At 38.8% G+C, this 288,358-nt stretch overlaps 1 protein-coding gene and 2 long non-coding RNA genes across 21 annotated transcripts; all 3 read right to left on the minus strand.

Moving 5' to 3' along the window:
- Positions 1 to 108,173: 108,173 nt before the first annotated feature.
- On the minus strand, positions 108,174 to 213,350 carry MPDZ (multiple PDZ domain crumbs cell polarity complex component). Of its 17 annotated transcripts, none has more exons than XM_087886247.1 (49): positions 212,748 to 213,350; positions 204,698 to 204,764; positions 203,484 to 203,650; positions 196,325 to 196,546; positions 195,374 to 195,513; positions 192,396 to 192,609; positions 190,953 to 191,081; positions 189,685 to 189,891; positions 187,420 to 187,540; positions 186,527 to 186,615; positions 184,850 to 185,048; positions 183,882 to 183,971; positions 181,110 to 181,189; positions 179,354 to 179,500; positions 177,547 to 177,693; positions 176,249 to 176,437; positions 174,345 to 174,554; positions 170,757 to 170,873; positions 166,397 to 166,558; positions 164,503 to 164,745; positions 163,508 to 163,616; positions 162,267 to 162,465; positions 160,528 to 160,569; positions 156,026 to 156,130; positions 153,438 to 153,530; positions 148,181 to 148,358; positions 145,857 to 145,967; positions 144,643 to 144,726; positions 141,168 to 141,269; positions 138,798 to 138,960; positions 138,152 to 138,348; positions 135,974 to 136,065; positions 135,574 to 135,664; positions 135,295 to 135,375; positions 134,732 to 134,824; positions 134,579 to 134,653; positions 133,679 to 133,865; positions 131,674 to 131,819; positions 130,572 to 130,655; positions 129,437 to 129,630; positions 128,233 to 128,380; positions 126,407 to 126,493; positions 125,590 to 125,686; positions 124,242 to 124,285; positions 121,025 to 121,147; positions 119,144 to 119,248; positions 113,393 to 113,505; positions 112,644 to 112,767; positions 108,174 to 111,521 (listed from the first exon to the last, which is right to left on the minus strand). In XM_087886247.1, exons 2-49 carry the CDS (start codon positions 204,711 to 204,713, stop codon positions 111,375 to 111,377), a joined length of 6,303 nt encoding a protein of 2,100 aa, XP_087742373.1. In that variant the 5' UTR covers positions 204,714 to 204,764; positions 212,748 to 213,350; the 3' UTR covers positions 108,174 to 111,374. The 17 variants fall into 17 exon arrangements, with proteins under 17 accessions (XP_087742373.1, XP_034266326.2, XP_034266324.2 ...); XM_034410435.3 differs by having other exon boundaries at positions 213,108 to 213,322; XM_034410433.3 differs by having other exon boundaries at positions 213,054 to 213,322.
- A 25,510-nt stretch (positions 213,351 to 238,860) lies between these two features.
- On the minus strand, positions 238,861 to 251,027 carry LOC148115153 (uncharacterized). 3 transcript variants are annotated; one of them, XR_015732268.1, is made up of 3 exons: positions 250,889 to 251,027; positions 240,348 to 240,436; positions 238,861 to 239,054 (listed from the first exon to the last, which is right to left on the minus strand). It is a non-coding gene; the product is annotated as an uncharacterized LOC148115153 (long non-coding RNA). The 3 variants fall into 3 exon arrangements; XR_015732267.1 differs by having other exon boundaries at positions 240,375 to 240,436; positions 250,889 to 251,014; XR_015732269.1 differs by lacking the exon at positions 250,889 to 251,027 and adding an exon at positions 248,083 to 248,167 and having other exon boundaries at positions 240,375 to 240,436.
- Positions 251,028 to 261,098: 10,071 nt separating this feature from the next.
- Positions 261,099 to 272,016, minus strand: LOC148115154 (uncharacterized). Its single transcript, XR_015732270.1, has 2 exons — positions 271,890 to 272,016; positions 261,099 to 261,592 (listed from the first exon to the last, which is right to left on the minus strand). It is a non-coding gene; the product is annotated as an uncharacterized LOC148115154 (long non-coding RNA).
- Positions 272,017 to 288,358: the final 16,342 nt, after the last annotated feature.

Here is a 288,358-nt window from a genome sequence, read left to right on the forward strand (position 1 = left end):
TGTTGAGGTTTCTCATTGTGGTCTGGGGATAAAGGGACAAATGTTCCTGAAAGGAATGAACGAAGAACACCAGAAGTGTATTGCAGGAGTATATATTTCTAGCATGGTCTATCAAGTGTGAAAGTCATGCCAGCTACCCAGCCAACGCAAGTGAGTTCCTATATTAGGCAGTAGCAACATAAGAAGATGATGGAGGCAGATAATCATTTTAGTGACAATGACAAAGCCGTCTAATCATACAGCACAGGAGAAGGCATTGGTAAACAACTCCTGCATTTTTACCAAGAAAATCACATGGATAGAAAATATAAACTGCATGATTGATGATACAGTGCCAGATGTTGGGCCCCCTCAAATCGAATGACACACAATGTGCTGCTACGGAAGAATTGCTGAGCTTCTCTCAGACTACTAATCGTGTTTACGACATGGCCAGATTGAAGCTTTCAGGATGTGATATTGCTGTATGGGGAAAGAAAATCAGATGCTGCAATGGCAGAATTACAGTGACATCGCGGAATGTAAAAACCCTGAACAGGAGAAAGCTCAAAACAGTGAACGATTAAACAAAAACTTCAGGGTTAATCCTCATTTAGGGACTGCTTCATTTAGTGGCCGTTTGCAATTATGACCGGGGTGAAAAAATAACTCTGTGACCAATCATCATATTTACAACCTTTGCAGGACTATAAATCAAAGGAAAGGGATAAAGCAAAAGAATTCTGCAGTCTTGCCCAGGTATAACAAGAGTGATTTCAGCATTCCCACTTTTCTTTTTTAAAGTACCAATCCCCCTCCATCTGATTTGTGCCTCCCATGGATCACAACCTACAATTTGAGAACTATATATAAATTATAATGCTAAGCTCACTCATCCTTTGAAATCCAAAACAAAACACGTTATGGATTGGTACAGTGTATGAAGCCTTGATTTTAACAAACTGTTAAAAAATCCTGAATATTATAGTTGTGCCATTCCCTTATCTGCTTTGCTTATTTGCTTGTTTTGTTTCAAACTCTGCCTCATTGCCTAGCATCCAGGGACCAAAAACCCTGTTTCCTCTCCTCCTTGCACATCCATTCTGTATTTCAGATGACAAAGCTGCTGCTGTACAGGGGCCAAGGGAACAGCTATGACATCTGTCCAAGCGTAGAAAGACATGTGGAGGACTGTGTTTGCAAAGATAATGATGGTAATCTAGGGATGAGCAACAAACCACAAACTGTGTGGGACAAGAATATGGCACAGGTTTCCCAACCGAGGACCCCAAAGCATGCTGTGGTGTATAATTAAGCTAATTATACTTTACAATTCTAATATACATTCTAATATTGTGTCATACATTACAATAATTAAGACATGTCAGTAAAGAATAATAGAAGCAGGGAATGAAGCCATGAATCAACCTAAAGCACACGCTTTAGAATATACCAAATACTATTCTTATGTAGCTCTATTGACAAACTAGTAGATAGGTATGCTGGAATTACTTTTTCATGATGCGTCCCCAAAACAGCATATTATTGAAAATAGTCTCTGAATCATTGATCTTTTCAATGTGACCCTTTTGCACTTGGATGGCTAAATTATTCGGAAACCATAAGTAATGAGTATTGAACTTATATTCCTCTCAATTTTATGAGTTGAAAATTAATTAAGATTTGTTTAAACTTATTGGGTGTTTTGTCATTGAGTTGAAAAGGACAATTTTGCATTTCCTCTCTATCACTTCACTTTTGGAAAATTCCATAATTCTTAAATGTGTGTACTTTGCTATTCAGTAATTAAATCCATACTTTAGAACTAAAATATATGTGATCGTGATTTTTTTCTTCTCTCTCTCTCTCTCCCTCCCTCCCTCCCTCTCTTTTTTGAGCAGTATCTCACCCAAATCATTCATTTAAAGTTGCTAGAGAAAAAAATGCCCCAAGGGGATTAGGGAATTAGGGAATTATCTGCTTGAGATGGGTGGTACTCCAAGTTAAAGACCAAGTTTATGTTTTGGAGATTCCATCACCATTGTTATCATCATCAAGATTGTCTCTGAGGCACCAACACTTTTCATTTTCTTCCATCAAACATCTTTCTGAGATACGTTGGGTGGAGAGAAAAGTCATCTAGTGAATTTCCATGGCTGATTTAAGGTAGACTTAAATCTGGGTTTCTCTAGTCTTAGATCACTGCACCATTAGAGATTGCAATTACTTTAAGAGTAGGAAAGCTCATTACATAGACAAGACAGTACTGCTATTACTGATTCAAGCATTAGAAATTTCAAGACTGGTTCACTGTTTTGTGTCTATGTAGGACTTCGGTCAAAAGGTACAATCATTGCACAACATTGCAGTTAGATTTTTGGTTGAGGTGCCATAATGTTCCTGTCCTAAAATAACAACTCTGAGCAAGGCACAGCAAGGCTATTCTTATCTACAAAGTTTAACCAACTTGGAACTAAGTTACATAAAGAAATAACTTCAGTACCTATATTCCCATCCAGGCCATATTGTGCCAATTGCCACTTGGCAATAACATGAAAGAGGATTTATTTGTAGCAGCACATGACCTACAGAATGTCTGCCCATTTTAAGGCTGTTTGTTCCAGAAAACATATAATTTAAATTTAAACAGAGTGGAAATGAAAATAACATGACAAGAAGATGTATACATGCAATTGAATCTGTAAATTTTGTTCCAGTTAGAGATGAAGTATAATAGGATTTACCTGTAATCTTATGCACATTTGTTGGGCAATAAACCATACTGAAGAAATGGCAAGGTGGGATCAAAATGGAACTTCTGAAATTGGACTCCATTTCCTTCATTTCCGTGGAATCGATAGCAATGTTTCTAATTCACATATGTAATACAATGAGTGTGATATGTAATTTCGAGTCCATCTCTGCCTGCTGAAACACCACTGAAATTAATACAAATTTGGAAGTTCCAAACTTGGCAATTTTGCTTTGCCAACATGAGGAACTCATGTTGGATTTCAACTCCCAACATGGGAGTTGAAATCCACAAGTATTAAAGTTGGACACCCCGGTCCAAAGAATATAACCTTGCTTCATACCACTTAAATACTCCTGCCCTTTGTTACCTAGCCAGAGGCCCATTCCACATTCTGTTCCTGTCAATATTGATAACTGTTGTCATATGGCAGTCTTTCTATTTAGTTTTTTGCAGCATCTGTCATGCAAAAATTAACTGGCATCCAGCAGTAGTAATTTGGCTCTCTCTTTTTTTATTTATAAACATCATAACTTCCCTGGAATTAGGAAATAAATTATAGATTCACCTGACACAACTGCGTAATATAATTATGACTATTCTCAGAACCAGTGAGAATAAACATTAAAATAAGATAATAACAGCTCATCTGCAAGCTTTAGAGACAGACAATACACATAGAATAGGTGATTATTTTTCAGAACTGAAGGCTTCTTTGCACAGAGTTTCACTCAGAAACTTTTTATTTTAAAATGATTTAAAGTTCTGGATTTCATTCCTGAAAGGCTTAGGAGAATTTGATAAAATGGGCAATAAAAAAAAACAAACTAACAAATGACATTGGTATTTTGTCAAAGCTACCATATCACAAAGAGTGCAGCATGCTGTGCAAAAATTATTGTTGGAGAACATGTCATGAAATTTCCACTGAGAGTTGCTTGCAGAAGAATTGTATGAAACTTTCAGAGATAAATGGCAACTTGGTAACTTGTAAAATAAATGCCATATCTTACAATGGAGTCAAGTTGTGCTGTAAAAAGTATTCTTGGCCTCCAGTCACAGACTAGAAATGTGACATGGAAACAACACGAATATGACATCCAATGACATTTTTCCCCAGGGAGCTTTGCAACATTGAAACCATACTTTTCTAAAACATATAATTTGTGACGTATCTCCCCTCAACTAGGCCACTGTGAACAGCGGCATTCAGCAGCAGTGCCAAAGCTGGGCCTGAAGTAGAAGCCCAGGTCTCAACTTCAGCCCTAGCGCCACCTCACATCAGGTTTTCCAAACCTTCAAAAGGCCACCTCAGCCTGTTCCTCAAGGTGTGTGAGCCTGGGGTGAAATTGCCCCCCCCCGAGCCCAGAACTCCCACAATCGGCCACACACCTCTTCCTTCAGGCAGTGATCTCTTTCTGCCATCTACTTGAAATTGCTCCAGATTGCACACACGCCAGGAGTGGGTTCTAAAAATTTTTACTACCGGTTCTGTAGGTGTGGCTTATTTTGTGGGCGTGGCTTGATGGTCATGTGACAATTGTTTAGGATTTAGCAGAAGTACTGGTCTACCAGGCTTTTAACTGCTTGCAGAGCTGGAGCAGTCTACCCATTTTTTCTTGGAGAATAATAATAATAATAATAATAATAATAATAATAATAATAATAATAATAATAATAATAATTTTATTTATATACCGCCCTTCTCCTGAAGGACTTGGGGCGGTGTACAGCCAGAATTAAAACATAAATATACAGATATCATGGTTAAAATTAATTAAAATCATTAAATAGTTTTGGCCAAATTTTAAAACCCAAAATTAAAACCTAATTTAAAGTCATTCAGTTAGACAGCCCCGCCTGTCAGAACAGTAGGGTCTTGAGGGCACAGCGGAAGACCCGGAGGTCAGAGATGTTACGAATGTCCAGGGGCAATTTATTCCAAAGGGCAGGAGCTCCGACAGAGAAGGCTCTCCTCCTGGGTGTTGCCAGCTGACATAACTTGGCCAATGGTACCCTGAGGAGTCCCTCTCTGTGGGAACGAACTGGACGGTGGGAGGCTGTTGGTGGCAGAAGGCAGTCCTGTAGATACCCTGGTCCTATGCCATGGAGTGCTTTAAAGGTGGTAACCAACACCTTGAATTGCACTCGGAAGACCACTGGGAGCCAGTGCAGCTCGCGCAGGAGAGGTGTTACATGGGCGTAACGAGGTGCGCCCATAACCACCCGCGCGACCGCATTCTGGACCAGTTGGAGCCTCTGAGTGCTCTTCATGGGGAGCCCCATGTAGAGAGCATTACAGTAGTCCAGACGGGAGGTGACGAGGGCATGAGTGACCGTGTGCAAGGTGTCCCAGTCCAGAAAGGGAAACAACTGGCGGATCAGGCGAACCTGATAAAAAACCCCTACATGAGTCCTCAACCAATTATCACAACAGCCTCTACAGCCTCCCAGAGGCACACAAGAATGGGGCATGCTTTCAAAAACAGCTGTTGGCAAACATTGGCACATCACCTTCGATTCACATGGAATAGATTTGCTATCCCTGAGATGCCATAGATCCATGATGGCAAACCTATGGCATGCAAGCCGTCGCCCAGCTCAGGTCCACTGTGCATGTGTGCATGAGCCTCCTGCCGGCTAGCTGATTTTCGGGATGTACGGGGGACGAGGGGAGCATGGGGAGTGGTGTTCCCCCACACAGCCCATTTTTGGCCCCAGGAGGCTGCAGGGAGGCCTACTAGGCCCAAAAGGGGGGTGGGGGTCACGCACTGCATGCATGGGGGGCGCATTGCATTATGGGTGCCAGTGCTTTCGGCACACGATGACCAAAAGCTTAGCCATCACTGCCATAGATCGACTGATGCTATATTTCTTACACAGCTGGTATCTAACTATAACAAGGTCCAGGCCTAGTGCTACCTTACAGCATATTTCCCCAACCTTCAAAAAGGCCACGTCATCCTGTTCCCCAAGGTATGTGAGCTTGGAGGAAAGAGGCAATTGCCCCCATGGCCTAGCAGTCCACACACCCCTTCTCATCAGGCAGTGTTCTCTTTCAAGAGTCTTTGGAGAATGCTCGTCTCTAGCCTTAGCACCTTTCAAAACCCACACAAATGCACAAAGCCCCAGGCAGCCTCCACAGCTTCCAAAAACACACAAGGATAGGGTATTGTGTCAAAAATAACTATTGGTGAACACTTGCATATCACTTTTGACACAGATCAATCAGTTTACCACCATTGATATAACACATAACCCAGGAAGATACCAAAGATGAACTGATAGCATGTTTGTTACAGCTGGCATTTCTTTATAACCAGTCTACAGCTAGAAGACTAAAATAAAACACCCTTCACTTCAGTCTCTTTGCTTTAGGGAACAAATTCCCATATGATTATAAGATACAGTGGAAAAGAATTAACTTTCTTATTGTATATATCAGGGATCAGCAACCTGTGGCTCTGGAGCCGCATGTGGCTCTTTCATCCCTCTGCTGTGGCTCCCTGTCGCTGGTTGGCTCCACAACTGATAGGGCTTTCGGTTAGGGCAGATAGAAGAAAAAGGACACCGCGCTAGGAAGAGTCTCTATGGTGGGGGAACTGGACTTCCGGTTGGCTTTAGAATTGAATGGGGAGCTTTCGGTTAGGACCTTTGTGGCTCTTTGAGTGTTTAAGGTTGCCGACCCCTGGTATATATGTATGTGAACAAGCTGCAGCCTTGTGCATACACCAACTTTCTCTTTAAAAATCCCTAGACTATTATTCCAAAACATGCTACCATTGATGATGTCTTGACATTAAACTCTCAGAATTTCCAATTAGCATGCTGCTAGGAGTTCTGGGAGTTAAACATCACTGAGATTGAGACTGAATTCAAATGTATTAATAGGCTGGCTCCTATAGGAATCTGCCTTTCAGATATTTATGGAATGAACTTGCTATGTTCTATTCACTGTTTCTTCCCAAAAGGCAGGGGGCTTTTATCCAGAGACAATCTTAAAAAGAGTGGCTTAATTGCAAACATTTTGTGTTATAGGGAAACAGAGGAAGCCATGAAATTTGGTGAGGAAAGCAATATTAAGAACAACCAAAATGAAAGAATGAAGTAAAGGCAATAAAGAGCTGGTGTCACATTGAATTTTTTTTAACTAAATACCTACTACTTGCAAATAGTCCTCAACTTACAACCATTTATTTAGTGACATTTGAAATTACAACGGCACTGGAAAAAGTGACTTGTGACCATTTTTCACACTTATGACCCCATGGTTACACGATCAAAATTCAGACACTGGTAACTGGCATGTATGTCTGATGGTTGCAGTGTCCCAGGGTGATATGATCACCTTTTATGACCTTCTGACCAGCAAAATCAACAGGGAAGCCAGATTCACTTTACAACCTTGTTACTAATTTAACAATTTCAGTGATTCACTTAACACCTGTGGTAACAAAGGTCATAAAATATAGCAAAACCCAAGTAACAACTGGCTCTCTTAATAATAGAAATTTTGGGCTCAGTTGTGGGGCACTACCTGTAGTCTGGATCAGTGGTGGGTTTCAACCGGTGTTACCACCAGTTCGCTTCATGCATGTGCTTCGCAGGGGTGAAATGCTCCCAGTTCGGATCGGATCGCCTGATCCGGTAGCAAAGGCGGTGGATGGTTCAGAGAACCGGTAGCAAAAATCCCTGCGCCCCCCACCCACTATGCCCAGCTGAGTCACACGATCATCAGAGGCTTTTTTTTTTACTTTTAAAAGCATTTTTTCTACCTCTTCCGACAAAGAAATGCTTTTAAAAGTAAAAAAAAAAAGCCCCTTATGATCGCGCGGCTCAGCTGGGATTGTCAGAGACTTTTCAAAGCATTTTTTTTACCACCTCTTTGGCCGAAGAGGTTACAGAAAAAAATGCTTTGAAAAGCCTCTGACAATCCCAGTTGAGCCGCGTGATCATAAGGGGCTTTTTTTTTTTACTTTTAAAAGCATTTCTTCGTCGGAAGAGGTAGAAAAAATGCTTTTAAAAGTAAAAAAAAAAAGCTCTGATGATCGTGTGGCTCAGCTGGGCATAGTGGGTGGGGGGCGCAGGGATTTTTGCTACCGGTTCTCTGAACCACCCGTCGCCATTGCTACCGGATCCCAGCTAAATTGCCTGATCGTCAGAGAGGCTTTTCAAAGCATTTTTTTAAAAGCTTCTCTGACGATCCCAGCTGAGTTGCTTGATTGGCAGAGGCTTTTTAAAGCATTTTTTTGCAACCTCTTCAGCCGAAGAGGTTGTAGAAAAAATGCTTTGAAAAGTTTTTTTTAAAAAAAGTTGGCCACACCCACCCAGTCACATTACCCCATCCTCCCCAAGCCATGCCCACAGAACCAGTAGTAACAAATTTTACATTTCACCCCTGGTGCTTTGTGCACACTTCATGTATGTGGGAAAGCCGGAAACCAGAAGAACAGCTCCCTGGTGCGTGCGCGCACTGGGAAGCTGAGCTTCCGGTTTCCGGTGAGCGAATGCGAGCTGGCCAACTGGTCTTCACATGCACATGTGTGCCAGAAACTGGAAGCTCAGCTTCCCTGGCACATGCCTCAGCACGCCGGGGAACTGCTCTTCTGGTTTCTGGCGCTCCCATGCGTGCACGCTCCTATTTTTGTACTCGGTGCCAAAAAGGTTCACCAACACTGCTATATGCTGTTTCTTCCCTAAAGGCAGGAAGCTGTTATCAGGAAACTTTTTTTAAAAGAGTGGCTTCACTCTTTGTGTCACTGTGAAATCAGAGCAACTATGGAATTTGCTAGGGGGGAAAACAATTTAAAGAAGAACAAAAATGAAAGAGTACAATAAAGACAATAAAGAGCTGGTGATACACTGATTTTTATTTTTTATTTTTTTACTAAATGCCCACTATTCTGGATCTACTTTCTGCTATCTTAATTGTTGGTTTGGTTGTGTGAATCTTTTTGATACAATGCAATTTTGTATAAGAGACACAACAAGAAGCTTAAGTAATTATTGCTATGGTAGTATTACCAAATTAAAATACATGTTGCAGCAAGAGCAAGAAATAGAATAAATTGTTCTAATTTCTAGGGAATTATAAACTCATTTTTGGTACAAATACAAACCATTCTAAACATGAACTAATAACATATTTGTTACCACTGCCATTTCCTCATATAATAATCACTCTACATCTGACAGGATTAAAGAAAGCTTTACCTAACTTTCATTTCAATGGTGAGAGAAACAAATTCCCCTGTGATTTCAGGATACAGTGGAAATTGATTAACTTTCTTATTGTATGTATGTATACAATAAATTGTAGGCTGTGCATACCACCAACTTCTATTTAAAACCCCCCTAGAATATTTCTCCAAAACTTGCTCCATTTTGATGTGTTGATATCAAACTCTCAGAATTTCCAATTAGCATGCTGCTAGGAGTTCTGGGAGTTAAACATCACTCAGATTGAGACTGAATTTAAATGTATTAATAGGTTGGCTCCTATTAACACATTTAATAGTACAATAAAGACAACAAAGAGCTGATTTCAGGCTAAATTATTTTTTTATTAAATACACACGACATATCCCGGACCTGCGCACGTTTCACCATGCTCTCAAAACTTTTCTATTTCAGCAGGCTGGCCTGGCCTAACTCTCCTCTTTTAAATTTTTAATTCTTGATTTTATAAATTGGGTGTTTTAATCTGTGTTTCGGCCAAAATATTTAATAATTTTAAGGGATTTTTTAATATTTGTATTATCTGTATTTTATCCTGGCTGTTCACCGCCCTGAGTCCTTCGGGAGTAGGGCGGTATAGAAATTTGATTAATAAATAAATAAATAAATAAATATCGTAGACTTGCTTTCAGCTATTTTAATGGTTGGTTTGGTTGTGTGAATGCTTTAAGTGCAATGCAATTTTGTATAAGAGATGCCACAAGAAGTCAAAATAAGTATTGCTAGTATTAACATTTGAAGTTACTATGAATGAAGGAATCTGAACCTAGAGGTGGCTGATTACTGTGTCTGGTGAAATGCTGGTAAAATGTCTGCTATTTTCAGCTATTGTAAAACTCTCTTTAGATATTTGAGGAGTCCCTTCATAAGCCATGTGACCCCTGGCCATGATTTCTGTTTCCCTAAGACTGCAGATTTCAACTCCCAAAATTCCCTAGCTAACATGGCTGACTGGGGAATTCTGGGAGTTGAAGTCCACAAGCCTTCAAGTTGCCAAGGTTCTAGTAGGTCTAATGTCTTTTCAGAAGCTTGACAAGCACTTTCATTCCCCCTGCTATAATCTCTACAATAACTTTTTCTGTTTTCAATAACTATTCTTCATCAGAGTATTAAACTACCATTACAGAGATCTCTGCCTTTATATGCTATTATACTGTAATGGTAGTAAACTGTAATGATAGTTTAATACTATGACGATGTCAGCAGATGGCTGACGAAAGCTTAGTAAAATAAAATTTTAATTCTTTTAAAAATTTAAAATTTTAAGTTCCGGAGCTCGCAGGATGTCTGCTTCTTTCTTTACTAATATACCTGGAACTCGTATTTTTAGAATAGTTTGTAATACGTGTGTGTGTGTGTGTGTGTGTGTGTGTGTGTGTGTGTGTGTGTGTTGAGGTAAAAATTTAATAATAATACCAATAGTAATAGGTGCATTGGTGTAATCTCAAAACAACTGGAGCACCACTTGAACTTCATCAGCATTGACAAAAATCACCATCAGTCAATTGGAAAAGGCAGCTTTACTTGGCACTGTTTACAACCTGTGATTAAATACCATGAAACAACATCTGCCGATCCCAGATCCTTAGGAAGTACTTGATAGATTGATAAAAAATGCTAAATCCAGTCTAAACATCTGGCTGATTTTGTGATGAACCGTAATAATAACCGTTTCTGTTGCTGTAGAATGAATTTCTTTTCATGTCCTCACAAAGTATTTTTGCCACATTGACTTTTTCTACCATGAAGTTTTGAGGGCTTGGATAGTGTTTGGAAGGTCTCATAATTCAGCCCTTGGCCTAGTACTTGTCAACATTTTCATTAGCAGCTTGGATGAAGAGTTGGGAAGGGAATGCTTATCAGATCTGTAAATGATACAAGATTGGGGCAAAGGGGGATAGCTAATACTCGAGAAGACAGAAACAACATTCAAGAGAATCTTGATAAGTCAGAGAAATGAACCTGAAAGAACAACTTCCTTTTTCACTCAGGAAAGAGAAATCAGATAGAACAGAGGACATTTGGCTTAGTTACAGTACAAGTGAAAAAGATCTTGGAATTCGAATTGATCAAAAGCTGAATATGACCCAGCGGTCTGACATGCCTGCAAAACAGGCAAGGACAAATTTAGACTATGTGAATAGAAGCGTATTGTCCAAATCACAGGAAGCAATCGTTCCATTTTATTCTGTGATGCCCAAGTCCAATTTTGAGCGCTGTATCCAGTTCAGGGCAACACATTTCAAGACTGACACACAGATAAATTTAGGAGTGAAAATCAGAAGACGGAATTAACCTCTCTGAAGTATGGGAAATGGACATTTAGCTTTAAGAAATGATGGTTAGGGATATGAAAGACCTCAAGTACCGAAGAAGTACTACACAGAAGAAAGCAATGATTAGCTCTCTTTTCTCAGAGTGTAGGTCAAGAAATAATAGTTGTAATGTGTATCAGAACCAAGGAAGAATAGTCTACCCTCAGCGCTTTTATAGTGGGGATTTAATTTTTAAAACAACTATGATTAGCTCTTGTGATACTAGTTCAGTTGAATCTATTCTCCACCTGCTGCTAAACTGGTCCTTGTATGACATCTGAAGAAGATTCATGTTCCCTTCACTGTTATATGCACCAAATTATCCCAAGGAACTTCATGTCAATGAATGTTACCAGACAAGAAAAGTGTTGTCATCCACAACGTAACAAAGTTCTGTATAGTTCTATGCAGGGGTGGGATTGAAAAATTTCAGGAACTGGTTCACTACCCAATTGCTGGGTGGGTGGCCATGGGGGTGTGGCCTACTCAGCTTCCTGCACCATGGTGGGGCATTTTTGCCCTCCCCAGGCTCCGGAGTCTTTCCTTGAGCCTCCAGGAGGGCGAAAATGGCCTCCCCCAGGCACCAGAGGCCCTCTGGAGGCCGGAAATGGGCCCAGTTCCAGACTTCCAGTACTTCCGTAGGCCTGTTTTTTGCCTGTTCTGGAGATTTTCCTCGAGCCTCCAGGAGGGCGAAAACTGCCTCTCCTGGGCACCGGAAGCCCTCCAGAGGCCAAAAACAGGCCCATTTCAGGACTTCCAGTAGGCCCATTTTTCACCCTCCCAGAGACTCCATGTGTCCCACACTTACCTGGCCTCCAAAACAGGCTGCGTGGAGGCTCCTGGGAGGAGCGGGGCAGATGGGTGTGGTCAGGCAGTCCTTGGAACAACTGGTTCGGCGAACAAGATTAAAATTAACATCTGGTTCACCCAAACCAATCCGAACGAGCTGAATCCCACCCCTGGTTCTATGAATGTGTACAAAACACTGACTATTGCATATGGCTGATATTGTCATACTGATTCACTTATCTTGTTTAGGAATGAAATACTATTTCCCATTCTTTAGCATCATATTTAAGAATTAGTTTAATACTTTAGACTATTGGAATTCAAAATACATTCATACAAATATTCATTTTTTTCCATTTCTGATGGCTATGTCGATGGGGAGGTGGCTTGGGTTTTTCTTTTCTTTTTTCTTTGCTATATTTAGTTTATATGTGTTCTCTTTTATCTAATCACTAAAATAAATATATTTTCTATGGAATACTTTAATTTGACTTATTGAACTGAGAAAAGTAGATTCAATGTCAGAAATAGCTTCTTCCAATTGTAATTCTGTGATCAAGGTAGGAGAAGGTGTAGGCCATGTATCTAGAGAGCTTCAGGATTTAGAAAGTCAGTCCAGCTTAATGTCCTATATTGTGTGTAGCCCTTTGATAGTGCATGCTAATAATGTTATTATTTATGAAAGGAAACAGCAGGATTTCTATTAACTACTTGTGGTGGTATTTAGGGAAAAGATAAAGCTGGTAGTAATCATGAAGATAGTAACTAAAATAGCTGACAGAACCAAAGGAAGAAGTCGGTAACACAATTTGATGCACGTAGTTTAAATATCCACTTTTCTTTTTCTAGATGGCCTCCAAGGTGCCTTCCAACTCTGTTATGGTATTATTCTGTTATTCTCCTTGATCACATTTGGCTCTCATCTAAAGCTTCTTTTGGAAAAGACATCAAATATGGGAGATTTTTAGTGTTTACTTTGGTTTGAAGACAGCTAAGTCTTTCAAATAAAGATTCAGTATTGCAACAAGCATTATAAGATATTCTATGAAAACCTTCCTTCCTTCCTTCCTTCCTTCCTTCCTTCCTTCCTTCCTTCCTTCCTTCCTTCTGTTGTGGTCCACCAGCAGCCTGCGGAGCTGGCAGCTGAGTCGGACAGCGATGAGGCTGAGGAAGAACATGGGCCAATCCTGGAGGCTGGGGAAGGCCAGGATGAGGGCTCTGCGTTGGAGGCAGAGATGGGGCCAGGGCCATCGGGGAGTGATGCGCGGACTTCGGAGCCTCCAGAGGCTGACAGTAGAGAGGCAGAGGAACAGGAGGAGCCTATTCCTAGTGCACGTATGAGAAGAGCTGCCAGAAGACAGGAGCAGCTAAAGCAGAGAGGACGACTCAGGAGTAGGGCCAAGAGATGATTGGCTCCTCCCATAAGGCTTAAAAGACCACCAACGGCTCTTGGCCGGAAAATAACCATTGAGAGATTTGCTTCGTGTTTGGGTGTATTTCTTTCTTGTCAGCGTCTTCTGTTCCTGAACTTGCCAAGAAAAGCCTTTGGCAGTTTGCCTAATTATCCCAAGGTCAAAGATAAACTGAAGGTGTTTTGAGAACTTTGCTTTCATTTAATTTGGAATAAAATGAGAATGAGTTAATTCTCAGCTGTTTAAATAAAATCTATTTGTTTTTTGGAACTGTTTTGCATTTAATATTAATTACATGGGCCAGGGTCACAACACCTTCCTTCCTTCCTTCCTTCCTTCCTTCCTTCCTTCCTTCCTTCCTTCCTTCCTTCCTTCCTTCCTTCCTTCCGTCTTCACAGGGTCAGTGAAAGGACAAAGCTGTATCAGCAGGCAGTGATACAAAGTTATTTTGTGTTACCATTGCTACTTTTTAAAAAAAGTATTTCTACAATCAAAATCAATATACTGGAGTTTGTTCTGAGTTTTTATAATTTCCCCCAAAATAGAAAACAAGTTGTCTTCTATGAGAAAGTTTTAAATTGTAAGCAGAATTCCCTGAAATTGTATTCACTCTCAGAACACGGGCCTATGCAGTTCTAAATCAAATGCTACCATTTCCCATCATTCTACCATTCTCAGTGACAGCATGGTATCTTCACATCGAGACTTTGTTGAATTAGTTTTCTTAAATAATTGAGAGAAATAATTGTCTTGCCATGACAAGAAATGGCTACCGGAAAATTATGAGGCTAATTAACATCTAAGGATAGCGAACCAATCTAATTTGTAATTTAGATTATGCATTCATATGCCATAGAATATTGCAGTATTCCCATTTCCGCAGAAAAGAGAAACATTTCAAGGAATATTTTTGACTCCTTCCCTTAAATTAATATTGTGTGGGGCTATGTTTTAAACTTTATTAAACACATCATGATGCAAACACCTGGATTACATGCGAGCAAACAATACAATTTAGTAAAACATGCATGAGTAACAGACTTTTCTCTTGCAGCAATATTGTTTTGCATTTATCTAGCATTTGGGACATTCACAACATTTTATTTTAAATTATGTCAATAAATCTTAGCCACAGCCTTATTATTTAATATATGATCTTTGCACTGGGCCAAACATATGGGTAATTTATAGATGGCAAAATTAACTTGGTTGCTTAGAGAAAATCAACTATTCATATATTAAGGCCTGGAAACCCCTTATGGACTTTTTGCTGGGGGAAAAATGAATTTTTGATTTATGCTTTTGACAATTAGAAAGGGTAACTTATGGAAAAAGGAAATTATAATGTAGCCTTAGAGAGAAAGGGTAAAATATAAATGCATGTGTAGTCAAAAAAAAAAAAAGGGTAAGCCACTCTATAAAATCTTTTGTTTTTCCATTTTCTTTCTCACTTAGTCACTATGGTTTATTTTCTTTGTTTCTTTTCTAATATTTGTATTTCTTTTATCTTGTTAATTTTTTTCAGTAAAATTATATTTTAAAAGATAGATAACTTATGACCTTCTCAGGATGTTTTTATTTTATTTTATTTATTTATTTTTAATTTCGTCAAGCATGTATTTTATAACAGATACAAGTGTAAACATAAATAAATAAAATAAAAGGATACAAATAAAAGAAAACATTAGGACAGGGATGGTAGCCACGCTAGTGCATGTATGCACGCCCCTTACAGACCTCTTAGGAATGGGGTGAGGTCTACAGTAGATAGTCTAAGGTTAAAGTTTTGGGGATTTGGGGAAGAAACCACAGAGTCAGGTAGTGCATTCCAGGCGTTGACAACTCTGTTACTGAAGTTGTATTTTTTGCAGTCTAGTTTGGATCGGTTTACCATGAGTTGTGTGTTCTTGTATTGTTTTGATTGAAGCTGAAGTATTCATTGGCTGGTAGGACATTGTAGCAGATGATTTTATGTACTATGCTTAGGTCAGACTATGTAGTCAATTCATATGGACACAATCTAAAACCTAGTCAAAGCCCAAATTGTGCAGGAACAATTTGCATTGTTTTATTATTTACCTGATTATAAATATGTGGTAATCTCATTTGAATCAAGACTATTGTACATTCTTAGTGAAAGGTTCACCTTAGATTCTTGGCTTTACGGGGTGGGGAACTACCCTACCCATAGCAATAGCTATGAATAGAATAGGAATTGTTTAAAAACAATTTTTAAAAAGCCCATCCCTTGCAATCGGGACGTAGTTTTTTCTTTTTTAAAAAAAGGAAAGGCAAGCCAAGGAAAGATTTGGCCTGCCTTTCCCTTGAGCGATTGTCCTGATTCAAATACAGGTATCACATACCTGTAATTAAGTAAATAAAAACAAAACCTGGATTTCATCTAGTTGAGTCCTGGATCGCTTCCCAGCTACAGAGTCCAAAGCGAACAAGTAATAAGATTCAGGATGATCTTGAATGTCAATATTCGGGCCCATACAGATAGTCCTCAAATTACTACCACAATTGAGCCTAAAATTTATGTTGCTAAGTAAGGGCAGTTGTTAAGTGTCTTTTGCACCATTTTGTAACCTTTTTTTTTTTTTGGTACAGTCGTTAAGCAAATCATTTCAGTTGTTAAGTGAATTGTGTGGTCGTTAAATGAATTTGGCTTCCCTCATTGATTTTGTTTGTCAGAAGCTGGCTGGGAAGGTTACAAATGATGATCACATCACCCCAGGACGGTGCAAAATGTCATAAATACATGGCAGTTGCCACATGACAATGGGGATGATGCAATGGTTGTAAGGTGTGGAAACTGGTCATAAGTCACTCTTTTCAGGGCTATTTGAGCAACTGCCAAACAAATTGCTTTAACTCATTTTAGTTAAGAACTAATTCTTTGCAGTTCTTCGCAGGAGCCTGGTGAGAAACTTCAATGTGAACTAGGCAGTGGTGGGATTCAGCCAGTTCGCACCACTTCGGGAGAACCGGTTGTTAACTTTCTGAGCAGTTTGATGAACTGGTTGTTGGAAGAAATCATTAGGGCAGAGAACCGGTTGTTAAATTATTTGAATCCCATCACTGGAACTAGGGCTAGTCTGTCTATAGCTTAAGAACCTTTTGCTTTTCCATAAGATGATCTCTGTTTTATATCTTCTAACCAAGTGGAATTTTGAAAAAATAATAATAATGGAGATAAACTCAGGATTTTGACTGTCTATCAACTTTTCCAGCAAAGGAATGGAATAGCAGCACACTTGGTATGATGGGGGAGCCAGCAAAAGGAAGATCAAGGCTGAAAATGGGTTGGATATGACCCAGATAGAAAAAAAAAATCCAGGAAAAACAATTTAGATCTCTCAATGCCTCCTGTAAAACAAAGGTGTCCAACCTTGGAGAATGTAAGACTTGTGGACTTCAATTCCCAGAATTGGCCGGCCAGCCTTGCTGGTGAGGGAATTCTGGGAGTTGAAGTCCACAAATCTTAAAGTTGCTTAAACTGCTCTAGAGAAGCAGTTGGGCTGCTGTTTGGAAGTTGCTGACTACTTCATTGTTAACCTCTTGCCTCCATTTTGAACCTCTTGTGACCCAAAACAAAGAAGATGCAAGTGAATGCTTCTCAATAAAGTCCTCTATTTATGACTGGTCACTTACCAACCATTTGAAATTATAACAGATTTCACAAGAGCTACCTATGACACGGTTTTGAAGTTCCACCACAACTGCATTTTGGGTACTTGGCAAATGGCCTGCATTTACAGCCATTTGAAGCATTCCACTGTCATATGACCACAATTTATGTTTTTAGCCAGAAAGCAGTTTTTGCTTCTGATTTCTGACACAAAAAAATGCCAATGGGTACAATGGGCTTGCTTATTGACTGCCACAAAAAAGGTCATAAAATCAGGGAAGGTGACGTGACTGGCATGACTTTTGATCACAATTCTAGGCATAATTATGATCATATGTCAAGAACTACCTGTACACAAAGGTAGACAAACACCCCCAGAAGTAGCACAAGGGAAGAACAGAAGCACAAAGACAAAAAGGCAATGCACGCATCCTTTATGGTTGAATATAGAGATTTATTAATTTATTTAGCGTATGGCAAATACATGGACTTATAGTAGTTCAAAACAGGGGTGAAATCTAAATTTTTTTGCTACTGGTTCTGTGGGCGTGGCTTGGTATGGCGAGGCTTGGTGGTCATGTGACTGGGTGGGCGTGGCAGTTTGACGTCATTCACGTCACTCACCATTAGAGCCAGGGGCTCCACATTCTGACACAGAACAGCAGCACATTCTGTCTTTCACAGAATGTCACAGAAGCCAGGAGCTACACAAAAGGACATTCTGAATTTCTGAAGCCCCCAACGCTTTGAGTTTCCCTCTGGCTTGACTGCCCTGGTGAACCTTGGAGCCTTCTCTTGGCCTGCTCTTCATCCCGGAGAGTCGCACATCCCCCCCCCACCTATCCTCCGTACAAACCACCCACCCAGTTTCTGCAAAGGCAGAGCCTCCACCCTTGCAAGGCGATCCAGAGGGGAGGGGGATGCTGCTGAAAAAGCCGCCTTCCACTTGGGCCTCCTCTTGCAGCCAAATGTGCCCAGCCTTGCTTGCCCTTTCCTCAAATGGGCTGTGCATGGGGCGCTTGGAGAGAGAGAGAGCAAGACAGCACTCCAACCTCTGTTTGTGTGTGTGTGTGTGTGTGTGTGTGTGTGTGTGTGTGTGTGAGGGAGGGAGGGAGGGAGGGAGCGAGCGATCTGAAGCCGAAGCACTCAAACTTCTGGCAGCGGCAGGGGCAGCTTCTGAGTGGCCAGCTCCACCTGACCTACTCCCTGAGTCTCGCTGTTCTCCTCATCCCCACCCCCATCCCACTCAAGCAGTGGCTTCCCTGCTCAGCCCCAACAAGCTATGCATCCATGGTGCCCGCACCAGCATCCCAACAGAAGCAGAGAAGATCATCGCTTGCAAGCAGACAAGCAGACAAGCAGAGGTAGCAAGCATACACCGTGCTGGGGGGGAAATGAAAGGTCCTGTTGTCCCGCAGAGCCTGCCGCTGCTTGAGTGGGGCGAGGGAATGGTGAGACTCAGGGAGTAGGTCAGGTGGAGCTGGCTGCTTAGAAGCTGCCCACGCCGCTGCCAGAAGTTTGGGTGCCTCGGCTTCAGATCGCTTCTTCCCTCTCTCTCTCTCACACACACACACACACACACAAACACACAGGCACAAAACAGAGGTTGGAGAGCTCTCTTGCTCGCTCACTCTCCAAGTGCCCCATGCACAGCCCATTTGAGGAAAGGGCATGCATTGCTGGGCGCGTTTGGCTGCAGAAGGAAGCGCAGCGCAATGGGGTTGTTTTGTTCACCGAGGTGGTACTTCGGGAGGGCAGGCTGATGTCTGCAGCTGACAACTATAATGAATATGTCCACCTGCCCTCCCGAAGCACCACCACAGTGAACAAAATAACCCCATCGCTATGGATGCATAGCTTGTCGGGGCTGAGCAGGGAAGCCGCTGCTTGAGTGGGAGGGGGGCGAGTAAGGTGCTAACTCCTTCCCCACAGCCCTGCCATGCTTGCCTGCCTTCCATGTGGACTTCTGCTTACCTGCCTTCACAAGATGGCACCAGGACACCAAGAAGGCAGCATGGAAGGCAGGCAAGATGGTAGGACTGTGGGCCATGGACCGGTTCAGGGGCGTGGCCAACCAGCCGTTGCTCCTGGTTCGGCGAACTAGCCTCAATCTACCCAAGCCGGTCCGAACCGGGAGCATTTCACCCCTGGTTCAAATGTTAATGTCCAGTTCACCCAGCCATTCAAGGACAGGGTGGTCTACATTGAAAAATCAAACATTGGGCCAGTGTAAGCTCTTGATGGACATTCGGAAACAATGTGATGGATATTTTGTCGAGGAGCACCACAGTCACACACTGACAGGTAGAGATAAGACCCCACTTAAACAATGAATCCTGGCAAACACCATGTTGAGTATGGATCCTGTTCAGAGTTGACCAATGCTGGCGAGGAAGTTCAAAACCTGATAGAAGAGAAAGATCAATGTGTGTAGGAAGAGGTGGGTTTCTCATAATTTTGTTGTACTCCTTCACTAAGGCTTCCTGCCTTGGTAAAGCTGGTGATGCAATGTGGCTCAAGACAAAAAGAGGCCCATTTTGTTTCTCCGTTGCCATGTATTTAGAGAGCCAGGAGTTCTACAAAGATGTCTGACTTCCAACTGTCATTAACTGCCAATTCTTCAATGTAATCTGGCTGCCAGGTGTTGCTAGTCATTTGGTTCACACTTCTGTGCTATCCAGGGTGCACTACGAGGAGACAAAGTAGCATCACACCCCAATATAGAGATAACACATATGCATCCACCCCAGGGGTGAAATGTTCCCGGTTCGGACCGGATCGCCCAATCCAGTAGCAATGGGGGGGGGATGGCTTAGAGAACCGGTAGCAAAAATCCCCCCCCCCATTCCCAGCTAAGCCACGCAATCATCAGAGGCTTTTTTTTTTTACTTTTAAAAGAATTTTTTCTACAACCTCTTTGGCCGAAAAAATTCTTTTAAAAGTTAAAAAAAAGCCTCTGATGATTGTGCGATTCAGCTGGGAACATCAGAGGCTTTTAAAAGCATTTTTTTCTGCCACCTCTTCAACCAAAGAAGTTGTAGGGAAAAAAAATGCCTTTAAAAGCCTCTGACAATCCCAGCTGAGTTGCCTGATCGTCAGAGGCTTTTAAAAGCATTTTTTTCTGCAACCTCTTAAGGTAGTAGAAAAAATGCTTTTAAAAGTAAAAAAAAAGTTGATCACGTCCCCAACGCCAGTCACATTACCCCCCATACACCAAGTCACACCCACAGAACTGGTCATAACAAATTTTACATTTCACCACTGATCCACCCTGATTATGTCCCTACAGACAGACAGGCAATATATATATGCACATACAGCCAGTTTGGTCCAGTGGTTAAAGCCACTCCTAAAAACCAGGAGACTGAGTTCTAGTCCCACCTTAGACATGAAAGCCAGCTGCTGACCTTGGGCTAGTCACTCTCTCTCTCTCAGCCCAATCCACTTTACAAAGTTGTTGTTCTAAGGAAAATAGGTGGAAGAAGGAATATTTTGCTGTCAAGTTATTTATAATAATAAAGCCAAGATAGAAACAAACAAACAAAAATAAAATAAAATAAAATAAAATAAAATAAAAAATACCCTGCTTTGTCCTTTCAGATAAAATGTACTTAGATATAACTTACTACTTTTTTACACAGAAGAAAATACAGACATCTCCGATGGCCTCCAGGGGTAAAACGTTTGAGGAAATGACAGGATCTGTTTTCCGAAGTCTTTTTTTACCTTGCTTTTTCCTCCCCTTTGAAAATAGTGCCCATGCAATAGAATGGCACTAGAAAATAGAAAAGTGCCCAGTATTATTCTCGCTATTTAGCAAATTATATGAACATTAAAAAATAGTAAAAAGATGCCGAAGAAAAGAAAATCCTTCAAGCATCAGCTCTGAAATATCAGAAATGCCAGTGGGAAGAAATTAATTCTGCCCGACTACCAAGACTGAATGATTTGTCAAATTGATTTGCAGAAAGTAGAAAAACAGACCGGTGGGGCACATATTTAGAAAAGGTAGAGACGTGTGCAAAACAGCTCAGAGCACAGAAAAATGTTCTCATTTTCTGAGTTTTGACAGATCTGCTAGTCTTCTGCCGGGCTCTTGGCATCCCCTGAGTGAGTGTAGCAATAATCTACCTAATAAAGTCTAAATTATTAATTGGCTCCCATGTTTTATGTGGAAAATATTTATTTTTCCCCACCAGGAAGTAATTTTACAGACTGAAGTTTTTATTTTATTTTATTATTCATTTCATTTATATCCCATATTTAATATTTTGAGAAATAATAAACTCAAGGCAGTATAACATACCTAATATTACTTCCTTCTCTTCCCCCACCCCACAATCACAACCCAGTGAGGTGAGTGAGGCTGAGACAGACTGACCCAAAGCCATCCAGTTGGTTTTCGTGGGTAAGGCAGCACTAGAACTCAGCAGCAACTAAACCACTACAGCAAATTGAGAAGAAAAGTATGATTTAACATTTTCCTAATGCGTTTACCAGTACTTATTTACATTGTATTTATATTATATATTCTTCAAGTAGTCCAAGTAATGTCTATGGAGATTCTCGGTCATCCAGGTCATGGTTGTCCCAAAGGTGCTTTTTCAAGAGGCAACTGGACTTTCTGGTTTTTCTTCGAAGATGTTTCACTTCTCATCCAAGAAGCACAGAACTGAATAAGCTTCTTGGATGAGAAGCGAAACATCTTCAAAGAAAAACCAGAAAGTCCAGTTGCTTCTTGAAAAAGCACTTTTGGGTAGTCCAAGTAATAGTTCCAGTTTATTGTTACAACTATATGAGCTGAATAAAATGACCTTCCCTTAGCTGGTGCTCTCCAAGGCTACTCAGACTACAACTCCCAGAATTCCTAGCAAGGCAAAAGCTCAGTTAGATTCAGAGGGAGAAGGAGAGACTAACTGAACGGAAACCTATGTCAGGCTCAAGTCCCATTAGACCACGATAACTGGGGTTAATGAGAATTGTGAGCCAACAATATTTAGGCATTTATTATTTAAGCCCACTGTAACAACATCGCCAAAAAGGCATTAAGAGTTGTAAACCTAATCTTGCGTAGCTTCTTCTCCGGTAATATCACTCTACAAATCAGAGCATACAAAACATTTGCTAGACCAATTCTCAAATACAGCTCATCTGTCTGGAACCCGTACTACATATCAGACATTAATATAATTGAACGTGTCCAGAAATATTTCACAAGAAGAGTCCTCCACTCCTCTGCTTGCAACAAAATACCTTATGCCACCAGACTTGAAATTCTAGGCTTAGAAAACTTAGAACTACCCTGCCTTCGGTATGACCTAAGCATAGCTCGTAAAATTATTTGCTACAATGTCCTACCTATCAATGACTACTTCAGCTTCAACCACAACAATACACGAGCACACAATAGATACAAACTTAAAGTGAACCGCTCCAAACTCGATTGCAGAAAATACGACTTCAGCAACAGAGTGGTCAATGCCTGGAATGCACTACCTGACTCTGTGGTTTCATCCCAACCCCCCCAAAATTTTAACCTAAGACTGTCTACTGTTGACCTCACCCCATTCCTAGGAGGTCTGTAAGGGGCGTGCATAAGAGTACCAGCATGCCTACCATCCCTGTCCTAACGTTTCCTCTATTTGTAGCTATTTTATGTAGCCAATCCATGTTTATACTTATTACCTAATGCGTTCTTGACAAATAAATAAATAAAATAAATAAACAATAAATAATTTGTTTTAAGTTATTACATTGCATTGTCTCTCACGTTCTTGACCTTCAGAATAAACTGGCATGACTTGTCCATGACTGTAAACCATTTATTAAAGTCTTTTCCTGTATACTCATAGAAAAAGAAGCACAGAGAAATGGCAGCCAAATTACATGCTGTCTTTAATGCATACTGATAACCACTCTTTTTTCCCATCAGTCAGAAAGTAAATGGAACCAAACTCTGGGACTCGAAATGGCAATTTCTAATGGAAGACTAAGAACAGGACAGGGAGAAAGAACTTCTCTGAAATAAATAGAAAGATATAATATTCACATTACTGGACAAAAAAAATCACTTTTGCTATTGGATGTTGTTAACTATGCTTAATTACTAGTGGAAAACGTACTCAGAATGCTGAAATTGCCCCCCAAAATATCATAAACTGTCAGACTTTCATTTCAGGCTTTCCTTTAAATGTAAAAGAAAGGAAAATATAAACTTAAAAGGCATGATGAAAGTTATGGGGCGGGGCTTTTATTGTATTTAGTAAATGTATAGGGCTGCCCATCTTGAATACATGGCTTTGAGTAGCTAACAGTTTAAAAACAGGATAAAACGTATTTTAAAAACAAAAACCAATTTCCATAACATAAAACAAAATGGCTGCCGAGAACATTAACAGTGTCTCATATTAAGATTAGTCATGAAAGAGGCTCACCCCTCTTGTCAGGGCCCCAGGCAAGCTAGCAAAATCAGGTTTTTAATGCCCTGTAAAAGGCCAGCAGGATTGGGGCAAATCTAATCTGGAGGGGGAGATATTCCATGATAGAAAAGTCTCTCTTCCAGATGAAATTCTATAGTAATGGGGACAAAGCATGTCTCTCCCACCAGATCTAACAGGACAGGTAGACACCATTGGAGACAGATGATCCCAAAAGCTTTGGCCCAACATTTCCTGGTGGGCCAACCTACCTAGGTCAAGTTGTGTACTTTACACAAAGCAGCCTTTGGAGGTGACTCACAAACTGCAACCAGTCCAGAATGTAGCAAGCAGAGTACTGGTTGGGATAGCCTTGCTATTTCCAGGATAGCAATGATATGAGATTGCTGCACTGGCTACCAATAACGTTTTAGGTCCAGTTCAAAGTTTTGGTGAATATATAGACTAGTACCAGGATTTGCCACAATTCATTCTGCCCATACAGACCAAGAATGTGAGGATGGCCTGTTGAAACTATGGGTAGCCCTTGACTTACAACACAAGTTTAGTGACCGTTTGAAGTTACAATGGCACTGAAAAAAAGTGACTTGCGACCGATTTTCACACATATGACTTTTGCACCATCCCCTTGGTCATGTGATCAACATCTGGACACTTGGCAACTGGTTCATGTGTATGACAGTTTCAGTGACCTTCTGACAAGCAAAGTCAGTGGGGAAACCAAATTCACTTAACAACCGTGTTATTAACTCAACAACTACAATGATTCACTTAACAACTGTGGCAAGAAAGGTCATAATATGGGGCAAAACTCATTTAATAAATGTCTTACTTAACAACAGAAATTTTGGGGGGGTCAGTTGTGGTTATAAATTGAGGACTATTTATATATGCCTACAGGAAGTATATAGGATTTGGTCAAGTGATAGGGCTTTTCCATAGTGGCTCCTATGTTCCTGACCATGTTTCCCATGGTGATACATAAAATGCCCTTCCTTCTTGCATTCCACAAAGCTATTCATTTTATTATTATTATTCTTGGCTTTTGTGTCCAATTGACTGACAGTGAACCTTAACTGGGTATGTTTAATTTGTGTTGCTTGTTTTAATCATTGTTTTTGTTCTTTATTATAAGCTACCTAGAGTTTACCTACCTACAAATAAATAAATATGTTTCTAGAATTCCCTTTTGTTCATGCGGGTGAAATAATACCATGGGTTCAGGTGAGATCTGAACCCATAGCCATCCGCCAAGGGATCAAGCTAATTCACTGAGTCGGATTACCCATTCTAACTGCACTTCCCATCATCCCCAACCAGCACAGTCTTTGGGAGTTGCGGTGGAATAGATTTCGATCGTGTCAGGCCGGAGAAGCAGGCTGTATGCAGTTAGTGCAAGTCCAGACTTGTATGTACACATTCATGCGAAAGCCATATCCCATCGTTAAGCTTGCTCACCCCTGATTTATGGGAAATGACAATCTGAATATTTATTTTGTCTCTTGCTCTGTCTTTGCTAGGGGTTGCAATTGGCAGAATTAAACAGTCCAGATTTTAACATTTGCTTACAAAGAGTTGGTAGATTCTGGCGGTTGACCTTTTCAGAATGTTTTATTTGATATGCTAATCCTTTTTTTACTTCACACTGCATTGTACTGAGAATCCAACTGAGCTAAGCAAATAGCAAGAATGGGACATATATTCAAGCCAGAAGATAATTTCAAAACTTGTGAATGCCCAGACCAAATCAACTCATCTTTTTGAAACGAGCTATGATCTTAGTGGAACAAATGTTGATAGTAATGAAGGAAACAGGTAATACAAATGTCAGCCAATGACATTTTTATGTTAAGAATGATGGGCCTGGAATAATTTAAGAGTTGAGGTGACAGATCAAAGCATGTATCTTATGCAGAAGGGGGTACTTTTTAGAACTTGTGTGGAGATAATACAAAGAAAGAATGGAGCAAGATGAAGTACTCTGCATATTTTAACTCTTCTGATCTCCCTCTGATTATTTAGTGTAACCAGGAAAAATATATATATATCTGTGTCCCTATAAACTATATGCGTTGCCTTGGGGTGGCAGAATTGAAGGATAACACATCTTGGTGTCCACTAGCCATAGAAGGACCTGACACAGAAAAGCTGCCCCTTTGCCATCCAGAAAGAATATTGTTGGAAGGGAACAATAAACCAGATTTTTCACATTGACCAGAGATGTAACAGATCTAGAGTAACTATTCCTTGATGCTCCCTGCTGGAAAAGAATTCTTGGACATAATTAGGAAATTGCAACAAACAATTCATTCTTGAATTTCTTCTTCACACACACACACACCTCAATCTTCTCTCATGTTGCATCATTCAGATCCTAAGAGTGGGATTTTTGAAATATTGATTTTCAGAAGTCCTTCATAAGTTTGATTTTTCTTCTTTTAGCTGAAGACTGAGAATGCAAGCTACAGTGGCATTCCTTGGACGTAAAACCCTGCTTTCTTTTTGTTTGTTTGTTTGTTTTCTTTTTTTAGTGGCTGTTTGATTATTGTATTAAATCAAAGTTTGGTTGATTTGGTTTTGGCTCACCAGGCAGTGTGTAAAGTCAGTCAAATGTGGACCACTAAAATTAACTATGGTACAGCATTTTTTTCCTTCCATTCAATCGAATTTTCAGAGACTTCCTAGACAACTCCCTGTAGTTTTCTTGGCAAGGTTTTTCAAAAGTGATTTTCCATTACCTCCTTCCTAGGGCTCAAAAAAACCGATTGGCTCAAGGTCGCAAGGTGACTTTGTGACTAAGGCAGACCAAAATGCGCCGTCTTTGAGTTTTTAGCCTGATGCCTTAATCATTACAACAAACAAGTCACAGTTTCATGCGGCTGATGAATCCTGCCATTGTAAGTATATAGATTTGCACTCATTTAGCTGGGAATAAGCACATTTGGTTCAATATGGTTTATGTCTGAGTTAGGAAAGAACTTCATATGTAGCTTTTGTGAATATGGGAAATCATAATAGCTAATTTATTGTCTGGAGGACCTAAGGCCGTGATGGCGAACCTATGGCATGCGTGCCACAGGTGGCACTCAGAGCCCTCTCTATAGGCACGCCACCCATCGTCCCAGCCCAGTTTCACAATGCATGCGCGCATGCCTCCCGCTGGCCAGCTGGTCTTTGGATTTCTGCCGCGCATGCGTGGGGGGTGGGGTGCATGCATGAGGGGGTGCAGGTTGGTGCAGGAGGCTTTCCAGGCCCAAAACAGGGCACATGCGTGTGGAGCGCTTGTGTTGCATTTTGGGGGTTCGGGCACATGTACCTGCATTCACGCGCACATATGCACGCTTTGGGTACTCGGCACCAAAAAGGTTAACCATCACTGACCTAAGGGGTTCTTCTTTTCATGTTTCTCCTTCTCTCAATTAAAATGCCACACAACATTTTGTTTGCATCCTACATTTCAGATATTTTGAGGGGGATCTTTTAAGGTAATTGTACATTGAGTTGAAATATCTTTAAACAGGCAACTCCCCACATTTTTTTACTGCCACAAACAGAAATAAATCTTTTTCTCCTTTCAGTGTTACTTAGCTCCTTTAAAATCTTGCCAGAATTAAATATTCTGGAATTAGCTGAGTGTTGATTTATTAATAACACTTCAGATAAGAACTGGCTTTTCGTGAAATTACCTTCAACTGCTGAGAAAATTTCAGTCATCAATGAATGCCATGCTCGTGGCTAAAACCACTCAGCAATGCATCATTTCAAGAACAATCTCCCATCTGCAGAGATTCCAACTGCTTTGGACTTTGCTTTGTAGCATCATGCCACTAATCTGAGTTGCACCTGAAACGTTCATTAACTGGAGCTGGAAGAGACCAAAGTAGGATCAGTTCCTACAGTTGCTTTCCATAAACTAAAAAACAACAACTCAGGATAGGGTTTTAAGTTCTGTCACCCCCCAAGCTTCATGTGATCTGAACTAGGCTTGATGATTTTGTTGCTTGCATCTAGTCATTAACTGAAGGTGCATTCATTTGGAAATAATCCAAAATGCCTGATAGTTGTAAAATGGGAAGAAGGAGCTAAGAGAACTGGGTGTAGGAAGGGTATGCTGAGGTCTTGCAGTGAGCTGCACTGTAATTGTCTGCACTGCTACATCAAGAGACTGGCACATGGTTGATTGTAACCTCCAGTGCCCTGGGGCTTGTCCTATAAATTGCACTTCAAAGAGGGAACATAGAGTTGCAAGCAGGCCAGGGTAGATTAAAGGCTGTTTTCATGTGAGCCAGCCAGGAAGTTGTGGCCGGTGAGAACCTCACACTACCTCCTTCTGACTGGAGCAAGGTCAGTCTTTCTCTTCCCACTGGGGCCAAGACAGGGCAGATGTTGGTAAAATGAGAGTAGGTCAAGACCACACTAGATTCATCTCTTCCTAGGCATCTCTATGGAGGAATTCCCTGATTTCTGCTTTCCATATTGAGGATAGACATTAGGACGGTGCTTTTCTTCCTGATGCATCGAATTCTTGTATAAAGCTCTGTTACTACATGATTCCTGTAGGAAAGACCTGAAGAGAAGGTGTATATGAAATTCAGTGCAGATGAGAACTATTAAAAAAGTAAAATTAACAGTATTGCTTAACCATAAGAGTATTTTATTTTTAACCTCTGCTTCAGAAGACATTCAAAGTCTTTTTTTTATTCAAAGCACTATTTTCTTTTCAAAACCTGCTTACAGTTGCTTCATAGCTAAGACTTTTCTTTTTAGAAACGGTACTTTATTTCCAAAATCTCATTGTTCCTCCAAGCCCAAACAGAAATTCGAACAAAAACACTGTGAAATTCCATTTAGTTCCAAATTGGCTGCAAAAGCCAGGTGGGTTATAAAGACATCCAAAGATGTAAAGAAATAACCCTTTTGTGAAATATATGCCTGTGGTTTTTCTGGAAATCACTGTGGGGATATATAATGTGTGTATAGACAACGTCAAGCACAGGAAAACTATGTGGCTAGGAATTTAAAATCCTCCTGAGCACCAATCATCTCTTAATGTAAACTATCTAGTACAATGATAGACAGAATATTTAACCCAGAATTGGTTTTTGTTTGGTAAACACTGCAAAATTTTCCTGTTGCTGTGGATGATAGTCTTTGTAAATTGACAGGAAAAATATTTTCAGACAATGTAATAGCAGTGTAACAATGGCCACTGTCAGTTGATGAGAGATAATAACAGGCCGAGTGTCAGCTTTTCTTTTATCTCCTTTCTCAAAAATACAAAGAATTCCGTTTGGGTTATTTATTTTTTTCATTATTTTTATATATACCCAGCATGTGCAGAGATGGGCATACATCTGGTGCTTCTTTCCTACAAGTTCTTACATCAAATGTTAAAATATGATGGAGAGCTAAAGCTATCAGATTGGTTCCTGGTGTCCTCTTTTTTCCATCCTATATAGCAGGGATCTCCAACCTTGGCAACTTTAAGCCTGGGGGACTTCAAGGTTGGAGACCCCTGCTATATAGCTATCAAGAGTTCTGAGTTTCAGAGAGCAATATCTACTATGACCTCTTTCATGACATCAAAATGACATGTGTGATGACATCATCGCCCAAATGACACCATTGTTCAGTAAAATCAAGCAGAAGTATGTAAGTCGCATCATAGTGTCATTTACTTATATGCTTTCCTCATTGGAGATGCCTAGGACTCTAGATGATCTACAATACTTAACACTTCCTTTGGCTGTGGTGAAGGATCAATGACTAGAGGCAAAAGCAACCTCTTCAGTTAAGCTGGTGAAATCCTTCCTGTTTATGTAATAAAGATAAAAAATGACCTGACATAGAAGATCCACAACTATTTCCTATGAGAATCTGGGATGAGAAGGAAATTGTGTGTGGAAGGTAGATCAAAGATCTTAAGAGCTGGTCAGGTGAAACCAGAGTGCAAGGGCATGGAATTACTATTCTCTAATGCCACTTCAAATCCCTCCCCCTCCAGAGTTATCATATTCACTGCAAAATGAGAGGAGAACACTTAAAGAGGCAGTCACTCTACTCTGTGTAGTTTGGCCCTGAAGACATTTGGATCAATTGAAGACAAAGCTAAAGTATTTTTTAAAATCCTTTTGGGGGTAGAAAAATAATACTTTGGGAGCAGAAGGGAAGGTGTGAGAGGAGAGTTAACACAGAGACAAAATGAATGGATAATAAGCATAATTACAACTACTAGAAAATTTCTAATATTGTTGTCAGTCTCTCAAGGTAGGCTAAGTCAGGAAACAGACAATGCTAGAACAATTGGAACAATTCTAATAGTAGTAATAGTAGAATCTTGAAAGCCTGTTGGGGTTTCTCTCTTCCTGTTCTTATACCAAATAGAATCAAGGCAGAGGCATCTTGAGTTTTTTTTTCACCCCTTCTTCTTTTCCAGAACTGGGTTGAGATTTACACAAACTGTTTATAATCTTGGAAGCTATCTCCTCTACTATGTTTTATATGGAAGACCTTTGTAGTGACCAAAATAGTCACTTATTCTAACAAAATCAAGCTGGATTCTGGGTTCCTGCCACTTATGCTTAGATTTTGGTGGTTGAGTGCTGGGGAAATACTCTAATTTCCCCAGCACTCAGGTGTAATATTAGGTCAGTTGGCCCAAGAAAAATACTGTTACTAGAATAAGGTGACCAGATTTTAACATTGGTAAAGAGGGACATTGTGGGCGTGGCTTATTTTATGGGCGTGGTTAGCTGGTCATGTGACTGGGTGGGCGTGGCTAGCTGGTCATGTGACCGGGTGGCCATGGCTATGTGTATAGGGTAAGGTGAACAGATTTTAACATTGGTAAGAAGGACACCATTGTGGGCGTGGCTTATTGTGTGGGCGTGGCTTAGAGGCCATGTGACTGGGCGGGCGTGGCTAGCTGGTCATGTGACTGGGTGGCCATGGCTATGTGTATAGGGACTACTCAGAGGGCTGAAAAGTCATTTCTGACAGGTCCTCACACTTTTGACTGGTCCTCACACTTATGACCATCCTCACATTTATGCCCGTGCAGCATTCTTAACAACCATGTCACTCATTTCACAACTGCTTCTCTTCACCATGGTGACAAGATAGGGCAAAAACGTAAAATGTGAGGACAGTCATAAGTTCGAGGACTGGTCAAAAGTGCGAGGACCAGTCAAAAATAACTTTTTCAGCCCTCCGAGTAGTCCATATGCACAAAAGGACTAACCAGAGGGCTGAAAAAAGTCATTTCTGACAGGTCCTCGCACTTTTGACTGGTCCTCACACTTATGACCATCCTCACATTTATGCCCGTGCAGCATTCTTAACAACCATGTCACTCATTTCACAACTGCTTCTCTTCACCATGATGACAAGATAGGGCAAAAATGTAAAATGTGAGGACAGTCATAAGTTCGAGGACTGGTCAAAAGTGTGAGGACCAGTCAAAAATAACTTTTTCAGCCCTCTGAGTAGTCCATATGCATTAAAGGATACAGCAATAGAGAGGGATGAAGGAATGGAAATTAGAGTAGGAGTGAGGGTAAGAGAGGGAGGAAGAGAGGAGGAGAAGGAGAAAGGAAGAGGAAGTAGGGAGGAGAAAAAGAGGGTGGGGGGAAGAGAAAGTAAGAAGGAAAGAAAAGAGAGAGGTGGTAGGTTTGAGGAGAAAGATTGCTGTACAATAAAAAAGATGAAAGGGAAGAAAGCCAACCCCAAGCAAATATAAAGATATTAAGATAAAGAATGAATTGTTAAACTTTAAAGAATAAAAGAGAACAAATATGAATAAATAGCAATAATTAGAAACACATATACAAACATACAATGTATTTTCTTTGAACAGAATATTTGGCTGGTTCACAAATTTAAACAGTGTTTAGTCATTTCAATTAAATTTACAATTTCTATATTTCCTTTTTGCCATATTTATTCATATATTTTTTTAAAAAAACAATATTACCCTTCATCCTCATCTCTAATCTTAATCAAATTCAATTTTTCCCTTCTATTCTATATTATACCCCTTCCCATTGTCATCTATTTTTATATCCATCCTCACATTGTTTAATTATGTAATTATGTAATACAGTTGTTTAATACAAATTCAACATTTTAATATAAATCAATTAGTTATAAAACTATCTTTTTGTATATTAATCAATATGAACATGAATATTCCAATTATTTCCATGCAATCCAATTTCTTACAAATCAATTAATTATATTTACCAATAATAATAAACCAAATAATTTCTCCCATATATTCCTCTGAACCACAACTTAACCATTTCTGCTTTCAACACAATATACAATTAATAGTATCTCAATTATTACAATTCCCTAGTTAAATACAGCTTTTTTTTCTTTTGTGTTTTAAAATCTTGAACTCTCCTCCTAAATTTCCCATTGTTTGCAGTTTTTCACCTACCTTTTTTGGGGAGGAAAAATAAAAATAAAAATAAATCTCTCTGCCTCATTTTGTCACGTTGCACCAAAGATCCTGGTTTCGGTTTCGTTTCTACAGCTTAGCTAGGGGGAAAAAAAACTGCTTTACACTGATTGCCTGTAGGGCGGCCCTTTGAAGCCCCCGGCAAGAGTTTAAACAGTTTTTTTTTCTTCTAGCCATCAGCTGGGGCTCAAGAGGCAGCGGGACTGAGGAGGCAGAATGAAAAATCGGGACTTTTTTGAAACGCCGCGGGACGCGGGACAAATTGCTAAAAAGCGGGACTGTCCCGCCAAAAGCGGGACGTCTGGTCACCTTATACTAGAAGCCCACATCCCAAGATAAAATCCTGAGTCACATCAAAAGCCTGTTCTTCTCACAGGTGAATTTCTTCTACCGGTAATTTACTTAATAGTGACAGAGCAAATCATGACTATCATTTCATACCCAATATAATTGTGGTAGCAACTTATTATTTGCTTTTGCTTCTTTTCATTCATTTAAAAAATACAGGGAGCAAGTGCCTTAGCTAGGGTTAATTGTAAGCAGAGGCCAAGATTAAGAAAGCTTTTATCAAAATCTTAGTGATTCATGCCTAGTGAGGAGACATGGGTGATTTTGTTGTGCTCTGCAGCTTGTCATCCAGATAACGCTGGTATATTCCTTAATCTCAAATTTGTGATCATGTCTGTCTCTTTTGCTCTGTGATGGCATTTTGTATAACATAGAAGCTGGAGCAATAGCTCAAATTACTTTGAAGCAAAATATGAAGCAGTTGGAGCATTAGGTTATTTTGAAGAAAGCAATTTTTAGGTTCTTCCTTTGATATTGTATGGATTTTATGACATCTTTCTGCGTTCTGTCTAGGTCAAGCTTCCACAATCTGACAATCTGATAAATGTTTTGGGATTTGAGGACTCAGGTTGACTCCAGCCAGCTTGGCCAAAGACTAGTTGAAATCCAGTTTGATTAGCAGAGCATCTAGTTGTGGAAGACCAGCCTACATATATATTTGTTGAATGTGGTGCCAGATTTGTGGAGTGGACTATATTCCCCCAAAATTAATTTATTTTCTGCCTACTTATATAGCTGGACTCCAGGGAATGGAATCTTTAGCACATTAATAAATCTTGTTTGTACATACTGTGCATTAAAAGAACATGGCAGTAGTAAACCTTTTTTAAAAAAAAATAATTCTATCAGTCACCAAGTATCCTTAAAAGGAAATATAATGAGTGTATTAATACTACTTTCCGATATCTAATATGTGAGAACAGGGATCAACCCAATTCTAAGAACTCATTGGGCCTTAGCTGTCCCATAATGAACCCCATAGTTTGTTCATTGTGTTAGTATTTTCGTTGTGCCACCACTGATACTTGTTAAAGGAAGAGTTTCAAGTGAATGAAATTGCTGCTTTAAAATCAACTTGTGTACAACATCTGTAAGTTGTAAGGTTGGAAATTAGGAAGAAACTCTCTAGCAGTAGAGCCTCTGCAGGAACCTATGCTTAGGTTAGAACATTAGAAGGCCATGTTGCTAGTAGGATGTGGAAGACCTGGAACTTTTAAACATCGACACATAAATAAATGTATGAGATTTCAAAGAAAGTTTGCCTGGTTTTCTTGCAGATGTTTCATTACCAAACTAGGTAACGTCCTCCGTAGCCAATACTAGACATTTGATAATGAAGCGTTTACAAAAAAAACCCCCACCAGCACAGGAAGCACCAAGGACCCCACAGTTCAACCCTGAATTACATATATTCTGTTCTAAAGTTATATCTGCTCCTGGGACAATGAAAGAACAAAAACAGAGAACAGAGTTTCTCTACCTTTGTCTCTTCTGGCTCACATATGTTTAGCAATAACCAATCTCTTTTTGGCAGGAGAGCAGCGTAGTGGCCTAGAGGTGAAGACATTGGCCTCCCACTCAGAAGGTTGAGAGTTCAATCCTAGGCAGCAATAGAAGATATTTTTCTATCAGGGTGCAAAGAGAAAATATCTGCTGTGAACTCCATGTAGGTGTCAGGAAGGATATCCAGCCAGTAAATGCTCAGCTCCATTCAGTGATCCCAACTCCACCCCAATAAAAGGGATCAGATGATTGTAAAAAGATATATATATATATATACACATGTTCCTTCCCTAACCCTTGCTCCTCTGGAAAAAAGTACATGAAGACATGGCAGGCTGACGATGGTGAAGTTAAAAACTGATTTAGACTTGTCCACAATTGTACATAGATGTTGCCGCATACCTATGATGTAAAGGGTTTGACAGGTAAGCATAGATTGAGAAGGCTGCAGACATGCAATGTGCATACTTCCCAAATCCTGACGACATGTGCAGAAGTGGGCTTCCTGAGTGCTGATTGGTTGACCCAACTTCCTGTTCTGTGCTTTGCTGTTTGAGTGCCCCCTAGCCAAATCATTACATTTCCAGCAGTATAAATGGAACACTTATGCAAATGTCCCTGAATGACAGACATACACATTCCCTGATGTTCAGTGCTGAAGAAATCTGCTCGACCTTCCAATTCCCCTTTTAGTCCTAAAACTCCCCTTTTAGTCCAGCTCACTTTGCTGGAGGACAATACAAATGAGTAACCTTTATCACAAACCTAGATTTTTCTCAGCACAGCTCTACTGGAGGCAGCTTTTGGCAGTGCCAATGTCGCTGGCAAATCCCTCATAAAAGCATTGGTGAAGCAATGCGCTCAATGGTCAATACAACATATTTACATTACTTTAATGCAATTGGTGCCTTAGTCTAACAAGTCTACAATGTTGGGGGGAAATGTGCACGGAACAAAGGCATGCAGTTGGTGGTGCAGTAGTTAGAATGCGGCATTACAAGCTAACTCTGCTCACTGCCAAGAATTCAATCCTGATTGGCTCAAGGTTAACTCAGCCTTCCATCTTTCCAAGGTCAGTAAAATGAGGACCCAGATTGTTGAGGGCAATATGTTGACTCTGTAAACAGCGTAGAGCAGTGATGGCTAACCTTTTTCTCGTCATGTGCCGAAAGTGCGCACGTGCCAGCACTCATAATGCAATGCCCCCCTCCTGCGCATTCATGCATGCCCCCATGCTCCCCCGCCCCCCCAAGCATGTGTATGTGACCCCCATGCTCCCCCCACGCATGCGTGCGTGACCGCCCCACCCCCCCATTTTTGGCCTAGCAGGCCTCCCTGCAGCCTCCTGAGCTCAAAAATGGGCCATGGGGGGGTGCTCCCCCGCACCCCCCCACCCCCACAAATGCGCAAGCAACTCCTACCTCCTTTGCGCATGCACACACAACCCTCTTGCACATGCGCACGCATCTCCCAAATGTGCCCCACCTTCCACACATCCCAAAAATCAGCTGGCCGGTGAACTGGGCAACTGCTCACGTGCCCGCAGAGAGGGCTCTACATGCCAGCTGTGGCACGTGTGCCATAAGTTTGCCATCACAGGCTTAGAGAGTGCTGTAAAGCACTATAAAGCAGTATATAAGTCTAGGTGTTACTGCAGGCTAACTCTGCTCATAGCCAGGAGTTTGATCCTGACTGGCTCAAGGTTAACTCAGCCTTCCATCCTTCCAGGGTCAGTAAAATGAGGACCAGATTGTTGGAGGCAATATGCTGACTCTGTAAACTGCTTAGAGAGGGCTGTAAAGCACCTTAAAGCGGTATATAAGTCTAAGTGCTAAGATTATTGCTATGCAAGATTTTAGGAGACAAGTCCTAGAGTTGACCTTTGAAAAGTGGAACAGTGGCCACATTCCTCAAAAATAATTAATCTGACCCAGAAATTCACTTCCATTTCTTTAAAATCACGTTAAAACTTTTAAATTAAAGTTCATATGATTGCTTTTCTTTTGCCACAATAAAAATAGAACAATTTAGAAGCACTTTTTGAAGGTCCTTAACGATTTGGAGTCACACATACCACACATCCCAGATGCAATCATACTTTTTTTTAAAAAAAAGTCATGTTTATTTTACAATTTTCTTTCTTTCGTGCTTCCAAGGTGACATCAGCTCATCCCTGGTAATTTTTAGGAAAGACAAAGTATATATGTTTTTACCATGTCTACTAAAGTTTTTGTGTTTGTGTCCGTGTGTGCCTGTGTGTTTTTGTTTATGTAAAGAAAATTTAGATTGCTGTTACCTACCCAGAATCAATTAGAGGTGAGATATAAATACTGGAAATGAGGAAATGGATGAATGACAGAACAAATCATTATGATACATTCTTTCCAGACTACTTCATATAAATCCGCAGCACTCATAAAGTTCAGGAAAACTTAAGTAATATATGGACTGAAAGAAAACTCCCTGTATTTTATGGTGTAATGAGAACTTCTGAATAAAAATACATGGTTTAATATTAGTCAACAAGGAACTGGTTTGAAACACGCAGCATAATAATAAAAATCAGATAATTTGAAGTACTCAAAGAGCACATGGTGAGACTAGCTGAAACAGGCAACCCTTTTTTTGGAATGCCTGCATTTTAGCTATCTTTAGAACATGATCCTTTAATTATGCACATAATTATAACTATGTAGGTTTTAGAGCAGTTATAGAAGGAAATAGACAGTGCCAAAAGCAGAAAATTGGTCCCGGGAGCGTTTTTATATATGCATATTTTCTTCCATAAATTAGATGTTTAATCTTATACTCTCTTCCTTTATTGTTTTTCCCCTTCATAAGAAGCTGCATATTCCTCAAATGAGTGAATTTAATTAATATTTAAGGCATCCAGTCAAAGCTCTTCTATGTATGTTGCTAACACCCAAAAATAAAAATAAAAAAACACAATTTGATTGAAGGACAGATTTCAAATATCAATAAAAGAATAATGAACTCTAGTTTCCGTTTCCTCCCCAGAGATTATATTGAACTAGGATTATTTGTTGCTAATAATATCTTGTATAATTTTACATTTGGAGGCCATTTCTCTTTTAAAGCAGTTTTATGGGTCAGGACTCCTGGGAAACTCCAAACCACTAGAAGGGGTTCCATATTTTTTTTCTTAAATGTTGCCTCAGGCCAGGTAGCTATGCTCAGATTTTTGAGTATACTAACTAATCTTAGCCACAAATAACTTTTAGGTATGTCACAAGCTTTTTCTCAATCGGAGGTGTCCAACGTAGGCAATTCTCAGACTTGTGGACTTCAACTCTTATAATTGCCCAGCCAGCTGGCTGGTGAATTCTGGGAGTTGCAGTCCACAGGCCTTCAGAATCCACAAGTTCTCAGGATCTGATGAAAAGCACACTGTGCCACAAACCTTGAGATTTTTCTTTCATTTTTATTAAGGCAAATAGGACCTTGTTTCCATTCCAGCAACATTCTCCTACTCCATTTCACTGAGAAACAGCAGGGAAGGGATGAAGCCATACATCAAATATATTGCAAATCAAACCTCCTTCCTTGGTTGAACATTACATGTTCCATCATGGCATGTATACGATCGCTATAATGCTGGTTGAACATGTATACATATTACTCTGTTGCTAAGAACTCTACTTCTGTTTAGAGTTGAGAAAAGTGGTAAAGACAATGGCTAAAATTCTCTTTCAGGTGGCTTTGGCTTCGTGCCTTGTTGGTTTATCCCATCCTGATTTCCTGTCTTCCATCCCATCCAGAGGTGTCACCTCTGTGACAGATTGTCAACCCTTTGAGGTAGTCCAGAGAAAGAACACAATAATGAATACTAGTTCTGTCTTTATTGCATTGTGTTATATTATTTTCCTTCCTTTCCTTTTACTTTCCACAAAACTAAGGGAGGTCCCTTCTGAAACACGTCCCAAGTTCTCCATCCTTTTATGGGTCGAGACTTGAGATATTTTTTTTATGTTGGTTGACCAGAATGGGGTTCTCCTTCTGTCTCCCAAGGTCTTCTCACACACCATTCCAGAGATCAATTCTGTCCCTTATCCTTACCTTTTTTTTAACCACACCTATCTGGATTGTACCCTGCTCTATTTCAGGAGTCTTCAAGGTCCTCTCTGAATGAAGAAATCATCTAACAAAGATCAGTTCATCTCAGAGTCCACAACCAACATTAAATTCCCTTTTACAACCCTGTAGTCCAGGGGTGGGTTCTACTTACCTTTACTACCAGTTCGCAACGGAATTGCATGTGCACGGTTGTTTCGCGCGTGCGCCTTGCTTCTGCACATGTGCCTTGCTTCTGCACATGCACAGATCGCTTCTGATAATGTCAGGGTCAGTGGGTGGAGCCTCCCGCCAGTTTTACTACCGGTTCTATAGAACCGGTCTGAACCAGAGACAACCCACCACTGCTGTAGTCTCTGTTCAGGGTAGAGTCAAAGCAACTGGATGGAACTGAGTTTTTACTGACCAGATGCCTTCCTGATGCCTATGCCGAGTTCACAGCAAATACTTTTTTCTTTGCGCCCTATTAGAGAAACATCTACCACTACCTAGGACTGAACTCTCAGCCTTCTGCCTGGGAGGTGAACATTTTCACCACTAGGCTACCATGCCATTCTTAGTTCCCAACCATTATTACTCTTTATTAAACACAAATCATCAACACTTATCACTTTTAGATACATTTTACATTGTCAGTCATCACTTTCTTTGTTAAATTTCTCCTACTGCTAAGTTCTGCTTATTAGCTCATTGGCCCAAGATCTGGGCTGCCTTCACGCCTCTGTGACTAATTCACAGAGGCATCACAGTATTACATAAATCCATCTACCAATTTAGGGGATTGTGGTATCACAATATTTGGGAGCCATTAATTTAAGGGCTTATTTGCATGGCTAACTTTCCAAGAGTAATTATCTCTGGAATTATCTTTAACCTGTAATTGGCCTTTATCTTTCAGGCTGAATTAACAACTTTCAGCAAGATCAGTGGGTTCCACTTTTAAAAAAAAAATAGGTTGCAATATCTGGTAACTTAAGTTCAGAATTCCTTATTCTGCATCATTCAAGTCAGTCAATAAGAATTGTGATTAAAAGCACTTTATGCAGAACTAGAAAATAGAATTTTTTAATACTGTACCATAGGATGACATTTTTAAAAATATTCCTCCCATTGCTTTTTTTTTTTTAATAGTTCTGTGAATTCATACTCTACAGATCATTAATGAAAAAAGGAGAGAGAGAGAGAGAGACAATGAACTGTAGTATATGTGAACAATATTTAATTTCTGGCCAATTTCTAGCGTGGGTGGTAGAGTAATTTTGAAAATGTACAAAATGTAGTTTCTGAATTAAAATCTTTGTGCTAACTCTGTGTGAGTATCTGTAGAAACGAGCAAATATGCAGGGATATAGCGGAAGTAATTCTACATGTATTCATCCCCATTTTCATTTGGCCTTAGATAGCCCATATAATTCTGCACAGAATTATATTGTGTCAGCACACATCCATATTAATGAAAGACCAAGCCAAGGCCTCATTTTTTCCCCCCAGAAAGTGATAATGCTATCTCATAGCCAAATCCAGAATGACATAGTAGAGCATTAAGGGAGAACTATGGAGATTCAGCTTCAAACATGATTTCTCATTTCATTTACTGCATCTCATATGGTTATTGTGAAGAGAATGGGATTTTGCAGAGGACCATGAAATTCGTGGATTTTTTTTTATTTATTTATTTTATTGAATTTCTATACCGCCCTACTCCCGAAGGACTCAGGGCGGTGAACAGCCACGAAATAAAACACATACATATAAAAATTTAAAATCGAATAAAATGAATTAAATAAATTTGGCTGAATTAATACCCATGATTTAAAATACCCATATTTTAAAACACATTAAAATTTAAAATTTGCACTTAAAAGGGAGAAGATTTAGGCGAGGCCTAAATTAATTTAAATTATTAAATTAAAAGTGTTAAATGTGTCTCGCAATGTAAATTGGCATGGCTGTAAAGGCCAAAGGGAGAAGAAAAGGAAAGCAGATCTAGCAACCCAAATATCAAAATCAGGTTAGGTGGAGGTGCAATATACTATAGCACGCAAAGTTCATGCCGATACATATATCAGAGGAGATCAAGCCACTCTTCCAGCATAATGCATAATACTGGAAGAATGGCTTGACCCCTCTCTGATATATGTATTGTCATGACCTTTGCATATGTGTGTAGGCTTCAGGATTGAAGGATGTTTTGTTGTGATGCAGCCAACACTGTCTGTTCCACCTGATGCATCAGCACTGTTGAAACAAGGAAGGTAAATATACTGAGAGAGCAAACACAAAAGTGTTAGGTAATAACCAGGTCTGACTCAGGTTCTCTTCCTGGTTTGGATCTTGCTTGGCTAGGAACTCTACAAGCCTTTCACTCAAGTCACGGCAACACAGAAACTAATGGGAGCTCTGACAATCAGCAGGGAAATAGGAGAAGGCAGTGAGAGTATGGAAGGCCTACTGGAGGAAATGATTAGCTTTCTGCTCAATCTGATACTCTTGGACCTCTATCTTTTCCATGGAGGAAGTAGGAGTATTGAAATCATCAGCCAGATAACACCCTTGGTCAATCATTGGAAACTGGTACCAGAAATATCAAACATTTCAATATTAGGTTATGAAATCATCATCATCTTCTTCTTCTTCTTCTTCTTCTTCTTCTTCTTCTTCTTCTTCTTCTTCTTCTTCTTCTTCTTCTTCTTCTTCTTCTTCTTCTTCTTCTTCTTCTTCTTCCTAGCGTATTTCCGCAGGTGCAGGTTCTACTTTTTGGATCATTGAACACCACTTTGCACAGTCAGCTGTGTCTCCAGAGTGCAAGTCCAGGGCTTGCATATCTTTGTTGATGGTGTCTTCAGGGGTGAAATGCTACCAGTTCAGACTGGTTCTCCCGAACTGATAGTAATAAAAGCTACCGGTTCGAGCGAACCGGTAGTAAAAAAAATGCTACCGGTTCAGAGGAACCAGTATTTCTGACGATCAGCTGTGCCGCACGATTTATATTCACTAGAAAGCAGAAAATCCTGCTTTCTAGCGAATCTAAATTGCATGGCACAGCTGTTTTCCCCCCCTCGCTGTTCTACTTACCTTAGAAAAGGCTTCTTAATCCTCCTTTTTCAGTGCTGTGTGGTAGCACCTGCAGTGCGCATGCACACAAAGTGTGCAATTGGTGCGCACTGTGCATGCATGTGTGCAGCGAACCAGTAGCAAAGTGAACTGGTAGCAGATTTCAGAGCATTTCATCCCATCTCTGTTATGGATGCCTGTGAGGTCATCGGCCATTGACTTCTAGTTGGTAGGCAGTCTTGGCCACAGTGGAAGGTGCTGCTCTCTGGACATGTCCATATCAGCAGAGTCAGCCTTCTCTTCTCTTTTTTATAATTGATGCCACACCAAAATGTTATTGAATGGTGTCATTTGTGATGTGGTCAAGAAGGGAGATCCCTTCTTGACTGATATCCAACAGAGCATTCGCATTTCCATGGTATGGAGATAGCTTTCGGTCCCTATTGTTGCTGCCCAGCATTCAGTGCCATACAGTACAACAGGGCAGGTGGTTGTCTTGTAAATCTTAGATTTAAGGCAGGTTAGCATTCATCTGTCACATAACAGATGAATATTAGGTTATTAGAACTCAGAGACATAATTGGTTGCATTTTTATAACTTCAAGTGTATAACTTTGTGTATGTGTATAACTTTGTATGTATACAACTTTGCATTTGTGTATAAATTCAGGTTATGGAAAAATCAGATTGTTGAAAAGCAACCGGATCTCAGCATTTTGGTACTGAGTTCTTCAATATCGATAATTCAGTTATAACTTTTTCTGAAGTCAATGGAACTCATTCGCAAGTATGTATAGGATTGCAGCTTAAGCCATCTTGAAGGTATGTTGATATGGGAGCACTGATCCCCAAAATCTATTTTTTCCTTTTCTTTTAAACATTAATTCCACCATAGCTGCAGGCACAATCTCTCTGTGATCATCTAAAGTGCTTCCACTACATGCTTAGGCATGAATCTCAAACAGGATTTTGAATTGCTTTTTATTCTTTTTCAATTTACGGCAGAATTATATTTTTGAGCTGGTTGCCTGTTTTATTTGAATTTGAATTTAAAAACCAGATGGTCCTTTTTTTAATTTGTATATAAGAAAAAACAAAGCTCATAATTGATTGATTATGATCTATAAGGTACTTTTAGGTATAGCTAGTCCTCGACTTATTATCATAATTGAACCCAGAATTATAGTCATAAGTCATGGCAGTCATTAAGTGGGTCAGTACATGGCTGTTCCTGATTTTATGAACTTTTTTGCCACAATCATTAAGTAAACTCTGTGTTTGTTAAGTGAATGCTGTGTCATTAAGTGAATGCAGTGGTTGTTATGCAATCCCTCTTTATTTGATTCTCCTCTAGCTTGGCACCATGTAGGAGTCTCATTCTGAGCCATACCTAGTGGGGAAGTGGGATAACATTGAGCTGAACCCTGAACTGCAACAGTGAATGTCCAATGGAAGCCATAATTATAGAGGAGAAGTGCTGCAGTCTGGAGAGGAACAGTCTATGAGCTTTTCCAAGGCACCTGAAGGCCAGACAAGGAATAATGGATGGAAACTGATTAAGGAGTGATTCAACCTAGAAATAAGGAGAAATTTTAACACAGTCAGAACAATCAACTAATGGAACAGCTTGCCTTCAGAAGTTGTGGGAGCTTCATCACTGGAGGCATTCAAGAAGAGACTGGGCTGGCATTTGTCAGAAATGGTGTAGGGCAGTGATGGTGAACTGATGGCACACATGTCAGAGGTGGCATTCAAAGCCCTCTCTGTGGGCATGTGCACCGTTGCCCCAGCCCAACTCCATCATGATTCTCCGTCACATTCCTCCATCATGTTTTTCACCATCTCGCCAATGGGGGAGATGGGGTCCTGGAGCCCATTACAACGTGGAGCCACAATGCGACCCTGCATTGGCGTCAGCTCGCTCTTGCCTCCTGGATGTCAGTTGCTTTTCCTACAGAGCTGCCTGTGTTGGGATGCCCCGCCTCCCCACCAGCCAGCTAGTCTTCGGCAAGCTGGTCCTGGGTTCATCGGCCTCTGGATGTCAGATTCCCACCATCCAGCACCAGTTCAGGGAGAGAAAGAGAGAGAGGCAGAGAGAGAGGCAGAGAGAGAGAGGGAGGGTAAGAGAGAAAGAGAGAAAGAGAGAAAGAGATTGGGAGGGAAAGAGAGAGAGAAAGGGAGAGAAAGAGAGAGAGAGGAAGAGAGGGGGAAGAGAGAGAGACAGAGATAAAGACAGGGAGGGAGGAAAAGAAAGGGGGAAGGAAAGAGAGAGAGAAACAGAGAAAGGCAGAGAGAGGGGGAGGGAAAGAGAAAGAGAGAGAAGGAGGGAGAGGGAGGGAAAGAGATAAATAATATTACATAAGTTTTTCTTTTTTATTGTTGCTACACATAATATTTCAAAAACAGAAAAAAATGAAGGAGCATAAAAGTGCATTTATCACATTTTTCTTAGAACAATTAGCTGAACTCTGTCTTGTTTATCATTATTTTAGGGTAGTAAAAGCTCAGTATTCAGGTTAAATTGCCATGTTGGCACTTTGCAATAAATAAGTGGGTTTTGGGTTGCAGTTTGGGCACTCAGTCTCTAAAAGGTTCACCATCACTGGTGTAGGGTCTCCTGCTTGGGCGGGGGGTTGGACTAGATGACCTACAAGGTCCCTTCCAACTCTGTTAATCTGATTTTTAAAAAAGCTCTCCACTTAAACTTCTGGGCCTCTCTTCATTAGCAGCAGAAGCAGCAGCCGGATTTAACAACCTGTTTGCACAAACAAGACCTAACAGGCCGGATATCTCTTCTACAAGCCACAATTATTAAGGTCACAGGTAAAACAAACACATGAATTAATCCTATTCCAGACAAAAAGCTTTGCCTCCATTGAGCCCTTTTAGGTGAATGAGTGCCAGATAGAACGAGAGGTGGACCATGGCTGACCAGGCAGGGTACTGAAAGCCAGGTCCTTGTCACCATGTAGGCAGGCCTATAGATTGATTCACATGTATCCTCACATCACAAGCCCTCTCTTAACCCTAAATGCCAAGCACCCAGTAACTCTTGCCTCAGACATGATAGCCTCAAACCTAACAACATCTAACCTATTTCTAAATCACACTTAAATGCCTCCTAAGTCAAAGGTGTTGGCCCCTGAAAGATTATATTGCCCTTACTCGGTTAACCCTTTCAGGGCCACAAAAACCTCCAGGAAGTGTTCCTTTATGTAGATATAACGTTGTCCCCTTAGTGTTCAGATCTGTGAGTATTTATAAATGCAGTTGTGAACACATCAAATTTTAGCCACGCAGTTAAGAAACCTCTAGCAATGCTGTCTCCACATGCTTCTGTTCGTTTTTCATAAACCATAATCTGAAAAGGAAGTTTTGCTACAACACACTATTATGTATATCTATATGGAGCATGATGAGCGGGGTGGATCATTTCCAGTCTAGATCAAAGTTATGGATACGAATTACTTATAAGCTAAATCATGGGTTACTGGGGGGTGGTACCAGAAATAGTATTCAGCAGGTTCTGACCAGTTCTGGAGAACCAGTAGCAGAAATTTTGAGTAGTTCGGAGAACCGGTAAATACCACCTCTGACTGGCCCCGCCCCCATCTATTCTCTGCCTCCCAAGTCCCAGCTGATCTGGAGGGAATGGGGATTTTACAGTATCCTTCCCCTGCCACACCCACCAAGCCACACCCACCAAGCATGCCATGCCCGCCAAGCCATGCCCACAGAACCAGTAGTAAAAAATTTTGAATCCCACCACCAAGTGGTATTGTTCCTAGGAGAGGGCTCAAAAAGGGAAGGGAAGAGCCTTGCAGTCCAACAGGTGGCTTGCCTTTCCACAGTGTCATGAAATCACAATACAAATTCCCCCTTTGTTATACTCACTCTGTGATATGCACAACATATGTTATATGTAAGATGTAGAGTTTACGGCACAATGTCGCAATCACGTTTTACCACTTTGAGACCACTTTCAGATTTGAACTTTTTTTTTTCTCCTTTTCTCTTTTTTCCTCATTCTCTTTGCACATACTTAGCCAGTTTTAAGTTGAAGAAGAATATGTACTTTCCCTTCTCCATCAGATAAACACTTAGGTTGCACGGCCTATATTCTTCTACCAATATGTATGTTTGTAGTCAGATAATTTCACACACTCAGTCTTGTTAGCACTGTGTGTCTTGATATTTTGCCAGGTATGTATGCTTGGTTTGAACAAGATGAGGTAATTCTACCCAGTAGAAGCTGCTTCCCCCCTTCAATGTAACACAGTGCACAAAGCTTGCATTGTGTGGTACATCAATATCATATAATCAAAGTGAGTCACAGATTATATTTATCAGACCCTCTGTCAACATCTCTGGTTAATTATTCTTTCATTCCTTTTTGTGCTAACCTATTCTTTGCCAATAGCTCAGTTCCATTATTTTGACTATTTTGCATGATTAAGGGGTTCAGTGGAATAAAACAAGACCTGGAACAATTTGTGTCTTAATATGCTGAAAAGGTCAGGGTATACCAGGGGTGAAATCTAAAATTTGTTACTACTGGTTCTGTGGCTGTGGCTTGGGGGCGGTGGGGTAATGTGACTGGGTGGGTATGGCCAACTTTTTTTTTTTTTACTGTTAAAAGCATTTTTTCTACAACCTTAAGAGGTTGCAGAAAAAAATGCTTTTAGAAGCCTCTGACGATCAGGCAACTCAGCTGGGATCGCCAGAGGCTTTTAAAGGCTTTTTTTTTTTTCTACAACCTCTTCGGTTGAAGAGGTTGTAGAAAAAATGCTTTTAAAAGTCTCTGACGATCCCAGCTGAGCCGCGTGATCATCAGAGGCTTTTTTTTTTTTACTTTTAAAAGCATTTTTTCGGCCGAAGAGGTTGTAGAAAAAATGCTTTTAATTTTTTTTTAAAAAAAGCCTCTGATGATCCCGTGGCTCAGCTGGGCATGGGCAGGGGGGCTCAGGGATTTTTGCTACTGGTTCTCTGAACCACCCGCTGCCATCGCTACCGGATCGGGTGATCCAGTCCGAACCAGGAACATTTCACCCCTGGGGTATACTCAGCCAACATTGGCCGTGCTACATGGGATTTCAGGGAATTGTGGTCCTCACATTTTTAGAGGCCATTGGGTTGAGAGAAAGTGGATTCCAGGTTGAACTGCAACAATACAGGTAGTCCTCAATTTATGATTGCAATTGAGCCCAGAATTACAATCTAAGTTCTGCCAGTCATTACATGGGGCACCATGTGACTACCTCCAATTTTATTACCATTTTTGCAGCAGTCTTTAAGGGAATCCATTATTTGCAATTGTCATGCCCCTGTCAGAGTCTGAATCTGAGACGGAAGACAAACAGCTGACAGAGAGTGAGAGAGTGGCTCCATTTGCTGTGGAGGAAAATGGGGAGGAAAAAGTCAGTCTGGACAGAGCAGGGGAGAGGTAGAACAAGCAAGAGGGGGTTCAGATGAAGACCAAGGCCCACCCACTCCTCATCCTAGGGCATGCAGGGAAAAACGTAGAAAAGAGCAACATGGGTTACGTGGCTTACGAGGAAGGAAAAGGCCCCGATTCCCTTCACAAGGCACACCTGGGGATGGAGTTTAAAGGTGAGGCAGTTGGGAGGGACGGTTATTGGGAAGAAACACTGAATTAAACTGGTGTTGAGAGTTGTGGCCTGCATTCCTGGAATTCCCTCCTGACTGTTTGAATTACTGCCATGCTACTGTGTGCCTATCTTGTCTTGCTGGGATTATTCTTCCCGTCTGGGACTCATTATCTTGCCCTGCTGGAGTGATTGATTGCAGTCATTCTGTTTATAGCGTTTGGACTGGAGTATCTGCAGGTTTGTGGGAGAGCTTTTCTCCAGGCTGTAAAAGGGATGTTGGGGGCAGAGGTGATGCCAATTAAGGGATTCGTACCGGTTCTCTGGCTGTGTTGCTTCGTGCCACGCCCCGGGTCATCACAGCAATGGACGGGTTTTGCTTCCAGCAAGAAAATGTTGTAAATTGAGCTCATACTACTGCAGGATGCTGCAAATGGCCATAAATGTGGACTGGTTGCTGAGTGCCCAAAATGCAATCACATGACCATGGGGAGGTGGGAGGAGATGGTTTTGGAATTTCAAATCTGGGCCATAGGTACCTTTTGGGAAGGGTCTGTCATAGCCTCGCTCAGACACTAAATCAAGGACTTCCTGTAAGTACAACCAGTGGGGCCAGTATCCAAATGGCGGAATAAGGGTTCTGGTGTAAAACTTGCCCAATGGCTATACAGCCTTGAATGTAGTCCTTGAATTACAGCAGTTTTTTAGTGACCATTCAAAGTTACAACGGCACTGAAAAATGTGACTTATGACTGTTTCTCACAGTTACTACCTTTGGACCGTCCCCATCGTCATGTGATCAAAATTCAGATGCTTGGCAACTGGTTCATATTTATGACAATTACAGTGCCCCAGGGTCAAGTGATGACCTTCTGACAAGCAAAGTCAATGGGGAAGCCAGATTCACTTAACACCTGGGTTGCTAACTTATGAACTGCAGCGATGCACTTGACAACTCTGGCAAGAAAGGTCATAAAATGGGGCAAAACTCACTTAACAAATGTCTCGTTTAACAACAGAAATGTTCGGCCCAACTGTGGTCGTAAGTCGACGACTACCTGTATGGAATGAGAAGAATGGATTGTATCCTGCCACTGAATATGTTGCATATTTTTAATATGGTTTTCAGTAAGAATGTGTATGCTTGCTGTTCTTTTTGTACTTTGTTCATTGCGCTTGACGTTGTTTTTAAATTGTTGCGAGCCACCCAGAGGTGGGTTTCAGCAGGTTCTGACCAGTTCTGGAGAACCGGGAGCAGAAATCTTAAGTAGTTCAGAGAACCGGTAAATACCACCTCTGACTGGCCCCACCCCCATCTATTCTCTGCCTCCCGAGTCCCAGCTGATCGGGAGGAAATGGGGATTTTGCAGTAACCTTCCCCTGGAGTGGGGTGGGAATGGAGATTTTACAGTATCCTTTTCCTGCCATGCCACCAAGCCACGCCCACCAAGTCATGCCATGCCCACCAAGCCACGCCCACAGAACCGGTAGTAAAAAAAAATTGAATCCCACCACCCAGAGTCACATGTGACAGGTGCTTAAATACATTGAACAAATAAATAAAATTAAATAAAAATAATGGGCAATAAAAACCTTGCCCATGCATGAACCCCATATTAAAAAAAAAGAGAAAGATTTTGATCACCTGCTTATATCCACTATTTTGACATTGCTCTCACGCATATAAATACATCCTTGGATGTCCGCAGTTGGAGACTTTCAATCACTATGTTTAAAAGAAGGATTAATCAAGCTTTTTTAAAACTTAGTGTCAGGCCTGGAAGCCATCTTTGTATTGGATCTTCAGGCCTGCCACATTTAGTGCTGTGGGAAACCTGGAGGGGGGATTGTATGGAGCAGGGGAGATATGTAGTCATAATAACATTCCTTTCTCAGAGGGTCAAGGACATCTTGCTCTCCACCTGGAGTGGCGTAACTGGGAGGCATCTCCAGTTGGGACGGTGCATTGATTGGAGCATGTGATGAACATGTGGGTGCAGGGGAAGGGATTTCGACTTTCCTTTTGGTGGGGAAAACCTGGAAGCTTTCAGATTCGGGTTTTACCAGATGTGCCAATATGACATCTCTAATAAAATGGAACTTTGAGGAACTTCTAGCCTTGGAGTCTTCTTTCCTTGAGGGTGTTACTTGGAACCTGACACTTTGATTTGGCTTGCTGTTGAGTTTAAACTTGACCAGTTAAGTGACCCTTTTTATGAAGATGGAGAATCCCAAAAAATGTATCCAGTCGAGAGACAATAATCTCAGTTTAGATTAGAAGACTTTATTGACAATAAAACAACAATAACCTCTTTTGAATCTCTTACTACACAGTGCTCTTCCACGCGTAATTGGTTTCAGTATCATCAAACAAGCAGAGCAGCAATAAACAAAGTACGGAAACAAGAGGGAATAATAAGAAGTCTGAGCAAATTTGAAAATCTCATAAATGTACTGCTGGTTATTTGTTAGGCATGAAGTATCTGAGTGATACTTTCTAAATTTCTAGTGAAGAAAGATTCTACGATGAATCAGAATATGCATATAGTTATAGAGATGTAATAGTGGGAATTTCAATGGTAGAATTAATTGTTAATTTTCTTCAAATATTTTCACAATTGGTATCAGATATTGGTTCTGCAACCCAACAAGACAGACACAGGCTTCAGAGGATAATTAGAACTGCAGAAAAAATAACTGCTACTAACCTGCCTTCCATTGAGGACCTGTATACTGCACGAGTCAAAAAGAGGGCTGTGAAAATATTTACAGACCCCTCACATCCTGGACATAAATTGTTTCAACTCCTACCCTCACTGCACACTAGAACAACTAGACACAAGAACAGTTTTTTCCCTGAACGCCATCACCCTGCTAAACAAATTCTCTCAACATTGTCAAACTATTCACTAAGTCTGCATTACTATTGATCTTCTCATCGTTCCTATCACCCATCTCCTCCCACTTATGACTGTATGACTGTAACTTTGTTACTTGTATCCTTACGATTTATATTGATTGTTTCCTAGTATGATTTGATTGCTTATTTGTACCCTATGACTATCATTGAGTGTTGTACCTTATGATTCTTGATGAATGTATCTTTTCTTTTTATGTACACTGAGAGCATATGCACCAAAGACAAATTCCTTGTGTGTCCAATCACACTTGGCTAATAAAGAATTCTATTCTATTCTATTCTATTCTATTCTATTCTATTCTATTCTATTCTATTCTATTCTATTCTGCACTGAGGTTGATACATCACTGCAGTTTTGATTCCTAAAAATGTCGGAAACGTAACATGTAGGTTGGATCATTTTGTCCTACGTGGCAATATTGTAACACCAAAGGATACTGGAAAATGATTCACTAACGAACAGAACAAATTCTGACAGTTGCTGTCCCATTGCAACCTGAATTATTTGTGTTACATTTTACCTAAATTGGCATTTGTAAATGTTAACAGTTGTAAGGATTAATTCCCTTCTTGGAAGAACAGCTAACTAAATTGTGTGAGTGTCTAAAATAACTTTGCCTTTAAAAAGCAAATTTCAAATCGAATTTACTGTTGGACTACGGAGTCCATCTTCATTCTGTAATTTTTTTTCCTCTCGGGATAATGTAGATTTTAACTATACAAAGGATATGAAATATTTCATTATACTACTACTTTCTAATGGGATATTGGAATATATCAGCTTTAGATCAATCATTTATCAACCCATACTTCAGAATCTGTATATTTTTTCTGAGCTGTGATACTCCTTTCCTGCATTCTTTCAAACGTATAACAAAAACTTGGAAAAGTTAAATTTGATCATGTTTACCAACTAATGCTTGTTGGGACCCAAATAATAAATTGTGAAAACATGACTTTCAATTTCAATTTATTTATATATTGCTCTATGTATATTCTGAATTGATCTGACTGACCATGGTTTTCTCAGGCATCTTTCATTTTCATTCATTTAAGACCCATGGTGGCACAGTGGTTAGAATGCAGTACTGCAGGCTACGACTGTTGGCTGCCAGAAGTTTGGCAGTTCGAATCTCACTGGCTCAAGGTTGACTCAGCCTTCCATCCTTCCAAGATCAGTAAAATAAGAATCCAGATTGTTGAGGGAAATATGCTGACTCTGTAAACTACTTAGAGAGGACTGTAAAGCACTGTGAAGCAATATATACGTTTAAGTGCTATTGCTTTTGCTATTTTCTCCAACACCAAATTTCAAAAATTTCAATACTCTTTCTATTCTATCTCTTCAAAGCCCAATCTTTGCTTTTGTAAAATGTCACAGGAATACCATTGCCTGCAATATTCTGATCTTTGTAAGTGTATAAGTATCTACCAGGATAGTCCAAGCAATCTCAATCATACATCCCAACTCATAGCCCAATTGAAATCCATAATCAACATCCTCCACATTCATTCAAACTTGCAAGGCCTTCTTTTAACTTAGCTAGAAATAGTACATTTGAGAGCAGCTGATAATTTCCCAGGCAGTCAAAGGAAGATTTCATAATGGACTCTTTTAACATGACTGGCTCCTGTTCTTCCCCAAAGTAAAGAAATTAAATTGTACTCATTTTGGTTTTAGTCTTATGATAACCCAATTTAACTAATCACTTGATGCTGACTCATTTGGAGAACCGAATTTCTTGTATTTCTTAAAACAGAAAAAAAAAAAACCTTTGCAACCTAGTATGTTGTAGTTTAACTTTCAGATATGCTTAAATATAACAAAAGAATAGTATTAAAGTACCAGAGCAGATTGGCTGTCCGTCCTTCCTTCCTTCCTTCCTTCCTTCCTTCCTTCCTTCCTTCCTTCCTTCCTTCCTTCCTTCCTTCCTTCCTTCCTTCCTTCCTTCCTTCCTTGATAAATACCATTCCATGTATAACTTTCTGTAACTTTTCTTCATAGCATCATAATGAGTGGATGGGGGGAAAGAATACACAAATATTACTATTTTTGCTTATTTTGCCATGGCGTGTTTTCGGCCTGGACGGCCTCCTGCAGTACCCTGCTGGTGAAAACAGGGCATAGGGGCCAGACATGCCCCCTGCTCCCCATTTTGGCTGCTAGAGGCACCGCGGGCCAGCCCTTTGCTATTTCCAGGCCGGCCCCACGGGCCAGATTTAAGCACCTCTCCCCCCAGCCTTGAGTTTTTGACACCCCTGTTTTAGTAGGATGAAGTGTGAGAGAGGAATGGCACCAGTGCAGGGAGAGAAGCACTGACTGAGGTCCTAAAAGACAGAAGCTACCCACCTCTTCAAGAACTTCATTGCCAATTCTAAGGATGGTTGCTACATTTTGTTTTCTTTCGTTTGGTCTTCATATTTAATCTTAGTCCCATTTCTTTCTGCATTCTTTGATTTTCATTAGAGCTTGCAGATGCTTTGTATTTTTGGCTATTGTAGAAGTATCATTTGCATATCCCAAAGGTGCTTTTTCAGAAGGCAACTGGACTTCGTTTTTTTCTTTTGAAGACGTTTCACTTCTCATCCAAGAATCTTCTTCAGCTCTGACAGAATAGTGGGGAATGGAAGGATTTATATTTGTTGCAGACAGCTGGTCATTTGCATCCTTTTAGAGGGTTGTTGAAGCACTTGGAGGTTTATCTGTGTCCTCAGGGTCACCTGAGTACTGCTCCTGTTTCCTGTAGTCTGCAATTTTTCCTCTGGAAATCCATTCCTACTCCCACACCATTCAAAGGGTGTTCATCCCAAATTGTATAGCTAAAAGTCTGAAAAGATTTTCAGTCATCTAGGAGATGGTTGTCCCAAAGGTGCTTTTTCAGAAGGTTGACTCAGCCTTCCATCCTTCCGAGGTTGGTAAAAGGAGGACCCAGATTGTTGGGGGCAATATCTGATTCTGTAAACCGCTTAGAGAGGGCTGTAAAAGCACTACGAAGCAGTATATAAGTCTAAGTGCTATTGCTATTCTAGGTTTTTCTTTTGACGATGTTTCGCTTCTCATCCAAGAAGCTTCTTCCATTCCCTTCCATTCCCCACTATTCTGTCAAAGCTGAAGAAGCTTCTTGGATGATTTTAGTTGCTTCCTGAGAAAGCACCTTTGGGACAACCATGACCTGGATGACTAAGAATCTCTACAGATTTTTATCATTTGCATAGCTTAGGTTATTGAACTAGGTCCTCTAGTTTTAAAAATCATGTCTTTTCTTCCAATCTAACCTCCCCGCTATATGTATTCAGCGCATAGGCTGGATAAATAAGGAGAAAGTATACGGCCTCCTTAATCCTTTGCTGATCTAAGCCAGTCTGTTTTGCTATGTTCCCTCTGGACTGTGGCTTCCTAAATGGGTCATGATTCATAAAACACAAGATTACATGACCACACAGTTAAGCAAGAAAACTTTTCCCTGATTAATGATTTCCTACTATTAACTGTGGCAGAGTTTTTTCTGGAAAATGCTTTACATTGTTTGTCTATATATGTCTATGTCAGTGTTTCTCAACCTTGGTGACTTTAAGATGTGTGGACTTCAGCTCCCATGCTAGCTGGGGAATTCTGGGAGTTGAAGTCCACACCAGGGATGAAATGCTACCTGTTTGGACCGGTTTGCCTGAACCAGTAGTAATAAATGCTTCCGGTTCGGGTGAGTCGGTAGTAAAAAAAATGCTACCGATTTGGGCCAACCGGTATTTCTGACGATCACCTGTGCCATATGATTTATATTAGCTACAAAGCAGGAAATCCTGCTTTCTAGCAAATCTAAATAGCGCAGCACAGCTGTCCCCCCCTCCTCGCTGTTCTACTTATCTTTGCAGACTCAGAAAGGGCTTCTTAATCCTTTTTTTTCAGCGCTGCATGGTAGCGCCTGTGGTGCACCTGCACGCAAAGCGTACATTTGGCACACACTGTGCCTGCGCATGTGAAGCAAAGCGGTAGCAAAGAGAAGCAGTAGTAGACTTCAGAGCATTTCACCCCTGGTCCACACATCTTAAAATCACCAAGGTTGAGGAACACTGGTCTATGTGGAAGTAAATTCTGTTAGGTTCTATGGGATTTACTTTCTGCTACATAAGTGGCAACCTTAGCAGTTTTAGGTTTTCTAGATAAGTTTCTGACATTTTATAATCCCCATCAGGCCACTGAATAACTTTAAAGAAATTGTGATACAGTATAAAATGATTGAGTATTATTGACAGTGGTGAATATGGTTGAGTAGTATTCTCAGTGATAATAGGGCATTATTACAGTGGCTTCTGACTTGTTGAATATAACCTGAAAGTTATTAATGGAAAAAGAAGCCACGTACTTGCCAGGGGGTCAGCTCGTTGGTGGACGGGCAAAGCTTTGTGAGTTGTTCCCTCCCCCCACAAAAAAACACAGAGATTTGAGATATTGGGATTTATGTGCTCAATCTGTGTCATTTTTACCACCAGAGGGACAGCGATTCCAGCCAGTTTTTAGGCCTAGGAAGCAGGAATCTATCAGTGGTAAAGGTAAACGGGCAGAGGATATCTGAGGTGATATCGATCATCAAACCAAAGCCTCCACACGAAAGCTTTGCCTTCGTGTTTGAGTGAAAATCAGGCTGAAATCCAGGGAGAGAGGACAGAATTCAGAGATAGCTTTTGTCCTGTCTGAGCTTGGTTGTTTTCTTGCAGACATTTAATTAGCCCAGCTAGGTAACACCATCAGTGCTACCGGTAGTAGGGAGTGAGATTTGCTCTCATTTTATATTCTACTGGCTTGCCTTGTCAGTGTTGGTGGGAGTTGTCTTGTTTGCTGTTGTTATTTTACTTATTTCCTCTAACTAAAATAAGCTACAGGGAGTGTATTCAAACATTCTTTGCGGCAAATTCTCGAAGGTCTTCAGCTGAACCTTGGCAGGCTTTATAATTTCTCCCATTATAACCAATGGTCAGATTCTTTTTTCTTTTTTCTTTTCAAATTCAATCTCTAATTTCAAAGCAACATGAACTGAATTAGATGCTCTGAAATCTCAGCTCAGAAACTGAGGCTAAATCGTATTTCCAGTCTCTAATTCAAATCAAATCCAGTGATTCACTCAGAGCCAGTTCACCTCATATTTCTCCTTCCTCTTTGGTTTATTCAAAATAATTATACTGTAAATTGGGGAAGAAGTGCACTCCCGCATTTATTTAGCTTTGAAACACTGCACAGTATTCTTATTAACTGATAGAGCCCTGCACCTATTTCCTATATGCTTATATGCATTTGATAGATGCAGAAACACACTGCATCCTCTATGGGAACTGTGAATGGAGAGCTGTAATGCTGACTAATTATGAGGATTATAGCTTCACTCAACACTTACTAGTGGTACATACAGAGACAATCCAAGACAGGTAATCTTATGGCTCAGTAGATAAAAAGCTTACTGGGTAATGAAAACTGATTCAGTTCCTTACAGAACAGGACATGCATCCATGGAGAAGGGCTGTGGGGTTTTTTTTTGTTCTTCATTCTCATCTACAAAATAGATTGTCATTGGCCCCAAGACATTATATGGATCAACACAACAATAATAACATTTGCTATATTAATGAGTCAGAATGCTATCACACTAAGAATGTGGAACAGTCATGGTGGACTTTACCAAAGCAGCTAGTTTGAATTTTTGTTTAAACTGTTCTCCAGTGGCTATGTTGGTTAATAGTACAAATTGTAAAAAAAATAAAAAAATAAAAAGATTTATATTTCAGTTCTGAGGAAATTATTGGATTACTGACATCTTGAACAGCACAAACCTTACCTATTCTAGAAGATTTCTTCCAGGAATAGGTTATAGCACCCCAGAATGGCTGGATCAGGATTTGGGAGGTCTGAGTTCTGTTTTCCAGAAAGGAAAATTCCAGACAGGAATTGTTATAACCCAGGTCACCCTGGCAGAGGTAGGCTTCGATGGACTCCTTTATTGCTCTGCTAATTTCACAACAAATGGCCCCAGCAATGGTTAGTAAAGTTCCAACCCAACTTTCCTGAAGGCAGTCACCTACAGTTCCACAAACAAAACCAATAATCACCAGAGCCAAATTGCAAAGGCAGAGGAGAAGTCCAAAAACAAGGTGCAAGGCCATAAAGCAAGGTCCATAAGTCTTACACAAGCTTCCAGGTCCACAGGGCTAGGGCAAGAGCCCACAAGGGTCAAATTCCACAATACAAACATGATACAAGGCAGAGTTTTTCCAAGGCTGGGGAAGTGCGTGCTTAAGCAAAACAATTCTTCCTGACAAAGATAAGCTTCCCCAGCTTCTGCTTAAGTCAACTCAAGCCAGGTGTTCCTTGTGAGGAGGGGTGGGGTAATCTTCTCTCAAGCAGCCTCATAGACCTCCATTGAGCTTGCCTCAATTCTACTCTTTGTGCCTTCGGATTATCGCATTAACGTCTGTAGTGATGAAATGCTTCGAGAGATTGGTTCTCCAACACCCTAGGACATGCCTCCCACTGAACTTTGACAAACATCACTTTGCCTACAGGGATAATAGGTCAGGGATGGGTTCTACTTACCTTTACTACCGGTTCGCAATGGGGCTGCCCTTTGCTCACACACACACACACACACACACACACGCTTCTGCCCATGCGCAAAAGCTTTCTGATGACATCGGGATTAGTGGGTGGAGCCTCCTGCCGGTTTTACTATCGGTTCTTGTGAACCAGTCTGAACCAGGGGCAACCCACCACTGGAATAGGTCGACAGACAATGTCATAGCTACTACTTTACATTCTGTAGCAAGCCACCTGGAGAAACCCGGAACTATGTCAGGATGCTTTTCATAGACTATAGCTTGGCCTTCAACACCATTCTGCCAAGCATCCTTATCAAAAAGCTGACTGACTTGGATTTTTCCTCTTCCATCTGCAACTGGATCAAAGACTTTCTGAGGGATTGGCCACAAACAGTGAAGGTTGGGTCTGTCATATCCACCTCTCTGAAGCTTATCATCGGCTCCCCACAAGGCTGTGTACTCAGTCCCTACCTGTATTCATTGTACACACATGATTGTGTATCATCTGACCCATCCACTGTGATCATTAAGTTTGCAGATGACACCACTGTACTGGGTCTTATTATAGGTGGAGACGAAACAGCATACAGGGGGGAGGTTCAACAACTATCCACATGATGCTTAAAAAACAACCTGCACCTGAACATCAGCAAGAGAAAGGAGATGGTGTTGGACTTCCGGAGGAAGAGAGAGGAACCTGCCCCACTTTATATCGAAGGGGCTGTGTAGAGAGAGTCTCCTCCTTTAAATTCCTGGGAGTCCATTTCAGCAAAGTCCTCACCTGGAAAAACAACATGATCCAGGTGGCCAGGAAGGCCCAACAGAGACTCCATTTCCTTAGGATCTTGCATAAAAACAGGATGGAACAACAACTGATGACCTCCTTTTACCAGTCCACAATAGAAAGCATCCTCACTTATTGCATCACGGCATGGCATGCCAGTTTGACAGCCATGGATACAAAAACATTACAGAGGGTGGTGAGCACAGCACAAAACATCATGGGCTGTCCCCTGATACCACTAGATGAGATTGCTAGGGCTCACTGTCTTAGAAGAGTGAGGAAAATCCTCAGGGACTCACACCCTGGTCAGCATTTTTTTATTTTCCTACCATCTGAAAGGAGATATAGAAGCATAGGCAGCCACACAAACAGGTTGAAGAACAGTTTTTATTCATGGGCTGTCAGACTCCTGAATGTGAAATAACATCATAACTACGTAGTTACAGGTGGAGACGAAACAGCATACAGGGGGCAGGGCCAGCGCAACATGTAACATGTTCAAACTGGTGCAATAGGACTAGGTGTTTGTTAATATGATTTATTGGGTTAGGGATTTTCTGTCTTCACTGTGAGTTATTTTGTGTTGGGGTGCACTGAGGGAGCTCAACCAATCTCATTGTACATATGTTGTGCACTGCCAATAAAAATTTGAATTTGAATTGAATTTGAATTTGGGAGGCAGCTGTTCCTTGTCAGAGGGAATCTGCTGCCTCTCAACACTACTGCTTGTCTGCAGCTGATTCTCCCCCATGTTTGTGAGGGCAGGCAGCTCCCCATCTGGTCAACCACCTCCTCCAATGCCTGAGGGGCCTGGGACAGCATCATCCACGGCCCCTGGCCTCTTCAGACATTTTCAAGGGAGACATGCCATTCCCATTGGATAGTCTCGGTTCCAATTCCTTGCCTCCTCTGAATCGGGATCCAATGGGGCCATGATAGGAATTTTTGGACATTCCTGCTCCTCTTCAGCAAAATATTGGTCTGTAACTCAAAGAAAAACTGCAGTACAATTATAAGCACAATTACAATTTTTCACTTAGTGGCCACTTTACTTAACAATCAAATTGCTGGTCCCAATTGTGGTTCCTAAATGAGGAATATCTGTACGTTTAATTCTGTCTTCCTAAGTTTCTTTGATAAACCACTGGGGGCTCTCTTGTCTGACCGTTTTTACAGGCAGCCTCTCTTTCCTTCATTCCCCAAGGCCATTCACACATTCTATTATACACACTCTTCCCCCTTAAACAGGGCCTCTTCTTCTACATATTTTGGAATGACTCTATGACCCAATGCACGCTGCCAGACTATGTTTGCAGTCATAAGCCCCTGATGAGGATTTCTTCCCCTCACAGATTCGTTTCCAGCTGTGAAAGAAATCACTAGCATGCACCTTTAATTTACAACTGCTGCCAATAGTCTGTATCTGTTTTCAGTCTAAAAATGTTGGGTTTCTTCATTCCTGCTAATATAGAGGTCCTAGCTTTGTTCCCACTATTCCTTGTCCATGTTCTCTTTTAGCAGAAGGCACAGAACCATAAGCTGGTCTATTTGCAAACCACTGTTTAAAAATGCATCTGCCTTGAGAGTTGTTTTATTCTCTGGAAATTTGCAGCTGTGTTGGAGTGTTAGATCAGATTCAGGTACTCACATTCCAGAGTGATGGCAAATTATATGGTGCCAATAATCCTTATCTTAACAATTAGTTGTAAATTGTGACCTTGGATAAGTAGTGACCTTAACTAATGTGAATCAGTCTTACTACATTCTAAGTAATTCAGGAAGAAATTTAAGTAGTGGAAAACTATTGCATCTACGTCCTCTTGATAGTCTCCTTCCTGACAGTCCAACGCTATCATCTTGACAAAAATGGACAGTTTTTTATAATTTTGGGGGATAATTTTGTTTTTCCAAGATCCAAAGACCCCCATTACACTAAACATAAATCTACCTCCAAAATTCCAGAAAAATTGCTATTTTTTTTAATTTATCAGCATCCAGATGGTACTATCCATCAATTTCCATTACTGTCAGGCTGGTGATAGGAATCCAAATAGATCAAAGAAGAAAAAATCCTTGGTATCTTCCTTTCTTTACAAGACAAACCAAATTGCTTAACGCATTGTAAGCCGCCCTGAGTCCCCGGAGAAGGGTGGCATATAAATCAAATAAAATTAAAATAAAATAAAAAAATAATTTCCTTTCTTCTTACATAAACAGCAACCAGGGTCTAAACTCCTGAGTAGTCTGAGATAGTAGAATAGAATAACAGAGTTGGAAGGGACTTTGGAGGTCTTCTAGTCCAACCCCTTGCTTAGGCAGGAAACCCTACACCACTTCCGACAAATGGTTATCCAACAACTTCTTAAAAATTTCCAGTGTTGGGGCATTCACAACTTCTGCAGGCAAGTTGTTCCATTAATTAATTGTTCTAACTGTCAGGAAATTTCTCTAGTTCTAAGTTGCTTCTCTCCTTGATTAGTTTCCACCCATTGTTTCTTGTCCTGCCCTCAGGTGCTTTGAAGAATAGCTTGACTCCCTCTTCTTTGTGGCAGCCCTTGAGATATTGGAACACTGTTATCATGTCTCCCCTGGTCCTTCTCTTCATTAAACTAGACATACCCAGTTCCTGCAACTGTTCTTCATATGTTTTAGCCTCCAGTCCCCTAATCATCGTTGTTGCTCTTCTCTGCACTCTTTCTAGAGTCTCAACATCTTTTTTACATCATGGCGACCAAAATTGAATTCAGTATTCCAAGTTCCAGGCTGCCTTTCATGGACTTTCCTGCAAAATAAAACAAAATAAAAATCTTTATTTTCTGCTAATAACTTCAGAAGAATTGTCCAAGATTTTTTTCCAAGGTATGAGGATTTTATAGAGACATCTGAAATAAAGATATCAGAAGTAAATTTGATTTGTTTTTCTAATCCTACTACTATATACCTTATATACCTTCCATTGGGGTGGTATTCACTTATTTTCCCTACTGGTTTGGAAATGTGAGCGTGCGTGCGCTGGCTTCGCTCATATGTACCACTTCTGTGCATGCACATGGCCTTCCGCATATGCGCACGGCCTCAAAAAGTGCCTAAATAGGATGGCATAGAGCCAGGGTGGGTGGGTGTGCCCACCCACAATTTTTGCTACTGGTTCGCCCGAACCTGTCCGAACTGGCTAAATAGCACCTCTGCCTTCCATACTTATCATGTGAAAATCTTTTATTCAGTTTTGGTATTATCAAAGAGGAGAAATGGTAACCTTATGAAGTGTATAGTTCTCAGGAACACTACATACTGTTATAAACAATTTGATAATGGCTCCAATTATGGAATCGCCGGCATTATCCAGATGTCGTTTGTTTATTTATCTGAGGGGATGAAATGAGTCTCTCAGGAGCCCTTACAAAATTCATAAAATTTTAGTAATATGCAATTAAAGTCCAATTACACAGTTAATGGCTAATATAAGCCAGACAATAGGACAAAAATCAAATAAAAAGCCAAAGAAAATCTTAGAAGTACATTGTAGAAAAATATGTACTGGTATAAACTTTTACCCAGGCTGTTTAATGAATTTGTCAGTTTTTATATTTTTATTAACTCTTTATGGATTTATTATGGTAAGCTACCCAAAGCTCAAAGGAATTTAGTCAGCATATCAACCTCGTAAACACAATACTTCAGAATACTACCAGCCTCCTTTGTGGGTAGGTAATGTTGACATTATTAATTATTTGATTTTCTTATAAAATGTCTCTAAAATTTTGGGGTTATTTCTTATTTCTCAGTTGCTGCTTGTGGGTTTATTTATTTACTCACGTAATTTATTTACTCACGTAATTTTTATACTGCCAGTCTTAGAATCCTGGGCAGGATTCTCCAATCATTTGAATAATATAACCATCTAAAGGATTCCCATCACTCTTTTCCATTGTCCTGTTTAAAAAAGGAGGTATTAAGTAGCTTCTTAGGAGCCAAGAGTCAAGAGTCAAGCATATATCCAAAGATCCTTTGTTGATGGTTACAAAAGCAGACAGTCATTTTTTGCAAGGTAGGATCTACCTACAGGTAGGCTGCTCCCTTCTGGGTCATCTTCAAATGCAGACCCATCAAGTGTGCATTGCTATTGTCCAACTCAATGATGATAAGTGTACGAGTCACTGTTGCTGATGTAGGTAGAACTGTAACTGGCTTACCAGCTGAAGTTGGTCAAAGCCATATGGAATGGCCTTGAAGGATGGGAGGAAAAGCTGCTACTAAGGCAACAATGAAGATAAGCAAGACTTGAGCCCAAGCTAGGAAACTAATTTGAGGACATTTCTCAAACAAGCTCCTTCTGAGTTCACATGAAGATAAGGAAGGGAAAAAATGAGAGAGAAGAAAAGAGAAACACATTCAGGTTTGCAAGATTCTATCAATGTAAAATTAACTATATGGCATTGGTTTCTTAGTCTGGCCTACCTTATAGGTCCATTATAGGACTCTTGGTCAGACTCTCTTCCTCCTCCAATCAACTGTTATCTTTCCAATACTAGTTGAGGCTATCATGATTGATACAACATAGTCCCTGTTCTGGATATAGTAAAAAGCACACAATTAGTCCCACCCACCCCCTTTTTTTTTATTATTGAAATGGCTGTGAATTCCTTTCATTCACAGCATGTGCTGAATCACCAAGAGTTTATAAATAGTCCAACAAAAGTCTGCCACAGTCCTTTAGATAAGGCTGGTAAACACCCACCTTTATCTTCTTTGACACACTGCCAAAGACCTAATTGGCAATTATCTTGGCAAGGCCACACGGAAAGACAGAGTCAAAAACGGAGCTTCAACGTACAAACCGACACCATCCACAAGGTTGCTTCCTGCAAAGGCCCATGTCCCTTTGCTCTTCCTTTATGTCTTATGGGAGGGGCCAATCATCTCCAAGCTTTACTCCCAAGTCATCCCTTTTGTTTTAACTGTTCTTGTCTTCTGGCAGCTCTGCGCATGCGCGCACTAGGAACAGGCTCCTCCAATTCCTCTGCCTCTCTGATGTCCTACTCTGGAGGCTCCAGAGTCCGCACATAACTCCCAGATGGCCCTGGCCCCATCTCTGCCTCCGATGCAGAACCCTCGTCCAAGCCTTCCCCAAACTCCAGGACTGGCCCATGTTCCTCCCCAGTCTCCTCACTGTCTGACTCTGCTGCCAGCTCCACAGGCTGCTGGTGGACTACAACAGTCCCATCTCCATATCCTTCATGATCCCCATGGTTGTGGCCCATAATATAACTGCAGGTGAAAAAGCACAAATGACATTTTAGATGTATTTCTTCCATTAATTCTAATGCATCATTTGCCCACACTATAAACCCACCAAATGTTCCACTGTATTCATTACTGTGCGACCACTGAGCAGCAATTTCATGTCATGATTAATGAAATTACTAAGGAAACAAAATGGGCTCCAGGATAGACTGTATCCTACTTCTATTTTATTTGCATGTACCTGAATATAATGTTACCCATTTCTTAGCAAAGATATTTGAATTCAGGGCAGTCGGTATCTAACTCAACCGGATATTACATTGAAGGCATAAGATAGTATCTAAGAACTTAATTTCTTCCCTTAACTCAGATTGTGATCTGTCTCTGAAGGAGGCTAGGGCAGCAAGGAGTTCAAGTATATTGGATTACAATCAAAATAAAACCCATTCATTAAACATAGCACTGGAATTTACAATATGTCATTGTGCAGTTTTACAAATCTTGTTCAGTAATTAACCTTTCATCATAATCCAATGGAAGCATATTTATCTCATTACATTATGTTTTAGAAGAGAAAGAGAGGGAGGGAGGGTGGGAGGAAGGGAGGGAGGAAGGAAAGAAGGAAGGAAGGGAGGGAGGGAGGGAGGGAGGGAGGGAGGAAGGAAGGAAGGAAGGAAGGAAGGAAGGAAGGAAGGAAGGAAGGAAGGAAGGAAGGAAGGGTGTTGATTTCTTTACTCTTAATTTTATTGTTCTAGAGAAGAAGGAATAAATTTAAATACCATCCATCAAAGAAAATAGCTTTTCTAGACCAAAATAGATATGCCCAAACAATGTTAAATTATGAATTCCAACACTTTTCAGCAAACAAGGCTCCTCCAAATGTACTGGGACAACATCCCACAATTTAACCATGTTGGCCAGTTCCCAAGTTCATTCCCAACATGTTGCAAGAATGCCAGGTACATCGAATCAGAATTACAAGATCGCATTTTCAATAGCAACTTCATGATGCAATTCTGTTTAAATGTAATGTTTCCTTGCATTTATAGCTGTATTAGATGAAAACCTTTTCCTAAAGCCACACTGTGCTAATACACAGTAATTTGCAAAAAAACAAAACAAAACCCAAAAACCTACCCTGGGATAAATTATATGGTATCTTATGTTGTGGCCTTGTGTCATATTAATAGTACTAATAAGCTTATTTTTATGAGTTTATTGAACTGCAACAAGACAGTTCTTTAAAAAGATCCTATTATTTTCTGTGCTTTTATATTATTGTCATTCAAGCAATCCATTAGCTGGATTGGTAAACACAATACTCAAATCTAGTTTTGCACTTATTACCCAAAGCAAAACATTGCGTATTTCAAACACATTAAGATATCACTCCAGAAGTGCTCTCAAAGCAAGATAGCAGAGTGGTTCACAATTTTGACTCTCGAATGAAGAACTCGATTTTTATCAAGAGAGACTACACATTTGAAAAGCAAGCATGTCCCACACAATGTAGACTCATCTCTTAAGAGGCCTAAGGGGGGGGGGGGAGATGCATTGACTTTCTTTTTTTATTGTAGGTGTATGACGCAGGACAACGTACAATGTGTGGTATTCTTCCTCTGCTCTCACACATTCTCCCAACACATATATGAACAGAAGGCTTTCATTATTCATTTCCTGTATACAACTTTTTGTTCCATTCATGACCTAGATTCTACAGCAGGAATGTAGACATTCCAAATCACTTTATGACTATTGGGTTTTGGGGTGAATCCATAACATTTCTACCAGCGAGGCAGAAAAGATTTATGACTTTGCGATCTCGATCGTTGTTCTAAAAAACAATGGAACGTTTTATAATGAGATTTCTCATGTGGTTTGTTTTTTTTAACAAAGAGTCTGTTCTGACTTTGATACAATAATGCAGAAGCTTGATTAGGGAAACAGGAAGTCAACAGAGGCCCGATGACTAGAAATTATTTCCACTACAGTATTCCCATCTTTATTACCACAGGAACCAAAATGAATTCCAAGTAGGCATATTAAAAGTAAAAAAATTAAAGATAACACGAATCAAATCATGAGGGGATGGCATGGAGTAAGTAGGACATTGTATGCAGGAGACTCCTTAGAGGTAGGATGAAATTGGATGGGGCTCAGATTTCGGCCAGGGAATCAACAGTTGAAGTCCTCAGGATGTGACTTGTTAAAGCTGCATGGACAGCAGTGCAACACAGATTTGTTGCTGTTGCAGGACAAAGGGAGACTGTCAGCCATTTGAAGTAGATCAGACTAGATCCCCAAACTATACTAAATACACTAAAATGACTTTTATTATAGAGTTACAGTAACAGAATCTTGTGGTTTTGAATGCGCCTCTCTCATCTCTGCCTTTATCCTGAGGACAACTAAGGAAGGGTCTAGCCTGAGATGCTTTCTCAGATTACATTTCTGCCTTGGGCTGAGGTTTCTCTTATCTGACCATTGCCTTGGCTGTGGTTCTTCCTCAAGTTTATTCTCACAGCCATTACACACCGTGGCCTCCACAAGATTTAAGGTAGTATGATTTCCTGTCTGCTACAGAATGTGAGGGGGGGAACAGCACAATACTTTAAGAATAGAAGACATTGTTGAAAATGAAACAAAGAATTCATTCAGATTCTCTGTAATCACCTTATCCTCATTTTGCATTCCTTTAACTTCTTTGTCATAAAGCGCTCAACTGCATGGCTCTGGGCTTACCAAGCTTTAAATTTCAGTGAAATAATACACATTGCCATCTAAAGGAATGATGTACACAGAACCATTAAATTGAGGGTTTAAATTACCTGTAATTAACATCTTTATTTCATGTAAAATTAGCAACAATAAAATGTTTTAAGAGAATACACATTGTCACAAATAGTATTGTTCTATTTTTAGCGCTCACTGAAGAACTTAACAAACTTTCTAAATCTACCCTATAGTAAGTTGGCCATCATTTTGTCTCAGTCAAGGCTTTAAGAAAAACAAGCCAGAGGAAAACAGTTCTGTTATAATGTTTATAAGTGTGTGTAAAAAAAGTTTTGATCTGAAATTTTCATTAAACTAGAAAGGGAAGAATGATTAAAGATGGGTTGATTTCTCAAATGTCATTTTTTTTGCCCAGCTCCTAACTAAATGCAGACCATTCCTAATAATGTACACTGCAAACAGTTAATATTGAGACAGTTTTTCTAATATATGTGCTGAAAATGTTCATACTGTATACTCTGTCATAATTCTGTTTCTGTACCTGGTCTTGTCTACAGAAATGCTCTTGGCGTCCCTCTTATCTTTAACATCCTCTTAGCTTTGTACAATGAAAAAACATGTGTAGAAATACTATTCCTGCATTTAAAGCTGTATGGTACAATAAAAGATAGTAACATCTCTTTGTGGGACAGCAAATTAGCTACTAATATACATATTTATATAATACCCTCAACTCAGTTTCCAAAACAATCTATCAATACAAATGAAATAAGAGAAATATGTGGTTTGTTACTTTGAAAGAAATAAAATAATGTTGTTTGTATAATGCTATTTTAACTCCAGTATGTCATATAGGTGCAGGCAGGGGTGAAATCCAGCACGTTCTGACAGGTTCTGGAGAACAGGTATTGAAAATTTTGAGCAGTTCGGAGAAACGGCAGTGGAAATTTTGAGTTGTTCGGAGAATCAGCAAATACCACCTCTGGCTAGCCCCAGAGTGGGGTGGGAATGGAGATTTTGCAGTATCCTTCCCCTGCCACACCCACCAAGTCACACCACACCATCCAAGCTATGCCCACAGAACCGGTAGTAAAAAAATTTGGATTTCACCACTGTGTGCAGGCCTGCTAAGAACATTATATTCTGCCAATCAAGTTCTACCACCAAGTATGTCCTCTAGTGCTAAGTTATGATTTTGGTCCCTTCCTATTGTTGAGGTGACAATACTACTTTGAAGATGTAGAAAGATGACTGATAGAATCTGGAGTGGAGAGTTTTATGAAACAACTGTGTAAGTAGGCATTTCAGTGCAAAGTTGCTTAACGCACTGTAAGCCGCCCTGAGTCTCCGGAGAAGGGCGGCATATAAATCAAATTAAAAAAAAAAAAAGTACCAGAAACAAGTACAAAATCCTCCAAACACGAAGGTCTGTGTATCCCAATCTGGATACAAAAATCCTGCCTGGGTTGCGGAATCAAAAAAATTTGAGAACCAAACCGGATTTAATTCTTTGTAGCATAGAAGATAAATCTAAATAAGGGCAGTTTGGATTCACCCAACATGCTAAGCAGTGGCTTATATAACTAATTATGATTTAGGGAACAAATGACAATTAGATGGGGTCACCCAATGCTTTAAGTTACAAACAGGCAAATAGCACCATCACTTAATATGACATGTAAATCCAGCCCACAACTTCTTATGCATCAACCTTAATACTGCAAGAGAGATAGGCAAAGGCAGAGGTTAGAGCTAGAAACGTTGTGCAAAGTGTTGTTTTCTAATTACATGGTAGAGGAAGGCAGTGATCTGGCGTCTTTCAAAGTCTGCAAGGGAAAACTAGCCACATCCAGAATCAGGCTTCCCATAAAGGATGATGCATCTCGCTGCCCAACCTTCAGTGAGACATTGCCAGAGCACATGTAGACAAAGGGCAGCACTACAGCAATGCCAACTTGGGAGCATCAGGAACTAAGCTTCATAAAGAACCAGAAGCACAGAAGTATCAGGATAGCCAAAGAACTGTTTTTGTCCCATTACAGAAGCCCATCCCACCTGGTCAGGGCCTGAGGGTATGTTGCAGACCTCCTCAGCCAAAAAAACTTGACTGGTGGGGTGGAGGAAGAGACCCTCTTCTGCTGTTGTTCCTCTTTGTGGAACACTCTCCACCCAAACGTGAGGCAGTCGTCCCCTCCCCTGAGCTGTTCTGCCCCAGCTAAAGACCCCAAAGAACGCAGTACACACAAACTCTATACAAAGCTTATTTTACTCAAATAACTTAGTCTTTATCATTCAAAGGCTGTTAATGAACTGTCTTAACAGGCTACCAGAATTCTAAGATAATCACAGTCTTACTAGAGTTGGCAGAAAGCCCAGAAGCAATTTTGCAGACACGAAGGAAAGTGAACTAAAGTTGTTCTCTACAGCTTGTTGCAAGCGGTGTTCCTCCTTAAATAGGCTAAGGGAGTGGCCAATTAGCCCCAAGCCTTGCTCTCGAGGACACCTCCTCCTGAGGAGCCACTCCTGCCTTTTGGCACCTCTGCGCGCTCGTGCATTGAGAAGAGGCTCCTCCTCTTCGTCCTCTTCACTTAAAGGAGTTTCTGGAGGTTCTGAAGGCCCTGGCTGAATCCTTGCCTCTGGCCCCACATCTTCTCCAGCCTCCTCACTGTCCAACTCGAGCGCCAGCTGCACAGGCTGCTGATGCAGCACCACACCAGTCTCCTCGTTGTTGGAATCAGCTACAATCTGCACAGGCCGCTGAGGGGCCACAACATGAGCTTGCAGAAACACATGAAAACATGGCTCTGTGGCCTTGCTTGGTGCATACAGAGATGCAAGCCCTCTCCCTGCTTTTTAATTATTAACATTGCTTGCCTCTTTTAAATTTTATATACCGTGTTTCCCCGAAAATAAGACTGGCTCTTTTATTAATTTTTGCTCCAAAAGACACAGTAGGGTTTATTTTCTGGTTAGGCCTTATTTTGGGGAAAACATGGTACTATATGCACCCATCTGGCTGACAATCTTAACTGGGGCTTATTTTGGGGGTAGGGCTTATATTATGAGCATCCTGGAAAAAAATCATGCTGGGACTTATTTTCCGGTTGGGTCCTGTTTTCGGGAAAACAAAAAAATTACTATTTTTAATGTTTTAATTGTACATCTCCCAGAGTCTAGAGACAAATAAACTAAGTTTATTTTGACAAATAAACTAAGTATTTAGCAGGGTCCCAGCCCAAGCAGAACAGGGGGACAGCCCCACTCCTTACTTACTTCAGACAAAACCTGAAATCATAGGAGAAGCAGAAAAAGATTCAGGCCTTATTAGGCAGTTGCAATTCCTCACTCAAAAAGAGATTGGATCCAGCAGCATAAAATTTTCGAGTTTGTCTATAAATCAGCACAAAACAATATGACAGAATGAGGAAATATTGCCTATTTGGAGACTCTGTTGCAGGGACAAAAGCAGGCCTTTCTGTTTTTGTAAGATAGTGAGGAACCTAGTAAACACCCTAATGGGAGGTGAAAACAATCTTAGGAAATGTGAAGAATCTTTTATGACCTGATATTTTGTCTTGGTTATATATGATAGAGTAATAGTAAATAGCCGCAGTTTAGTTGATACAGTCACTAAATTGTCCCCTTGAGAATCAACTTTACTTCACATACTGAAGTTCTCCACAAAATAAGTATATCAACTGAAGTATATATTAGTTGTCAAAAGAAAATTCTAATTTCTAGTGGAAACATATTGATTTATTTTATTTACACTTGGCAGTGTATGCAGTTGGTCGATTTTTTTTAAAAAAAAATCAGCTTTCACACATCAGCTTTCAACAATAGATTGGACTATGGTGATTGAGAGTGACACTAATTATTGCCATGTGATGCCATAAAAGACTACACCTGCTGTTGAGTTGAGCAGGCTGTAAGTCTTTCAGAAAAGGTAATTTACACCAGATTTTTCCTGAAGTGATGCTTTAACTGGATTCTCCTATTACATTAGTTTCCTTAAATCATAATCAGCTGGTTTCATGCAACAAACATTGTACATAAACTTGCCGAGATGTTTTCCGCTGTTCATTGCCGTATTTATTGCCATGTTTCATTATTCTAGTAGTAAACTACTAAAAAAAAATATAATACTTTTCACCAGTCAACTAAAGAATTTGTTTTTAAAAAGTTTCAGCTGTTTATAATTCCATTAGCAACTGTCAGATGTGAAGAATCAAGATCATATGTAAAATTCCACTTGAGCTAATTTATTGCTCATGCTTATACACAAGAATCTAGTCAACTAACCACAATCACTAAATTGGCACTAGATAAGAGTTAATGGAATTCAAGAAGGGTTGGAGCTTTTGTGGGAATGTAATGACTCTAGGCCAGTGATGGCTAACCTTTTCTGGGCTGAGTGCCCAAAGTGTGTGCACATGCCTGAAAATACACACACACACCCAAACCCCCAAAATGCAATGCACGTGCGCACGTGTGCATGTACCCCACCCCCGCGCATGCGCTCTGCTCCCCACACATGCAAACACGGCCCCCCTACATGCGCCCCACCCTCTGCATATGCATGGCAGAGACCTGACGACCAGCTGGCTGGCAGGAGGCGTGCATGCATGCGTGGCAGAGCTGAACTGGGGTGACAGCTCGCATGCCCATAGAGAAGATTCGCCATCAGCTCTAAGCTAATTATTCACTTCACCCCAAGATTCTGCCTGCTCTTCTACAGCCATCCTGTTAAAAATATAAACACCAAATTCTCTACTGGTTCAGCAGTACAGAATGAAGTAGCAATAGAGGGCAAAGAACAACAACAGTAAGTGAGGGAGGGAATGAATTTGCCATGGCACAGAGAAGCCATGAAAGTGGTTTCACTTGCCAGAAGGGAATAAAACCAGGCAGGTGAGCCTGGCAGCTTCATTTATGCAAGCACAAGTTGACATGTAGAAGCAACAGTTGGGTGGATATTGCCTCCTTGGTGACTTTGGGAGTAAATAGAGAATACTGTATATTCCTGTCTTCAAAAAAAATGTTCAATGGCAAATGCCTCATGGTAGGGCATGGTTTATGCAAATCAGCCCTGAAACAGCCCTGAAATGAGAATTAAAAATAGCCATCAAACATCACTCCCTTATGTATTGATGGTGTTACCTAGCCTGGTAATGAAACCTCTGCAAGAAGAAAGGCAAGGTCAGATGACACCAAGAAACCAACTGTGAGAATTAAAGTTCAGGTAATGTTAAACTATCAGTGCAAGGTTTCCTCTTAAGCCAAACAGCAGTATCATGGCACAACCAATTTTAATCAAAACCATAATGGAGAAGAAGAGTTGAAATCCCATGTTTTGGGTTAAGATTTTTATGCAATTTTAAGTTGCATCCCACACACACACACACAATAATGCAGTATAGCAAGGGTCTCCAACCCCCAGGCCTGTTAAAAATCAGGCCGTGCAAATGAGTGAAACTTCATCTGTATCTGTGTAGGATATAGGTAGCATATGAAACTATCCCCTTCCCGTCCCACCAGCGTCGGTGTCACGGTTCCAAACCAAGCCAGAAAGTCAGTGCATGTGTGTGTGGCAATTCTGAGATGGCCCATTGTGGCTGCTTTGAACAGTGTGCTGTCTCGGACGTTGACAGTCGGTCCATGGAAAAATTGTTTTCCCTGAAGCCAGCCCCTGGTATCAAAAAGGTTGGAGGCCGCTGTAATATAGTGTTACATGGTGTGTTTCACATCACTCACAATTTGGTCTTTGAATTTAAAAATTCTGTAGCACTGTTCTAAGAGAAAATGATGAATCTAGCTCAGAGGTCTTCAAACTTGGCAGCTTTAAGACTTGTGGACTTCAACTCCCAGAATTCTTCAGCCAGCTATGCTATGCTGGAGCTATGCTATGCTGGCTGGAGAATTCTGGGAGTTGAAGTCCACAAGTCTTAAAGCTGCCAAGTTTGAAGACCTCTGAGCTAGCTGATCAATCTATTTTCAGAAATGAATCTCTCTCTCTCTCTCTCTCTCTCTCTTTTTTTTTTTTTTTTTAAAGTTCTAAAATGCTGCAATTTGGAGGTTAGGGTTTTAAATGCCCCTTTTCACTGCTCTAAATTCTATCCCAAACCTTTTCAAGACCAGAATGCCAGCTAGATTAAATAAAATTGCATCTGAGGATGGGAGCATTAGCCCAAATGAAATTAAAGCACCCCATGAACCAGCTTGAAGGACAAACTCCCAAGTTACATTTCACAAAGAATCCCTTAGAGCCGTGATGGCGAACCTATGGCACGAGTGCCACAGGTGGCACGCGGAGCCATCTGTGTGGGCACGGGAGCCGTTGCCCTAGGTCAGCTCCACTGAGTATGCACACATGCCTCCTACCGACCAACTGACTGGTCTGCAGAGACATGCGCGCATGTGCGGGGGGGACTGGGTGGGGGGGTCGTGCACACATGTCCAGGGAGCCAGGGGGGTCATGAACACATGCACAGGGGGGCAGGGGGATGCGGTGTGCCCCACAGCCCCATTTTGGGCCTAGCAGGGCTCCGTGAAGCCTCCTGGGACGAAAAACAGGCCGGGGACACACATGCATGTGTGGAGGGGAGGACCGCGGGGTGTGGGAGTGGGGAGGTCATGTGTGCATGTACAAGGGGTGAGGAAACATGGGGCACGTGCATGCATGCGCAGGGGGGCAGGGCACGCAGGAGGCATTGCATTATGGGTGTGGGCATGCATGCGTGTACTGTCGCACACATGTGTGTGCTTTTGGCACCCGAGAAAAAAAAAGGTTAGCCATCAATGCCTTAGAGGTTCTCATCTATCAACTCATAGCAATAGACACAGGCCATTCTCCAGCTATAATCGCTTGCAAGAACATAAGCATCATTTGAACCCTTAGCAGCAGAAACATACTTGGCTCAATACAGATCCAACGGGACACGCATTGGGAGTGTGTGCCTATGTGTTCTTAGTAACAATAGCAGAAGTGCACTTGGCCATAAGAGTACCGCACAACGAGTTTCTTCCTCTCTCATTTAGGAAAGTAGTCCTGTTTCTTTGTAGACCAGCCAGAAACAGCTCAGTTTCCATTCACATCAACCTCAGGTCTTCAAAGCATTCATTTCAGTCGATACTGTCCACATTCTCACTCTATAAAAATATTTGAACGGCATCTCAAAACCATGCCAAATTTTTTGGGACAGTACAATCAGTACTTTATGTCTGTGTCTGCTACAACCACCTACCAATCTTGCTGAAAACATAACTTCTAATTAAAATATGAGCTCTTTTCAAAACACTGGACCGTTTTGATCAGTAGGTGAAACCAAAAATACAGCATCCTTTATTTCCGATCTCAACAGCCCTACTGCTCAGTGGATGTTAAACATTTCTATGCATTTATCAGCAACATTAATACAGCTTATCATTTGAAAATGTAACAGTATACTGGCATCCATTTCACTCAACCACCCACTTAAATAAGGTATGAGTCAGTCTTTACCTGACGACTTGGACATCTTGTTTCTTTCTGTATGTTTCTTCCCGCAGTCATAAACTTAAATCAATTAATAGTTGAGTCAGTTGTGATTGGACTGACTCAAAAAGAACCTAAGGTTGATCAGGCTGAAGTCAAAACTCCCAGTGAGGAGTTCAAGAAAAATGACTGAGGTTCAAGGAACAATGAAGTAACCTAGTGCCAGGTCCAGAGTAACATACAAGGCAAATTCTAAAACAGTAAAGTAGAAACTAGTACAGAACTTGCTCCAAAACCAAATCTTCAAAGTTTTTCCCAGTCCCCATCTAAATATAGCTGCAGCTGGACTACTATGATTTACTGGGTCAGCTTCTGCAATGTCCCAAACCCCCCTTGCTAACAGCCACTCATGCATCCTCCAATCTTCAGTCTCTTTCTAGGCCACCACCAGCCTTTCTGAGTGGTTGGAGCAGGGGTAAAATCCAGCATGTTCTGATACGTTCTTGAGAACCGATAGTGGAAATTTTGAGTAGTTTGGAGAACCGGCAAATACCACCTCTGACTAGCCCCAGAGTGGAGTGGGAATGGAGATTTTGCAATATCCTTCCCCTGGAGTGGGGGGGAATGGGGATTTCGCAGTATCCTTTCCCTGCCACACCCACCAAACCATGCTTACAAGCCACACCACGCCCACAGAACCAGTAGTAAAAAAATTTGGATTTCACCACTGGGTTAGAGGCCTGGACTCAAGTTCCAGGTCTGAATTGTCTGGCTACCCTCCAAATATCAGGGACCTGTTAATTTTCAGATGATGCTGAGTTTGATGCCTTAGTTTTTGAGTTACTTCCTTGCCCTCTTTGATTAAGAGATGTGTCCATTTGCCCTATGCAGGCTTTAAAAAATTCATATGGTCCTCAGATAGCAAGAAAGAAACCCAGAAACTTCTAACTTTTTGCTTTCATGTAATGCCTTTTTTCCCCTCTTTTGCAGCTCACATCTGATAGCCCTGACTTAGCTAATGGCTCATATCTTTTTTGTTTCAGGCGCACCTCTCATCCTGAAGACTCTTCTCATAAAATCTTCAGGACTTTATAGACAATTTAAATAGCCGTTTGATTTCTTTACCATTGTGATAAATAGTGCATTTTGGCTAAAAAAAATTAAAATATGATAGATAACTTCTAGAAATTCTTCCCAACAAAGCTTTGAAGAATAAATCGATCTGGGGGAAAAAGTATGATTCAATGTTATGAACTATTACGTTGAGCAACGGTTTAGAAAAGGAATGGCCCTTCAAATAATGTTAAACAGTGTTGTTAAACTACAGGCTAATGTTGCTTAAGTCCCTGCAATTTGTAGCTCAGTATCATTTGAAAATCCAGAGATTCACCACTCCTGATACAGAGTTACTTTGTTTAATATATTGCTTCCTACGTAGTTCTGTGCAGTTAACCTGATCATCAAAATTTTTTAAAAACATTGATTCCCTGTTGTCTGCAAAATGGGGTTTGAAAAAGTCAAAATGGTGGCCGCCATAAAGAAGTAGGCCTTTGATTGTGGGGGCATAGCTGCCATCTTGAGTTTTCCCACCAGATGCTGATATCTCTGCATCCATGCTCCAGCAATGTGAAAGTATCATATCGACGTTAAAACTCTTTGTTTTCCCTTAAGCATTGCTTACATCTCAAAAGATGTAATTCTGTTGGCCACAACTGCAGAATATAATACATAAAATGCCTTCCTAAAATGTACTTTAGAAACTTGGGTGTGCTACCATTAACCAATAAATATATTGTCTAGTCTACAATTAAAAAGAGATCCTGTGAAAGAAAAGTTATTTCTCAATTGCTGTGCCTATTAATGGTTTTTGGAATGGACAAGTGGGTGAGCCAATCAGAAGGCAACTGATGGGTTTGAATCTCCAGGGCTTTTATATTCCCTCCCCTAACTGTCACAGTTGACAGTATAAAAGGAGATTCTTGACAGAAAAACGTTGGCAGTCCAGAAAGCAGTTCAGAAGGCAGTTGGCAGTTTGGAGAGTTCTGTTCAGCTCTTCTGTTAGAAAACTGTGGGCAGTTTGGAAGTCAGTCAGAAGGGCAGTTCTGATGAAGTTCTGATGGTTTACAAAACTCTTTCTTCTGAGGAAGAATAGCCAGAACTAACATTGCTTAGAGCGATTACATACATATCTATCTATCTATCTATCTATCTATCTATCTATCTATCTATCTATCTATCTATCTATCTATCTATCTGACAGGATATTTATTTTTATGTAAATAAAAAACATTTATTGTTAACTGCTTCAGAGGCTCATTAGTTAAAGTAGATCTTAATAGAGATAAAAGTTTACAGTACATTGATTTATTTCCTCCAAGACAGATCCTAACCAAAGGACAGTTAGCAAACTATTGTCAGAAGAATAACCCCAACCTGAGCCGGGGTTGTGAAAGAACAAATCAAAATAAAATCCATACATGCTTTGAGGAAAGATTTAATTATTCCCCAAAACAAAGAGGTTTGCCTATGGATTTATCTACAGAAAAAAAAATGGGGTACAGAGATGTTGTTTTGCAAGGGGACTGGCCTTTGTTTTGGGCTTGAGGGGCATGGTATTGACCCAGAGAAGGGGTTGATTAAAATGACATGAATTAAATCTCTTTATTTGAACTGTGAATGTTATAATTATGTTTGCATTGTGTTAATTGAGGGGAGGTTGTGTTTGCTTGTGTGTGTTTACAATTTGAAATAAGTGTTTAATTAATTCTTATGTTTGCTGTGAGTTTAAAGGATTCCGTTATTATCGCTTAACGGCTTTTCCAGGGGCTACGGCAACTTTTGCAACTTTGTTTCATTAATCAGTTAACTTTGTTGGAGACTTGGATAAGTTAAGATATGATTCCCTATACAACAGGGGTGTCAAACTCGCAGCATCACGTTGTCGTCATGTGACATATCACACCTTTTTTGCCCCCTTCACTAAAATGGGAGTGGGATGGCCAGCGTGTGGCCTGCGGGCCGTGAGTTTGACACCCCTGCTATACAATATTTCTAACAGAGTTATATAAAGTCCTGGTGGTGCAGTGGTTAGAACACAGTATTGCAGGCAAACTCGGTCCACAGTCTGGAGTTCAATCCTAGCGGGGCTCAAGGTTGACTCAGCCTTCCATCCTTCCAAGGTCGGTAAAATGAGCACCCAGATTGTTGGGGGCAATATGCTGACACTGTAAACCACTCAGAGAGTGTTGTAAAATATTTTATGCCGGGATATAAGTTTAAGTTTAAGTGCTATTGCTATTGCTATAAATTTATAAGTTCTTTCCACACTTACATTGGTGACCAAGGATTTCAGCTGATCTGATAATTTCCCAGAGATAGTAATACTTCTTATATTTAGCTAAAGCAGAGACACAGAGGCCAACCCTTGGGACTACTGTCTCTAACACGGCTTGTCATGGAAATAGGTATGGAAGGGACAGTGGTGGGTTTCAAAAATTTTTACTACCGGTTCTGTGGTGTGGCTTGGTGGGTATGGCAGGAGAAGGATACTGTAAAATGTCCATTCCCACCCCAATCCAGGGGAAGGTTACTGCAAAATCCCGATTTGTTCCCTATCAGCCGGGACTTGGGAGGCAGAGAATAGATGGGGGCAGGGCCAGCCAGAATTTTTACTACCAGTTCTCTGAACTACTCAAACTTTCTACTATCGGTTCTCCAGAACTGGTCAGGACCTGCTGAAACCTACCTCTGGGAAGGGAGGACAAGAAAGAAGATCCACAAATCTGTACAAATTTGTTAACAACAACAAATGTATTTTTAGCAACTAAGTGAAAGACAGGGCCATAAAAATGATTACTGTGTCCTGCTAATCAAATATATGTCACAGAATTGCCAACAGCCTTTGAGATAGATATTCTTGCTTCAGCATTCCTTGGTGGGTATATCTGTTAGAGACATAGAAATTAAAGATGGAAAATATCTTGTAAGCTTAGCAAATGTTTCTGCCAATGTCAGATTTTGCTAAGGAAAAATATCAAATGCTTGGCCTTATCTCTTTTTAATATTATTTTTTTGCTGCTACTTATTTCATTTGATCTTTTTCCAAGGAGCTTCTCTGATGATCATCCAGAAAGACAACATTCTTTCCAGATTTCATTTTCTTGCACCCAATAAACCCCTCTATACAATTTTTTTTCCCTTCAAAAAATTCCTCACAGCCTGTTAGTAATATTGTTTTGGTTGTTACACAAGCAGCTAAGAGTTATATTCATTTATAGATAGCTGCAAAGGGTATAGTTTACTAGCGAAATGTTGCAAAATAGGACAAACATGTCAGAAAATATAGTCTTGACATAGTCTAGACAGAATTTTGTGGGTTTCGTTACTTTTTATAATAATTGGGGATTTATTGTTCTTGTTTGTTTGTTTGTTTGTTTATTGTGAAATTTTCCAAAGTTCATTAGAATAGATTTTTTGGGTTCAAAAGCATAGCTGTATTATTGGTTGTATATGTATATGTTCATATATATATTGAACCTACTTACAAATATTTTGTGAAAGGTGGGTATTATTGCCAGCAGAAAAAAAGTTATACAATTGTTCTACATTTGTATTGAGTATGTTATCACAGCAATCTTGATTCATCCACATTTTAAGAAAATTTCCAACTATTTTTTATCATTCCATTATTGTTCCAGAATGCCCAGTACAATACTATGAATAATCAAATAAAAATGAGTAAAAACAGACAACTAGATTAGCATAATCTCTCTCTATATATATAGTAACCTTCAACTTATAACAGTTCATTTAGTGACCATTTAAAGTTACAATGGCACTAAAAAAAGTGACTTATGATGATTTTTCACACTTACAACTGTTGCAGCATCCCCGTGGTCACATGATCAAAACTCAGATGCTAGGCAATTGACTCATATTTATAATGATTGCAGTATCCCATGGTGATGTGATCACCTTTTGCGACCTTTTGACAAGCAAACTCAATGGGGATGCCAGATTCACTTACTAACTTAACCACTGAAGTGAGTCACTTAACAACTGTGGCAAGAAGGTTGTAAAATGGGGCAAAATTCACCGAACAAATGTCTCATTTAGCAACAGAATTTTTGGGCTCAAATTGTGCTTGTAAGTCAAGAACTACCTATATAGGGATCCTCATACATGTTTTCTCACAATTTAAGTACCCCGATTTGACTTGGGCGTTCGGTTATTATTGCGTAAGTGAGCCTATCTCAATTTGGTGTGCAACAGGAACTAGATCAATACTTTAGGCCAATCTTTTTTCAGCTATGTAGGGAGTTGGGATGGGAAATACAATTCTTTTTGAAGATTATGAAATGGTAGGGGAAAAAAATCAGAAATTCTGACTAAACTTTATTTTATAAAAATAGTTCCCTCACTCCTGTTCTTGGACATTAAAAGAAGCCTTGAGATTGACAATTGGTACAAAAGAAGGGCAGCATTTTTATTTTGTTTGTTTTGAAAATGGAATCATTTTCTCTTTTTTCCACTTTAAAGGACTTTTGAAGGCTTTTTAAGGATCGTTTTAAAGGTTTCAGTCTATTCTACATTGCAAAGATCAAAATAAACTTTAAAACAGCAGAGAAATTGTGAGAATTCAGTAGCATATTTAGAGATGGCATGGCTCTGAAGATCAATAAAATAGATTTGATAGCTCCTGTGAATGAAATCTAGGCAGTGGTAAAATCCATTTTTTTTTTACTACCGGTTCTGTGGGTGTGGCTTGGTGTGGCATGGTATGGCTTGGTGGGCATCAGTAGTGGGATTCAGCCAGTTCGCACCACTTTGGGAGAACCAGTTGTTAACTTTCTGAGCAGTTTGGCAAACTGGTTGTTGGAAGAAATCATTAGGGCAGAGAACCAGTTGTTAAATTACTAGAATCCCACCACTGGTGGGTGTGGCTTGGTGGACATGGCAGGGGAAGGATACTGAAAAATCTCCATTTCCTCCCCACTCCTGGGAGAAGGGTATTGCAAAATCTCCATTCCCACCCCACTCTGGGGCCAGCCAGAGGTGGTATTTGCCGGTTCACCAAACTACACAAAATTTCCGCTACCGGTTCTCTAGAACCTCTCAGAACCTGCTGGATTTCACCCCTGAATCTAGGCCATGTTGATTGCCATACTGGAGTAAGGACTGTAAGATCATTCATATTTCCCTGTTTTCATGTTTCTTTTTAGGAAGAAAACGGTATTTCAGAAGAATAGGGTGGGTTTTTTTTAAGCAGCTGTACCCTTGAACCCAGTTTATATACAACTTAGGGATAATTCATATTCATACCTGCTATCTTGTACATGTTTGACAAACAAGGAACAAATAAATAAATAAATAAATAAATAAATAAATAAATAAATAAATAAATGAATGAATGAATGAATGAATGAATGAATGAATGAATGAATAAATAAATAAATAAATAACTCAAACCAGGAATGATCCATGTAGAAGAAAGTATCTCCTTCTTGCTCTGCAGTATTAAACAAATGCTGGCAGCATGTCTATTGTTTCTCTACAGAACAATATATTAAACATCTGTGTTGTGGGAAGAACAGCCATATGCAAACATAAATCACCAAAATATCTTAGACTTCAGAGAATATATATATATATGATGGGAGAACATAGTTGGATAAATCGGAGCTCTGTTTGCGTAGGAATAGATGATTGGAATGAAAAGAATTTGAGTAATAGTTTCAGACCACTGAAATTAACAACATGAATCTTTCAAAGACGCTATTGAGATGTCAAGAAATGCCAGAAAAATGGAACCCAGCTTCACAGAACATGGCTAATTTGACATCTTTATGGAATACAAAGCTGGAGAGAACATACACTAGTTGAATATTATCATCTATAACTTCTCTTTCAGATCTATGATTCCAATCTAAACTAATATTGAGGTAAAGTTCTTCAAATAGGAAGCAAACTTCCGGAGGTGAAATGCTCCTGATCCAGTAGCAATGGAGGCGGGTGGTTCGGAGAACTAGTAGCAAAAATCCCTGCCCCCCCCCACAAGCCCAGCTGAGCGGCGCAATCATCAGAGGCTTTTTAAAATTATTTTTAAAAGCATTTTTCTACAACCTCTTTGGCCAAAAAAATGCTTTTAAAAGTTAAAAAAAAAGCCTCTGATGATCGCGCGGCTCAGCTGGGATCATCAAAGGCTTTTAAAAGCATTTTTTCTACAACCTCTTCGGCCGAAGAGGTTATAGAAAAAATGTTTTTAAAAGGAAAAAAAAGCTTCTGCCGATCAGGCAAGTCAGCTGGGATCGTCAGAGGCTTTTTTTTAAAAAAGAAAGCTTCTTCCAACCAGGCAACTCAGCTGGGATAGTTAGAGGCTTTTAAAGCATTTTTTAACAATCTCTTCAGCCGAAGAGGTTGTAGAAAAAATGGTTTTAAAAGTAAAAAAAAAAAGTTGGCCATACCCACTCAGTCATATTAACCCCCACACACCAAGCCACGCCCACAGAACCGGTAGTAACAAATTTTACATTTCACCACTGCAAACCACCTCTTTTAATGGGATAAGATAGAAATGGACCATTTAGGAATAGGAGTCATGCCTTGATAAAGTATCCCTCAGGAACACTCATATATGCCTATGGTCTATATATGACCTCTAGCCTTTGGTCACATGATTAAAATTTGGGCACCTTCCCAGTTGACATTTGACAAGCAAAGTCAATGGGGGAAGCCAGAAGTCGCTTAATGACTGCATGATTCACTCAGAGAACCCCTCCGCGTTATTTATTAGGCACTACATTAATTATTAATGAATAGAACATGTTTACTTAAGTACCTTTTCCAAAAACAAAAAAAGCTCTTAGGGAGTCAACTTCCTCACCCCCTTACCAATTTCAATAAAAGCATCAAGCCATCCCACTCATCCCCAAAATTAGGATAGAAGAAACAACAATCTTAGAAGTATTTCTTCAGAATGATAGCCCTAGCTCAAGGGTTGGCTACCTTAAACACTCAGAGAGCCATTTGGATCCATTTCCCACAGAAAAGAAAACACCGGGAGCCACAAAATTCTTCCCGTGCCTGTCTATTTCCTGAGCAACCACAAAACTAGCATATATAGTTGACTTAAAGATTCTTTTTTCTTCTGAAACTTTTCTTTTCTTGGATTTATCCATGGTTGGGTTGGTGGGTGTTGCACATTGGCAGTTTGATGCATATTTTTTTTTTATTTATTTATTTATTTATTTATTTATTTATTTATTTATTTATTATATTTCTATACCGCCTTTCTCCCGTAGGACTCAAGGCGGTGTACAGTCAAGAAAAATATAGACACACAAACATCATAAAATTGCTAATTAAAATTATCACTTAGTTTGGTCAATTAAATAAAACCCAGAATTAGATAACATTTAAAAAATCATTCACATGTTTGTATGTTTAGCCCTGCCTGTTGGAACATCAGGGTCTTGAGGGCACGGCGGAAAGCACAGAGATCAGGGATATTCCGTATCTCCGGGGGCAGTTCATTCCAAAGGGTTGGAGCCCCCACAGAGAAGGCCCTCCCCCTGGGAGTCTCCAGTCGACATAATTTGATTGACGGTACCCTGAGTAGTCCCTCCCTGTGAGAACGAACTGGTCGGTGGGAGGCTATTGGTGGCAAAAGACGGTCTCGTAGGTACCCAGGTCCTAAGCCATGGAGCGCTTTAAAGGTGATAACTAACACCTTGAATCGCACCCGGAAGACCACCGGGAGCTAGTGCAGCTCGCGTAGGAGAGGTGTTACATGGGCGTAACGAGCTGCGCCCATAATCACCCGTGCGGCTACATTCTGGACCAGTTGGAGCCTCCGGGTGCTTTTCAAGGGGAGCCCCATGTAGAGAGCATTACAGTAGTCCATACGGGAGGTAACTAGGGCATGAGTGACCGTGCGCAAGGCGTCCCGATCCAGAAAGGGACGCAACTGGCGGATCAGGCGAACCTGATAAAAGGCACCCCTGGCCACGGCCGTCAAATGATCTTCTAAAGATAACCGTGAATCCAGGAGGACACCCAAGTTGTGGGCCCTCTCTGTGGGGGGCAAGATCTCATCCCCTATTGTCAGTGATGGTACCAGCTGACTATACCGGGACGCCGGAAGCCACAGCCACTCGGTCTTGGAGGGGTTGAGTCTGAGCTTGTTTCTCCCCATCCAGATCCGCATGGCCTCCAGGCAACGGGACATCACAGCAAGGGCATCATTGGGGTGGTCTGGGGTGGAGATGTATAGCTGTGTGTCATCAGCATACTGATGAACACTCACCCCAAAACCACGGATGATCTCACCTAACGGTTTTACATAAATGTTGAACAGAAGGGGTGAGAGGACTGACCCTTGCGGCACCCCACAAATAAGGTGCCTCGAGGTCGACCTCTGCCCCCCTACCAACACAAACTGCGAACGGTCAGAGACGAAGGAGGAGAACCACCGAAGCACGGTGCCCCCTATTCCTAACCCCTCCAGCCGGTGCAGTAAGATACCATGGTTGATGGTATCAAAAGCCGCTGAGAGATCTAATAGGACCAGGATAGAGGAGCAACCTCTGTCCCGAGCCCTCCAGAGATCATCCACCAATGCCGTTTCCGTGCTGTATCGTGACCTGAAGCCCGACTGGAACGGATCCAGATAGACAACTTCATCCAGGTATCAGGGTAGTTGTCGCGCCACCACACTCTCAACAACCTTCGCAACAAAGCAAAGATTGGAGACTGGACGATAATTTGATAATATAGCCGGGTCCAGGGAAGGCTTCTTGAGGAGGGGCTTCACAACCGCCTCTTTCAAGGCGGCGGGAAAGACACCCTCACTCAGAGAAGCATTTATAATCCCCTGGAGCCAGCCTCGTGTAACCTCCCGGGAGGCCAGTACCAACCAGGAGGGACACGGGTCCAATAAACATGTGGCAGCGTTAAGCTTGCCCAGAATCCTGTCCACGTCCTCAGGAGCCACAGAGTCAAACTCTTCCCAGATAACGCTCTCAAGACCTGCCCCCATCTCCTCCCCTGGATCTACCCAATCGGAGTCCAGGCCTTCCCGAATCTGAGTGACTTTATCATGCAGGAATTGTACAAAATCCTTAGCTCGACCCTTTAAGGGATCTTCCCGTACCCCCACCTGAAGTAGGGAGCGGGTCACCCTAAACAGCGCAGCTGGGCGGTTCTCTGCAGATGCAATAAGAGCGGAGAAGTAGCTAGACTTCGCCGCTCTTATCGCCACTAGGTAGGTCTTAATATAAGATCTCACCTGTGTTCGGTCAGATTCAGATCGGCTTGTCCTCCAATCGCTCTCCAGGCGTCTTTTCCGACGCTTCATCTCTCTCAGCTCCTCGGAAAACCAAGGAGCTAGACGAGATCGGCATCGGGTCAGAGGCCGCAAAGGCACGACGCGGTCCAAGGCCCCAGTAGCCACCCTGTCCCAGGCGACCACCAGGTCCTCAGTCGAGTCGTGAGCCAGAGTCTCAGGAAATGGCCCAAGCTCCATCAGGAACCTTTCTGGGTCCATCAGGCGCCTGGGACGGAACCATTTGGTTGGTTCCGTCTCCCTGCGGTGGGTGGAAGTGACTTGAAAGTCCATGTGAAGGAGAGAATGATCAGACCATGACAAGGGCTTGATGTCTATATCCCCTATTCTTAGATCATTCAGCCACTGATCAGAGACAAAAATCAAGTCCAGAGTGTGATTCCCCAAGTGGGTGGGGCCTTGAACTACCTGGGTCAGGTCCATGGCCATCATGGAAGCCATGAACTCCTGAGCCGTCTCCGACATCTCACCAGCAGATGGCAGGTTAAAATCCCCCATAACAATAAGTCTGGGGGTTTCCACCGCCACCCCGGCTATAATGTCGAGCAGCTCAGGCAGGACCGCTGTTACGTGGCAGGGAGCCAGGTACGCAATCAGTAGGCCCATCTGAATCCCCCGACCCCACTTCACAAGGAGGGACTCACATCCAGCTATCTGAGGAACAGTGGCCTCCCTCGGGCAAAGACTTTCTCTAATGATTGCTGCCACTCCCCCACCCCTTCCCTGAGTCCTTGGCTGATGGAATGCACGGAAACCTGGCGGGCACATTTCCACAAGGGGAACTCCTCCCTCCTGGCCTAACCAGGTCTCCGTAATCCCTGCCAGGTCAGCACCCCCCTCTGAAATAAGATCATGAATGAGGGAGGCTTTATTTACCACTGACCTGGCATTACATAACATCAGCCGTAGACCCAGGGTCTGAGACTCTGAACAACCCGGGAAACGAGCAGTGCTTTGGGGGTCGGAGTGGGCAATCGCTCGTAAACATCGAGTGCGCACTCCCGAAACATAATATGGCCCCCTGCAGCCATCATATCTGCCCCTCCCACTTACTATACTAATGCCCATCGTTTCATCCCCCTGCATCCTTGTCAGATTTCTGTCCCCATCCTCCCCACCATGATTATCAGACCCATTACCCCTTTCAGTGGATTTATGGATCCCCCCAGATCCATTCCCACAATCCCTCCCAGAACCCCTTAAAATAGAACTTAAAGATTTATCTAAAAACCCCCAAAGCCGTCGGTTTTTTGCAAACCACCTCTCAGGGTTCCAAAACCCGTCCTCAAGGGCGGCCCTTGATAACTGAGAGGGCCAGACATGCGAGAGGGGGGAATCTCGCAATGCAAGGAGCTCCGCAGTTGAATACATCAAAGATAGGAGCGAGTTGAAGGAGATGAAGGATCATTTTTTTCTAAGAGTGTTAGATATGGTTAAGACAGGTAATTTAAAATAAGGGAGGAAATAGATGTAAAAGGGAGACCAGTATGTTACAAATGTCAATACATCGGAACATCATCGCCCTCTCACGACGATGGGAAGTCTTGTGGTTGTAGTAAGTCCATCCAAAGGAGGTGGGGGTAGAGGTCTCAAAGGGTCGTCCTCTCACAGAGACCAAACCATTTGAAACAAACAAAGAGAAGGTGGTCTATCTCCCCATAATCCAAGACTCTCGATGTCTGTATCTCCTCCAGTCCTGATACCAGCGATGGCCGAGGATTAGATCAAAAAAGTAAGGCAGAGCCACAGGACAAAGTATTTAGGGTTAAATAATCAGGGTAATCTTGGGGGAATAGGTGGTAAATAAAGCTGCAGATCGATGTAAGATTGCAAGTTAACGCTGAGTGGTCGTAATAGACCTAGATCTGATAAAGGAGAGAGGGACAGTTGAGGGGGAGAGTAAGTCATCATCTCCAGTTTGTAATCTTCAGTCCCTATCCATCACCTTGCTCAGGCTACTTAGTTCAATTAGTTTAATAAGTCCTCAGAGTTTCAAGAAAGAGGAGTGCAACAGATCCCTAGAGGTTGAAGGGATCCTAACATTTATAGCCTTTGCAGCATTGCCCTCTCCTCTATTAACAACGAGGGCTTCCTTGCAGCCTCCTGGTGTTGCCGTCGCTGTCGCTGCCATTAGCGCCATTCCCCTCGCCATTGTGGTAACCCCCCTTGCCATAGACATCATTGCCGCCGTGTTGCTACATGCAGCGCCTATTAGCCCAGGCATCATTATCAACACCCTATCCGGAGTCGCTGTTGCCACCATCTCGCCAACCATTTCATCAGCTGTATTAGACTCAGGGGTTGACCCGGTCATGACAGCCAGGCTTTGATGTTGACATCCTCCCCACCGCCCTCAGTCTTTTTACTGACAAACAGCTGATCTTCGGGCTCGACTCGGATTTTATCCTTGGGCTCCATCCACAGCTCTATTGAGCCGAAAATACCTCAGCTTGCTGGGAGGGGGGTCTGTGGATGGTTAATTGACCCCCACACTCTTGAAAATGTCAAAACATCTCTCTCCTAGCCTCGGAGTTTCAGCTCTGAGCTGCCATTTTGTTTTGCAACTGTCAACGGAATTTTAAGTGACAGGGAGCTGGAGCAGAGGGATGAAAGAGCCACATGTGGCTCCAGAGCCGCGAGTTGCTGACCCCTGCCCTAGCTATAAATGAGAGGTATTTCACCTGCCTGAAGCAATTTTTCTGTAGTTTTAGTGCATGTGAAAATATTTGGAAATATAATATTTTTTAAAATTTTATTTTATTTTTATTCATAAACATTTTGAATACAATGTATTGTCAGGGTATATCATTTACAAAAGAAAAACAAAGAAAAGGCAGTAAAAATATTAACACATATAATAGTAATAATGTAATAATTTTGAATAAATTATTATTCAATAATAATTTTGGCTAAACTTCTCTTTATATTGGTTTATTTATAATTCTGTTAAATATATTGGCATATTTATAGTTATAAACCATCTTTATCTTTAATTCATATGTAGCAATAATTTTTCTTCATCTAATTTTTACCTCATATCTCTAACCACTCATAAAATTTATTCCATATCAAGTAATATTCTGTGTCATCCTTGTCTTTTATTTTTAGTCTGTCCATCTCAGCACAGTCTAGCATTTTCCGAATTATATCCACATCTGGTGGAGTATGTTAATTTTTCCAGTATTTTGCAAATACAATCCTTGCTGCTGTCAGTACATGCAAAACTAAATACGTAGTCCTTTTATCATAACCCTCCGGCATTATACCTAACAGAAATACTTCTGGTATCAGATCTATATGTTGCTTAGTCATCTTTTTCAACCAGGTATGTATTTTGTTCCAATATTTTCTTGCTTTCATACAAGTCCACCACATATGATAGTAAGTACCTGGGGTCTGATTACATTTTCAGCATTTAGCAGACAGATTACTAAACATTTTTGCCACTCTTGCTGATGGCAAATGCTGCCTATAAAGCATTTTATAATCTTAATAGTGACCTATTCCATGGAAATTTTATTGGCCCCTAACTTTATTTCAAGACATTTGATATCACATTTAAAATGTTTTGGGCCTGAAGTCTCTTAAAGACTGGCTGTCTGATCCCACTTGATCCTACTTGCCCAGGGGATCTGGCAGGTAAAACTTGTGCTTCATTGCATTACTATCAGATTGATTGACCACTCACAAGTTTGAAAATTTCCACCCATCCAAGGACTCCAGCTTGCCCATCTTTTTATTCTTTTCAAAACCAAGTTTATACAGGTAGTCCTTGACTTACAACCATTCATTTAGTAACCATTCAAATTTGTAATGGCATTGAAAAAAGTGACTTATGATCAATGTTCACACTTACGACCATTGCAGCATCCCTATGGTCACATGATCAAAATTCGGGCACCTTCCCAGTTGGCCTTTGACAAGCAAAGTCAATGGGGGAAGCCAGATTTGCTTAATGACTACATGGTTCACTTAACAACTGCAGTGATTCATTTAGCGACTGTGGCCAAAAAGTCATAAAGTGGGGCAAAACTCACTTAACGACTGTGTTGCTTTCAAATGGAAATGTTGGTTCAATTGTGATCGTAAGCCAAGGACTTTATTTAGACACCCTCTTGTTTGGAAACAACTGTGTTTTTCTAATCCAGTCATTGATTTTTACTCCAGTCTTTTGGATTTGCTTCTGAAATACCATTTTTTGGGTTCTTAACCAGTGGCAATTATGAAAACCCAAGCTACGTATACAAAATTTGATTGGTTGAGTGAATGAGTGATGGCATAAATGATTGGTAGGTGATGCCAAGTGTTCCAGGGGAGTTACTTTCAACCTGCAATATTCACCGAGGAGTTTTATGGAAAAGAAATTCACTCAAATATTTGTTCTTCATTACTCTTTTTGACTACTAATAGACAGAGGAGTAGACAAATGACAGCATCCTTCTTCTCCTTCAGGTGAAACCAGACAGAGCCATGGTTAAAGATGAGCCGATAATAAGCAATAGATAGGTTTCTTCTGTCATGGGGGGGGATCCTGTTGTGGCCTGCCAGTGGCCAGCAAAGCTGGCAGCAGATTGAGACAGTGAGGAGGTTGGGGAGGAACATGGGCTAGTCCTGGAGTCTGGGGAAGGCTCAGACAAGGGCTCTGACTCGGAGGCAGAGAGGGGACCAAGGCTATCTGGTAGTTCTTTGCTGCCTCCGGAGTCTCCAGAGTCTGACATCAGTGAGGCAGAAGAACAGCGGGAGCCTGTTCCCAGTGTGCGCATGCGCAGAGCTGCCAGAAGACAGGAACAATTAAGAAAACAGGGTCAACTTGGAAGTAAGGCTTGGAGATGATTGGCCCATCCCATAAGACATAAAAGAGAAGCGAACGGGGCGAGAGCTTTTGCAGGGAGCAATTATTTCATCTGGTCAGTAAAAGCTTTGGAAAAGTTCTGTTTGACTCTGTGCTAAGTTTGGCCTTGCCCTCCATGTGGCAATTAGTTCTCTGGCAGCATTCCAAGGGAGATAAAGTGGGTGTTTGTAAGCACTCCCCTGAAAGACTGTTTGAGAAGCCTTTCGGACTGGGAATGACAATAATTCACAGCCGTATGAATTAAAGAGGTTTGCCGGGACTAAGATTGTGCTGTATACTTTCTAAGGAAGCCTAGGTCAGAACAAATCCATACCTAGAAACATTCCAGTTGTACACACATTCACTTCTCATCTAAAATGCTCAGCATGGCTGCTTGATTTAGATGAAATTCCCTGGCATTGTTAAGAGCAGCTTGCTGTACAATTATTACATTGGGGGTGGGTGGGTTTTTTATTATTATTATCATTTGCTGGGTCCCCTTTGAAGGTTTTCATGGATGAAAGTGTTAAACTGGCAGCCCAACATACCTGAGGCTGCAGGCTCATTGTTCCTAACAGTACATTTCTGGGTTATTTATAAACCTCGCATGTGAAGTTTTGGGTGGGTGCAAGTTTAGGATTGTTATTGAGTCGATTTTGCTGTCAGGAGAAATTAATGCTTTCCTAGCCTACTTCAAACCTACTGTATATTGTTTGATTTAATCATACTGGGTAAAAGCACCTGTAGTCCGTTTGCTTTGAGTCTAGGGATGTGGCTTACCTGCCAAAGAATATAGCATTCTGAAGGGGCAAAGAACAAGGATACTGGTTAACAATGAGGAACCTGAACAAACCAGTCCATTAAGAATTGCTGAACATATATTACAGAGGTAAAGATGCTTGATATAACTATGCAATAAGCCCCCAGGAAAGAATTCAATGGGGGTGGGGGATGGATGGTACCGCCCCCAGCTGCAACTGGGGGGACTTATCACATGTGCTGTATACAGAACTCATTTTAAGTTTAAGTTTACAAGGATTAAACTGAGCTAAAAGCTGGTTTTTGGGTTATTTGTATGCAAGAAGGGTTGGTACGTGGGTATATACGTTTAATTTTCCATTTAAATAATGTAGGACAGGGGTTCTCACCCTTTTCTTTACCATGGACCCCCTTTAAATATCCTTTGTGGCCATGGACCCCCAAGACTTAATTCAGGATTTAAATCATAACATTTCTTCAAGCCTTCGCAGACCCCCCTATGATGACATCATGCCGCCCAGGGGTCCTCAGGTCAAGAATCACTGATGTAGGATTATTAAATATAATACATCCTTCATTTGTTGTCCAGCGTGGTATAGATCAGCCCTATAACCAGGGGTGAAATCCAGCAGGTTCTGACAGGTTCTTGAGAACCGGTAACGGAAATTTTGAGTAGTTCAGAGAACCGGCAAATACCACCTCTGGCTGGCCCCAGAGTGGGGTGGGAATAGAGATTTTGCAATATCCTTCCCCCAGGAGTGGAGTGGGAATGGGGATTTTTGCAGTATCCTTCTCCTAGAGTGGGGTGGGAATGGAGATTTTGCAGTATCCTTCCCCTGCCACGTCCATGAAGCCACGCCCACCAAGACACACCCATAGAACCAGTAGTAAAAAAAAATGGATTTCACCGCTGCCTATAACTCTTAATGATGCTTTCTTAATGGAACTTTAATCCATCAGTCACTGGTTCTTTGGACAACTCACAGGAAAAGAAGAAAATAAAATACACATTGAAAAAGAGTCTTTAAAGTACACATTCAAAGAAAATAATATATTTTTTTCATTTAATGGAGGTGTCTTTATTTTTCTAAAATTGTGTGAAGTACCCGCTAGGTTTATACTATAGTCCTAATTGGTTTTTTTACATTAAAATGGCAGAGAATGACCCTGACTTTTCTGCAGCTAAGGTCAAAGTAGACTTAGATAAAAATAATAATGGCTCTGTGGGTTGTCATAACCCGAAATATTTAGTAAGGAGGAATTGGTTGGTTAGTTCTTAAGAGATACAAAATAAAGTTTTATTGTGGTGAGGAAAAGTCACCCAAGATTAAATTCTGCCTTCTGTAGGTCTGTTATTTCATACAAATAAAGGATCTCGTTTTCTGCATCACATTAAATGATCCTTTAAATGGCTGACTTTTATGCACATTAAAGTAAGAAGCAAGCTGATAATGTTCTTCAGAATTATATGGAGTGATTTTTTACTTTACTTTTTAAATGTAGGTTATTCTGTTGGCAAAGTAGGTCAGTCTAGCTGAGTCACTTTTACTTTGAAGCTAGCAATGGTTAAATTTCTGACTGTGGCTTCAGAGCTTGTATCAGTGCAGTTATTGTTCTGTGTTAAACCATTCAATTAAAAATACTATTTCCGTTTGGGGTGCATCTGAAAGATGAAGCAAGCAAAGATTAATGGGTCCATGAAGATCAGTCCTGATGTGATGAAAGTGGAGGCGAAGAGTCAGAGGGCATGAATCAATCTGAATTTGGGATTTAAGGGCCAATTGACTCTGTTTGAGCCATTCAGAGATAGAAGATTTCAGTTCAACAAGAGATTTGGCAAGGCCTGCTATTGCTTTATTTTGGGGGATTAAAACAGCAGGGAGAAGAGAGCTTTTCAAATTTTAACTGGGTGTTTTTAAGACCCAGACAAGAGAAGCAAAATGTTCCTCCTGTCCTACATTTCAGGCAGACATTGCAGGGATGAGAAAGAGATTATCCAGCAAAAAAACTGAACCAATGGCACAAGTCTCTTAAACAAACTGAAAACTTACAGAAACTGTTGATGTCCATCTGGGTTCAGTTCCAAGTGGGGAGAAAAACACTGGAAACATGGTGGCTGCTTGGAAAGATGGTTTTAATGGTGGACAGGTTCGCATGCATTGAAGACCTTGGGTGAAGGAAAAAAAGGAAGAGATGCTGAAAGTGCCTGAGTTTTAGACCCTATCTGGGCTTTTGAATTTGAGCTTGTATTCTGATTGGTTGTCAGACTCCCATGGGGCCATGCAGGGTGTAATGTATATAGTTTTGGCGGGAAAGTTTGAATGTTAATTGCTCTCAGCTGATTGGCTAACTGCCAGGACTGTAAGGTATATAAAAAGAGCTGTTTCCCTGGATCAGTTGCTGGATTCACACCATGAAGTAAAGAGCTGTTGTTACTCATGACCTGGCTTCTGTGTCCTCATTCACCCTACCTAACACAGGGGTAACTTTGTAGGTTGTGTTTTTGAGTCCCAAGCTTGGTTGAGCCTTGCTGGGTGATGATGTAATGAAAGGGCTTTGGGATTCCTATTATGGCTCTGCCTGAAGGAGGTAGATCTTAATTATGTAGAATAGACTGGCCCAGGCCTTAATGGCCCATTGACAAAGGGTGGGGGGGGTGAGTTTAGGGGAAATATTCTGCCGTTTTAATATTGCCTAAAATATTTCATTTTTCTAGGAGAGGGATGGGTGCTAACTTCCTACTCTGTTTAAAAAAAAAACTAGCTCCAGTTTTCCCTTTGCTTTTCTGCAATTAAAGAATGATTAGTAATACTGTACGATGACTGCCCATGTATTCCTCCCTTCTAAAATGATCTCTCTCTGTCAGAGACCCCATGGAGCTCTGGCATTTCCGCTTTTTGAAAGGATGTTTTCTAGGAGAGCCAACTGGGAATCACCTATTGAGGGGCTGATAATTGCCTCGGGCCTAGGCTCTGCTGATGGCCAGGAAGTGCTCAGCAGCTTAATCAGTTCTTAATGAGAGCTACAGACTCACACAAATTAGTAAACAAGCTCTTTCCTCTAGCAATCTGGTCTTTACAGATCTAGAAACAGAAGGAGCTCCATTCATTCCTGCTTGGTTGTTTTGGATGAAATATCCATCTGGTTCAGTTCCAAGCTGGGAGAAAGACACTGGAAACATGTCTGGCTGATTGCAAAGATGGTTTATTGATGAAGCAGAAGCACATGGCTTTGTGGTTCTGATGCAGCTGAGAAAATGGAGTTGAGAGTGGGGTGGGGGGTTATACCTTCTTTGGGCTTTGTATTTGAGCTTCCTGTTCCTGTGCAAGAATATGTATTCTATTGGCTGTTATCAGATTCCTATGGGGTCATGTGAGGGTCATAGCTGGCTCTATAGGCAAAAGAGGAGATGCAAATCCTAGGTGTTTGTCTGAGCTAATTTGGTTGAAGTTTGGACTGCTCTGGGGGTTATGAAATGAAGGGGCTTGTGTTCTGAAAGCAATTCCTGTTGTGTCTAATGACTTTGGTCCTGTGTTGGATCTTGGGTGTGTGTGTGGGCGGGGGGGGAGCTGCTTCTAATTCTGCCTTTGTTTCAAAATATCCTGTCTTGAATAGATTACCAAATCTGCATTTCTAAAAGCTCAGTTTCTGCTTGGGGGCAGGGAGACTGGGGCTGCTTCCTGCCTCTAAAAAAAATCATGTTTCTCCATTTCTCTTTTAGGGAAATATAATATTCTGCCTTTTTTTTAAATATTTCCCAAATATTTCATTCTTCTGGCAGGTAGGTGCTGACTTTCTACTGTTGAATAGTTAAATCAAAAAATGAAGAGAACATAAGGGCTGGTCATGGAGAAGAGGCTGCTCTTGGTCTCCTGTTGCCACCTCTCTCCCTGTCTCTGCCCTCCATCTGCCAGAGAACAGAACAGAATAACAGAGTTGGAAGGGACATTGGAGATCTTCTAGTCCAACCCTCTGCTCAAGCAAGACACCTTATACCCGTGATGGCGAACCTATGGCACACGTGCCAGAGGTGGCACACAGAGCCCTCTCTGGGGGCACACGCGCTGTTGCCAGCTGCTCTTTCAGGTTCCGTCACATGCATGCACGCCAGACAGCTGCTCTCTTCCGGGTTCCGGTGCTCCGGTGCGCTTCAGTTTTGGCACTCACTGTCCCATACCATTCTGTCCAATCTTTTCTCAAAAACTTCCAGTGATGGAGCAGCACAGCTTCTGAAGGCAAGTTGTTCCACTGATTAATTATTAACTGTCAGGAAATTTCTCCTTATTTCTAGGTTGGTTCTTTCTTTGATTAGTTTCCATTCATTGCTTCTGATCCTCCCTTCAGGTGCTTTGGAGGATAGATTGACTTCCTCTTCTTTGTGGCAGCCCCCTAGATACTGGAACACTGCTATCATGTCACCCCTAGTCTTTCTGTTCATCAGACTAGACATACCCAGTTTCTGCAACCATTCTTCATATCCTTTAGCTTGCAGTCTCCTAATCATCTTTGTTGCTTACTTTTCAGCTTACATTTGCTACAGCTGTGAATGAATGTCTTATGGACACTTTTTGAAGTTAGACTTCATGTAGACCAAAGATAACATGTGACTTTGGGGCAGGGGTGAAATCTAGCAGGTTCTGACAGATTCTGGAGAACCGGTAGCGGAAATTTTGAGTAATTCGGAGAACCAGCAAATACCACCTTTGGTTGGCCCCAGAGTGGGGTGGGATTGGAGATTTTGCAATATTATTTCCTCAGCAGTGGGGAGGGAATGGGGATTTTGCAGTATCCTTCCCCTGGAGTGAGGTGGGAATGGAGATTTTGCAGTATCCTTCCCCTGCCACACCCACTAAGCCACACCCACCAAGCCACACCACGCCCCCCAAGCCATGCCCACAGAACCGGTAGTAAAAAAAATTGGATTTCACCACTGCTTTGGGGTTGTGGACTGCTCTTGGGTGCTTTGGTGACTGTGATCGTTTTTGTTTCTCAATGACCAAGGAAGGATATCATTCTGTGGATACTAATGGATCCTGCATTTAATGCTTCCTCTCCAGAAGAGTCTCCCTCCCTGTGTTTATGTGTATGTCAGTGGTGGGTTGCTATCAGTTCTCCCTGGTTCAGGCGAACTAGTAGCGGCGGGAGGCTTTGTCCACCCGCCCGGATGTCTCTGCGCATGCGCAGAAGCCCATGGGCAAACCGGTAGCGGCCGAAATTGAAACCCACTACTGGTGTGTGTGTGTGTGTGTGTGTGTGTGTGTGTGTGTGTATGTGTGTGTGTTTCTCCTCTGTCTCTCTCTTCCTGAAACAAGCAAACATTGTTTGGTTTCCCTTTTGGATGTGAGCTTCAATACAATATCTTGAGATCATGAAATGTGACTAACCCACAGAAAACCAACAGTATTTTATTTTACAATGGACAAGTTAACTCTTAAGTATGCATCAAAATGCTCCTTTGCAGAGCTATGGATAAAATCTCAGAATAATCTCTATCAGAATTGTACCAATTCCAAGTTCATTGCCGTTATTCTTCCCCGTTGCTGGGACTCCAAAATTCTTCTCTCTGTAAATAATGTTTTCTTTAGCACAACATTATTTTTAACAGAGCCGTTTCCCAGTTTAATGAATAACCACAGGTCTCTGAGCCGATTTTGATCAGGATTTTTTTCCCCAGTGCCTTTGCTTTCATGCCATTAAGGTTTGCCTCTGAAAGAGGATAAACCACCCTGTGTTCTGCTCCAGTGAAAAATAAATCGCTGGGGTATACCGCTGGCAAATCGGCTTTTTTCTGTAATTTTTATTGTCTCTTCGGTTGGCATTTTGCACAAATCGCTTTGCCAGCCATACTTCATTGACTCCCAAATGAAATTAGTTACAATTTAGTTACCTGCTTATGCAAAGCATCGAAGTGTTTTGACCCTGGAGTTCTCTCTGACTTTAAAGCGCACGGATGAAACTAAACTGATTTGTTTTGGCAGTTTCAATTTCAGGGTGTAAACAGGGAGATGCAAAGCCAGATCAAGCATGGGACAAAGGTTTAACTCTGTTCACCACAATATTGTCAACATTCGGGCTGAATATTGTACCCTCTAGAATTTAAAAAGGGAAGAGGGAAGCAAAGCTATATCTTTACAGCGGGTTTTTCCCCAAAAAAACTAGGCAGCTTTTATATATGCAGACTTCAACTCCCAGAATTCCCCAGCATTCAATACAAGCAGAGTAGGCCTTGGGATAATTGCTTCTGGATAGGCGAGGTTGTGCAAGAATGCACAAGTTGATGGAAAGGATGCATGAGTGATTGGAAAGGCAAGGCATGAGTGCAACAAGGCATTGGGACGGGATGTGGTGGCTGAGGCAGCACAAGTGCAGAACGTCTAAGGCAGGGAATACGGGTGAGGGAGAATTAACCGAGTACCTTGTGACATTGACTTTTTTGTGAGAAAGTTGGCAGGGAAATTGGTAAATTGTGATCCCATGACTTTGGGACACTGCAACCATTGTAGGTGTGAGCCAGTGGCCAAGTGCCCAGTTCATGATCATGTGACTTTGAGGGCGCTGGGAAGATCAGAACTTTGAGAACTGGTCACAACCACCATTTGTCCAGCAACTGTCATAACTTCAAATAGTTGCTGAACAAGTAGTCGTTAACCAAGTATTACCTGTAGAGGTAGTCCTCGATTTATGACCACAAATTGAGCCCAAAATTTCTCTTGGTTAAGTGACTTTTGCCCCATTTTATGACTTGTCTAGCCACGCTTGTTAAGTGAGTCACTGCAGTGGGTTCAGTTAGTAACATGGTTGATAAGTGAATCTGGCTTCCCCATTGACTTTGCTTGTCAGAAGGTCGCAAATGGAAATCACATGACCCTGGAACATTGCAATTGTCATAAATCTGACTCCGTTGCCAAGCATCTGATTTTTGATCAGATGACCATGGGGATGCTGCAAAGGTCATAATTGTGAACTCATAAATCACTTTTCTTAGTATCAGTGTAACTTTGAACTGTCACTAAATGAACTGTAGGTCTGTACAACTGTAAGTCTAGAACAATCTATATTTGGATGTCAGCACCGGTCCTCTCCATCCTATATCCTCCATGCCAAATAGCTATGGAGCTGAAGAGAATTGGGATGGAATACTGTTTGTTCTTGGATCTGAACACTTCAACCTAGGCATATGATGATCCATAACAAACTTGATCGCATGAACAGGCAGTAACATGGAAATCCTTTGGTTGTGATTAGGCAGATCAGCAACAACAGTATCAGAATGCATGTTACCTCCAAAATAATCAACCATGTTGCTGAAAAAAACTTGAAACACCTGGAAAAATAATCCCACAATCTCATCAAATCATTCTTCCATTAAATCTTTAAACTATTGTGAAATGTCCACATCTCTTTGACATTTCTGGCAATTATTTTTAAGATATGGTGCCCTTGGCCCCAAAATGTTGTGAATTGCTGATTTCCTTAAGCTGGAAATGTGTTCGTTGCCATCATCTATTGAGGATGTGACTCTTCCTTGGGAGACTGATTAGATTTACTCAATAAGTGCGACAGCTGAAAACATGATATTATGGAATCTGTTTCCTGATGGATAAGAATACAAATCTTTTCGTCTCAGAATTTACTCAATGTAGAGAATTGCCCCCTGATTTATTTATTTATTTATTTTTGGCCAACCTTTTGCCTTGATCTTGTTTGAACTTGTACTCTGATTCCAATGAACACAAGTTTGCTGTGAATAGCTTACTATTGATTATTCATGCGTGACCACTATATGTTGACTTAGCACACGTTTTTCAGTCACAGCTACAGGGGAAGCAACAGCGCAGGGAATAAAAGATAGATCATTAACTTCCTTCGGTCTAGGGAAAAGTAGGTTATCAGTTCTTCCCTTTGCACACTGCCTTTTTATCATGTAAATAATATTCCTCCCACGTTATAGAAGATACACAGGGGAAGTAGAACTGGAGAAAGTGATCCACTTTGGATTGTGAAGCTAAACTGGCAAGCAATCAGATATTTAGGATTTATTTCTTGTCAACTAAAAAGCTTCTACCCAGTCTCAATTCTTCTTCTTCTTTGTCATATCCATCATCGGACATCGGAGATCATGTTGACGATCCTATTTTTATCAACAGCCGCACGAAAAAGTGCTGCTGAATTTTATCCAAACCAGTCCCTTAGATTTTGAAGCCATGATGTTCTTCTTCTGCCTGGACCTTGTTTGCCTTCAATCTTTCCTTGGAGGATTAAGTGAAGTATGCCGTATTTTTCTGGGTGTCACATCACATGTCCGAAATATTCTAACTTTCGCTTTTTAATGGTTTTGATGATTTCCCTTGGCTTTGCCAGGCAGCTTATCCCCTCCTCATTTCTGATTTTGTCAACCCAGCTATATAACAGTCTGAACCCAGTCTGAATAAGAAGGTTTATTTAAACGGGTCTGCATACTGTTGCATCTGTATGATAGAACTACGTAATTACAGGTCACTATCTTAGAATCAGGTTATACTATATTCAATGGAAATAGGCCATCTTTCTAGGCCTGTACAAATGCAAACAGATAACTCTAATGTTCCTTAACGTAACTGGGACATTTAATTAGTTAGTTCAGAGGTCCCCAACCTGTGGGCTCTGGCCCACTAGTGGGCTGTGAAGGGATTGCAACGGGGCCATGGAAATGGCCAACGAGCATGTGCACATGCACATCCTTACTTACACGAGCAGCGGGCAAGCACGCGTGCATGCTCCATTTGCGTGAATGGCGAGCACATGCGCACGTGTATGTTTGACGGCCACTCACACAGAACCATCCCCCTCACTCCGCCAGACTGCAAAGCCAGAAGCGTTGGGGAATTCTGAGTTAGTTGGTTGGTTGGTTAGTTAGTTACATTTATATAGCCCTTATCTTATATCAAACATTGAGCATCTCCCAGTTAGGAAATCCCATAATACAATCTCATGTTAATGCTGAAAACCTTGGCCCAAATGAAATAGACTTTGCTTTGAGGCTGTAAATAAGATGATAAACCCTGAAGGCAATTAACCTAATCCTTGCCAGTCTTCAAGGCTTCTTTCACATCTAATATAGGGACTCGCCCCAACTGATTCTTGAAGATGCCCCTTACAACTTTTAACCCAGCCAGCTATACTTTGATTTATCATCCTTCACCATTTATTACTCTGACTATGACTGAGAGCTGATGTTCACAATACCTGAGAGTCAATGTAATACAGAAGTAAACATGTGGAACCAGGTCAGAGGAAACTGGGTGTCCACTCAGTCATGAAGCTCACTGGATAATTGGACGCTAATCTCTCTCACAACAGTCTCAAGATGTGCTGTTGCAGGAGAAGCCAAGGGGAGATGTTCCATACATGCTGCCATGAGTTCTTGGGGATAAAAAGATATCCTTTGAGTTGCGCTCAAGGCCTGGTTCAGAAATATATCCATTGCTGGTTTGCTTCCAGGTCCAATTCAAGGTGTTAATCACCACCTTTAAAACCCTTTATGGATGGGTTCAGGTTTCCTGAGAAACTTTCTCATCCCAATTAGATTGGCCCACCCCACTTACACCAGATCCCACTGTTCAAGGAAATCCAATTGGTAGGGTCCAGGAAAAGATCCTTTCTGCCATGGGTCCCTTCCTCTGGAACCTCATCCCCCCCTTGAGATGAGATCTGCCCCCCACTCCCCACATCTTCTTGGTCTTCAGGAAGCACCTTAAAACCTGATTCTGCCCATCATTCTGGGTCCCAATGATGGCATATTGCAAGTGGTTAGAAGATTAAAAGAAGATTCCACCTCCACCCCGTTGTATCTTGGTTCCTTCTATGGCTAATTTTAATGTTAATATTTATCATTTTAATGTTTTATATTGCTGTAACTCACCCAGTCACTTGATAGCAAGATGGGGAGGGGGTATAAATATAATGGAAGGAAGGAAGGAAGGAAGGAAGGAAGGAAGGAAGGAAAGAAAGAAAGAAAGAAAGAAAGAAAGAAAGAAAGAAAGAAAGAAAGAAAGAAAGAAAGAAAGAAAGAAAGAAAGATCTATGCAGTTTTCTGGTTTTTATTTAGTTTGTCAAACATGTATGAGGTAACAGGTATAAGTATAAACATGATATGAGCACATGAAATGAGTACAAATAAATGGGGTCAGTAGGATAGGGACGGTAGACATGCTGGTGTACTTATGCACCAGTGGTGGGTTTTCAAATTTTTTTACTACCGGTTCTGTGGGTGTGGCTTAGTGGGCGTGACATGACTTGGTGGGCATGGCTTGGTGGGCTTGGCTTGGTGGGCATGGCAGGGGAAGGATACTATAAAATCTCCATTCCCTCCCCAATCCAGGGGAAGATTACGGCAAAATCCCCATTTCCTCCCAATCAGCTGAGACTTGGGAAACAGAGAATAGATGGGGGCGGGGCCAGTCAGAATTTTTACTACCGGTTCTCCGAACTACTCAAAATTTCCACTACCGGTTCTCCAGAACTGGTCAGAACCTGCTGAAACCCATCTCTGTTATGCACGCCCCTTAATGGTATGAGGTCCACGGTAGACAGTTTAAGATTTCAATTCCTTGGCTGAAGAATTTTGTGAGTTGAAGTCCACAAGTCTTAAAGTTGCCAAGTTTGGAGACCCCGATCTAGAGCGAGGTGATTTTCTGATTTCCAATTAATTCAATACTAGCCCTCCTGAGCTTCCACGTGTAAATATGATCAGATAGGGGCTTCTATCTGCTGAGGATCATGGAGAGATTGATGGTGGTGGTGGTATTGATGATGATTACCTATAGGAAATGCATCTCTGGTGTTCAATGAACCATCTATAAGCTCTTATGCAACAACCTGCCCCGGCTCTCACTTCTACATATTTTGGATCAGGAGGATGTTCAGTAGAGTGTTTTACACAGACATTTTCAAATTTAACATCTCCCAGCTGGAATTTTAGATTGAAGCAAAAACTCCTGAAGAATTTGGGACTGGTAAAGCTTCTCCTATCTTTTAGCCCCAGAAGTTGGCAAATTTTCCCAGCATTTAGGCAAGGGATAGTACCGACTGTCTAGAATCAGGATAGAGCAAAATATCCTTATGCCGCTTTGTGCTTTCTATTGCTTTGTTGCATAAACAATGTCATAAGCCAAAGTAAGCACAATCTACGATTTATTTTCCTTTTAAAAATCAATACAAGCCCTAGAAAATCAGTCTGATTCTCTACTGCTCTCTAGTGCCGGTATTAAAAAAATACACGTTCAATTAATTGATTTCAAGATTTCCTTTCCTGTTGTTGAATATACTCTTAAAATAGCTGTTTATCCCTCAGGTATGCTATGTATCTGTCTCCTGTCAACTACTGGAAGATCAAAACTTCTGCCTTCCTCGAAATGCATGTAAACAAAAGGAAGGAGGAAAAGCTAATAGGTGTATCATAAAGAGTCGGGGGAAAAATCAGTCAGGAGCCACTATCTGCTGCAAGACCGTAAGATTCTCCTATCATTCTACACATCCTGAGATCATTGAAGGGATAATAATGATCGTGGAGCTACAAGCTCTGCTTATTGCTGGAAGCAAGAGAGGGGACTTAAAATCCACACACTCTTATCCTGACAGTTCCTGATGGCTTTTGTTTTGTAATAAGATATCCAAGTTTTATCTCAGCACTTCCTTATAAACCCAGTGCAGATATAATCTCCATGTTCTCTCTCCCCTCAAGGGGGTTCAACGGATTTCAGTGACTATTCCAGACATTCAGGAAGGAAATCAACTAGCCCACATCAAGGACTAGGTAAGTTCTGTTCCTTGAGGCTTCTAGTCTTTCACTTCATGAGAAGTAAATCAAATTTTGCAAGCTGAAGGCCCAGAGTCTCACCAGCGAGGGGAAGAGACAATTGATAGACAATCCTTGGGATCTGAGGGAATATTTCGCAAGATTTGGAATACATCAGATCTAAATCGGGGTTTACCGATCAGTTCAATCATTTCTTATACATATGCCACGGGCAGGAAACTACAGTAATGATCATTAAGTAAAGATCATCCCTCCAATATTTGGCTTTATGAAGAGGCTCTGAAGACACACCCACCCAAGTAAAGTTCATAGTAGAAATGGTAGGAGACCAGGGGTGGGTTCTACTTACCTTTCTTACTGGTTCGCAGAGGGGCTGCGCACTCTTCAGCGCATGTGCAGAAGCGTTTTGATGATGTCGGGGTCGGTGGGTGGAGCTTCCGGTTTTACTACTGGTTCTGTAGAACCGGTGCGAACCAGAGGCAACCCACCACTGTAGGAGACCCATCCTGGGTTTATACATTCAATGCAGCACACTTTAAAAGACTGTTTGGCACACCAAACACAGAAAGAAGATCGGTATGTACAGACTTGTATGGCCAAGATCTTCTCTTTAATTTCCAGAACTGGGTGGTGGTGGGTGGTGGGTGGTGGGAGTGGAAGATGCCCATATAAGTAGTAGCCAAAATTGTGGAAACCTTTTGGGAAAAGTGCATTTTCTAAAACTAGCTAATAACACCATTCTTTTTTGGGGTAGTACTATAAAGTTATATATGCATGGAAAGATAATTTAATGAAGAATGTAATGCAATAACTTTTATGAAGGATTTGCTATTAGAATAGCATTTACAGTATAAAGAAGAAGAGTGAAACACGTAGAAAAAACGACAAATATACAAAAATTATCACGATAGAAAAAAGGAGATATACAAAAATTATCACGTCAGTTAATACTTAGTTGGGTAACCTTTAGCATGAATTAGGGCCTTACAATGTCTTCCCATGGAGTGAACCAAGTCTTTTAGTTCTGCAGCTGTTATAATGTGAAACCAAGATTGAATGATTGCTTCTTTTAACTGGGTTTTATTGCTGGGTCGCTTCTGACTAGCATGTTTTTTAGTTGGCTCCAGTGGTGGGTTGCCCCTGGTTCGGACCAGTTCACAAGAACCGGTAGTAAAACCGGTGGGAAGCTCCGCCCACCGACCCCAATGTCATCAGGGAGCTTCTGCGCATACACAGAAGCGCGCACAGCCCCGTTGCAAACCGATAATAAAGTTAAGTACCACCCACCCCTCGTTGGCTTCATAGATTTTTAATTGGGTTACGGTCTGGGCTATTCCCAGGCCATTCCAGCAATGGAATATGATTATCTTGAAACTCCCCAATAAGTGGTGTTATTAGCTATCAAACTTCAAAAATACACTTTTCCCGAAAGGTTTCCACAATTTTGGCCACTACTGTAAGTAGTCCTTGACTTATGACCATAATCGGGGCTGGGAATTTCCATTGCTAAGCAAGGTGGTTAAGTCAGTCGCCCTCGATTTTATGAGTTTTGCCACCGTTGTTAAGCGAATCACTGCAGTTAAGTGAATCATGCAGTCATTAAGCAAATGAGCTTTTCTAATTGTCATTGCTTGTTGTAAGATGGCTAGGAAGATTGCATATGGTGACCCTGGGATGCTGCAACTGTTGTAAAATACATGCTGGTTGCCAAGCGCGTGAATTTGGATCATGTGACTGTGAGGCTGCTGTAATGGTCGTAAGTGCAAGGATCTGTCATAAGTCACTTTTTTCCAATGCCGTTCTAATTTTGAGCAGTTGAATTAAATGAATCAGTGGTGAAATCCAAATTTGTTTACTACCGGTTCTGTGGGCGTGGCTTGGTGGGTGTGAAGGATACTTGGTGGGGGAAGGATACTGCAAAGTCTCCATTCCCACCCCACTCCAGGGGAAGGTTACTGCAAAATCCCCATTCCCTCCCCACTCCTGGGGGAAGGATATTGCAAAATCTCCATTTCTACACCATTTGGGGGCCAAGCAGAGGTGGTATTTGTCGGTTCTCCGAACTACTCAAAATTTCCGCTACCAGTTCTCCAAACTACTCAAAATTTCTGCTACCGGTTCTCCCGAACCTGTTAGAATCTGCTGGATTTCACCCCTGAAATGAATGGCTTTAAGTCAACCTGTACTGTGTTAATCAGTGTGTGGAAGGATAAACGACGTGTTTATTTAGACGTTCCCACGAATTCAACAAAATCCATACTTCGTTTCATAAATTATAGCGCTTGATTGGCATATCAATTTCTGAATGTGTACCTCCCATATATGTACTCTGTGTAAAGTCTACTACAGGATAATCCTCGATTTACAACAGTCCATTTAGTGACCGTTCAAAATTGCAATGGCACTGTAAAATGTGACTTATGACTGTTTTTCACACTTATGACCATGGCAGCATCCCCACAGTGATGTGATCAAGATTCAGACGCTTGGCAACTGACTCATATTTATGACGATTGCAGTGTCCATGTGATCGCCTTTTGCGACCTTCTGACATGCCAAGTCAATGGGGAAGCCAGATTCACTTAACAACCGTGTTACTAACTCAACAACTACAATGATTCACTTAACAACTGTGTTACTAACTCGACAACTACAATGATTCACTTAACAACTGTGGCAAGAAAGGTCATAAATTGACCTTGCCTTTCTTAGCAACAGAAATTTTGGGCTCAATTGTGGTCGTAAGACAAGGCCTACCTATATTCTTTTTTAATATGGATGCTAATTGTGATGATAGAACAAAATTTGTTTCACCTAATTAGTGCTTAAATCTACCATGGTATACAACTCTAATGTCTATTCAGTTAGACCTATCTCTTGGGCTAATTACTAGCTAGCCAGCACAGTTGAAAGATACATTTAAAAAAAAAAAAATCTGAAATATGAAGTTCATCAGTAACACTATCATGATAGGATACCTTCATATAGATGGCTAAAGATATTGCAGTTTCTAATCGGAATGGCATTCTTGAAAGTGCAGCTTAAGCTAAGATTCAGATCATTATTTTATATCAAACTGAGAAATCAATATCCATGTAACCTCCCCTTAAAGCCTATTTAGCAAATATGTACTGTTTGCTTTCATCTAACCCTGTGAACAACGTTATCAGTTCTGCAACTTAAGCAAGACGTGAAAGGAGCATTTTTGCAAGCAAACAATAGAATTTCTTTTGTACCTATTTGGATTGAGATTCAGGTTTGCTTTAGTTAATAAGTTGGACTCCTAGTTAATAAATGTTAACTGTAACACTGAATGCAATTCCACGCGGGCTGAGAACAACCAATCATAGGACGTTGCGCAGCTATTCTGATTTTCTCTTCTTTATTCATTTTCTCTGTGTTAAAAAGATAACTTAAAAAGCGAAGTTTATAATGGAAAACTGCATCTTGCTTGGATGGCCTATAGAATCTCTAAAACCTCAGCGTGAGTATCTCAAAGGTGCTTTTTCCAAAGGGCAACTGGACTATGCTTTTTTTTCCTTGAGGAAGGAGACATTTCGCTTCTCATCCAAGAAGCTTCATCAGTTCTCTGATGAACTGAAGCTCCTTGGATGAGAAGTGAAATGTCTTCTTCCTCAAGGGGAAAAAAAAAAATCATAGTCCAGTTGCCTTTTGGAAAAAGCACCTTTGAGACAATCATGACCTGGACGACTGAAAATCTCCATAGACACTCAAGTGTGCATAGTAGAATGCACTGGATGTATTTGTACAGTGATGTTACTTTAATCACCACTTTAAAAGTGCAACTGAAGATACACACTCAAATAAAACTAGTGTGAGAATCCCCAGAAGTTTGTGATGTGGTTTGGAGAACAGAACATGAGATCTTTCCCTTTAAAATGCAAAGAATATAAATTACAAATTAGAACCACACAGAAATTTTGGCTGAGATTATTTTTAGGTAAGATTTAAAAGTAGAAATCCCATGGGAATACTCAAGTTGTATCATTTAAGCAGCGGCAGAATTGGTTGATTTCTTTGGAGTTTCCACACAAGCTTGGTAATTTAATTGTCCAAACCAGCTAATTCTGAGATTTGTGTTTGCCAAAACAATGCCAGCTGATATGCCAGATGCTCCAGTGTTCTAATTGCTGGCTCACTGTTTTCTAATTGCTCATATTTGATGGAAGCTCAGCTTCTGCATTTGCATCATCTCTGTTTGAGGTTCCAGGAACTGCAGCAAGGACTGATAGGCAAAGCTGCAGGTTCTGCCTATGACAGGGGTCGGCAACCTTAAACACTCAAAGAGCCACAAAGGTCCTAATCAGAAGCCCCCATTCAATTCTAGAGCCGACCTGAAGTCCGGTTCCCCCACCATAAAGTCTCCTCCTAGCGCAGCATCCTTTTTCTTTTACCTGTCCTAACTGAAAGCCCTATCAATTGTGGAGCTGACTGGAAAACCCACCCCTTGCCATAGAGTGTCTTCCTGGTGCGCCATGCTTTTCCTTCCCATAACCGGAAGCTCCTCTCAAGATTGTGGCAGCAACAGGGAGCCACAGCAGAGGGATGAAAGAGCCACATGCGGCTCCAGAGCTGCAGGTTGCTGACTCCTGGCCTATGATGACCTAGTTAGAAATAAACAAGAAAGCAGATGAACATAGTAAATAAGGTTGAGTTGTGTACTAGCTGTTAGTGGACTAGGTCTTGTAAATCAAATCTGCTTGTAGTTTTGCTTGGTGATTCAGAGATTTGGAGCTGCTTCAAATGTTTAAAGATCACTAAAAGGATTATTCACGACTTGGAAATTCTGGTTCAAGAGATCTATGAGAGTTGTGAAAAGCGTCGTTATCTGTTTTACATTCATAAAGGGAACCATAATATCTGAAAGTCACTCATCATGCAGAACAATTCCAATTCTTTGGAAATCTCCTCCTGACAGAGATGTGGCTAGCTTTGTCAGTCATGGACTTCAGGAAAATATTGAAAACCTACCTGTTCTGCCTGGCACAGGTGGAAAAAGGATATGTTGAAATTGAAGGCAGGATCTGCAGGTGTGTTTCAGGTGTTATTTTTCCAATTTTTATCTTTTGGGGTGCTCCCCTCCCTTAAGATAAGGCAGTTGTTCTGACATTTTTATTTCATTTTTAAAATTCCATTTTAATCCAATTTATCTCAAGTATCATAGCGGGCTGGCTGATTTTTATACATTTGTCTTTCCCACACAACCGAAATTAGTTACCAAATATTCTAAATGTCTCTATCAATAGCTCCAACAGGGATGGGGAAAAAAGAAGCGTGTTATATCAAATTCAGGGTATCCAGGCTACAGCAAAGCTATGAAACAGCTACAATTGAGAAGCTAATTCCATCTCTGCACAGTAACACAATAAGAGGGGGTGACTTTTTTTAACCATACACAACCACCATGGACCTCCTGGTGTCGTTGAAATTAAAACTGATCCCACACCAATTAATTCTGAAATATGTGCTTGGCTGCCACATGAGAACTGGTCTTTAGTGACTTGTGAATATGGCAATGCTATCTTCAGGAAAGAGTATTTGTAGCTCAAGTGGAACTGCGAAATCCTTGGTGATCTCTGAACGTGTGCTTTTCTTGGGCATCTAGATTAACACCAACTACCCCAACAATCAAGAAGTAAACAATATCCCAATCAAGGAACCACCAACTCTCTCACCAACACTGAGAGGGCAAGCCACTAGTATATAAAAATAAGAGCAAATCCCACTTCATCCTAGCACTGATGATGTTATCTAGTTTGGTAATGAAAGATCTGCAAGAAAACCATCAAGTTTAGAGAGCACCAAGGCGCCCACAATCTTCAGGTATTTATGGCATGAAATTACATTTATTCTAGCTTTCTCTTGTATTGTGCATAGATTTTGAAGATCAAAAAGCCTGAGGTGCCAGGAAGTAATTCATGCACTGGTTTTGTCAAGTTAAGTTAGCTATGATATCTACATATCTCGGAGGACCTCTGGGTAAATGAGATCAAACGATTTGGACTTAGTTCTTAGGAAGCAGAATTTACTCAGAAAACCAGTGTGATGTTATAGTTAACCTGGAGCAGGAAATCTGTACTCTACTCCACTTCAGCCATGAATGCTTGTTTGTGGCGGTACCTCACCAGCTGGTTATGATGAAAAGTTGGAATATAGATCTCACAATGTAATGAAATCATACCCTATTGACAAGATGGAAAGTCTAGACCTAAAAAAAAACAAACACGGATACGTTTAACCTTTTATTTGTTTACCACAAATAACTTCACATTTATCAAGCTAATACTGCAGAGAAAAAATTTAAAAAAATAATAAAATATCTGTATACTACATCTGTTACAAATATAGAGGAGGTTTTAAGTGGTTGCACATAGGTATCACATGCTCTACACCCAGGGGTGTCCGATCCTGGCAACTTTAAGCCTTCTTCATTCTCAAAATTCCCTAGCCAGCATGGCTGGCTGGGAAATTCTAAGCGCTGAAATCCATAAGTCTTAATTTTGCCAAGGTTGGACACTCTGCTCTACAATACTGTTAATGCATACAGGACTAGAATCCAACACAGATTGCCAGTAATAGTAACTGATGGAAGCTTTTTCTCTATATATCTGAATGTCAACTAATGATATCAAGAATTCCTGTTGAACCAAAACTGCACTGAATTTCTACCACTCTAAGACACTGTATGAGAATAAGCTGTGTTAGCCTTTGGTAGCCCAAAATCAAAAGAGGTCTTGATAGCACGTTTTCAGACCAATACACTTCATGAAAAGGCGTGAGATTTTGTAAATTATTGGTCCCTTCATCAGCGGCTGCATCATCAGATGCTTATGCCTTTTTATAAATGTGCTGAGTGTGAAAAGGTGCCCCTAAACCCCTCCTGAATTTCTGCTTTCTAAAATCACCTGACAGACTCTTATTCTGAAGATGTTACAGTCCTCCACTTACAAACATTCATTTAGTGATCGTCCAAAGTTACGAGGGCGCTGAAAAAAGGTACGACTGGTCATTGCGCATAATGACCATCACAGCACCCCCATGGTCACATGATCAAAATTTGGGTGCTCAGCAACCGGCATGTGTGTACAACAGTTACAGCATCAGGTGATTGTCATTTGTGACCTTCCCAGAGGGCAGTCAATGGGGGGAGCTGAATTTGCTTAAGGACTCTCGGATTCACTTAACTGTGGGGGAGGGGGGTGGGGGAGGTTGTAAAATCCGGCAAAACTCACTTAACAAGCACTTTGCTTTGCAATGGAAATTCTGGAAACAATTGTTGTGGTTGTAAGTAGAGGACTGCCTGTACTGGTATCTCTCATAGTTTTTCTAAATCAGGTTTGCTTAGGTTGAAATGGACTCTATGATTCATTCAGCAGCAATTATGAAATAGTTAATAGCTTATATCAGGGGTCTCCAACCTTGGCAACTTTAAGACTTGTGGACTTCAACTCCCAGAGGAATTCTGGGAGTTGAAATCCACAAGTCTTAAAAGTTGCCAAGGTTGGAGACCCCTGGCTTATATGGTTTCCTGAAGGGTGGGCCTCTTGAAAGGGAGGGAAGGAGAAAGGAAGGGGCGTTTTTCTTGGTAAGACAATTGGAAGAAAGAAATTAAGTCCTCTGCAAAATGCTATCCTGTTTTACTTGTAGCCTCTGTCAACCCTGAAGCTGACCTGACCGAAGCCAACTTGGAGCTTCAGTGTTGCCACACTGGAGCTGAGGTATAGGAAGGGGGGAATTAGAGATAGCTGGGGTTTTGTAGCCACAATAAAATACTTTCTCTTGGGAACCAAGGACGTTCTCACACCTGGCCTGAGGAAGGAGGAGTGAGGTCACCAAACAACCAGACAGCGTCTTGATTGGACCGTGTGACTGATTGTTTGGGGTTGAGGGAAAACTTTTACTTTTAATTAGGTGAATTAAAAGGCGGGAATCTTCAGAGTCGGGTTTCACCAGATTTGTGCCAATATGATAAAGCCAATAAAGCTATTCTTTGAGGAATCCATCTGCCTCGGAGTTTTGCTTGCTATGGGTCTATTACTTTGAATCCTGGCAGCCTTATTTGAATGCTTTTATTTTTTTGGTTTGGGGGGGGGGAAATCCCTGTTCCATCATTTGTTGGGTGATTTCCCTTCACGCTCTGACCTACAGACCTTTTCAAGAACCAGAGAACAGCAGTACAAACATACTCCATATATATAAGCCACAATGCAATTTTTTTCAGGTACTTGAACACAGGACTGTAACCAAAGTTTGTTTCATTTAGGAGTTTTAAAAAGTAAACTATGCTTGGAATTGGGCTACTTTTTCAGTATTCATTTGATATGTTTGAATGAGCTATTATACTAAGTATAATAATAGGAGCTCCTGTACTGAACGGGTGATTGGACTAGATGATCTCTAAGGCCCATTCAATCCTTATGTTCTATAATCCTACCATCCTCTTGTAAATTGGTATTTTTCTTCATTTTCCTTTAACATCCCAGTGTTATTCTTTGGGTATTTTTAATATGCAGATCCCAGGGATATAGACTTAAAATGTTAACACAAACAAAATAAAAAAGTTAATATAAATACGTTTACAGCCCAACATGCTAATTTGGGATAATAACTGGAAAAAGGGACATTCTAATACATTGTCCCAATTAATGTTAGTAGGTCTTTTAATGAGGTATTCATTCCCATATAAATAAAGAAAAAAATAGAGTAGTTATAAGGAACAGTATTTTCCAGAATTTCAGTAATTAGCACATAAAAGCAGCAGGCACAGACAGAACATAGCCAAACAAATTCTCAAAAAACCCCAAACCCTAAACTAAATTAAAATTAATTTCCCCTCGTTGGCTTTCTCGTTTTTGTTTCTTTTTTTATTCCTAACTAGTGGCAGTAAGTATATTTTGAGCTACATTTTTAAAATCCTGCTGAACTATTGCACAATTTACAAACTGACATAACACAAGAATACAGGTCGCCCTGTTTAGTAATCACAACAGAGACCCGCAATGTGTTCATTAAGTGAAGCGGTCGCTAAGTGAAACAGAAACTGTGCTTATGATCGTACTTCAGCCTCATTTGCTTTACAGACCTGCAAAAGTTGTAAATGCAAGGATTGGTCATAAAGTTACTTTTTCATCACTGTCATAAACTGCAACTCATTGCTGTACAAGGCAGTCAGTCGCTAAGCAAGGATTACCTATAAGATTATAAGGCAAGGATAGACTGGAGGATGACTTAATATGCTTCTCTACCTTAACCCAATACTGTTAATTTGAAATCAGTGGTTGTCACTAGGAAAAAGAGAAGTGAACATGATAAATGTTGAAGGGCGTGTGTGTGTTTGTGTGGCATTCTCTTGCTTTAACTTGCTGTTTGTCTGTGTGTATGTTTGTGAGCACACGTGCATTGGTTTCCTACGCTTCCAAAGACTTACAAACATTGAGCAAAGGTATCATTGAAAAGAATAATAGAAGGCTGGGTCTCGTTTTGGCATCTTAAGACCTCTGGGTGTCTCTGAATGTGCATCCATATGTTGTGTATGTCTGTTAAATGGAGAAGGTTAAGCCAACCATAGGGCATTAACACCTGTTAAAGCAAATAATAAATTTGCTTTAAAAAACAAATAATCAGGTTTACTGTAATTCACTACTGACATTTAGTATTGTGATCTTATGGGCTCAAATCGATCACAAGAAATTCACTAGATGGTCTGTGACCCAAAGAACTCTGGCTTATATTTGTAAAGTAAAACTCACAGACTTTGGGACAAGACAGAAAACAAGCTCCTCGTAAGTCAGCTCAAAGGATTACCCAACAGTAGAGACCTTAACTGCAGGAAAATGCAGGTAGTCCTCGACTTACAAGAGTTTGCTTAGCGACCATTCAAAGTTACAGCAGCACTGAAAAAAGTGACTTATGACCATTTTTTACAATTACATTTCCAGCACCCCCATGATCATGTGATCAAAATTCAGATGCTTGGCAACTGGTTCATACTTATGACCATTGCTGTGTCCCAAGGTCACGTGATCAGCTTTTGTTACCTTTTGACAAGCAGAGCCAATGGGGAAACCAGGTTCACTTAACTATCGGGTTACTAACTTATGAACTGCAGTGATTCACTTAGCAACTGAGGCAAGAAAAGTCGTAAAATGTGGCAAAAACTCACTTAACAAATGTCTCACTTAGCAACAGAAATTTTGGGCTCAATTGTGGTCGTAAGTCAAGGACTACCTGGAGTAAAAACAGTTTTTGTCTTCTGCACAGCCTTCAAAGTCTGGGAAGAAGGATGTTGGATCTGTGTCTTTATTTGCTGTATGAGAACTGCTTGAGACCATTTTTTACTAACCTGTTACGCAAGCATCCATATCAAAAACTACCAAATATTCTAAGTTAAATATCATAATGTTTTTAATTAGGTGGTTTAAAATCAGTGGGTCAAGCTTTCACTTTCTTTTTGTTGCAATCAAGCACTGGAAATATTAAAATGTGTTTTTAGAAGCCAGAATTTGGGATCGATCTTTCCATCAATAATTCTTAGGTCATTTGTGAAAATGAGATATATTGCAGTGATGAAAGGCAATTTGTAGTCTTGACTGTGAAAGATTTGCTTATCATTGCTGATGACCCCACAAAGAAAGAAGAGAAAGAATATTCTTCTCCCAGGGACTCTGCAACAGTTAGGCATTACTACCACATATGTCCTGTCTCCTAACGAAATGTCCCTATTTAAGAAAGAACATGAAGATCATGAACTCAGTTTAATAGTTCTATGAAGGATCAGAAAACTTTCCTTCTTTCTTTCTTTCTTTCCTTTCTTTCCTTTCTTTCTTTTTCTTTCCACTTTAAAAACACTTTATTCCAGAAAACAGTTTGTCTCAGATCTCATGTTGGGCACAGGGATGTTAATAAAATTGAATCAAATGAATATATACATTTGAGAGCTTAACCCTGGCTAACCAATAGCCAAAATTTTGAGTCTTCCAGAGGTTAGAGTTCCAGAATTCTCCATTACAAATCCCACCTCAATCACACAACATGCACCACCAGGTTATCACACCAGACATTTTCCCCTTTCCATTTCCACTTTTCCCTACTCTGATTTTATTACTACCGCTTTCAAATTTTGTCACTTTCTTATCCTACGGAAGCCAGTCTCTGTAATTCAACGATATGTCTAACCATGGATAAAAATAATACCATTCGTTTTTTTCACCCCTGATTAAAAACAGCCTGGCAGCAAACAAAGTCCCATCTAATCTTTGGAGACAAGACTTAAGAGAGAACAGTCAAAGTCACAGTTCCTTTTGTTCTTTTTAGAAGAGCGACAGCTTCCTCGTGGGTGACCCCTTCCAAGCTCTGCCCATTGACTGCAATGATCTGATCCCCTCTTTTAAGGCGCCCGTCTTCTGCTGCTGCGCCCTGCAATGTTTAAAGAAACAGATTTTATTTTACAGAATTACATATAGTGCCCAACTCGAGCCACAGGCTATACCATAATGTCTTTTCCTTGGTTTTGGCTTTACAATTGGACTGACCCCAACCAATATAATTCATATACCATGGGAATTTTTGTTACAATGGGGTTCTTTTGTAACAATGGGCTGCTTTTGCATGAGGACAAAATCAGGTATTAAGGTTTTAAATACCCAGTATTCAATTCTTACAACTTGTGATCTTGTTCACCTCAAATATTTCTTCATTAGAGTCCTTTTGCATTAAACAATGAGTTATAGCAGAGAAAATCGTAGGACATTTCCTACAGTTTCTTAATGCAAATCTTTTTATTTGTGGACAAATTCTGAATAATAAAAAATCTAGGTCACTACTGTGTGTGTGTATTCCAGGATGCACAAAAATGAAAGGAGGCCCTGGAGTATATAAATATTAGATGCATGAGATTTACAGAGATAACAGTGCCCTGTATTAAACGACAGATAGTGAAATAAGAGCATTATCAAAATTTCTGTCTTTTTTTCCTTTTTGTTTCCATCAGGCATTTAAGTCAGTGCATCACACATGTAGGGCAAGGTATGCAGGACAAAGTTAACAAGACACTAAAGCAAGGTAAGAGCTAGAGGTAAGACATCTCATACTTTATAGATCAGCAGTTTTCAAACACTGGTATTTGGCAAAGAGACTACAGGTGTGCCTCTCACCCAGAATCCCATCTCCCATGACATCACCACAGGTGAACCATCTCTATTTCTCCTTCACAGCCCAAGCACCTGGGATGTCATGGGATTTTGGGTTTTGCTACCTGAAAGTCCTGCCTGTGAAATGAAAAGGGTTGAAAACCTCTATTCTAGATGATTTGGATTGTATAATATTTTGCCTTTGGTCACACCAATCCCACTTGAAGGCAATGGTTTGCCTTCTGCTGTCTTAGTCATCTACCAATCATTTTAGATAAGGAACAACACAGACTTGATGGTGGCACATAATCAATATTTTAGAGAAGACAGAAAGGACCACGTTGAAATATATGTCTCGATTTAAAACATAACAACTAGTTAGCTAATGAATTTAGTATCAAGTTCTTACCTTTGCAAATACGGTCTTAACATAAATGGGCAGATCTCCATGAGGACTTCCGTATCCACCTACAATGCTAAAGCCCAAGCCATCAGGTCCTCGATCCAGAGTGATGGTTTTGTATTGAGGGGGCCTATAATGAACACACTAAAGTTGTTTCACTGTTCTGCTCATTGTAGCAATAGATGGGTTAAACATGCTTGATTGTCTAATATGTGCATACATACTGTACATATACTGTATGTACGTACGTATGTATGTACTGTACTGTACTGTACTGTACGTGTGTGTGTGTGTATATTTGTTTTCGTAGAAAACAAATTTCGCCTGAAGATGACGAGTGGGACCTCGTTGAAACGTCACCAAGATACTATTAATCTTACACGGGAAAAGACCCGAATACACCAAAACTTGCATACACACACACACATAAATAACCTTTAATGAAGATGTCTTCACCCTGCAACGAAGTGATTTGGGCTGACAATTCTCATCCTTCTCTTCCTCCTCCTCCACTATTATTTATTACCAGTGTTCTGTATTAAACCCTTTCAATGGTATATTTTTGTTATGTTCACCAAAATAATGGAGCCTCAATCAACTTCCCTAATCATAAAAATCTTGACATTCAAGCTTGCAATAGACTGTTGCCAATTTCAAGTAGAACGGATACTGAATTCAAGTATATTTTCTTACTGTGGATTTGATAGTTAAATTAGAAAAATCCATATTAACCACTATTAAGTTGATAAACTCACCCCAAATCATCCTGAAAGATGCTGCTTGATGTTAGACCTGAAAATGTTAGACTAGATGTTGGTGGATCCTGCTGTTGGCTAGTTATGACACTGACATCTCCACCAGCTACAACCTGAAAGTTAGTGTTAAACATAAACAAATGAGTATACAGATCATTATATAGAAGATGGCTACAGCTCTACAAAACAAAAAATGACTCTGAATTTTTATATTCTCTGTTTTAAATGCATAGAGCTATATTCAATAAATATCATCCAACTTCATGAAGAACTCCAAAATGCTCTATATTAAGAAGCATAACTATACCTACAAAAGCAACTGAATGTTGTTTGGTTTTCTTCTGCTCCTATGTGGGTTTGGCTTGTCTTCATTTCTCAAATAATATACATAGCTAGCTACTGAACTCACTCACTCATTTCCACTTCCTATTCATCCTGTCCTCAAGATTAAACTAAGCCATGTGTTTTATTGCTATGTATTGCAAGCTTGTTTGATTTTAACATCTGTGCAGTTTCTCTTCCCTTTTTCTCTTTCTCTCTTATCTCACTTTTTGGCTGAAACATAGGTCTAGGTAGTAATTGTTTTGTGCATGTTACAATGACCATTCAACTAGTGCTCTGCTCTTACATGATGATTACATAATCATTTCTTTCTGAACTTGAAGAGAAATTCAGAGAAAGCTGCATATTTGATCTGAATGGAGGGAACCCAATGATGCCCTTGAAGTGATGTCCCGATGCCTGGAGGCCGTGCGGATCTGGATGGGGAGAAACAGACTCAGGCTCAACCTGTCCAAGACCGAGTGGCTGTGGTTTTCGGTGTCCCGATATAGTCAGTTGGTGCCATCACTGACTATTGGGGGCGAGTCGTTGGCCCCCACGGAGAGGGCTCGCAACTTGGGCGTCCTCCTGGATACACGGCTGTCCTTAGAAGAACATCTGACGGATGTGGCCAGGGGAACTTTCTATCAAGTTCGCCTGATTCGCCAGTTGCGTCCCTTTCTGGATCGGGACTCCTTATGCACAGTCACTCATGCCCTCGTCACTTCCCGCCTGGACTACTGCAATGCTCTCTACATGGGGCTCCCCTTGAGGAGCACCTGGAGGCTCCAACTGGTCCAGAATGCGGCTGCGCGGGTGGTTATGGGAGCGACATTGCGGTTCCATGTAACACCTCTCCTGCGCAAGCTGCACTGGCTCCCGGTGGTCTTCCGGGTGCACTTCAAGGTATTGGTTACCACCTTTAGAGCGCTCCATGGCTCAGGACCTGGGTACTTACAAGACCGCCTTCTGCCACCGGTAGCCTCTCACCGGCCAGTACGCACAGAGAGGGGCTCCTCAGGGCGCCGTCGGCCAAACAGTGTCGACTGGCGGCCCCCAGAGGGAGAGCCTTCTCTGTGGGGGCACCTGCCCTTTGGAACGAGCTCCCCCCGGAGATATGGAGGATCCCGGATTTACGCACTTTCCGCCGTGCCCTCAAGAGTTTTTTATTCCAACAAGCGGGGCTGGCCTAACTCTTTTTAATTGTTTAATTTTAATTCTAATTTGTTTTTAAAAATAGTTTTTTAATTAGTATGGGCCAAATTTATTTAATATGTTTTTTAAATTGTTTTTTAAATTTTATATTGGATCTGTTTTATCTATGGCTGTTCACCGCCCTGAGTCCTTTGGGAGTAGGGCAGTATATAAATCTAAATAAACTCAAACTCAAAATGGGTTCCACAGCAAGCTCATTTCTCAATTATAAAGGTAACTGTTGACCTATGACCGTAAAGGAACCTATTCATTATGATTACAAATGGTGATGGCTATTAAGTGAAATGGGCCTTGCTTAATGACCCCTCCTCCCCTACTTTCCCTGATGAGGCCATTAAATGAATGTTTGGCTCGTTAAATGGGTGCCTTGAGTGTGGGGGAGGCCCTGGGAGACTTAGCGCAGGTTCAGGTCTGCCTGTACTGGGATTCCCAAGGCCTTCCCAATCCTCTCAGGCACCCCCTGATCCAATCCCTGCCGCTCAGGATTACTGCAGGCTTCAGCCTGCTCCCAACCCCAGCCACTCAGCCACCCTAAGAAGCCTAAAGCCAGGTAGCGGAAGCTGCTGGTGCACGGGGAGCTATTAGAACTTGTAGGCCCAGGATGGGAAGAAGGCCTGGCCCACAAGCTTGGGTGGATGAATGACTGGGTTGGGAGCAGGCCAAAGCAGGGGTGAAATCCAGCAGGTTCTGACAGGTTCTGGAGAACTGGTAGCGGAAATTTTGAGTAGTTTGGAGAACTGGTAAATACCACCTCTGGCTGGTCCCAGAGTGGGGTGGGAATGGAGATTTTGCAGTATCCTTCCCCTGCCACGCCCACCAAGCCACGCCCACAGAACCGGTAGTAAAAAAATTTGGATTTCACCACTGGGCCAAAGGCCTGCAAGGAGCTGATGGGATGGGTTGGGGAAAATTGGGGGGGGGGTGTCAGCCATTGTATCATCCCTGTGTCAGTCATAAGGGTGAACAACTGGGGGGGGGGGCACTGCAGCAACCATAAATTTGAAACCAGGTCATAAGTAGCTTTTCGTGGATCTTTCATAAGTGAAGGACTACGTGTATATCCCTAGGCCTCCATAAATACACATGGCATATAGAAAAACACTATTATTATGTCTAGTTGCAAATAGAACCAAGTCCTTAAATAAACACATTCCTGCTTATAATCATTTTTAAACACTTAAATATAGCAATGATATCCAGATTTATGATCTAAATGCCCAAGACAAGCTGCCGGTATGATAACATTAGCCATATGCCTGGTTTCCAAATAAAGATGTTTAGGACGTTTTTTATTGCAGCTGATCACAAAGAGGAATGAGCTAACAGTCATTTGCACAGCAGTGGGTTGGATAGAATCTTGTCTATTTAAAGCAAATTTACCTGTGTGACGATGTGATCAGCTGCAAAATACCTTGTGCTTCAACTTATGCTCCAAATGTACCTTAAAAGACATACTGATTGAAGATTATTGTGTAGCTTTTAAAAGGTACTATAAATATGGATGTAGAGAGCAAAAATGACCTTGATGAAAATACATGTGAACTACTGCCTGGGTACAAGAGGGACTTTTAAGTCCATAACAGTGAGATGTGGTTATCATCTCAAGAAGCTTTCCATAGAAGAGAAATGATAAGCCACACAAACTTGGTTGACTTATGCAGATTTAGTGACTTTTTCTGAAGGAAACTTAATTAAAAACAAGGGAAAAATTGGAAAAGGACGGTTTTACATGTCAATGGTTTGCTTATGTTGATGTATTAAAAAGATTTAAGTTTGTATAAGAATAATTTTGGTTTCACAAAAATGAGAGAACTAAATTTGAACTGAATTTGTGTTCTAAGGAGGAGCATGTATTGCCAAGATGTATCAAATGAATATACAAGAAGACTTTGTGATTAAAGTCTTCTTCTTTGGGATATAAAATAATGCTACATCAGTGAGAAAACATGTGGAGTATGAGATTACAATTTACTTTGAACTCTAATTTGAAAGATAATTTCTATAATATAATGTATCATTGATATTTAACACCCGATAAATTATCAAAGATGTATCATCATGTCAAACATATATTGGAAATGTAATCAGTCTGAAAGCACTTTATATCACCTTAAATGTACTTTAATTGAAATAATTCTTAAAACAAATATACAACTGAAACCAGATGTTTTTCTTTTAGATCTGATGGATAAACAGCTGGGAATTGTTCTGTATATAATAACTGTAGTCAAACGTCTCTTTGCACAGAGATGGTAAGAATGGATGCTGAAGTTAATGGAATTGTCTGAGATGGCAAATTTTGACTACCTTAAAGAAAAGACTTTGTCTAACTTTCTTTTTCTATGTGGAAACCACTTTTAGATTATTATTTTTTTGCTAAAAACCAATACAGAATACCATGTTTCCCCGAAAATAAGACCCTGTCTTATATTTTTTTGAACCCCGAAATAAGCGCTTGGCCTTATTTTCGGGGAGGTCTTATTATTTTGAGACGGGTGGAGCAAGATGGGGCTCCTCTTGCTGTCTTACCCAATTTCCAGCTCTGTGTTTAAATATTTCCGGGGAGGTCTTATTTTCAGGAGGAGGCTTATTTTCGTGCATGCACTCAAAAGCCCAATTGGGCTTATTATCAGGGGATGTCTTATTTTCGGGGAAACGGAATATAGAATATAAAAATGATATATTAAGTGTGTGATTTGCTGATTAAGAGTGTTTATGATTATAGAAATATTGGATATTATTGAATTTTTGATATACATATTTGTAACTGTATCAAAGAAAGGTGAAAGTTATTTCCTTTTGGATTTTTAAAATTCCTTTGCACCTTTTCTTCTCCTATAGTTTTCCTTAATAATTTTGTTTGGTTTTTATATTTTATGTTTTGCAGAAATTTAATAAAGTATTTTTTTTTTAAAAAAAGAAACTAGTCCAGAAAGATGCCTCCCTGATTCTCTGTAGTATAAGAAGGAGAGAAGTAGCCTATTTGCAAGATTCTGTTATTACAATCAATTTCAATAAAAATAGTTTCAGGCCTCCTGTGCAGTTGATTTCCAGATCTGACCTATCTTATAGGGCTGGCATATGGTTCCAGATAGCCATCACAATATATAAATCATAATATGAATACTGTATTTTTAGGACTATAAGACACACCAGAGTATATGATGCACCAAGATTTTGAAAAGGTAAATAAGAAACAAAAGGTTTTTGCCCTCCCTGGCCCCCAGGAGCACTCTGCAGGCCTCCCAAACCCTCTGCACATCCAGTTTTTGCGAAAAACGGGATGCAGAGGCAGTGGTGAAATTTTCAGGTGGATGGAATAAATCTCAGAGATGCAAGCCATGAGCAAGCAATGGAAGCCATTCGAAGAGCAGGCAATCCAGTAGTCTTGATGGTACAGAGCATTATAAGCAAACCAAGGGTAAGCATAAGAGAAGGGGGAAAAATATGTAGAATCATAAATATGCATCCAAAGTTAAGCATTTATTCCAAATTTTGTTGATTTTGAGGAGAACTGAGGCTTCACTTTCTAAATCTTACATCATCTACAAAGCTAAGAACAGAATTAGTTGAGGTTGCAATTAGTCCAGTGGTGGAATTCAAGTTTTTTTGCTACCGGTTCTGTGGGAGTGGCTTGGTGGGTGTGGTGTGGCTTGTGGGCGTGGCAGGGGAAGGATACTGCAAAATCTCTATTTCCATTCTACTCCAGGGGAAGGATACTGCAAAATCCCCATTCCTACCCCACTCTGGGGCCAGCCAGACCTGATATTTGCCAGTTGTCCAAACTACTCAAAATTTCCACTACCGGTTCTCCAGAACCTGTCAGAATCTGCTGAATTTCACCCCTGCACAGAGGGTTTGGAAGGCCTGCAGAATGCTCCTGGGGGCTGGGGAGGGCAAAACACCCCCATTTTTTGCAAAAAAAGGGACCCATTTCAGGAAAAACAGGCCTGTTTTTGGCCTCCCAAACACCCGTGTCGCGTTTTTGCCCTTCCAGGCCCCAGGAGCACTCTGCGCATCCCATTTTTGGCAAAACAGGACATGCGGGGCAGGGTTTTGGGAGGCCAAAAATGGCTGTATTTGGCGTATAAGACGCACCAACCTTTCCCCCCTCTTTTAGGGGGGAAAAAAGTGTGTCTTATACTCCGAAAAGTACAGTAATTGGAAGATGAATTCTACCACTTGTACATATTAAGTTGCAGGCAACATTCCTACCTGTAATTCAATGGCGCCCAAAGCATTCTTCAGCAAACTGACAGCCTGGGAATGAGTCATGCCTTCAGTAGATGTTCCACAAATGCTTACAATCCTGTCTCCAACCTGTATGATGAAAGTGAGATATATGTGGGGAGGGGGTGGAGGGGGGAGAGGAATAATCAATCATACTAAATTGTTGCAAAGTCATTAATTAACACTTTCTTTCCCATTAAATTGCAAGCATAAGGGTGTTTCTTAAACAAGCAAAAATTATTATGGTTTCCCAATATATACCGCCAAGACATTGCTCAATGTTAATAATCGGAAATATCTTCCATGTTTCCAAAATTAAAAAGTGGGTCTTGAATATAATAAATGATGGTTGCTTTAGTTGTAATAAATAAATAACTCATATTTGGTTGGATTTGGGCCTTGTGATATAAAACTGTACAACTTAGTGGCTTAATTTGATTGGTACAGATAGTTCTACATTTAAGACCATAAATGACCCTGCAATTACAATTGTAAATCATGATGTTAAGTAGGGCATTCATGGGAGACAGTCTGATTTAATGACCTTTTTTGCCATGGTTGTTAAGTGAATGTGGTGGTCATAAACCCACTGGTGATTATGGGTCATTTTTTTTGTCAGAAGCCAGAAGTAAACATCAGTTTCTGGGGAAAACGTTGTAAATAGTAGCCACATTACTGCAAACCGTCATAAATGCGGGCCAGTGGTTGAGCACCTGAAATGTGGACATACGACTGTGGGTGACTGAGTTGTAGTTAGTTTTGGGGGGATCTGTCGTAATGTCAAATAGTGGCTAAGCAACCAGTTTTAAGTTGAGGACTCCCTGTAAACAAGATAATCACTGGCAATACAGAAACAAAAACATTCTTTTCATTGGATAAATTGAAGAGGTGTTCCCATTTCTGCAGTTTTCACTAGAACTTTCCAAACTGAATCACCTCCAGTGGTGGGATTCAAAAATTTTTACTATTGGTTCTGTGTCCATGGCTTGGTAGGCATGGCAGGGGAAGGATACTGCAAAATTTCCATTCCCACCCTACTCCAGAGGGAAGGATACCGCAAAATCTCCATTTCCTCTTCACCCCACTAACTTGCTTTCCAGCTCCGTGTGCAGGGTAACAAAAGAAGACCCAGCCGTTCAGCTGGAACTCAATCAGCTGGGATTTGAGAGGCAGCGAATAGATGGGGGCGGGGCCAGTCAAAGGTGGTATTTGCCCGTTCTCCAGAACCGATCAGAACCGGCTAAATACCACCTCTGATCACCTCCCATACTTATTGGTGAAGCATTCTTGTCCCTAAGATGGCATTCTCTTTTGCAAAGATGACCTTTACTTACATTAAATATGGTCAACCCTCATGGAACTGAAGGTCATCTTTTGCTCTTTTGACTAAAGCTTCTTGGCCCCTGAAAACAACAGGATGTTTTGGAAAATTTTCAGCTGTTTTTCTCTTTTGGGGGAAGATGGGGGATTAAAGTATAGATACTCATTCTGGGATTCATAAAGCTTTTATTGATTTATTCAAATAAGTTATATGGCTGCCCATCTCACAACAGGGACCCTTTTACAACCTCCATTTGGCATCTTTAACCATCAAGCCAAACAAACAAACAATCATACCACTGTGTCACTTAAAATTGATAGTTGTTCAGCAGAACAACTGCTGAACAACTAGTAGTAATATGAACAACAATTAGTAATATGATTTGAGGTGATTTGGAAGCCATTACATAGTGGCTAAAGGCCACAAGCAGCTAACCACAGGTTACTTACCATTGTCTTACCTGATTAACACGCAAATAAAAACAAAATTGGATCAGGTTACTTGAAGCAAGAATAGTGTCGTAACATTTTCTGTTTCCTTCTTACCCTCAATTTCTGGGTTTGTGCTGCAACTCCATTTGGATGCATCATGGCTATAAAAATGGGAACATCACCAAGAGGGCTTCCTACTCCTCCAGCAATACTAACTCCCAAAGAATCTGAAGGACCCTGTTAGAACAAATGCAAACAACAGAGAGAGATGGGTGGTTTAGGAATAGGAAATATAAATAAATAAAAGTTTACTTTGTTCTGTTGCTAGAGGCAGGTTCTAATCATGACAGATTAGCTGGCTTTGGCTTAATGTAGAAAACAACATTAAATTTTAGGTGTTGATACGGTAACCCCAAGAATCACAATGTGAGACTTTACAGTCATTATATCTCTTACAGGGCATGGAAGAGTAAGCAGAAACTCTGACTTTATTTTTAAGTACCTTTTCAAAACCCATACCAATTTACTTCACAACCCAAAATGGAGTCGCAATTATTGCTAGAAGGAAACATGGAGGCAGTTGCCAGGAGTGCTGTTATCCAGCTTTCTTTGGTGTGTCAGCTGCATTCCTATCTGCAGCAGGTAGGCGGCCTAACTGCTTGCTATATTAACTCATGACTCATCACAATTCACCTGGATGGAAATCACTTGGTATGGAGGTATTACTTTTGAGGATCACAATGTTTTGAATTTATTACATTTTCTTCGGAAATAGCCTCCCCTTAGAAATTAGATTAAGGCCCCTCTTTGACTGCCCTCATAAGCAATCAAGAGCTCCTCCAGAGAGCACCGAGAAATATTGTATGTGCTTATTGTTTTGCTGCTTAATTTCTATTTTAACTTAATTACTTTGTTTTCTGTGTATTGACCAGGACAGTCTGTATAAAATTTACTTCTAAGATATTCTGTGTGATCAAAAAGAAAACAGACAAAGGTAATTCTTTTTCTCAACTCCATACTGGTTGCAGACTATGGAAAGTTTTGACTGATCCAAATTGCACTCCAAAATGGGAAAGCTATAATAAGTATTTGAATGAATGGCTCAAATGTTTATGTCTGTAAATGGAAGAGATCTGTGAACATTTTGAAACCTACAAGGAAACATTAATATAAAATATTTGTAAAAATTTATTTGATAGATTTCAGCATACATTAGCTTTTAGTTTGATTCCTAGTTTATTGACAATACCCTTTGTGTCTCATTAAGAAACAAATAAAATATGAATGTTTAAATGCCATTAGTACACATGAAATACACCTTTTCATTAAGAATTTTAGGGAAGTACTATAATCGTATAAAATCATGCTCCCTAGTGTATGTTTTACCCACAACTTTAACGTAAATACACTTGTTTCATCTTGCAAAATCTAATATGAAATGGCCTGTTAAATATACAGTAGCTTCAAAAGCTATGTCTATTTTTTTAAAAAAATGTAACTAAAACCATTTCAGAAGGATTTAAAACATAATGCCAGTGGAAATTATAATTGGTAATTTATGTATCAAAACTTTCAAAACAAGCAATTTATGTATCAAAACTTTCCCAATATTGTAATATTGAAACAGTACTACATACTAGAAACAAAAATAAGGAAAATGATTATCTGCTATTCCCTAGTTAAGTCAGTGGTCTACACTGACCTATAACAATAGCACTAGCAATAGCACTTACTTTTATACCACTTCATAGTGCTTTTATAGTCCTCTCTAAGCAGTTTATAGAGTCAGCATATTGCCCCCAACAATCTGGGTCCTTATTTTACCGACCTCAGAAGGATGGGTCAACCTTGAGGCAGTGAGATTTGAACTGCCGAACTGCAGCTAGCAGTCAGCTGAAGTAGCCTACAGTGCTGCACTCTAACCACTGTGACGCCTCGGGTCTTATGGCACATAATCATTCAAAAATAGTCCAAATTCTAGCCAAAGCTACAATATGGACAGAGCTGCTAACTCACTGTCAAACTATTTACTAAGTCTGCACTATTATTAATCTTCTCATCATTCCCGCCAATCTCCTTCCACTTATGACTGCATGACTGTAACTTTGTTGCTTGTATCCTTATGATTTATATTGATATTGTTCCTGATTGCTTATTTGTACCCTATGACTATCATTAAGTGTTGTACCTTATGATTCTTAATGAATGTATCTTTTCTTTTATGTACACTGAGAGCATATGCACTAAGACAAATTCCTTGTGTATCCAATCACACTTGGCCAATAAAAAATTCTATTCTATTCTGTTCTGTTCTATCATACTTGATGAAAAAGTAGTCAGTCAATCACTGTGTTTGATTAAAGTGAACACAACTATTTGTGAACCTTACCACTGACGGTTATTTTAACATTAGTCACCCTAGCAGACGGTTTTCGTCAGAGCTAATTTGCTGCTGCAGACAAGATCAAAACTTGCCCCTGGAAACTTGACCGGGAGCTCAAGGATTTGAGCATCAGCATCTAAAGGACCAGATAGCATGACCATCTACCTCTTATGGTACCTCTCCAAAGCAACTGGGTAGCAGAAGAATCATGCTTCTTCATGAAAATTTCTATTTTCCAAATTTCTTGGAAAGGAGGCAGTGCAGTTTACCACCTCTTACCACATTTGCACATTTTAAAAGCTTTCTTTAGAAAATTATCCTTCTTTAAAGTAGGTTTTTAAGATTGCAGTTACTCTTGCTTTGCTGGTACACACACACACACACTTACTATGTTATGTTTCAAAATAATATTAAGTTTATGAACAAACATCGCCCATATGTACTATCATGCAAATTATTTTGCATCCTCAAGGGAGCTGTGGGCTTCCATTTCCTGAATAACAAGCCTGCCCTGTCCTGCAGTGAACAGGCTCTGAAGCTTCTATCAAACTGAATCGGGTGCCTTGTAATATGAAGTGGACCAGGAAAGTACCAGATTTTTTTTTAAATAATTCTGTTAAAAAGAAACCCTCCCCTGCAGATGTCTAAATATTCATATAATGAAGAACAGGTCTCTTTTTAAATAAAAAGAGAAAGCAATAATCATAATTCTGAAAGATAAAAGATACTTAAGAACAAAGCTTATGTCATTCTTAATTAAGGGAACAATCACAAAAAAAGTTAGAAAAAATATTTTTAAATCTTAACCCACAGGATGAAAAACAGTGATGTTGTTTAGTATAAATTCAAAAGTTTCTTTTTAAAACTTAGTTTTTCACTGAAAGCTTTGTTCAGTATATTTTCCTCCAATGCTTTCTTATTTTATTAAATATGCTGGAACCTACTTACCTTTTTTATTTCAACTGTTCTCAATCCTTGTATTTCAGATGCCACTATTAAAAACACAGAAATTATGGTTGTATTTTTTTTTCAAACTGCTGAATTTTCATGCATTTTAAAAGGCTATCTTGTTTTTTAGAGTAGATAAAAAATATTCTCATCAATAGACAATAGCTACTGTCTACTGTCTATGTCTGCTCTATAGCTAGAGCAGACATAGAAAAATGCTTTTAGGTTGGTGCTCATCTTCTTTCTGCAATACTGAAAAAAAAAATTGCTTTAGTTATATTATAGAAATGCCTGGAGGAAATATCATTTACTGTCTTTTGAACTTCCGTGCTCATGTGATCCCAATCTGGATACTTGGCAACTATCAGTTGCCATGCCCCCAGTCATGTGATCGTGATTTGTAACCTTCCCTGGTGCCTTCCCACAAGCAAAATTAATGGGGAAGCCAGCAGGGAATGTCACAAGTAGCTCAGTTAAGTCTCCCCCACTTGTGCCAGCTCCCAGTCCCTCTGCACTTGTCTCAATGCCCACCCACACACCCTTGTGCACCCTTCTGGAACCTTGTGCTTGCACTGAGCCTCCCCTACTTGCCACCACCTCACTGAGCCTTCTTCAGCTTGCACTGTGCTCCCCCCAACCATACACCCTTCCCAAATCTTGCTGTGCTGATGCTGTATCTCCACCGCCATTCATGCATTCTTCTCCACAAGCAGCAATTAACCTACGCCTTGCTGTGCTTGTATCATGCCTTGCTGAGCCTCACTGCATTCATTCTGCGCCTCCACCACAGCCAACATACTCTCCCTGAGCCTTGCCACGCTCATTCTTTGACTCCCCCACCACTCGCAAACCCTTCTCTAACCTCCTTCACCCAAATGCAGCCATCCCAAGCTCCACTGCACTTGTACCATGTTTCCCCGGCCGCCCGCACGCTCCCTTGCACCCGTTTGCACCCAGCAGTGGTCACGTACCTGTTTGCTAGCCTGCTTGCAAGGTACCTACTATTTGTGACTTCCTGCCAGCTTCCCCACTGACTTTGGTTGGAAGGCGGCAGGAAGTTGCAATCAATCCTCATTTAATGTCCCACAATCTTTGCTTAACTATGGCAACAGAGACTGCCATTGCTAAGTGATGCACTCACGCACTTTGCAACTGCATTGCTTAGCGATGGAAATCCCAGTCCTAATTGCCATTGCAACTCAAGGTCTATCTGTACTTATAAAAAATAAATCATTTTAAAGTTGTTCACATTTTGTCACAGGACAGCAATAAGAACTTCATTTATTTTATGGCACAGCAATATAATATAATATAATAAACAATATAAATAATGACTAGTGAAACTTACAACAATTCTTCTTCAAAGTGCTTTCATAACTTTCAGGCGGGTTGGAACCACCACCTGGGAAACTGAATGATGTCAGGCTGCCACTTCCTTCACTGACCTTAGAGAATTACATGAAAATTATTCAGGAATCATTGCTGTCTTTCTAAACCAATTCTATCTAATATTTTAGCATCACACATAATTTTTCTGGAAATATACCTACCAGTTTGGATCCAGGACATGCTTTCTATAAGAGCAAAGATAAAAAATCTGGATCTAAAAATAATACAGGCTACAATATATTCAACTATAACAGTGGCTTTGGAAAATTGTCTGGTATGGTTTAATTATTGGACCCAGGTAGAGATAAATTTATTTAAAGAAACATTCATGATTCCATGTGACACATATTATTTTCCTTACAGAATAGAGTTCTTAAGCAATTATCTTAACGGGAGGTATTATAAGGCCATTAGAAATACGATCAATTCTACCCCCTCTATCTCTATACCAATACTGCTTTGACGATTTACTCTGCTTTAATTGCGATAGCAAAAATTATAAAAACGACAATTTGATGTTTGTTCAGTGTGTTGGTAGATAAATGTTGACATTTACAACTTGTGAACTGGTCTCCTAAATATTACCTTTAAAGATATTTAATGTGGGCCGGTTCAACCAATTATGGAATTTAGTTGTGGGCTTTATTATATTTGATCATATTCTACAGAAAAATCATGTCAGAGCAAAATCAAATTTTCCTTGTTTGCTTTTTAAAATGTAATAACCGGTTTGACCCCCCCCCCCCCAAATGAAATTGGTGCAAATAGTTACAAACCTGGCTGCTCTGAGACATTCTCCTCTCTGAATGGAACGAACTCGCCTTTATTCTTCCAACTTCTAGTTTAACAACACCTAATGAACACTAGGAAGAAGACATAATTGGTTAGACAATAGTCTTGATCAGGGATCAATAAAGTAATTTCTTAGTTGAAAGAAATAAATACACCAGCCTGCCACTGGATACAATTATCAGTTGAAAAAATTGCATAATTTGTATAATAGTGAGCAATCAATATTGGGACTGGATGACTCAAACCTAAAATCCCAAATGGGCATAAATATTTCTCATGCTTCACGCCTATTACGTGCATTTAAAGGCTCACTTAAAAGATCTGTCTATAAACATCATTATATAAACATGCTAACTATTGGAACACCATTATTTAGCAGCAATTGTAACAAAAGGCACTTCTATCTTATACAATAAAGGTAATCCTTGATTTATGACCACAAATGGGACCAGAATTTCCATTCCTAAGCAAGGTGGTTGTTAAGTGAGTCATGCCCACATTTATGACCTTTTTTTTACAGAGTTGGTAAGCGAATCACTGCACTTCTGAAGTGAATCATGTGGTCTTTTAAGCGAATCTGGCTTCCCTCACTGACTTTGCTTCTTGGAAGCCAGCTGGGGAAGTCACATATGGCAATGATATGGATGTTGCAACTATCCTAAATACATGCCGGTTGCAAGCGCCCAAATTTTGATCACACGACTGTGGGGATGCAACGGTTTTAAGTGCGAGGACTAGTTGTAACTCACTTTGTTCAGTGACGTTGTAATTTTGAATAGTCAAATAATGAATGTTTAGTAAGTCAAAGACTACCTATACTTAGAATGAGAGATATTCTTAACAAACCATCTAAGTAGACTTATCAAAAAAACCCACTGCAATGACAATATGCATTAAGAATAAACTGTTTGACTGCCCATCAAGGAAGGAATCAGCTCAAAATCTAATTTTAAAATCCAGCATCAATTTTTTCAACTCCGTTGTGACTCTAACAAAAAATTATATTATCTCTTCTCTTAGCACCGTTAATGAAATTTAACCTCTAACATCTGACTTATTTTTCATTTTGACCACTGAACACTCAAGCTTCCTGTGTTCTTTTATGAACAAGCCACAACTGAAGAAGTCATTTAAATAGTAGCCTGTTTTTTCAACTGGTATTGCAGTTAAGTTAAATCTAAACAAAATATCATGTATAATTTTAATAGTGATGAGTACAGTAAAAAGATTTCTAAACTAACTGCTCAGTTCAGTCCCTTCATCTGATTTATACTGGGAAACACATATAGTAGGATTACTGTCACTCATTAAAAAATAACAAAAATGAACCCATTCTTTGTTCAGTGACTGAGTTCTATTCCAGCAACCAGATTGTTAAGTGAAATGGTCACTAAGTGAACATGTGACTGAGACAGACAGAAAGTGAGAGAGAGCAAGAGATGCTGCTAAGATCACTGGCCGTTGCTATCTCATTCAAATAAAATTCTCTCATGCAGCTACACCATCGTTACTCACATCGGCATGCATTGTTGTCAAGAGTGTTAAATTTGGTCGTAAAAGTGCACATTGATTGGAAAATGAATTTTTTTATTAGTGTTTATGATTATGATTAAAGGCTGCTAATTGAGGTAGTCATTAAATGAGGAGTATATTAAAAAAGGTTTGCAATCCCAATACATTTATCTGATTTTATCAAAATAATTATACCCAAATCAAATCAAGGATGAGCAACAGTTGGGATTTCAACCAAAGAGGGTCTGGATCAGATTCTGAATTAATGTAATATCATTTTATCTCAAATCTAATGTACCTTTAATAAGGCCGCCACTGTCTCCTGGTTAGCATTTCGAACATCTTCATCATTCACCATTAGTATCTGGTCTCCTTGCATTAACCTTCCATCCAGATCTGCTAAACCTCCTTTGACAATGTCCGACACAAACACTCCAGTGTCATTTCTACAAATGTAATATTCATGTGTGTTTGTTTTATTTAGTTATTTATTTGGACTCTTCTATACCGTCCTATAATATGTCTGAGTTGATCTATAAACAGTGCAGAACTGTATAAATTTAATTCTTAATCTCTATTATTTGTAAACATACACTCTAATTCACTGTTTTAATCATTCTTTAGAACATTCGTAAAAGGTTTATAATCATATGAAATACAATAAAATATTAATAATCTGCTTTATTTAATATTAATTTTAGCCTTTTATAAATTTGTGACAGATATTGCTACATATTTTATACATTTATAATATCTCATTTTATAAAAACCCATTATTACAAATGTATCATAAATTTGTTCGGTAAAAAAGCCTCAGAAATTTGAGAGCCAGGATTACATCAGAGGCACTAAATAAGAAATGTCTTTTAAAACCCATACAGATCTCTTTCTACTACCACAAACACAAGAGTTTGGCTTAGGGAGACACAACTGTATTTAGCGCTAGTAGAGGAAAAAAATCCTGTAATCTTCCAATTGGCGAAGAGGGCGGATTGGCTTGTAGGATATGCCACACCTTAAATTCAAGACTAGCGATGGATAGACAAGGAGGCCATGCTGGTGCATAGGATATGCAGAAGAGATAGGGAGAGTGCTATAAGGTACAACAGCCTTGACTTACTCACCCAAAAGTCTTTTGATTTTTTTTCTTGAACAAAACCTAGAACAATCCAAATATTCTGGGTATCGATTCTCTTAGTCTATGACCCAACCAGAATAGTTTGACAACCTTTAAGCTACAGTGTGTTTGTTTCCTGCACATAATAACACATATGTTCTGGTTTGTATGCTCTCCTAACAAATAAATCCCCTAATAAGCTGGTTTATTGGGTTGACCTGAAAATATATATTTTTATACAGAAGATAACTAAGAATTAAGCAAGAATCCAAGAATATACTGAAATTAAAACCCAACTATTTGGTTGGGTTGCCTTTTCTTAGAACCTTGTTTCTGGCAAAAATTATATTCAGTGTGAGTTTCAGAAGTCCCTCTCTGTACTTACCTTTTTCCAACAATACTTAATCCAAGTCCTTTGCCTGGTTTCTTTTGTAATTCAATACTCAAAACATCATACATGTCTTCTTCTTTATATTGGGCTTCATCCCTGTAAACAGTCAGACGGACTTTCTGTGGTGTCTGTCTGAGAACATTTATAGCTTCATCGTGCGTTGCATTCCTTAGGTCAATACCATTCACCTAAAATGAATAGAAGATGAAAGCGGAATACATTCGCTGACTACAAAAATAACATAGATCTCCACAACGGCCTTTTTCTCCCTGTCATATTTTTTTTTTTTTTTGAACTCTTAAGAAACAGTTTTATTTCTTATTAAGCAACTTGTAAGGATCTGAAGATCACAATATCTTAAGCCAATTTATGTACATCAACAAAATCTAACAGTGGTCAGCTGAAATGTTAGCATTCCTTGAACATGTTTAGAAATGCGAACATGCCGACTAGATGAAATCCCAAAAGTTTTATATAACATAGTTTCCTTAAAATTAAGGAACCATCCTTTAATTTATTCACCCCTGCCCTAAAAAAACCCATGGCACATGAAAAAAAGCACGCAAACAAGTTCTTTCAAAAAATGTGAGTTCACTGCCATCACTTTTTGGCATACGTAATTTTCATTGCATGTGATGGGGTAATTTTAAATCCTTGGAGGGCATCCCGAGCAGCTCCAGCCTGTCCTTCATTTTCAAATTCCACAAATGAAATGTCATGTCTACCAGGAACTAGGCGCACTTCTTTAAAACCAAGGAACTGATTAAATAGCATTGATAACATCATTTCATTTGTCTCTTCTGGTAGGTTGTTGAGGAAAAGTATATGGTTTGGTGGATTATCAGGCACCTGTTGATTCTGTGAAGCATTTGCTTGAGCATTTGCTGAATTTTGATTTGCTCCCTGATTTGGCTTTTTGGCAGCATTTGCAGCCTGTTCCAAGGATTTGGTCTTCTTTTTCTCTTTTCTTTTCTCTTTATCAGCAAATGTACCACGCATTTTAGAAATTACTTCAGAGTCTGTTTTTGCATACTGAATACGCATCTCCCTGTCATTTCTATTTCCTACACGGAAGGATTCAGTAGGTTGTATAATTGCATTATAAATAAAATAATGTTTAATACTGTACCTCTAAGATTTGATCACCAGCCCAGAGTCTTCCATCTTTGGATGCTGCTCCTTCTTCATATACTTCGTGGATAATAATTGCTCCCTGTAGATTTGAAAGATTCTTTACCATGTATTGCAACTATGTTAAGGTAAAGAAAAGAGTTTGAATGTAGGAAAACACATACACACATTAAGAATCAGAAGTCTCTATGCAAATGTATTTTTAAATAAGTTTCTGATGCTATAGTGTATTATTAGAAACTAAAGATGGAAATGCACTAAGAACGGGGGGGGGGGGAGGCAGAGAAATAAGATCTTAATTTTAAAAAAGGGATAGGTTTCCTCAGTCGTGTCCAACTCTATGGGAGAGTGTTAATTTCTGTTTCCTAGTCGAGGGAACCAGTGATGTCCGAAAATGCTTCCATGATCATGTGGGCAGCATGATTATACGTTAAAGGACGCAGAACAGTGTTACCTTCCCACTAAAGTGGTACCTATTTACCTACTTGCATTTGCATGCTTTCGAATTGCTAGGTTGGCAGGAGCTGGGGCAAGTAATAGGAGCTTACCCTGTCACATGGTGCTTGAATTTCAAACAGCCAACTTTCTGGTGAACAAGTTCAGTGTCTTAACCGTTAGACCACAGGGGCCCCTTGAGATCGTAATTATGTACCTTTTAATGAATACTACAAACCTGAACATTTTACATAACATTATAGCAATAATTATACCTAAAAAATAAGAAACGTTAACAGGAAAGTGTTGAAATATGATAAAAAGAAGGGGAAAAAATCTAACACTTTGAAAACTTTAGTAAATTATGAATTCAAAAATATATAAATATTTAATAAGAACTAGGAATGAATAGGAATGAAATGTAACAGAGGTGTGCCATTTTTTAAGGTATTAGTGCTTTATGAAGTTATGGATTTAAATTTACTTCCAATAATATACCTTGAATTTAAATTCATTTATTCAAGTCACTTTATATAGGTCTCATGTTATAATCTTACATCCACATATCTGAGAATAAGTGCCATTACATTCAACGGGACATTATTTTTTGTGTTAAAAATGTTAACAGAGATTGTATAAAGATTATAGAAATAATTTTTACCCACCAGTAATGTGTCAGCTCCTCCCACAATGCTCAACCCTAGACCAGTACGTCCCTTGGAGATACTGATTGTTGTTTCATAACCTGGGATTATTGGACAAGTGGCTGGGTCAGAAGCTAACATAGCTGGAGTTGAAGGCCTGCTTGCATCTAAAAACACAAATTAGAAGAGCTGGTTATAATCTATGATTCTAAGATACCTTGTTTGTTGTTTTACATCAAGAGTACCACTTTACAAGCCATGTTGAGAGTAGCTACCGCATAACATATTAACTCAATGGATATATGTCCTCGGTGGAATTAGGATATATCAGAACATCAACAATTGCAAGGTATACACTTCCTCAATAAAATTTTGATTTTAAATGAAAACCATCTTTGAGATACATTTCTGCCGTATTATAGCAGTCAGTAATATAATAATATATCTCATACCATTACAGAGCAACGGTTGACCATGGGACAAATCCATTGGTCTTACAGTTGAATACATTTAATAATCATACAAATATTTCTACTTAACAGTTGGTTAATTATAAAGATAGTTCTCAACTTACAACAGTTTGTTTAGTGATTATTCAAAGTTACAACATTGAAAAAAAGTGACTTATGACCGTTTTTCATTCTTATGACCAGTGCAACATCTCCATGATCACATGATCCAAATTCAGACATTTGGCAACTGACTCATATTGATGACACTTGCAGTGTCGGGGGTCATGTGATCACCTTTTGCGACCTTCTGATAAGCACAAATTGCCTCCCACCGACCAATACGCTCCCACAGAGAGGGCCTCCTCAGGGTGCCGTCAGCCAAACAGTGTAGGCTGGCGATCCCCAGGGGGAGAGCCTTCTCTGTGGGGGTCCCGGCCCTATGGAATGAACTGCCCCCGGACATACGAAGGATCCCCGACCTCCATGCCTTCCGTTGCGCTCTGAAGACCCTATTATTCCAGCAAGCTGGACTGACAGGATAAAGGTTTTTTAAATTGGGTTTTGATAGGGGTTTTAAAATGATCTTAGTTGGATGTTTTAAATTTGGCCGAATAATTGAATTATTTTAATAAGCTTTTAATTTTTGTTGTACATTGTTTTTACCATGGCTGTTCACTGCCCTGAGTCCCTCGGGAGAAGGGCGGTATACAAATATAATAAACTAAACTAAACTAAATTAAAGTCAATGAGAAAGCCAGTTTCACTAAACAACCATGTTACTTAACAACTGCAGTGATTCACTTAATAGATGTGAATTCACTTAGCTTAGCAACAGAAATTTTGGGGCCAATTGTGGCCACGAGTTGAAGATTACCTGAACCAAAAAGGCCAAAAAAGAAGAAAGGGGAAGAAAATTAAAACACAATACATTGGCCGAAAAGAACATATTGATTTCTATATAATTTGCTTAAATCTTACAATGGAGGACATTTGAGGTAACAAATCAATGACGTGTAGGCTAATGGCTGATTCAATAATGGGTAGATGTTTATGTGCATACATCAGTGGTGGGTTCCTCCCAGTTCAGTCCGGTTCGGCCGAGCCAGTCGCGGTGACGATATGACCTCACCAAACCGGTTCTCCTACCCCCCCACCTCCCCACCCACGTTATTCTTACCTTTTATTTGGTCCCACCCCCAATCTATTGCTGCCTCCTGAGTCCCAGCTGATGACTAGAGGGAAAAAAACTGTTTAAACTCTTGCCGCAGGGCTTCAAAGGGCCGTCCTACAGCTGATCAGTGTTAAAAGCAAACAAATGAGTCGGGTCGTAAGTGCGAGGACTTGGTCGTAAGTGCGAGGACTTGGTCGCAAGTGCGAGGACCTTCCAGAAATGACTCTGACCAGCTAGCCACGCCCACCTAGTCACATGACCTCCAAGCCACACCCACAAAATAAGCCACTCCCACAGAACCGGTAGTAAAAAAATTTAGAACCCACCCCTGGCATACATGTATATTGATATGAACACAGTGCACTGGATTTTTTTTTAACATGGAGTAAATGAAAATTCTTACTTTTAATTAACTCTGGTTCTGGTGACTCAGATGATGGAACAATTGGTACTAGCTGGATATCGGTTCCCTCGCTCAAAGTGGTGCTGTAAGTTGACAACAGTGGCTGGGAAACTGCCAGACCTTCCGGTTCCACTGAACTAATAGTGAGTTTTACATTGGGCTTTGATGTTTTCAGCAAACTGATAAACTTGTTGAAATAATGAACAGATAATAAGAAATATTGAACAAGACAAATTACCATGTAACAAACAAACATATGGCTGTATAATATTCAGAAGAATTATTATAGCTAAGTTGTTAAGAGGAAAGCAAATTCTATGTGTTTGAACAAATATTTGACTGAATGGCCATTTCTATAACATGTTTTTTTCCCTGCCAAGAGATGATTGCCAATATATCAGCTAAAAAATTTAATATGTATACATATAGTACAAACAAACAACTCATTCGTTCATGAAAGGAGATACTTTAAATTTCATTAAATATTAATTATTCTCATCCTGATCAACAATTATCTGATTGTTTGATATGTTCTCTTGGACAGGTGTCTTCAATGAGATGTGAGATAGAAAATGAGTTTTAAAAATGGAACAGTGCTATAAATCTAATTCCATAGAAATATCTACATCCCACATGCCCACTGCTCATCCTATCGCCTCTTCCCATCTTTAGTTAGAGTTGATAATTTATATTTTACAGTATTTTATTTTATATGCATGTTTTGTAAATGCCTGTTTTTGTGTATTTATCCTTTTTAACACATAAGCTGCCCAGAGTTACCCTGTGATAAGATTGGCAGCCTACAAATTTAATAAATAAAAATAAAATAAATAATCAAGCATTTTAGCTTATGACAAACAAATCTTTAAAAACTGCCTAGGGTAGTCATTGCTCAATTACCTTTTCTATAGGATAGCCCACCACAACTTCATCATCCACTGCTAGAATTTGATCTCCAACCTTAATTCGGCCATCCTGAAATAAAATAAATATGTTAACATAGGTCAAGGAGGAGGAAATGTACATTTTTATCATCTTTAGTGTTAAGTTTACCTTTCCTGCTGCACCATGATCTGTTAAGTTCTGAATAACTACACCATTAAGTGTATCTTCTTCACCAATAGCAATACCTATGCCACCTTGATCCTAAAGAATCACAAAGAGCAACTACCATTATTGAAGAGTTTAACCAATGGTAAAATGATACTTTAGGAATTCTATCTTTGCAAATTCTACACAAATAGAGTTTAAGTTAAAATTTTCAAACTGATATACAGATATAATCTGTATATATTGCTTAGCGCACTGTAAACCGCCCTGAGTCTCCGGAGAAGGGCGGCATATAAATCAAATTAAAAAAAAAAAAAAATCTAAGCCACACTTCAGGTTTTACATTTCTCAGAAACTTAAAAAGCATTTACAAAATTTAAGCACATCAAACAATGTTTTCGTGCTTGCTTGCTCATATCTAGGTATCTGTGTGTGTAAATAAATACATAAATAAAATGTGAGGTGATTTATCTCATTTGTACCTTCTGCATCAGAATAAAAGAAATTTACAGCCAGAAATTCATTTAGGACTAGAGATACGAACAGAACATAAATACACATATTACCTTAGGTAATTCCACATTTTGAACATTCTTATATAAAGTCAGATCTATTGGTAAATTAGAGCTTGAAATGTTCACTTCCCCCTAAACAAAATAAATATGTTAAAAATATATTCACAATAGCTATAAAAGAACCACATTTAAATTCACTAAGAATATGAAGTTACTTCTAAATGAAAACTGGGTCTGCCTTTTGATTATTTTCAATGGAAAACATTGTAAGTCGCAATTTTTTCAATCACTAAATTAAGATTTATTTAATTAATTTAATATGCATTGTACCTCTTCATGCTGAACCATCCCTGAAGACGAAGATGCTGATACCAGTGATTTACCAGGAGAAATAGCCATCTGATGGACAGCATCTTTGTTTCTATCATACAAAAAGCACACCATTTTAATTCTATAGAACTGGTGTTGGAGGATGTTTTGTTTAAACTTTTAATATCTAAATAATACTTTTGTTGTTTTTTTAAAAAAAAACTACATTGTTTATTTATTTACTGATTTAGCTGATTGATCTCTACCTCTCAGTCCAGAGGGACTCTAAAGTTAATACCTGCAATTCTGAAAGCAGGTATATAATTCAAGAAAACCCTTAGCAATGCTTTGATGCCCTTCCCGTTATCTGAAAGATGAACTGAGAAAAGATTAAAAGATTAAAATATTAAATGTTTCTTACCGGATAAAGATTATTTTTACTTTAGAAGGCGCACATTTGATGATTGAAGATGCATTCTGATGTGTTTTTCCATACAGGACTTGTCCATTTATCTGGATCAGCATGGCACAAACAGACAAGAATACACATTTCATTATTTCTTCCCAAATCAATTCTTTCACATGCAAAGCTGATTATTGTTATAATTGATTCAGTGTAATAAACTGTTGACTAATTATAATTGTTAACTTATTAATATTTTTCTTCAGCCATTCCACTGTAGATACTAATCCTGCAATATTTATTATTATTTTCCCTGTTTTCAAAATTGTAACAGCTGTTGGTTTGTACTGGCCTCTCTCTTGGATTGGAAAATGCCCTTTGCTTGATTGCAGTGGTTTGACTGACATTGAGAACACCATCATTAATTTTCACTAATGATTCATAACTTATTTTTTTGCCAAATGAAAACAAAGGCATGGAGAAGCAGACTGATAAATACAAATAATGGCAAAACAATTTGCAGACTAATTTATAGGTGTACAAGAATATCTGAATATTTTATTTAAATTTCCAAGATTAATCATCTTTAAGTTAATAGCAAACTTAGTATTCCGAAGTTCTGTTGATAGAACTGCTTCTGGCACCACAAATAGAAAAAAGCAATTTCTTTTCTTTACAAAGTCTGTTATGGAGGTTGGTTTTGAAATATCCTCCTGCCTGTTGTTTTAAGATTTTTTTTTTAAGATACCATTCTACACATCATCAATGTCCAAGGTATAATTTGTTGATATACATGAAATATTTCGACCCACAAAGATTATTTTCATGCCCTCCTGGCTGCTGTATTCTATTTTCTTTTACCTTTTTGACCAGGGAGGGAGGGAGGGAGGGAGGGAGGGAGGGAGGGAGGGAGGAAGGAAGGAAGGAAGGAAGGAAGGAAGGAAGGAAGGAAGGAAGGAAGGAAGGAAGGAATTATAAGGCCACCTTATATGATGATTCTGGACAACTTGCAATAACAAACAAATAACCAAAGCAGAAGAGACAAAACCTATCTGGAAGAAAAAAACGAACAGCTCAATAGCAAAATCCTGGAAGAGGTTTACCAACTACCATGTCTGGGGAAGAAAAGCTGGTAGAGAGAAGTTTCCTAAGATGGGCTCCAGTGGTGGGATTCAGGTAATTTAACAACGGGTTCTCTGCCCTAATGATTTCTTCCAACAACCAGTTTTCCAAACTGCTCAGAAAGTTAACAACTGGTTCTCCCGAAGTGGTGCGAACTGGCTGAATCCCACCACCGATGGGCTCCAGCATGAGTCCGAAAGCTCAAAAGACTAAACCTCTGATCCCAGTGACTGACCCAGATTGGGTCCTATAACATTATCCTGGAATATGCATATTTGCCTTCATTCATAGGAAAAGTCATGTTTGGTGGTGCGATAGTTAGAATGCAGTATTGCAGACCAACTATGCCTACAGCCTGGAGTTTGATCCTGATAGGGCTCAAGGTTGACTCAGCCTTCCATCCTTCCAAGGTCGAAGATCCAGATTGTTGGGGGACAATATGTTGACACTGTAAACCGCCCAGAGAGCACTGTAAAGCACTATGGGACAGTATATAAATCTAAGTGCTATTGCTATTTTAACCACTTTTAACAGCTATACAAATTTCTCGGAGAACACCATTCTAGAGGATAAACAAGGGAACAAAAGGGTCCTGTCTCTATTAATGCTCAAGAAGCAAGCCAAAGCTACAATCTTTGCATTTAGCACACGAAGTTCAACGTCAAGAAGGACATTTGCAGAGTAGCTTAACCCCAAATACCACCCCACCATCACAACAACAATAAAAACCAGTCTTTGTATGCTATAATTTGCAATCTGTAAGTGACATTTTATAGTCTACAACTTTAATTCTAGACCTGCCTGAGGCTCAAAGCCAGCTGGATGACTTGAGTCAATCACTCTCTCTAAGGCAAACCACTTCCATAAAAAGGACATAAGGAAAAAGGACTAGTTATGTAGCTGCCAAATGTCAAAACTGATTTGAACGTACAATTTATGTAATGAAGGGACATACTGATGAAAATAATGTTGTTTTAATTAAACCCTACATTTTATGCCAATTAATTGTTTTGAATTAATTGCTCTTCTGTCCTTAAAGTCAGTATATTTCATTTAAGTCTATTAGACACTTACTTCCAGTAACTCGTCTCCAATCTGCAGCCTGCCATCTCTTCCAGCTGCTCCATTTGGATCAATGCCCACTACAAAGACACTCATCTTGGATCTGTCTTTGTTCCCAGCTAGGCTGAGTCCTAATCCAGTCTTCCCTTTCTCCAGTTCTATCACGTGCAGATCTCCTGACAGATTCCCATACTGGTGACTGATTTTCCCTAAGTGTAAAGATTCAAATGGGTGGCAGAGTCAAAATCGATTCCAAAACTTTGGAATTCAATAGTCCTAACCTCAACTCAACATTACAAAAACAATTCAAGAATGAATTTATGTTTCTATTCACTTGCCAAAGTTAGAAAAAGGTATGCCCCCCAGCCACTTCATTTTTTTAAAAAACAGGAAAGTGAGAATCTATCCATCATTACTTTCTTCATTATAAAGACACTTTCTCTATTTATATGCTACTTTTAAGAATAATTTTTAATAACAATCACAATCATTCCTGCGTTACACATGAAACACAATTATATTAAAGCCTTATGGTCCAGATCGAATGCTTACAGCACAAGGAAACAACAAAGCTGTTAGTTTTGACCACAAATTCTACTCAAGCATGTCAAAGAAAAACTATTGAAAACATCACACTGCAGATAAGGAGGTAACTTACTCCAGCTGTATCCAAACTCATCCTCCTTATCCAAATCTTCCAGGTGATTGTTAGAGGACTGCAGCACAATTTCATTGCTCATTGCTGGAAATACTGAAGGAGGAGGCAAGGGCAGATTACAGGATGATTTTTTTTCTGGCTCTGAATCTGACTGACTGGATGCCTGTGGGGAGTAAGGCAAAATACAGTGTTTGAGGAGACAGAGAGGAATTATGGCCAATCAAAATGCATGGGATGATGAAAAAGAAAAACCCAGGACTTTAAAGTTAAAATACACAGCAACAGTAGAATAAAAAAGCAAACAAGACAGAAACTGCAAATCAAATTCGGTGAAGATGAACGCCTGTTCAGCCTACATACCACTAAATCTTTGCATGTCAGTTCCAAAACTGGACAAACAGGAACATGTTAAGGAATATGAATGAATCCTCAAAAGATAATTATGTTCTTGATTGTGCATCATTTTATATCAAAAATTGTCTCTGAAATAATAAATGGGGGTGAAATCTGATACAGACATTGCATTAGCCTAGATCAAGAGTTCTTGGAAATCTCATGATAGATGGAGAGATGCTATTATGAATAGCATACTATACTACTGTGGAAAAATCAAATCAGCAGGGAGCATTTTTTAATTTGTTTTCACAAATGGAAAAAAATGTTTTCTGTTCATGTTGATGGTTTTTAATTTGGTTTTATGGTTATTTATATTTTATTGTATTTTGCTGTGGTTTTTAATTTTGTGAGCTGCTCAGAGTCACTGATGTGAGATGAGTGGCTATATAAATTGACTGAATGATTGCACGAAAGAAGGCCAAAATGGATGTGACACATTAGCTGAATTCACATACACAGCATTCTTCAATTGTGTACACTATTGGAAGTGATACTCGTGAAAATTTTAAATAAATAACACACTAAAAATATGCCTTTGCAGAACTTATTTTGGAAATTGATTTCCATGCCCTTAGGAAAATATGTGGAAAGGCCTTAAGAAGTGAACCGGAAATAAAATATCTGAAATTGTAAAACTGTGCTGAGAAAGAGGGTGATGTCTTAAAAAAGACATTGATGCCTTTCTACAATTAACATTATCACATATAAATTTAGTCATGGGAATGCCTGAATTCTTTGCGGTATGATATGAACATTATTTATGCTCACACTAAAACAGCATTTAGAAAGAAAAGATGATGCCTTTGAAATTGTCATAGGAACAAAGTAAAGGATGGGAATGCAGGAATGTATACACACACACATACACACACACACACACACACACACACACACACACACACACACCTCTGGTCTACCCCAATAAGGTGATTGGCTGGCTCAAAGTCACCCAGTTATTTTAATGGTTAAGGTAGGACTAGAACTCAGAGCCTCCTGGTTCCAAGCCTGGTGCCTTAAGCACTACATCAAATCAGTCTAGTATAAACAGAACTTTCTATTTCTAACTGAACAAACAATTCACTTACAATCAATTCAACAAACATCTGTTTGCAGTTGCTGTAACAATAGCCTCCAGATACATGAGAATAAGATGGTAACATTAACTAACTGTACTCAATATTTGCTAGATTAACTTTTTACAAGCATAATAGGATTTGTGGAAGGGACAAAATATTTCTATCAATGTTTTTGTCCAAAATTCAAAGTATTATTTATTGGTTCGATTTATATGCTGCCCTTTTCCGGAGTCTCAGGGCGGCTTACAATGCATTAAGCAATAGCCTTCATACTTTTGTATATACCTGCTTAGTAGGGCTTTCGCCATCCCCCAAGCGGTGTTCTTTTTTATACAAAGTCAGCTTATTGCCCCCACAAACCGGGTCCTCATTTTACCTACCTCGAAAGGATAGAAGGCTGAGTCAACCTTGAGCCTGGTGAGATTTGAACTTGCAGTAATTGCAGGCAGCTGGTGTTACTTAACAGTGCTTTAGTCTGCTGCGCCACCAAGGCTCATTAGAAACTTTTGTTCAAAAGTCCAGTGTTCAAAAGTAACAGGATTCCCATTCATTTTGCCAATTAACTCAGCATTAAGTTTCTCCTTTAAGTAAACTTAAATCATGTCTGAAAGTTACTCTTAAAATTCTAGCTTGTTAAAAGACCTACCATCATACTTTCATAGATCAGGCACTATCAAAAGTTTCTCCTACCTCCATGTCATAATTTCAATGGAACGGGATGAGAGGGATATGAGCATGATGGCCATAATTCAATATGGAGAATATTCACTTTCAGCAAACCACTGGCTTATGAAACATTATTAATATTATTAAATGAGGGTCTAGGAAAGGAAGGGGAAAAAAGATAAACACATAAATATTCACCAAGTCCATCACAAACACATGGGCATAATCCAACCTTGTTAGTGTTGAACTGCAGAGGATCAACAAAAGGGTTAGTGCTGCTGAAGGCAGGAGGCTTAGTGAAAGGATTGGACTGCAGATAAGGCATTGGGAAATTCTATAAAAAATAAAAAAAGAAAGGAACTTGCTAATCAAAAGACACATATAATAGGGCACATTCACACATGCACGATCAGCATTTGCCCAACAGCAAATGGTAGCTTACATATAGTCCTTGACTTACAACCAAAATTGAACCCAACATTTCTCTTGCTAAGCAAGACCGCTGTTAAGTGAATTTTGCCCGATTTTACAACCATTCTTGCCACAGATGTTAAGTGAATGGCTGCAGTTAAAAATTAAATTAATAACAACACAGTTGTTAAATGAATCTGGCTTCCTCATTGACTTTGCTCGTCAGAAGGTCTCAAAAGATAATCAGATGACCCAGGGACACTGCAACCATCATAAATAAATGCCAGTTGCAAAGTGCCCAAATTTTTGATCATGTGACCCCAGGGACGCTGCAACAGGCATAAGCGTGAAAAACAGTCGTAGGGTACTTTTGCAATGTCATCCTAATTTTGAATAATCACTAAATGAATGTAAGTCGAGGACTACCTATATGTGAAACAGTGATTATACTTGCAAGTACTACACAGAAATAGGGATTTCTTCTAAATGATAATATTTTAATACTATTATTCATTTTTTTAAGCTTTATGAATAAGTAAAGTATTTTATCCTGAAACTTTCCTAATAAAACAAAAATGCTCCCCTTTTGTTTAAGGTGATTATACCATCCAGGATGTGGGAAAGTCCTTGGATTTATCTATCTAGGTAAATACAAATTTGTTATTTGTTCTGCCCTGACTTATTAAAATGAGGACCAAAATTGATACATTAAAAGAATTTTAGCACATTTCTTCACTAGTGATAAAGACTGCATACTATGGTAACAGAGAGATGAAGAAAGTAAACCCAACAAGGCTAGAACGAGAGCTGATTCTTTGACTCTGTATTTTTCAGCAAATAATGTATTTATAGCTTTAAAATATAGGAACACAGACATTTTATTTGCCTCCTTTTTTTTGAAAAAAAAGCTGAACTAAACTTCTGCAGATTTTTGTCTTTTAAGATTATTGTTTATTCTTACATTGTACTTTTAGGGCAATTTCTTACTATGTTTGGAGCACTGTTTTTAAGAGAAGATAGCGAACAGCAATTCAATCGGTAAGGTTCCAGTTGCCTCACAGCTGGCATTTATCTTGAGAAACCTTATCTGCTATATATCTGGTGAGAGTGTTGAGCCCTCAGCCTCTTAAACAGATTCAGTAATACTTACTCTTTATGATGCTAAACTGAACAACTAAAAAGTTCCAAAAAGAAACTTTTTATAAGAAGTATCTTGCTACTGATATACAGCAAAGAGACAAGATAGAAAGACCTGCACATGGATTAGAGAACAAACAAAAGTGAATTAAATTGAAATGAATATGGGCTGGTCACATAGCAAGAAGAACTGATAGCAGGTGGACCAAGGCAGTCACAGAATGGATCCCACTTGATAAAAAGCCAAAGAGACCAAAAACAAGATGGATTGATGGCATCAGCAAGCATTGCGGGCCCAATTGGCAAAAGAAAGCTCAGGACCGTATTGGTTGGAAATACGCGATAGAGGCCTTCAACCTGCAGTAGACAGACAATGGCTAAAATGATGATGATGATGATACAGCAAAGGTCTCTGAGAAAATTAGTCCACTTTATCTCAAAACACTGAGATAAAATATTTCCCTTTATTTTCAAGGCACTACTCTCTAGGAGGAGGTCAGCTTTCAGATAACAGGCCAGAACTGTTATTATATTTAAACAGGGGAAAAAAGGCAGGGACATTGGCCAACAACCTCTCACTCTTCCTTAATCTTTTTATACTCCCAAGAAGAAAGAAGTTGATCATGCTGCATTTGAATAGGCTATTGGCACTATGAGAAAGTGAAACATAATATACACTACCTTGAGCTTCTGAACAAAAGGTGGATATACTCTAAGAAATAAATAAATTACATTTTTTAAAAAAAATATGTTAAGATTGAATTTAATACAGAAATGAAAAAAAACCTAGATTAAAATGAACAGAGGGAAAAAAGTTTAGCTACACTTATATAGAAAAAGGCAGACAGCATTACTTGATATTGCTTATATGGATATTAAGAAAAAAGTAGCAGTAAGTCCTCAGACCACTTTTTTGGGACTATCAAAATTTAGCTCCGCTCTGTTGTGAGAATATTTGTATATGAAAATCACATATATGTGTTGTGATTATAATTAAGAATATATATTCTCTAGATTATTTTCATTAAAACTAAAGTGATGAACACACCACATAGGTTTTTTTCCTGAATAATTATTTCTTTCTCGAAAATGGTACTCTTGATTTTCATGGTTTCTTTTTCCCAAGTACTTTTTCCTTTGATTGTTTTATTGTGCTCTTGCACAATGATACCACATAACTTTGAACTCTGCAAATACGCATTATTGCATGAAACGTCCCTCTCTGTGATCTTCATCTAGGCTTTAAAGAAAGACTTCTGCTTCACTTCAGAAGATTTTAGCCTTGCGTATAAACAAATTTCAGGAAATAAACCAGATTATCACTTTCTTCAGAGAATTGAACAATACGTATTTTTAAAAAGAGAAATCCCTAACTTGAATCATTTCAAGACACCTTAAACATGCCACATTTCAGTGGAAGCATTAAAAGCACATACTGAAGGCAGTAAACACTGAATGACAGGATTACAAGAGACATACATGCAGACAGGCATTAATCATTCCTTATTTACAAAGCTCTATCAAATATAGAACTTATCTATATTTGAAATAAGAAGAAAGCTCCCATAAACATTTATGTAACTCCTTTCACTAACAATGCTAGTTCAAATTTCACAGGCAGATGGGTCCAACACAAACAATAAGATAATTCCTGTTACTACAATAGCCCTGAACCTTCATATAACAGCTTGAGCATCTTTGGTAAATTATACCTTTAATGCATAACCATATGTAACAAAATAGACTCCTTTTATTGTGTATAAGCAAAATAAGAATTATTAATTGCTAAAATTTGTTGATCAACAGAAAACATTCATCTCCATAAAGCAATGCTTTAACTCTCTCCAATGGACAAATAAGCCATCTATGCCTATGAAGTTACCTTATTTTATTTTGTTTTTTATTTCATGAAGCAGCATTAAAAGACTACCAGAAGAAAATACAGCTAGCTTTCTGGTTGATTGCTCATAACTAAACATTGGAAATCCCCTTAGAAGGTATTAGGGTTTCATATAAAGAGCACAAATTAAAGACACTGTTTTTACATCACCAACATTCAGCAGGCAAATGTATTTTCCCATGCCACAGCAAATTCACAAGCTTCCATTAGTTCTGCATACAAATCACCAACATTCAACAGGACTACCCATGCTATTTACCTGTGATGACTGATGGTAAAATGGATTATTAAATTTCTGCCCACCAGGAGCAGAGGATGCTAAAGAGCCATAAAGAGATATTGGCTGGGAAACAAGAGTTATGAAAAGAGCCAGTAAATCAAACATGCGAGTTACAAAAAAAAAAATATATATATATATATATACAGGAAGTATAGTTTCAAGTGATGCAAGCAACAATATTAAAATGACTGTGCAAAGTGGCTGAAAGCCATATCCTTTTATGGAGGGCTATTTAGTGATTCTGCACTGCAGACTTTCTCTCCTGATTTATGCTTAAGAGCAAAATGAAAAGTACAGGGAAAATGGTAAGGAAAAAGAAGGCAATATTTGGGCAACTAATTCATCTTTCAAATATATAGCCTCGTGTGGATTTCTTAGCCTCTGCACAGATCACAATTTCTTTCTGGCAGGCATGGCTAACAGGTGGGAAATCAAGATGGGATATGTACAGATATGCTATATATCTGGATCTCAGCTGCATTATTTAATATTATGATCTCCAGAGCAACGCAGTATTGAAAAATCCTCAAAGCTTTACTCTATCATTGATAGCAGAGGTGTCCAACCTTGGCCATTTTAAGACTTGTGGACTTCAACTTCTAGAATTAAACACCCGTTTTATAGCATGTAAATATTTTATCAATTTTCTGCATGATTAAACGAGATAGCCTCTGACGTGCCATTTCCTGTTTCCAATCTACACAGATTTCTACACAGATTTTTCACCACAAAACCAAGGACTAATTCAGGGGTGAAATCCAGCAGGTTCTGACAGGTTCTGGAGAACCAGTAGCGGAAATTTTGAGTAGTTCGGAGAACCGGCAAATACCACCTCTGGCTGGCTCCAGAGTGGGGTGGGAATGGAGATTTTGTAATATCCTTTCCCCTGGAGTGGGGTGAGAATGGAGATTTTGCAGTATCCTTCCCCTGCCACGCCCACCAAGCCACGCCCACCAAGCCACACCACGCCCACCAAGCCATGCCACAGAACCGATAGTAAAAAAATTTGAATTTCACCACTGGACTAATTGCAACCTCAACTAATTCTGCTCTTAGTTTTATAGATGATGTAAGATTTAGAAAGTGAAGCCTCAGTTCTACTCCAAATTAACACAATTTGGAATAAATGCTTAACTTTGGATGCATACTTATGGTTCTACATATCTTTTTTCCCCCTCTCTTCATATGCTTACCCTTGGTTTGCTTATAATGCTCTGTACCGTGAAGACTACTGGGTTGCCTGCTCTTCGAATGGCTTCCACCGCTTGCTCATGGCTTGCATCTCTGAGATTTATTCCATCCACCTGAAAATGTAAGGCCTAAGTTTAATACACATAGCTAAAAATGATGGAAAAACTCCTAAAAATTATACCTATTTCTCTGTTTTATGTAAGCAAACAAAAATCTGTAGCCGGTCCTTTCAAAAGTTTCAGTCCCTCCTTTGCAGCATTTCATTATTTAGCAAGATCATATTATTATGCATGAACACCACAGGTTGCAATTTTCAGGATATACTATGAGAGTGGAAGTTATTATTGTAAGTTATCATTTAACATTGTTTTATATCTGGGAATTTAATTTATATCTTTAGTGGTTCAGATATGGAGCTTAAATTAGACTCTGATTTCACTGGCTGTCAAACATAACAATTTTAATTTTTGTTTGGAATCTAAGATCATCTTAAATTCAAGACTGTCAAGTCTTTGGCATAAACCTGGCATAAATCTACAACATTACATATATAACAAGGATTGTGTAAAATGTAGTAAGCTAGAGGAATATGAAGGGATTTTTTTTTTTAAAAAAAAAAAAAAACCTCAATGGATTCTATACATCATTTTGTATAATAAATCCATATTACTAATATTTGTGCATTTGTCTCTTAATAAATGTTTCAGAGTCAAAATACACGGCAATGGTCATAATCGCTATAGCAGCTTTGGAAGTGAATGATAAATAATTCATCCTTTCCAATCAAGATTGTGTTTATCTGTTTCACTATTGTAAGCACATTTCTAATAAAATAACATTGGCTATTTTTAAAAATGAGATGGTGGTATACAGTGTATTTATTTTTTATTAATTTATTTTAAACATTTACCATTATTTTTCAGAGTATAAGACACTTCGGAGTATAAATTGCACTTTATGTTTGGGGGAGGAAAATAAGAAAAAAAAAATCTGCTTGAGAGGTTCTCCGTTTGAGAAGCTGCGTTTGCAGCCTCCAAAAATTCCAAAAGGGTGGGGGCCGGCAGGTGGGCGGGGCTACATTCGGTATATAAATCACACCCAAATTTGCACCCTCTTTTGGGGGGGAGAGGGTGTCTTATACTCCAAACAATATGGTATATGGCCACCCATTTTTCAGACAACTAAGGGCAGGTCCCAATAAAATTGTTTTAAAAACTATAAAATAATTTAGGGAAATTTATTTATTCCGTACAGCTTCAAAATGCTACCTTCTAACCTCCTGTTTTCTGAAAAGAGCCTTTCAACTGTGAAGTTCTGCAAGACAAGTGTTCAAAATCTGTTCTGATATCTGAAGATAATGAGGTTATATTGTTAGTATTGTAGAAGGAGAACCATGTTAGCATACAGTAGCCAAAAATCAGAAGGACACTGGTAGTATCTTTTCAGGCTTGGTTGTTTTCCTGCAGATGTCTCACTACCCAAACTCAGTAGTATCATCAGTGTTACTAAGGAACGGGGTACCAACCTCAGATAACACCAAGGACCCCTCATTTCAAATATGAACTGCAAACTGCTCCTTTATTGAGCATCTTTTCAGACTACCAATTTTTAATAAAAGATATAAACTGTCATGACCTGTATCTCAGTCCACCTGATACATGGGTGATTCAATTATTGTGGGATTTAAAAAAGGTGATGAAAGAAAAAAGGGTGGTTATGCAGATGCAGGTTATATATGAGTCACATTTCAAGTACCTCATCAATTAGTAATTGTAATGTCAAAAACCATTGTGTTTGTGAAGGCCTTCTGAAAAGGCCTGAAGCCTTCTGGTATATGTTAAGTTCAGCAGTCTCCTGCTCTATACAGCTAGAGTAGTTTTGTTGTTGTAAAAGAGGCACCTTCACATTTGTGATCAAATGTCCTGAAAAATTAAAATGCTCTCATATTATTTTTTCCTCAGTTTGAGTCCTGGTGTTGTTAGTTAGTTAGTTAGTTAGTTAGTTAGTTAGTTAGTTAGTTAGTTAGTTAGTTATTTTTTATTTATTTATTTATGTGGAAATACAGAGTTGATCAAACGAAAACCTCTTATTCAAGTACATTATAAGCCAGTCGGCTATGCCATATTTTTTCATTTACTTTTAGGAGTCAAGATTCTTGCAAAAACATTGTTACATTCTAAGGCAGAGATGGGGAACTATGGTCCTTTTATGGTCAGCCTACATGGCTGACTCAGGAATTCTGGGAGTTGAAGTCCACACGTCATAAAGGGACCATAGTTCCCCACCCGTTCTAAGCTCATTTTAAAAATGGAAACCAACATAATACCTCCACAATTCTATCTCCTGTTTTTAAGGTTCCATTTTTGCCAGCAGGGCTGTCTTCAAGGATGTGTTTGATGAAGATTCCTCTCATAACTTCACCATTGTTCAGACGACTTCCCATACCTCTTCCACCAACAATGCTGATTCCCAGAGACTTGCTAGGCTCTCTCCAGAGCTCAACCCTACAATGACAAATAACCAAAAAATAAATTGCATTGACTGAAATGCAATTTAGCCAGAAAAAAAGGTTTTTACTAAATATGGTTAAACCTAGGTGCTTAAAATTTAAACAGCAACATGCTGTAGGGCTTGTTCGTGAGATATTTTATTTCATTATTTTTATTTATTTAATTTATTTTCATCCTGCCTTTATTATTGTGGTTGACTAATTGAAAGTTAATCCCGCCTTCCCTCCCCCACCCCCATGTATCTGGCGCCCTCCTTCTCTATCTTGTGTTAATGATTTTATTTTACCTGCTTTGTTGTTTTACATCTGATGATTTTAATGTTTTTCTGCTGTAAACCACCCAGAGTCATTTGAACAAGATGGACAGCAAATAAATTTCTTAATAAATAAATAAATAAAATAAAATTTATTTTTATAAAATCATTCAAGGTGACAAATATGCCTAATATTTCTTCCTTCTGCTATTTTCCATACAACAATAACCCTGTTACTTGTTAATCCCTAACAATAACAGTAAGCTGGACTGTGAAAGAGCGACTAGGCTACGGTCAAGTGGTCAGTTTTCATGCCTAAAGCAAAACTAGAACCCATAGTTCTAGTTTTTGGCCTTGTTCACTAGAACAAATTGACTCTCTAACACAGAGGTGTCAAACTTGCGTCGTTATGGCAGTGTCACGTGATGTATCGGGACTTTTTTGCCCTTCGCTAAACTGGACGGGGGCAGCACGTAACGCATCCAGCCCGCAGGCCGCAAGTTTGTCACCCCTGCTTTAACACTATGTTTTTTAACACTATATATTCCATTCAGCAACCTTTACTATATATAAGATTCTATTAGTAATGCTTGTAAGGATCATTGCTAATAGAATGAGGAGGAGAGAGGAGAATACACCGACAGCTTCTCAACTAGGTTCTCGGGTCAACTTCATTGCTCAAAGTTACATTCTGAAGTTCTTTCCGCAAAAGGGTCTCCTCAAACTCACAATTTTGACGTCATTCATAAATCCCATTGCTATCGGTTTGTGCGGGCTTTACAAAATTAGGACAACAAAATAACAGAAGGGCCTGTCTTTCATGGTCTTTAAAAATATTGCCATGGTGATTCCTGTCCAAAACTATGTGAGCCTTCACAAGTGCAAATAAGGCAAAACCAATGTTTATGATTTGGGGAACTAATGAACACACATTGAGCTAGAAAAGGCGTTTCAAATCAAACTACTATAGGTAGTCCTCAACTTACAACAGTTCATTTATTGACCATTCGAGGTTACAATGGAAATGGAAAAAGTGACTTATGACAATTTTTCACACTTACAACTGTTGCAGCCAGGGGTGGGTTCTAAAATTTTTTACTACCGGTTCTGTGGGCGTGGCTTATTTTGTGGGCATATCTTGATGGGAAGTAATGTGACTGGGTGGGCGTGGCCAACTTTTTTTTTTTACTTTTAAAAGCATTTTTTCCACAACCTTAAGAGGTTGCAGAAAAAAATGCTTTGAAAAGCCTCTGCCGATCAGGCAACTCAGCTGGGATCGTCAGAGGCTTTTCAAAGCATTTTTTTTTACCACCACTTCGGCTGAAGAGGTTGTAGAAAACAATGCTTTGAAAAGCCTCTGACGATCCCAGCTGAGCCGCGGGATCATCAGAGGCTTTTTTTTTTCTTTTAAAAGCATTTTTTCAGCCAAAGAGGTTGTAGAAAAAATGCTTTTAAAAGTAAAAAAAAAAAAAAAGCCTCTGATGAGGTGGGTGGGGTAAGCAAGCGGCGACTGGGCCGGCGACCGGTTCGGGGACGTGGCCAGCCAATGTTATTACCGGTTCTCGGAACTACTACAAATTTTTACTACCGGTTCTTGCGAACCGGTGCGAACTGGGACCAACCCACCACTGGTTGCAGCATCCCCAGGATCACAAGATCAAAATTCAGATACTTGGCAACTGACTCATATTTATGACATGTGCCCCCAGAGGTCAATTGTTTACAAATATTAAGGAATCACTGCAGTTGTTAAAGTAAATCTGGCTTCCCTGCTGATTTTTCTTGTCAGAAAGTGACAAAACAAAAAGGTGATCACATGAACCTGGGACAATGTAACTGTCATAAATACATGCCGATTGCCAAGCATTCAAATTTTGATCATGTGACCATGGGGATGCTGCAAGGGTCATATGAAAAAGGGTCATCAGTCACTTTTTTCAGTGCCATGGTAACTTTGGTCATTAAATGAGCGTTAAGGTGAGGACAACCTGAATTACAGTACATAGGAACCACTTGTATTTCTTCTTTTTGCTGAAGCAAAGATCACATTTTATATCTGATCAATTAATACTCCTTTTAGTGTATAGTGTATATTTAAGAAGAAATGTACTCCTAATTATAGAAAAGTATGTATACCTGTAAAAATAAATAACTAAAAGAACTATTAATTGATTATACACATAATGGTAAAATTTTCCTCTATCACTGTGTCACATTTGACAGGCTGACGTTTCTTTTAATTCTTGCTCTGTTTCTATGTTTTCTCTACCTCTGCTCCAGGGAATGGTGAATGATACTGTTTTTCAAAAAGTGAAATTAGTAAGAGTAGAAATTGTTCCTTTTGTTATGTTTGTTGAACTATGCAAGTAATATTTTTTTTAATGGAAAATTCTTATAACAACAACAGAAATATTGCTGCATTTATTATCAGAAATTTTGAGACTTTAGTAAAAAAAAAAAAAAACTAAGAAAGAAATATAAATCTCCTCAACCTTTAATCCCAACCCACATGGGCCAGTGCCACCATGTGGCCAAGATAACCATTTTTTACACTATATTTTTAGATCTATGTATTTATTGGTGGGCATTCTCTGGTTCAAATCCACCATCAACCAGGGAAATTTAGTGAGTCAATCACTAGCTCACAGCACAATTTTAGATAAGCAGGGGGCTATGCAGTGGAGAAGTGGAGGAGAAAGAATTTCCGTCTAGGAAATGAAGTAAAAATCTAATAAACTAACACAAACAAATAAGCAAATACTATTGTATAAGCTTGAGATTGATGTGAAACCTCTTAGAGATAATTTTGTATGTGAACAATGAGAAATTATATGAATGTAAATATGATTATATGATGAGAGACACCTTAACACCATTTTGTCTCCTATGTGGTCTCCTCCTTTTTGGCTCATAACTACTGCTTTAAGTTCAAGAGCTACAGTCAATGGGTATATAGCCTTTTTTTTCCTAATTCCATTAGTACAGTACCTGAAATGGGAACTCAAAGACAGAAAATCTCAGCAGCACATCTTTTTTTCCCCAAAGCTTTCTAAAATGAATACCACTGAATTCACTAAGTCTAAATAGCAAATGGAGTACAAGTAATCCTCGACTTATGACCACAATCCGACAAACAGTTTGGCTTTAGGAAAACTCATCCTGTAATTTACAACTTTTGCACTGTAAAAACATCTTGACTACATGTCTTGATCAAGGTAAAGCTGTAGAAGCAATTTACATAGATTTTTGTAAGGCTTTTGATACAGTAGTACATGATAAACTGCTGTTGAAATTAAACTCTTACGGCATTTCTGGACCTTTGCACAAGTGGATTGCTGCTTTCCTGTCTAATAGACTGCAGAAAGTCAAAATAGGGAACTCGCTGTCTAATCCTGCATCAGTTAACAGTGGTATTCTGCAAGGCAGCATTTTAGGTCCCATGTTTTTCTTGCTCTATATCAATGATTTATGGGATCAACTTAAAAGCAATTGCGTCCTTTTTGCCGATGACGTAAAATTATTCAATACTACAGATAATTCTGTTGTTTTGCAAAGTGATCTTGACTACGTGTCTGAATGGTTGTCCATTTGGCAACTTCAAATTTCAATTAGTAAATGCTCTTTCTTACATATTGGTAAACGTAATCAGAATGTCAAGTATAAGTTAGGTGGCAATGATCTAGCAGATGACCCTTACTTTGACAAGGACCTAGGTATACTTATCTCTGACAACCTATGCTCCAAAGTTCATGGTAACTGTGTTGCTAAAAAAGCATTAAGAGTTGTAAATTTAATTTTGCGAAGCTTTTTTTCTGGAAACATTATATTGCTAACTTATGCTAGACCAATCTTAAGAGTATTGTTCAACTGTTTGGAATCCCCACCAAATATCTGACATCAGTACAATCGAGCGGGTTCAGAAGTATTTCACTAGAAAAGTCTTGCACTCTTCTGTACACAATAGAATTCCCTATGCTACTAGGCTAGAAATTCTCGGTTTGGATAACCGAGGATAATCACTTGCTGTCAGACCTAGGTATTGCATAGATGTAATAATGCTTTACCTGTAAATGACTTTTTCTGTTTTAATCTCAATAATACGCGCGCGAACAACCGCTTTAAACGCAATGTAAATCATTCTAAACTTGATTGTAAAAAATATGATTTCTGTAATAGAGTTGTCAAAGTCTGGAATGCTCTACCTGAGTCAGTTGTCTCAGCTACAAATTTTCACAGTTTCAGTCACAAATTGACTTCCATGGACCTTATTTCACATTTAAGTGGTTAGTAGAGGGGGCATGCATAAATGCACTAACGTGCCTATCATAGGTCCCTGTCATTGTATTCATTTTCTTTTATTCTAGTTCTCCTTTTTGTTTGACAAATTCTAATAAATAAAACAATCGAGCCCAAAATTTCCTTTGCTAAGCAAGACAGTTCTTAAGTGAGAATGGTCTTTTTTGCTACAATTCTTAAGTGAATCACTGCAATTGTTAAGTTAGTAAAATGATTGTTAAATCAACCTGGCTTCCCCATCAACTTTGCTTGTCAGAAGGTTGCAAAACATGAGTACATGACCCTGGGACACGGCAACCGTCATAAATATGAACCAGTTGCTAAGCATCTGAATTTTGATCATGTCACCATGATGCAAGGATCATGTGAAAAGTAATCTTCATTTACTTTTTTCAGTGTCATCGTAAAATTGAATAGCCATTAATGAATGGTTGCAAGTCAAGGACTGCCTGTATTCCTCCTTAAAACTTTCAAACTGATCAACTCGGCTCTAGTCAGAAGATTAGCTCTGAAAGCAAACACACCGTCTTGGTTGATTCCAGTTACTGTAGCCTGTGTTCTGAAGCTCACTTTCTTCTCCTTCTCCTTCTTCTCGTTCTGGTAGTTCTGGAATTTCTCTGCATATAAACAAACTTTGCTCTAAATCAAAAGAAATCATTATGATCCCCCAAACAGTTCTTTTAATATATTTCTTTTAATATTTTGCATGTGAGAAAATTGGAGGGACTGGCAAATAGCACAATAAATCTTTAAAAACCTGTAACAAACAGAAATATACATTGGGGATAATAATATAACAATGATAACAACATTAAAGGATCATAGGGTAATGAAATAAAATAAGATCAGTTAGACCAGCCCTGAAATTACACAAAGATAGAACATACAACCAAAAAACATCCTGAGATTTATCAATGCAAACAATATTAAAATATAAATACAAATTCAGAATGAAAACATCAGCATTGTTTGTATACTGCCTTATCCACCTTTTTAAATATAACCCATATGATATTGGCTGGGATCAAATCTCTAATGCAGAGGTCTTCAAACTTGGCAGCTTTAAGACTTGTGGACTTCAACTCCCAGCATAGCTGGCTGGAGAATTCTGGGAGTTGAAGTCCACAAGTCTTAAAGCTGCCAAGTTTGCTCTAATGCCTCGATATACATGGTCCAAACACATTTCAAAGGTTTTGTGGATAAATGGAGATGAGGTTTGTTTGTTCTTTTTTTCCAAATGGAAGCTTACTACACTTCATAGGTGCCAGATTTTAAAGAATAGGTTTTTGGAAGTTTGGAAGAAGGTTGATATTGGAAAACATAGTTAAAGAGAAAATGGGAAATAATAATCTTTACCCCTCTAGGGCATAAACTGATTTCTTTCTTTCGCCCTACCATACAGCCCTCTGGAAGATCTCAAAATCTGCTCAGGGAGGGTTGCAAATTTTTTGAGAGAGAAGTTATGATAAACACACCGTATCACTGAATTGCACCCACAGAATTTTCCAAAGAAACATTTCGAATTAATTAATGTATATTTAATATATAGGTGGCTCTGTTAAGAGAGATCTTGCAGAATATCAGCTGGATTTCTGTTCCAGTGCAAAAACAAATACCATATCTCATCTGAATTGTAGACATCATCTATAAAAACTGATGACAATGCTTCCCAAAATATAAACCCAGACTAGCGTAATAGAACTTTCTGTTCATGTTCTTCTTCACATTTCAATCCATATATGGAAGAAATACAATTTTTATGCCCCAGAAAACCTTTTCATACTTTCCAAAGGCAGGAAACTCCATCTGATAATTTTGGATTACATAGAAGTTTTTAATACATCTAATCTGACCGTAGACGCTTTGCTAAGCCTCACCGTAATTTGCATGATTTAAATTTATTATACTGTATTAATCCAATTAGGTATTTATGGCTAAGCATGATCTGTAAAACCAACTGCAAATTAAGGCTTAGTACATATACATGAACCAGGACATACTGTCCGTTCTCCACCTTCACGGCAATGCATAAAAAAGAGCAGGGGAATGTGGGCAGGTCTGTTAGAAACTGCACACATATTATAGACTATTTAGCATAAATTCACTGCTTTTCTATGTGTACTGAAGAAATGTGAAAGTGAAATGAAACATATGGTCCTACTGAGAATGGACTAGGCTTTGTGATTGTCTAGTTTCCGTAAAGTGGGACAAATAATGAATATACCTAATGATGCTTTGATTTTGATATATCTCCCCACTCCCTCCAGCAATTATACAACCATGCTAACTACTTACATGCATGGTAACAACCCTCCCCCCATCCCCTTATAACATCTTGGGCAATTTCAATAGGAATTAGGTTTGCAAGATCCCACAGAAAGACCTAAATTATCCTCCATACAACTGTTAGGCTTAGACACTTGTCATTTAGTAACGTAGAGTTGTTGGGAATTTACCGGGTAGTTCTTTCTAACAGATAATGTCATGCAAAACATCAGTGCGTGATGTGTTTGTCTCAAAAATCAAGAAGTCAATTCAGTATATATATTTTCTGAAGCCCCAAGTAAAGTAGCAGCCAAGACATTGCAGAAATGTTGATAAAATGGACTTTGCGTGAAATAGACCAAATTTTAGAAGTGATTCACATCACTCGCATTAATTACATCATTTGAATAACACCATTATTATTCAAATAAATTAAACTGATGCAAGTGACTTAATTTGCATAATGACATCATGATGCAAATAATAGAAGTAGCTCCAGTGATATATTCTCCAATTTAATGAACAATCGGCAATAACAAACATCCCCTTTCCCACAGTCAAACTGATAAATTGGGGGTCAGTATACCATAAATACTTTAGGACACAAATGATTAGCCTGCATATTCTGTTGCCTGCATTTTTTTTTTTGTTCCCTTATCTAGAATAAATACTTATAACCCAACCTTCCCCTCCACTCCCAAAAAGAAAGAACAAGCAAATTTGTATTTTTCCAATCAATATCAATGCGGTTTTTCTTCATCGATTCATGGAGTGTTTTTTATTCATGGGTGGACCCAATTAAAGGAAAAGGAGTTGTTTTTATTAATAGTACAGTATTCTAAATTACCTCACAGTGTGTGAAGGGAAAACATCTAATGGCATTGTTCCTTCTGGCTGCTGCCCTAAACCAGCTTGGTACTCTTCTAATTGCTCTGCTGGCACATAGCTAATGCTGCAACACAAAATTAAACATGAAATTAAGAAGCTGCAGATGTCCGGATATAGTTCAGTATTGAGCAATAGAGATTTTTAAGGCTATAATTCACAGTGTGGCATCACACAAATGTCTTCTTCTTGATCCAGAAAGCCTCCTTTTCATTCATTGGGAATGCACCAAATGCAAACCACAGGTCAATGTATAGCAGCAACACTTAAATTTATATACCGCTTCACAGTGCTTTTACAGCCCTCTCTAAGTGGTTTACAGAGTCAGCATATTGGCCCCAACAATCTGGGTCCACATTTTACCCACCTCAGAAGGATGGAAGGCTGAATCAATCTTGAGCCTGGTGAGATTTGAACTGCCAAATTGCAGGTAGCCGACTGACAGCAGAAATAGCCTGCAGTACTGCACCCTAACCACTGCGCTACAAAACCAATATATTATATTATATTATATTATATTATATTATATTATATTATATTATATTATATTATATTATATTATATTATTATTATATTATATTATATTATTATATTATTATATTATATTATATTATATTATAGTATATTATATTATATTATATTATATTAATATTATATTATATTAATATTATATCATTATCATATCAGTTATAATGTGCTTTGTGCTGTGAAATAAACACACTGCAACTTCACTGTCTAGAAACAGTGTCTTTTCTTTAACTGAATCTAATAATGTTTATCTTTGATTAAAGGAAATCCTCTAACTTCTTCCTCATTCTTGAAAATGGAAACCTTGAGCAAACTTATATTATTCCTCCTACCAGCTAAGACGTTCACTAGGTGACCTTTTTATTTTTCAAATTAAATTGGTAAACTTTCTTGATGAATGGATAGATGTAATGTAATAGATATTCAAAAATTTCACTATGGCTAAACCTCACTTGCTGGGAATTTAAAACTTCCTGTTTTACATTGTTTTTAACTGTTAATTGAACTAGAATTTTTAGTGACATTTTAAAATTTGAAACAGTTTTACTGTTATTTTATTCTTCGGACTTCAGCTTGGGTACTTTGGACATGCAATGAATAAATGTGAAATATTTGTAGATACTAATTTCAGCCAAAATACGGTCTCTTTTCTATGAAGATTATCTCCAGATTACAGAGTTCCTTATAAAGGAAGCAAAGTATTAGGTAGCACCCAAGAGACATTATGACACAACTGAAAGAACATCATTCTTTAAAAACATGTGTGTGAAACTCGCAGCATCAAGTTGCCATCACGGAATATATTGCAACATTTTTTCCCTTCATGGAGCTGGGGTGGGCGTGGCCTGTGTGTGACACATCCGGCCTGCGGGCCACCAGTTTGACACACCTGTTTTGAAACATTTGATATTTTAAAAGGAGCAAAATGTAACTAAGATAATAGTGAAGGAGACTATGAATGTTAAAAAGTTATGAATGAAATGACATTAAATTAGTATCATTCAACAATGTTCCACTGGTTAAACTAAACTGAACCAAAAGAAAGCAAATTAGACTAAAAGTACTCTCTGGCAGCTCAGAAATAAAAATCATTAGATATCCTCATTTAGTGACTGCCTTCTTTAACTTTACAATTAATCCTTACACTTTCTAAGTCTATTTGTGAACTTTGCAGAACCTTAAAGCAAAAGGAAACTGAAATAAGATCATAAGCACAGCCGTGGCTTCATTTAGCAACCACTTCATTTAAATGGTCATTAAATGAGAAATAGCTGTATTATTAGAATTGCATTTCCCTGCAGTATCTAGGATATTTGTTGTAACTCCCAAAATACGTGGGTTAAGCAGGAAATAGCTGCAGAACTGCCAAGTAAGCAGAACTGCATTGTAATTCCTACTGGCTAAAAGCAACTGTAGAAAAAAGGATCTATTAAATGAGAGATTTCAGAATTCCCAACTAGCAAGGCAGACTACTAATCTAAAGTGATCAAGGATTAAACTGATTGTACATTGATTCTTCAGAAGGTAGTGAAGACAAGAGTAATTTTCATCCTGAACCAACTTTGAAATGAGAAGATAGGGATGTAAATGTTACATACCATGCAACAGACAAAGAAATAAAACATGCATGATTTAATAGGCAGACAAAAAGTGTTTTATGTATACTACGATAGGAAAGAAACCAAATTAAGAAACTTGTGATCACATTTAAAATAAACCACAGTAGAGTTTTAATAATGAAGTGAGATTCATTTAGTTACAGCACAGGGAAAAGAAAACGTAAGCAATGTTGAAAATAAAAAGAGTGAGATTAATCCAGACATCAGTACATGGCTGTGTCAGCGATAAGCAACTTGAAAACATAACAATAAAGAATGCACTGGAATTTGATGCTTCACATTATATAAATGTTGGATCTTTCTTAAACTAATGGTAATTGGACAAATAGGGTAATACCCAGACATAAGAAATCTGAAAAGCTATATTATAGCATCAGAATAAATATATGGAGGATGCTGGGATTTCTAAATTGAAATGGAGTTTCACAATGTGGCATGAAAAGAGCTGAAGTACTCCTTGAAAATTAAGCAACTGTGTTTCATGTATCCCCCTTTGTAAGCTTAGCAGTGTGGAAAGTCCATTAAGTATTGATTCTTTCTTCCCCTATTCTATGTTGTAACTATGAGATGAAACAGAGGTAAATGTGGAACCTCTGAGTTACCTGTGCTACAATTAGCTACAGAAACACTGCTACTGTCGAGAGAGATAAAAGAATCCTGAGCAAAAATGGTGGGACATTTAAACAAAAAATTAATAAGAGCTATCAGGAAGGCAATTGTTTTCTAACAACTGTTGAATAAATATGTATCTTTTAAAGAAGAGAATGAAATATGACTTCACTTTTAGTCCAGAAAGCACTGTGCCAAATTTCAGCCATCCACCAGCATGGAAATAGATTCAAGATATCCAGTTCTCTGATGGATACATGGAGGAAATATGGATGCCAAAGAAACATGGTGATTTCTGCTTTGTTTCTACATTATGAGTGTTTTAAGACAGATTTCTCTCCTTTTTAAATCAAAGGAAGGGAATCTACCCCTTGGCAATTCCAGGGCTTGTCTACACGATCTTAGTTAATGGACAATTAGGGAGCCTTTGGATCTAGTATACAGGTGTCAAACTCGCCGCATCACGTTGCTGTCAACATTTTTCCTTCACGGTTCTGGGTGAGTGTGGCCAACATGTGACGCATCCAGCCCTCGAGTTTGACACCCCTGATCTAGTAGATTAATAGATTGGCTTCCCAAAACATTTCCTGCCCAAACTCTGGCAAATAGAATATGTGACATTTCCGACAATGGATTTTCCTGTTGAAGCTCCAAATTTTCTCTCTGACCACTCAGTGGAAAATCTATTATTAATGTTTCTTTAAAATTCAAAGGCAAAAAGATGCTTCAAAGTGTGTGGAGGGACACATACAATTGCAACTGTTTAAAGCAGCTACCCCTTTTCCTAGGATCTCACAGCCACTCACAACAGCTACCACATGAAGTAAGAAAAAATTGTTTTGATTGAAGTAGCTTCAGGCCAGTATCTCATCTTGCATGCTCTGAAATATCTTTTGTTTTCAACTCCAAAGATATGTATAGCCCATCATTCTCCACAAGACTGCATTCCAAATAATTTACAGCTTGCATTTTTTTGAGCATGAAAGTTGAAGGAACACAGAAAGGATTCTAAGGCATTCTCCTATCCACATATTAACCTGATCCATGACAGCTTAGCTACAAAAAGAAATTGAAAATTTGATTAATATTAGGCAGTCTTGTCTGAAAAATAAGATGCGGTGGAATTGCTTCAGGATATCTTCAGGAATTGCTAAATATAATTCTCAATATCTCACCACCATTGGTGATTCTGGTTGAGACTGAGAATTTTGTTCTGCAAGGCCTGGAACAGGAGTGTCAAACCTGCATCGTCACAGTAGCATCATGTGACGTATTGGGACTCTGTTCCCCTTTGCTTAAATGGGGCGTGGCCAGCGTGTGATGCATCTGGCCCTTGGACCGCACATTTGACAGCCCTGGCCTGGAAGAACCCACGTTCCCTGTTCCAATCTAAACCATAAACTTGGCTTCTATAAACTTATCTTTAAAAGATGAATGTGTGTTTTTAACCGATTAAAAACTATGATATTCATCTTAGATCTCTAAATATACCTACAATTGAGGGATTTGATATAGTTGAATAATTAATCAGGTAATCTCATCCAGTAATAGGTTTTAATTGGTTGAAAGCATCTGTGCTCTGTGTATATTATGTGGTACCTATATCTGGATACATCCCAGCTACTTCTGATGTTATAAAAGCATGAATGAATGAACAGACAAGTTGGAACACAGAGCTATGATGAGCTTTTGAATCGCCAATACTCACACATAAAAGGGGGCCTGATCATCAGCAGGTGTTGGAGAAGATCTAGAATGTGAAGCATACGACGCAGCATCTTTTTACAATATTGTTAACAAATGTCAGTGACTTCTACTCAATGAGAGATGCATACACACGTATTTAAAAGTGTGCACTCCTGCTTACTTTCCTCTTCCCCCGCTCCACCTCTATTCTATCCACACCTCCCATCAGAAAGCATCTGTTCTTTATTGGAGTGTATAGCAATGATTATTAACAAGCATGAAAAATGCAACCGCAATCAATCTTTTATTCCTTGATCAGAGATTCATCTCCACACGTTCGGTTAAGGCAGGTGAATTCTGAATCAGCTCTGTAATTATCTGGCAGATGTTAGAGGCAGCTGTTATAACTACTGCTAAAAGCAAAAGTCTCTAGATATTGTTAAAGAAGTGTAAGGTGCAGGGAGAAGTGAAGCCACAGATATCCTGATGATGCTATACATCTGCTTTTCTGTTTAGGAAAAAAAAAGGTTTATATATGAAGGGAAGGAAGGAAAGAAGATGAGAGAGAGAGAGAGAAAAACATAGTTTATAATCCCAAGCAAAATTATTATGAAAAAGCTATACTGAGCTTGACACTCAAATTGGGGGACTGGTAGAAAGTTTTGTCTGCGTATAAAGCCCAAATTTGAACTGCTAATTTAGGATGCAAGATACAGTACCTGCAATTTAAGTCTCAGGCATTTGGAGCACTGTTTTAATAGGTATAGATCATTCAAGTTCATTACAATTGGGTGGCATTTTACATTAAATTATATCCCACAAATGGCTTAAAAATATAGTTTTCTTCCTAATATTTGTAAAAAAAATATACTGAGAAAGCATTCTGTTATAATGTCATGTACCATAATTTCTATATTCACCATTTTCCACTATTGAAAGATTTCTCAGTCACTTAAGGTAAAAGATCAAAGCTTATTTATAAAAATCCAATGTTTTTCAGTTGATGAACAAAAAAGCTATCTAATTTAAATCCCATGCAAATACTATCACTGTATCTTCCAGGAATCCAGGAAAGCAAGAGATTCAAAAAGGTGTTAAAATGCCCTTTTGTCTCGTGGATCAATATATAACTCTTGCTCACTCTAATACTACTATTAACTGGAAATAAAGAAGAGAGGTTTGATCCTTTCTGCCCTATTTACCATCCTCATTCATCTAACAAACTATTTCCCCTCCCAAAGGTGATTTCATGCTGTAATATTCCATCAACTTTCACCATTGCTTAGACATTGAAGGTGAATATTCTTCAGGCATAGCAATTCCATTGACAGCTGCTAAGCTTTAATTTTTAGAAGCCAATTCAGGATTTAGTTTAATAATATTTTTAATCAAGTTCCATTTTTTCATTATAGTTATGCATTTGTAAGATTAAGTGACAGGGACAAACGTTTTCTCCCTTATTGCAAATGGTTGGCAAATTCCATGTATTTATTTTAGTTCATGAAATTATATCAAACCAGGGAATGGGATAATCAAACTACCATACTGGATTGCAATTTTGGAACTCTCATTAATTGGTTGTGATTCACAGAAGACATTTCAACTTCTTCCATCAATGTAGAAACCAGTTTAATATTGAAACTTCATTAGGATACTGAATTAAAAATAATCATGGAATTAAAAAAAACACAAGTGCAGAGACAATATAATTGATGCATACTGTGTTTGAAAATCTACCAATCTGTATAACATCCAACTTACTTTATATCTGGTCCAATGACAGAATGCCTCCTCAGCATGGCCCGTGCTTGGGCACTAGTTAAATTAGCAGTAGGTTCCTCATTAATAGACAATATACAGTCTCCAATACCAATTCGTCCATCACGATTTATGGAACCACCATGGATAATGCTGCGAACTATCATTCCCATGCCATCTTTGTTAGAACTTACTGTCATCCCTTATGGAAAAAAAAAAGTTTAGCACTAATAAGAAACATGATATCTGACTTGAACCTACATTGAGTAACATTCATTTTCTGAAATCGTTTTTATTTATATGTTTATCTGTATTTCTGCCAATATACACATATTTCCACAGATTTCTTTTAATCATAACTTGAAGAAAAATTAATATCATATTGGTAGGTCTGAGAAGTCAACATGCAAGGTCAAAAAACACCAGCTAGAAAATTCTCACTAAAAAAAACCTGGTAACAGCTGAGGCTGGCATATGAGATTGTCTCTTCAGGTCTACAGCTGCCTCCATCGCATAAGCCCACCGTTAAGATCAAAAAGATGATGAATTCCTAATGCCTTCTGTTCTGTTTAAAAAGCTACTTAATGAGATGAGATCCGCTTTTTTTTTTTACATACGGCCTCAAAGAAAGAAGCGGAGAACAGAAAAAGAAAAGGCAATGAACTTATTTTTAATTTAATAAAAAAAAAGTGAGCAAAGAGAAAAAAAGAAGATCAAGATGAGATAACGATGAAGAAATTACAGAAGATTTGTTCTGAACAGGATTGAATTACAAAGCACATAAGTGAAGGATTTCGTCCTTCCCATATTTGAATATGGCCAATATTTTTGTCCTTCTGAACACTTCCAAGATAAAAAGAATGTTAAAATTCTACAAACAGAGAGTTCTTAGATTTGGTATCATTATATTAAGAAAAGCTAACAGTTTTAGCATTGCAATGATTCTTAACTTTATTGGTAATTAAATTGCTTGGACAACTGTATCACTGATGTATTGCCTGATTATAACAATACAGATTGATCTTTTCCTGACTGTTCCTGCCTTCATATGGAAAGAAAAATGTATAGACATTATTGCTATAATTAAGATATAATATAATTATTATTGAGATCATATATATAAAAATCTTTGCTTCTTGATTAAAGCAACTTAAAAGAATAATATCCAGTTTTCTTTCAGGAATAACTAGGCAGAAATAAGGTTGCAAGGGCAAAGATGTGCACAGTTACGTGAGGAACATTACCTAGGCTTGAATTGCCTTTTGCAATGGTAATCATTTTCTCCAACTTGTTTTTATTTGTATCTAGGCCAGCAAGCATTAAGCTATTATTTTCCATCAAGAAATCTTGATCCTGATAAGAAGAAAATAAAAGTCACTTCTGAAAAACACAGTAGGATTTTATGTAGTTTACAAATCGCAGCCTGCTAGACAATCTGCATATCTGTAACATTCTTCAAAGAGCTTGTTTCAGTTCAAAATAAGCAAACAACAAAAAAAGTGTCATAGTGCTTTACTAAAATAACTGCGCTGAGGAAGTATATCCTTCACAACTGGCAGCAAATAGACACACAATATTTTTTTTTAAAAAAAAAAAACTAGACTTGTCTTGTGCCCTCCAAATGCACATTGCAACACATTGGGTTCCAGGTATTGAAAGTTGTACAATTCAGCTGACGTGCTCTGTCTAGCTATACAATCGATTTTGGTCCTTGTTGCATATTCCGTATTAGACTCCAAAAATGGAATACATCTTTGTACTAATGAATCCATAATCTCACCTCTCTACAGAAATCCTTGCAGGATCTCTTCACAAGGTACCCATGATTCTGTATTGTATATAGAACAATATTCTTGAACAGCAAGTGCTATGTTGAGTCTCAGCTCAGTTCTTAGAAAGCAAGCTGTGCCACAAATTAGTGTATACAATCCATACAACCCCAATTTATGTTGTATTTGATTCTTCTAGATTAGGGGTGTCAAACTTGCATTATCACGGCATCATCAAGTGACATATTGTGACTTTTTCTCCTCTGCTAAACTGGGCGTGGGCATGGCCAGCATGTGATGCATCTGGGCCACGAGTTTGACACCCCTATTCTAGATCAAAAGGCAGAATGACCAGAAAACACCATTACCTTTAGTCCCCTTTAATCTACTAAATCTCTGAAAATGATGCTTTTTCACAAATGCATGTAATGAATCCTTCCAGTAGAATCAAGTGGCAATCTAGAACTTACTTTTGTACGATGTGAAAATTCGGGTGTTAGCTGAGATTGTCTCCACATGCTTATGCTTTCGTGTTCAACTTGTCTCTTAGGAGATTGTGTTGTTGGATTCACAAGAAAAGGTTCTGTGATCTGTTTCATACATCCACCTGCAGATTTATTCTCTGTCTCTCTTTGTATTAGATCCATTGTGTACAGGTTTTTATCTGATGACTGGTAACTGAGTGGGTCGCTGGAATCTTCTTTGAAAGTAGTCTAGCAAACAAAATAACAAGAATTCCAAACTCATTCTATTTTTAAACTATAATAGAGTATTATTGATAGAATATTATTGATTTAATAATTAATTAATTAATTGTTAAATCAATAATATTCTACCATACTTTAAAAATTAATATTAATATTAATTACAGTTAATTCTTAATACATTTTCAATTATTAAAATAAAGCCACGATTGTGTTGGCTCCACTTTCTGTGAAGCTGTCTTGAGTCCACCATTTCTTCCTCCGGAAGTCTAAAAACCTTTCCCATGAATAACTAGTTTACATTCAGGGTGCCATATGGTCCGTTTTTATTTTGTATAATTATTTTTATTGGGATAAAGTGATAAATATAACCACTACCAAGTTTTATGAATGAAGGCGATTATATGTGTTCCAAGATAATGTTGCAGGATCCAAATTGGGTTGGTCAACAGGACCAGGAGTTTAGTCTTCCAAGCTTTTGGACTTGTGCTGGAGCCCATCCTCTGGGAACTTCTCACTCACCAGAATATGACATAGAGACAAGTTTCCTGAGGATGGGCTCTAGCAAAAGTCTGAAAACTCAGAAGACTAAACGTCTGATCCCAGTGACTGACCCAGGTTGGATCCTACCACCAAGTTTGATTGTAAACATTTTCTTTCTATTCTGATGGGACACAAGATAATGATTTCAAGAACATGAGTTCTGTACCTTGTATAAAACTGGATTTTTTTGCAGAGTATGTTTCCCAGCATGCACTTTAATTTCTAATTTCATTAACTATTGCAAAGTTGAACAATGCAATCTGTCTCATTGGCAATGTGGGACAGGTATACTATGTTTAGTCTAAGGAATTCTATTAGGAAATAAATTCTGGCCATCAGACCCATGCTGTATCCAACAGAAATAAGATTCCAAAAGAAATGTAGCCAGTTTATAAATTTCAGGTGTGAAAGAAGAACAACTTCTTTTTTTCAAAGAGTTACTTAAAAAGCAATAAAAGCAGGATACAACTGCTTTGAATGAACTGACAATCCAGCAGTGATCCCACCATGAATGTTAAAAGAAATACGCAGAATGACCCAAAAGAGAGAGAGAGATCTCTCTCTCTCTTTTGGGTCATTCTGCATATTTCTTTTAATCAGAAAATCAGAATCAGAAAAAGGGGAGAGGAGAAAAGCTAACATGATAAAAAGAACATCAAAATTTTAAAAAAGAATTTGAGCAACCTTTCGACAAAAGAATTTCAGTGACCTTTTGAACATTGATTTTCTAAAGCTATTTACTAACAATTTTCTTTAAGAAAATTAAGAGTTTTTAATGCTTGAACTGTAAGCATGGAGCATTCATTATGCATGTCTTTCCATAAATGGTTTGTTACTGTTTAAGATTTCTTTGAACCACATTTTTTTAAAAAATGGAGCACCTAAAAATTATAGTAGATGGTCTGCTGAATACTAAATCTGAAAGATAATTCAATCAGCATTACTATCTAAATGAAATTACTCTTTAATCTAGTAAAAAACTATGAACAGATGGAACCAACTGGTAACATTACCTTCACTGTCCAAGCAGACATTTTCATAAGGCTGATTTATAGTTATGAACAAAGTGTGTCTTTCTGTTCATATCCCTGCTCATATCCTTCCCCCATAATTTTACCTTGGGAGTTGAAGAGGGCAGTGAAAGAGCAAGCTTCAGATCATCACCACAAATGCCGCTATGCAATGTTAAAGCTGAAGGCTGGAATGTACCATCATTATCTGGAGAACAGTCCGATCCCATGGTACAGTCTTCTATTACATCTGCCTCACTTGAGTCCACCTAATAGCAAAAGAAATCCAATCAAATGGGCTACCTTTGTATCCGTTTCAAATACAAGCATTGGTGGCTATTAAATAATTCCAGCTCTTTTCCTTTATAACATTTTTCTTTTCAATTTTCCAAAGTAGAATATATTGGCTTGCAACGTGTTTATTTCCACTCAAAGCTTTGGATATCAGATCGTGGATAGGCAATGACTTTTATGTGAAAATATTTTAGTTGACTTTTTATTATCTCTCTAAAATATTATGCTATGTGCAGGATCACAATTGAGCCCAACATTTCTGCCGCTAAACAAGGCACTGCTTAAGTGAATTTTGCCCCATTTTCGGACCCTTTTTGTCACAGTCCTTAAAGTGAATGACTGCAGTTGTTATGCGAATCATGCAATCATCAGGTAAATCTGGCTTCCCCCCTTGACTCTGCTTGTCAAAAGCTGGTTGTGAAGGTTACAAATAGTGATCACAAGATCCAATGATTATAAATACAGGCCAGCTACAAGTGCCTAAATTTTGATTTCATGATCATGGGGATGCTGCAATGGTTGTAAGTGTGAAAACCAGTCAGTGCTGCTGTAACTTTGAACAGTCACTAAACAAATGGGTGTAAGTCGAGAACTACTGTATTGTTCTAAATAGACTTACTTTTATAATAGCAACAGCACTTAGACTTATATAGTGTTTCACAGTGCTTTACAGCCCTCTCTAAGAAGTTTACAGAGTCAACATATTGCCCCCAACAATCTGGGTCCCCATCCCCACCTCGGAAGGATGGAAGGCTGAGTCAACCTTGAGCCTGGAGAGATTTGGACTGCCAAATTTTGCAGGCAGCAAGCAGTCAGCAGAAGTAGCCTGCAGTACTGCACTCTAACCACTGCGCCACCATGGCTCATAATTTAATATAAATAATCAAGTGGATTATTCCATAAGCTTTAATGATTGTGATTTTTTTATTAAAAATGTTGTCCTTTATTCCCAAAATACATTACTATTCTCATTACACATAAGTGATCACACGTTGTAAATTTATATTATTATTGCCTTCTCAGCACATTTTCATATCAGCATAGCATTGTAACAATGAAATCATGGCATTCACTATCAATTCCAATTCAGTTCAAGTCAGAAGCTAAAATCCAATGCATGCCAAGTACTTTATCCTGAATTTATGACAGGCAGAAAAATAATCAAATTATATCTTCAATAAAAGTTGAACTTTAACAAAAAATAAGGATCATATCCCAAAGCTATCCTAAATAGCTTTGTGATAAAATCCTTCAGAAGTTTCTACAATAAAAAACATTTTTAATGAACAGAACCACTGTGAAAACACCAAGTATTTTTCCCATAGTTCCCATTCATCTTGACCTGAGTCAATTTTACCTCTCAGTCTTTCTATCAATTTAGAATGCTTATTTGCAGAATTCTATGTAAACCTTCTTACATTTTTCTCTGAAAGTATATCATTGTATGGTACAAAGATCATTTGTACCATACAATACAAATACAAAAACCTGATCTGTCCCCGTCCACACACACACACAAACACAGCCAGCCGAGGGTTAAGGAAGCAGTTGGCACACACCCAGGTCTTTATCTCCAACTTGGCAGCGATATACACACCGTCTGCCAAGTGCTTTATTTTCACAGAAACAGAAAGATAATATCCTCAGCGTACAAAAGTCCAACAGAAAATAATATTTCTCTCAGCAGTTTCGGACGAGGCTTTAGTGACTATCCAAGGTTTATTTTTGTTCGTCACAGGGATCACTGGCCACCACCCTCTATTATATAGTCTCTGGGGTGTGGTCCAGTGACTCAGTTCTAATCCCTAGCACGCCTCCTGAGCTGCTACAATCGTTTATCACGCCTTCGGAGGCGTGCGTCCAGGAATGATGTCTCTCCTTCACTCTCATCCGAGACACCTGTCTCCCGGCTAATCTCCTCTCCCTCGGCCGGCACCTGAGACAGTGCCAGAGGGGAGGGGCCTGGAGAGGGAGGCCTGGCTGACTCCTCTTCCTCATGCTCGGAGCTTTCTTCCTCCGATGGGATAGGTTCAGAGGGCGGGGCCACAACAAAACCATTGTATTTCCAACTCTTGCAGTAAATTTAAAACTAAGTAGTTTGTACCAGTGGTGGGTTGCCCCCCGTTCGGACCGGTTCGCAAGAACTGGTAGTAAAACCGGCGGGAGACTCCACCCACTGACCCGGACATCATCATAAGTGATCTGCGCATGCGCAGAAGAATGTGTGCGCATGTGATGCAAACCGGTAGTAAAGGTAAGTAGAACCCACCCCTGGTTTGTACTTTATGTAAAGCTACACATGCCTGTATGTGCATATTGTGATAATGAACCATACCTCCCGAATCAAAGGGTGAAATATTTGGTCAGCTCAATGGGGCCAATATTACACAAGATGAAGTGACAACTGGTGAGAAAGTAATAATCTCAAGTTCTTTATTTAAAAAAATTAAAGGTGGTTTTAAGGTGCAATCCTAAATTTCACAAAAAATGCTGACTGGAAACCATTACATGTAAATCAAAAAAATTCTGTCAGCAGAATTGAAAAATGTCATCTAAAGCAGGGGTCCCCCAACCACCAGTCTGTGGGCCAGCACTGGGCCATGGCAGGACAGAAACCGGGCTGCGCAAACCAACCAACCCCATCTGCAGGATGCAGGCAGCATGCAAAACCACACCCCCTTGAGTCCATGGAAAAACCTCTCTCCATGGAACTGGTTCCTGGTGCCCAAAAGGTTGAAGGCCGCTAAAGAAAAAAAAAGGAGTGGAGGGAGGAGGCGGCAATAAATGGAATGAGTTGCATGCATCCAGACCAGGGGTGAAATCCAGCAGGTTCTGACAGGTTCTGGGGAACTGGTAGTGGAAATTTTGAGCAGTTCGGAGAACCGGTAGCAGAAATTTTGAGTAGTTTGGAGAACCGGCAAATACCACCTCTGGCTGGTCCCAGAGTGGGATGGGAATGGAGATTTTGCAATATCCTTTCCGTGGAGTGGGGAGGGAATGGAGATTTTGCAATATCCTCCCCCCAGGAGTGGGGAGGGAATGGGGATTTTGCAGTATCCTTCCCCTGCCATGCCCACCAAGCCACACCACGCCCACCAAGCCACGCCCACAGAACTGATAGTAAAAAAATTTGGATTTCATCACTGATCCAGCCCCAGATAGACTAAGGTGACATCTGCATACCACCACAAAGACGGTCTGGATGAGTATAATCCAAAGTAATTTTCAATTTACTAAATCCCATGAGATGACATACATACCCGCACGCAAACACATAAACACACACATGCACGCACACTCGCTTTCTCCCTGTTCTAAGATAGCAGGGACTTGGATTCAGATAGATTACTATTAAATCAGCCAGGATTTGCCCACTTTAGCTATTAGAGTTGGATTGACATACATATATACAGAATCAGTCAAAGATTCATTCATCATTCTAGCTTTTGTGGGTTTTTGAAGACTGGCTGATATCTCAGCTACTATATACAGTCTATCACTAGAGCATGGGTAACTATGGCAATTTACCACCTGTGGATTTCAGTTCCTAGAATTCTGAACAGAACAAGTAAGATTTTTTTTTAATGAACTGAAAAAGTATGTGAGAAAACTGAGTATATGGAATAAGAGAAAAACCATTGCCTTCTGGGGTTTTTAGATATTGCAGTGTTTAAATGGGCGACAGCATTTGAATCATATCATATGTTTACAGCGAGTTCTAAGTTCCAAGAGGTCCAAGTTCCAAGACAGAAATTGCAGAGTCCTAAAAAGTAATTTGGCTGGGGCCATAATTTCCTTGTATTATAGGATTATATATATGCATGGTTTCTCGTTCAAAAAATAATGGTTTGCTTTTGTAATTTTCTAACTTTTTTTAATTGTACATTATTCTGAAGGCTTCAAGGATATTTTTTTTAAAAAATGTTTAAATATTTAGAGAGTTTAATTTTGGCACACAGCATTGTCTTCTTCTAAATACAATGTTTTGATATAGTTATGGATATTTTCATATATTAGCAAATAAACAACCAGTATGTAGATTCAAGGAAACCAAGCAAGAAGTCTTTTAAAATACCTGTTAACATGTCAACAACAGGACTATTCCTGTATTGTTCTTTAACAAAATACCGTTCAAAATGAATACATAGAATAAAAGACTAACTATAGACTAACCAGAGCCAGCTCAGCATGGAAGAGGGCTGAATCGGTTAGCCCTTCCTCCTCAAAGGACTGGGCAGTGTAGAAAAAGGAATCTTCCTTAGCAGAAACATAGCCCTCTTCTGGTGAAAGCTGCAGAAAGAATGAAGCTCTTGAGTTGGATGATGGCCAGTGAACAGAACATGCCATGTAAGTAAATACTAAGAAATTTTAAATGAATATAAAGATCAGGAAAAAAAGGTATCTAGAAATGATACTATAGCCCTCAAACCATGAAATGATTTATAAGGTTGAAAAAAGAAAAATGAGATGGCAATAATTATGAATTTGAAATAGCCTTTAAGCATCACATGGTTATGTACCTATGTGCTGATATTTGAAATGTTCTCCCAGACCAGATGATAAATTCTGTCTCTCTCCTTGTATTTCCACTGCCTGGTTTCCAATGCAGTTAAGCCTCACAACTAGGTTTAAGATTAAACTAGATTTAAGTCTTACCAAGTTTAAATTATACTTAGTTCGTAAACACAATACGTAAGTTCCAGTGAAATCAGTAACATTTCTTGTGATAAACTTGTTTGGGGCAGATTGAAAATCATATTTATTTTTTAAAAAATTACCTATCTCGCTTGTGGATTTCATAGTATAAGTCACTGGGAGACAACAGCTTTCACAATCTTGCCATCAATATTGAACCCAATTTCAATATGAAGGATTTTAAGAAATTGTTCATTCCAATACAACTAAAATATATTCCTTATCAACATCATAATAAAACTACATTACCTAGATCCTTTTCTGTTGGGTTTGAGGTTGGATTATAGAATTGAGATAACACTGGCCATAATTGTTGATGGACTCTGGTAAACTCAGAATATGGATTATATATGCACCCAGGCCTTGATCCTTGATCAGAGACATTCAGTACCTCCTGAATCAGGTTTATGGGGGTTGGTAATGGAGGGGGGGGAACACAGTGGCTTTCCTCCTTCCTCTAAGGCTCCTTTCTCTAAGGCTTCCTCTAAGGCTTCCAGTTAGAGTTGGTACAGAATAAAAATGCAACGAATGTTTTTTCTGCATTTTCTTTCTGCTTTTATTTAGCGTCTAAATGAAACATCTGAGTAACTCAGAACATTTGTCCGTATAAGGTTAACCATCATTAATATGCTATAGATCTCTGTCCTACCCATCACTTGGATAACTTAACATTCCCCCAGTGACTGGTATGCAATTTGGAGGTCCTTTGGAGGTCCTGAAAAAAGAGCAGGTGGCAGCCACAGCCAGGAGGACCTTAGCACAAGTCTATCCGTACGACCAGTTGAGCCCTTAGATCACGAGGCTATCACAGTTACACACACCTTAATTATTTATTTGGATTACTGCAACAGGCTCTAAATGGGACTGCTCTTGAAGACCATTCAGAAGTGGTCACTGATCCAGAATGCAAGGGCACATGTGTCCAGGTACAATTTAAGGAACAAGTATCACCCATAAAGCTCTGGGTGACACAGGACCGAGATACCTATGAGTCTACTTGTTTCTGATAGTTTCTACCCATTCCACCAGACTTCAGGTTCCTTTTGTCAAACTGAATGACCTGGTTGAACCCAGGACATCCGCTTTCTATGTCACAATGCCTGTCCTATGGAACAGCCTCCCCTCTGAGCCTGGAATGGTTCCATTGACCATTGAGAGAGAGAGAGACAGAGAGACAGAGACAGAGAGACAGAGAGACAGAGAGAGTGAGAGTGAGAGTGAGAGTGAGAGTGAGAGTGAGAGTGAGAGTGAGAGAGAGAGAGAGAGAGAGAGAGAGAGAGAGAGAGGAAAAGATTTGCTTGCAGCCTCAGTCACATCATACTAAATTGTTTTTATTTTAGTTTCATTTACCCTGTTTCCCCCCAAATAAGACATCCCCTGATATTATTATTATTATTATTATTATTATTATTATTATTATTATTATTATTATTATTATTATTTGATTTATATGCCGCCCTTCTCCAGAGACTCAGGGCGGCTTACAATGTGCTAAGCAATAGCCTTCATCCTTTTGTATATTTATACAAAGTCAGCTTATTGCCCCCACAACTGGGTCCTCAATAATAAGCCCAATCGGGCTTTTGAGCACATGGCAATAAGACCAAGCGCTTATTTCAGGGTTCAAGAAAATATAAGGGTCTTATTTTCGAGGAAACATGGTAGTTGATATTTTCCATACAATGTTGTTAACTGATCGAGTCATTAGCTGAGATGACAGCGTTAACATATTCTTTAAATAAATAAATAATCGTCGCGCCTACAATAACTAATATATCCAGCAAGCAATAATTGTGAAAAATGGTCTGGCTGCATTTAATCATCAGAGAAACAGACCATCATAGAAATGTAAAATGATTTATACCCAAAATTAGAAAGAAACATTCCCTTCCTTTGGTGACAACCTTCAGTTCTTCTATCAAAGCAGCAATTCAATGGGTAACCCCAAAGCCCTGTGTGGCCACAGAATCGTTTTTTGCAATCCTCAGAACCTCCTAAGTCCACTGCTGTTGGAACTTGATGGCAATGTTTCCAATTTCCAAATGAAAAATAGGGGCAAACTTTAGCAATACCTCTGAGTTTACATTAATAGTAAACAGTAAATAAAAAAAGACGCTCTCCCTCTAATTCATCCACAACCCTTAGTCCCAAGTGCATCTGCAATGAGGCCCATTTATTTTGCGGCATTCAGTACTCTTCTGTATCACTAAGTGTAGCCCTTGCTTATCAAATGTTGCACACCTCTGTGCAAAGGTAGCACAGCACCAGAATTCAGCCAGAAAAAGGTGGATATATAAATGTCTTACTTTTCCAGAAAGTAGCCCTCAAACTAACAACCAAAATTACTGCCTTGCTGATTCAAGGAATAAATGAAAACAATTACTCCCAAACTTTCAGTTCTGTTCACTATAGATTCCTGCCACTTAAGGACAGGAACTTTCCAGATTACATGTAGAAGGTTTCATAACATACATTTTTTTGCATGTATGCATTTATGTGAAATAAATCTGCAAAATTATTACTATATAGATACCAAAGTTGCTGAAGTATATACACAGTAAATAATTAATACATTCAATCTTTTTGTGTAAGTATTGTTTGCTTATACTTTATGAAAATAAATCAAAACATTGTTGTTTGGGGTATTTTAAATATTCTTACCCTAGGTTTCTGGAAGCAAGATGTTTCTACCCTCTGTTTCAAATTACTATGCCAACAGTAACTAATTCCCAAACTAAAATTATTATTTTGGCTCCAAATAAGTTATTATTGAGTAACTGCGCTACTTTCATGAATCCCAAGCAAAGATATTTTTTGTAGAACAAAGTGGTAGTGGGCTGGTTCACAGAGCTTTGTTTCTCTCTTGATGACAATTGTATAAAATGAGAGATTTTGCAAAGGGCAATTTGCAGGTAGAAATCTAAAACAGCATTTTATTATCTCACAACAAATGTTAGTTCACTTTTAAGTATCAACAGTTATATAGCTAAAGTCCTACATCAGTAAATACCCCAGGAGTTTATTTGCATAATACAAAATCCCACTATATAAAACAAGAATTCTTACAGGCAATGGCTTGGCGACTCCTATTTTCACCATTCCCAAAGGTGCTCCTTTCAGGGCCTGTACAGCTTCCTCCAGGCTACCATTTTCCAAACTGATCTCATTGACAAACATAAGCCTGTCTCCTGGGAGGAGCCGGCCATCTTGCTCAGCAATGCCCCCAGGAACAAGAGAACGAATCACAATCACTGTATTTGCGGGATCCACTGGGTCCTTATTGAAGGAGAAAAGAGGGGAGTGTGAGAAAAAAGGTTGAGATGTGTTTTTATTTACTTTGTATTTATTTATTTATTCATTCAATTTCTGCAGTGCCCAACTCACCAAGAGACTCTGGATGGCCTGCAATTTTAAAATTCGAAAAAATAATTAAAACAGTTTAAAAGACATTAAAACAATAAAAATGTCCACCAAAATAAGTAAGTACAAACAGCAGCTGTGATGATTAATCTGCTAATAGTAAAGCCAAGTAACAAGGCCCTTCACACATTCTGAGCCCCAGGCCCGAGTACATAGCCAGGTTTTTAAAGCTTTGCAAAAGGCCCACAGGGTAGGGGCCATTTTAATGTTCGAGGGGAGAATGTTCCATAAGTCAGGGGCTACAGCAAAAAAAAAAACCTTTCTTTTAGTTCCTGCTACTCAGCTCTCTTTGGTGAATAGGATCTGCAGCATGCCCAATTTATTGGATCTGATCAGAGATTTCAAACAATGGTACGGGGTTTTTTTCCCTGACCCTACTTGCTTATAGAAAGATTCAGTTATCAAGCCACTACCATGTTTCCGCGAAAATAAGACCCTGTCTTATAATTTTTTGAACCCCAAAATTAGCCCTTGGCCTTATTTTGGGGAGGTCTTATTATTTTGGGGCACTTGGAGGAAACCAGAGGAAATGGCGGGGACCAGCTGCGCATGCGTTTAAATATTTTCGGGGACGGCTTATTTTTGGGAGGGTATTTTAGGGCATGCGCTCAAAAGCCCGACTGGGCTTATTATCAGGGGATGTCTTATTTTCAGGGAAACAGGGTACTTATAAAAAATTAAAACCTAATTATACATTATGTAATCTTGCAGAAAGACTGCAGAAAGCAACATTAAAACCAGTTTCTAGAATATAAATAAATTCTTTGCACAGAGATGGAATTAGCAAATACATTTCAGAATCTGCTCCACATTTAAAATCTCCTCAAATTAGTGCAAGAGTCAAAACTTGGTAGTATTGCAGACATGTCTTTTTTAAAAAAACAAACTACACAAGTATCTACTAACTAATACTACTATTACTTCTATTACTTTCATTATAATAACTGCAATAATAATGAATCTTGTTTTGTGATAATGCTCAGCAGTCCCAATATTAATAGTTTATGTGTTTGTGTGTGTAATTATTAGATCCATGGAATAAGTACTACTGTAAGATCATGTCTCCTTAAATTTCAGTTTCTCCTTAAAGAGAAAGACTGAGAAAAAGAATGTTAATGAAGTGATTTCTTAGTCATACCATGCCTTTTCTCATCTAAGGTCAAAAACTATCCACAATGGAAGATGAGTATCTTGCAAAAGTATGAAGATATATAAAATAAGTTTGACAAGTTTATTTAATGATGTAATTCAGGCAGTGGTGGGATTCAAAAATTTTTACTACCGGTTCTGTGGGCATGGCCAGGGTGTGTGACAGGCAGCACTCGGCCTCCTGCACCCCCTGGGAGCAAAAACGGGCATGGGGGGGGTGCGCCGCTCCCCCCCCCCGCGCCCTGTTTTGGGCCTAGGAGGCTTACCTGGGAGCCAAAATGGGGTGCGTGGGGACTCCTGGAAGGGGCGGGGTGAGAAGGGGCAGGGCCAGCCAGTAATATAACTACTAGTTCACCCGAACCAACTGAATCCCACCACTGAATTCAGGGGGCCCCAATTACCTGATAATCCAATATGCTAAAGCCAAGACCTCTGCTGCCTTTCTCCAGCTCAATTTGTTGTATTTCTGTCTCCCACATTGCCAGAGGAGATCCTTGCACTTCTTCAGTATTCTGACTTATGTTAGCTATTTCCAGTTTAGCATCGTCTGTCTCTGAAGCAGCAAGGAGTCCACCAAGGTCTATATGAGACTGGAAAGTTAAATATGGTTATTTTTTTAAAATAAAGCTAAATGAAATTATAATTATATAATAATTAATAAATAAAGGTTATCAATGGAACTGGAATAAATGTGAACTGCTATTTAAAGTGTCTAAAACTTATCTATTTTTTAAATGAGCTTTTAATTAAAATTTTACAAAATACATAAAACACAAAGTAGTTCTGTGTTTTTAAGCAAAGCCTGATTTCCATAATGACCACATGATTCACTTAGCAATGGCATGGATGGATGGATGGAGGGAGGGAGGGAGGGAGGGAGGGAAGGAAGGAAGGAAGGAAGGAAGGAAGGAAGGAAGGAAGGAAGGAAGGAAGAATGTAGAAAGAAAGAAGGAAAAAACAAAAAAGAGAAAAGTTCCAGTTTCCTTTTCAGCAAATATAAGCATATTTATAAAATTCTCTTATGATTACAAAATTCTGATTACAAATAAAAACCTTAGCTTTTTCTATATCTATTTTTTTCTAATCATCAAAAACACCATAAATCATAAGTACATTTTTTATATTTCATGCAAAAGTCTATAACAGATTTCCACTCAACTGTAAATGTGAATAGTTTTTTTCCTTAAAGAGGTTAATTTAATAATCTCTATAAGTTCCATCATCTAAAAGTCTAAACTTTATGTAGAGATTTCTAATCATATATGAAATGCTTAAATGACCATAATAACTTGACCAAAGCTTCATAAAAAATCTAAAAAAGGTTTTTAAACTAGGTTTCCTTGATCCAATTCTAGCCATCTGATCAAATTGTCTTAGCTGAATTTTTTTTTATTTATCATACTACCATATTCAATATTTATTTAGTTGTTTAATTTATATAGCCAGCAGTCTCACAAACAAGAGACTCTGGGTAGCCTCCAACAAAACTAAACCAATAAATATCTAAAATCATTCACGACCATTAAAGCATTAAAAAACAATAAAACAGATAAAAGAAAATTAATAAATGAAGGAATATTTAATAGTAATGGAGCCATTTCAGGAGTTCAAATCTTTTCTTTGAATTCTCTACTGCAAGGAAGAATAGTAGTAGCCTCTCGGTTTCTTCCCCAGGGTATAAATCTTTATGTTGAATTACCTGCTCTAACATATGAGTCTCATCCAATGCTGCCTCAGTAACAGGTGGAACCGCACGACAGCACACCATTCTTACATTGATAGGAAGCTCTTTTAAAATATTTACAACATCCTTGTGATTCTCTCCAAGCAAAGATTGTCCATTTACCTGCCAATGAAAATAAGGATATTTACAGAAATAAGGAAAAGACAGAAAGAGAGAAAGAAATACATATATTTTCAGATTGAACATAGGAGACTAAAGTATCATATTTTTTTAAAAAGATTGTTGTTGTTGTTAGTTATGAAGTCGTGTCCGACCCATCGTGACCCCATGGACAATGTTCCTCTAGGCCTTCCTGTTCTCTACCATCCTCTGGAGTCCATTTAAGCTCACGCCGACTGCTTCAGTGACTCCATCCAGCCACTTCATTCTCTGCTGTCCCCTTCTTCTTTTGCCCTCAATTTTTCCCAGCATTAGGCTCTTCTCCAGTGAGTCCTTCCTTCTCATTAGGTGGCCAAAGTATTTGAGTTTCATCTTCAGGATCTGGCCTTCTAAAGAGCAGTCAGGGTTGATCTCCTCTAGGACTGAGCGGTTTGATCGCCTTGCAGTCCTAGGGACTCGCAGGAGTCTTCTCCAGCACCAGAATTCAAAGGCCTCAATTCTTTGGCACTCAGCCTTTCTTATGGTCCAACTTTCACAGCCATACATTGCAATTGGGAAAACCATACGCACTTTTGTTGGCAGGGTGATGTCTCTGCTTTTTAGTATGCTATCTAGATTTGCCACAGCTTTCCTCCCCAGGAGCAAGTGTCTTTTAATTTCTTGGTTGCAGTCCCCATCAAGTTTGCGAACTTCTGACAAGCAGAAGGGAGTATTTATATTATCATTACCTTAGAACATACTAGCATATTGTGAATTTATACAGGCTATACACAGGTAGTCCTCAACTTACGGCCACCACTGAGCCCAAAATTTATGTTGCTAATGACAAATTTGATAAGTGAGTTTTGCCCCATTTTAGGACTTTTCTCCTCACATTTGTTAAATGAATCACTGCAGTTCTTCAATTAGTAACCTGGTTGTTAAGTGAATCTGGTTTCCCTATTGATTTTGCTAGTCAGAAGGTTGTAAAGAAGATCACATGGCCCGGGGACACTGCAACCATCATAAATGTGAGCCAGTTTTCAAGTATCTGAATGTAAATCATGTGACCATGGGGATACTGCAAAGGTCATAAGTGTGAAAAATGATCATGTCACTTTTTTCAGTGCCGTTGTAACTTCGAACTGTCACTAAATGAAGTCAAGGACTACCTGTATTTCTTTTACAAGTACATGAATACAGGTAGTCTTCGCCCTACAACAATTTCTTTAGTGACCATTCGATGTTTCACTGGCACTGAAAAAACTGACTTATGACTAGTTCTCGCATTTACAACTGTTGCAGCATCCCCAAGGTCACATGATCAAAATTTGGGAGGTTGGCAATCGGGAATGTAATTATGACAGCTGCATATGTCCTGGGGTCATATGATTACCATTTCCAACCTTCCCAGCTGGCTTCCATCAAATAGAGTCAATGGAGGAAGCCGGATTCAGTTAACAACCACATGATTGGTTTAACAACTGTGTTGGTTCACTTAACAACCACACCAACATTGGCCACAACTCACTAACCGTCCTGCTTATCAATGGAAATTCTGCTCTCAATTATTGTTGTAAGTCAAGGACTACCTGTACTCTATGCTAAGAAAATATTAAAAGTGAAAAAAATCCCTCAGCATATCTTTTAAGAGAGCAGAAGAATAAGAAAGATTAATTCATACTTCTAGTAATTCATCTCCACTGTACAATCTGCCACATCGTCCAACAGGCCCTTCAGGCAAAACAGACCGAATAAAATGATGTCCCACTGTAGCTTCTAAGCTAATCCCCAGTCCGCTGCTTTCACTAAACTTGTTCACATCCGCCACCTAGAAAGAAGAAGAATACAATCTTCATAACACCAAGAAATCAGAGCCTTAGAAAATTGCACCGAGATCCTATACAAAGGACCAGTAAATGTAAAAGCTGTTTTGCTACAAATGCTCTACTTCTTAAGCTACAGGCTCATTTCTTTCAAACAACATCCATGTTCATTGATTTCTCACATCAAAACAAGATGGAATCACAATGTGAGCTGAAAAGGAGCATCCAGCTGTAACATCCTTTTTCTCATTTGCAAAGGGTAACAGATGCTGGTAGCTACAGCTGTCCCAGAGTCTCACAAATGAAGGGAACAAATAAAACTATCAAAGGTTCCACACTTCTCATTACACCATCTTTTGTGGCCGCCATGGAACAATAGTTAGCAAATACAGTATTCGGAAACAGAAATGTTTCCAGTTTGAAGAAAAAGAACTGGATTCCATATCTGGCAATCCTTGTTGTTTCTGAAACAAGTCAAGCGTTAACAGGACATGCACCTGGCAACATAATTATCTATGGTTTACTAATCCCCAGGTGGGGAACAGTCAAAGAACAGGAACTGCATCTATGACCCTGCTGCAGAATTCTATTCAAAAGTTCCACATCCTTGTAACATCCCTTGGACTACTGCACACAAAAGTAGTTGCTTATACGTTCTAAAATGTGTTAAAGGAAGACTCAATGAGAAGTAAAGTGTCAGCTAGGAAAACAGTTTTTATTACATAAAAACTAAACACATTTTAAGGCTTGTAGGCCAAAGGGCTACCAAAATCCCTCACATAATCGTTACTTTAAAAGAATAAAAGTGTCAATTAGCAATCAATTTAAAAACAAATAATGAAAATAGAGGATCAGCAATCATTATCATAAATCATAGGAGGGAAGAAAAACTAAAAGGAAAAAATGCAAATGATCTGTTAAAATGCCAGTAAAAGTGGGGCAAACTGGTTTCCTTTAAAAAAAATATCTCTGTAAGCGATACTAAAAGACCATCCAGCAATGAACTAGGGGTCAACAGCAGCAATACAAGAAAATATAGGCCCTAATTGTTAAATTTTGCATTACTTACCTGAAAGCAGGCCAACATTAAAATTAGTGGCATTTATTACTGGTAGATGAATGTCAGATTAAAAGAGGGAAGTCTTTTATTCCAAATATCAGCTATGTGCAAGAAATCTTACGAAGCAAGGATTATGCTAAATGTTGTATGTTGGAAGTGGGTAGATTTCCTAACAAGCAACATTGTTTTGCTTTCCAAATGTAGATTTCAGAATTCAACTGTAGCTCTGCCCACATTGAGAGAGGTCATCATGCAAAAATGCTACCCCAAGAAATGAAACTATGCACTGTTGACAACAAGGAGAATCAAAATATAAAATGGACTCCAAAAGTTACTAAACAAATGCTGCCAATACTTATCGACTGAATTAATGAAAACTCCCCAGGAAGCAATATTTATAAACTGTTTGATCAAATTTAGGATTCGTTTTCTGACTGCCTAAGATTACATAAAAGTTTTGTTTTACCACATTTTTAGGTTTTAAAAAACAATGTCACTCCCAAGGAAGAGCAAAGTGTTTATTCTTTTAATAAGAAAGCAATGAGTCGACCTACCACAACTTCATAATTTTTCCCCAAAATCTTCTGCCATTTGTTCAGCAATATTTCTTCTTCTAGGGATGTTAGCTGAATATCTGTAAGATGTGACAATTATCCTAAGCAAAACTATGACATTCTTATCTCTAGGTAGAAAATGAATTGCATTAGAATTTGTAAACATGCATCTGATTTATATAAAATGAAAAAGAAAATACTTTTCAATACTACGTATCTAAAAAAGGAAAAGGGGGGGGAAAGGAATTATAACTTAAATTTTGGTTTTTAAAATCCTTTGAAAGTTAGCTGAATTCATTTGGATTAAGTCACAAAAATAACAGTTCATTTTTAAATTGCTTTTTCTAACCAATTTTGTACCATATATACCTTAATAAACTTTTAGCGTTATCCAGTTCTATTTGAAATTAAATCAGCATGAGACTCAATCCTTCAGTATTACCTTGGCTATTCAATTTAGGCTTGCATTACTCAAGAACTTCCTTTTATCTCTCTTCCATAGAATCCCAATTGTGCTAGTCTAGCTTCCTGAATAACTGGATTTCTGTCTGGCTACAGTCCGCTGCACCGTTTCCTTTCTGTGAATGCAGAAATTACAGGCATGTTCTTCTTTCCTGACCCAACTCTTCTCTGAAAGGCTCATTCTGGTTATTCATTACTATCTTACACCTCTGCACTCTACAAATATAGGCAAAACAAGTTTGGGTGATTGAAACATTAACAAATAAAAATAAGAACTAAAATTCAAAGGATAAAGCAGAAAGCGCTGCTAAGCTTATGGGTGATTGTTTTCCAATTCTGAAGAATAATTAAAAGTCTTTGTTTTTACTTATAAAACTATGGCTATCATTTCATAGTTCTCTTCAACAGGAGTACACTAGTAAATAACATTATGTATTCAGGTTTATTAAAATCAGTTCCCAAAATTGTTCAACACACAATATTCCTTTCATATTTATTCAGAGGTTAAGTTAAAGTTAAAAGAAACTTATTCTCAGGTTGGAATATTTACCATTGTAATGATTTTGATATTACTTTGCTTATATCTTGAGTTACATATACAAATAAATATATTATTTAATATTTAAGCACTCAAGAAATATTCTCTATATTTAAGATTTTATTTTTTTTGAAACTATGACCTCATTTTCAAAGGCTCCTACCGAAACATGGTCTCTAGAGGGCAGTGGAAGAATACACTTCCTGGAATCATTTAACAATTTGTATATTTATTTAAAAATGGGAAAAAGAAACATATTGTGAGTGTAATAATTTACCATTTTAAATCTGATCTAGTTTATCTCTTACTACGGTAACTGGAGTTTGTCAGATATGTACAGTGACCCACCAAGCACTTACAATATCCTCAAACACTCACACGCTTAAAAATCCGAAGTAGGTGGAAACATGAAATTCACAGAATCCGAATAATCTCTCTTTAGCATGGCTTGATCTTTATCTTTATCTTTTATTAGATTTGTATACCGCCCTTCTCCTTTCGGACTCAGGGCAGTAAACAGCCAAAATAAAAACATTTATACACAAAAGTTAAAATAATTTTTAAAAATAATTAAATGAAATTTGGCCCATAATTTAAAACATTTCAATTAAAATCAGTATCAAACGTTAAAACCAACATGGAATTAGGCCAGCCCGGCTAACTGAAAAAAGTAAGTTTTTAGGGCCCGACAAAAAGTCCGGAGGTCTGGGATCACTCGTATCTCTGGGGGTAGATCATTCCAGAAGGTAGGTGCCACCACAGAGAAGGCTCTCCCTCTGGGGGTCGCCAGCCGACATTGTCTGGCTGACGGCACCCTGAGGAGGCCCTCTCTGTGGGAGCAAACCGGCCGGTGGGAGGCAATTGGTGGCAGAAGGCGGTCCCGTAAGTACCCCGGCCCTAAACCATGGAGCGCTTTAAAGGTGGTCACCAACACCTTGAAGCGCACCCGGAAGTCCACCGGAAGCCAATGCAGCTCGCACAGGAGAGGTGAGCTACAATCAGCTATGTATATCACAAATTATACTTGCTTATTTAAAAATAAGATATAAACAAATGTGATCAATCACAGATAAAAGAATTGTGTGTATACATGGCTAACTTCAGTTATGAATTCTGCTTTATGCTACACCTACATTTTCTAATATATTAAAACTGCTGTTCGCCCAGTATTATCCTTAAGGTTTTTCATTGTAAATAAACAATCATGAAATATCTTCAACGGTATGTTTTGTTATCTAATGATAATTTACTTTTAACATCCTCATTAATAAGTACTCTTTTCAGCTGATGCCGTTTAGTATGCTGAAAATTAAGCTTCATAATTTTAACACTTGATATATGAAGCTGGATGCCTTCAGGAAATCAACTTTGTGTACATTTATGTACATTGTCCATAGAGTTTTAACTAGACAAACTCAAATAACTATTTTATAGCCTTTTCTTTGAATCTTTTAACTTCTAAATACTTTATCCACGGGTTTTGATAAGATACCTGTGGATAAGATACTTAGAAGTTAAAAGATTCAAAGGAAAGGCTATACAAATAATCATTTGTGTTTACTTAGCTAAAATTCTGTGGGCAATGTACATAAATGCAACTAAACAGAGCTGCATCATTACATTATTCTTCGAAGATGGATTTGTCTATGACATCTCAAATATACATTTTTGGAACCCAAAAGGAACTTTTACCATGCTACCATGCCAAGCAAGCAAAGACAAAAACTAGGGAGGGCAAGCATATTTATAAAGGGGAAAACATTATTTATAACCTGTTTGTTGTATATTAGTATCTTCTTCAAAATGAATTTCACTGGGGCTGCATGACATTAATGGAGAATCCTGCTCTCTTTTGCAGCTTTCTGTGGAAAAAAAAATATGCCAATTTCTGTGATAATATAGTTAAACCCCTTTCCTGTTTCACTGTTGTTAAGGTCTCCTAGTTTCTTACCAGATTAAATTAAGTCTGGTCTAGCAGTTAAGGCTCCATGCTAGAAAGCGGAGACTGTAAGAGTTAGCCATGAAAGCCAGAGTGGTGACTTTGGGCCAACCTACTTCACAAGGTGATTGTTATTGTGGGGAAAATAGGAGGAAGAAGATGTGTTGGATAAGTTTTCCACCTTAGATTATTTGGATATTAATATAAATAAGTAATTAAGTACATACATACATACATATATACATACATACATACATACATGGCTAGTGTAGATATGCGTAAGCAAAACACTAAAAATAAAATAAAAACTGGTAACAGCAAAAAGGCCACAATCTTCTATATTATCTGAAAGGGGGAAAATATGGTTAATCCAAATGGGGAAAATCTGACTGATGTCACATACATGGGTGATTCTATGGAAACCTGAATTGGGAAAGTTGAATCACAGATTTTAGGGGTCAAAATAGAGAGAAATAATGAGCACCATGGCATTAATTCCCTAAGGCTTAAATTCTTTCATTCACTTTCATTTTGTTTTGGTTTTTGTATTTTAATTTTTTTTTTTAGTTCTACCATAAAACATAAATCACAGAAACAATATTATTTGAAGATTATTTATTTGTTATTCATGAAAGAAAAAATCCACAAGACTTTTTTGTTTCTCCTTTTGAGTATGCTTTTTCTTTCTCCAACTGAGACTAAAAAGTGGATTGCAAGAATGACTTTAAGCCACTTTGGTTTAGCCTCTGAAGAACAGAAAATAAAATTCAAGAAACGTGAAGCAAAGATAATCTTAATTGCCTGTGTTTGTGCCAATATCCATTGTTTGGAAAATTGAATCCTTTTCAACAGCATCACTGAAGTCATCATGAGACTGAGTGTGATTTTCCTGTTTCAGGCCTCCTCTTCGGACCAAAGTCAGATAGACTGTTTGCCCAGTATGTCGCAAAACCTCCACTGCTTGCTGGTTGGTAAAACCTTGAAGATTGGTTCCATCCACCTATGGATTAAACATGAGGGTGACGGTTCATTCTCCATGCTTGTGGATTGGTTTCTGAATGTTTTGTTACCAGGCTAGGTAACATCTTCAGCAGAGTTTAAGGGATGTCAGTGTCAGTGTTCTTCTGTTTGTAAGGTGTGAGTGTGGGTCTTGTGATAGGCCAGATGTGGGTGTGTCAAGTGAGGGCCTTAGGATGGTCAGGTGTGGCTATGTCAAGTGAGAGTCTTGGGATGGGTCTTGTCAGCATCATCCTACACCCAAGCTACAGATATTCGCCACTATTGCAAACATATGTTCATTTCTTACCAGTCATTGTACATCTGTCAAGATTGGAAAAACTGTTTTATTACAAATTAGGCAAATCACATTTGCCAAATGTCTGCTGAAATTTGGTTTGGGGTTTGTTACTATCTTCAGCATAAGAATCCTATCTAAAGGTAGACAGCATAGAGTTTGAAGAGAATGTCTGAAAACTGTGCGAAGGAGCTTTATAAATTCAAGGTAACTTAAAATAATGCATGCAAAAATTTTAAAAATCTTTTCCTCTATACAGATAGTCCCCTGCTTACAACGACAATTGGGACCAGAATATCCATTGTTAAACAAGGCAGTTAAGTGAGTTGCACATTGATCATGTAAATGTGAGAAAGATACGAAGGTTGTAAGTTTAAGGACCACTTGTAACTCACTTATTACAAACGCTAAACATATGGTTCTAAGTTGAGAACTACCTGCGTAGGCTGATGGGAATTGGGCAGGAAAGTTTACTGTTATTTTTGCTGTTCACCTGTAAGATGGTTTAAGAATCAATTTACAAGCAACGCTATCAATATAGAATCTACAGGTAAATAATTATTTATGTTCCTCAGCTGTGGGAAGTAGGTCATTGATCTTATCTCTGCTTTCATCAGAAACTAAGTCAAAGAACATCTCTCCTAAGCCCAAGACTTACATTTTCTCAAAGACCTCTGAAAGAATCCTCCACATTTTTCTCACATCCAGGATCTCATTTAGATTTTAGATTTAGAATGTAGTAGCAAAATGGCCTTTTCTTTATGACAGTCTAATTACTACTAACCCTCAGAGACAAAATAAATAAGTATATAAAACAAAGTGCTTGGTTGTGGGGGGGGGGGATTGCCCACCTCTGTTTTATAACCTTAATAATTTTATCTTTAATATTTTCCATTCGTTTTACCTATTATTAATATGGTAGCCTTAAGCTAAGCAGTCTGTAATTTCCTGAAATAATTTTTAAAGAGTTAGGCATTACGTTTCACAGTTTGTGATCTTTCTGTAAAAAAACCAGACTTAGTAATTTTTTGGCGGGTGTCAATTGAGATCAGAGATCTCACCTGTGAGATCTTTTAAGAACTCTGGGACAGTTCTCATGAGTTGTTTGCTTTTAATCCATCAAGCATAAAAACTAAATAATAGAAGGAAAAAAGGGATAACACAACTCCTCCAAGGTTACTTACAGCAATAATTTGATCTCCAATATGGATTCTACCATCATGCTCAACTGCACTGTCTTTTGTGATACTTTTTACAAAAATACCAGAAGGTTCTGTGATTTAAAAATAAAATTGAAGTAATTAAAGGTATGTCTGAGTCATGTATTTGTAAAGCTGTTATGACTTGAATCCATAAACTTAAACACAGCCTATCAAGATCTGACTACAATGGTCTTTATGACTTCTAAGTACTTAAGCAGAAATATTACAACATAGTATCACTGAAGTTATCTTGCTCTAACCCAGAGGTGGGGAACTGTGTTCCTTTTATGGCTTGTGGACTTCAACTCCCAGAACTCCTGAGCCAGGCTGGCTCAAGAATTCTGGGATTTGAAGTCCACAAATTATAAAGGGGCCATAGTTCCCCACTTCTGCTCTAACCCAATGTATTCACTCAAAGAGATAAACTTACATTTTAACATACATATTTAAGCCAATTGCTGCTAGATCTTAAACTGACGCGTGTATTTTTATTTCAATTATAGTGCAAATCCCTATGCTATAAATATACTAAGCCTGAGACCTCTAATTAAAATAGAAGTTTGACTTCCCAAATGAAGCACATTTAAACAATTCTAACATCAAGTTCTGAATCTAGTGAAAGAAAATATGTTGCATTCAATGAATGCCTTTAATTATTTCAAACTATTCCAAACTACAAATCTATTGCAAAATAAAATCCATATTTTGAAATGAAATCCATATATAACATTTTTCTTGCAAAGCAGTTATTCTATGTATTGTGTATGGTACTTTAAAACATCTGGACTGACTCAACCAAAAAGCTAATAATAAATGGACTTTGGAGTTAGGAAAAAAATAGTTATTTTTTTGAGCAGAATTCATTTTAACCATACCTGATATTTTATCCCCAATGTAGCCAGCAATTGTTATTCCTAACCCTTGAGAATTTTTTGTAAGCTCCACATCAAATGTGTTCCCATCTTCAACACTCTCAATTGGTGTATCTTCCAATTTCTTAAGGGAAAAGACATGTAGTTATTCTTCATGACAGAAGTTCTTACAGGAAACAAAAATAATTATTCTATTTCTCACCTAAGCCCTAATATTTCAGCACTTAATTCTAAACATAACACAGAGTACTTCTTGCCAGAATGTGACTCAGATATTAGTTTCATAACTCTCCAATATAATTAGTGAACCTTTAATAGCGTTAACATTATTTGCTATGGTAAGAGTTCCTCAATGGATTTTTCTTAAATGCTTTTCTATGTAATTCTGGATCATGTTTGGAATGTTAGGGCTGTGGCTTTGTGATTTTTGAGGTTTGCAGATACTTTATGCTCTACAGAAATCATTTCTAGAAAATAAAACAAAGATCAAAATTTTAAAAAATGGAAAATTATCCAATTATGCACATTTATATACATACACACATACACACACAGAGAGTGTGGAAGTAAGATTTAAAATATTGAAATATCAATTCAAACACTATTTTTTTTTAATTGTTTTTATACTATGGAGATATATAATCACTAATATAATCAGAAAAGAGTAGCTCAAAGTGAGGAATGGGGAAATCGATGATGCTGTACTTTTTTCTTAAAATAACTCCAAGCTATAGATGTATGATATTATGAGTTGTAATTCCACAACTCTGTAAGGATATAAGCTGCGTACTTTTGTTTTTTAAGCAAAACCTTAAAATGGGTAAAAGACAGTAAAATATTCGATTTCATCTACTAAATATAGGTAGTCCTCGACTTTCATTTAGTGATTTTTCGAAGTTACAACAGTAGTGAAAAAAAAGTGATTTATGATCATTTTTCAACACTTATGACAGCAGCATCCACATGATCATATGAGTTACATTTGGATGCTTGGCAACTGATTCATATTTATGACTGTTGCAGTGTCCCGAGGTCACGTGATCTCCTTTTTCACTTTCCTTTCTGACAAGCCAAGTCAATGGGGAAGCCAGATTCACTTAACAATCGTGTGACTAATTTAACAATTGCAGTGATTCGCTTAACAAATGTGGCAAAGAAAAGTCGTAAAATGGGTCAAAACTCACTTAACAAATTTCTTACTTAGCAACATAAATTCTGGGCTCAATTGTGGTTGTAAGTTGAGGACTACTGTATAGCAATTCAGGAAAGAAAAGTATCTATTTAAACTAAAAGATAGTTTCTAGGAAAGGCATAGCTAATTGGAAGGAATGATTCAATTATTCAAATCCATTCCTTCTGAAGACTGCAGTGAAAAAGCTGTAAAACGAAAACAATGGGGTATAAATTATGCTTCTGACAGAAAGACATGAACACATATTTCTGCAGAAATATAATTTTTCCTGTCTCTTTTTTCTTCACTCTGTCACTCTCTCAAGCATTTCATTCTGTTGAATATAATCCAGTTATCTGAAGCTTCCTGCCGAATTGTATTTACATTCTTAAGACACTAAAACTTGCTTCAGTTGATACTGACATATGTAGGCACTTACACCTTCTGATCTGTGTTTGCACACACCAACTCCCTATTCTATCTTTTATTTTGTACATTATCAGCCACATTCATCCTTGGCATCGTTTCAATAGGTTAAAAGGAAAAGTGTCACTGGTGAGATGGGGGAGCTATACAAGTGTGATTAAACAGATAATAAAGAGCACAGGAGGTTTTTGGTAAATGAGGTTTAGTTTGAATGAGGTTACTTTTCAGGCAACAGAAGAACTCAGCGGAGAAAATAAAACATCAGCCCAAACGAAGAACACTATATGAAATAAAGAGGGCAGCTGGGTAGCTGCCACCTAACTAGCAGCAGCTGAAGTTGTGCCAGCTGATTTAGGTGAAGAGCTATAGCCAGGCACCGGCTGGCACAGAGAGGAGCCCAGCGGTGGATGCCAGGCAGGAGGAGGAGGAGGTGGTAAGTGGAAGAAGAATAATCCAGATGAACTCAAAGGGCTGCTGCAGAGCAAAGGGGAAATACTATCATGCAGTGATTGCTTAAACTGCTATTAGAGCACCATTCAAGTGGCAGATTGAAATTAGCAGATTAGCAGTTATTTGCAGGCAGGCAGGATATTTTGACTATGAATAAGCATTATGAACCTCTATCTACTGTCAGTCCTGTTTCTTTAATGTAAGTTACATGTTGTTATTACCTTGTTTTCCATCATACACGTTTGCACTGGAGTACCCAAAGAAGCTGCTGTTGATGGAGCGGCCTCCTCAATTAGACCTCTGGCTATCACCAACTTGACGCGGTTTCCACATTGCCTCAGGACTTGTGCCACCTGCTCACCACTGATTCCAGTCAGGTCTGTATCACCAATTTTCAAAATATGGTCTCCACTGCACAGTCTACCATGCTAGATGAGCAAACATTCAATTGTTTAAAAAACTATACACAGAGGTGTCTTAGAAAAATGCAAGAGTTTTATCTAGCTTGCAATGCAAGCAATGCAGTGCAATAGTTTCACCTATTTTAGTTTTGGATTTATTTATTTTTTTGCTTTTAATACTGCTGTAGTAGACAATGTTACTTTAAATCTTTTTATCATATGCTGTTTGAGTATATCTATGCAACATCTGATAAAAATGAATATATTTTAAATTAATAAATGAGTTAATGTTTTTATGGTTCTAAGTAATATGTTTAGCATTGCTTACATTCAAAATTTATGTATCATTTATTGCTTCTATTCCTATTTATTAGCATATCTGCCCAAAAGGACACATCTAAATTTAGCACTGTTTTCCTCCCAAAATGAAGAAAAACATGGAAAACATCCTGTTCAAAATCTCTCATTTCTACCTTATCGGCCTAGGATTACCAAATCTACTTGTTGTTTGTAAACATCCCCATTTAGAAAATGATTACCTCCTATCTGCTTATCCACACCTAAGTTACCCTCATATATACCTCTCCTTTAAACAGAATCACAGAGAAGAAGGAAAACAAGGTGGGAATGGGGAGATTCGAAGAAAAGGGGACTGTTTTCCATGTGTGAAGGGCAAATGTGTATGGCTTAAACTCTGCTATCACACCTGCCTCACCCAGAGTAAAGACCATGTTAAAAAATATCTCAAATACAGGAATAAAAAAAGTTATCCATAAAGGAATTCTACTATCTGCTTTTCTGTGGTCCTCATTCTCAGACAAAACCAGCTTCCTATTTCCATAGAAAAATTATACTCATGACCGATAGCAGTTCAGAAGCAAAGCTTAGCATTATAAATTTGGCTGGGGTTTCAAGCCATTGCTATGGGGATCATTTGCTGGGAAAAGATAACCCTTTAATTCAATATGTTTTCCCTCATAGAACATTAGCATTCCATTCTTTCTATTTCAAGTAAATAAAGGTATTTATTAAATGGTAATAAGTAATTATCATGCTGTAACTCTAGTACAGAAGAATATATTGTGTACCCGATCAGCTACTCCGCCTGGAAGGATGGTTTTAACTATCACTCCAGTTGATTTTCCTCCTACTATCCCAAATCCCAGACCCGATCCATCGTTCACCAACTCAATAGTCTCCACATGCTGCCAATGTACCTTTAAGACAAAGTCTTACATTAGTTTCATTTTTTAAAAAACAACCTCTAAAGATATTCCATCGGGTTTGCATTTTCCACATATAGTCAATCTCTTTTCTATAGCTACTCCAAATAATGTTTATGAATCATCAAAAGAACTTTCTAGTGTTCTATATTTTGAGTGGTTCTACTGGCAAGTTACAGTGTTTAACATCTTAGTGAATAAATTATTTTGGGCATGAAAGATAAAATCTTATGCTTGCTTTCCCAAGGTATTCATTCAGGTGCACTGACTGAGAACAACTTATTTCTACTCAACTCAGCTGTTTACATAGCTCAAATAAAGTGTGGTGACTCCATACTATGCATAAAATGGTACATCTGATCCACAGGAAGGATTTGGCTTAACTCTCTCAAAGGCCTCAGACTGAAGTACTCTTTTTTTTTTTTTTTTTGATCTTCTCTCACTCCCTCCTTAATCTACATCATGAAGGCCCTTCCCTATTATCAGGTTCTCATCAAAGGATCCAATCGAAGAACTGACACTGCTTATCATTTAGGATGTAAGTACATAAAAACAGCCTTCCTGAGTTAAGCCAAGGACTCTCTTAATCCAACATTTTGCTCACACAATGGCCAACCAGATACCTCTCAGATGCTTACAGGGAGGAGATAAAAACATATCATTTCCCCATCATTGTTCTCCTGCAAATGACTTTTGGAGGCAAACTATGGCTCAACTGTAGGAGTCAATGATTACTCAAGACCAACAGTCCTTGATAGACCTCTCACCCAATTTGCTTTTAAAGAAAGTTTTGTGGTAATTAAGTCCACAGGTTTATAATCTGCTAAGAACTGATGAAGACACATTTTATGGAATGTCTTACGTATAATACGCTTCCACCAGTGGTGGATTGCCCCAGGTTCACACCAGTTCTATAGAACTGGTAGTAAAACCGGTGGGAGGCTCCACCCACTAACCCCGACATCATCAAAACGCTTCTGCGCATGCGGCCCCGCTGTGAACCGGTAGTAAAGGTAAGTAGAACCCACCCCTGGCTTCCACCACCACCAAATTGGATTTATTTTTGGTAGCTGGGACATGAGTCATAGTGTACATTTAAACTGTTTGAACTACTTCCTGCACTATTTTCTATACACCGAAAAAACAGAATTGTGAGTGTAAGCTTTCTATGGAATTGCAACTTTACACAATGGCTAACATTCAGCAACATGTTGCAGAGACCTTTTTTTATCTTCAAGAGTACAAAGAGTTGCATTGACTGCACCAACCAGAAGAAAGAAGACAGACTTGTTTTCAGTGTCCACTCACCGGGTTTGAATGGGCTGAAATTGTACTAGCAGCTGACGGAGATCGAGAAATTATGGGACTGATGAGCTGAGGCAAAGAGCCCCTTGCCACAACTAGCTGGACACTATCTTTGGCTTTCTGTAGGATGCCGATAGCCTGTTGATGTGTTATGGTCTGATCAAGGGCTTGCCCATTAATAGCAAGAATTTGATCTGCTTCCTGCAATCTGCCATCCCTGTTGTAGACAAACAAACAAAAAATTAATAAGCATCATCACCGGTATTGCTATCGTATTTGACACTTTCTCCAAAGTACTGTAGTTTTGTTTTGTTTTTAATCCAGTTTTCTATTTCTTTCAATGCAGATTTATTTCTATTTTATTTATTATTTTTGAAAAAACTTGCCTTGCAGTTTTGCTGCAGGCATCTTTTTTGGGCCCCTTCTTGATGAGCTTCCTTTGAAGCTAATCCACAGACCCTGTCTCCTAGCTTTACCCCAGAGCTACCTCCTCCTTCTTACACCCCAATCCGAAACTAAGCATATTATATATATATTGGTTGATTCCAGCTTTGTTTGCTATTGCCTGGGAACTTTATTCTTGACTGTGAGCCTGCTGGGTAAAAACACCAAGCGTTTTACTGCATTCACCATGAAAAGTATTGAATATTCATCAATCCACAGTTTACTTACCAAACATTTTCACAAATGGGAGAGGAGAAACTACCCTGTTTCCCCCAAAATAAGACATCCCCTGATAATAAGCCCAATCAGGCTTTTGAGCGCATGGCAATAAGGCCAAGCGCTTATTTCAGGGTTCAAAAAAATATAAGACAGGGTCTTATTTTCAGGGAAACATGGTATTTTTAAAAAAAAAACATCCAAAAAAGGATCCTAATTACAAAGGCCATCTTACAAAATGGACTCACGCTTTAATTAAGGGTTTTTTCTCATATAATCACATACAGTAACGCTTCTCAAACTTACATCAAAGTGATCTGAGATAAAGCAGCTATTGAGCTAATCTGTACTATTATGTTACAATTAGTAAAAGAAATCAATCGACAGACTAGTGTTATAGAAATTTTTTTAAGATACCGACTTAATTTAGACTCTCCGAGAATATTATGGTATTCAGATAGCATTTCTCAATATTTTTCTTAGTTCTTAGCAAAAAATATATTTTCTCTGTATACTGTATCAGAAAAATGAGTGTATAAAAATGTTGATATTACAGAAAGTTGTCAGTAAAAATAAATGCATTTTTGCATGATTAAATGTTTAGCCTGATGTAAATAAAATTTAAACAGACTTCTAAGTAAAACTGAACTGGATCAGAGAAAGGCTGATTGGCAATAGTTAAGTCAAACTTTATCTGTATAAAACATATCGAGCATAAACAAATTGAAATAAGCCTTCTTTTCAACCCAAATTTTTATTTATGTTATCTGTTGTTTATTGTGTTTGTATACTGCAATGAAAGTGAAATGTTTGCAAATCTGTGCGTTTTTTCAGCAGAATATTGCACAAAACAGGCATAGCATCCAGACTGGATTAATTTACATGTATCTCCCAAAAGAGAGCTGGCCACCCTAGAGAACATCAACAGCCAATTGCTTTCCAACATAATGAGGAAAAGGAAACAAACAAGCACATCACCTCCCTTAATCCCATGATGCACGTCCAAACTTGGCCTGAGCAGGGGGAAGTTAGCAATAGCACTTACATTTATATACCGCTTCACAGTGTTTTTTCAGCCCTCTCTAAGCGGTTTACAGAGTTAGCATATTGCCCCCAACAACCTGGGTGCTCATTTTACCCACCTCGGAAGGATGGAAGGCTGAGTCTACCTTGAGCCTGGTGAGATTCGATCTGCCAAATTTCAGGCAGCCGGCAGTCAGCAGAAGTAACCTGCAGTACTGCATTCTAACCACTGCGCCACCGCAGTTCTTAGAGGTTATGTGCCCTTTGTGCATGCTTCTGGATCCTACTGATTTTGAAATTCGGGATATGTTTAAATGCAGTGAATATTAATCTTCAAAAGCACTCTGAAAATTCCAAATTTACCAGGATGAAAGAGTACATAAAGACTAATTCACTGCTCACTGCCAGGAGTTCAATTATGACTGGTTCAAAGTTGACTCAGCTTTCCATCCTTCTGAGGTCAGTAAAATGAGGACCCAGATTGTTGGGGGTAATATGCTGACTCTTAGAGCTTAGAGAGAGCTGTAAAGCACTGTGAAGAGGTATATAAGTCTAAGTATTATTGTTATGTACATGCATTGCTAACGTTTGCAAGCTTTTTCCCTGAAGATTTTCAATTGTGTTGATGTGTTTGATTGGTTGATTGCTTCAATGTTGGCTTTTAATGGAATTTTTGATTATAAATGCATACAAAAAAACCAGCAATAATTTCTTAGTTGGTTGGCATGCTGAGTATCTGATGTTCAGTATTGCATACTGTGCATTTAAAGAGAGAGACAGAAAGCACACCATATTAGTAACCTCTCGTCAAATTTCTTTCATCGGTAAAAAAATATGCTTGGATTTAAGGGAGACAGTAGGGTAAGGGATAAGCAAATGCTTCAAATAAATAGAAAGTAGATAAAGTCCCCCGCCCCTGCCAGTTCTTCCCAAAGTTGGCTCACTGCTAGCATTCAGCAAAGTCCTATCTATTCTTGTGTATCTTGGATTTAAAAAGAGAAGAATTGTTTCCTGTAGCTGAAACCCTCAAAAGTGTATTGAGTTTTGTTTGAATGACAATTAAACTGGTTCAAGATTTGCTCTGTTAAAATGTATGCAATTCAAAATGTTTTGTGGAACATTCTAGGGAGACGTCATCCTTTGAGCTCAAACCAAACAGATTTACTAATTCATTCATTTCATAAAAATAATTATTTAAAGGATACATTTCAAATTTTAAATATTGTTTATGTTTACAATCCACTTGCAAGCTGGCATTTATACATCTCTTTCAATGTATACCTCACAGGCAAACTCACCTTTGTGCCACACTTCCATCTTGAATCTCCTGTACAAATATACCAAGTTCACCTCTATATTCACTCTTCAGGCCAACTACGCTAAAACCAAGCCCACCACTTAGAGGTTTTAAAAGTTCTATTGTCTCAACAAGTCGACCCTAGTAGCAAAAACAACAGGAAACAAATCACTTTGAAACAAACTCAAAAGCACACTGATTCCAAAACATTCACTTAATTTTCATATTTGTATATTAATGAAGAAAGAAAACAATCAAGCAATGTACACCCAGTACAGACATGAAAACGTGTCTTTGGCAAGGCGCTATGGTTAAGAAAACCAGGATCATTAATTGTTCGGAAATCCTACATGGGAATAGGAAGTTCTCGACTATAAATGGATATCTTCTACAAATGAAGGGTGACAGGAGAAGATAATGTCAACTTACTCAACTCTGCTGCCTCTGCAGATTTTATTTAATTTTACTTATTTATTAAATGTTATGTCACCCATCTCCCCTATAAGGTAACATATGGAAACACTATCCCTGATTGTAATCACATATGAAGAGAAATTGGGTTTCCTATTTATAATAAGTGGAACAACTTGCCTGCAGAAGTTGTGAATGCCCCAATACTAGAAATTTTTAAGATGATGTTGGATAACCATTTGTCTGAAGTGGTGTAGGGTTTCCTGCCTGGGCAGGGGGTTGGACTAGAAGACCTCCAAGGTCCCTTCCAACTATTCTATTCTATTCTATTCTATTCTATTCTATTCTATTCTATTCTATTCTATTCTATTATTCTATTCTATTCTATTCTATTCTATTCTATTCTATTCTATTATTCTATTCTTTAATAATAGGAAGAAAATTATTGTTAACCCAAGAGAGGAAGTGAAGGTAAAGGAAAGGACTTTGGAAAAAACAATTCGATGTTTCCAATCAACTAACTGATTTTAAATAAAATTACCTGTGCCATATTTCTGATCAGTAGTTCAAATTCATCACTTGCAGGCTTTCCATTAATCTGAGGAGTGATCGACTGGAGAACAATTCCTAGCCCATTAGAAGGGCTACTGTTCTCTTGAGCCATCAAGTAGGAGTCATTGTGTAGTGAGGAGCCCACAACACTACCATGATGGGAAAGCTGCAGGTGCTCACCAGATGAGGAGATGGAAGGTGCAAGGTTCACCTGAAAGTTGTACATAACATTTTTTAAATTTTAATTTAAGAGCACAAAAATACAGCTAACAGTACAAAAGAACAAAACCAACAAAAAAAAATAACCAATGGAAAATATGTCCCAAAATGACACAATAGAAGAGTAGAGTAGAGTAGAGTATATACTCTACTCTACTCTACTCTACTCTACTCTACTCTACTCTACTCGAGTAGAGTAGAGTAGAGTAGAGTAGAGTAGAGTAGAATAGAATAGAATAGAATAGAATAGAATAGAATAGAATAGAATAGAATAGGAATAGGAATAGGAATAGGAATAGGAATAGGAATAGGAATAGAATTTTATTGGCCAAGTGTGATTGGACACACAAGGAATTTGCCTTTGGTGCATATGCTCTCTGTGTACATAAAAAGACAAGATACATTCGTCAAGAATCATAAGGTACAACACATGGCACCGAAATCATAAAAACAAACATTACCGTAAACATTAAAAGTAAACAATCCTTTGGATTTAGGTATTTTACAGGAAGATCACCTGTGTACAAGAAGGAATTACATAGTTCCTTCAATGTCAGGGATAGTTCAGCTACATATAGCTACAAGGACCAAAAGCATGAAATAATAATACCGTATACAGGTAGTCCTAGACTTATGACCACAACCGAGCCCAAAATTGATGTTGCTAAGTGAGACACTTGTTAAGTGACGTCTGCCCCATTTTAGGATATTTTTTTACCACAGATATTAAGTGAATCACGAGAGTTGTTAAATTAGTAAGATGGTTGTTAAGTGAATATGACTTCCCCGTTGACTTTGCTTGTCAGAAGAAAGGTTGTCATATGGCCCTGGGACACTGTAACCATCATAAATACATGCCAGTTGCCAAGAGTCTGAATTGTGATCACGTGACCATAGAGATGCTGCAATAGTCATGTGAAAACAGTCATAAGTAACTTTTTTTACTGCCAATGTGACTTCGAAAGGTCACTAAACAAATGGCTTTAACTCGAGGACTACCTGTAATGTAATCCATTCTTTTTCATTTCTAAAAACACACTGTTGGTAGCTTCGTCTTTTAACTGCATTTGTCCCACTTCTTTCAGCAAGACAAATTATGTGCTGAGATGAATAAAATTTAAAATGTTTAACTGAATGATACCCGTGATTTGGAGACTATCATATCAGGAAAAATATCAAAAGCTATATAAAATATCTGTGTTGATAGATCATACAGTCTGGAAGTTCTTCTGGCTGCATTTCTCATCAGATAGACTATGAAGCTAGATGGCAGACTATTTCATTAAGAAGCAAGTCAGACTTCGTGTTTTTGTAATTCATTGTCCTTGAAGTTCATCTAACAGATTATTCTCTCCTTTCTTAGGAAACAGAATCCCTAATGTAAAGAAAGAAACTGATTAAGAAAGAAACATTGCTGTCTCTCAAAAATTGAAAAGGCAAAGGGAAGGCTTCCTGTTATAACTTGAGACTAGTTACAAAAGAAAAGAAGTTAAGATTTAATTAGGTTTTTAAAAGGCTTTAATACGCACTATGGCAGACTTTTGATGTATTATTGACTACTAATTCATCTATACTAACAGAGTGGCACTCCACTCTAATGATTATCGTTTTTAAACCTAATTAAAGAAAGTGATTTGCATGTACAAACAGGATTGATTTAGCATGAAAGATAATATCAGACAAAGTGGCAGATAGCTCCTATGCAATTTTGCAGCTAAGGAAGATGACCTACAATAATTGAAACAAAAAGTGACTGATTGATTTAAAAAACAATCTACCAGTGAAAAGTCAAATCATCAGAAATTCAGAATTAAAATGTTTTTAGTTGTAATGGAGAAATACTTGAGCTCTTATAAGGGGGATCTTCAGGATCACAAGAAGAACAAATCATTTAATACTAAACAAAGTAACACCCCACCTATTCACTGCAAGCATCAATAATTAAATGTAACATCAGATTACCATATTTTTCACACTATAAAACACACTTTTGCCCCCCCAAAAAAAGTGGGTGGAAAAGTCTGTGCGTCTTATAGGGCTAATATTGCGGTGGGGGTAGGGGGTTGGTGTGGTGGCTAACATTGCCGGCGCCGCCTATCACCGCTGCCGCCATTCGCTGCTGCAGGGAAACTGGAGCCTTCACTCCCAAGCAGCTGATTGGCAGTTGGATCGGCCTCCTGGAAGATTGCCAATCAGCTGTTCTAGGTGGCAGGGATCTCCACCACCGCTGCCAATCAGCGGCGCCGTTCGCCACTGCCAGCAATCGCCACCATTCGGCGTTAGGCAGTGATCGGCGGTGAAGGCGATTGGGAGTGATCAGCAGCAATGGCGATAGACGGCTAGAACAACTGATCGGCGGTATTCCAGGAGGCCGATCCAACCGCCAATCAGCTGCTCGGCAGCGAAGCCTCCGGCATTTTCTGGTGGCGGCGGCAGCTCAGCTCAGTTGACCGGTGGTGGGCGCAACGGGGCGGAGCCCTGACAAGCCACATGCTGGGGCTGCGATAACATGCTGAAGCTGACCAGGCTGTTTGCTGCAAGGACGCTAGCCAGATGAATACCAGATGAATGCTGGGAAGCAGAGGCAGATTTTTATTTTCTTGTTTTCCTCCTCTAAAGCTAATGTGCGTCTTATGGTCCGGTGCGTCTTATACTGCAAAAAGTACGGTATTTTGGGCCCCAACACCAAAGAAGAATGTGATGCTTTGAAAAATCCAAGCAAGTTTTTAAAGAAAGGTCAACAGAAATTAAGATAGCTATTATCAAAGTTGGCACAAGCTTGATTTTACAAAATCTCAAGTGTGGAAGGTGTTTTGTCTTGTGACTTTAAGTCATTCTTGACTCCTGACAATTGCCTGGGAAAGTCCCTACACTTTTCTTGGCAACATTTTTGTCATGTGTTTCCCATTGCTCTTTTTCTGGAGCTGAGAGAAAAGTGATTGGCCCAAAGTCATATAGCTGATTTTGTGCCTAGGGGAGGACTAGAACTCATAGTCTTCCAGTTCACAGCCTGGTGTCTTTAACTAAACATAAATATATAATCAATATCAACATCATCACCATCATCTTTAATCAAACTGGTTCTCATAGAAAACATTACTGACAAATACTGTACTGGGGAAACACTACATGTTGGTGTATGAAGAGCTAAAAGCAATGGAATGAATGAACAACAGCAAAAATCTACATCACAAATACAATATCAATTTGCCAATAATTTAATACTGGAGATAGTGTAAAGAGCTTCATGTCACAAGAGAAAAATATTTTTGTCTAAAATATGCTTACTGATTTGTTACATTTTCTCTAACATATTCTAGGTGGATCCAGATGCAATAAAATCAATGACTGTCCTGCTGATTTCAGTGGGTCAACATAAACTATGACTGGATCCACTGTGTTCTGTGAATCTTACTTCCTCAATTGCCTTTCAAGGGAACTTAAGCTAAGAATTAGCCCTTCAAGGGTGGTTCACAGTTTCCTATCCTAAAGTACTCACAAGCTTTTACAGCTGTATGAAAAAGAACCAGAGGTAGCCCTTGGTTAACCTTGGTAATCGGGGCCAGAATTTCAACCACTATGCTAGGGTTGTCAAACTTGTGGCATCACAGCGGCGTCACGTGACGTATCGGGACTTTTTTCCCCTTGGCTAAACTGGGCAGGGGCAGGGACAGCATGTGATGCATCTGGCCAGTGGGGCGCAAGTTTGACACCCCTGCACTAAGCTATGCAGTTGTAAAGCAAAGCAAGATGTCATGGGGCTACATTGCATAACAACAGCAATCTTACACTTCACATTGCTGTCATTAAGCAAAGATTGTGAGTCACTGAGATACTCCTTGCAACTTCCAGCTGGCTTCTAACAAAGTAAGTCCAGGTTGCTCGCAAACTGGCTAGTGGACAGGTATGTTCTTTATAAAAGGAACACTGCTTTATTCTATAAATCTCCTTATGCTAATTTGCTACAATCGCCTTTCCTTTTACTATACATAACATCTGCAATATAGGCACAATTTGGCAGGGAAGAAATAAAAGAATGCCTCTGATGCCACTTTATACGATAAAAACATACATTTTGGCATTATATTTAAACTTCCACTGCAATCAGATGATGCTTCAGTACTTAGCTTGTAATTTATCTAATTTTTTTTAAAAAATCTATCTCAGTTGCATTTTTATTATGTAAGCAGTTTAGGCTAAAAAAAATCAAAGTTGGTGGCATTTTTTTTTAAACTTTGAAGCTTTCGTTGCATGAAGGGGGAAAGAGAAAACATAGGACAGGAAGAAAGATTACATTTACACTTTCTTCCCATGTATGACAGACACTGAAGGCTTTGTAAAGCATTCAATTAAACAAAGGCATGTGGCAATTCACAATTCTAATAACTGCATTCCATCCACTTTTCAGCACATTCTAGGTGGGTGTTGCAGCGACACAATTATGTGAAGAACAGGAATTCAGATTAGCTTTCTTTTTCTCCTAACGTGTTCTCTTTCACAATTTCAGTGCTAATTTTAACAGCCTCATAGCTGACGTAAGGTCAAATAAAAAATTTAAACTGTTAGCTGTTTTAAAATGTTGGAGGACTAAATCCAATGGGCACTGACTCTTTGGTACTTTATCACCTATGATAGGAATCAGTAGAGTATGAAGAGTTGGTTATTTAACGTGTGCCCTCTTTATCTATCTCTCTCCCCTCTATTTTTTTTGAACTAGCTAATCTGAGCTCACACCTTTCTATCTTTGCTTCCCTGGAGGACAGACAGAGACCAAAAGCTCCTTTGATTCCTCTCTGGAGGATTCAGTTAGTTAGGTGCTAGACTGCCTATCCATATATTGTATTTCCTATAAATAAATCTCCTTTCTGTTATAAAACCTGCTTTGGTAATCATTGCTAGGGTCAGATTCCTGCTCTCAGGAATGCTCATATGCCCACAAAGAATGCTTCAAGCTCCAATTTAAAGAAAAAGTTCAGCACTTTTCCTCTTTTAATTCGTTGCATAATGTTTTTGGAACAATTCCATTGAAAGATATTGAATATATTTACAGATATTTATAAAATCACTGTTAACTGCAGTACACACAACCTGCAGCAAATTTTCCTTCTTAAGCCTCTTCCCTGTCTTTGCGGCATGTAGCCAAGTGGAGAAATTTGGAATACTTCTCCTTTTAATTAAAGTTTGCCACATGATCTGAATTTGTGGCTCACAATAAGCACCACTATCTTCAACGTGTCATGTTTGGTCCTAGTTTACACAAATCACTAAGGCATAAGAGGTTTGGTTTTGGCTTTGCATGAAGTGTTAACTCACTCAAAAACCACTATATAATTAACATGTGGAATTCATTATTACAAGTTGTCATGGCCACAAACTTGAGTAGCATTAAAAGGAGATTAGATGCATTTATAGAGAACATATCTCTAGTCTTGAAGACTCGGTGTTACCTCCGTATCAAGGGCAGCATGACTGTTAATGCCACCTGCAGGGAAATTCAGGTAAGGAAGGGTCCTATCTCAATCACCTGTTCTGGAGTTGGCCACTATGAGAAACAAAATACTGGACTAAAGAACAGCCTTGCCCTGATTGAGCAAGACTATTTTTGGGTTTGATTAATATGCAAAGCATGTCCCTTCTTCAACAAACCATGATTTTAAAAATTGGCTTATTGATGTGCAAACCAAACTCATAAAACATGAATTTATATGAACCATATTAATCATAATTTGCACTCAAAAATAAAAAGCAAAAGTTTCCTATTGTCATACTAAGAAAAGAAGGAAATAGAACAAGTATATAGAGAGCAAACCCCACTCCCTTTTAGTATTGGTGTTGTTACCTAGTTAGATAATGAAATGTCTTCAAGAAAACAACCAAGCTCAGAGAACACCAAGGACCCCAGGGAACAATTAATGATACAAGACCATAGCTCTCTGCAGTTTGTTTCTATACATTGGTGTGCCATGTGAATCAGCCCATCTGGTTACTTTACATTTCTGTATGTCATGCAATCCCATAAAATTTGGGCAATTGAGAAAGCCATGTTTAAATTAACCATACGTATCATATCATGCAAACATAGCCAGTCTTTGCCATGATGTGGTTATCTTATCTCTTTATATGCAAGGGGACAAACATTTGCCTGATCACTACAGAGGAAACTAAAGGGAGGAAAAACAAAGGCAGAACAAAGCAAGGAATGTTATTATTTGCCATCACCATTTTCGTCTAGCAAGACTATATGCCATCCATGAGTGGAATAATCATGTCTTAGAACATAATCCAGGCATAGGGTCAGAAAACTATGATGTAGATGTAATTGGTTATTTAATGTATGCTCTACTCAGCATACATTCCGAAATTCACACAGGGAACTTCAAAAATGGAACAACGGTAAAATCTACTAATAGCCAACTTCAAATTATCTTTTCTTATATTAGATTGTCAACCAACCACAAGCTATGTTTTTGCTAATTCATACATTCTATCAAGCCAAATGTCTGAATTAAGGTTAAGAATTCAATCCTATGCAAGTTTAATCAGCAGTATTACTTCCAACAAGGCTAACTTCTTCTGATGTATTTTAAGAATATTATTTTTATCTTTTCAAAAACATCTTGTGTTTAGCAAGACAGCCTGATTAATTAATAAGGTTATCCTCATTTTAGTAGAAGCATTATTTTTAATCACTGTACATTATGAATGCATATTAACATTAGCAACATTTATATTGTAAAATACCCATCTGTTCTTTAAAAAATGCTAACCATGCTGAATTTACTGAAGCTCAATGAATTTCGCTACCAAATGTAACATTTTGTTTAAATATTCAACATAACATTTTTTAATTATTCAGAGTTATCATATGAAAACATCTGAGGAAGATTTATCAGCATTTTCTTTTGTCCCTCCTGATGATCCTGTCCTACCTGATCTCGTGACTGTGGAAGAGAAGCTTGTAGGTTTAGGATTTGATTGAATAAAGGACTCTGCAGTACTGATTTTAATAAACTTAATTTCTCCTCATTTGCTGAATCACCACGTTCTCGTAATTTTGCTTGCAGGCGTTCTACTGCCTGGAGGGCTCGGTGAATATCTGGGGGGGAAAAACATTCACCGTGACATGCTATCTTCACCACATTTATTACATTATGTGGTAGAAATATAAAAATCATGACCCAAACTCCCAAGATGCTCAGAGATGTTGAAAAATGTTTCAGACATAAATTCCATAAATTGTGATCATTGCACAAAGCCCAGACAACACATTAAATTACTGCTTACATGACTGTTTTAAATTATAATGAAAACCAAACAAAATTTGAAAGGAAGGCAGCCTTAATTCTTAAACACGGGGTCTTATGCTTCTTTTATTTGTAACCCAACTCAATTCAATTCTTTTGCATGCCAGCATCCATCTAGGAGGATTTGGGTTGATATTTTCCATCAGGAGAACATTAGAGCCAATACTGGGCAAGAGGGAAGAGATCTGCTCCCTCTTGAATATGCATATAGCAGCAACATCTGGAGAATAATGAAAGCAGTACTGGAGCATCACAAAACAAGTCCTGCTTTTTTTTTTTTTTTTTGTACACGCACAATTTTGTATTCCAATGTAAAAGGGATGTAGTTTATATTGCAATGCTGCTTTTATCATTTTAATTTATGCAATTAATTAAATTACTGCGAGTGCAACCCACACCCAAGCTGCTGTGGGTGTCCATACATGCATGGATCAGTGCCCAAACCCATATAGAATTGTTTACATGGTTAAATAAATAATTTCTGATATGCTATCATGACACACAAGTGAGGATTTAAGAGGGAGCAAATGATGAATCATTGATGATAATGGCATCACATTAATAACATGATTTACATTCAGGACACAAATACATTATTTTGTGTCACAGTGATTTGCTGTGGACCCTATGCATACTCTCTGCTTTTCCTCCTTTGGACCTCCTCTCAATGATTTATTTATTGTGGAATACTCCATTTATCTTTTCTTATGTTAGAAAGATCAATAGTTAAATTAACATGATTCTTCAACATGAGAATGAAACTGAGTTATTTAGTATATACTTAATTCTAAGTAGGTTATATTTACTATTTCTAAATAAACTTTATTACTATATCTTACCAATTGTTTCCAACATGGCTTTTGCTTAATTCCCACTTCACCAGATGTTAATTAATATAAGGTCTTCCTAAAAAAGAATTGGGAGAAAGGAGATGAACCATTTTAAATAAATATTATAAAAATAATCTCAATTTTATTGGTCACCCTAAAAAAAGTATCCAAGACTGAAAGGAATCCATTGCAATTACAAGTCAATTTTAATTCTGATAGAAATACATTGTAATAAGTAAAAACTTCATCACAATACAGTGAGCCACATAAAACCCAACGTATGTACTTTCTTCGGTCATAGCAATATCATTGCTATTTTAGCACAGAAAGCTTTTAACAATGGCTCCTGTTTAATCATGTTATATGAAATAGTATCTGGTATTAATGTAAATGCAGTTTCTGAATTCCTCTATGAGGAAAAGAGGTGTAGAGAAAGAAAGATGTTAAGAAAACAGAAGTGGAAAGCTATGTAGTTACTTTTCCTGAATCTCAGTCCCTGTGCAAGATTTTAAAAAAATATTAGTGGTTGTATTTTTCATAAAAATATTAGTGATCCAAAGAAAACATAAATCTCATTAATATCTGAAACTATGATACACCTATGAGAAGCAAACTAAATGTTAAAATGTTATCATCAAGATAAAACATGTTTTCGTACCAAGAGGCTCTTAGCCCAGAACAGCTGTCAGCCTTCAGCTGTCTAATCCCCTGGATTTTAAAGGTCTGTTATCTACCACATACTATTTTAACTATTTTACTACACATTCATCATTTCATCAAAAAGGTAACATGCACCACTAATCTCGTCTACCAGCTATAAGACTTCTCTGCAGATATAATCTCCAATGAAGTTTCATGCATTCATCAACAGTCCCATTTCATAAATCCTTTTTAGATAAATACCTCAGAAACTATAAGCTCATAGCGTCAGATTAACCAACATGCAATGCCAAAGATAGCCAGTTCCATAATAAGCTTTACCTCAGAGATGTTAGTGACTTTCAAGGCTTGCTAAAGCTAACACTGATATCCAGGCTAAGATGTTCATTGGATATCACAAAAGAGCAGCTTCTCCTCATGAAGGGAAGTTCTTGCACGCAGAGTGCTAATTTTACGACAGCTAGAAAACGCTGGGAAAACAAGTTTCTAATCTGTTCCTACTAAAAAAAGAAGGTTCTGGCAATCACTGAGATAATGTATATATGTATGCATGTAAGTATGTATTTTATATAGCTGCCTGTCTCACATATGTGACTCTAGGCAGCTTACAATGAAATGCAGAACATGAAAACGTAGAGCAGCCAAGCATCATTCAACCAATTAACTACACAGCCAGGAGTCAGGGACAAAACCAACTTTTCAAAGCCTGATGGAAGGTCAGCAAGGATGGGACCAATTTAATCTCAGGAGGGACGATATTTCAAAGGGCAGGTGCCAAGGCAGCAAGGTAGGAAAGGCTCTGTTTCTTAGCCCTGACAGTTGGCATTTTTTTAGCCAATGGTACCCAAAGCATGCCCCTCCTGCCAAGTTGGATAAGATGGGGTAAGACAATCAGGGAGTAACTCAGTCCCAAGCCATTAAGCATTTTAAAGGTAACAACCAGCACCTTAAATTATACCCAGAACCACACTGGAAGCCAATGTAGCTCGCAGAGTAATTATGTTACATGCTCCAAATAAACAGCAATAGTTTGTGAGATACCAGAAAACATAAAATATTTAATATTTGTTTTGTATCCTCTTCATTGGTTATTGCTTACTAAGCCCATGATGGCGAACCTATGGCACACGTGCCAGAGGTGGCACACAGAGCCCTCTCTATGGGCACACATGCCATCGCCAGCTGCTCTTCTGGTTTCCAGCGCGCGCATGCGCCCTAGCCAGCTGATCTTCGTGTGTGCCAGAGCCCCGGAAACCCAAATAACAGGTGGTCGGTATGCACATGTGCACCGGCCAGATGGTCTTCGAGTTTCCGGGGCTGCAGTGCGCACACACGTTCCGGTTTGGACACTCGGTGCCAAAAAGGTTGGCCATCACTGATCTAAGCAAACTGCAAGTCCTTAGCTGAGGTCTTATTATGACCTCAGCCGTGACTACCATGGGAACTATCACATTAAAACAGGTGTTTCTCTACTTAGCTACTGAGGCCATCATCCATAATTTACAGAGCCAAGATATGTAAGGCCAGCACACAAGTCTTAATTATTTGTGCTCTTTTTTATCCAACTTGCTGCCTCAGGAAATACATCTGGCTCCATCAATGTATCTCTTTCACCATCAGATAATTACATTTGCACTGTATTGTTTTCATAAAAAGTTTTGAGACTTCAGCTTCTGGCTGATTCAATTCTGGGTCTATTAAATTTGCGTTTTCATGGCTTATGTGAACATAAGTAGGTATGAGCACAATTATATGTTATTATTTGATTTAAAACATGTTCATTCTACTTCAGCTAAAAATACTGTGTTTGTAATTCAATGAAAATATATGAATAAAAATTTGAAGTTTTTTTAAAAATCATTATTTGTTTTGCATTTGCAATCTAGAGAAAACATATATACATACAAGTGATAACACAAAATTGTTTTTTTAAATTATTTATTTGTTTAAAGAATTAATACAGCTGTTCCACTCACAACTTGCAACTCTGGGCAAAAAAACTATAAATTAAAAAAACTATTAAGTCAAACATTAAATGCAATACAGAAACAATATAACAAAACATGATTAATACACAGCCAAGGCAAATACCACTTCTTAAAACAAAACAGGTTTTCACTGCATCCACGGGATGCAGGTAGCACGTAAAACCATGCGGAGAAAACCTCTCTCCATGGAACCACTCCCTGGTGCTCAAAAGGTTGGGTACCACTGTTCTAGACCCAAGGCTACATTATTTTAAAAATGGACTTTGAGCATGTCCACCGCATAAATTGTGACTTGGATCTAGCAAGAGGATCACATCCCTACCCTTGAATAAGGCTTTCAAGATGCACTATCTGAGGGAGCTCTTCAATGAATTTGCAAGCTTCTCCAGGATCTTTGAATCTTTGTTCTGGAAGGGAAAAAGCATCAGAAGAGAGGAGGGGTGTGGAATTTCACCGAGTCTATATCATCATCCGATACTGGAGACTGATAAGAGTCATAAGGATGGAGCATCTAACTTGAAAAGCAGAAACAAACAGCTGCTGGATAGCCTTCTTTCAGTGCATATAATAACATTTAGATGCTTTAAGTTATGCACTGCTTGAATGATCTATATTTCTATAGATTAAGTGCCAGTATCCTTGGGAAGCCCAGTTGATTTCAGATGTCTCTCCCTATTTGATCAACAGAATAGAATGAGCAAGTCGCCTAGTTAAATATATTCCCCTGGATCTAAGTGGGCTACTGCAATCACCATCATCTTTGTGAATTCACTGGGAATTGAACACAAGTCAAATGGAAGAACCATGAACAGATGGTGAACTGCTAGTATTCTATAGTAGGCTCCTGGTGTTTGAATTCTTGTGTAACCTGTGAGGCTGGATCATTTGAGGGGGGGGGAACGACTTTATGATGGATTTCAGAGCTTCCATCCAAACTATTTGATGTCGTTCACTTCAGATCCAGGATGTTATACCATTCTCTGCTCTTCTTAGAAACAATGAAGAATATGGAATATCAGCCCAAGAATGTCTTGTTGGGATTTATCCAATCACTTGTACAGTCAAAAGATGATTTAAGCCTTCAGGATGTTTTGTTGCCTTATGAATGAATGAATGAAGAATGAGGCGGAGCAATATTGATATAGGCTGGTGGATTTTATGATTTAGCCCTATGAGACTGTGTTTAGGGAACATGCATCATTATGACAGTTCACATATGGATGAGTTCCATTAGCCTCTTGCATACACGGAAGTTGTAACGATTGCTGTTGTTGTCTGCATATTTGCTCTGGATGTTATTGGAAGGCATTCTTCCCCAAACTGAAGCTGAGACTGATGTGATTTGTTTTGGAAACTTTGCCTCTTCCAGAGTGAGATAAGTGAGATAAGTTTTGAGTCAGGGTTCAGCTACAACTGAGGAAATGGAAGATGTAGCTTGATTATCTACAGGCCTTGCTATGTAACATTTTAGATTAGGGACATGCCTTTTGTTCTCTCCTATTCTCAATTAGATCTTACAGACTTTCTTACAAAATTGTGAGAAGTCTTTTTTTTTGAACTAATAAATTAGAGCATTAGCTATTTTATGTTTTGTCTTGTCTATGGACCATTCACCTTCTTCCTTATCTCTTTGGTCCTGAAGGGAGGTGTCTGAATCAGGTGTGATATGGGGTGGTAATTGGGTTTTTCTCCATTCGATTATTTGCCTCTCTTCCCTTTCTGATGGCAGCCTGGGCCTCAATCTCCATGGTAAAAGTCTGGAGGAAAAAGGGGGAACGGTTTCCTTCTTCCTACACTTTGATAAAGTTGTAGAATTCCAGAATGCTGTTTTCCAGGTGTTGTTGTCATTTTGTTCTTATCACTACAGTGGCCAGGGATTTCTGAGGAGTGGGAGGCTAGGCGGCTTTTTAAGAAGAAGAATTTGGTGGAGCCAACTGAAGAGACGGAAGAGTGTTCATCCTTCAGCAAGTACAGTGGATTGGATCAGGGACACCAAGTGCCAACTTCCATCTTCTCTGTTGCCCAGGCTATCTAGCCATGGAAGTATGGCATTGATCCCTAACACACTTGTGGCTAGCAACTTAACAATCCTTGACATCAAGGGAGTCCTTGATGGAGCAACAGGCATGTATACACCCCAGTGAAAACTGGATCGGAACTGGGAAAAGAAACAATGTCAATAACTTTTCTAGCCCTGCTTTTGGTGCGAGTCTGAAGCAGATACACACTGTTGAACGTTCTGGGTCTGATTTGGGACACAAGCGTTAACTCAGTGCAATTTTAGGACAATGATTTGACTGTTAAAAAGAAAATAGCAACAAAAGGAATTTAGCAAAATGCAATATAGCATACTAATGAGAAATGTAGTGGTAAGCATGTAGTGTCATTTCAAAGTTGGATTAATTTTAAGACAATCTTTGTGTTAGAAAAAGGTACCATCGCTATAAATATTATATTGGCTCTCTTAATGTCATTCTATCCGCTTTCCAAATACAACCATTCTCCATCTGAAAACACAAGATATGATAGATGTTCACTAACCTTCTGTAGCAAGCCATTTTAAGCAGCCTTTGTAAAGGTCCATATTTTTATCACTCAAATTTTTAATTTTTATACTTTCTTCTAACATGCTAAAAACCATCAAGGCAACATACAAATCTCTCCTGCCTCCTATCCTCCTTTAAAAGGGTGCAACTAATCTGCAAAATACAAGAATTACTTTTACACCCAATGGATAACAAAGAACACAAACTGGATACAATAGCTTTTGCAAATGCAGGAAAGCCTATAGAAAGCCACCATGTAATCAAAGTGTCCCTATTTATATCAATATTGACAAATTATCTGAAAATACCTGCTTATAATTTAATTTACTTCTGAGTTAAACTTCTTTTTGTGTTTTGCCTGGACCTTTTATACCCAATCTGTGATCTTACTGGAAGAGCAAACAAGATGGCGAAAGCCTGTGTAGTAACACAAAATATGCCACTACAGTGAACCAGCATAAACAGCAAGATCCCAATGAGCTAAATTCTGTAGTTTAATTTATTGGATTATCCATCATCATGCCTGTAATTTCACTGCGTAGTTTTGCCATTTGCAAAAAAGAACAAATATATACTAACGTCCATTAATATGCCTGACATTTATTTTAGTGAGTGCACTGAATTTGATTATGAATTTTTTAAATGGGTTCTACCTTGTAAAGAAAATACAAGAGAGCTTTATAGCCAAGTCTGAAAGTCTGTTTGTTTTATGTAAATGTTAATGAAGTATGTCTCTTAAAAGTCATGCTGCTTTAATGCAATATGTTTGCATTATGCATATGCTTAATATGTTATTTTATTATGCCATTATAAAATGCATTCATACATGAAAAAATGCATATACTTAATTTGAAGCATAAATCTATTTTATATAAATATTTAAAGGCTCTATATTATTTATTTTAAAAGTTCCCAAATTATCTGATATACTCAATTTTTTCTAAATCCATGTCTTAAAACAAGTGGCACCCTATTTCTAAGAAATGTTTTCATGTTCTAGTGATCTCCATAGCACAGCATTAAAATATGCTTATTCTATAATTTCACTGATTATACATTGCATAACATCAAAATTCAACTACTGCATACAAACAAGTTTTACCTCTTCTTTCTGTACTTACTATAGACAAAAAAATATACTGACATACTGAAATATAGCTTTGCCTAGATTATTTTCTGTTGAATTTAACAAATATTTCTAAATCAATGCATCCAAGTCAATGGATTGTGGAACTATCCAAAAAATAGTTAAATGATGGAGAATATTTTTAGCCCAGAGTTTGAAATTAAAAAGTTAAGGGGCTTGCCAAGAAAATAAAGAGTGCATGATCAAAATTATTTAACAATTCATAATGTCTTATAATTCAGTGTAGTCCTACTATGAAGACTTCAGTTTCCCCACCTTTTCAATTAATAATTCAAACAATTACTAATGAAGTATGTTTTCCAGTAATGAGATCCCAGAATGTTTGCTATTTTGAATTAATATGGAGTGCAGATGCAGACCTGCCTAATGTTTATCACTCTACAATTGCATCCATAAATGCCCACTCTTCTTATTCTACTGTGATTACATCTGAAGTAATTATCAGTTTCTTGATTATCTATTCTGAGTTATTGCAGAAAAACCCAACTCCCCCTACAGCTTACTCGTTGGGAGGAAAAAAGAGTGAAATGCATTTTATCACTATTTCTAGTGATGATAAACATAGGAGGAGGATCAACAGACTCAAGCTTCTGTACTAAATAAAGTCTTTACTGTACTGCTTTTCCTCCATTTTTAATGCACTGAAGTTCAAAGATGCAGTTCTCGATTTATTCCCTTTTTCCCAGCTATTTTACAGAAAAGAAACTATGAAAAGCTCCCCGCCTAAAGGAGGATGCTGTTTTTAATCTGCATAATTGACTCCAACCCACTGAAGTGCGCATGCAACCCAGGACAGCTCTCCCTCCCTTTCCTCAGCCATACAACTTCTTTTTCACTTTGTGACGTGCTTAAAACAAGAGGCCGGCTGATCCACCATCTACACACAACACATACACACTCATACTAAAGCACTACCCAAGACTCTATGCCACACCAGGGTTTCGGAAGGATTAAAGTTGCAGGACACGAGTGGGTGTGGGGGGATCATATATAAACGGCCAAGCTAGAGGGAAGAAGTTGGGGAGGGGAGGGGGTAGTCATACAATACTAATACAGAAATTCCTTCACCCACCCACCCACCCCGAATACAATGAATCCAACTCAAGCAGAGGAAGTAGCCCTTTTGTTGACATCCACTTTCTTCCCGAGACAGGCACCGAAGCCAAACCAAACAGCATCTCCTCGGATCCTCCCGCAGTTCGGTGAAGACCCCCCCTCCCCTCTTGCAAACGCACACACACTCCAACACATATGCACACAAACGTAGAGGAGACCCAATGGCTGGAACTCGGCCAGCCCAGCCAGCTTCCCCAGAAGAAGCAACAGGCGGCCTAAAACCTTCCCTTGGCCGCGCCAGCAAAGCTACTACGCTGGCCTCCTCCGGACCCGCCTCCACCGAGGGCACGGTGAGGGGAGGGGGGCTGCCTTCCCCCAGCGTTACGACGCCCCCTCCCCAGAGAAAAGCCTCGGCCGGCCCTCTCTTCCGCTGCCCCCGGGCGCTACTCCCTTAAACCTAAAGCGGAGCGGTCTATCTGCTAATATGCTGGGAAAGGCTGGGAAAGGTTGGGAAGCCCCCCCCCAAATATTCCCCAGTTTTTCAGAAGGGAGGGAAGGAGAGGGCGCTTCCCCCCTCCCTCCCTCCCTTCTGGAAATAAGAAACACCCCCCCCTCCCGCAAGAGTAACAATCGCAACAACCAGGGCTGGCAAAGCGCCTCACCAGCAGCAGCAGCAGCAGCCGGCGGGAACAAAAGCGAGCGCCGGGCGGATGAGAAGGCTCGCCCCGGGCGGAGCTTCCACGCCGCTTCTGCATTCCGAGAAGCAGCAGCAGCAGCAGCGGAGGCGGCGACGGTGGCGGCCCCCCTCCCCTGGAGCCCTGCTGCTGTCCTCCCTTTCCCCCAATGGAGCTGTGGAGTCCCGCACCCCAGGGCGTGTGGACGGAGGCAGCGGGCAATTGCTTAGCCTTTGAGGTGAAGCCTCGGGTTGCTGCTGCCTCCTCTTCTATACCCACCCACCCCCTACCTACGCTTTCTTTGGCTCTGAAGTAACGGCCCGGAGAGAAAAGCTGCAGGATACACACGCGCGCAGGCGACCGTGAAACTTAATCCTGCCCAGGCATCGGGGAGGCTCGAAGCCAAGCCCCCCCCCTTCCTCCCTTCTTTCCTTCCTTCCCCGGCGACTAGACGCTCAACGTCCGCCAGCCGAGCCGAGCTCCATGAGGCACCATGACAACCGCAGGAGCAGCAGCAACAGGAGGGGGCCGTGAGGTGCCGTGCAAACTCCTCGATGCAAGACGGCCCAGTTTAAAGCTGCCCTAGTTTCTATTTTATTTTATTTATTTATTTTAATTGCATGGAAGAGAAAAGAGAGGAGGAGGAGGGCGGGACGAGAGAGAGAGAGAGGAAGAAAAGACTGAAGCTTGGAAATCCTGCTTTTCGAGGAATAGCTAAAAGTTTGGCATTGCTGCGGCTCGGGCAAAAATACCTTTTAAACCCCGTCTCATAAAACCTGCGGTTTTGCACCTTCTCTTTAGTGGCTCTTTTGATCAGGGAGTGTGCGGCACGGTGTCCAAACCGCTGGCCACTTGGTGTTTGTGTTGCCAGGTGTAATCGTTTTGTAGAGCCAGCTTATAATAAAATATAATTAGGCTGAGTTGTGCCTCCGCTTTCATCTGTTTCAAGGGTTTCTGGTTTTTTTCTGGCTCACGGTTTGCATCGTTGTAATCTGGTATAAAATCAGATTTAATGTGATCAACAGGTGAGGAATAAATGACTGGCCGCTGTCTATATTGCTAACCGTGTATTGCTAGAAAAAGGAGAGTGGTTTATCAACTGATTTCAATCACAAAAAGATGTTCCCCTTTCTAAATCTTGTAGCTCTATCTCTAAAGCATCCAATACAGTAATGGCTTTTCCAGAGCTGCAAATGGGAATGGAGAAAGACACAAACATGGCATTACATATTTCAATGGTTTTCACCAAAAGGGCTGTCCAGTCATAAACATCAAAGATAATTTGCATCACAATGCATTTTTTCTGAATAGAGTATTAACAGTAAAATCCTTTCCCAAACAATCATCTAAAAGGCAGGCCACTATAGCAACATTTCTGGGGATATAATCACCTTGAGTATAAATAGAGTTATAAAGAAACCTTACATAACCTGTTTAAATCCTCAGATTGAACCCCAATACTTCATAGTTTTTTTGAACTCCAGTATGGTGGTCAATTGATATTGCCTCTTGTCCAAACCTTGGGATCCACCATCCTTTTTTTTCCCATTCATCCACTTTGTTATCATGTAGAATGTAGATTCTGAGAAATAAATTGGAACTCCATCCCTGGATTACTGACATGGCAAAGACACCCCCCCCCCCAGCCTGTAATATAAAAAAACAAGAAGCAGTCCTATCACACATCATTTATTCCAAGCTATATTGGAATATTGCCCTTTGTAACTAGAGAGTATGGAACTTCTCCAAAGGCATCCCACTGAGTGGTATATAATGTAACTATATTATATTGCAATTTAAATCTTCCAAAATATGCTGACTTAAAAAAAAAATTGATGTTGCAAAGTTTTCATGTGGCTGTTTCTTTAAAAACACTATCAGGTCTACATCAAACAACAGGTCCAGATTGTAGGTCTAGGAACTATCAATGTGTCAGCCAGATCTTATATTGGAAGCTAGTTTATGTATATTGTGTGGTTTCATTTGTACTCCAGATGTCCTTGAAGGGATTGTGCATTACTAATGTATTCTCAGTAAGATTGTGACATTGCCAGACTCTATCATCGTTATTTAACTAAGGTATGTATTGTCAGAGAGAATTTTGACATGTTATTTGAAAGTTTAAAAAGGCTACCCCTATCACTATGAATTAACATCAGCCCATACATGCATTTAATCCATGCTGGTGGCCATGATACATTTTGATTTGACTATAACATATGGGAAACATTACTCCATATGTGTTTCCTCAACTTATTTCCACATAGAATTCTTAAGACAATTTTATCACAGAGACCTACTCATTCATATACCTGAGTATGCGTGTGCAGATAAACATACCTAAATATGCACTCTCTTTGCTCTTTAATTCACAGAAAAAATTGCAGAGCAAGATCCAAATGCCTAGATTCTCAGTGGAGACCCTAATGACTGAATCACAAATATTAATGGTTTATGTGCACAGGTAACATTGAGCTTGGAAAGAATGAAAATCCCATATTTCTTCAGTGATCTCTTTCATTAAAAAAGGTGATGAGGTCTAAAACAAAAATATTTTTAAAATATTGAGCATTTTACCAATGGAGTGAAACAGATTTTTGCCTTTTTGTTTAAAAATGCCCTGGATAAATACACCCTCTCCAATCTTTAGATCATCTTGATTCCTGTTGACAATTGATCATCTCACTAACGGATCATCTTGATTGCTATTTTAAATAAAAACCTGTACAATAGCCCCTGTTTTATATCAGACCATTTAGTTTGACCTGTTATCTCTCTGAGGTTAGAACAGCTCTCCTTTTTTGGGCATGGATTTTTGGAGAATAAAGATTAAGCAAATTAGCCACTGCTATTGCACCCTTTGTGTGGTGTAAAGATATGAGAAAGCAACAAAACTTGGGGATTGTAAAACCATGAATTGTAGTTATTTACAGTAGTGTTATAATTGCCCATCACAGAAATAGCTAAATGATTTTAAATAAAAATAAGTGGCTGGACAAAAATGACATTGCTTAATAAAAAGAGGTGAAAGAAAATTGTTACATATGTAAAAAAACAAACAAACCAGAATTAATATAATATGAACCACTGTGCTTTATTGGTGTGCTTTGTTTGTGTGTAAATAAAACAAGAACAAAGAACAACATATATAAAAACATCGTGAAGTTTAAGCATGAGCAAGTTTTATTGTTTTTTTTCTCAATAGCTCTCTATATCAGAAAACCCTCTCAACTACATGCAATTACTCTGTCAATATTACTATCATGATCATCATTTATATTTTTTCTTTCTCTAAAGTAAGCCACTAACAGCTATTAAAGGATAAGAAGAGTCTGCAGATGTTTAGGGTGGAAATATAAAGAAAGCAAGATAAAACAGTTGCTGGGGTGTCTGGAGATTCTCAGTCCTTCAGGTCATAGTTGTCTCAAGGGTGTTTTTTTCTTCAAAAGGCAACTGGACTGTTTTTTCCTTGAGGAAGAAGAAGAAAATATTTTGCTTCTCATCCAAGAAGTTTCATCATGAAGCGTCATCATTCATGAAGTTTCTTGGATAAGAAACAAAATGTTTTGTTTGTTCTTCCTCAAAGAAAAAAAACAGTCCAATTCAGTGGTGGGTTGCTCCCGGTTCGCACCAGTTCGCAAGAAACGGTAGTAAAAATTTGTAGTAGTTTGGAGAACTGGTAATAACATTGGCTGGCCACACCCCTGAACCAGTCCCCGGCCCGGTCACAGCTCACTTACCCCACCCACCTCATCAGAGGATTTTTTTTAATTACTTTTAAAAGCATTTTTTCTACAACCTCTTCGGCCGAAAAAATGCTTTTAAAAGTAAAAAAAAAAAAAAAAAAAGCCTCTGATGATCGTGCGTCTCAGCTGGGATCGTCAGAGGCTTTTAAAAGCATTTTTTCTACAACCTCTTCAGTCGAAGAGGTTGTAGCAAAAAAAATGCCTTTAAAAGCCTCTGGCAATCCCAGCTGAGTTGCCTGATCGTAGAGGCTTCTAAAAGCATTTTTTTCTGCAACCTCTTAACGTTGTAGAAAAAATGCTTTGAAAAGTAAAAAAAAAAAAAAAAGTTGGCCACGCCCACCCAGTCACATTACCCCCCACCAAGCCACACCCATAAAATAAGCCATGCCCACAGAACCATTATTAAAAAAATTTAGAACCCATCCCTGGTCCAATTGCCTTTTGAAGAAAAAAATATACACCTTTGAGACAATTATTGTTGGAGAATATCTATGGAGATTCTCAGTCATCCAGGTCATGGTTGTCCCAAAGGTGCTTTTTCAAGAGGCAACTGGACTTCCTGGTTGTCATCTGATGAGAAGCGAAACATCTTCAAAGGAAAACCAGAAAGTCCAGTTGCCTCTTGAAAAAGCACCTTTGGAGATTATTGTTGAAGGGGTTTTTTTTCCCCCTGAAACATTTTACTTGCATGGTAAATGTAAGGAAATACTTGGGACCGTTTTAGTGTTAAATCCTGCTAAAAGCGAAACCATGTCTGTGACATCCAAGGCAATCAAAGCTAGTATACACAATATCCTGGCATCCATACCACAGGGTTCTCTCTTTCACATTTCTTTATTGCCTAAGAATCTGATAAGCTTCTGTCATAAACAGCTGTACTTTTGAAACCATTGACACCTCCATAAACAGTAGCAATTACTTTAAACTCAAACCTTGGACCATTAATGTAGGTTTCTTATTTTAGACTTAAAATCATATGCATCCTCTTTTTTGGAGCTGTTCTCCCTTCTGCATTCTTCCTTATGGTCACATTCCTTCTTCATCCAATGATACTTCATTTGAATTTCAGAAAATTGACTTTTCTCATAAATATTCTTTATCCGCTGAAGATGTTACCTAGCTTGGTAATGAAACATTTGGAAACCAACCCACAAGCTTGGGGAATGAACGTTCACCCTCATACCTTGTCCTCTTTAAGACTCCTGTTTTTAGAAATTGTAAGAACTTCATTCCTTCAAACATTTTCACTGTTTCCTATGTTCCTTTTTATCTTCAAAACAGAACAAAAAGAAAAGCAGGGAAGGATGAAAAGAATTTTAAAAATGTACTGGCTTTTACATGTTGCTTTTACCCTTACAGTAGAACAAAATCACACTTACTAACATTCCTCATAAAGCCAGGGATTTTTTTAAAAAATTCCTTTATGAAGTTAAGTCCTTAGGTTGGCTAAGATTCATTCTCAATGACCTAATTTATACTTAACACAAATACAATAATTTCCCAAACTACTTTTTGTTTTTGTTTTCAGATGTTCCATACATACTTTTGAAGGCTTTATTTTTAAAGTTTTTTTCAGAATAAAATAAAAATATGGCTTATTAGCAAATAGGATTCAGGATAGTAATAGGATAGTAAAGCCCTATAAGCACATTTGTTGTTCTTTTTGCAAATATTACATTTTCTTTGTAATGAAAAGGCTTTTTTAACAGATACCAATTAATTATTAATAAATTTAGCCTCATTATGCTAGACAATATCTAAAAACATTAATTTCTAGAATACCAAATTCTTTGAACTGATGGAGGCAGATACCGGTATATTATACAATGTTTGGATGGTAGAATCTATCTTTGCCCCAAAAATAATTCCCAATAAGTTAAAGAACAGTATCTGTGCATATATGTTTATCTTAAACTCCAATATTTCAGAGGAGCTACAATACTTCCAAGTCTATCACAAAAAGCCATATTGGACTGTTGTTGTTCTTTTGCCAGACTCAGATCTGATTCTACCACCCTGACATGTCCTCTAATTAACGATTTGGTCTTGAGTAAGCTTCCTCAAAGAGCTGAGCAGAAAATGTATCAAATACCATGCTTTTAAAGTCATAGGATGTCCACCATTAGTTTGAGTCTGAATTTGGATGAATAGTGTTTGTTTTTGTACACGAATTACCAAGGCCTGTTTTATTTATAAGGTCTTTTAAGTCAGCTGGTGCTAATTCCTCTATAAATTTTCCAGATGCCACTGAAAAGAAAGATGGTGGGCTGAGGATTCTTATCTTGTCTCAAGTGTATTCTGCCCATCCTGTAGTAGAATAATATATTAGGAATTCCAGGAGATTCACACATTGACTATTTTTGGAGACTGTCTTGCCTCATCATATTAATCGGCTCAACAATTCCTTCTGCAACTCCACACTTAGTACTTTAAGAAATGACCACTGTCTACTTTTTCTCTTCTTTGGCTGGACATGTCCCATTCTAGCTAAGTATCTACAACCTTTCCAACGTTACCTAAAATATTTGGGGTTATTAATCCCAGGATTACTGAGACTGAGAGTTACTGAGTAACTTTTCTCAACATCACTCTCAATTTCCTTTTGCTCAAGAAATTTGTTTTGTTTTTATTGTTTTTGAGGCCAACAATCTCTTATTGTTTTAAAATCTCTACATTTTCCCCCAAGTCCTGAGCAGAGATCTGCAGTCAGGACACCAGAATTGCTACAGACAGACAGATAGACAGACAAGACATTGATGTAGAAGTCATGGATTTCATTGCTTAAAACAATCACTCGAGTCCTCGTGTCTGGACCACTTAATGAATTCTTACATTGATTATTTATTATGGAGTACATAATTTGGAAACCTAATTTTCCACTTGAAAAGATCCCAGTGTATGATCAAACTTATGTTGGCTTCTTTTTCCCCGGCAGATAAGCTATAGGATGCCCAGATGGGGCACTTTTGCTGAAAAGTGAAAGTAAATGCCAGTTTTTGGCAAAAATGTCGTAAATCACATTCACATGCTTGTGGGATACTAAAAACCAGCCATAAATGCAGGCCAGTTGATAAACGTTTAAAATGCAGTCATGTGATCATCAGAACTTCAGAACTGGTTCATAAATACCTTTGGAGGGTGTCTAGCATAATTTTGACTGGTTGTAAGTTGAGAACTACTTGTACAGTGGGAATGGGGGGATTTGTTTCCTGATATTCAGAAGCCCACCCTCTCCGAAGTGCGTGTTTATGTTCATGGAGATTCATTACTTTGCCTCTTGATCATGAATTCTGGTATTCCTCCCCACCCACCCCTTTTTAACTAAGAGGTTCCACAAGCTAAAAAAGTTTGGAAGCTCCACCTTGTATTATATTTTGTGTAAAAGTAATTTTTTTTAATTTTGCCCCGCAAGCGGCAAGATATCTTCATGAGTCTGGGGAGAATTATGGATAATCATAGTTATAACCGTGGGGTTAAATAGGCTAATCGATCAACACAATATCAACAAACATTATTTTGAAGTGAAACACTGACTTTTGGAATACGTTCCTCATATTGAATACTATCAGACATGGTTGATAGAGGTCATGGCTAGCATGAGTTTATGGTTCAACCAGGGAAGATAAAATTCATGTCTCTTCAAACTGTGTTCATATTCTGTGAAAGCACCACTAAACTTAGCAATGTTTGTAATTTTATTTACAAAAGTAGATATTTGAATTGAACAGCTGCCTCTCAGTTCCTATATAAAAATATTGTCTGACTCGTAAGGGAAAAAAATTAGCTGTTCTGATAATATCCTGTTTACTACTGAGAAAAGTTGGAATTCAGAGCTTTGCTTTTTGGGAACAATTCCATTTTTGGATTATTGTGCTGGCAAGTACAGCACATTAGTTTCACTTACTAGAGCAGCTCTTTTGGCATGTGGATTGCATAGATTTGCATTTTTAAGAGCTTTTTTTTTTAAGAACACAGCTTTTCCAGTTGTACATAATTCTATAATTCTTAATTTCGTGCTAGAGGTTAAATGTGTATGGAGTAAAAAGAAAAGTAACCCATAATGTTGAGCAAAATAAAAACTATCTTTAAAGATATGTTAATGACTTATAATTGCAAAACAAAATATCTAGAAACTGCAGAAAAATAATGTATAAATGCGTTATACATAAACACAATTGTTTAAAACCACAGGCCTTGCCCTTGGCAGCATGGTACATCCAAATAAATGACAAAGCTCATTAACATTATCATAGATCATTCAGACACAAAATACCTAAAAGGAATATCTGGCTTGGCTAGATTAGGGCTACTTAAAAAAAAAAAAAAAACCGTTCAGCTTTTTCCCAAGGTGACCAGAGATTCATCATGCTCCAGTTGCAAACTTCCAAATTCAAAGATGATTTTGCTCAAAGAGCTTCAAGTCAGGTTCCAGGTGGAACACGTGATTTGGTGGAATGATTCTAAGCAAGGCAAAAAAAAAAAATCTCCAAATTTGATGTGGTGTTTCCTTTTTACCATTAAACATTAAAATAGTAAGACAGATGGTGCTCTGATGAAGAACTCAGTGACTAATTGATCAATCTGGTGATCTCACACAGCTCAAGGGATTCACAAGCGCCTGCATGGAACGTCATGGGTGCTCGTTGAAGGTTACAAAGTAGGTTACAATTTAGATCTTAAATGCTGTTACTATTTTATAATTTAATATTTAATATTTTTTATTTATTTTATTTTATTTATTAATTATTAATTATTAATTATTTATTTATTAATATTTAATATATTTTTATATTTAAGTCTCCATGAACAAGCTTGCAAAAGTAGAGAATATGACCAGGAATTATATTCTATAAACTGTGTTTTAGTGAAGCATCTGATACCTCTAATTGTGGTGTGAAATAGCTCAAGTTGTTTCAGGGCTCTTGTGAAATCATCTGTGCTCATTAAAGGATCTACACCAGGGGTGAAATGCTCCTGGTTCGGACTGGCTCGGGCGAGTAGGTAGCGATAGCGGTGGGCAGTTCGGAGAACCGGTAGCAAAAATCCCTGCCCCCGCCCCCCATGCTCAGCTGAGCCCCGCCTTTTAAATGGCTCTGACCAGCCAAGCTCTGACATCCCAGCTGAGTTGCCTGCTAATCAGGCAACTCAGCTTGGATCACCAGAGCCATGTAAAAAAAAAAAGTTTCTTTTTTTCTCCCCCCCCCCCCTCTCAGCCTCCAGCTTGCTTACCTTAGCTGCTGATCACATGACGATCGCAATCCATGCATCAGCAAGCAACTGAATCTCCCTCCCTGCAATCAAGCTCTTTCTGCCTGCCTGCCTTCCTGCCTAGACTTGTGGACTTCAACTCCCAGCAAAGCTGGCTGAGGAATTCTGGGAGTTGAAGTCCACAAGTCTTAAAGTTGCCAAGGTTGGAGACCCCTGTTCTATTGGGTAAGTTTTTTCCCCCTTTGGGAGCTTTAAAAAAAATAGTTAATTGGGGTTTTTTTAGTTGTTCTTTTTTTAGACCTAGCCATTTAAAGTTTAGGAAGTTTTAAATTTAGCTGCTTTTATATAAAAATAAAAATAAATTAAAATAAAATAATATTTGTGCAGCTTTCTGAGATTTAGTGTGTTTCTGTAGTGTTTCACTCTAACTACACAAACACACAAAATCTCACAAAGCTGTATGTGGAATTTTGTGTGTGTAAAGTGTGAAAGTTGTTTTTTTTTGGGCTTTTTGTGGCTGTGTGAGGTTCCTGCTTGTTGCGGGGCCATTTTGAGTCTAGCACAGCTGCTTTTACATTGTGGGTGAGCCAGTTGTGTTGTGTTGTGTTTTGTAGGTTAAAAAAGGGCAAAGAAGTGACATTGACTTGGCCATGCCCACCCAGTCACCTTACCACCAAGCCACGCCCACTAATTAAGCCACGCCCATAGAACCGGTAGCAAAAAAAATTAGATTTCACCCCTGATGTACACACAGGCCTACTATATTCGATAACTGAAAGATAACTTTTATAGTAATAAGAAACCCCCAAATTAACAAGCCAAGAGTGCATTTGCCACCTGTATGGATTGCTAACCTGAAAGATGCAACCATGTTTGTAATGGAGCTGCTGTTTTTAAAAAAATTGGAAGGTCAACTTGTTTAAAGTTTCTTCCTAATTACCATGCTGTAGTTAAGCAAGGGCTACCTATAAATTATTCCACAAGACTGAGTAAATTCCTAAAAACCCAACGTACAAGTTTCCTTTCTCCAGAGCTAGCCCTGTTATTGGGCAGAAATGATCCGGGGATGCTGGTGGATGATTACACAGAGAAGTAATAGATTTTAACAGATTAGCAGAATTGGAAGGGATCTTGTAGGTCTTCAAGTCCAACCCCCCCCCCACCTAAGGAGGAGACCCTACACCATTTCTGACAAATGACAGTCCAGTCTCTTCTTGAAAGCTTCCAGTGATGAAGTAGCAAGAGCATAATATTATACTGTCTACCTCCTCAATCTTAAAGTATTTCGCTCTTTTAAATATAATACACAGGACACTATTATGTGCTCAATGCTGGATGAGAGTCTGTTATTTTTATATGTGGGGTGGGGTTTTCATCTCCAGCAGAAAAATGTCTTGGCTTTTATTTGCCTTCTAACCCACAAAGCATAAAACAATATAGCAAAAAAAAGTGGGGTATATGGTGGTCTTCTAAGATGTATGGCTAGAATCAGCAGTTCATATTTTAATGTAGTTTCAGATTGCCACAGGGAGCACCCAGAGGGCCAAGTACCGATAAACAATTTTTGTTATTACTATTATAGTATGCAACTTGTTTTAGAATATTTGCATTAGGCTTCCCTGTTCAAAGAAGCAAGATATCCTGTAAATATTGCTATTTTATCAGCACTGCAAATAAATCAACAAAACTTACTTAACCTTGCAGAACAATTTAAAGGTAGCCCTTGCTTAACTGTAGTAACTGAGGCTGGCAACTCCATTGCTAAGCAACATGGTCGTAAAGCATGACCTCACATGACTGTACCAACTTCCAATGACAGTTGTGGCAGACAATTGCGTCATTAGGTAATCCCATGCAGTTGTGACCTCCTATGGTCCCATGATCACTATTTGCGACCTTCTGTTGGTTTCCCCAATGACTTTGCTTGTTGGAAAACCAGCAGTGAAATTTGCAAAGAGTGATCACATGACAGCAGGATGCTGCAAGTGGTGATCACATGACAGCAATTGCAAGCTGGTTACCAGGCCACTGAATTGCAATGACATGACTGCAGGGATGATGCAGCAATAGTCACAACCACAAGGACTGGTCAAAAGTCTCCTCATTCAGCCCTGTGGTGGTCACTGAACAAAAACAATCTGTGTGCAATGGCAGTAAAAAAATATAGTGATTCCTTTATTTGTTATGCAGAAGATAAAAGTTTCTTTGTTCTAACAATTTGCCTGAATTTCATAGTAGCTGAAGAAGAGGGATAGAGTACTCTTGTCCATCCATCCATCCATCCATCCATCCACCCATCCAAATCAAATCTTTATGATGGCCTATTATTGACCTAATCCACAATAAAAAAGATAACAAAGCAAAACAAAATATCAAATAAACTTATTGGCAAGAGCCAGATAAAAGTCAGGGCCAGTACAACTCACAACTCACCAGAGAATTGAAGAGAAAGATGGTGTGTTTAGCAAAACACAGCGAAAAATTGGGCCACTCTTAACAGCAATGGCAACCTCTGTGTCTGTAAATTAAAAGGAAGTATAAAATATGTCTCATCTATCTTATCTGTTATTTGAAAATCACCGTATGTCATTAATATCTCATTAAAATTTATTTATTTCCTGTTATTTATTATATGCAAAATTATAGAAAGAAGGACAGGAGGAAATAATAAAAAAGATAGTGCCATATAAAGCCTAAATTAAGCAGATGCAGTAAGTGATAATCATTTTGCTTTCTTTACAGTGTTCCCATGATGTAGACCTGAATGAAGATTCCAACGGGGATCACTCCCCAGAAAAAGGCTGTTTGGGGGCAGTAATGTCCAGCACCTGGATAATCCAATACAACAAGTAAAAATACAAGTCTGGGAATTAGCCTCCCAGAAGTGGAGCGGATGTTGAATGCCTTATTCATTTATTTGCACTAAATTATGAAGTTTAACTATATGGTTAAGGCAGTCAGGTTGATGTTCAGCATTTTTACAGGTTCTTTGTGTGGCTAGAAGTTAAATACAAGGAAATTAGTTTTGAAGTTGAATCCCAATCAAAGGTAATTTGTGAGTTGGATTTGAAGTACAGTAGTAGAGCAAAGAAAGTTGGGCCATAAGAAAGACTGAGTGCCAAAGAATTGAGGCCTTTGAACTATGGTGCTGGAGAAGACTCCTGCGAGTCCCTAGGACTGCAAGGCAATCCAACCGGTCAGTCCTAGAGGAGATCAACTCTGACTGCTCTTTAGAAGGCCAGATCCTGAAGATGAAACTCAAATACTTTGGCCACCTAATGAGAAGGAAGGACTCCCTGGAGAAGAGCCTAATGCTGGGAAAGATTGAGGGCAAAAGAAGAATGGGACGACAGAGAATGAGGTAGATGGATGGAGTCACTGAAGCAGTAGGTGTGAGCTTAAATGGACTCCAGAGGATGGTAGAGGATAGGAAGGCCTGAAGGAATGTTGTCTATGGGGTTGCGATGGGTCAGACACGACTTCGCAACTAACAACAACAACAACAAAGTAGAGCAAAAAACTGAGTTGACAACTTATTACTAGAAGTGTTTCTCCGCCTGTTACCAGTGGCTTTCCTTATAAGGTCATAGTTACTTTGGATTTTAATTGTTCTTTTAAAAAAAAAGAGTTCGTTTTCATACAATGGCTTTCCTACCACTCATTTCCTTTTGTAATATATTACTCCACCCCAAATAATAACTAGTTTCTGCTATCACAGTCCCTAAAATTCCTTGTTATCAAAATCAATCTGTTTGCATCAATAGCATTGCAGCAATGGCCCAAAAGTACATGGTCATCAAAGTTCTCCAGATGATCTTATTTCTGCTTATGCTGGCCTCATCTCAGTGTGCAGGTGGTTTATTTAACTGGTTTAATCTCTTTTCTATTACTTAAATTCTGTTTCCTATATTTAGTCTCAAGGGTTTTTTCTCCCTTTGTTTCTTCAGAAGAGCATTGAAATAGGCTGCCCAACTTTCTGGTTGTATTTGGAGATACTGTTCCTCTGTGCTGATTGTTTTATTATATTGTTTGAATCTGATGCATTGCACCTTGGAGATCATTTGATAAATAGAAAAGATCAAAAGCTTTCAGCAAACACCTGTGTCTCGTTAAATATTCTGCAATTTGGAATATTTCAGACATGATCATCTTCAGTCATTTTATGCTGAAGATGATCATTTTTCAATGAATTGAGACAATCATTGCTCTTTATTACTTACTATATTTCTATACCACTTCTCCCATGTAGCCACATAAAAACCAAATATCATTAGAATACAATGATAAAATCCAATCAGTTAAAACAATATAAAAGTATGCTGATTAAAAAGGGGAAAGAGGAACATAAGGAAAAAATAAAAATTCTATATCCAAAAGAGTAATAAAAAAACTTCATGAGAAAATTCTAGCATACCAGTAATATCTAGGGTCGTGATGGCAAACCTATGGCACATGCGCCAGAGGTGGTACGTAGCGCCCTCTCTGATGGCACACAAGCCATCGCCCCAGTTCAGTATGCGCGCACACCTCCTGCCAGCCAGCTGGTCTTTGGGTCTCTGCCATACATGTGCGGGCCCCGTGTGCACATGCACGTGGGGCATGGGGCATGCGGCAGGGGTGTGTGCACATTCGGGGGGCTACGTGCACATGCATGGGAGGTGAGGTGGATGCACGGGGCTGTGTGCACATGTGTGGAGGTGTGGGGTGCGTGCAAGGGGCCATGTGAGCAAGCGGGAGGCGTGCAGACATGCATGGGGGACAGGGGCCATGCTCGTGTTGCATTTTAGGGGTTCGGCCGCACACGCACGCTTTGGGCACTCACTCTGGAAAAGGTTAGCCATTAGTGATCTAGGGCATCCAAATTTCCTAGGTTTGTCCTCTTCTAATGATGATGGGGGAGAAAGTTGTGATAACTCAAAGAAGAACATAAAGGTCCAGGGCCAGTGAGGTCACCAAAGGTCCTGGATTTCAGCCATCTTAAATACTAGCCCTGAAGTCACAATCTGCAGCTGGAAAACAATGTTTGTTAATTCTGATAAATCTACTAGTAGTAAATATAATGTAAATTAAAATAGACCTTTTTGTTTCTAAAAGACATAAAAAGTTTCAACTAGGATTAGAGTTAGGGTTAAGGTTGGGGTTGGGGTTAGGGCACCAGTTCATTTTCATAAACAGACCAGGAGATAATTTTAACAAGAACAAGAGTGGTGCCAAAGCCTTTTTCCAACTGGTATTACAATTGCTGAATTCTATAAAGAATTTTCTCTAAACACTCTTATGCCCTTCTGATGTTTTGCAGTTCAGATCCCAGTTCTCAAGCTTGCTATTCAAGGGTTACAACTTTAAACTGCCTACCCTGAACTGTATCTCTTCTCTGTCAGAAACAGAACAGCATTGCCTTATCTCCAGCTCTTAGAGTCATATTTAAAAAAATAGATACAGGTGAGTTTGACGGAGCTATTCCTAAAAGACAAATATTAGTTGGCCAAAGACTGCAGAATAAACTTTGCAATGAAAATGAGAATGAAACGTCTTTTTCTATTATTGTAATAGCATGATCCCCTGAAATTGACTGAAATATCAAAAGTAGCCTTCAGGGAGATTTTAAGCTATGACCCTTTCTATCACTGAAGCCCTTTGGTGAATCAGGAATGACATATTCATATGGCGTGTTCATGGGGCAGAGGGTAAAAACAAAAACCGAGATGGTGATATAAATAAATGGCGAAAGTCTGACATTTGTAACACAGGCACAGTTTCATGCCATCTCTTCTTTTTTTTGACACAACTCCAATGGACACTTCAGAAAGTATTCATTACTGATTTAACTTAGACAATTTGTGCATAGAAACTTGATATTGCAAATAAATGACAGTACTTCATTTATTTTATTTCAGCAAGGTGAACGTGTTTTGAGAAAGGCTTAAATTCCCACGAGAAATGTCACATAAACCTTTTCCTAAAACAGAAGAATAATTATTACAAGGAAAACCTATTTAAATCCCTTGGTCTAAATTGATTTATGGTGATGTAGTATAGTTATTATTATTGACTGATTAAGCAGACACTGTGTCTGTGAGAACTAAAGTTAATTAATTTGCTAGACGTTAACTTACTTAATTTAAATTTCTAGGGACACCCATTTGTCCATAACTCAGGACAACTGAATAAGGATTAAAGGGGGAACCAATATATTTCTTATTCACTTTATATGACTGCCCATTCACCAAGTGACTCTGGTAATTAACAAGGATTTCAGTAATTTCCTGGAATTTTCAGGAGAAAAAGAGCTCCTGTTTCTACAGTCTTTTGTTCAACAAGGAAAAAAAGACACAAAGGTTATAAAGAAGTGGGGTTATTTTTAAAAAAGGGGATGAAGGGAGATTTTTTTTTTTGAAAAAAAAAAAAACCAAAACAGGAAGAAAACCATTGAACTGGTCACAAAGGGTGTGGGTGGGGGGGGGGGGAGAAGAAAGAAAAAGAAAAATTGCAGCAGGGTGTCTGCCTTTATTGGGAAGACTAATGTGTTTGATAATGCCACAAATTACATTATACACAGAAAGATTTAAATCATGTAAGTGCCCCCAACACAAATCTATACAATTCAACTTTACATAACTAACATAATGCAGGAACATTTTGTGCCCAAACTATTATTGATTTATAGAACAATTCAGATACTATAAACACAAAAGTAAAAGAAGAGAGTTTTAAAACTGCGCAGGGACTGTCTCTATGGTTTTAATAGACAAGAGAGAAAGGTTATGTGGGAATTTTAAGTTACCATTCATCCACTATTGGCTGAATACCCCTTGCGAAGAATTGACAACATTTTTTTGTTAATTTCACTGATGAACAGCATTTCAGTCACAGAAGCCTATTCACATTTAGAAATTGGGAAATATTCCAAGGTTTTTATAACCATACACACAAACAGTTATGTTATTATAATAGACTTATTTTGGGAGGTATGCCTGAACATGGATCCAGTATACAAAACAGTCCAGGTACCCATGCAGGGGTGAAATTCAGTAGGTTCTAACAGGTTCTGGAGAACCGGTAGCAGAAATTTTGAATAGTTGAGAGAACCGACAAATACCACCTCTGGCTGGTTCCAGGATGGAGATTTTGCAATATCCTTCCCCCAGGAGTGTGGAGGGAATGGGGATTTTGTAGTATCCTTCCATTGCCACCAAGTCACGCCCACAGAACCGGTAGGGAAAAATTTTGAATTTCACCCAGTACCCATTGTTATTTAAGTGACTTCATTGTTACTGGAGAAAATGTTGACATCACGTTGCAAAACCTCAATACAATGCTGCAGAGGTTAGCATACTATGATCCCCAAGTAACAAATATGAATTTATTAAATCTAGTATTACATACCATGATCACACTCCTGATGCACAAAGTCTACTCAAGTGTGCAGACAAAACTAAGTAGTTGTGAATCCTTTTTAGGAACTGTTAATTCTACCACGGTGACGCAGTGGTTAGAGTGCAGTACTGCAGGCTACTTCTCTTGACTGCCGGCTGCCTGCAGTTTGGCAGTTCAAATCTCACCATGCTCAAGGTTGACTCAGCCTTCCATCTTTCCGAGGTGGGTAAAATGAGGACTTAAATTGTTGGGGGCAATATGCTGACTCTATAAACTGTATATAAGTCTAAGTGCTATTGCTATAACAGATTCCGGCCAAATCTAGCTACTGTACAGTGGCTTAGGATCACAATTAGGGCCAGACCTTCCACCACTAAGTGATGTGGTCATTATGTGAGGCACAGACAATTTGACAATCTTTTCTGCTGGGTCATTAAGCAAATCATTGTGGTCTTTCAGTGAATCATGCCATTGTTAAGTGAATCCAGATTCCCCCTTTGATTTTGATCATTGAAACCCATCTAGGAAGGTTGCAAATGGTGATCACGACTGTGGAACACTGCAAGCATTGTAAATTTGGGCCTAGTGCCCAAATTTTGATAACATGACCATGGGGATGCTCCAGTGATTGTAAATGCAAGGGCCAGTCATAAGTCATTTTTTCAGCACTATCGTAATTTCAAGCTGTCATTAAATAAATGATTATAAGCCCATGACTACCTATTAAATGAAGGATCATAAGTTGAGGACTGCTTGTATTTAGAATAGAATAGAATAGAATAGAATAGAATAGAATAGAATAGAATAGAATAGAATAGAATAGAATAGAATAGAATTCTTTATTGGCCAAGTGTGATTGGACACAAAAGGAATTTGTCTTTGGTGCATATGCTCTCAGTGTACATAAAAGAAAAGATACGTTCATCAAGAATCATAAGGTACAACACTCAATGATAGTCATAGGGTACAAATAAGCAATCAGGAAACAATATCAATATAATCCTAAGGATACAAGCAACAAAGTTACAGTCATGCAGTCATAAGTGGGAGGAGATGGGTGATAGGAACGGTGAGAAGACTGATAGTAATAGTAATGCAGCCTTAGTGAATAGTTTGACAGTTTGAGGGAATTATTTGTTTAGCAGAGTGATGATGTTCAGGAAAAAACTGTTCTTGTGTCTTTATTTAGCTACCATGCCTTAACCCATGGGAAGATATGGCACAGGACAAAACCATACAAAATGGCAGAGAGAATGTCGTAACAAATGGTTACTAGCCAAATTGACTTACGATACTTCATAGTATGACATTGGCACAATTATGTCAGATGTCATGGAAGATCGCAATGGATAACTGATAGCCTCTGCAGAATGCTTATAGTTTAAAAAAAGAATTAAACTGAAATACACAAGGGAATGTAGATTCAACCACTACCTGTATAAAAGGGAGTTTACTCCCATCACTAATCATCAAGGTTTGTTTCAAGGTAATCTGTTTTCAGCAAAATATAGTGCTGGCTGTGTTCTCTGAAAGAGACAGATACAAAATGTGCATGTTATAATCATGAAAATGAAGGCAGATTGCCTTGTTTACCTCTACAGGGTAAACAATCTGGAAAATCCACAGCCAACAGAGATTCCCTTGACATGTTTTCTCTCTGGAGTTGAAGAATTTTCCCATCACAGGTAAGATTATTTACAACTAAGGTAAATATATCACAGGTAAGAGAAGTGGGGAGAAACTCTCAACACTATCTCAGATCTAGCCTCAAAATGGCTCAAACACAGCAAAAATAATTTATGGAATGTAATCTGTGCATTGATGAATGTATACTTGATCACAGTTGTATTATCTGTGGAGCGAGATATATTGTCCAAGCTGAGAGCTTCAGTGAAGGACAAGATGAAATCTCACCTCATAATTTTGTTTGGCATTTGGGAATAAATAAACAGATCAAACTCTGGCAGTGATCTCTACCATTCCCATCATATCCAAAAAATCCCAAAACAGCTACATTTCATTTGCAGGAATGGGCCGCAATGCCACAGCAAAATACTTATATAGATTCTGGAAAATTATTTATGGGCAAATATTTTGTGGTGGTAGTGAATGCATGATCAAAGGGGCCAGAAGTGTTTCCAGTGATTGCAAGAGCATTCAAACAAACCATGGGCATATTTAGAGAACTTTTTGCAAGAACAGGCAAGTAATGAGTGACACTGGAACAAATTATCTCATTGAGCCACTCACTATTTTCGTTCATTCATTCATTCATTCATTCATTCATTCAATTTCTGAAGCTGCCCAAGCAAGTGACTTGGGGTGTGGGGGCAGGGCGGGAAGCTTACAATTCTAAAATTATAAAACAATTAAAAACATTAAACAATAAAAAGCCCACAAAAGAAATATGTACAAATAGCAGCTAAGATAATTAATCCACTAATAGTCAAGTCATGTAGTTGGGCCCTTGATACATTCTGAACCACAGGCCCCACCCACCACATAACCAAGTTTTAAAAGCTTTTGAAGTTACAATTGTTGCTATTCACTCAGGGCCACATGATTATATTTTGGGGACCTGGCAACCAGGTCGCATTTACAACTGGTTGCAGCATTCTATGGTCACATATGACAATTATTTTTGACTTTTTTTGTCCGTTTATGGCAAAGAAACAGCAAATAATGTGCATTGGATTAATGACCAGATGAATTGCTTACTGACCATGGTGGCTCAGTTTAGGACCATTGTAAAAATGGTCATAAAATCATGTCTGGTCATGTGGTGCCTTGGCTTCTGACAGCAAGGACTTACGAACAACATTGTATTGAGGACTGCCTGTATACAAGCAATATAAATAAGTAATAAACAAAAAAATGCAGATGTTAATCATTGTTTTAATAAACTCTCTTATATTACTTTAAGTACCTAGTTATTGACGATCTCAACTGTAGTAATTTTCAGAAGTGGAAATATTCTACCTCTCCCTCACTCCCTAGTTGAAGTTCTCTCTGGAGCTGAAGAATTTAACTATAAATATAACTATTTCGAAAAAAAGTGAATCAAAGACTGAATAGAATAAACTATTGCCAAAGTTAAATCTGAATCTGGGATCTGATGAAAAAGAGGCGTTCCCTCTTAAATTTCCTTATGGTATTTTCCACTGAAATTCAATATTAGTCATATGCAAATTTGTTCTTCAATCTTGATGGGAATTATGAAAAATTATGTTTTCATGAGTACATAAAATTTCTATAGGAACTCAGCAGTACTGGAAAAAAAAATAGGAGGTATGACAGATTTGAAATTAAATATTCCAACTTCTATTAAAATCCAATGTGATTTTTTTTCAGTTAGAATGAAAAAAAATAAACACTTTTTCAGTGGAAAAGTTCAAAGAGAATAAAAGTAGACGTTAATATCTTGTTAAATTTGACAGACAGTACAATAAATAAACAAAATATTAAGACACTTCTTAAAGATTTGGTTACGTTAGATTAACGTTCAGGTGCAATAGCACTAAGAAAATATTTTATCAATATAATCCTATGTGTGGATACTCAAAAATAAAGTTCATTTTAGTCACTAAGCTTTATCTCCAGTAAGTATATACAGAGTGCTATCTGTTACTGTACATGGAGTATACAGTAAAAGATAGGATTTTTAAAAAAATATCATTTCCATCATCATCATTACTTTCAGGCAGTGAGTAAATCTACTGTAAACCAAAAAAATAAAACTAGTCCATTCAGCCTCTTACAAATTTGATATCTAGGATAGTTATAGAAAGAAAATTTTGCTTAATATTAAACATACAAATCTTCAATTAATTCAAAGGATATTTTTAACTTCAACAATCTGCTTCTATATAGTTAAGGAATAAGAATAAAATAGCAAGATATTACTGATCTCACTGGAAAGTTACTGTGAAGCTAGTTAATTCTTAATCTCATTCAGAAATAATATCACCCAATCTTGTCTTCATAGTTATTTTCTTGTCGGTGATACCTCACTTTCTAATGCTAATGAAGGAGCAAGTTTGTTATTTAAATTATTGAACGGTAGTTTTACTGCTCCTGAATAACTTTTTTATTATTTACCCACCTGATTAGAAACTTGTACATATTTTCTTGGAAATATTGTAGAATCTTTTATGGGCTTGTAATATATTAACACAGTGGTGTAAATTAGGCTTCCTGAAAGTGGTCAGTATCGACCCACAAAAATTGATGAGACTATCCAAGGGATCAATAAATGACTGGGAGTCAAAAGGGGGTTAGTCAATGAAAGTCAATAGATGGCAAATAAATGATGAAAGGTCAATTGGGGGTCAATTAATTTTGGGTGGACTATGTATAGCTCACCCGCAATCCTTAGTCCTGAAGGTGAGATGGCTAGCAGTAAGACACTGTTACCCAGAGTTGGCCTTGAATTGTCATTATTATAATTATTATTATGGTTGGTCACACAGTCGGTCTGATGTTTAGACTGGACTTGGCATTTATTATTTTTGCTACTATCATCTATCTTCTATCATCTATCTATCAAATTTATTGGCCGTCCATCTTACTACGAGGTAATTGGGTGGTTCAAGAAAGCATAGATTTCCCATCCCTTAGATAGTAGTTCCAAGGCTATACTGAACAGAAAGGGAAAAGAGGAATACTCCTGCATCCATCTATTCATTCATTCATTCACTCATTCAATACATATGCTGCCCATTTCAGTCTAAAAGTGACTCTGGGCATTGTAGAAAGAATAAGCAGAATGGGTTCAATTTGTAATAATCTAGACATCAGGGGATTTGTTGAAAAACTCAATTCTGTTCAAAACTTCAATACATTTCTTTGAAAAAGTCATTTTCCTTGTTGTGGCTCTTAAACAAAAATCCTCTAGATCATATCAACTAACTTCTCCACATCCAACAATAAGAACAGAGCAGAGAAGCTCAACCCAATAATCTATCTGCACACACAAAGTGGCCAGAATCCAGATGCCTGGACATGAACTACCAATATCACTATCACAATCTTGCTGTGAAAGAAAGTAGTGGTAATTGGAACATTGGTTCACTTTCTCTCCGGGGAACCTTGCTTGTTATTTTTCATTCAGTGCCAAATCAGCTGATGATGAAGTTTAATAACATTCTGAACTGTAATGGATCCTAAAGCTTCCATAAAATTAATTGTGCATACTGTATCAGATGTATTGTGGAACTGAATAATTTTTTCTGGCTGCTGAAATAGTCGGAGGAAGGTATCCATCTCCTCTTGAAAGTTGGATTTTGCAGAATTCCTTAATAATGTATGGTTCATATTACTGGGTAGGTTTTTTTTTTCCTTCTTGCATCTTGAATAATGAAGACTCCTATTTATTAAGATTATGTGACTGATATTTAATTCATTGCCCAATGAATGTATTTATTACAGGCCAAAAAAAGAACCCTTTTATTAATGCAAACATGATTTTACAGCGTATCAGCTACATTTCAAGAAATAGTAATTTTGAGCCATGGCCCAATTATATAGAGCCATGTCTTTCAAATAACATACTATTTTATATTTATTCTTGTCTTGTCCTATTTTTTAACATAGATATGCAAACTAATCTTTTCTCTAATGTTGACTTTTGACATTATCTAGAATATAGGGTCCGTTTTATTCCTTGATTTGTGTTACGCGTCCAAAACATTATGTTATTCCAATCATAAAGTTAAATCAAGAATTTTAAAAAATATTTTATGCCAAAAACTATTTTTGAGATAAAGTTTTCAATGTAAGAAATGCCCAGGAAGATGATGGTAAATTATCTGTAGAAATTAAGATTAATTGACACACCATACATGAATAATATGAGTTATATTTACATTGGGTTGCATAGAAACTTACAAAGATAGATTTTAAAAATTGTGGGGTGTGATAGAGTCACCTCACATTTTGACAGAAGGTTTCATCTATGAAATCATGTATTTCTCCACATATATGTAGAAACCCGGGGAAGGCTGCAACAAGTGGATCTCTTATGGAAGGGAAATAAATTATGACCTATGTTCTAAGTATTTCTGAACTGAGTAAACTTGGTTCTGAAGCAGATACTACTTTAGATTCCCCTTGTCTTCATTCCCTTGTCATCGGTTTGATGAGTTAGGTCAATACACCCATGAGAGCTTTTGCTAATTAAATGTCTATGGAGATTCTCAGTCATCCAGGTCATGGTTGTCCCAAAGATGCTTTTTTAAAGAGGCGACTGGACTTTCTGGTTTTTCTCTGAAGACATTTCACTTCTCATCCAAGAAGCTTCTTTAGCTTTGACTGGATGGTGGGGAATGGAAGGATTTATACTCCTTGCCAACAGCTGGTCATTTGCATTCTTTTAGCAGGTAGTTAAGGTCACCTAGAGGTTTATCTGTGTCATCAGGGTCTCCTGAGTGGTGCAAATTGGTGTGGAGCCTTCTTGGAACTGTTGAAAGGTCTGTGTTGTAGATTGGACATAGATGATGTCGTATCCCTCCCCCTTTGTTGAGAGAGGGCTGTTCAATTTTGACATAGATGCCCCAGAGGTGGGTTTTAGCAGGTTCTGACCAGTTCTAGAGAACCAGTAGCGGAAATTTTGAGTAGTTCAGAGAACCGGTAAATACCACCTCTGATTGGCGCCACCCCCATCTATTCTCTGCCTTCCAAGTCCCAGCTGATCAGGAGGAAATGGGGATCTTGCAGTAACCTTCCCCTGGAGTGGGGTGGGAATGGAGATTTTATAATATCCTTCCCCTGCCACGCCCACCAAGCCAGGCCCACCAAGTCACACCCACAGAACCAGTAGTAAAAAATTTTGAAACCCACCACTGAGATGCCCTCTTTAACCCTCTTTCAAACCAGCGATCTTCTCTGTCCAAAATATGGACTTTGTTGTCTTCAAAAGAGTGGCCTTTGTCTTTTAAATGCAGATGGACTACTGAATTTAGTCCTGATGTGTTTGTTCTCCTATGTTGTGCCATGAGTTTATGAAGTGGTTGTTTCATTTCCCCAATGTACAGGATGAGAAGTGAAACGTCTTCAAAGAAAAACCCGAAAGTCCAGTTGCCTCTTGAAAAAAAGCACCTTTGGGATTTTGCTAGTTAACCTCATATTTTCTTCAATGTTCTTTCAAGCCAGCTTTTAAATTGGCCCCAGATGACATCATGTGAGGTAGTAATAACACCAGCATGTCCTTTTCCTTCCTATTTCAGGTATAAAACAACAATTCCTGTGGAACGCAGTCATATGTTTCTGTGAAGACTCATTAATCTGATCAATCACATGTTGCTATTCAACTGAAGTTTCAATTCACAAAACTGAAGAGCAACATTAAAGCTTCCATACCCTTTCACAATTCAGGAATCCTGGTCAAAAGTCAACACTAGGTGTCATGCAAGAGCAAGGGATAAACCTCACTTAGACAATATTTTTTCCCCTTCATCAGTTCCTCCAAATACAAAGATATAGATTTCTGCTAACAGCATACATTAATCTGAGTTTAAGAAGGCTGTAAAGTTTAAGCTATACTGAGTTTAAGCTACGCTACCCTATATGTCTATCAAGTATTCCTTGTTTCTTCTACCAACTCTGCAGAATCTTCTTATTATCCACAGTACTACCAAATACATTTTTTTTTGGCCATTGACACAGGAGGCATTGGTCAGGACCTGAGAGCTCTCGATCATTGCACCATGTCTTCTTTGATAATAAAATCAACTTCGTGGCTTGAGTTGGTATAATATTCAGAAGCAGAGCAATGAAGCAGTGTTCGTTCTCAGCGTAATGATACAATTATTAGGTAAGTCATGTAGTTTTTGAAGAAGGAATTGCTGATTTGGGGAGACTGTCCTTGCGTATCTTGCCAATGCTGATGTTCTAAGTGTCTTTGAAGAAATATTTGTTTAAATGTCAGGTAAGAGAGCATATGCACCAAAGACAAATTCCTTGTGTGTCCAATCACACTTGGCCAATAAAGAATTCTATCTATCTATTCTATAAAAAGCAAGCATGTGCCGAATACCTTTATGCAGTGGTGGGTTTCAAATTTTTTTACTACCGGATCTGTGGGTGTGGCTTGGTGGTTGTGGCATGTTTGGTGGGTGTGGCTTGGTCGGCGTGGCAGAGGAAGGATACTGTAAAATCTCCATTCCCACCCCATTCCAGGGGAAGGTTACTGCAAAATCCCCATTTCCTCCCCATCAGCTGGGACTTGGGAGGCAGAGAATAGATGGGGGGCGGGGCTAGTCAGAATTTTTACTACCGGTTCTCCGAATTACTCAAAATTTCCGCTACTGGTTCTCCAGAACTGGTCAGAACTTGCTGAAACCCACCTCTGCCTTTATGCCAAAATTCAACAAGCCAACAAAGCCAAAATAGAGTATCCTTGAAAGAATTATGTGAAGATTATTAAGTTTTTAGAGCCCTATATAAATTGTGGGACTTGGCAATTACAAACGTAATAGTGATGGTATTTTGTTGTTGCTGTTTGCTGTTCTGATGTTGATATTACTCATAATAAAAGTTAAGTAGCAGTAACACCTTTTTGGCAGCAATCTCCGAAACAAGCAAAACACGAAGGTAGCAAAGAAAACAACAAAGTACAGTGGCATTGTTGTTGGTTTTGTTTCTTTTGCGAAGGAAGTTTATAAATGAAAAAAGTATGCAGTGCTGTTCTTGAACTTAGTAAGTAGGTGTGGCGCCTATGCCATGATGAGTATTTGCCATACAAGCTACAGAAAAATGAGCTAAGTGGATTATTTCTAAACAGAACTGTGAAAACTTTTTTTTTAAAATGCAGCATTGTGTCCTATGGACATTTTTAAAAAAGAAATCTTTTCTAATTGAAAAAAAAAATCTCCTTAGCTAATTTTATTCTACGTTGAGTGGCAAGTAGCTACTAGCAAGGACTATTACATCTATAATGATCCTGGGATGAAAAACATGAGAACAAAGGTTTCTTCTTTAATTTATCATTTCCTATGACTAAAACATGTGTAATATTTTGAACCCGGTTGCATCAAAACTTAAATACTTGAGTTTTCTTGGATTATTTCTACCCCCCATTGGAAGACAACATGTTTCCTGAAAATAAGACCCTGTTTTATATTTTTTGGAACCCTGAAATAAGCGCTTGACCTTATTGCCATGTGCTCAATAGCACGACTGGCCTTATTATCAGGGGATGTCTTACTTTGGGGAAATAGAGTAGTTAGTTAGCTCTGAATATTCTGATGGATCATTTTGAATGTGGCTCTTTTGTTACAAGTTCAAAATAAAATGTGCTTCCTATTGCGTGCACATACCTAATTCTAAACTGCAAAGAATAAAGTTTTAATTCAATATTTAGTGATACGCTGAGGCATACATTTTACTTTCTTTGGATATTATCACTGAGATTAATCAATTAACTCTTGTAACCAGTGTGTCTTTCCATGATTTGGCAAAGTTTTTCTGAAGTGAAACAGAAAACAGAAGAAGAGGAATCCATGCCATACGTTCATACATAGAATGTACAAAATAATTATCTGCTAAAATGTTGGCAGTGAAATGTGAAATAAACAATGATTATTTGGAAACAGTAGGTGTCACTGTAATCATTAAGGACAAAAGAACAAAAAATAAGCATCTTCATACAATATGTAGGAAGCTTTTGTATTCCAAATTACCTAGGTTAATTTAAGGAGACCATCAGTCTGAGAGTAGGCCGCTTTGATTTGGGCATTAAATATACATTTCTTACTCACTTAGGCCAGACACCATAAGGTGAAGATATCTTTATTCAAGGCAAGAGTTTGTGTGATTTTCCTAACATGATAGCATTGTTTTTGGTCCTTAGTTAATGTCATTTCTATTGTAACTGTTGCAATAGCGACTCCAGAAAAAAACAATATCATGGGATACAGAAAGAGAAAAGGTCATTTCTGGGAGAACAAGCTTGGTTTGAAACGTATTTCTGAAAAAGAAACAACATATTTTAAATTAATACTTCTGTTCTAAAGCTATTTCTTTGAAGCCAAGTCCTGTTCATTTCAATGGAGTTCATGGCCTCCAAATTTTCATTTTGCCTGGCATGATCAAGGCAGTCCAATGTTAACATTTGCAGTTTTATTTTGTTGTTGTTATTCTCCTTCTGTATTTTTCAAATCAGTTTCTTCAGACCAAGGAAAAGTTACGTAATCTTCCCAATCTTTATTTGACTTTATTTGATACATCTCCTTTCTGGGTGGCAGTTAGGACCTTCTTAGTGACTACTTCCCCTGGGAAACTGGCACTCCGAACAAATGTTTTCATACCACACCTATCAATACTCAGGAATCCTCTTCTAATGTCCAATTATGTAGCCATGGGTAGAACCTGGAGACTGAAATCAGGCTACTAATTTTACAGGTGTTTCTGTTTAGTTAGGTGCTTCTATTTAGTTAGGTGCTTCTATACCGCCAAGAGCAGCGGTGGCGCAGGGGTTAGAGTGCAGTATTACTTCTGCTGATCACCGACTGTCAGCAGTTTGGCAGATCGAATCTTGCCAGGCTCAAGGTTGACTCAGGTGGGAAAAATGAGGAACCAGATTGTTGGGGGCAATATGCTGACTCTGTAAACCGCTTAGAGAGGGCTGTAAAGCACTGTGAAGCGGTATATAAGTCTAAGTGATATTGCTATTGCTATTCTGTTTATCATAGAGTTACTGACCTTCCTCCCCTACTCCTTTTTCTTCTGGCCAGTCCCCTCCTGGCCAATAGTAAAATTGTTCTTGACTTCCCAGCATTATACTATAAAAGATGTGTGGCTATGAATTTCTTAAGGATAACCAGTGTAAGAGGAAAAACTGGCAGAACCTGGAGGTGGAGTTAAAGGAAGGATCAGCCTAGATTAGAATCTCTACATGGCCACAAGTGAACTAAATCCAATCTCCTTTGAATTCCACTGATTCTTACTCAACTCCAAGTGCCATAGGTGCTTACTTTTAGTTGAGAAGATTCCTGCGCATGGGCATGAGTAGCAATAAATCAGTTTAACTGGATTTTCACATGGAGACCTGATCTTTTGGACCTGACCAGTGGTGGGTTGCTACCAGTTCACCCCAGATCGGGATGTGTTGCATATGCGAGTGTGCGCAATTTAGTTTTAGCAAATTAAATTGAAACCCACTACTGGACCTGACAATCAAGATTATATTGGGGCGCTTAACTGTAATTCCTTGCCAGCCATTCCACTAAGCAGATTGAGCAGTCTAAGCAGACTTCAATACCTGAGGAATGATTTAAAGTTGCCTCACCTCCCGGCTTGTTTCCTTTTTGCTATTTCCTGCTTTTTTCCACGAATATGCACCATCTGGACCTACAGAGATTAAAAATGGTGAAGAAAATTTAACTGGTTTGCTCTTCTAGCAAAAAAAAAAAAATGCACATATTTTATTTTCACATGAGAACCTTCGGATGCAGCCAAGGCGTTGCTTTTCCAAAATCATCTGGAAGAGGCAATAAAATAGGGAGGACAAAAGTAAATATAAAACTTTAACGCTTTCAGAGCAAGCTATTAGTCAACAATTGGATACAGGTCCCCTTTCACTGGTGTTGAATTACTTCAGTAAGAAACTTGCTCTGAAATGGCTAAATAGCTTGATTCCTTGCAAATAGTTGGAGCAACTGTTTGCAAGAGATGTTGGTCAGAAGGCCAACCTTAGGAGAATTGAAGGGGGAAATCAAAAATATCTCTATCATGGGGAATCCTCTTATCATACGTGTACCTCTTAGCAAAGCAAGGGACAAACGCCATTCCTTTCTGGGGCCACCATAACAGAAACTGCCTCTAGAGAATCAATGTAAATATTATAGATAGATAGATAGATAGATAGATAGATAGATAGATAGATAGAGATAGAGATATATTTACATTGATATTTAAAATATATATTTAAAAAAGCATGGTACCCGAGCAAAATTTCATAGGGCTTTGCCAGACTGACACTGCAATTTTGTTAATGAAAAACATTGCCACTAATCAAAACTAATAAGAAGATGGAAGACTAGGAGCGCAGTAATTTTTGTAATGCAGTATGTTGGCAACAAGTTTGTAAAAGAGAAGAACGTCAAGAAATAGAAATTCTTAACCAGAAAGTTGTGTAAAAACACCTAAATAATATCTGCAAGAAGGAAGCAAAAATTATTTTCTGATATTGATAAATAAAAGAGAAATGTAATCCTTTATCTACGTAGTACCTTGAACACTACAGTATCAAGTTCTAAATGGAATTGTACAGTTCTTCTATTACTATCTGAATTTTGCTGGGGCTTAAAATTCTTTCCAATATGAAAACTAACTACACTGAAGGGAAATAAATCACAAGCCCACACGAGGTGATAGAAATTTAAGTTCCAACATATTTTGATCAACAAGATACAATGAGGATAGTTATAACTGGTTTTTGATAACCACTCAGCACAGGTAGTCCTCGATTTACAACAGTTCATTTAGTGACCATTCAAAGTTATGTCAGTGAGAGAAGTGGTTTATGACCATTTTTCACACAAACAACCATTGCACACAAGCATCCTGTGATCAAAATCCATAAAGTTGGAAACTGACTCCTATTTATGACGGTTGAGGCATCCCAGGGTCATGTGATCCCCTATTGCAACCTTCTGACAAGCGAAGTCAATGTGGAAACCAGATTCACTTAACAACCGTGTTACTAACTTATCAACTGCAGTGATTCACTTAACAACTGTGCCAAGAAAGGTGGTAAATTGGGATAGAACTCACATAACAAATGTTTCACTTAGCAATATAAATTTTGGGCTCAACTATGGTCGTAAGTCGAGGACTATCTATATCACCTAAAATTCAAATTATCTGCATCCTATGCAAGTAATAAGATAATGCCTTCATTTAGAGGTAATCATGAGTCAATAGCATGTTAGTGCCTGCTTTCTGAATGTACTTTATATTGTATGTTTCTTTAGCAGCTCCCATCTACATGACTGGTTATGAAATTAGGGGGAAAAAATTCGTGTTTAAAGATGTCAACTTTGTTTCCTTCCTTCTGACCAAAGGTTACCAGGAGTGGGAAAATATCTAACAACCACTCTTCTTACGAGGGGATGTGGCTGGGAATAACGAAAGAAGGAGGTTTAATCATCTCTAAAATATTGCTCTGGTTTTGCGCGAGCGAGTTCAGGGGCCAGAGTAACAGCTCCTACCAGCTGATAGTTGGGTTTCTTTTGGACATAGGTAGCATTATTTCAGTAAAGTCATATATAAAATCAGCCCCACAAAAATAAAGATATGGAGAGAGTTGCACTGTGAAGCTGCAAAATAGAGAGCTGTGCCTCTCCTACACAACACTTTTGCCTTTCCATCAGGGGTGAAATGCTACCGGTTCGGACCAGTTCCCCCAACTGGTAGTAAAAAAAAAATGCTACCAGTTCGAGCAAACCAGTATTTCAGTATTTCAGACAATCAGCTGTTTCTAGTGAATCTAAATCGCTAGATCAGCTGTCCCTCCCTCACTGTTCTACTTACCTTTACAGACTCAGAAAAGGCTTCTTAATCCTCTTTTTTCAGTGCTGCGCGGTAGCGCATGCATGCAAAGCATGCATTTGGTGCACACCACGCATGAGCATGCAAAGCGAACTGGTAGCAAAGCAAACCAGTAGTAGACATCAGAGCATTTCACCCCTGCTTTCCATCCACCACAATTGGTCGGCTACTATTCAAGCTTATCCAGGTTTGTTGGCTAAGGATCACTCAGAAATCTAGCAGGTAACAAACTTGAAGGATCCAGACCTTTTCAGTACTTCAAACAGCCTTTGGAAGATGGTTCTCAGGGACCCGAAAGAAGGAGGATGAGCCATCCCAGCCTAGATTTTTGGCTGATCCAACTCCTTAGGAATCAACAGACTGCATTGCCAATAGAATGTCTGGCAAAGCACATCAGATTGTGCCAATTGAAAAACCTATGATTGAGTAAGGGGGAAAACACTACTTAAATAATCATCAAATTAAGGACCACTTAAAGCTGGCCAAAGAATAGGCTGGGAAGAATATGAAGACAATGTCATATGACAACAGGAAAAGGAAGTTGCTAAGGCACATTTGTGACACCGGTGAAAGTAAAGAACTCATAAGTCATTAACTAACAATGGTTCCTGAGTAGAAAGATAAGCCAGAATTATGAAGTTCTAAAGAAGTAAAATAATAACTAATCAATATCTTATTTCTAAATACTCTACATCAGGGGTGTCAAACTTGTATCATCATGGCGTCATCACATGATATATCCTGACTTTCCCCCCTTCGCTAAACTGGGTGTGGGCGTGGCCAGTGCGTGACGCATTCAGCCCGTGGGCTGCGAGTTTGACAGCCCTGCTCTACATAATTAAACTTATACCCATTCTCTGTGAATGTGAACTTCTCTCTCTCCCTCTTCCTTACACAATAGTAAGAGCAAATTGTGAAAAAGTAAAATTATTGGCAATGAAATCCAGTTCAATTCCAAGAAACAGGGTCCAGTTTTTTTTTCTCCTTGTGGGTGGGATAGGCAAAGCTTTTGCCCAAAGAAAGCAGAAATATCTCTGCCTTTGCAATTGGTGAATTTAGGACCAAATTAGGAAAATATGTTGTTTTCAGGGCCCATTTCTTATCTGAGAAGTGTTGGAAAGGAAGCACTGCTACTGCTTTACTCTGCTTACTTCTTTTTTCCCCCCTGGGTAAAAGCAAATTGGGAAAATGGAATTCTAATAAATTATAATATGAGAATCTGAGTGTAGACCGCACAAGTTGTCTTTAAATATTCCTCTACCAAACAGCTTAGGTGCGCACACATCCTAAACGTGGTCTTTTTTTCTTAGGGAAGAAAAATAAAACAAGAACAAAATTAATTGGCTAGAAGCTAAGCAAGAAAAGCACAACCACTTTCCTTCTGTCTTGAAAAGGGAAAGTGTTTGAACTGAACCATGACTAAAATCCCAAGCAGCCACCAACACAGGGGACGCAGACATAAAACACAGCTAAAAGGAGACTATTTTTCCTTGTTCTACATGCTGCGATCCAGCTCTAGCCAACTTTCTCCAGCTCTGACTTTTGTCAACCGGACCCCTTCCAATTAAAACAAAACAAAACAAAAAAACCTGATGTTGCCTGAGAGACTCTCTGCAGGCATCTCATTTCACTCCGGTCCAGGAGAGCGCCCATCAATCAGTCTTCGAGTGTCCTCTCATTTGTGCTGACTCTAACAAATGCTCAGCAGAGCCTCTTGGATAATGGGCTTCCCTCCAGCTCTAAGCATGACTCATTGGTGACACGTCTCCAACATCTTTGAAAAGGAACCTCGGATGAAGTGTAGTGCGGTTAACCAAATCTATTTCTGGTGTACCTCTTCAGTTTTAGGCTTAGCCATATATCCTGATTTTAAACTCATTCTCAGATGTAAATCCTACTGAAATCCCCGGGGCTTAGTTCCAATCTATATAGGGTTTGAGATGTGTCAATTTAGATCCATTAGAAAGAAGAAGATAGAGATTAGTTAGAGATAGCAACTCACCGGTTGTTTGCTGAAGACTTATGGTAATATACAAGATCCAGATTTAAAAAGCAATATGTAAATCCCAAATATTTGAGAGAAAATAAAACCAGAACCTGAAACATTTACTTCAGTAAAATCAGAATATAATAGCAAGCAATAAAAAGTTCAACGTGGCTCTTATAATCCCTTGAAAACAAGATCAAGAATAGGAATTCTGTTATCAATTGTTTTTCATCAATGTTTACTGTTTTAATTCTTTCTTAATTAACTTTGTAGTGAGTTGTCAAGTGCTGTCAAGTGTGTTCTGTTTTAATGCGATGTATAAATGCTGCCTTAAAAGAATCAGACCATTCATACATGTAATATAACATGGGTCTAACATTTTTTTTACAGGTTTTAGCAGCCTTACTTGAAGGTGTAAGGGATTAAATCTGGGATGTTCTGCCCACAAAGTGAATTCTTTACCCCTGATCTACAAGTCTTCCTCAAAGTAGGATTATGAATTATAGGCAGGCCTTTATATTTCCTGTACCCAAAAGCATTTCGGATTTCAGGTAAGGATTTCATAGGTAACTATCAGCAGATTGAACTGGATCCAGAACAGACTGGAAACTGGTTCTTAAATAGACTTTAAAATGTAACACAATCTCCCCATCAAAGCATATTATTAAAGCTAGAACCTATTTCCCCAGAAAGTTTTGCAACTGGCAGATGTGCTGAAATGGAACAAAATCATCTCTATGCCATCTAAGAGTACTTCCAAACTAGCTTTTCAATGGAAGTCTTATCCCATTCAGGACAGTTTGTGCTCCAAATTGTGGTTTGGCTTTACTTCTGACTAACAGAAGAGATTAAGCCTTATTTTATTTGTCTGAATTAAGCCTTATTTTCTTCATTTACATACAGTTTCTCACCCTATCTAGGCTATTGATCAGGACATCTGTTGAAAAGGAGACAAAAGTTGGGCGTTTATCAGCGGAACGATGATCCAACATCCAAACTCCAATTGACCTCCCCAAATACCTTCATGTAACTATCCAAAACCATAAAGCATTTTTAAAAAATCCTGGAAGTAAGATGCCACTATTTATGGACCACGAAGAGAAAGATTAGAAAATGGATCAAGTATTATATAGCATGGCTATGGTTTTCCCAGTTGCAATGTATGGCTGTGAAAGTTGGACCATAAGCAAGGCTGAGCGCCAAAGAATTGAGGCCTTTGAACTCTGGTGCTGGAGAAGACTCCTGCGAGTCCCTTGGGCTACAAGGCGATCAAATTGGTCAGTCCTAGAGGAGATCAACCCTGACTGCTCTTTAGAAGGCCAGATCCTGAAGATAAAACTCAAATACTTTGGCCACCTAATGAGAAGGAAGGACTCACTGGAGAAGAGCCTAATGCTGGGAAAGATTGAGGGCAAAAGAAGAAGGGGACGACAGAGAATGAGGTAGATGGATGGAGTCACTGAAGCAGTAGGCATGAGTTTAAATGGAATTGAGAGGATGGTAGAGGACAGGAAAGCCTGGAAGAATGTTGTCCATGGGGTCGTGATGGATCGGACACGACTTCGCAACTAATAACAACAACAAATTATATAGCATGGGTTTTAAACCATATTTTTAAAGGGTATTTCACCCAGTGGCAAGAGCTTCAGTGTTTCTCTTGTTTACAAAAACGAGACTGGGAGTTATATTCAAGACTCCACCTTATCAGATTTTATAACTAAGGAGAGACCCAAAGCCAAAAAGTGAGTGACCGACCTTGTCCCTTCAAAGGACTTGTCCAAATCTTTGGCTTAATGAAGAAAAGTAATTAATCAGAATGGGACGAGCACTCCAATCATCTCTCCAGTGTCTGTTCTCAAACTTGTTCCAGATGGCAGGCACCATGACAAAGAAAAATCTTTCATGTGCTAACTTTCAAAGTTATACTGGTGACTTTGAAACGCTACTTTTCACTACTTTTGTGATTTTTAAATCAAAATCTCTTTACCACTTGGGAAAAAAAAGACTAGATAATAGTGTGCCTATGTGAAGGAATGAAGGTCTTTATCATCATAGAAGAGGCCATAACAGCAATTTAATTGGAGGTGGCCCATTTTTCTCTCTCCGATATTTCCTTGCTTTGGGTCAAAGATGCACAATCTGATGACCACCTATTCAGAGCTCCACCTGAAATCTATGGGGGTGGCCATTGGAGTGTGTCTAAAAGTTTCAACCAAAATTTTAATGCTTAATGTGATAGAGGGAGAAATGATGAAATACAGGTATGAATAGAGTTGGAAGGGACCTTGGAGGTCTTCTAGTCCAACCCCCTGCTTAGGTAGGAAACCCTACACCCTACAAAGTACATTTACAACAGTTCATTTAGTGACCATTCAAAGTTACAACAGCACTGAAAAAAGTGACTTATGACTATTTTTCACACTTACAACTTTTGTAGCTTCCCCATGCTCATGGGATCAAAATTCAGACACTTGGCAACTAGTTCATACTTACAACCGTTGCTGTGTCCCAAGGTCACGAAATCACTTTTTGCAACCTTTTAATAAGCAAATTCAATGGGGGAGCTAGATTCACTTAACAACCATGTTACTAACTTATTAACTGCAATACCATATTTTTCAGAGTATAAGACACACCTTAATTTTTGGGGAGGAAAATAAGAAAAAAGCTGGTGGATCGGCCTCCCGAAATATCCCCCATCAGCTGTTCCCAGAGGTGAATTTTAGCAACAGGTTCGTTGGTTGTGAGCTCTGTGCCTTGCTTTTTTTTCAGCCTCTGAAACTTCTGAAACTCTGTTTCAGGAAAAACTTTTTTTTCAGCCTGTGAAAGCCTCCGAAACAAAGCTTCAGAAAAAAAGCCTCTGAGACGAAGTTTCAGAGGCTTTTTTTCTGAAGCTCTGTTTCGGAGGCTTTTTTTCTGAAGCTTCCTTTCAGAGGCTTTTTTTCTGAAGCTTCATTTCTGAGGCTTTTTTCAGCCTCTGAAACCTCCGTTTGAGAGGCTGGGCGGGGCTACATTCGGAGTATAAGATGCACCCAGATTTTCACCCTCTTTTTTGGGGGAAAAAGGTGCATCTTATACTCACAAAACTACGGTAATTCATTTAACAACTATGGCAAGGAAGGTCATAAAATGGGGCAAAATTCACTTAGCAAATGTCTCACTTAACAACAGAAATTTTGGGCTCCTGTGGTCATAAGTTGAGGACCACCCTCTACACAAGACTGTTCATAGTAACATATTTAATTAATTTATCTCAATTAATTTTAAAGAAAAAAATCAAATCAACTCCAATTTCTTTCCTGGTCCCATCTACTTAGAATGCAGCCTCTGACATGCCACTTGGAAGACATGCATTGTCCTTGGGCTAAAAAATAAGTTGTCCAACTCTGCTCTAATCTTTGAAAAAGTCAAGGAGTCCATAAATTGGTCCTCCAATAGGATATGAAGCAAAAATTACATCTGTTGTCTTGGCTGCTTTATCACTTCATAGATTGAAAAAAGGGTTTTAATCCTTCTTTTTCATTGCACTAAAATTGCTTTAGAAATCTTGGCTACTCCATTCGGGTAAGAGGTTCCCATTCACTGAATTCTATTACAGCAAAGCCTTGCCTTAGCAAACCTCATTACAATTACATTACATTACAATGGATTTCACATGCAATGCAACAAATATCTACGGTGATGTATGTGATGTGCACATGATGCTGTTATGCAAATGCAAATAGTGAAATGTATGCCTGTGATATAATCACATTGTTACACAAATTATATATCTTTTTTATTTAACAGATAATTATGAATAACAGACACTGACTCCTCTCAGTCCATTAAAATGAGAACTCACAGTATTGTTGCCCTTATCTATCCACAATATTTTCTCAAATTTCAGTATCGGGGCTATCATTTTCAGAATGGCCTGCTAGTAGTAGCTCTCCTGCACATTATAATGAGCCTTGGTGGTGCAGCAGACTAAAGTGCTGTTAAGTAGCACTTGGCTGCCAGCTGCCTGCAATTACTGCGAGTTCAAATCTCACCAGGCTCAAGGTTGACTCAGCCTTCCATCCTTCCGAGGTAGGTAAAATGAGGACCCAGATTGTGGGGGCAATAAGCTGACTTTGTATAAAAAGAACACCGCTTAGGGGGGCCAAAAAGCCCTACTAAGTAGGTATATACAAAAGTATGAAGGTTATTGCTTAACGCATTGTAAGCCGCCCTGAGTGTCCGGAGAAGGGCGGCATATAAATCGAACCAATACATAAATAAATAAATAAATATACCTGTTAATTCTAGCCCAACATATCTAGGAAATATTTAATTTCATTCATGATGTTACCATACAGCCATTTAGTGAATCCTGGCCTTCTCTGATAAATTTGTAGTTTATTTCACTTTTCAAGGCAAGTATCTTGGATAATAGAAAAGAGTCTACATCACTGTTGCAACTCATAAAGATGCTTCTATCTGATATAGTTGCAAATTGAATCGATCTATACATAAAGAACTTATCCCAGCAAATGTTCTTCTTGTAGAGCAAGGGTCCCCATCCCGGGGCCACGGTCCAGTATTGGGCCTTGGCCTGTTCGGAACCTGGCCATGGAAGCAGTGGGCGAGCGTGTATATACGCAGGTTCACTTGTCCAAATAGTGGGTAATGGCGCATGTGCGTGAAGCTCCATTTATGTGAGCGGCAGGCGCACGTGCCTGCCACTTGTGCAAATGGAGCTACACATGTATGATCGCCTACCACTTGCACAGAAACATCCCCACTCTTCCCTCTCTCCCCCCCCCACCAGTCTGCAAAGGACTTCTGTTGTAGAGAAATAATTTGTTATTGGGTAACAAAAATATGAATAGAAGTGATACCAAAAAAACCTCACATCCCGCGATAATAAAGTTCCTTTCAACAGGCAACTTTCATTTCCATTGATGTAAGGTGAATTGGGAGATAGTCCCATGATGCTATTCTATGTTCAAAAATATTTATTTATTTATTTATTTATTTATTTATTTATTTATTTATTTATTGGTTCGATTTAAATGCCGCCTTTCTCCGGAGACTCAGGGCGGCTTACAATGCATTAAGCAATAGCCTTCATACTTTTGTATATACCTGCTTAGTAGGGCTTTCGGGGGGGCCCCAAGCGGTGTTCTTTTTTGTACAAAGTCAGCTTATTGCCCCCACAAACCGGGTCCTCATTTTACCTACCTCGAAAGGATGGAAGGCTGAGTCAACCTTGAGCCTGGTGAGATTTGAACTTGCAGTAATTGCAGGCAGCTGATGTTACTTAACAGTGCTTTAGTCTGCTGCACCACCAAGGCTCTTCACAAAAAATACATTTAAGTGTGTATAGAATTGCATATTAGTACAACTGGACACTATGCTCCTTTACAGATTATTCTGTTTCCTTATAACTTTCTCATTCCTTATGACCATTGTTTGTTCTTCAGATAGAATTGGATTTGGTTTGAACCAGGAAGCTTCATGTACATAGGATAGACTAGGAAGTTAAAAGGAAAGAAAACATCCCAGAAGACGTTTTTGTCCAACCACTTCTGCAAAATTGACAAGAAACTTTGGACAAGAAACATGGACCAATAGCAACAGCAATAGTACTTTTAGTGCTTTTACAGCCCTGTCTAAGTGATTTACAAAATCAGCATATTGCCCCCAGCAATCTGAGTCCTCATTTTACTGACCTTGCAAGGATGGAAGGCTGAGTTAATTTTAAGGCAGTCCGGATCGAACTCTTGGCAGTCAGCAGAATTAGCCTGCAATACTGCATTCTAACCACTGCATTATCACAGCTCTTAAAATCAAATACATCATTACATTCCATCTCTCTCTCTCTCTCTCTCTCTCTCTCTCTCTCTCTCTCTCTCTCTTCCTCCCTCCCTCCCTCCCTCCCTCCCTCTCTCTCTCTCTCTCTCTCTCTCTCTCTGCATTAATATCCCTATACTCACCTCTTTAGCACTGCAGTATAATATACAGCTCAAAATGTTTTTGTTTCTTTTAATACCCTGATCAACTGTCCTTCAACAGCAAAACTGCCTCAGCTACATTTATAGCATGGGAAAGAGGCTATAGTACAATGATGCTATTAAAAGAAAATCCATGGAAAAATTATGGGTATGAACAATGTGCCAGAGAGTTCACATTTGCCCCTGTAGTCTTGCCAATAAAATCAGCAAGACCCTCGTGGGGTGACAATTATCATTATGAAGGTTATTTTTCATGGGATCAAAAAGTATATGAAAAGCATTTACCTTAGGAACAACTGAACCGCTGCTGGCTTTTTCCAAACCATTGCTCTCCATCTGCTGCTGTTCAGGCTCCATTTTTAACTGAAACATTTTCTTCATCTGGGTTGGTTGGGATCACTATTTGATGTCACAGCCCCTTTGCAGCCAATCAGACTGACTATGTGACGAGGTCACTGAAGATATACAAAATCCTCCCATTGTTCTTGAACTCAGTTAGGGTGGAGGAAAGACTTAATTATTTGCCTGGGTAACTCAAATAAACACCTGCCTCTCACATCTCTGCTGTATGACACTTGATAACAGCCAAAGCAAGTGTCTATAATTTTAAAAAGTAAAATAATGAAAAATAAGAAATTTTTAAAAATCCCTCTTATTTTAGAAAATCAGGATGCTCAAAACAATGACATATAGGTGACCGAAGATGTTTAGCACTGATAAAATCACAGTGTATTGCACATCAAACTGCCATAAAATGAGAGACAGGTCCAAGGTTCAGAGAGTTAAAATGGAATCAACATACATACATGGAGCTTGTGCAAAATACACTGAATTCTGATACAAAAACTGAAAGCAATTAGCAGACCCATTTAAAATATCAGAATCCATAACAGCCCACTCACAGAAAACAAGTGTGCCCTGATGCTCTCGTCTAGTTTATGGTTCCCTATTATTCTGGGTCTACCTAGATAAACTTCATTTCCTACAGATTTAGAGGTTTTACAATGATTCCAGTTCCTGTGATTTCCTAGAGGCTTCTGAGCTCTCTTCGGGGTCCTTCCCTCTCTTTCACTCAAACAAATTAATTTCACTTTTTGCCAAAGATCTAGGCACTTTTTTCCCCATTGACTTGAAGATCTTCCATCCATACAATATTTCCAAGTCCTTGAGAAGACAGTTTTGTGTGCTCCTTCAGCGCCCAATGGGGACTGATTGCTCTGTTTGTTTGTTTTTATGTTTTCTCTCCCATATCTCCAATCTCTCCATATTCTACTTTTTACTGCTCTGTCTGCGTTGTTCCCCACTTTTGCTTTGATAAAACAATTTTAACCAGCAAGGATGAGGCTGGGAAGAATTTCTTTGTTAGGTCCAAGGTAATGTCACTTACTCCCCTGTCTTCTTGAAGCAAGGATTCCCAAACTACTAGCGGTTCTTCTGTCTAACTGAAAGAGAAGGACTCTAAGACATCCTGCTAACTCTAAAACAAAACAGAATAACAAAACTGGAAGAGATCTTGGAGGTCTTCTAGTCCAACCACCTGCTCAAGCAGGAGACCCTATACCCGTGATGGCGAACCTATGGCACACGTGCCACAGGTGGCACACGGAGCTATATCAGTGGGCACGTGAGCTCAGCTCCGGCGTGAATCCACGCACCAGCCAGCTGATTTTCAGGCCTTTTGGGCCCACCGGAAGTCAGGAAAAAGGCTGTTTCTGGCCTCCGGAGGGCCTCTGGGGGAGTGGGGTTTTGCCCTCCCCAGCCTCCTGGAAAGGCTCTGGAGCCTGGGGAGAGCGAAAAACAGGCCTACCTTGCCATTGCATGCCAAAAGTGGGGGGAGCATAGGGAGGTTGCACACACATACGTGGGGTGCTGGGTGCATAGAATTATGGGTGTGGGCACGCGCACGAGCGACCCCCCCTCCACATTTCCCCCACTTTTGGCACACGATGGCAAAAAGGTTAGTCATCACTGCCCTATACCTTTCCGAACAAATGGCTGTCCATCCAATCTTTTGTCAAAAACCTCCAGTGATGGAACACCCATAACTTCTAAAGGAAAGCTGCTCCGCTGATAAATTGTTCTGTCAGGATAAATTGTCAGGAAATTTCTCCTTATTTCTAGGTTATTCTTTCCTTGAGAAGTTTCCATCCATTGCTTCTGATATATCATCAGACATGCTTTATTTAGGAAGGAAAGGTGTGGATTCCTCTGGTTGAAGCAGATTTATGAACTGGGCATATCTGGAGTGAATGTGGGATCAGTGTCTGGCACTTTTTAGAGTGAATAAGGTTTTGTTTGGCTACTCACTGCAATACTTTGTGAACAAAATGAAACCATACAATTTTTAAAACAATCAAGAGTTTGCCCATAGAATAGTAGTCCTTAGTGCCCAAGAAAATCTAGGAGAATGGGATGACCTGATCTCTCAAGGAGTCTGTGATTGGGGGTTGTTACAGAACAGGTTAATCCCCATTTCCCAAAACCTCTTTAAGAGGATATGTTCCAAAGCATCTAATTAATCCATGGATGATATATCAATCTGGAAACAACAGACTTCAATTGTCAAGAAATGGAATTTTGTTTCATTCATTCATTCATTCATTCATTCATTCATTCATTCATCCAATTATATGATGATGTTTTTCACATTTTTCTCCTATACTGCTTTTTCCTTGTGCTATTTTATTCTTTTGTTTTTAATTCTTTTCTAATCTGACTAATGGATTTGTTATTGCGGAGCTTAAAAATACAGTAAATAAATTGATGGAGATGATTTATCTGCTTAAAGATATTCTTCAATCATTGAATACTCAAAATTATATACAATGTTCACATAAAACCATTGCTAGTATAAAATAAAATTATAGGATAAAAACTGAATACAAAATATTCAGCACATTAAAAGTACAAAATGTCATTAAAAACCTCAAAAGCTGAACAAAACATATAATTTTTGTCTTTAAACATAATCTGAAACGTGTAGTCTGATATTCCTAGAGAAGGATGGAAAGATCCATAGATGCTTATATTTCAAATTAATAAGGAAAATGCTAATATTTAGAATTCTGCATCAAATTCTTTCTCGCTTATTAGTATTTCTATAAAATTAACAAATAGAAATGGGCACGAAGTTTATTCTTATTTCTTTTCCAGTGGTTAATTGTTTTAATTCTATAATAAATGAGTTCTTTTAAATTAAAACAAACAAACAAACAAACAAACAATGGAAAATGTCATTGGAGTCCAAGAAACCTCATAATGTGTTCCAAATATTATGAATCAGTTATGAACTGGGCAGCTGTATAAATGTTTTAAATAAATAAATAAACCTCTGCTTTGACAAGATTTAAAATTCCTTGGATTTATGCTAATTGCCGGTTTATACAACAAAGTAATGCAGGAAAAGACCTATTTGAAGCAGCTTAACAATGATAAAACAGCATTAATTATGTATATGTTGTTGCTGTAGGAAAGATTTTCACCTTTCTTAGAGTCTGTAGGTTTCTGGCATCTTCCCAGCGATAATTCTCCACGACTGCAAAAAATGAGTTTTTTAAACTGTCATGGAGCTTTTGACAAAATATGTCTATCAAGGTTTGTTGAGTATGAATAGTTAGATAATGTAAATTATGAAGCATCACTATAAGGTGTAAAAATAAGCATAAAAGTGAATGATAACCTTTCTGTATATATTATAATACTATAGATTTAGGTGTGTAAGTAACTGCCTTGTTTGGTTATTTTCAGTAATACATTTATGGGCATAAAAGGATTCTAGAAAAATAGAATCTTTTATATTATTGCAAAAGATAAAAGCTAGCTTGTATCAATGCATGAAGAATCAGGAGCATAAAGTAGCCATGCAAATCCTAATGAATCCAAAAATTCAACCACGTATAGTTGTTGGAATTAAACCTTTGCATTTTCCACTTCCCAAGCATATTGGAGTGACAAAAATATTCCTTAAAAAAGATGCAGACATTTTCAGAAGAACAGTGATTTTTTAGAACTGCCAATATAAGCCAAATATGTGACAGATTTTTTAATAAAATGCAAAGTACATTTCATGGAGAATAATATTGCTACAATAATAAATAATTCTTCTGGCAGTACTTATGGCATTGTCAACTCTATTTTGTACTAAGCGTTTGGCAGTGTGTGCTATGCATTACAAATTGTACTGTATTAAAATGATGGATTTCCATCCGCATTTATCGACTATGATATGCATTTTATACATTTTTGGATGACAATGTATAGGCAGAAACACTTTGCTTTAAACAACCTTCTTCACTAAGAACCTTCCAGATGTGCTGGGACTACAGATGCCAACATCTTCATGCCATGTTCTCTGGGAATTCTGGTAACTGCAATCAACACAATTACCAGGTGCCAGGTTGGGGAAGTTTGCATTAAAACCATCTTTTATCAAGCTATCATCTCTTACTGATTTCTTCTGTATCTCTCAATCCTGTTAACCTTCCTGTAAACTTGACTTCTTGGTCATACTGGAGTGCAACAAACAAATCGATACCATGAGACTTGACCCTAGACCAGGGGTGGGGAACTATGGCCTTTTTATGACTTGTGGACTTCAACTTCCATACTGGCTCAGGAATTCTGGAAGTTGAAGTCCACAAGTCATAAAGGGGTCAGAGTTCACCACCTCTGCCCTAGACAAAGTGGTGTTTCAATTATAAAGAATATTTTCAGCAGCCTTCTAACTATGTACTAGATTGCCAGTGGGCAGGGGATTTCATCCCCACCCAGCACCACACTATATCCTTGTAACAACACAGCTTCTAAGCTGCATAGGCTTCTGTGAGCAATTCAAGATGGTGGCCACTATCTATAAAGTCCTTCATGGTGCAGGAGACTTGCAGCACTGCTTATCTATGCTAGTTTTCTGCCAATCCCATAAGATCTGGTAGGGTAATGTTGTTTCAAGTGCCTTCTCTGAAATAATGCCATCTGGAAAGACCCAGGAGTACTGGTTTCTCTGTCATGGCAGCTGCCCTATGGAACATCTTATCATTCAGGATTAAGATGGCTCATTCCTGTTGGCTCTTCCTAAGGGCATTAGGTCAGGGCATTGAGTGAACCCATCTTGTAATGGTTTGGGGATATGAACATGACTATGGTTAGCCTCAGTTGTACTACTTACGTTGGGATTTTTATTCTTGCTATGTTCTTTTGCTCTCTCTTTTAATTCTATGGTAGCTGTCCATAATCACATTTGCAAGACACATAGCCCTATAAATTGTGTAACTAAATTAAATTTTGTTTTTGACTTACTGTGAAATATGAACCTACCATTGTGGCTTAGCATTATGTGTGAAATGGATAGCTATGGTTTATTAAATAAACCATAATTAAAATAATATTGCTTAATCATTCTTACTTATGCTTGTTGATTTCAAATAGATTTCCTGTAAGTACAATATGATTTAAAACTCTGTGGGTTTCCGTGTGTGTGCATGTGTGCGCATGCACGCAGAAGTCAGCCAATTGGCTTCAATGGGCTTTATTCCTAGGTAAATGGATGTTGGATTGTGGCCTTAATTTCTAGATCCAATTATCCAGTTGTGAATTTGAATACATTGAAGCCTCAATTTAATGGACTTCCATTTAACAGCCTCAGATGCAACAGACCAAAGCTGTGTTTCAGCAATCTCTGAAATAACAGATAAGCCAATTGTTCCCAAAATCAGATCAGAAAAACTGTACATAACTGCACAAAAAGTAAAGCATCAATTATATATTTATGTAAATGACACCAATGGTATCAGACATAAATGTAGATTAAAAGGTTTCTTTCACTACAATTTTTATAGTTATGGATTTTATTTAGATGAAAATCTGACCCCAAGGAAGATTTCAGACAAAAATGTTAGGCTATTTGTTTATAGCAGAAGTGAAATATAATAATTTCAAGCCTTTTAGAGAAAAGAAAGGAAAAATAACATATCACATTCTGCAGTATAACTAATACAAGATTATACCAAGGGAAAAAAATTATTAGCAAGGAATCTCTTAAAAGAATGCTATAGTTGTAATCTGAATGAAATGTTGCTTCATTTGAATCACTAAATATGAAATACTCAGCAGCTAGTCAAAAGGAAATTATGGAAATTAATTTTTCAGTGGATTAATTTAAGGGGAAGTAGTAGTTTGATTATACAGATTAGATATTTAGATATGACAAGGTATTGCTTGTACAAGATATTCTAATTAACTGAATCTTTTTTCCTAATTAAATGAGGTGCCACTTAATAAGTATTAAAAAAATATTGAATGTTCTCAGAAGAAATGCAGGTCTTTTTTAATGCATTTTGTAAGAAGGTAAGATTATGGTACAACATCCTTATTGGATTCTCTCCCTTCCAAATTACTAGAAGGCTACCACAACTCTGCAAAGATAGGCATAATCTCATTAATTTTATGAATACAAAAACACCCCATTTTCTTTCTATGTCTCTCAAGGCAGCCAGCAAAGTTTACAGATCAAGTGAAAAATGAAAAATAATCAACCATCCATAAAATGAAATTATCAGAATTGCTAAAACCAGAAGGTCATTTAAATGAAAAAAAGAGCAGACAACCAGAGAATCCAAAGTTTGTTTTGAAAGAAATATTTTTAGTTGCTATCACAATGCGCAAATGGAGAAAGAGAAGTCTCTGTGGGCCAAGAGACACGAATTTCTTTTCAAGCTGTATTTTGACATTGAATTTGGCAGGACAGATCACAAAGGACGGCTTCCATCTCTGGTAGAGTCATACAGTATTTCCAGAAAGCACAAAAGCTGTTGTTGTTGTTTTTACAAAGCTTCTAACTGATGCTTTGTAAATTGTATATGTTTTAAGCATATGCTTCCAACATTTTGAACACATAATTCAAAGTGTGATTTAATGTAAGAAAGGTATGTATACATAACATCCTAATGAGTATAGAGGAATTTTTAAACTCTGGACACAAGAGATGACCTGTTTTTCTAACTTGTGTCACACCTGCTTCTGCTGAAGCTCATGGCATCTGAGGTTGTGAGCAATGACAAAGAAATGACCATCTGCCATAAACTGTGACAGCTCATTCACCACAGACAGTGAAAAGCTACAGTCATCAAATAATCATCATGACTATAACCAGAGGCTACCTATCAGAAACCCATGATTGGCTAAAGATCTCAAACAAGTGTAAACAATTAATGGTAACAGACATGTTCCTTGTGATATAATCCATGGAATGTTTCTGAAATTTCCATTAAGCACTATTTACATTTCAAAGAAATGGAAAGCAAATACCCAGGTTCTCTTAATGAACCAAATCCCACAGAAGATCCATTTTTAGTAAAGGGCTACCTTTAGAGCAGGGTTGTCCAACCTTGGCAACTGTAAAACTTGTGGACTTCAACTCCCAGAATTCCACAGCCAACCATGGGGAATTCTGGGAGTTGATGTCCACAAGTCTTAAAGTTGCCAAGGTAGGAGACCCCTGCTTTAGAGTGTTTCATTCTTCTTCTAATTCATGACTGTAAATTTGTCTAATCAGTTCTAATACCAGATCATCTTTAATCTCCTACCTGTTACCTGAAAGAAACAAGACTTAACTTCTCAAGAACGTCCTATTAAACTAAAGTCTAGACGAGCAAACTATTATAAATTCTTTCTTGCACGAAGAAACACAAACTTTTCCTTGACTTTTTTTTTATATATAGTTGTTCATCAGCTTTATTGGATAAACTCAAAAGAAAGATCATTTTTCTTTATATCCATGACCAACTTTTTGTAACTCTCTCATCTCCTGATTTAGTATTTATAGACCTTTTTTTTTCCAGCTTGAGTCATCGTAGTCTGAAACATGCCAGTACTTTTGTACATGGTGTGCTAGCCAACTATAGGTACTACTTTATTAGCTAAATGACATTCACTCATAATTTGGATCTCTTTAATACACCTACAGTACTAGCTTCAACCATATGTTTCTAAATTACTTTGTTAATAACAGACTCCACTCAAATGTGTACAAATTTGAGCATTTGTCCCAAGAGCTTAATCATTGTCTGGCAGTCTTCTCTTAGGAAGATTTCTGTTGTAGTACATCAAATATCCCATTATGTAAAGACAGCCTCTATGTTTTCCCGCATGCATTCAGCCCTACATCTAACAGAAATCTTGCTGGGGTCCTGCTTCAAGTGTCGTAACAGGAAGCTCTGTGAAGTACTATTTTACCAAGTTACCATTTGGTTTGTTGATGCTTATACGGTGTAAAAAGTTACCAAAACTGATCCTGAATTGAATGCTAAGAGCTGTCGCTCACAGGAGCTTTAGAGTATTGCCACAAAATCACTCACACAGATAATCTTTATTATCATCTATATATTGACAGAGAAAAAGACACCGGCTTTAAGTCCACAAACAGGTATAGAATTTCCATTGCCTCTTCATATTTTGGGAAGTGTGAGCTTGCAGCTGTCTAATCTCAGAAACTAAACACGTTTAGTCTTTGTTAGTCCTTGGGTAAGGGGCAATTCCAGGACCTATGCTTAGACTCGATAATAATAAATAAATAAATAAACAGAAGGCAGTACCACTTCTAAATAAACCACTTCTGCAGTACCATTAATAAAACAACATGAATGTAATCACCAATAATCAAATTTAGCTTAAGGGCACATTTAACTTACAGCACGTGCACACCTTTATTTATTTGTTTACCACACATGTATATACAGTCATAGATTTCTTATTTATTATTTATTTATTTATTTATTTATTTATTTATTTATTGGTTCAATTTATATGCCGCTCTTCTCCGGAGACTCAGGGTGGCTTACAATGGGTTAAGCAATAGCCTTCATACTTTTGTATATACCTGCTTAGTAGGGCTTTCGGGCAGTTACATTCACATAAAGGTTTCCAAGAAGGTTGGAATTAATGTTTTGCCTTATGGTTAGGGACTTATGTGAACAATACATGCTGGTCCCACTGCTTAGCTTCTGCAATTCAGATTACGTTTATTCTTGTAGAGGAAAACAAATGTACTAAGATAAAGAGAAAGGAGGGAAAGAACTGTCACCGTGTTTTAATGTATACTCCTGTACTAGTATTGATTCGTCATCTAGCTCTGGAGACCCCAGATTGCCCCACTGAAGAGGGGGAACAGACACAGACAAAAAGGTTGGAAGAATTTTTTTTAATTACAGGTAATCCTTGACTTGCAACCATTCATTTAGTGACCATTCAAAGTTACAATGCCGCTTTTAAAAAAAGTGAATTATGATTGTTTTTCAAAGTTATGACCATTGTAGCATGGTCGTAACTGTGATCATGTTCATATGATCAAAAATTGAGATGCTTGGCAACTGGCATATATTTATGACAATTGCAGTTCCCCAATGAACAGGTTTTGCACTCTTCTGACAAGCAAAGTCAATAGGGAAGCCATATTCACTTATATTACTAAATTAACAACATCAGTGATTCACTTAACAACTGTGGTGAGAAAGGTCATAACATGGGGCAAAATTCACTTAACAACTGTCTTGCTTAGCTACAGAAATTTTGGGCTCAATTGTAGTTGTAAGTCAAAGATTACCTGACTACTCGTTCTGTTAATTCAGTATCTAAAGTCCCAAAGGTGATTTTTCAAGAGGCAATAGGACTTTTTGGTTTTTCTTTGAATATGTTTCATTTCTCATCCAAGAAGCTTCTTCACCTGTGGATGGATGGTTACCCACCATCCAGTCAGAGCTGAAGAAGCTTCTTGGATGAGAAGTGAAATATCTTCAGAAAGTCCTGTTGCCTCTTGAAAAAGCACCTTTGGGACAACCATGACCTGGATGACTGAGAATCTCCATAGACATCAGTGTATAGAGCTACTTGCTTGAGGTTCAACTCAGGGCAGCATGCATGCACAACCAACAGCCACAAACAGCAACCAAAAAATAACATACATTAAAATATATAGCACCTAGAGGCAATTCAAACAACCCAAACAATTTTCCTCATATCTAGAACGTATTTGCAAATAAGAAAACCAATTCATTTTTAAACCTTGTTCTTCCAGTTCAAGGAAGATAGTAAGACAGAAGGTTTTTATAACACTGTGACTAACTTAGGCAAAATTTTAACAGGCTCTGATGACTATGTAATTAAAAAATTGTATGGTTATTTATTAGAGGTAAAATTGGAAGAACAATTGGGGGAAAAATTTTGGTCATGGAATTGATCTAGAGAAATGGCAAAAACTGTGGTTGCAAAATTATAAAATGACACTGTCAACAGCATGTAAGGAAAATTTGTATAAGATGTTTTACAGGTGGCATCTACCCCCGACGAGAATAGCCAGAATGTTCAAGAATAAATCTGAAAAGTGCTGGAAATGTCATCAGATACTGGGCTCATATTACCATATGTGGTGGACATGCGTAGAAGCAAAAAGATATTGGACTAAAATCCACACATGGTTGGAAAAAATGATAAAGAAACACATAGACTTTAAACCAGAGATATTTTTATTAGGGATTTTGCCAGAAACATACAATAAAGAACTGAGATATTTGATTGTGAATATATTAACAGCGGCTAGTATAGTATTTGCTAAAAATTGGAAAAACGAGGAAATATGAAAAAGTTTTTTTATGGGATGAAAATGCTATTGTTAAATAAAGGAAAAATGAGAATAATAATATGAAGAGATGTAACAGATTGATAAATATGAGAAACTAGATAACTTGTAAATTATGAATATGGGATTAAGCACAAAAGATTTGTAACCGATCGACATACTTTTTGCAATTGTAATGAATGATGGTTGTTTTATGTTTTGTTTAAAATAAAATAAAAAATCAGTAAAAAAACAACAACAACCCAAACAATTAGAATGGGCTCATAAAACTTCCCGATCCTTGTGTCCTGGTGAAGGCTCAGGTTTTCAGAGTCTTTCAAAAAGCAGGCAGCATTGCGTAGAACTCAAGAAAATTCTGTTTCCTGTTTGAAATGAAGAACAAATAATGCTATAGTGGGAGGTCAGAGCATTTTGTTCCACACTTTAAAGCAAAGTTGCCATTCCTAGCTCAAGAAATTGCATAAGCATGTATACAAATAGGCACAGTTGCACATAGAAATAAATGCATTATTTCTAAATTGCAAAGCAGTACCAATAGCTGGTAGAAGGTATTGCAACAGAGAATATATTTAAGTGAAAAGGACCCAATATTACTGTATGGTTTGACTCAATTTTCCTTATCCTAATCTGGAAATACGAAGTAAACCTGTGTTGTTTTGAGAGATTAGAAACAAGGATCAAAAACATGAAAATATTACAAAAAACTAAAAAAACAAAAACCTCTGCTTTAATCATTGGCGATTTCCCCCCCATGATTTTGTAATCAGCGAAAAGAACCAGAAGAAGAAGGAGGAGGAGGAGGAGGAGGAGGAGGAGGAGGAGGAGGAGGAGGAGGAGGAGAAGAGGAAGAAGAAGAAGAAGAAGGAGAAGGAGAAGGAGAAGGAGAAGGAGAAGGAGAAGAAGAAGAAGAAGAAGAAGAAGAAGAAGAAGAAGAAGAAGAAGAAGAAGAAGAAGAAGAGGAGGAGGAGGAGGAGGAGGAGGAGGAGGAGGAGGAGGAGGAGGAGGAGGAGGACAGGAAGAAATGTCACATGCATTACTCATCTCTGTTGGGATGTGCATTAGTGGAGAGAAAAGAGAAATTAAAATGTAATTCTCTTAAGTTAATTTATTTCCTTTAGTAAATGTCTCCTCCAGCTGTCCGTAAGAGTTTATGAAATAGCTGCATTGAAATTATTATCATGCAAGAAAACCGCACAGCTTTTAAAAAGAGGTAGCAATTTTTCAATATTGAAACTGAAATGTATACGTAAGTAAAAAAAAAGTAATGCCAGAGCCTGAAACAATATTTCCATAATGAAAATCTGTAACTCAGATTCCTGGAATTCACAACAATGTGGAGAAAACTTAGCAACAACAGGTAATGTCCTGCCAGACTTGATGGGTGGTAAATCTTTGGTTGAGTTATGATCTAATATAAGAGTCCAGAGGACAGAATACTGAATACAAATCGGTGGGAATGGAGTAACCATCACAGTTACGATCAAGAGCAACGTGGCGTTCTTCAGAGCAGACACAAAGATCAATAGGCTACCCTACTGTCATAATTTATGATATGGTAGAGGGTCCAAACAATACTTTTATCCCAGCAACTCCTAAAAATGCTTTTATGACTTCAGTCCTGGACATAGTGATTGTGGCTAAACTGGAGCCAAGCTGCTGCCTTAGTATTAGAGAAGTCACATTGTGACTTACATTCTTATTTAAGTCTTCTTAATTTTAACTGTTTTTAGATTTATCTTTTTACAATTTTGTGAGCCACCCAGAATTGATGGGCAGCATATACCGTATTCTCCAGTGGTGGGTTTCAATTTTTTTTACTACCGGTTCTGTGGGCGTGGCTTGGTGGGCGTGGCATGGCATGGCTTGGTGAGTGTGGCTTGGTGAGCGTGGCAGGGGAAGGATATTGTAAAATCTCCATTCCCACCCCACTCCAGGGGAATGATACTGTAAAATCTCCATTCTGTCCCCAATCCAGGGGAAGGTGACTGCAAAATCCCCATTTCCTCCCGATCAGCTGGAACTTGGGAGGCAGAGTATAGATAAGGGCAGGGCCAGTCAGAATTTTTACGACTGAACTACTCAAAATTTCTGCTACCGGTTCTCCAGAACTGGTCAGAACGTGCTGAAACCCACCTCTGGTATTCTCCTTCTTCTTTTTTTTTACTGCTTTGGGTGTTGAGGGAGATATTTAGTTCTGGTTCTTGCTCTTCTGGTGGATGGATGGATGGATGGATGGATGGATGGATGGATGGATGGATAAATAATCTTTCAAATTATATAATTCCCAATATTTTTTAAAATCATAAATGTGTGATTTATACAGGCTTCAGTTGTGAGATTATGAAGATCGTGTCTATAATCTTGTTCTATTTTTTTAATTGTAAGGTGAAAAATGGAGTCTCTACCCAATCCAAAACCTATGGACACCATCAAATATTTTGCAATTAACTTTCAGTCAACAGGAAGAGTACATATTTCCCTACCCTTTCCTACTGAAAGCTAATAGATTCAAAACAAATCATTTCAGCTGCCATTATCATTTTGTGATCATGGAATTAATCGAAGGAAACAATATCAAGACAGCATAGCCAAACTGTTTTAGGAAAGGGAATTCAATACTTAATGGCTACTCTAAGTATATTTGCCTTACAGTATGTTCATAGAAAGGGATGCAATGAGTAACAAACTATTTTCTGAATACCAGTTTCCAATGGAAACTCCTAATGATTTACAGTATATATGCATGTACATACACAAATGTTCAGACTTCCATATATCTGTTCTGATCCTCCATTAGATTTCCCCCTCCCTTATTTCTATGTAGCCATGTTCTAAGTAAATAACATAAAACAGAGGTTTGAAGAAAGGAATAAGAATGAAATTATTCTTTTTTATCTACAACAGGAGTGTGAAACTTGCTGCCTGAGGGCCGGATGCATCATGAGCTGGCCATGCCCCCGGTTTAGCAAAGGGGGAAAAAGTCGCGATACGTCACATGATGACAACGTGACGCCACGAGTTTGAAACCCCTGATCTACAACAATTTAAGCTACCCTTCAAGAAGAGGTACCAAAGTCAGACCTATCTTATATTTAATTGATTATTTATTTATTTATTATTGCTAGATTAAGTATAGGTTTCATTAATTTCAGTATAAGGATTTAATTATTTAATATAGTGATGGACACCTTTCAATAGCTAATGATAGTAGTTAATCTTTGGGGAAGTAGAGGTACAAAAGATTTTCTTGGTTTAATTATCTTATGAATCTTCGAAGGTTTGTTGTAATTTGAAGGCGAATTCCACTAAAAGATACACTGCAGTTTGCTTTCTTCAATCTTTGCAGGCTGATCACCCCCGCCTTTGTACCCAATATTTTCTTAACTCTGCCTGACATATGAAATCCACATATTTAATTTCCCTCTAGTTTGACATTTTTAAAGCAGGCATCTCTGACGTATATGCCTTTATATATTTCTAGATGATGAAGATCAAATATTTCTTTTATCTCACTCAATATGATTTATGTGAGTCAGACAAAAGCCAAGCATTTTAAATAAAATTAAATTCCACATAAGGTCTAAAGGATATTAGTGCCAAAACAACTACTGGTGAGCACAATTTTACTAAGATATAGCCTCTGGGCATATTCTATAAACTGTAGTTCTGCTTGTCGCTGATAGCATTCCTCTTTCTTACATTCCAGAAACTTCCAAATCTTTCTCTTCCTCACCACGTGACCCCAGAACCCAGCATTGTCCATATCAGAGTCCTCTAGAAGGACCAACAAAGTATATTTTCCTCCATATCACTCATTATACTTGATAATCTCTGTTTTCTTTTCAACTAATGCCAATGTTGGCAGACTCACAGCTCTGGGCCCAGAAACTATCTGTTTAATCAAAGCAGGAGATTGCCAAGGTGACTGAAGCATAAACTGTTAGGACCACCTGTAAGGGCAGGAATGTTTTTCATTTACCAGATGAATTTCTGACAAGACCACCTGCAAAGCAAGAGCCAATTGGTACCAGATGTTAGAGGTTACTTCTGATCAGACTAGGGCAATACTAATCTTTTATAACTTCACACCATTGTTAAACAGTTATCAAATGAACATGCTTTTTGCTTGCTATATTGTCATATCTTATGTGGCATCCAATTGTATCAAATAAATAAAGGCCTCACAACTCAGGATGAAGTGTCATTGGCATAGCAATTTGTAGTTTTCATTTAGTAACAAAACCCTTTTCTATTTGTTGCTTGGGCTGAGATCATCCACCATCTTAAATTATTTCTTTATTCATCAAAGTTGAGTGGATAAGCAACAATTGACTGGATGTGTACAACAGGCTAAACCCAAACTAAACAAACCACCTTAGAGCTTAGAACAATATAAAAAACCTCTCTTATCCTGTGGGAACAATGTGAGACTGAATTCTTGAAATTGAGAACTAAAAAAGAATTCTTATAGTTGACACTAATGGTGAGACAAAAGTTTCAGAGAAATTTGGATAAATATTTGAGGAGGAAACAACTTCCAGGGAAGTAATGGCAGACTGAAGACAGCTCTGCAGAGTGAAGCTCACAGGCACAGCAGAAAGAGGAGCTGGTAAATGGATTGGCTCTTCCTCTCTGGAGCAAAGATGGGACCAGGATTGCCTACAAGTGCTCCATACAGAGGTTCTCCACAAGAAGATCATAAGACACCAGTCTCTGGTGCTTTTAGAACTCTAGAAGTCAGGGGATAATTATCCCACCTAGTCTGCAGTTCGGAGCTTTCAAGTGGACACTGGATTTGCATACTTTCTTTCTTAATCACCTTAGGAAATTGCTTGTTAATAGTTTTTTGATGTTAAGAACCTTCAGAAGGATATGGTTCATTACATCAGGTGAGTTTCTTTCTATCCTTGAAGGAAAGCTTCAAAAGAAAATTGTTTCATTTTGAGTAAACAGCAAAATGATAACTAGAATGTTGTTTCTGAAAAGTTATAAATATATTAAGGGACCAGATGGTCTTGAATGCATATTTCCTGTGGGTTGTTTATAATTTTACAAATACCGGTGTGTGTGTGTGTGTGTGTGTGTGTGTGTGTGTGTGTGTGTGTAGATTTTAAAATTAACTCTAAGAAATCATCCTATGAAAAAGTGTTATTGATTAGAAAAAATACATGATATAAGGCAAATTTGAAGCTTAACTAAGTGGAAACCTGAGAGAACTAAAGATGACAATTCAAGAACAAATTATCTATTAATACAATGGAGGACAAGTATTTGACTGTGGAAGAATTCAAGGCTATGTGCAAACAATGCACTCAGATATTATACTTAATATTACCTGTTATTATAAAAACAGATTTAAAAGACACTACAGAAGAGAAACAGATTTTACTGGACAAAATAGAAACTGATTTGCATGAGGATCTGAAAATGGATTTAAAATTACTAGACTACAAGAATGATATGGAAAAAGATACCATACTTACGAATGAAATCAGCTGTTGCAGATAAATTAAAGGGGACATATAAATAATAAATCAGAACAGTGACTTGGATAATTTTCTTATATTGGATTTATAAAAGAAACATTTTAAACAAATGAAGAGTAAGAGTAAGAGACAGAGAGAAAATGATAAGAAATCAATTTGTGGGTCATTATTTGAAGGAATCAAACGTCAATTGTTTTAAAAGTAAACAAAAGGAATATAAAATGGATTTACTTGATCAAAGTTAAAAATATGTTTTTGTTTTTGGTAGCATTTAATAACCTTTTTTAAAACCAGGACAAAATGTCAAAGCTTTAAAGATTTGTTTATTAATAAATATAAGGTATGTGAAGAGATTTCTTTTGCTGTATTTTTAGAGAGTGATGTTACTATCTTAAAAGTAAAGAAAAGCAATATAAAACTGTTTTATTTGGTTAAGGCTAAATTATATACCGTAATGATATATTTAATATGAGTGATGAGATTTTATAATTTGTTGATAAAAGATAAGATATCAGAAGAAGGTATCTTTTATTGACCTAACAGGAGGTGATAAGTTACTGTTTTATTTATATATTTGTTGGTTAAATTTGTTTGCTGCCCATCTTGTTGTGCTTGTTTGAAAGGAGAGGGGAGTCATTTATTTATATATCTTTTTATTTTTTATTATTTTTGCACTTTTTTACTTTTTATATTTTTCTTAGTTTGTATTAGTTTTTAATCCTTGCATTTGTAAACTTTAACATAAATTATTGTAAAAAAATTTGAAAAGGGCACATACAAATGTAGCAAGACTTCCTCCATTATTATTTTTTTATGGAGATATTTGTTCTTATTGCCATTTTTAAAATTTAGTTAATTAAAAAGTTATTGACATTGGTTTTACAGCCTTACTACCACTGCAAATTTGTCAAGAACACTGGCAATGAGTTTACAGTATTTTGCTGCATTGTGTATATTTCCCTTGAAAATAATAGCCAATACAGTCTCTTTCTCAAAAACAATCTAACAAGAAATAATGCTAGCCACCAGCTTTTGGAATAGGCTTATTACTGCATCTAATAAAGTCCCGCTTTTCTCTATTTTGTGTTTCATTTTTGCCAGTAGATCTATGATTATAACTTGAAAACTGCATATCAATTATGATTTGGAACCATAGATGAAGATGAAGGAGAAACAGGGGTGCTATTCAGCAGGTTCTAACAGGTTCTAGAGAACCGGTAGCGGAAATTTTGAGTAGTTCAGAGAACCTGCAAATACCACCTCTGGCAGGCCCCCGAGTGGGGTGAGAAGGGAGATTTTGCAATATCCTTCCCCCAGGAGTGGGAAGGGAATGGGGATTTTGCAGTATCCTTCCCCTGGAGTGGGATGGGAATGGAGATTTTGCAGTATCCTTCCCCTGCCATGCCCACCAAGCCATGCCCCCCAAGCCACACCACGCCCACCAAGCCACGCCCACAGAACCGGTAGTAAAAAAATTGAATTCCACCGTTGGGGAAAAACTGTCCATATTATTGAACACATTGTCATCATTCATCCGTCAAGTATTCAGTGAAGAAGATAATTGAATTTATGCTCATGAATTGTGTATAAAAAACAAAAATGGAAACTAAGCCTAGGGGTAAGGAGTGCACACATAGCTGTGAGATGGAACTTCATTTGGAGAGGAACCCAAGTTTTCTGATCATTAACTGCATAAATTTGATGCTGACAAGAAATAAATTTATTTCAGGTATTTCAAATTTATTTCCGGGAATATTAATATAATATCTAGCTATATTTTGTCTTAGCTCATTGAAAGCCTTAATATAAGGTATTAGGTAAGAGCAGTGAACTGGAAAGTTGCTAATTCAAATTTCATTTGGTCACAAACTCACTGGGTGGTCCCATCTTAAGATGAAAAATAATTTCTCCACAGATTTCTTTGGAAGCAAATATGGGGAGTTTGCTTCCAGAAGAATCAAAAGCTGGATGAATGTGAGCACAACTAAATCATTTATCTTCTCAAGTTATTTACAACTCATTTTGAGTATTATGTTTCTCATGCGACTCACTATGCTTCTATTCTCTTCCTAACTCATCCAGAATGAAGGTAGAAAAAAGAAATCAGAACAGATGCCGTATTTCTTTAACAATAATAACATCGATAATTACTATACATCGTTCAATCTTTTTTTAAAAAAAAATACTTGCGATCGGTTAATTTACAGATCCCTCCATCCAATGATTCTTCTGCTGAATGATATTGAGATGATAACTGATTTTTTTCTTTCGCTTGTATCTCTCCTCAAATGTTCTGAAAGATGGTAGCTGACCCAAGGCCACCCGCTGAAATTTATGGTTGAGTAGGAATTAAATGCATGATAGAAGAAACACATGTTTCTTATTTTATTATGTAGGAATGGTATTTTAAGATTACCATAGCAACCAAGGTAAATATTGTGAATGATTTCTCTAGTAATTTGGTAATTTCTGGAGATTTTGGATTTTTGAGCAACATTTTCTCAACTTCCTTCTTGTGGTAGTATTAGCAAAAAAAAAAAAAAAAAAAAATCCTAAGAAGAAATTAAAATGTACCAGCATGACTTCTTGTTTTGAATTCCAGGTTTACCCAGAAAGGAATTTGCAGGCTTGAATTCAAGGTTGAGAAGGTAGTTGGTTTAGTTTATGAATCAAGATGGGAAGAGGAAATAGAAAATCCATTCCTATGATAAATTACATTTTTTATATTATTTCTGGATACAGAAAAGCAGTATAGCAAGGGAAATTATCTCTCTGTTTGTTACTGTCATTGTTAGCCCAGTGAGATTCTGAGAACTTGGACTAGGAAATTATTTTTTTATTATTATTTAGATTAGATATTAAATGTTGCATATTATAAACTAATTTTCAAGACATTGAGGATTCTGACATCTGCAAAAAGAATGAATTAATAACAAGCTGGAATATCCCAATATTTGAATTGGGATTTGTAGTGGGATTTATAGTGAAGGTCCCTAAAGAAAAAAACCCAAAATATTTTACAAAAGTATGAAGGCTATTGCTTAACGCATTGTAAGCCGCCCTGAGTCTCCGGAGAAGGGCGGCATATAAATCAAACCAATACATAATAAATAAATAAATAAATATAGTAATTTTATTAAAAATTACAATTAAAAAGTTACAAATACAAAAAAAAATAATCAAAGAATAAATAAAAAATAGAAAGTACAGAAAATAAAAAATAGGAAAAAATAGAAAAGAAAGAAAAAAGTGGTAAGAAAACACAAAAGAAATATATAAAGAAATGATTTTCCCCTTCATCATAATAAGTATACACAATTATAGTAACTTATCACTGTTTTTTAAAATACAACAAATGATTTTTCTTCCTATATTCTATAAACAAATCCTTAAATCCTCTTCATTCAGTTCTGATGAGCCATTAACAGACCACAAGAGATAACAACATATGTATTTTAACCTTGATCAAATACACCAACTTAATATTCCTTCCTCTCACTTTTAACAATCTTCATTTTTAATCCCTTCAAATAATGTCCCAAAACTTGATTTCTTTTCATTTTTTGTGTGTCTCTTCTCACAAAATCCTTCAAATCTCTTAACAGTCTCTTTTGTAAATCCAATATGGGAAAGATATCCAAGTCAAGTCTGTTGTTATTTTTATATCCCTTTTAATTATTAAGACTTCAGACAGGTTTCGTGCTCCTTCTAGCATGGGAGAGGGTGATGCTTCTTTGATGGAAAATGTTATAACCCCACATCTGAAAGAAGCAGTGGTAGATCCTCTCTTAAAGAAACCATCTGTTGATCAGGCTGATTTTTACAACTTTTCCCTTCCTTCAATAAAGGTTTGGAGGAAAGGTTTGGGGAAGGTAGCGGAGAATCAGCTATAGACGATGTTAAGAAAATGGATTACCTAGTTGCACATCAGATTCATCTGAGACACAGTCAGTGGTGGGTTCACATATTCTTACCACCAGTTCACCCTGCGCGAGCAGGCTCGCTTCACACGCATGCGCCTTCCGCACATGCACCCGACCTTCCATGCATACACTTTGCTTGCGCGCGTGCCTTCCAAGCATGTGCCCAGCCTTGAAAACATGGCTAAGTAGGATGGCATTATGCCGGGGCAGGTGAACAGGCCCACCCGCAGTCGCCGCTACTGGTTTGCCCGAACTGGTACGAACCAGCATGAACTGCCTGAATACCACCTCTGGACACAGTACAGAAACAGTACTAGTCATTCTGATAAATGATCTCTGTCAGAACTTTGACTAAGGAAATGTAGTCCTGTTAAATTTCTTGGCAGCATTCTGTACTATTGATCAAGGTATCCTTCTGATCCACCTAAAAGAGTTTGGCATTCTTATGATGGCTCCACTCCTGCCTGATTAGGTGGTTCTAAGCAGGAGTCTTGGGGCAAGAGCATTGCAGCCCTTGGTTGCTGCCATGTAGATAGTCACAGGGCTCTCCCTACACTATTTAGTGTCTACTTTAGACAAAGTGTCATCAATATGTCAATAACATTCCTTGTTTATTGCCACACCAGGCAGAACTAGAAATGCCGTAGAAATTCTGAATGGAAGCTATGTGATTGTTATGGGGCTGGGGAGAATTAAAATCAGATTAAATCCTACCAAAATGGAGTTCCTGTTTGTAACCTTTCAGGCCATCCAGTAACATCCCTCCAGTAATTAGTGAGTTTATGCTAAAAGAGGTGTTCAGTTGGTTTTAGGGGTCCTTTTGGCACCTTCTGGTGGAAGCTGACATGATGACAAAAGGGGAATTTGTCCAGTTTTGTCTCATATATCCATTACAGCCTAGCAAGAAAATGCTACTTGGCTAGATTACTGCAAAGGACTCTATGTAGGGCTGTCCACAAAGACAGTTCAGAAACTGCAGCTGATACAGAAGCTAATGGACAGAGTAATAGAAGCAACACCTATTTTGAGGTTGTTTAACTGCACTTCAAAGCCTTTAAAGCAAAGGGGGAATTTGTATGTTCAGGCACTGGAGAAATGAGGATTTGGATGGCGTGGACATACATGACATTACAGAATCAGTACCGGAATTGTGTGAGTGTATTATTATTATTATTATTATTATTATTATTATTATTATTATTATTATTATTATTATTTTAATTTGTATACTTATATTATGATGTACTTACCTCCAGTTCAAACAATCCAAAGTGATATGACCCATTCCAATGCATCAGAAATCTTCAATTACATCTTGCTAAATGGATCAATATTTGTCCTGCACCAAAACCTTCAGCGGGAGAAGGGTAGGCAAAGCTGTGGCAAAAAGATGTAAATAATACAGGACAAGGCAAGAGGATTAAAATACCTTTAAAAGTCTATACACTTATCACTTTGACTAATCAGTGCTTCATTTTGATTCACTACCTTTCCTGAAATCAGGATTGACACACCTGAGATCATGAACTGCCTATTCTTCCTCCCAGCTGGTTCTGGTCAGTTGAGTCTGAATTGACATTTCCAAGGGATACTGTTTTGAATTTTGAATATTATTTATTTATTTATTTATTTATTAGTTCAATTTATATGCCGCCCTTCTCCGGAGACTCAGGGCGGCTTACAATGCATTAAGCAATAGCCTTCATACTTTTGTATATACCTTAGTAGGGCTTTTGGCCCCCCCTAAGTGGTGTTCTTTTTTATACAAAGTCAACTTATTGCCCCCACAAACCGGGTCCTCATTTTACCTACCTCGAAAGGATGGAAGGCTGAGTCAACCTTGAGCCTGCTGAGAATTGAACTCGCAGTAATTGCAGGCAGCTGGCAGCTAAGTGCTACTTCAACAGCAGCAGTTTAGTCTGCTGCGCCACCAGGCTCATGGAATAGTGATTCAGCTTCACCTACCTTTGATCCCTGCGGTTACTTATCTACCTATTTATCTGCCTAATACCCATCCTGAGCCAGTAGTTAGAATGCAGTATTGAAGGCTGACTTTGCTCACTGCCAGGAGTTTGATCCTAACCGGCTCAAGGTTGACTCAGCCTTCCATCCTTCTGATATCGGTAAAATGAGAACCCAGATTATAGGGGGCAACATGTTGACTCTGTAAACCGCTTAGAGAATGCTGTAAAGCACTATGGAGCAGTATACAAGTCTAAGGACTATTGCTATTGGGAATACAAGAGGTGGCTTGTCCTAAGGGCCATCAAATACAGGTGGTCCTTCACTTACAACAGTTCATTTACTGACCGTCTGAAATTACAATGGCACTGAAAAAGTGATTTATGACCATTTTTCACAGTTAAGACTGTTGCAGCATCCCCGTGGTCATTTGATCAAAATTCAGATGCTTGGCAATTGACTCATATTTTTGATAATTGTAGTGTCCTGGGTGGAGGGGGGTCACTTGACCATCTTTTGTGACCTTCTGACAAGTGAAGTCAATGGGACTTTACCACATTCATTTAACAACCATATTACTAATTTAACAACTGCAGTAATTCACTTAACAACTGTGGCAAGAAAGGTTGTAAATTGCGGCAAAATTCACTTAACAGTGAACTTGATTTAAGCTTTACTTAGCCTCGGAAATTCTGGGCTCAATTGTGGTTGTACATCAAGTACTAACTGTACAAAATAACCTGTAGCTGGAGCCAATGAAGAAAGGTCCCAAAGAAATCCTTGCTTAAATGTTATCTTCTTTCTAAGGGAAATAACGACCAGCTAACAAGGACAACTGCAGGACTCACCTCTGTAAAAAGACCATCCCAAGAGCATCACTACAACTTGTCATTAATTTGCCTCATTTCAAAATGTCCACAATCATTATACTGATGGGAATAGATCCACGACCTTGAGTTCTCCTAACATTAGCTACAAACATTTCTTCCATCAAGAAGATCAGGCTATATTTTACCCGTTACTGGTTGAAATATATGCCATTCAATTCCATTAAATTAAACAAATATTGGTTGTGTCAGCCATGGAAAGTTTTAATGGTACACTTAACTAATAGTGAAGCAGAATCAAAATATCAATCACATTTAAAACCCCACATTCCTATAAAATATATTCATAATGACTGAGGAGAGGACATTGAATGGGTCGGTGCCACTCTTCACCTCATTTTACCTTGCTCTCCAAATGCATTTGTGTTTCTCTGAAGGAAATATATGGGGTTTGGAACGTGTAATTAGAAGGCTTGCCACCATTCCTCCCTATCGGCTTCAAAATTAATTCCAGAAATTGAGACTCGAAATGTAATTTTGTCAAGAAAAAGAGAGAGGGAGGAAAGGGAGGGGTAAAGGTTTTTTTAAATGGAATTTTATGAAGGAACACTTGGTTTTTATTAACAGCAGCACTTAATGGAAATTAGGTATTGGGTAATTATCTTTGTGGATAAAGGTATCCGAGGAAAGTTAAGAGAGCTATGCATAGTGAGAACCTCTATTCCTATTAAGGAATTGTCTGGCACAGAATTATTGGGAGAAATTATCTGTGCATGTTTGATAATTGATTCTTAGTAAGTTATGTGAGGGAGGGAGGGAAGGGAAGGGAAGGGAAGGGAAGGAGGAAGGAAGGAAGGAAGGACGGAAGGAAGGAAGGAAGGAAGGAAGGAAGGAAGGAAGGAAGGAAGGAAGGAAGGAAGGAGACTGGACGTCCAATTTGTGTTAATTTATTATTAAAATGTATTTTATTTACTATATGCCACCCCTCTCACTTATAAGTCGACTTTAATGCAAATCTATATGTGGAGTAGTGGTTAAGATGCTGGAATAGAACTAGGAAAATAGAACTAACTACTTACAGGCTTGTTGCTGTGGGCATAAAATGAAGAAAGCCAGAGGTGGGATTTAGCCTATTTGGACCAGTTTGGGCGAACCGGTAGCTCCGACGATCAGCTGAGAGCAAACCGGTTAACTCTGATGATCAGGTGGCCCACTCGCCTGCCCCTGTATTTCCTTTGTTTGAAGCCCAGCTGATTGGTGCAGCAGAGTGGATTGCCATGCCTCAGCTGTTTTACTCACCGGAGCTGCAGCAGAAGGTCAGTTTTAGAGCTGTTTTCAAATGCAGCCCGCGTGCCGCATTTGAATCCCACCACTGAAGAAAGGTTGTAATTCAAGTCAACTTGAGCTCCTGGGAAAGATATTATAAACTCTAACCAATAAGAAAAAATAAATAATAGCTGTTGTCACTGGAGTCTCCATGGGCCTTTGGTGTCGTACACTAGCTATTTCGATGTTCTTTGAGGCCTTTATCTGTTAATACATTTGCTGATTAGATTTGTATTGTTGTTGTGACATTGGTGCAACTCTGACAATATACAGATCGTTAAAAATATAAAAAAAACCCATAAAAGGAAAATCATTAAGGAGAATTCCAGAATTGTTTGGAAATGAATAAAGATGGGTTACCGTATTTTTCGGAGTATAAGACTCACGGGGCTATAAGACGCACCTATCTTTTTTGGTGAGGAAAACAAGAAAAAGAAATCTGCCTCTGCCTCCCAGCAATTTTGCCTTGTTGCAGCAAACAGCAAACAGCCTGCTTTACTTTCGTTTTTGTTTTCAGCATAGCTTGATTAACACAAGGGGAAAAAAAACTGCTCCAGCAATTTACCTCCTTGCAGCAAGCAGCAGAGGCCCACGCAAAACAGCTGAGAGTCGGGAGGCCGATCCAATCAATTTGTGCTAATTAGGTTGTGCTGAAGCTGAAATGGGCTATTTCTTCTTGCTGCTTGCTGCAAGGAGGTAACTGCTGGGAGGCAGAGGCCAAAGGGTGGGGGCCAGTAGGTGGGCAGGGCTACATTCGGTGTATAAGACACACCTAAATTTTCACCCCCTAAAAGGGAGGGGGGGAAGGTGCATTTTATAATCCAAAAAATACGGTATGTAAAACTGCCTACTCAGTGGCAGGGAGCTTCTTCTCTTTCACCAAATCCTTTCTCTGAAAGAATGTGATAGTTAAAGCAAAACAGGTAGAAGGTAAACTGCAGGAACTACCTAATTTTGGGTGGACCATCCAGATGTGAGATTTTTGCATTGTATGCATTGTATACATGGGTCTTAGGCTGATTCTGCTGTATGCTTGAGCTCATAAAATTTTATTTGACATAAATTAGTTGTCTTATCTGTTAAAGTCGGATAGGAATTCTTACTTAACATTTTCTTAAATAGTGTGAACTATAGCAGTGATGGCTAACCTTTTTGCTGTTGCATGCCAAAAGCGGGGGGAATGGGGGGTCATGCTTGCATGTGCGTGTGCCCACACCCATAATTCAATGCCCCCCCCATGGTCCCCCCGCTTTGGCATGTGATGGCAAAAAGGTTACTGGTAGGCCCGTTTCTCGCCCTCACCAGGCTCCAGAGGCTTTCTTGGAGCCTCTGGAGGGCAAAAATGGCCCTCCCCACACACTCCCAGAGGCCCTTCAGAGGCCGGAAATAGCCCGTTTCCTGACTTCCGGTGGGCCCGGAAGGCCCGAAAATCAGTGACCGGCTCGCACATGCATACTGGAGCTAAGCTAGGGCAACCCTCGTGTGCCTACAGATATGGCTCTGTGTACCACCTGTGGCACGTATGCCATAGGTTCGCCATCACGGAACTATAGTATGCAGTCCTCAGTATGTATACACAAAAGCAAACTCTCCAAAAGACTCAAGGCAGTCCCTTCCGGTTTAAGACATCTTGGTTTTCATAAGTATTCTCCTAGGTTAAAAAAAAAAAAAAAGGAAAACATCCAAAGAGAACTCATTATCTATATTTTTAGTTTAAAACCTAACCTTGAAGGAAACAAATGAATTGTTTTCCAAATTTTATTTTTTTAAAAAAAATAATAAATGGAAGAAAGTTCCTTGAATCATAGTCTGCATTAGTTCCAAGGAATTGTGACCACATTGAAGTCATAATTAGTTCCTTAAGCATGAATATTCATTCAATAATAGGCATTGAACATTGACCTGATCTATCAAAATCAATAATGTAGCATGATAGGTGACCCTTTTCTGGCTAAGAAATAATGTGAATCCAACACAAAGTAATTCTGCAACAATGTCTTTGATTTTTCTTTTCCTGTTTGAGGTTTCCCTATGAGGATTAGGTAGGATGGGGAATCCAATTGTTTTACTAGTCATAAATAACCGCACATTCTCCCTCCAATTTTATAACGTAATATCACTTCTGAAAAGAAAAAGGCCATCAGTATGAAAACGAAGATACATTATTTCTCTACTGTTGTGTGTGGCTTACTATTACCTTAATTAATATAACCACTGTACTACTTTTCTGCTTCTCTATGACAGAATAACAGAGTTGTAAGGGACCCGAGAGGTCTTCTTGTCCAACCTCCTGCCCAAGTAGGAGAACCTATTCCATTTCAGACAAATGGTTGTCCAATCTCTTCTTAAAAACCTCCAGTGTTGCAGCATCCATAACTCTGGAGGCAAGTTGTTCCACTGGTTAATTGTTCTCACTGCCAGAAATTTCTTCATAGTTCTAGGTTGGTTCGCTCCTTGATCAGTTTCCATCCATTGCTTCTTGTCTTGCCTTCAGGTGCTTTGGGGAATAAGTTGGCCTCCTCTTTGTGGCAGCCCCTCAAATATTGAGTGCTATCTTGTCCCCCCCCAGTCCTTCTTTTGACTAAGCTAGACATACCCAATCCTTGCTATTGTTCATATATTTTAGCTTCCAGCCCCCTAATCTTCTTTGTAGTAGCATACTTCATTTGGGTCGATAACATACCTTCCCTGCCTGAATGAGTGGGATGGGCTGATGTGATGGGGTGAAGCCAGTTCCATAGGTAGCTTGGCTCTATGCCAGAGGTGGGTTCTGACCAGTTCTGGAGAACCGGTAGCAGAAATTTTGAGTAGTTTGGAGAACCGGTAGTAAAAATTCTGCCTGGCCCTGCCCCTATTTATTCTCTGCCTCCCAAGTCTCAGCTGATTGGGAGGAAATGGGGATTTTGCTGTAACCTTCCCCTGGAGTGGGGTGAGAATGGAGATTTTACAGTATCCTTCCCCTGGCACGCCCATCAAGCCACGCCCACCAAGCAATGCCACACCCACCAAGCCACACCCACAGAACCGGCAGTAAAAAAATTTGTAACCCACCACTGCCCTATGCCATGTAGAGCTTTATAAATTACAGCCAACAGCTTCCTAATCACCGCACGCCTATCCCAAACAATTACTTTTTACTTACCGTATTTTCCGGAATATAAGACGACTGGGCGTATAAGACGACCCCCAACTTTTCCTGTTAAAATGTAGGGTTTGGACTATACTCGCCATATAAGACTGCCCCTCTTCCAATGCACACCAAATAAAAATTAAAAAACATCAACCGGCTCACCTACAATGTAAAAGCAGCTGTGCTAGACCCAAAATGGCCCCTGTAACAAGCAGGAACCTCACACAGCCACAAAAAGCCCCCCCAAAAAACTTTCACACTCTAAACACACACAACACAACACAACTGGCTCACCCACAATGTAAAAGCAGCTGTGCTAGACCCAAAATGGCCCCTGCAACAAGCAGGAACCTCACACAGCCACAAAAAGTCCAAAAAACCAACTTTCACACTTTACACACACAAAATTCCACATACAGCTTTGTGAGATTTTGTGTGTTTGTGTAGTTGGAGTGAAACACTACAGAAACACACTAAATCTCAGAAAGCTGCACAAATATTGTTTTATTTTATTTTATTTTTATTTTTATATGAAAGCTAAATTTAAAACTTCCTAAACTTTAAATGGCTAGGTCTAAAAAAGAACAACTAAAAAAACCCCAATTGACTTTTTTTTTTAAAGATCCCAAAGGGGAAAAAAACTTACCCAATAGAACAGGGGTCTCCAACCTTGGCAACTTTAAGACTTGTAGACTTCAACTCCCAGAATTTCTGGGAGTTGAAGTCCACAACTAACTCCTTGCTTGATTGCAGGCAGGGAGTTGCTTACTTGCCTGAATAGATTCAGGCAAGCAAAGCAAGGCAAGCGTTGCGACTAGCAGCTGAGGTAAGCAAGCTGGAGGGGGAAAACTTTTTCCCTTTTACGTGGTTTTTAGCGATCCCAGCTGAGTTGCAGGGAACTCAGCTGGGATCGTCAGAGCTGGGATCGTCAGAGTAAAAGGGAAAAAACTTTTTTCCTTTTACGTGGTTTCTGGCGATCCCAGCTGAGTTGCAGGGAACTCAGCTGAGATCGTCAGAGCCATTTAAGGCTGGTCAGAGCCTTTCGGGCTGGTCTGCCTGGTTACAGGAGAACGACACCCGGCGTATAAGACGACCCCCGACTTTTGAGAAGATTTTCATGTGTTAAAAAGTCGTCTTATACGCCGGAAAATACGGTACTTACATTGACTGTCTCAATGCTGAAAAAAACAAAACACAGCACAAAATGATGAAAGATGAAACAGGATAGAACACTGAACAAACAAAAACTACAATAGCAAATTTTAAAAAATAGATTGAAATCAGAAACGAACAACAAAGAGATGAAAAGATAGCCTTCATTAATCCTTTAGCCTGAGGTCCAATAGGACTACAGATCTTCAGCATGGAACAGAATGTTTTAAGAGAGAACATCAGGTGGATTACTTGAAGATCTCTAGGTGACTTTAAGCAGGTTGATATGTTATCGAGGGGCTTTTCAAATCACCTCTTTGTAAAGCATGCATTCTGTGGTCCTGTACTTCCTTCCTTATCTGAAGTATATTCTCTTTAACCTAGAGAATCCTTCAGAGAAGGCACATACAGAACTGTACTATTATGCAGGCTACTTCTGCTGATTGCCGGCTGCCTGCAATTTGGCAGATCGACTCTCACCAGACTCAAGATTGACTCAACCTTCCATCCTTCTGAGGTGGGTAAAATGAGGACCCAGATTGTTGGGGGCAATATGCTGACTCTGTAAACCGCTTAGAGAGGGCTGTAAAGCACTGTGAAGCTGTATATAAGTCTAAGTGCTGTTGCAATTATTACTATTAGCCAATCGCCAGCATCAACACATCAATCAGCCAATAGGAAGGCACCACATAAACACAACTCACAGAATAGCCCAAAGTACCTATTCCAATAGAGAGAAGTTCCTTGAAGATGGGCTCCAGCATGAATCTGAAAGCTCGGAAGTGTAAAACTCTGGTCCTGGTGACCGACCCAGATTCAACCTTGCATCATTATTCTGGGACATGTATATTTCCTTTCATTCGTGTACTATTAGGATTTTACAGATAACAATTGATACTTTGAATTGGAACATGAACTGGCCACAAGCACAAACAGTACAGCAAAGGACTGGATATCAAATTAGACTTTTATAGGCAATTGTTTTATTTTAATTATAGATAAAAGATAGCTGTTAGCTACATTCCATTTCACTGGGAACAAGCTTCCTTGGAGCTTATGGGTTTTCATTTTAAATAGACATATGTAGACATTATTTATTGTTGAAAATGTTGTTATCATTAGAAAATTTACTATGGTATCAGATCCAGCTACTTTCATCACATGGCTTTAATATTTTTATATCATTAAATGATCTTAACCAAAATGTCTTTGCTGTGAGAAAGCAGTTTTTAAAATATGTAGGGACGCCTTCATTTTCCCCTTTTTCTTTACTGTCTAGCTATCCTAAGTGAAATATATTTACATTATATTCAGTTGCTTCCAGCCTATTAATATACTATATTGATCTCCACTTTATCTGATTGTTCAGATGTTAATGGTTTCCATTAGTCCTGCTTTCTAATTTCCAGAGGATCTGATCATAATAAATCTTCCTTAAATCCATTTGCAAGGACTTCCAGATAGAACCCACTGAACTGAGGGTGATGGAGTTTTCTAGAAGACAAGATCAGGCCAATATAATTTGATAGCATAAAATGGAGACTTTTTTTAAAAAAAATCTGCATTTCTCAGAGCTCTGAAGCACAATACTTGCTATCAAATGGATTCAAGTTTGGGAACTATTTTTAATAAGCCATGTTCTGAATAAATCACAAATACGTGTGGCTTGGCTTTTTTTTTTTTTAATTTGATTTATATGCTGCCCTTCTCCAGAGACTCAGGGCGGCTTACAATGCGTTAAGCAATAGCCTTCATTCTTTTGTATATTTTATACAAAGTCAGCTTATTGCCCCCACAAACTGGGTCCTCATTTCACCTACCTTGGAAAGGATGGAAGGCTGAGTCAACCTTGAGCCTTGGAGAGATTCGAACCAGCAGAAATTGCAGGCAGCTGTGTTAATAACAGGGTGCACTAAACCACTGTACTATCAAGGCTTTCCTTTTTTTCTCTGTAAGAAAGTAGTCAAATCACTCATCTCGAAACTATTTCATAGAGGAGTAAATAACCTATTTAGTTTCAATGGAAGATTTAAGAGCTAATATTGTAAGACAGAAAATAATGTACTTTTTCTACTATAACGTTCTATATAGCTCTCTAGATGATACAGACAAATACAGATATTTCCACACACCTTCATAGTCCTGCCTTAACCATTTTTGCTCTGAGTTAAACAGTCCCAGTTGCTGTAGTCTTTCCTGTTATGATACTTTAACTTCTCTAATCCTTAACATTTTGGGCATTTTTTTCACATTCTACATCCATTATTCCAAATGTGATCATATCACTGGTTTATTTATAGGATGGTAGCTTGATTTTGAATCCCCGATCTTGTCTAGGCTGGGCAACTAAGTTGGATCAGCTCTGATTAGACTTGGATGAGAGATCTCCATCTCTATGTAAGCCAGACTGGAAATGCAGGGGGAAAAATCCAGACAAAAGCAATGACAAACCATGTTTAATTATTCCTACCAATGCATGTATCTTTTTTTAAAAAACAACAACAACAACCCATCACAGCAGTAGCACATTGGGATGGTCTTCCCATTGAACTATTCAATAAAACTGTAAAAGTGTTTTCTTCCCAACTCACTTTATTCCCAAAATCTAATTAATGCCAAGTCTGGTATTTGGCATTGCCATGGTACATGCCAAGTCTGAAGTGTTGTTGTTCCAATGAGTCTTACTTTGCAGTTAAAGTTTGCTAACTCAAGTCTGAAGTGGAAGTCAGAATGTACAGAATCCTCCTCCTCCTCCTCCTCCTCCTCCTCCTCCTCCTCCTCCTCCTCCTCCTCCTTCTTCATAAAATCTGCTATCATTTGCCATTGGAGTGACATGTTTATGGAAACCCTTTACCCTGTTTGATCCCACTTAGTTAAATGAAGATGGCTGCGTTTTTTAAATCTACTAAGTGCTGCAGTGCATTTTTCATTGATGTATGCCGAGCATCCATGCAGCAGCAGGAAAATGAAGCCAAAAGAAAGAAGCAGATCAGTTCCAGAAAAAGTGAAGCTAGAGAGACAAATATATGTGCTCTGGGGCAGGATGAGAATTCAAAGGGGAGAGATTTCATATTCAGTGAAATCTCGCCCCTTGCATGAATTTGAATTTGCATGAGTTTCCCAAGAAAATAAAAATATGGGAGGAAAAAGGCTCATCTTCAGGTAAATTCCAAGCTCAGTTTGAATCATTTTCCTGGATTCAATTGAATTTACCTGGATTCAAGCACTGAGTTTGAATCCAGATAAAGTCCTTTTCAACTCTATTATTCTGTTATTCTTTCTATGATCCAATATATCCATCCCATCAAGCCCAAAGAAAGTCCGGAATAGTATAGAACAGTGATCGCTAACCTTTTGGACACGAGTGCTGACAACGCACGCGCACCCAAATGCAATGCACGTGCCCCCCCACTCCCCGCACACGCACATGGATCTCCAACATGCGCCCCACCCTCTGTACATGCACGGCAGAGACCAGAAAACCACCTGGCCAGTGGGAGGCGTGCGCACATGTGCGGCAGAGTTGAGCTGGGGGTGACAGCTCGCATGCCCGCAGAGAGGGCTCTGCGTGCCACCTGTGGCACACGTGCCATAGGTTCACCATCACGGGTATAGAATCTCTTTCCACGGCAGGGAGTTGGACTAGAAGACCTCTAAGGTCCCTTCCAACTTTATTATTCTATGTTTTAAATAGATCATAGGGTTTACTTGAAATGTTGTTCTTCCCAAGTAATTTCTTCCATGTGCTTACTTATATGTATAAATTAAAATTGAATGCCTTAACCATATGAAAAGAGAAAGTGTTCTGCCCCAGCTCCGGATTTCCTAGGTTATTGACACACACCAATGATCCTTATCAAATTTATTAAGTAGCAAGAATAAACAAGACCGGCAAAGATTGGCAACCAGCCCAGAAAACAAGATATGATAAACCAAAATACTCTGATAATAAATACGAGTTGTTTCCAGCAAGAAAGCACTAGCTGCGTGCAACTTAAATAGGCTAAGGGAGTGGCCAATTATCCTCAAGCCCTACTCTCAAGTAGACCTCCTCCTCCTGAGTAGCCACTCCTGCCTTTTGGCAACCCTGCGTGCTTGAGCATTGAGGAGAGGCTCCTCCACTTTGCTCTCTCCACTTGAAGGAGCCTCTGGAGGTTCTGAAGGCCCTGGCTGAGTTTCTGCCTCTGGCACCACATCCTCTTCAGCCTCTTCGCTGTCCGACGCGAGCACCAGCTGCGCAGGCTGCTGGCGCAACACCACACCAGCCTCCTCGTCATTGGGATCAGCCACAATCCGCGCAGGCCGCTGGCGGGCCACAACAGAAAGAGATAAATTTCTAAGAAATGGGAAAATATGGATTAGCCATGTTTTGGAGGGGAAGTTGTGGGAGGCAATGGGCTATCTTTGCTTAGGGCTATTCTGTTGATCATTGTTGGTGCATCAAGAGCAATAGTTAAAATCTCAGACAGGTTTTTCTCAGTCCTGAGTTTGAATTTAATGAATATAAAATATTACAGAAGTGCCCAAAAGGATTTCAACATCCAATTATTGTGCTCCCATGACTTGAAATACTGTCTTTGCTTGTTTTGTTTTACTGCTTCTCATTCTCATAGTATTTACATGCAGCAAAATCTAGTAACAAGAAAAACAAAAATCAAACAATAAAATATCTAAGAACACTGGCAAAAAAAGAAAATCCTTAGCCACTCTAGAAGTGCTCTCAATTTTCAGCGGGAGTACTCCACACTGATACTATAATGTTCTCTACATATTTGATTATCTGGCAAATTAGTACTAATTTCAAGATTGCTCTTAGTCACGCATCTTCCTATGTGCTCCGGGGAATATGCACATGTTTTAATATGAAAAAAGGAGAATGTTAGCTCATCAACCATATAAGATGAGGTAGTTAGAATAGCAGCCATTGTTTATTGTATCTTTAGGCAACATATAATTCTGAAAGATAAGGTACAAATAATAGCAATTCTCTTTGTATAAAGGTATAGATGACTAAAAATAGAACTTGTATAATTTGTAAACCACTGGGCAAAAATGAACTTGTCATTTGGACCCAGACTAAATGGTTTTACAAGGACAACCTTTTTTTTAGACATCTCAACTTACAACCACAGTTGAACCTAAATTTTCATTGCTAAACAAGGCAGTTGTTAAGTGAGTTTTGCCTCATTTTTACAACCTTTCTTGCCACAGATGTTAAGTGAATCACTGCAGCTGTTAAGTTAATAACATGCCCTCCCCTTGACTTTGCTTATCAGAAGGTTGCGAAAGGTGATCATATGACCCCGGGATACTGCAATCATCATAAATACATGCCAGTTGCCAAGCGTCCAAATTTTGATCATCACATGACCATGGGGATGCAGCAAGAGTTGCATGAAAAATGGTCTTAAGTCACTTTTTTCAGTGCCATTGAAAAACTGTCACTAAATGAATGGGTTGTAAACCAAAGACAACAATTGTTAAAGCAGCCAAAACTTTTTTTCAGTCTCTCACATGTATTTTTAAAAAGTCGGACTGTTTTAATCCATAACAAGAAAGTGAAAAGAGTATGTTTTTAAAGTAAAGGTAAAGGATATAAGAGCCGTGATGGAGCAGTGGTTAGAATTAGTGGTGGGTTGCTACCAGTTCACCCCAGTTCAGGCGAACTGGTAGCAGCAGTGGCGGGAGGCTCTGCCCACCCACCCAGATGTCATCAAAAATGCTCTGTGCATGTGCAGAAGCGCCGTGCACTCGCAAAGCGAGCGAGCGCTCCTGCTTGCTCCCAATAGAGAACCAGTAGTGCCGGGATTTGAAACCCACTACTGGTTAGAATGCAGTACTGCAAGCTACTTCTGCTGACTGCCGGCTGTCTGCAATTTGGCAGTTTGAATCTCACCAGGCTCAAGGTTGACTCAGCCTTCTATCCTTAAATGAGTGTGAGTCTAGGGGACGGGGCTTATCTCTGTTTCTTGCCCGAGAGAGCCAGCATTGTCCAAAGACATTTCTGTGGTCATATGGCCAGCTTGACTATACGCCAAGGCGCACGTAACATTGTTATTTTCCCACCAAAGTTGTACCTATTTATCTACTCGCATTTGCATGCTTTCGAACTGCTAGGTAGGTAGGAGCTAGAGAGAGAAATGGGAACTTACCCCACTGCAAAGCGCTTGGGTCTCAAACTCAGGCTGTCAGCTTTCCAGCTGACTAAGCTGAGTGTCTTTACATTCATTCGCATCTTTCAGTCTCAAGAGACTAAGGTATCGTGCTCTGGAAAGAGGTCCTAAAATAGCATCTAGTGTGACTAAAAAGGCCAATTCAAGAGTAGCAATCTCTTCCACACTGAGGACAGAAAGACACTGATCTGCCCTCAGTGTCTTTAACCACTGAGCCATTGCATCTTCTGTTTTTAAAGTAAAGATTTTAAAAGATGGATATCAATAATGAGCCTGTTAAAAAGACACAGTGGTGAGAAATACCAGTCCTACGAAGATTAGTTTCCATTCCATCTTAGATGCCAGTGTTGGCCCTGTTTGCACTCCACCCCCACTATCTGCTATTCAGAAAGGTATTTTGGAAGAGTCTTAAATGGGGGCCATGGAATTTGGGATCTCAGGACCAGCCATAGTTAATGAACAACCAGAGTTTGGTAATCTGCTTTCTTCTGCTTCTCATAAGATTGGAAAATGGTCAACCATCTGGAATCCATATTATACAGTTTTGGACGGTGTTCAACTTCAGAGAAGGGGTCATATGTTTCACAGGCCTGGTCACCTGATAAAGGCTCCGTGAGTCAAAAACATTTTCAACAGCAACTTATAATAGATGCTTTGATCCCATTCACTCCCTTCGTTTCCCCCCACATTTCAAAACTATACCAAGATATGTGCTTGATTACTGATGGAGGAAGCCAAGAGAAGCCTAGACAGTTCTCAAACAAGCCATTTTGTTTTACCCAAACTTCAGAGTGTTGTGTGATTTAAAGCACTCAGCTCTCTCCTCCTTCTTAAACAGCTGCTTTTATTTTTTATTTTATCTTTTTAGCATTTATAGACAGTAGAGGGAGCTGTTGGTATTAGTTTTGGCGCCCTAGTTCCCTGTTGCCGCTTTTCCTTTGTCGTTTAATTCGGTGTTTGAATTCGAGCCACAGTTTTAAATATGTTGGCATTAATATGCAAAATGGAACATGGAAAAGGAGATAAGTTCCTCTAAACCTTCAACATTTAGGAAGTTTTTGTGGGACATTTTTTTAAAAAATTTTCATCTAAGTTCAGATGTCAGTAATATTGGCTATTCTAATTACAAGAAACTCTTAGCTGATTCACTCTGTAAAAAACAACAACAGAGTAATATACACTTTTTAAAATAGAAGAAAAAGAACTTAAGCTGTTTTGTCAGTTAGGAATGCTTCCTCCCCCCTCCCCCACCCCTCAGTTTCTGAAGAGGGATTAGAAGGAGCACGGGAATTTTTAGTTTTATTTTGGGGGGTCTTCGGGGGATCATTAAGAAGGTAAAATTTATGGCAGGTTCAAAACCACATTCGTCTTTTGGTAAAGCCCACTTGCTCAATTTGTCACTGTCAATGGACTGAGACCAATTTATACCCACCAGAAAACATGCCATTTGAATCATATCCGTTTACTGAAATAATACAAGTAAATCTCACAGATGCATGCCATTTTCACATATTATTTTGGAATGGGACATCAGGTTTAAAAGTAGCCAATTTTACAGCCAATTGCATATTCCTGCTTTCCCCCCCCCCTTTTGTAGAGCATGGAAGTCTAATAAGCTGGTAGGGAGCCAGAAAGGACAGTGTCGAGCAGACATTGCTTCAAAACTAATGTGGAAAAAAAGGAGTCAGAAGAGAAAGATTAACTTGCTGGGGGATTTGACTTTTTAGTTGCTGCTGCTGCTGCTATTGTTGCTTTTTAGGTCTTGAACCATTCTCTCCTACTTCTCATCTAATATAACATGAATTGATAGGAGCTGAGGCCAGAGGCGTCTGCTGGAAAGGGGGAACCATCTTCATTTATTTGACACTCCCACACAGATGCTCCTGGCCTAGGACATAACAGTGACAAATGGCAGAATCCAGGTCTTATTTAGCTTAGTCTGATAAACCATTAGGCGTCAAGCAAGATGATGTAGATAGTAAGGAAAATGACCTGGAAAAAATATGCAAGAATTGTTACCAAGGCAAAAGAAGAAGGAGGAGGAGGAGGAGGAGGAGGAGGAGGAGGAGGAGGAGGAGGAGGAGGAGGAGGAGAAGGAGAAGGAGAAGGAGAAGGAGAAGGAGAAGGAGAAGGAGAAGGAGAAGGAGAAGGAGAAGGAGAAGACGAAAAGGTCAAAATATTATTTGAACTTTGGGAAACAAAATAATATTCAGAAGCATCTCATGCAAATGCCTTACTGATTCACTGGGGTATCAAAACAAGGGTAAGGATAGTATAATCAAACTTGCCAAGTTTCTGTTATTGTAGCTTATCTCAATAAAGTACAGTTCTAGGCTTCCTATGGAGTTGATTTTCTGCTCCGGTCTACCTAGTGGGATTGACAGGTTACTATAATCCATACACAAAGAAAGCTACTGTACCTCCAATCTTGATTTTGAATCAAAGGAAGCACTTGGGCACCTGCTAAATATCACATCAGTGGCACGGGAACATTTTTTTGATGAGTTAATAATCTCACATCAATAGTGAAATGATGTGAGGCCAATAGTGACAATAATGTTTCTTATTTCCCTCAAAATAGAATACCAGGAATCTCCCTGAAAAGGACCCATGCAATCAGATTCATTCATTCATTCATTCATTCATTCATTCATTCATTCATTCATTCATCCAAAATATTGTGTCAAGCCTGCCATTTCATCTAAAATTTCCAGATCCACCTTAACCAGTACAGCACAAAGATCCTGGGAAAACATCCTTCTGTGCTGCTTGTTTGACATGACCACTCCTCCATCGGAAATGAGAACGATATGTATAGGTCTCATTTAGTAGCATTTGCATTACAGACCTAGACATTTCAGATCACTGAAATTATTAATCGGAATGTTTCTGCAGCCTTGATTATTCCTACCATCTTCCCGGACAATTCTCTTATACGGCATTCTAGGATGATGCAGAAATTCAAATCATCACTAGAGTCACCAAATAGTCAACTTTACAGAAAACACCAACCTGTAATTGGACCAACAATCCAGATCAAGTGCTAGATTTAAAGATAAGAAGCCAAAAGAAAGAACAGGAGAAACATTTAGCATCTGAACAGCAGATTTCATCTGCTCACTATCTTCCTCAAAATTAATTATTCATTA

This window comes from Pantherophis guttatus, chromosome 2 (genome assembly GCF_059756535.1).
Source record: "Pantherophis guttatus breed Tessera chromosome 2, ASM5975653v1, whole genome shotgun sequence".
Classification (NCBI taxonomy): Eukaryota; Metazoa; Chordata; class Lepidosauria; order Squamata; family Colubridae; genus Pantherophis; species Pantherophis guttatus.

Bases quoted from the DNA above. Each gene is read 5' to 3' on its own strand.
- MPDZ (XM_087886247.1), bottom strand. The intron at 189,892-190,952 runs GTACACAATATA...TTGCTCATCTAG, and splicing joins CAGGCGGAGTAGCTGATCGG to CATGGTAGACTGTGCAGTGG. The intron at 131,820-133,678 runs GTAAGAATTTTC...TTGTGTTTTTAG, and splicing joins AGAACCAGAGTTAATTAAAA to ATGCAAGCAGGCCTTCAACT.